General features: G+C 50.7%; 1 protein-coding gene across 7 annotated transcripts; it reads left to right on the top strand.

Moving 5' to 3' along the window:
• The first annotated feature begins 22,702 nt into the window (after window positions 1-22,702).
• Window positions 22,703-145,020, top strand: Nfatc2 (nuclear factor of activated T cells 2). Of its 7 annotated transcripts, XM_034495782.2 has the most exons (11): window positions 34,975-35,282; window positions 53,293-54,328; window positions 58,066-58,237; window positions 88,279-88,481; window positions 89,153-89,325; window positions 100,459-100,599; window positions 114,019-114,074; window positions 114,516-114,642; window positions 116,409-117,116; window positions 134,624-134,709; window positions 141,121-145,020. In XM_034495782.2, exons 1-10 carry the CDS (start codon window positions 35,153-35,155, stop codon window positions 134,665-134,667), a joined length of 2,790 nt encoding a protein of 929 aa, XP_034351673.1. In that variant the 5' UTR covers window positions 34,975-35,152; the 3' UTR covers window positions 134,668-134,709; window positions 141,121-145,020. The 7 variants fall into 7 exon arrangements, with proteins under 7 accessions (XP_034351674.1, XP_034351677.1, XP_034351680.1 ...); XM_034495783.2 differs by lacking the exons at window positions 34,975-35,282; window positions 134,624-134,709 and adding an exon at window positions 22,703-23,309; XM_034495786.2 differs by lacking the exons at window positions 34,975-35,282; window positions 134,624-134,709 and adding an exon at window positions 22,760-23,309 and having other exon boundaries at window positions 53,813-54,328.
• Window positions 145,021-266,290: the final 121,270 nt, after the last annotated feature.

Below are 266,290 nucleotides of genomic sequence, written 5' to 3'. Positions count from 1 at the left end.
AACACACCCAAAGCTCCGTGATCCTTGTCAAAACTGGTCCCTATCTGCCTGCCACTCTGAGCATCATCTGCCTTGTTCTTTGCAGGTTATCAGGCCTGTGGTCTAGAGTCTTTGCTCCAAGGTAGATGATGCCTCACCTCTGGTGTGCTGGGCTGCCTGAGCACCCAGCTGGGCACAGTCCCCTGCCCGGCTGAGGCCTCTGTGGCCACAGAAAAAGTAAAGTTGCCTCTCCAAGAATCTGTGGACTCAGGGTTTTGGGAGAGACCGCATGGAAGTAATCAAACTGGAAAATGATTTCAAAGTTTTTTTTTTCTTCTTTTTACATTAAAACATTCATTAATAAAACAGAAGGCAGAATTTTCCTGAGTTTAATAAATTCCAAAGCTTGAGAGGCAAGATGGGGAGAGATTGGCTGGTGCCCACATGGGGACAGTAGCTTTGTCTCTGACTTCTGCTCCTGGAGTCCCTAGGGGAACAGGGGGACAGGGGAACTAGGTCCCAGATCGTCCTTTAGCTGCTAGTATCTGACCCAGGGTAGGGAACTCAGCAAGCCTTCCTGGCACCCCAGGGCTATTCCTTTGCTTAGTTCTGTGTTTATAAAGTCTGGTGAGCTACGCAGCAGGAAACCATGCAACTACTTTAAATCGTGCCATTCGGGCATTACATCTTGGAGTAGAGAGCAGGATCTGGGGGACTCAGGAGCTTGAGTGGGGCTCTGCCTTCTGTCCCATGTCACTCCTGCAGAATGCATTCCCCCGTACACACCTGCATCTCACAGGACAGGTATCCCAAGCTCCACTGTACATGAGCAAACACTGAGGGCCAAACAGGTTCGCATAGTACTAAGAAGACACACCAGAGAGGAAGATACCTGTTGTGACATAGAAAATTCCCTACAATACACCCAAATCAGATGGGACCTGTTCCCGGTGCTGATTAGTTTTAACTGTCAATTTGCCACGATCTAGAACCCCCCCCACCCAACAGAGGTTTGCCAAGAGATTGTTCAGATCAGATTGGCCTGTGGGCATGTCTATAGGGGATTGTTTCCATTGTTAATTGAAATGGAAAGACCCAGTCTATTATGGGTGTCACATTCCCTAGGCGGCAGGCTCTGAACTATGTAAGAGCGGAGAAAGCCAGCTGAGTAAAACACAAGCGATCGGGTTAGGTATGAGTGCACCCCATTTTCCTCTGCTCTTGACTGTGACTAACTGCTTGAGTTCCTGTCTTGGCTTTCCCTCTTGCCTTTTGCCAAGGTATTTTATCACAGCAATAGAAGTGACCTAGAATACTTCTTATGTAAGAGAAGGCTGGGGTTAGGAAGTCCATGGGAGTAGTGTAGGCTTGGACTGTCATTGGAAACTGTCTTAGTCACTGCTGTATGGCTGTGAAGAGAGACACTGTGATCAAGGCAACTTACAGAGGAAAGCATTCAACTGGGAGCTTACAGCCTCAGAGGCTTGGTCTATCATCATCATCATCATCATCATCATCATCATCGTGGCAGGGAGTGGGCAAGCAGGCATGTTGATGAAGACGTAGCTGAGAGCTACCTCCTGATCCTCAAACCGCAGGCAGAGACTGGGCCTGGTATGGGTTTTTTTTTTTTTTTCTTCCAGTAACACACTTCCTCCAACGAGGTCACACCTCCTAATCCTTCCCAAACAGTTCAACTATGTGATGCCTAAGCATTCAGATGTATGTGCCTATGGAGGCCATTCTCATGCAGAACACCACAGAAACCCAAGCTGGGCCATCATCCCCATGATCTGATATGGTTGTGGGATTTTCTGACGGCTCAGCAGCAGGGAAGTGAGGAAGGACACGGGCATTCTCTGTGATGTGGGACCTTTCCAGACTGCGCAGTGGGTCATTTCATCTTGGTCAAACAGTCTCATTGCTACACCTAGCTTGCAGTAAGGTTGGCAATGTGGCCTTACTCAGTGAAGCCCAGTTTCTGAGGTAGGCATGGATGGCAGATGGGATGGCAGATATAAGAGGCAGGAAGCCTGGCAGTACAACTGACATTCTCCAGTACACTAGAGGTGTCCACATACTGGAGAAATTAGAACACGCAGGCCTGACCTGGCCAAAGACATTTTTCCTTTCACTCTCTGAACTCAAAAGGTTTAACAACTTTTTCAGTTGTTTTCAACTTTTAAAAAACGATCTATGATGTAGCCAAGTGTGTATACTGGACCTAGGCCAGTGACTGATGAGTCTCCGTGCTGGTTACAGTAGGGCAGGGGCTGGATTTGCACTGGGAGAAATGGCTCACCCATCCTCAGTGGGACTCTGTCTTGTACTCACAGATGGCTAAAGTAAAAAGGACGTTGAAAGTGTTGGCAAGGATGCGGAGCAGTAAGGACTTCCATCCTGCTCCTGGGTGTGAGATACCCATTACTTTACAAAACAGCTTGGTAATTTTGGAGCTGTGCAAGAGTGCCTGGCTCCCGACATGCAGCTGGGCTGGAGTGCAAAGATGGCCCAGCCACTGTGCAAATGTGTCTGGCAGAGTTTTTGAATAGCAGTTTCATTGAGATCTAAGTCATATACCGCAAAATGGGAAACACCTTGAATGGTTAAAATCAGAGTGGTCATAGAGCCAGCAGTTAATGGTTCTCTTCGAGGAACCAAATCATATCCACACAAAAAGTTTTATGCAGGTGTTTACAGCAGCAATATCCATAAGAGCCCTAGAGTGGGCATGATGCTAGTCTCTATAACTAACCAAAGGGTAAATATAATGTGGTATATCCATACAGTGGAATATCATTCAGCAGTGAAAAGTAATGAAACATGGCACATGCTATAGTCGGTAGAAACCTTGAAAACAACGAAAGTAGATGAGGCTGGACGTGGAAGCACCTGCATGAAATCCATGACATGTTGGAAGAGGTAGATCTGTGGAAAGAAGCAGCTAGTCATCAAGGGAATTGGATAGTTAGGACCTTCTATGGGCATCGAGTTTCCTTTGAGGTGACAATGACTGTACAGGGCTGTAAGCTTGCCTAAACTACTGACTGTGGTTTACCTATGTGACCCCTATGGTGTGTGGATAGATATGTCTCAATAACACTGTTCCAGAAAAGCCCTGGTTTCCACCTGTCCTAACAGGTGTGTGTGGCTTGAGGAGGATTGCGGCCTCTTCATAGCTGAAGGCCATGTAGATCTTCCTGTGATGAGGTGTCTCTTTTGTCCATTAAAAAAACAACAAGAAAAAAACCCCATTGTAAATGGATATGATGTTAGCTCTTAGGAGACTGAGGCGGAAGGGTGGCTAGTTCCAAACTGGACAATCCCGTCAAACAAACAACAACAAAACAAAACAAAGTCCCACAACCAGATTGTTTTCTTACTGTGGAGTACAGAGAGAGTTCTTGCTTCCGGGTACAGATATTCTCAGATACGTGAGTCCCGCCCACCCGGCCCCTTAGCTTCTCTTCTCCTCCTCTGTATCGTCCACATTTTGGATCTGGGCCTGCCATGCTGTGGTGTCTCGTGGTGGTTTGACTTTGGATCGGCTTGCTTCTCTGTCTGGCTTGTGGGTCTTGGTTCAGTCTCAATGCCCACTGTAGCTGCATCAACGTGCTCCACCTGCAGACTGGTTTGAAGATGGTCCATGCTCTCTGAGACAAAGAAAAGTGCTCAGGATAGCCAGGTTGGCCCACCATCCCCTGGCACGGCTTCAAGGATGCTGGCGACAGCAGCCACATCACCCTCTGCTAGTCAGCTGCATTCCTTGGTGGCATGTCTCCGAAGGCTGAGAAATTCCATCAGTGACGCTCCATCTCTCTGACTCCCAGAATTCTTTGGGGCCCATCTTTGCCTCCATCCCCAACATGGTTCCTGGGGGGGGGGGGTGGGAGTGGGGGGATTGCCACACTCTGTAGCTGCTGTCATTGTGGCTGTTCCCACCTTCTAATTACAAACAGAGCCAACCTCAGGATGGGGTACATGCCTCGTACTGTGAGTCACCTCGGGGTGCCGTCACTGGGGAGGACAGCCCCTGGGTTGTCTGAAGTCAATGCTTGGCACTTACTGTGTTAGCATTATTGAATGCTTCTGGATAGAGGGAAGCTTCCAGGCTCTGGGAATGTGAGATTTCTAGCCCTGCCCCCCCTCCCCCCATAGGCTATAGCATCTGTAGGTGTGAGGGCAGCAAGCCTCACACCTCGGGTCTCTGCCCAGATGCCTCTCCTTCCGAATGGCCATTCTCAACCTCCCCACCTCACTGGGAAGTCCTGTGACTTCCTGGCCAACACTGTCACTTGATTTTTTTTTTTTTTTTTTTTTTTTTTTTTTTTTTTTTTTTTTTTTTGGGGATTCCTGGCTTCAGCATCATTCACTGAGATGTGAGGGCAGTAGTTAGACACATTTGAGATTCTGGGTGCCTAGGGGAAAGACTGCACAGTGAGTCTTCAGTAGATGTGTCACCAAGAAGAAAATATACCAAGTAATAGCAATTACAGCAAGATACAGTCCTTCTGGGAGACTGACCTGAGTTGGGTCTGGGATGAAGAATGGGGGATGCTATTTAAGACTTGGTGGTCATGGAGGACAACCCAGAGGAGGTGGCTTTTAAGCAATATCAGAGGGGCTAACATCCATGGAGGTGAGGAAAGTGTCCAGGCAAAGGGGAAAGCCTGTGCTACTGTCCTGGGTCAGGAGAGCTCAGAGCACTAAGGGATAGAGAGGCATAATGTGATTGATTGGTGCTGACGAGTCCTGGGGTGTCGTTGTCCATTAAGATGTGGCTGGTCTCAGCTGTCAATGTGACACACCTGGGAGGAGGGAACCTCACCTCAAAAATCGCCTCTGTCAGATTGTGAGGCATTTCCCTGACTGTTAATTGATGTTGGAGGGCCTGGTCCACTGTGGGCAGTGCCATCCCTAGGCAGCTGGGGCCCAAGCTATATAAGACAAGTCGCTGAGTGAGCAAGCCAGTGTGAACCAGTAAACACTGTTCTTTTGTGGTCACCGTATGCTTGGTACAGGACACACATGTCATGTCTGAACTGGTCACAGCTATGGTTGCATAAAGCAGAAACCTGCATCAGAGAAACAGGAATTCCTGCTTGGGACTGAGGAGGAGGGAGAGGCTGCAAGGGCCAGTGGAGAAGCAGGTAGGGGATGCTCCTTAACCCACAGCCAGACCCCGGACACTCTTCTGTCCTTACTGGAATTGTTGATGTCAGAATGTGAAAATCTGAGGCTTGGGTCACATGGCAGGGTGTTTTACTGACAGTCCCTCCTAGACTTGCAGCCGTAGGATAAAGATTCTCGAAGCGCCCAGCTGCTTTCTCTGAGGGTGAAGAGGAAGGGTGCTCAGGTCTGCTGTGGTGATGACACAGACTTTGCCACTGAACTCTGCAGCAGGCTGCAGTCTCATAGGTACCAGTCCCCATCCTGTCAAAAGCAGCCACTGGGTGTCAGGCCAGTGGCTCTCCCAATCCCTGGGAAGAACCGTTGGTAAAGGAGGAACATTCTCGCAAGTAGCTCCTCTCACTGGCTTTGAAATCTTTTCTAAATTATGAATTTTTAAAGATTAAGATTTTTTTTTTGTATGTGGCTCTTTCACATGCACGTGTGTCTGTGTACCACATGTGTGCCTGGTGCCTGCAGACGTCAGAGAGGGTGTAAGTTTCCTGCAACTGAAGGTTGTGAGCCGTTATGTGGATTCTGGGAACTGAAACCCGGGTCTCTGCAAGATGGCTGAGCTAGCTCTCGAGCCCCTGGCTTTGACAACTTTAAAAATGTATTATTATTGTTGTTGTCATTGTTATTATTATTGTGTGTAATATGGGAGCATGTGCTATGGCATGCGTGTGTAGGTCAGAAGACAACTTTGTGGAGTTGGTTATCTCTTCTCACCTTTTAGTGGCTTCTAGAAGGAATCAAACTCTGGCTTAAGCAGCAAGCTCCTTTACCTGTTGAGTCACCTAACCAGCCTGATTGGCTTTGAAAACTTAGAAGTTCTCTTACCACTCATTGGTCAGTGCTGGGATACGTTGTGAACAGTCAGGATGGGCCTTAGTGTTGAGCTATGCAAGAGTGTGCAGGTGGCAGGATGGCCTTGCTTCTGGTCTCTCAGGGTATACACATGAGAACAGAACTCTCAGCCAGTGGGAAAAGGGCATCCAGATGTCCCCGTGATCTTCATTCTAGAATATTTTTCCTAGTTGCTTTGTGTTAGCACAATTCCACGGGGCAGTTGAGTGGAGGGCACCAGTCACCTAGCCATGAAGCACCCCCAGCCCCCTATGGAATTAACACTAAAGAGTCTAAATGGAACTGCGGACCCAGAGACAAAAGCCATGCCAGGTGTTACCATCAATAAATCAAGGAGGCTGCGGCCGCACCGTGGCCACGAGGTGTTGGCTAAGGCATGGTTTAATTACAGTACCAGGTGAGCTGTGCTCTGTCTTCACAGGGCAGGCAGTTCCCCTCAGTCTTCACCCCGCTTGCCTTCCAGAGGGCTAACGGTTGCATGGCCGGGCTTTGTTACTCCTGTCTAACCTGCTGCAAACTGGAGCGAGTAAATCTGAGGTGCTGAAAGAAATACTGTAATTGAAATAAGGCTCTCAGGGACATTTCTAGGCGGTGCAGTGAATTAATGTCTCAGGGAGCTGGGGGGAAGAAAGGCCCCCTTCTCTGCGCACACAGCCTGCGTCTCAAATTCTCTTGTAGGCACCAAGGGTTTTAAGGGCGGTGTAAATCAGATTTTACAGGCCACAGATTTCAAGCATGGGGTTCATTAAATGTGTGAAATCTGACATTTGCTTCAGGGCGTGGTTAGGGTCCTGGGGAATGAATCACGGTTGGGTAGGGCTTTCTGATCTTCAACATGCTAACAGTCCAGGGAAGTTGCTGGAACAGGCGGGCTCCCTCCAAGCCTTCTTCAAAGCTGATTGTCTCTGAAATCAGCCAACGGATCAGATTCCGGCCATATTGCACCTGCCTCAGCCAAGCTGAGAAACCTGGTTTTGCATCCCTGCAGTTGGTTCCTGAGTAGTGGAGGCTCTCATCAGGCTTGGGGCTGTCTGATGAGCACCTGCGTATGTATGAGGGAGACTCTGCACTGGCCCTTTAGGACCTGATGCTATCTGGTCTGGTAGAATTTGCAGTTTAAGGGGCGACAAACACAGAGTACTTAATTTATGCATTTCAGGGAACCTCCAGGGTGTTCTGAGGTTCAGATGTAGGCAGCAGACTTCACTTGAATGAGTATCGGGTGGAGTAAGAGTTTGGGGTGTCAGAGAGGGCTTGTGACAAGGCCAAGAAGCAGCCCTGCCCACAGTTATGTGATGACTACCGAGTATATTCTGAATTGGCATAAATATGAGAATGAAGACTTAGAGCATATGTCAGCAGAAAAAAGCGGCACAGGCACAGAAGGCAGGGCCACGGAGGGTTTATTAGTTTCTGCAAAAAGCTGTCTCCAGCTTCAGGCATGGCTATATCAGGGGTACTACTGTCTCCTGGCTCTGTGTTTATATCTGCTGCTTTCTGGGGCCCTGCCCCCACCCCCACCCCATCCCGCTGGTTTCTGACTCCAACCAGAGCTCACCCATCTTTCAGTGGAATCAGCAAAAGCTCCAGGTGTGGATTCGTAGGCCTTGTTCACATGTCCAACCTGAGTCATCGTGGGGCGGCATATACAGTGTCCTAGCTGGCCAGTTCCTGGTCACAGGACATTGAGGAGCCACAGAGAGGTGGAGGTATTTCTACCTGGGCCCCCAGGGAAAGGGAGATGGAGCAGGCCCTAGAGGAACATCAGGGTGTTGATACAAAAAATGGGGTAACCAACTTGCAGCAGGCACAATGCCAGCTTCAAGTCAGTGTATAAGGCACATGTGTACTGAGGCTCTAGGCTGGGTTGCTAGGAGTCCAGAGGGACCCAAAAGTACTTCTTTCTGTTTAGGTGAGGCACTGCCCAGACAGAGCTGAACAGTAGTGTCGCTCATCCACCCAAGGCCTGTCCACAAGGAGGGAAATAAGAGAAAACTGTGACATTCTCAGGAAGAGGGGCCCACCTCAGTCAGAGAGGCTTCAGTGAAGACTTGTCAGCCAAGAGTGGGGCTTGGTTGGTGGAGTGTTTGCCTAGATGCATGAAGCTCCCGGCTTCACCTCAAGCACCTCATAAACTGGGTGATGGGGCGGTCCTGTACTCTTAGTAAGCAGGAAGTGGAATAGGAAGATCAGAAGTCCGAGGTCACCCTTGGCTGCATAGGGAGTTTGAGATCACCTGGGCTGTGTGAGACCCTGTCTATAAATAAGTTATGAATGAGTCAGTGGGCAAGATTGTGTAGTGTCTGTCATATGAAGAGGGCACTGTTGGTCCCGGCCCAGCTTCATGAAAGACACAGGAGTCAGAACACAGGGCAGCTTCTACTAACTGGTCAAGAAGCCGTGTTCTCAGAGGTGTGAGAAAATGCCAGAACAAAGTTGGGAAGCAAGGCAAACCTCTTGTGGAGGGAGGGCTGTTGTCATTAGAAATCCTTTGGCTGCCAGGGATACAGGCAATGGACAGAATTAGCTTTAGGTGAGGCTGTACCCAGGGACTTGGGAGAAGCTAGAAATGACAGCCCCATCTGGTTCTTCTAGATGGGTTTTCCTAAGTGGCTTCTTCCCTTGGGGTGACAAGGTGACCTTCTGCTATTCCTGCCCCGACTCATCAAAGTCTGCCACTTTTGGACCTGGTTGAGTAAATCTCCAAACCCCAGGGACCCAGAGTTGAATACCTGAGATTCCCTGCACCATACCTGTAAGAACCCCACAGAAAGTGGTTCACACCTCCCCCTCCAAAGAAAGAAAGGCATGCTGGGAAACATAAATAACAGACATCAATAGCCAGAAAGTTACCAGCTGCAGGAGACAATGGGGCGCCTGGTTACTGAGCAGTGGGGAGTGGGCTTAAGGTCTGAGCTGTAGCAGGAGGGAGGGGCTTAGGGTCTGAGCTGTAACAGGAGGGAGGGGCGACCGACAGGTGGAAATGTGATGGTCAACATCCGACTTCCAGGGTAAAAAGAGAGGACCAGCCTGAAGTGAAGTGTTGGCTGCTCAGGGCAGGAGGTGGAAGGTTCTAGGAGTCTACGGACATCTTGGTCTGGCTGGTGTGTAAGCAACCCTGGAGGATGGATTAGAGAGCACCCCTCCCCTCCAGGGGAAGCTGGACCTTTGGGAGAACAGAGGAGCCCCGCATTTGGGGGCCAGTTGGGAATCCCAGGCTCCCGCGCTCTGACCCAGTGGAGGGCGGGGCGGCCTTCGAGCTGGTGCAGCTTTTCCACAAAGCTTTCCAGATGCTTCTTTGTTCGTTTGCTTTATTTATTTATTTACTTTAAGTGGTAACAACAAAGGAAACTTTTTCAACAAGCCAGAAAAACAACAAAACAAAACGGAAGCCCGGAAGCGAAGAGCCATTGGGACTAGGGCCTGGGAAAGGCCAAGGGGCTGGAGGTGGAAGGCAGGCACCTGCCCCAGGTGACCTGAGCTTCCTCCAGGCTATGAGGCTAGCTGTGCCCAGCCTCGGGGTAGGAGTCCTCTGTTCTCCTGCCTGAGGATTCCTCCCTTCCTCCTGAGGACATATGGCTCAGAGGCCCTGGCCTCCAGCCAGAGGCCCCAGGGGCTGTGTGGGAAGCCTTAGCTTGGGAGAGTCAGGGCCTCTCTTGGCCCTCCTGCCCTAGAGATCGCTGCTAGAACTTAGGCTTGCAGGCTGCACCTGTGAGGTCTTCTAAGAGCCAAGCCACAAGGGTGGCCATGGAGACTTTTTCCTACTGTGAGGCCAGGCCCTGAATCTTTTTACAAAAATTGTGTGTTGCTCTCTTGCCTGCATCTGGGCGTCAGATCTTGGAGTTACAGACAGGTGTGAGCTGTCACATGGGTGCTGGGATTTGAACCCATGTCTTTTGGAAGTTGAGCCATCTGTTCAGCCCACGGGCCCTAGATCTTTATTTCTGGGATCGAGTCCTTGCCAAGAGCAATTTTTTTTCCTGAGCCAGACAGTCTCTGAACCATGGAGGTAGCAGAGCCCTGGAAACTCCTATGCCTTTGCTGAAGGGCTAGGCTGGGCTTGAGTTTAGGTTTGAACACATGGTCCACACTGGTAGGATCCTGGGTAAAACTGGGGGCATCTAGTCCAATGGGTCGTTCATGTACATAGTGATGTATAATGAGTACGTCTCAACCACTGCACAGATGTGCTCCTGCTGAGACTCAGTCACAGATCACTGCTGGAAAGTGTCAAAGGTGGACAAGGGATGTTTTCAGCCTGGTAAGAAGGCCCCCGTCTGTAATATCAGAACTGGGGAGCTGGAAGCAGAGCAGTCAACAGCATCCTTGGCCACACAGGAAGACGCTGTCACAATAAACAAGACAAACAAACCCCTCCACAGGACATGATCTTGTGCCGAATAAGGTTGTCCCTTGTCCCAGGGCTGATTCTTATGGGCTGGAGCCTGTCACTCTGGATCCTGATTCGCTAAGACCGAAGGGGTGGAGTCAGTCTTTCCTGAACTACATAAATAAGGCCTCAGAAAGGCCGTGTGTCCTAGTAAACTTAGAAGCAGGTGGTTATAGAAGGGGCGTGGGGTTGACACACAAACAACGACCCGACCGCACAAAGAGGGAAAAAACCCCTCAGCAGGCATCTGTCAGGAAGATGGCCCGGTCACCTCCTTCAAGCCTGGACTTCCTAAGTCTAGGTGGCAGCTGTGGGCCCGTGGCTTCCTTGAGGAGGCTCCCACCTTGTATTTGGGTCCATTTTACTCTTGTGCAGGTGGCACTTGACACAAAAACCAGTGTTTGAGAACCTGGTTGATCTGAAGTGACGGGTGGGGATGGGGTAACAGAAGGAAAGGAGGAAAAAAAAGGTTGCAAGTAGGTAAACAGAATTTCTGATAAAAAGAAAAAACTACCGCCTGGTCCCCTGCCAGTACCCCTCTGCTTCAAGGTCCCTTTTTCTTTATCTCCCAGCTTGGCCCAGGGAGCCTAAACATCAAAGGGTGGGCACATGTAAGATCATGTTAAATGATTCCCAAATGGGGCTGTTGTGGGACCCCGCGGGAGGACTTGGATCTGCCCACATCTGTCCCCTGCTGGGAGACATTGCTGTCCACACATGGGCCGGGGCTTGGCTGGTTTAGGAGGAGATTAAGAAGTTGGCACGGATCAGCCTTCGAAACAGATGCATCTAAATGGGCTTTAAGCTCTCCGGAGCCAGGGGTCAGTGAGCACTCTGGGAAGGGCCAGCTGGTAAGTGCTTGTTTCTGACCACATGGGCCCCGACGCGACCTCTTTATTTTCCCACTTTGTTGCCGCCGCACACGAGAACAGCAACGGTCAGCCTGTGAACAAACACATACCTGTGTTCCAACAAGCTATTTATAAAAGCAGGCAGTGGGCTAGAGTCTGTAGGCGTTTGTCAATCTCTGGACTAGGCTAAAGGAAGAGTAAAACGGGTGAGGGGTTGTAGCTCAGCCTAGAATCTTCCAGTGAGCGCCTTGGGGGCGTGGCTCCAAGTGCTAGAGTGCTGGCCTATAATTTCCCAATCAGGAGCTGGGGGCGTGGCTCAGTGGCAGAGCAGCTGCCCAGGGTCCTCCAGTAAGGGGCTGGAGGTGTGCCTCAGTGTTGGACCTCCTGGGTTCCATCTTCAGCACAGTTAAACAAGAAAGAAATAAGAGGGAATATTTAGTTCTCTCAAGCTAGGGTGCTGGTATTCTAAAAGGCCAACTCCCCCAAATTTTAGTTCACAGACAAGGTAATGGGGCATCGAAAGCATCTGTGTGCCCTCCAGCCTTGTAGCCATCTCAGATGCACTAAGACACATCTGCCCCCAGTCACCTCTTGGTTGGTCATCACCTTTCCTGGCAGCACAGGTCTGATTGTTCACAGTCCAGACGGTTCCAGGTTTTCACATAACGGGCATGCTCAGTTCATACTGTGGGTCAGGGGTGTCTTTTCTGGTCCGTCCAGGGGCTGCTGTTGTGATGTGAGATGACCCTGATAAGTTCCTGGTCACTTTTCCTTTCCAGAAGCAATGGAGGACCCTGGACCAGTGACTCACTTCCGAGGAGCAGGATGTGCTAGGAGGGACTTCCATGATTGGCCAAGTCTCCGCCTACTTGGCTGTTCTGTCTCTTCATTGAGAAGCAGTTGCCATGCTGTGAGAACACACAAGCAGCACAGAGGACAAGTGAGCCATGAGGGTGAGGGGACACTTGAAGAGGACCCTCTGACCACCGGCAAGCCTCAGAGGCCCATTGCCTGGCTGCCATCTTGACTCCAGTATATCAGAGGACCTTTAGTTCAGCCAAGCAATGCTGGGGCTTACTCACAGAGAGAATGAGCCTTTACTGTTCCCCTAAGAGTTCAAGGTGAGAGATTTACTGTGTGAGATTGCTAATATGGTCATCAATACACAGGCTCAATCTTTACGTCTGTTCATTATCCACTCATCCATTTACCTAGGCACCTACCCATCAACCCACCCACTCACCTACCCACCTGTCCCCTCATGACACACCCATCACCTACCCACCTGTCCCCTCATGACACACCCATCACCTACCCACCTGTCCCCTCGTGACACACCTATCACCTACCCACCTGTCCCCTCGTGACACACCCATCACCTACCCACCTGTCCCCTCATGGACACACCCATCACCTACCCACCTGTCCCCTCATGGACACACCCTCTCACCTACCCACCTGTCCCCTCATGGACACACCCATCACCTACCCACCTGTCCCCTCATGGACACACCCTCTCACCTACCCACCTGTCCCCTCATGGACACACCCTCTCACCTACCCACCTGTCCCCTCATGGACATACCCTCTCACCTACCCACTCATCTATTCATCCATTCTTCCATCTGTCCATTACCTACCCATCCATTGACATTTCTTCTCATCATTACCACCTATCCATCTACCTACCCATCCACCAATCCATGTATCCATCGATCAATCCATCTACCAACCCATTAACCTTTAATTTTATTCATTACCCACATATTCATCCATCCACCCATCTACCCATCCATCCACCCATCTACCCATTGGCTCTTCCTTTTAATCCACCATCCATCTATCCATCATCTACCCATTTACCCACTAATCCATCCATCTATTCACCTGTCCATACACTTTTCCTCCCATCCATCAACTCATCAAAAGGGAGAGGAAGAAAGTTTCTTCCATGTCTGCTGCCTTGTGGGTCTGTGCTATCACAGGATAAAACCTTTTTCTGTCAGGGAGTGCTGGGATCAGAACTCACATGTGTATGAATTAACCAGTCAACTGGAGGCACAGGCCAGGGTAGAGTGTTGGCCCTCATAATCCCAGGGTATCCTGAATAGTATGTCCTGGCTTTGGGTCCTCATCAGGCCAGGAGACCTCGTGCTGGCCCTTCCAGACACCAGTAGGACTCAGAGCCCAGAACAGCTGCAACCAGCTCAGTGGCTGAGCAGTCAGCCTGGGTTGGGGAAGGCTCTGTTTACCTTGGAAGGGTCTACATCTTTTGTAACAGTCACTCATTGTTGCTGGGAGCCCAAAAATACTTTCATTAATGGAAAAATAGGGTTGGCTCCACAAAGCAATATTTTGCCAAGTGTAGAGGAACTGGCAGGAGGTTCCGAGTACATCCTGGGGAAGTATGGCTTCTTATCTTCCAGGGGCCTATAGGGAGGGAGCATGCTGTCCAATGGGGTGCCTGCCCACCTCCGTGTGGGCTCCTCCAGTAACAATACCCAGGGCTAGACTACAAGGACAGTGTTCTGCAAAATGCCCTGGTCCCAGTCTGTGTCTGACTTGGTATGCAGGTGCCCCAGGTTCTGGGTAGTCCCATTCAGGGACACCTAGTTCTGTGTCCTTGACCTGGTGGAAGTGAAGCTTCGAGCTCCCAGGCAGGCTCTCACCAGTGGCTGCTGAGAGCTGGGATCAGTGCAGGCTTGACCAGCTCCACAGTGAGAAGGTGTAGGTCATAGACACCTCTTGGGGTCACAGTCCCTGAGCTCTAGGCGCCCAGTAGGCACCGCATTGTGTGTGGGAAAGGGATGGGTGTTGGCGGTAGTGTGAATAGGTGTGTTCACGTGAGTGTGCACGTATGCACGCCAGTCAGTGTATCCATGTGTGTGCATGTGGAGGTCAGAGGTCACTGTTGGGCAGCTTCCTCTATGGCTCTTCATCTTATCTTTTGAGACTGGGCTTCTCCCTGATCCTGGAGCTCACTGATTCAGCTAGGTGGGCTAGTGAGGGAGCTCCAGGGACGGGGTCTTCCTGCCTTTGCCTCCCTGGCCTGCGGTAACAGACATGCACAGCTATGCCTGGCTTTTTATGTGGGTGCTGGGGGGGGGGAAGTTCTGAACTTGAGCACCCCCAAGCCCCCATACTTGCACAGCAAGCACTTTGCCGCTTAGACATCTCCTGGGTTAGCCTGTGCTATTTTAAGCCCTATTACGGATCCTCATTGTGGCTGTCTACCTGGATAGTAGTATTTTCTCTCTGTTGACAGGGAAACTGAGGCATACGCCGATTAAATGGGTCCCAAACCTAGGGAGAGCCAGTGTTGGATTTTGTACTTAGGCCAGCCGCCCTGAAGACAGACTCTTAACCCTAACTCTGGCTGCCTTCCTGACACCGGCATGTCTGATCGTGTCATTCAATGTCATTCTCCTTGATGCCTCCCAGGGCCTCTTAAAATAAAAGCCATGTTGGTGCAACTACAGATGTAATTGTCCTAGTCAAAGTCCCCAAATAGCAGTGGGCTAAACAAATTGGTTATTTATTTCTCTCTTACAACAGAGTCTGGGCAGGAGATTTGGGGTTGCTATGGAGACTCCATGATCACCAGAGGCCAAAGAACCTCTGCCTTCCTTCACATGCTTTTACGTCATGATCCAAAATGGCTCCTACCATCGGGTCCTACTTGAGCAGGAAGAGTGGAGGGAGAGTAACGAATATTGCCCGCCCTCTCTTAAGGGCTGGGTTACTGGTTCCTCTGTCACGTGACCTAGGACAGCTCAGCTGGCTTTTTTGTTACCTATTCTTTCTAAGGCTCTGAGGATTGAACAGGTCCATGTGCCAAATGCTTAAGACAGATCAAAGTATAGTGTGATTACTGAATAAAGCTTGGTGGTTATTGCTGTCTGTGAAGACAACTTCCCCCTCCCCCAGCTCCCCACCAGGCTACGCACCACCCCACATGTTACGAGGAGGCTCCCCAAGTCTTGGACAGGCAGCAGACCCCTGATCTATGCAGCCTGCTGACCCCTCTCACCTGCTGTATGGTGCACCCAGGGAACTCGTCCTATGAATGGATGCTGCTCCTGGCCTCTGAGAGAACGTCCTCGACCTCAGGCCATGCGTCCCCAGATGGTCTGTACCCTGGCCTCATACAGCAGGGCTCAGCTCAGCTTCCGGTGACCCCTCAGGACCCCTGACTGAGACCGCCTCTTTCTCAGTCTGTATTGTCCTCTTGTTCCACTCTGTGGCCATTTCTGGGCATAGTGGTGTCTTCAGTGTTTGTGTGTTTCCTCTGGGTGTCCCCCACTGGGCTGCCAGCTCAGCAGGGCCAAGCCGCTGCCTGTTTTACTCACAGCCGCATCTCCAGTCTAGCCTAGCTCCTGGAGGGAGGCCAGGATGTTTATTGAATGAAAAAAAAAAAAAAAGAAAAAAAAAGATGCTCCACAGAGCACTGAATATTCAAAAATAAAATTCCAGTTATGGGCACCTCAGTCTTTAACAAAAGAAAGTCCTGCTAAGCCCTGTCTTCAGCAGATAGCAGATAGCTTACTTAGCCTGCATAATAATGTCCTGGATTCAATTCCTTGCATTTGGGAGGTAGAGGCAGGAAGATTAGGAGTTCAAAGTCAGCCTTAGCTTTATGTAGCAAGCTAGAGGCTAGCCTGGGCTACAAGCGGCCCTTTCACCGCCCCCTACCAAGTCTCTGTCTTTGCAAGGGAGACTCCCCCAGTCTCCATTTTCTTCTGCCCACAGCAGGAGAAAGGCAAGCTGACCACGAGCCAGTTTCCTTTCCCTCCACGTCAGCTCTCCAGCTTCTCCAGCTTCTAGGAAAATCTTCCCATCTCTCAGAGGGGGAGCCCGGGGCATTCCGAGGGAGGGCTGCCGCTGGCTGGGCTGTCCCAGCCCAGTTCTGCAGGCTGGAGCTGTGGAGGGGGGAAATTCACAGTCAGCAGCCCATGCTCTGGCAGGGGCAGCCAGGCTCTCTCCAAGATCCTTAGCAAGCTCCCGTTGGGTCACATTCCTGCCGGGGGACCCTGGGACCAGTGGCTGCTGGGGAGGGTAGCATTATTCAGGGTTTGTGAGCTGGAAAAAGTGGCACTGAGGATTATTTTGGGAATAGTCAGTCAGGAGCTGCTCCAAGTACAGATTAGAGAAGCTATTAAAAGCAAGACAATGCGCCCTGCAAGGAGTGGGCTGGGGAGACACCTCACTCGAGTCTGCAGCCACAGAACGGGGAGTTCTTTCCAGATGAGGTGAACCTTTCCATCCCACGACTTGGGGAAGGCCTCCCCCGGGACAGCCTCTGCCTGTTCCCTCTCCCTTGCCAGCCCCAGGGGTATCTCACCCAGCCATACCTGGGCCATGGATGACTGGGGTCCCCTGCAAACAGCTGAGCAGGTGGCTCACTATACAGTCACGCCTAGCTAGCTGTCAGTTAGTCAGTCAACAAACATTCACCGGACTCAGGAGTGTAATTCTGGAGCCGTGCCATGATTGCCCGTATTCTCACGGTCTGCTGCTTACTATTTGATGACTTTGGGGCTCTGTGCCTCAGTTTCCTCCCTGGCCATAGGTGGGCTTATAGGAGGCTTCATCTGAGAGAGTTATGAGAAGCCCAAATGAGTTGTAGTTGTGTGTGGTAGGCTTGTTGGAGCCGGCCAGAAATGCTTTGAGGTAGACATGAGATAGGGCTACAGAACAGGGACCACCCGTTCTAGAAGTCTCGCCAAGCCCCAAGGAGGACACACAGGCCCCTATTTTCCTAGTCTGGTGGGAAGATGACTCATGACCAGTAAACAAAACAGACGAGACAAGCTGGCCCTCTGTCATTCACTCAACGAGCATTTTTGAGGCAGGCCATAGGCCAGGCCTTTCTCCCAGTGCTGAGGACACAGCCAGGCCGTGAAGCCAGAGCCCTGGCCTGGGGGAGCTGACATTTTGCGGGAAGGTGGAGCAGACAGACTAGACACAAGTGAATCTGGACTTCAAGCCAACAGTGCCATAGAGACTCCAACGTTGGGTGGAATCTCACAGGGATGGGGGGCTGGCTGTACTGTAGCTCAGGGGGACACGTTTCAGAGAGGATCATGGGAGAATGTTATAGAATAATGCTGAAACACCTGTCGTGCCAGCACTTGAGAGATTGTGAGAATCAGGAGTTCAAGGCCAGCCTGAACTTCATAGAGAGACTCTGTCTCAACCTCCCTCAAATCATGGGGTGGCGTTTAAAGAAGCTAGCCACAGAAATGTGGGACAAGTGTTCCAGACAAGGGCTGGAGTTGGGCACAGAGTGGGACAGAGAGGACAGACAATCAGACAGGGGACAGGCCAGAGCCTGGGAGGCCATGGTAGTAGCTTTCTGTGACTTCTTCCACACTCGGTGGCTTAACGGACAAGTTTCTGCCTCATAGGCTAGGTGGCCCAGGACCATCCTGAGATGATCCCTTGTTGTGGCTGCTGTCACCTCTCAGGGTGGCTCTTGGCAGGTCTCTCCTAAGGCCTGGCTGAGTCCCATTCACCCCACATGAGATTGCTTGCAGGGTCCCATTATGAGCACGAGACACCAAGAAGGCTGGCAAGGGGCCTCAGCCGACTACTGTTGGAAGGAGGGGCACGTGGCAGGGGAGTGTTCAATTGAACTGGGATTTTGTCTGGTGGCTATCCTGGCAGGATGTCTGTAAGCTGATGTTATTAAGCATCTACTGTATACGCAGCACACGTAACCCTGGCCTCTTCTTCCTTAAAGGCCTCTTTTTCCTTGAAGGAAAGCAGGCCTGCTTGACAGGATAAAGAAGCACTTTAAAAGGGACAGAGCAGGGGTGACCGGGGCTGGGGTGTGGGGAGGGGGTGAGGTGGCCAGAGAGAAAAGCACAGAAAGAAGGGCTTCAAGCCAGGGTGGCTACAGGGAACCTAGAGAGGGGCTGTGAGTATGTCCACAGCACAACGACAGGAAGTCCAGAGCTCTGGGTCGCCAGGCGGGCTGCTAGGGCCAGGAAGAGTCTCTAGAGGAATCGGATCAGATGGGATTCAGACTCACCCTGAAGGTGACTATGACCTGAGGTTGGGGCCCGAGCATGGGGTTTTGTGGTGACTTGATGTCTCAGGAAGACTGGTCATGAAGAGAGACCCCAGGGAAGGGACAGAGGTCAGCAGAAGCATCCAAGACTCTGCAGAGCCCCTGGGAAGGAGGTCACATGGGGTAGGGGACAGGTTTGGGGACTTGAGAGGTCTTTGGAAGATGTTTGTAGCTGAGGGATGCACTCCATTCAACAGGAAAGGGAAATCCTGTTACCAGGCCAACTTGCCCACCCCCTTCTGGTATCTCCAGCTCACACAATCCATGTGACCCGTATCTAATTCCCTCAAGGGCCACTGAGCCTTGCCTCTGTTTCTGCCCCCCAGCTCCCAGCCATGGCCAGGTTCTTGAAACTACGGAGCTCAGAAATCTTTGGTTTTGCTATTGCTTTGAAATGGGGTTTGATATTATAACCCAGGTTGACCTCGAACTCATATCCCTGCCCCTCAACCTCCCAAGAGTTAGGATCCCAGACAACCAACATCATCACACATGGTTGAGCACAGGGATCTTACATGGTGTTTTTCGTAGCAGTTGAGGGAGAAAAGCCTAATATGTAAAAAGAATGTGGGTTCTGAAGCTAAGTGGCTGGGGTTCAAATCCCACCTCTGCCATTTACTGGCTGGGCGACCTTGGGTATAACCTCTCTGTGCCACATTCTCTGCTTGACGAAGTGATTGTCATGAGGCAGTTTGAACGTTCAATGAGTTAATGTCCATTGCCCAGTGAACATTCCATACACATTATTTGATAGATGCCATAGGCAGGCCCACAAGCTTACAGGCCCATGTGGGATATGAACGGAGATGACATGAGGTCTGCATGCAGCAAGTGAGGAGACACACGAGGGAGGGCACCATCTGAGCTGCCCTGAGTCCTGGCGCAGATGCCCAGCTTGGGCAGTGCCAGCCAGTGGCATGCTGGAGAAACACCTGCGGGTCTGTTTATGAAGCTGTTGGGAGGGGGAGAGTCTAAGAAAAGGGTCCCGAGGGATTCAGCGTCTCCAGAGCCCAGGTGTGCCCCAAGGCCACCTGGGTCCCCTCTCTTTACTTTCATTCCATTTCTTCTCTGCCTTTTCCCCTCACCCGCTGCCAAGTCCCAGCTCCAGCTGAGAGGCTCTATTTTTGGGGACTTCTCTTGGATAATTTAGTGGGCGGAAGCTCCCCACCCACCCCCCTCAGAGCACCCCCTCAGCAAAGGGGAGTGCACTACAGAAGTGAAAAACAGTGGGTGGATCAGTTCAAAAGGACAAAATATTTCTCGCTCTGGCAGTAAGAAAGGAAAGAAATTGTCTGAGGAACTCAAGAAGAGCTTTGGAGGGGGCCTAACACTGCGGCTCATGAGGGCACGTTGGGTGACGCAGCTGCTAGGCCCAGGCTCCAGCCTGGTAGTATTAATTGGGCTTTAAAAGGGGAAAATGCTTAACTGTGACAAAGAGTGAAGGCCATAAAAACGTGGTTAATGCTGATTCTCTGAGTTCCAGAAAGCGTCCCCCACCCGAGCTGCTCCAGGCACCTGTGGAGATGGGGACTTGCCTCCAAAGCCTGGGCTTGGGTGGGACCCGAGTCTAAAATTATCCCCGATAATGAGTCCACCAGAGGAGGCCCAGAATGCTGGTTTCCTGCCTTGCTGTTGGCCGCAGAGGCGGAGGTTCCCAGGGAGGCCTCGGGAGGCAGGGGCTGCTGAGCCAAGAACATGGGTTTGCAGCTGCCAGAGTTGGGGTCACCTTGGGGCCGGCTGTGTGAACACGGGCTCTTGAAGTATTGATGTGCTCATCTGTAAGTGGGGCTCCCAACACCGTGGTCAGTAGGAATAATAAAGGAACTAGAGCTTTTTTTTTTTTTTTTTTTTTTTTTTTTTCCCTTTTCTTTTTTAAGGGATTTGGATGGGTGTGGTGGCCCACACCTGTAATTTCAGTTCTCAGAGAGGTGGAGATTTGAGGATTCCAAGTTGGAGGCCAACCTGGGCTGTGAAGATCCTGTCTTAAAAATTCAAAATAAATAGATTTAATAAATATAGAAAGGAATGAGGGTGGGCGAGATGGCTCGGGGGCAAAGGCACTTGCTGCCAAGCCTTACAGCCTGTGTTCGGTCCTGGAACTCATGCAATGGAAAGAGAGAACAGACTTCCACAGGTTGCCCTCTGACCTCTACCTGTGTACAATGACACATGCACATTGGTGTATATACACATACAAATAAATAAATGTTATAAAGAGTAAAATGAATACGATTAAATTCTAAGGATGGAACCCAGGGCCTCCTGCATGTCAGGCAAGAGGTCTGCCTCTGCCTGTGGACCGGGTCTCACCAGAGGCTTTTTAGCTAGTTGGCCTGGCTTAGTCTCAGGAAGAGTAGCCTCGAGCTAACACTTGAAGTCAGTCAGACAAGCCCCGTCCCCTGCTTAGTCACCACTCTTGCCCTGACCGTGGGAAGGCTTTATTAATTTTTAAAGATATGTATTTTTAGCGTTTATTACGCACCTGACTGTCCTCAACACTTCCATTAAACACGTTCGTTCGACTTGTAGCTCAGCTCTGGGTGGTGTGAGCCTCGCTAGTGTCTCCATTTTACCCCGTGGGAATGTGATGACCAGACAACGCCAGCTGTGGAGGACCTTCCAGAGTGTCTGAGCCATGTTGCCCACTAGAACTTTTTGGAAAAATGAAGGTGGCTTACGCTTTGCTGTCTGGTGCAGGAAGCCATCAGCCACCTGGTTTTGAACACCTGCAATGTGGCCCGGGTCATCAAAGAACTGAATTTGGCATACTATTTAATCACTGGTCCCTTTCATCTTAGCCATGTGTAGCTGGCAGATGCCATGTTGGTCAGCGCAGGACTAGCTGCAGGACTAGCTGTCCCCAGTTCCTGTGTGTGACTTTGCAGACGTGTGAATTAGAGATGCTCTTCACCTAAGACCTGGCACACAGTAGGTGCTGAGTTAGGGGACATGTTCACACACAGTGTACTACCTTGTCTGTGGGAGCTCTGCATGGTCAGAAGCAAAAAGTAATGAAATCTCAATCGTACTTATGATGACCAGTGGGTACCAACCTGCCTGGAACTTTCTCTATTTTAAACCTGAAAGTCCTGTAACCTGGGAACGCCAGGATGGGTATCCGGTTCCTGTTGTGGATGATGGGTTTGGATGATGGGGCCTCAGAAATGAGACCTCCTCAACCACTCTGCTGGGCATATATGCCTTCATGTCCTGTCTACATATCAGTGCCGCGTGACTAACAGCTGTCTTTGCACCTCGTCAAACCGTCCCGATAATGGGTGCTTCGAGAGTAGCTGTAAAGAAGTTGGTGGCTCTGAGACTTGGTTTAGTTGGAAGGCAGTTTAGTTTAGCTTGAATTGTTTTAGGGGGCACATAGTATACGTAGACACACATGGCTGTTCTTTGGGATTGGCACACGGTTTCTTAAGCTACACTGCCAAGGTCCACCTGGATGCAGCCAGACTTCAGAGAGAGTCCCCTATGTGGGAGTGAGGTGGGGCTTTCTCAAGCAGGGTTCTGATTGGTCTTGGTGGTCACTCTGGGAGCTGCAGGGGGTTGAGAAGCCAGTGTGAGCAACGCCTGGAAAACAAAGTGGTCCCATGGGTGGAGTCTGCTCCCCCAATCAGTATCTCTTGCAGTTCACATTTCTTGTGGGAGGGGGTGATGACTCACTAGCCTTGGGTGCTCCCCAGTTTTTATCAGAGGCCACAACAGTCTTTCAAATGTGCCTATCAAAGCTGCCTTTATCTCCGAGCCCAGAAATTCCCATGGAACACGCAGGTGGAGAAGCAAAATAGCTGAAGCCCGTCCAGTCATCTCGCTGGCTGCACGCAGCCCGCTCCTTCCAACCGTGGCCCAGGTGGGAGCCACGCGTGCCACCCTACACATCTCTTCCTGAGGCTGCAGAGGTCCCGACATCCCTCCCCTCTATTTTCCTGTTTATGCACAGTATGCATAAACACATGCGTTGCCTGGTTTCGGCGACTCTTTTTCGGCCTTATTGCTGGACCCTCCGAGTAATACTGGAAACCTTGGATTTTCTAAATGAATCTAAAAATAAACTCTTTGAGGAAAAAAAATCTTGGACAGTTGGCACAGGCGCTGTTATTTATTTCTTTTTCCTTCGTCTTGCTCCTCTTCATCCCCGAACACTCAAGAATCTGGGCAGTCAGAGGAGGCACTGAGGGCCTAAGGAGACACCCCTGGGCAAGTGTCCAAGGGCTCCTGGACACCCGGGGGTGGGGGTGGGATGCTGACTGAAATCCTTGGGAGCTTTCTCCAAGGGGCACCCGCTCAGAAAGTGGGGTGTCAGGAGGCTGGGTTCAGGCTGGATTCAGGCAAGGCTGCAGTGGGGAGGCGGTGGCTGTCTGCGAGTTTGCACGCAGCTCCTGCAGGGCCTGGCGGGCCGCGCCCCCACCCCTGCGCGCCTCCCTCTCGCTGACTTTTTCTCTGCCCCGAACAATCAGGGACTTGTGCTTGGCGGCCGAAGGAGCCACGGAGCTGGCTGGCCGCGGAGGAGGCGACGTCATGGATTCCTGAGTGTGAAGTTTTCAGGAAAGCCCTTAGTTTTGGAGATGGACGGGATCCAGGGGTTTCCATGGCGCTGAGTAAACAGGAGGAAACAGTGAGGGAATCCCGTTATTTTACTGCATTGAAAGCCTATAAACACGGAGCGCGGGGAAGGAAGTCGCGTTGCCGCTGGAGTAAGCGACCGCGGAGCGCCGGGAGCCCGGGGAGCCTGAGCTGGAACCCGGAGCACGGCAGCGGGAGCACGGAGAGCCGGAGCAGGAGCACAGGAGCGGGAGCACGGGGAGCCAGAGCCTGGGAGCGGAGCCTGGGCGCTGCAGCCTCTGCGCAGCTTCGTCAGATCACAGCACACGGTCCCCAGCCTGCTGAGCCCGGCGCCTCCAGATGCAGCGCCCCGCATTGCGCAGGCCGGGCCCCCGCCAGCCCCTCCGCACCATGGGGTCTGCGGACCGAGGTAACCGCGCCGCCATTGGCATCCCTTGCCTGCATCCCTGCCCGCATCCCTTCCCGCATCCTCTCATCGCATCCTCGCTCCGCTGCCTACCCCTAGCCCTCCGCCAGGCACCCCACGCTGTCCCTGCTCGCAGGTAAAAGCATAGATGCTGCGAAACAGAGGCGCACGCGCACATCCTGGCCGTCGCTGGTGGTGATTCTAGGAAGTGTCTCCAGGCAGGTTTCCCTCTGTGTGTGTCGGGACACCAGGAAAGGGGGGGGGTCTCCCTGCTAACCACCGGCTTATTCGCTTGCTGCTCTCGGCTTTGACAGCAGAGGCCACTGTCCTTGTTATCATTATTATTTAGCTTTTTTTTTTTTTTTTTTTAACACGGGCTTGACATTTTGTTATTTACTAATACAGAAAGACTTCGCTTTCCAGTAGTTACATCAACAGATGCTCTGGGCCATTCGAGCAATTTAAGCCATTTTATCCCCCCTTTTGGGATGTGTCTGAGGGCTCTTCCAGCTCCCCCCACCACAATTTAAAGTACCAATGAGCTTGTACTGCCGAAGGGATCACAGACGCCCCACTGTCCCCGTTTCTGCTCCATCTTCTTCCTTTTAGATGTAACCTTGAAGCCATTCAATTTGGTTCTTACGGGAGGGAGTTAATGAGCGAGAATATGATATGAAATCTAGCCCATCTGGTTGAGTTTGGGGGTTTGGGCTGGGGAGTCAGAAATCAGGTCTTTAAAGTGGAAGCTGTTGGATGGTTTCCGTGAGGCTAGCCTGTGTGGAGGGACAGGGGCACCGCCGAATGGGAAGGGCTGAAGGGTTAAGCGGAATACATCCGCGTAGGAGGAGTTAGCCTCGTGTCATAAAATCTGAGTTGAATGTAGGTTTTGTGCTCCGCGTGGTGGACTGCAGTCCTGGGGGGGGGGGTGCGGTGGGGCGGAGGCAAATGACAGTTTTGGCAAGTAAGCTGGGGGTGGGGGGTTCTTGCTGAAAGCCGGATCCAAGCCCCATCCCGGTTAGGTAAAAGGTTTAGTCACCTCCGACCTCAGCTTACTTTTAGTAGAGCGGGACTTTTGAAAGCCCAGCTCCTGCCAGCGCTTGGGACCTTTTCCTGGTACCAGTCTACCCTGCCCTCTGCGTAAATGGCACCACTGCAGTGACATAATATCAAGAGAAAAAAAGCACTAATATTCTGTCAGGTGTCAGAGTGATGCTCTCAGGGAGGCCATGCGTATGCCAATGCCTTGGAATGGTTTTTACTGCAGAACAAATCAAAGCTAAGACACAGATGCTCTGACCTGGGGGAGGGGGAGCAGGCCGACAGCACCGACAGATGCTCTGACCTGAGGGGATGGGGTCAGGACAGCGGCACAGACAGACAAATGCCAGATTTTAGCTCCATGAGAGAGGAAGAGAGGGACACACAGAGAACTCAGAGGAGAAAACTGGCTTCTGTTTTGTGTCTTCCTGTGGCTACTGTAGCCCTCTGCTCCGGGCTGGGAATGTTGCTTCTCAGCTAAGGTCTGGAAGGACATACGTCCCTTGTCCCACTCCCCAGTCCGTGTTCAAGTGCACAGGAACAGTATTCATGTGCACACACACCACTGTGTTTGCACAGGCAGGATGGAGGGCACCAGCCTGATCCTTGCAAACATGACACAGCACTAAAGGCTCACAGAAAACAGCTCCAGGCGTCACAGACAGCTGGCTTGAGATAGGCCAATCCCTATTCCCTGCCTAGAGGTCCCCAGAGAAAACAACAAGGGCAGCAGCTAAACTCAACTGCCCACTGGATGAGACCCTCAGCGTCCTAGGGAGAAAACTGATGGGCAACTTGGCCAGAACACAGGATGGAAATATTTGCATGGCAAAGGAATCGGCAAGCTTGCTGTGCAGAGTTGGTCTGAAGCCCCAGGGGAGCTTAAAGATGTGGAAGGGAGTGTTCAGTGTTATCTGAAAGGTGACGGAAAGTATTTCAGGAATAAACAAACTTGAGATGCACTTTGCTCCCTCCCAAGCCCTGGTTCCCTGACTTCTGCATGGGTTGGGGGTATCTGCTTGGCCACATCATAGCTGTGGGATACCAGGAAATTAAATTCACCTCTCCGTCTTACTTTCCACATCTGTAAAATGGGATCTCTAAGAAGGCTTTTGAAGAGGGGTGATGTGGGAGCCAACAAACCCAGACACAATTTTTCTCATCACGAATGCCCTGTGAACGCCAACTGCAATTTCTATCATATTAAAGATAGAAACTAATATTGTATAGAAATTGAACATCAGCTGAGATCCTTCCAATACATTTTCTTGAGATCATACCCTGCCCTCTTCTTTAGTAACAGGGCCTCATGTAGCCTAGGCTAGCCTCAAATTTATTTTGTGACTGAGGATGACCTTGAACTTCTGATCCTCTGCTTCCACCTCCGGAGTGCTGAGTTTAGAGATATGAGCTACCATGCCCAGGATATGGGGTGCTAGAGTCTGAACTCAGGCAATCTCTTCACCGACTGAACCACACCCACAGTGTCCTAGGCCTCTTGAGTTCTTTGTAAAACTTACTTGAGCTTTGAAGTGACACAGATTGGGTTAAGATGTGATGACTTCAGAAGCCTCAATGTCCTCATTTGCAAAAAATGAATAATGACAGTATAGTCTTCGTAGGGTTGTCGTGCGCGTCACACGAAACCATGCATATAAAAGACTTAGCTCTGTTTAACATGCGGTGAGCGCATACCCAGCATTGGTATCTGATGGGTGAGGACAGAAAGACCAGCTTTGCCAAAAGTCACATACACGAGGAGAAGCGTAGGGCCCGGCCCTGGATGAGCCACCGCTGTCCCTGTTAACTTTGTGTTGACTCAGAGCTGTCTGGGACTGTCTGCCTTCTCTGAGACTGTGTTTGGTGTGTACTGTACTCTCCTCCCTGGCAGAGGGCGGTGAGGCCCAGAGAGAGAACTGGCCAAGGGTTACCCAGTAAGAAAGTGGCAGAGCCAATGTGAACGGCAGGCTCAGCTGCCTTGGGTACTTGCAGACACCACCCTAACTTCTGGATGCCATTGGCATACACATAATTTAGACCTTGGCTCTAGACTCTGTCTCCAACTCAAAGACATTCTCTGACACATCTTGGGAGGGAAGGAGAGACGCAGGAGATGATGGAAAAGGCATTATCATTGTTGTCCTAACTGAGAAACTGAGGCAAACAGAGACAATGCCTCACCTAGCCTTGCCTCTCAGGACAATAAAAGACATCTTCACTGCCATTAGAGGAAGGTGGCTGGCAGAGAGGCTCAGAACAGGGGGCTGCCAAGACCCCTCCCTGGCTAGTTCCCACTGGCTCCCCAGACAGCCCAACCTGTCTTCCCACAACTCAACACTGAGGAAGGAAGTGCTCTCCAGAGCAGACTCGAATTTTCTGAAGCTATTTTCTTATCACGGCTGTAATAAGCTCCTGAAAGGCGAGGCCAGGCCCCTTATTCTGTGAGTCTCTGGGGGGATCCCAGGAGCAATTTATGATACCCCAGAAAGTCAACAGCCTGAGGGCTGATCACAGGGTCCAGTTTACATCTGCTACTGAAGAGCTGTGGGACCTTGTGGGAGGGACCTCACTTTCCCTTGCCTCAGTTTCCTTACAGATAAGAGAGTAACAGTAAGTTTTGAGCTGAGTGGTGTTTGGAACTGCTGCCGAGGGCTGGAGAGATGGCTCAGTGTGTAAAGAACTTACCGTAGAAGCATGGAGAGCTGAGCTCGGATTCCTAGCACCCACTCAAAAGAGCTGGGGACAGAGGTGCATGCTGGTAAGCTCAGGGTAGAGGAGGGAGGAGCCTGGTCCTGGCCAGCCAATCTAGCAGAACCATAAGCTCCAGGTTCACTGAGAGACCCTGTCTCAAAAAGATAAGGTGGAGAGACTGAAGAAGACACCTGATGGCCCTCACATGCACACACACAGGCTAGTATACTAACACACGTGTGTGCACATGTGCGAGCGCACACACACACACTCACACACACAGATCCTAGAGCAGCTGATCTGCCCATTTCCTGTTAAGCATGCTGGACATGGAGCCTGTGGACAAGAGTTTGCCCTTGTGCTCTGGACAATTGCATGCCTGCCTGCACATATATGTACACATTTGCACGCACTTGTACATGTGAATGCATATCTGTGTGTGTGCACACACATGCGTGCACACATTATAGTTGGTTAGACTGGCTCCTTGTGGCTACTGTAACTGGTCATCATACAGTGTTGTTTAGACAGGAAAAAAACCCCTCCATACTGTGCTAAGAATCAGAAGTCTGGAATTGGGTGCTGGCGGGCCATGCTCTCTGAAGGCTCAGCGTGGACCTTGTCTGTCTCTTCTGACTTCTTATGGCTCAGGGAGTCCTGGGCTTCTGTGGCTGGTGTCTGTGTCTCTGCACTCTGCCTCTGTCTTCCTGTGGCCTTTGTGAATTGGTGCTTGCCCTTCCAAGGGCCCCAGCCCCGGGGACTAGCCTCCTTGGCTTTCAAATGGTCTCATTTTCACCTGTTCACACCTGCCAAGAACTCTTCTCAGTGAGTCCTGACTCCTAGGCATCTGGAGTGAAGACTTGTGCATTTGTTTTTGGTGAGAGAGCAGAACTAGTTGTCACCAGCGGTAGGTTCTTCATTCAGCTGGGACACCTCCTCTTCCCCAGGGAAGTGGGCTTTTGTTTAGCCCTGAATTGTGCGTGCAAGTGTACAGAGAAGAACATGCCCAGCAGGAGGAACGGTGTTCGTACACGTTCCCGAGGACGCTCACACAGGCTCCTGAAGAGCCAGGGTAGTCTGTGCCTAGGCAGAAGCCCAGCAAAAGGGCAGAAAGGGGGACAATGGAAGTTAGGATCACAGATGGACCTCATTAGGGGTCTGAAGTTCACCATCAGAGTCACATGGAAAAATTCAGCGGCAGAGTGTGTGGCCTCCTTAATCTCAAAGGCCAGCACAGACTGAAAGGAGAGGCCTGGAGCCGGGTCAGAGTGGATGCTGGGGAAGCCGTTGAGAAGCTCAGGCAGGGACCAGAAGCCAATGTGGATGGAGGAGATGGTCAGGAGGAATGCTTCCCTGCCTATGAGCTGGCTGCTCCACGGCTCTCCCACTGCGGTCTCCAGGACACTGTGGGGTTCCACACGGATGCATTCTATTTTGGCAACTAAGGTCCCAAACATTCACCACATGAGTGGGCCCCAGTTTCCCGCTGTGGGAAGTGGTATGATGGTTATCCTTACACCGAGGGTGTTCTTGGGTGTAATCAAGACCCTGTCTGAAGCCTTGGCCCACAGGGGACTGTGCTTGCTGCCATTTTTGATGTTATTCCTCTGTGTGTGTGTGCTGAGGAGTGATTGCTTCTGGAATCCAGAAGAGAGGGTTCCTATTTTTCCCCGATTGGATTTATGGTGCTTGGCTTCTGCCCTGTGCAGTCAGTGGTCATGGAGGCCATTAGCAGAACGTGAAGTTCGTGGCCAGAATTTAAGGCGTATTCCTTAAATGCTGCAGTCAGGATCTGGACAGTGCACAGACAGAAACCTCACAGTCTTTTCCAAGGTTAGTGGGAATTTAACAGTGGAGCACTGAGCCACGTTCATGGTCCTCCCAAGTATGAGATGCTGGTGGCTGTGCCTGTCACACTTCAGGAGGCTGATGCTGACTGTTCCTCCGGTTGGCAGTGGGTTAGGGTTAGGGTTAGGGTTAGGGTTAGGGTTAGGGTTAGGGTTAGGGTTAGGGTTAGGGGTTAGGGGTTAGGGTTAGGGTTAGGGTTAGGGTTAGGGTTAGGGTTAGGCACAGAAAAGGCCAGCATTCTGTACTCCGGGAAGCGATTAAATGGGACCCAGGGCCTTTGGGTCAGGTTGTTACTACTTAGCCTTCAGCACGGAGACATTAGTGTTTTTATCTAAGGGAGCCACTGCCCTTCTGGAAGGTCTGTTTGGAAGTGTGTGTGTGTGTGTGCGTGTGTGCGTGCACTCGTGCGCAAGTGCACACACCACAGCTCCTTATCTGTACAGTATCTTATTAATATGCATTTGACTGTTCTTTTATCTGTTGCTCTTTTCAGGGACTCTCTGATGAACTTAGCAGGCTGTTTTCCTGTACATAGCACAGGCTCTTCCCTCTTTTAAAAACACCATGTGCATGCAGTGTGTTTCTGGACCCATCAAATCGGATGAAATGTTTGTAGAAACCGTGACAGGACACATGCCTATTCGTGGGGCTTGGCACAAACTTTTGAAGTGACATTGATTGTCACAGCCTCCAGTCTACCAGTCCTGTGCCCTCGCACCAGCCAAACAGGGGAGTGGTGTTTCTCACATTTTGTCCCTCCTCTGTCCCCCAGGGGGAAGCACTGGGTCCCTTATCTCATTGTCATCCGTCTGTGTCCTGGGGGCACTGAAGACTGGAGGACATAGGCAAAGACCCACAAGCCAGTGAAGCTTGGCTCTAATGGCTCAGGAATAGCTCAGTCCACAGAGCGCTTACCCTGCTGGCATTGAGATCAACCCCCAAACCCATATTATAAATAAAAGAAATTCTGGGCACAGTGCTGTGAGCTTGCTTGCAATCCCAGTACTAGGGAGGCGTGGACAGGTGGATCCCTGGGACTCACTGGCCCACCAGCCTAGCCTTACTTGGAAAGTTCTGGGCCAGTGAGAGACCCTGTCCCAAAACAAGACAAGGAGGATCATGTCAGAGGAAGCAGGCGAGGCTGTCCACTGGCCTTCTCCACACGTAAGCACACAGGTGAACACCCTCACACGCAAACCTTGAATTTCCTACAAACAGTGAAAAATTTGAACACAACCATCTCTCTATACAATATTCAGGACCTGTGTTAAAGAAGGATTGACTGTCAAAAGTCCATTCCTTCTGGGGGCAGGCAGAAAGAGTCTCTCTGGGGAGGTGATGTCTGAGCTAAGACATGGCCAAAGAAGGGCGGTATCAGAGGGGACCTCGGGGTCATCCTGGGCATTTCCCAGGTCAAATCCACTGGCAGAATGCACAAGAGAAGGAGCAGGTGGGTAGGCACGATACTCAAGACACCTGGGGCAGTTCATGTAGAACTTGGCTTTTCGACTTCATTCTACACGCGACAGGAAGCTACTGGAGGGTTGCTGCATGCATGCATGTGTGTATATATATTTAAAATGGTCTTAATTACATGTGTGTATCTGTGTGTCTGTGCACATGTTTGTGGGTGCCTGCCGAGGGAGGCTATTAGGTCCCTGGAGCTGGAGTTACAGAGAGTTGTAAGCTGTGCAATATGGGTGCTGGAAACCAAACTCAGGCACTTGGCAAGAGCAGTCTGCGCTCTCAACTGCCAAGCCATCTCCCCAGTCCCAACTATGTGTATGTTTAAGATTTATTTTTATGTGTATGAGGGTTTTCCTTGAACGAATGAGCCTCATGTGCATGCAGTGCCCAGATAGGCCACAAGAGGGCACTAGATCCTTTGGAACTGAAGTCATAGGTGGTTGTGAGCTGTCTGGTAGGTGCTGAGAACCTAACTCAGGTCCTTGACAACAGCCAACAGTACTGTTGAGAGAGCCATCCCTCCAGAGCCCACATGTATATTAAAAGAACCCATCTTGTTGCTTTATGTTCAGGCACAAATAGAAACAGATCCAGAAGGAAGTTCATGCAGGAGGGGGGAGAAGGCCAAGGGTGATGAACAAGAAGAAGAATCATGGAGCTGGTGAGAGATGGTCAGGTTTTTTTTTGAAAAAGAGCTGCCCTCCGTTTTGAGTTTGGACATGGGATGAGGAGAGAAAGCAGAGCCACTCTGAGTTTTTGTGGACGAGTTGGAGTTCAATACATGGAGATCAGTAAAGCATCACAGCATCAGGGATTGGTTTCAGAGACCTTCATTTTGAGATCTCTCATAGACATCAAAATGTGCCACCTGAGCCTGCACATCCCGGAGAGACCAGCGGCAGAGCTGGGCACAGTAGATTGCTGTCACTGTCACCTGGCTCTGCTGTCTTCTTTCAGGTCCTCCAGTGTTTCATTCCTGCCTCAGGACCTTTGTCTATACTTACTAATCTATGGCTAACTTCTATTCAACCTAGTGGTCCCAGGTTTAGGGACCTGAAGGCTTCCCCAAGTTCCCCATTACACCCGAGTTCTCTCCTGGGATCGTGGCTGCAACCTCTTTCCTTCTGTGGTATCATCCGTTTGTAATGGGGGTGGGGAGGTAAATTAACTGAGCTGTATTCCTACACCCTGGCTCAGTCAGTGCCAAGTCTGCCGCAAGCTTCAATCCCAGTGACTTCCTTGCCTTCCCGCTGTGCTTTTGCTGGAGAGGCTGGGGACATGAAAAAGCTCTGGACGGATGTCAGCTGCAGAGCAAGAGAAGGTCCATGGCTGCTCTGTCAAGGCCTCTGTCCAACCCCACTTGGTGCCTCCCCGTGCGTGAAGGCCATCTCTTCTGCCCCCAGTCTGAAGAGCTCGGTTATTTATTCTGGAATTAAAAGTATGCATTTCCCCTGCCAAGGCTCTAGCCTTCAAGCTAGCCCCGAGAAAAGAAAGCCTCCTTGCTCCATAGCTCCAAGAAGAACGTTGCTCTGGGTCAGGGCCTGGTCTGAACCCTCCCTGTAATGACTCTGCTTTGCTGTAGAGGTCAGAGTGAGATGGTCTGAGAAGATGCTTTTCTGGAGGATGGCCAGGCTCGTGTTCTGCATGGCAAGTGTGGTCTGGCTCTTCCCACGGCTAGCAGATGGGAAGCACTCTGTAAGTGGAGAAGCCATCTTCCCTTCATTAGCTTAGCTTGCTCTTGGGCACAGTAAGACCAGATTGGAGGGCAGTCCTAGCAGTTGGATGTTTAGCCCCATAGATGTTTAGCTTCAGAGAGGAGGATAGTTAAAGGGAAACTTATACATACAGAGTCATGACATCTATTCATCCCTTTCTCCCTTCACCCATCCATCTGTCCATCCATTTACCCATACATATACCAATCCACCCATCCACTCATCTATCTATCTATCTATCTATCTATCTATCTATCTATCTATCTATCATCTATCCATCCACCTAAACAACCACCCATCTATCCACCCACCCACCCATCCATCTGTCCATTCAAACATGTCTCTATTCAAATATCTTTCCAAGTTCTATTCATTTATATATCCACAGTACATAAGGCTGTGAATAAGGTGGTCATGGACCCCACCTTTGTGAATCCTATAGGTCTTTGGAGATAAAATTCTCTGATTGGCCAGGTCCGGGTTTTTCATTCTCTTCCTTGACAGGCATGATGGAACAACTGTGGTATACGTCTACCACGATTATCTTAAGAGCATCTTCCCAGGGGCTGGAGTATAGTTCAGTGGCGGAATATTTGTCTCACCTTCATGAGGCCCTGGGTTCAGTTAACAGAATAAAGGAAGATGGATTCTGGGCAGGCACAGGCAATAGATGCCAGCTCGACCAGAAGGGTTTAGTCATCATGGGGTAGGGCAGCTGTAACCTGTGGGTCACGACCCCTTTGGTGACCCTTTCTCAGGGGTCACCCAAGACCATCGGAAAATTCAGGTGTCTATATTATGATTCGGAACAGTAGCGACATTCCAGTACAAAGTAGCAACAAAAGTAATTCCATGGTTGGGAGGCCGCCATAGCATGAGGAACTGTGCTAAGGGGTGGTTGCAGTGTTAGGGAGGTTGAGGGTAGAGCAGAGGGTTAGCAAGGGATGGGCAGGGGTGACTGAGGACCCAAGAGCTCCACTACAGTGACTCTTTTATGTTCCCTTGGCCAAATTTCCGAGTCCGACCTTGGGCCTCTGTCATAAGGACCTGGGAAGAAGGTGCATTTCCTTCTAGAGATCCAGGTCTTGCCTGGAGTCCTCACCCCTAAGGCACTTGGATGCCCCCACTACAACACTTCTTTATGCCCCGACAACCAGAAGGTGCTCTGTAAGCCTGGAACCTGGAACCTGTGCAGAGGCAGGCCTAGGCAGGGGTGTGGACTCTGAACCAGTTGCTGTCACCTCTGGTTTCTCATCTGGAAGCATAAAAGAGTTTGTTTGTTTGTTTGTTTAAGTGCATATGCTGAGAGCCCAGCGCCCAGATTTAACTGGTGCCTGGTGAGGCTTGGGAAACTGGATGTTTTAACTGGGCTCCACTGGACTGTAGTGCACTGGGGAGTTAGGAAGGCCTGCTCACAGCTGTGCCTCTTTGCATCTGTGTCCTGTAACCAGGGCTGCAGGGCAGCCTTGCAATAGCCTGCATCGCAGTGTCTGTAACACTTAGTTACTCAGCACATATTTCTGAAAAGAGTTGTTTGGTTTTGGTGGCAAGAGGAGTTCTCTCGGCCGGGCGGTGGTGGCGCACGCCTTTAATCCCAGCACTTGGGAGGCAGAGGCAGGCGGATTTCTGAGTTCAAGGCCAGCCTGGTCTACAGAATGAGTTCCAGGACAGCCAGGGCCACACAGAGAAACCCTGTCTGGAAACACAAAACAAACAAACAAACAAACCACACACAAAAAAAGAGTAGTTCTCTTCCTCCATAGCCCAGGCTGACCTCAAACTTGAAGCAATCCTATTGTCTCTGCCTCTCAGGTGCAGGGATTATTAGTATGCCTAACCACACACCCATTTCAGTGATGGATAGCTTGAGGCAGACCTCCGTGGTGGAGAAGTGGCTCCCCATGAAGAGTGCTTGCCCTCTGTCCTCCTTCCTGATGGTCCAACGTGCAGGAGTGTAGTCATTGTCATCAAGCCTGAATTGAGACAAGGACCCCAGGGCCCCCACCCACCTAGGGCTTCACCCACCCAGACGTCTGATCTCTGGTTTCCTTAAGTCTTATCGCCTCCTCTCTCTTGAGGTTGCAGTTGTAGCCCGGCCTGGCTTTTAAAAGCTGTTCTGGTGACTGTAATCACGCAGGAGTATCGGGGACCACTGCCTAGCTTGGCTTTGCTACCTCGTTTCTCGCTCTGAGAGCTGTAAACTGGGAGGCTCGTTGGAGGGCATCCTTGGGTTCTTCAGCAATCATCCCAAACCTCTGTCCTGGGAGCTTGATCAAAATTCCATATTCCTGGGTTTGAATCCAGACTAGGAACCCAGAGCCATGGGGAGGAGCCTGGTAATCTACATCTTACATCAGCCGGATGTACAGGTTACCTGTCAGCCCTGCCTCCCACACACTAGACCACTTCCTGTTCTCACTACCAGGACAGGGTCCCCAGATCATCATCAATCAAACTTCGCGTGTCACTTCCCCCTGGCGCCAAAACCTTCGCAGCCGCTGCCGAGATGATCTTTATCCCTAATCTGTCCCTCCAGGGCCACAGTGGCTGCTATATGCTGGGTGGCACAGTGGTAAGTGGCCCAGGCCCTGTCAATTGAGTTCGGAGCTTGCAAATCAGAGACAGACACTTTGGCAAGAGCCATCCATGACTGTGGGCTTGCCCAAGAAGACAGAGCGTCCCTCCGAAGTAAAGGAGAGGAATCAGGAAAGGTTCAGCGAGTGGTCCCTGAGGTAGAGCTCAGGGGTAGCAGCTTCTGGCTGGACCCTGGATCAGACAATAGCAGGTGAAGCAGAAGTTGTCTGGGCCTGTCGCTCAGGCCAGACCGGGCTGTGCCCCTCCCCGTCCGGGCGGCGCCCCGCCCCACCAGCCACCGCCGTCCCCGCCCCCGCCCCCTCCAGACTGCAACAGGTGCCTTGAGCAGGAAGCTCGCGTAGCCACCCGCTCCCCGGACGCGTCCAGGACCCACTGCGCCGTGAGCCATCCTCGGCCCCGGCGTGCGCCACAGACACGGTGACCCCTGCTCTGGGCGAGCCTCCTCCCCGCATCTCGACTCTACACGGCCCCGCAGCCCGAACGCCCCGAGCCATGGACGCCCCGGAGCCGCAGCCCGACCCCGACGGCGGGGACGGCCCCGGCCACGAGCCCGGGGGCAGTCCCCAAGACGAGCTGGACTTTTCCATTCTCTTCGATTATGACTATCTGAACCCTATCGAAGGTCGGTGGAGGCTCCCCGAGCCTGGTTCTAGAGCCCTGGTGGGAACAGGGCCTAGGGACCCGATGCAGGGTTTCCTCCTGGAGCTTGCAGCAGGGGTTGCCCCTGCTCTGGTGACAGAGAGGGGAGTCGGAGTGGCCGCTCCGACTGAGGGTCACTGTCAGTATAGCAAAGAATGGTTACCTCCCCAGTTCAGCCCAGAGGCAGTAGAAAAGATGTTTTTGCCTTCTGAGAGTGGAGTTGGTAGAGGGGCGTGTGCCCAAGGATGTCAAAGAGGCTGCAGCCTGACAATCTTACCCCTGAGGCTGTGAGACAGTGACCCTGTGGCATCCTGGGAGCCGGTTGTTGGGGACTTTGTGTTGAAACTAAGGAAGAGGCTGTGTCTCATGCTTGAGGGTGGTTTGCCTTTGGTGCCAGGAGGCTGGCCCATTTCCTCTCTGCATTTACCAGTCTCCGCAGATGGACCAGGTTATTAAGCCTTTCACCAGCCTTTCACCCATGCTGTCCTGGATGGGGCACCTGGGGGAGGAGGACCGGCTATTTCTGCCGGAAGTTCAGTCTGGGCCTTCATTTGTCCCCTGTTGCTGGGGGCTGGGCAACACCCCTGTCACTTTAGTATTTAACAGCATCTGTCAGAAGCAGTAGCAGGCTTTCCACCCAGCCTCACATTTTCTGGTTAGAAAACTGGTTGCCTGGGAGCAAACAAGAAAACCTACGTAGGTTTCCTGATTTTGATAGCCCAGCTCTTGCTTGTGGTGGGCTCAGGGGCAAGCCTGCTGGCAGCTTTCAGATGCCTCAGTGGCTGTGGGCTTGCGGGCATCTGGTGCCTGGTGCATAGGAAGGGTTGTGATGCTGACTGGGGAGTTGCAGAGTCCTAATGGCATTAACCCCTTCCCGTAGCAGGGGACAACCTTTGGGGAGGGACTTGCTTTAGTGACAGTTTTTATGTTCCGGCAAGAGATGATAATACAAGTTGAACAGCCAGTGTTGATGTTTTAGAGGTCCTTTCTAGGGACAGGCTTCCTTTGAAAAGACACAGTTAGGAATCTGTGAGCCATTCACACACATCAGTAGGCTCTGTGTTCATTAAGATATAGTCATATCTGGCAGGGAATTTGCTCAGGTTCATAGTCTCCCCCCCCCCCCCAGGTAAGGGTGGAGGGTGAGGATTTCCGGGGAAATAGTTTTCAAGCCAAATCTGGTGGGAGGTGCTTTTTATAGTTTTTCTTGGCAAGCAGAGCTTGGTGGCCAGTAGATGGGTGGCTTAACGACCATGGGAAAGCCTGGTTACCTGTGTTGTTGTTTTTTTTTAATAATATACTTTTTATTGGGGGGGGGTTCCACTTTCCCATTTATAGAAGCACTGTGATAGTAACACAGAATTCCATATATCCAGCACCCCTTCCCACTTGCTATAGGCAGGGTACATTGGCATGGTGTATCTATTTGATACTGATACTTTGTCATTGAGAAAAGCCCATGCTTTTTCAGTGAGTGTGTGTCAGTGTGTGTGTGTGTGTGTGTGTGTGTGTGTGTGTTTACTAGCCTTGAAGCACTGTTAGAAATAGGTGCTGCAGATACATTATACACAGCCTATTTAATTTATTTCTGTGACAGGGTATCATGTTGCTCAGGCTGACCTGAAGCTAGACAGCTTCCTGCTACAGACAGCACCTTCAGTGCTGGGTCACAGGCCTGTGGCACCTTGTTTTATTTTCTTATGATGTTTTTCTCATAGTTAGATTAGGGTTAGAGATGTTTGGGAGATCACAGTGGTGTGAGGCCATTCTCTTCTCCTGTCATACTGTCAGCCTGATTCATTGCTGTTGACCTGAACTTCCCCTCAGGAGATGTGAGTTTCTTCTCCTTGGTGACTCCTTTCCAAATTGCATTCTTAGGAAAGTCACCAGGTGAGACCCTTGCTCAGGTGTGGCCAATGACGCTCTGGGAATCTGTTGGGAAAGTGTGGGTGGCGTCAGGCTGCACAGAAGGGACTTCAGAGCCCTGGGAGGCAGATGTGAGGTGCTCCAGCTGTGGGATCACCTCTGGAGGCCACTCCTCCCTGTTTCTTCATGGTAGGACTCCCTGAGAGCTGGGCTGACCTTTATCTTGGTACTAGGCCTTGGTCTGAGATGATAGCATCCTGGTGATGAGCCTTAAGTTAGCTGACCACGAGCCTGGCAAGATCCAGAGCAGGAAAACGGTCCACAGTGAGGCAGATGCCGCATGAAAACTACTAAAGGCACAAAGGCAAGTCTGGGGAGGCCTCATCAGCAGCTACGGATGGACCTCTTCACCCACCCGCCGGCAGGTTCTTCATTTGACTCCCAGTTTACAGAGGAGAACTTAAAGGCACATGGCACACCTCTCTCTCTCTCTCTCTCTCTCTCTCTCTCTCTCTCTCTCTCTCTCTGTGTGTGTGTGTGTGTGTGTGTGTGTGTGTGTTTAATAACTTTGAAGTGGAGTAAGTTTCTGGAAGAGGCAGAGCTGGCAGAGCTGAAGTCAGAGCCTCAGAGCCTAGGCTTTGAACTACCATGGGAGGCCTCTGGCTCCTCCACTGGATAGGAGGCTCTTGGTCTACGGGGCTATGGCAAGCAAGGAACAGGGTGGTTGGCTAGAGCGAGTCATTTGACATCTTTGGACCCTGGCTTGCTTATGCATAAATGGCTGAAGTAATAGTTCTGCCTGATAGTGTACTTGGAGTGAGTTAGGCCACTGAACTCAACCCCAGTGGGTTTTGTCTCTAGCATTTCTTAAACCCTTGCTTTCACTGTCAGCGTGAGCCAGGCACTCATCCAGCCGATTTCCTAATCGCCTATCCTGTTAGATCCTGAGGATAGCAGGGAGAAAAGATCCAGTTCTGCCCACACTGAACCAGCGTCCCTTCTCAGGCCTCACTTCACTTGTCTTTTCCAAGTGCACCGGCTGGTACCTCAAGTAGATTACATAAAAATGGACATGGTAGCCATCTTTGCCTTCTTTAGAATAGTATTTTGTTTTTAACTGTGTGTTTATGTATGTAGCTGTGTGTGGGTTTGTGCACTGTGAGCCTGCAGGTGTCTGCAGAGGTCAGAAGAGGGCACTGGAACTAGAGGTACAGCTGGTTGTGAGCCACCCAGCGTAGATGCCGAGCACTGAACTCTGGTCCTCTGTAAGAATAACCTTGCTTTTGACCTTGTCAGGAGGACCTCGGATGCTGGTATAGAATTTAGATGTTATGTACTTGTTCTGCTCAGAAGGTATCCGTTCCTGTTTCCCTGGGAGTTTTACTGGGAACAAGACTTGATGGGCATACAATGTCTTTTGAGTGTCTATGACAAAATATAATCTTATTCTTAGACCATCTGAGCATAAGAATATAAGTATGTACTGTAAGTAAGCTCATCTTTCCCAGTATAAACACTAGTTAGGCACTATGTATACTTTCCTGTGGTGATGCTAACTGTTTGATTGTGTACTCAGGCCCTTTCCAGCAATATTCCCGAGTGATATTTATCTGTGGTATTCTCCTGTGTGCAGTGGCCTTAGGTTTCTCTTCTTTCTATGCGGAGGAACTTGTGGGAGTCGGTTCTTTCCTTCCATCACGTGGGTGCCGGGTGCTGAACTCAGGTGGTCAGGCCCCTTTACCTGCAGAGCCAGCTCTCTTCATATGCTGTTTCTACAGGAGTCAGTTTGAGTAAATTGTAGCTAAGAAATGATCCCCTTTATCCAACCCTGTTTTTATATTTATTTGCCTGGGGATGTTTCAAGATCAACTCTCACCTCTCCGCTGCTGGATGAGATGTCCGAGTTTATCCTGTGTAGAGGGGAGAGTTAGGGCACGAGGGTCCTGGTGCCTGCTGATCCCACCCTGCAGGGGAGATGTGCTATGGGTGGTGGCCTCTTCCATTAAAGTTCTTTTGGGCATGCTTGGGGTTCAGTGGACTCCTCCTCCTTCCAACTTGGAAGTCTCTGGTCACCCCTAGAGGTATCATATTACCTGGATGCTGTGTTGGGGACAGATAGGTGGCAGTGCTCACTACCAGTTTGCCTCCGTGGGTCTGACCTTTCTGAGGTCAAACAAATGTCCCCGACCTCCACCTCTGGCATTGCTTGCTGAAGTCTGTTTCTGTCATCTTTTACACTCCTGGGTTCACACTGTTTGAAAAGCTGATGAAAATCACAGACACCACACATCTGTACACACACACACACACACACACACACACACACACACACACGCACACGCACATGCACACGCATGCATGAACTGACTGCACAAACACATGTATGTCACGAGCACAGAGTATATATATGCACACACATACCGTTCACCTGTGGCCCCCAGGGCTCGTCTTCTCCCAGTTCCCACTGCCTTGGGCTTTCCCCACCATTTCTCCAGGGAGTCATAGACCAGTAGTCCCTGACATCACGTACCCTTCAGCCTGAGAATACCTGCTCTCAACCCATTTGTGGGGCACAATGAAAACCTCAACCTTCCAGCAAGCAGCAAACACATGGCGTGCTGGTTCGGTGCCAGGCCCAGTGGGCGTGGAGATGAGTGAGACCTGTTGCCTGCTTTTGCCTGGGTACCCTGGAACCAGCATGGGACACAGCCTGGTAAACAGACAGGGACAAATGAGGTGCTGTGGTAAAGTAACTGTCTATTTTTTGGTGCCACTAAAAATAGGCCTGTATACTAAGTGAACTGGCTTGCTGGATACACGTGACATTCGGAGATGTTGCCCTTTGTGTTCGAGTTAAGGACAGGCTTTAATGAGCCTGTTTTGGACAAACACCGTCTTCAGGTGCCCCAGGGGAGGTGAGAAGAGCCCTGATCAGAGAGGAAGTGGGGCTGGAATCACCCCCCCACTCTCCCTCATGTCCCCCACCATTCTATCTTGAAAAGTTCACTGTCCTTTATCATTAAGTTCTGATGGGGAACAGAGGGACACAGACTCTAAAAGCAGCAGCACTCACGTTGGCTCCAGGACTCTCTACTCCAGAAGGCGGTGAGCTAAGGGCAAGAAAAGCAGCCTCCTTGTTGGCAATGCGAGGCCTGTCTGGAGCAGGAGTGCCTGGGATTTGAGACTCTGCGCATTCTGCCTTACAGCACACAGCCAGAGTGTCCCCAGAGCATCCCATAGCTGCAGCCTCTAATAGGCAGCCAACAGGCTCATGCTCCCGTATGTGACCAGGTGGGATGGGAGGGTCCATATGCCTGAACTCTTGAACCTGAACTCACCAGCAAAATAGATTTGGAAAAAGTACAGGACGGAAGGGGGAGTCGGCTCTTCTTTTTCTACTTTTCATTTCTTCTTCCTCTCTCCTCCCCTTTCCCCTCTTCTTCCCCCTCCCCCTTCTCCTCCTCTCCTTCCTCCTCCACCTCCACCTCCCCTTCCCCCTCTTCCTCTCTCATTTCATATAGCTTGACCTCAAACTTTCTCTGTAGTCAAGGGTGACCTTGAACTGTGGATGCTTCTGCCTCCAATTCCCAAGTGATGGGGTCACAGGCCACGACACCCAGTTTATGAAGTGCCAGGGATGGAACCCCCAGGATTCATGCAAACTAGGCCAGCACTCTGTGGAGACCAGCGATATCCCCCCAACCCCCCAACCCCCCAGCCTCTGTTTTTGCTTCTTTCTCTGTCACGTGTGCTTCTTGCGGGGTGGCGGGGGGTGGTGGTGGTGGTGGCGGGGGGTGGTGGTGGTGGTGGACCTGAGCCCTTCTTCCCTCCGACTGTGCAAGTCAGAACACCATATATAAACCCCAAAGGCCCTGGCTTGACTTGTTGGCTATCAGGGAACCTTGGCTGAGCAGAAATGCCAGGCCTGCAGCAGAGCAGATCAGGCTCGCTGGTCAGATGATGCAGAGATGCTATGGGGTCACTTAGTGGGCTGCCGGAGGAGGAGGCCACGTGACTTTAGTTCTTGGCTCCTGCTTCTTATCTGTGCTGTGGCTGGTGAAGACAATGGCCCCATTAGGGTGTAAGTGAGGGTTCTGTGAGGTGTGGGATTCCTGTCCCAGTGGCCTGAGCTTTGTTTCTGTGGATGGTGATGGGTGGGCCCTGCAACATCTGGCTGTCCTAAGCATGTTCGATCCTGTGGGGAAGAAGCTCCTTCCTTAGGCTGTGATGTGCCTTTAATCAGAAGAGCAGATGAACCGTGAGCGTGTCTGTTGGCTGTCAGGCTCTGCCGGGTGCCTGAGCAAGTCAGCAAACACAGAAGCCTGTTTGGTTCTGACTCAAAAGACCCCAGTTGGCTCTGCTCAGCCCAGGAACCCAGTGGGCTGCAAAGCCTTTCTCAGTTGCTCCCGTTCAGTGGCTGGAAAGTTCTGGAGGCTGCTTTCTGGGCGATGCAGGCAACTCCCAGGTATTGTGTGCTTAGACAGAAAGGACCAGCCTTAAAAACTCAGCTCCATGATGGGTGCCCTGTGGCTTTCCCCCAGAGGGGACTTCCTCCCTCCCTAGCACAGGAAGTAGCCTCAGGCTTCCAGAGAGCTGTGGCCAGCTCACTTCCCTAGCTGCTGTGCCCAAGCTGGGGTTTTGCTGACAGTTTACAAACTGAGTTAGGGCTTCGGGCTTGCCTGGAGACTGGGCTGTGCTAAGATGGTCCAGGCTGTGTGGTACTCCACTTGGCGTACAGGGGAGTTCCTTCGACTTTCCCTCTGACCTTTTGTTACTAAATTTCCCCCCAAAATGCAAAACTAAGGGGCAGTGATAGAATGGGGCATCTCATCCATGTCTCCCATCCCATGGCTTCTCCCTCAGTGTCTTTATAATTCATAGTATTGTATAGCTAATAGATCAGAGAGTATCAAAGATATGGACCTCTGCAGAGGTGGTGCACACCTTTAACCCTAGCCCTCAGGGGGCAGAGGCAGAGGCAGGAGGATCTCTGTGAGTTTGAAGCCAGCCTGGTCTAGAGTAAGTTCCAGGACACAGGACAGCCAGGGCTACACAAAGAAACCTTGCCTTGAAAAACCAAAACCAAAACCAACCAACCGAAAACCCCAAAGATACGGACACTTGAGAAAAATCAATATGGCTGCTCTTGGGGAATTGGACTCTGGAGCCCCCAATATCAAAACCCTCAAATAGAATGCATAGTTTACTCCCCCTGGCTTCAGTAATGATTAAAAAAAAATGTCTTCAGAGCCAGGGAGATGGTGCAGTGGGGAAAGGCTCCGAGCAAGCCTGGTAACCTGAGCTCCACCCCCAGGACCCACATGAGAGAAGGAAAGAAGGGACCACCACGAGTTGTCCTCTGACCGCCACGTGCATATCAGAGCACACACCCATAATAAATGGAAATTTTAAAACGAAAAAAATGTTACCAGCACAGTGGCTCGGTTTGTAAAGATATCAAGAGGGACAACCTGAATTGATCCCAGGAATCCACAAGGTAGAAGGAGGAAACTGACTCCTGCAGGTTGCCCTTTGACCTCCCATGTGTGGGTTGGGCACATGTATGCATGCACATAAACACACAAATGTAAAATGATGCAAACATCTTGTTTTAAAGGAAATTCTTTCAAATGGGTAAAATGTTTCTACAGCTTTTTTTTTTTTTTTGCTTCATTTGTTTGTTTGTTTTGAAACAGGGCCTTATGTAGCACAGGCTAGCCCCAAACTTGTTGAGCATTTCCTTGAACTTCTGATCCTCTCAAGTGTTGGGATTATGGGAATGTCCCTCCACAACCAGTGTTCTTATTTGCTTTTTTGTTGTTGTGACAAAACACTGACCAAAACCAACCTGGGGAAGAAGGGACTTGCATGCCTTGATCATAGTTTGTCACTGAGGGAAATCAGGGTAGAGCTTCAGCACAAACCTGGAGGCAGGAGCTGCAGCAGAGGCCGTGGAGGCCGGAAGCCTCACTTCTGGCTTGTTCAGCTACCTTTCCTATAGCCTAGGCCCACGGGCCTAGAGGTGGCACCGCCCACAGTGGACTAAGCCCCTCCCATATCAATTAGCAATCAAGAAAATGCCCCAAAGATTTTCCAGAGGTTTCTCTTCCCAGGTGTGTCACATTTATAGCTAAGATCATCCAGCACACACAGCTTATGAGAAACTGCCAGTGGAGCCCGGGACTCTGCGTGCTGAGGCCACGCTGTAATAACTAAGCCACATCCCCAACCCCCAGATGTTGTCTTTCCGATGCACAGCTGGTTGGATCCACAGATGGGAAGGGCAAGAATACAAACAGCCAATGACAGAATCGTTGCTAAACCTAAAATAGTTTACGTCTGCTATCCAGTGTTCAAGTCTTACTGTTTGTCTCCCAGGGGTTTTTTGCTGTTATTATTATTATTTTGCATCCAGCCCTAAAGATCCTTTCGTTGTGAGTGGTTGACTCATACATCGTTCCCTTTATCTTTTGAAAATCCCAACCAGCCTATTTTCTTACTGTTTATCTGTTGAAGAAGTCAGATCATGTCTCAGGGCTCTCCTCTATGCCTTAGATATTACTACGTGAACCATCACGTGACTTTTTTTTTTTTAACCATGGCATGTAGTTTGTGTGTTTGTGGGGGTGTGCTCTCGAGTGCATTTGCATATGTGTGTTTGCTTGTGTGTACACGCGTTCTGTGTGTGTGTGTGTGTATGTGTGTCTCTGTGCAAAGGCCAAAGGCTAACTTTGGGTATCTTTCCTCAGCGGCTGTCTGACTTGTCTTGTTTGAGGCAGGGTCTCTCGCTGACCAGAATCACACCAGTTTAGCTGGACTGGCTGCTCACCAACCCCTAGGCTCCGCCTGGCTTCACTTCCCGATTAAGAGAGAGCTCTGTCACCATGCCTGGCTTTTTTTTACGTGGGTGCTGGGCTCAACTCTGTAAGCACTTTTACCAAGTGAGCTGTCTCCACACACCTTGGCATTTACTTCCAAAGCCCTGTGCCCTGGAACTTTAATGTGTTCTCTCTCTCCCTTTTAGTAGGCTGAGCTGGAGGCAGAGTGTGGGGAGTTCCTTTTCCTGAGCGGGCACTGGGGCCCAGCCTGCCTTCTAACCTACGGCTTTGGAAAAGGGCCTGTTTTAGTTAATAAAGTACATTTCTCCTAGCAAGCCCTTCCCTGTGAATTTTAATTGAGCTATGCCTGAGCGAGCTTTCGGAAGGCAAGAAAGTGGGCTGCTGAGGACGCATGGGATTTGTCAAGGCCTTATCAAAACAGACCTGCTGGGGTTTGCCTGCAGAAGGGAGGGCTGCTCAGTGAGGGAAACCCTTTAAGCCTGAAAGGTTTGCAGCACTCATCTTAAAGGCTGAGGGAAGGGGCTGTTTGCCTGCCTAATCCTCAGAAGGTGGGCTGCAGGTTTGAAATCCATGGTGGGTGATGTCACCTCTGCTTGGTGGATTGGGAGGAATGTCTTAATGACCAGGTGTGTGTATGTGTGTGTGGGGGGCACTGATTAAGTGTGCCCACCTCTGGAAACATGGCACTCACGTTATATGGGAGGGGTATACATAAGACATGTTCTGTCAGTAGGCATTGGTGTTTGGTTTGAGTCTCAGGTTGAGGGTTTTATGGCCTCATGGTCACCAAGAGGAAGGTTTGCTTTGCAGGAGTCTGGCTTCTGAGGGAGTGGGAATGGATGAAGGGGCGCAGGGGCTCAGCTCTTGGAGGAGGCTAGGCTGCTAGAGAAGCCGGTGACTGACTTCATCCCTTCCTTCGGGGCTGCCGTGGACTGGGTGGGCTGTGTCGTGGCCAGTCCTGTTTCTGTGGGAGAATTATCTGATGTCTATTTTTGGTGACTATGTCCGACCAGGTCTTCCCTTCTCCTTTTGCTGAGGAAGCTCTCCTGACAGATCTCCAGATCTCAGGCTTGTTCTCCGGGAACCTTCGTCTTTAAAAGTGCAGGGAGGGTAGCTGATGAGGAAAGGAAATGAAGGGCTATTCACAGGAAGCAGCTCCCCCTCCCGCACTTCTGAAAAAGAAACCTTTAAGAAGTACCATATAGGAGAATCCCAGGATTGGCACTGAGTACATCCCTGCCTGTGTGACCCTGTTTATGTGAAATTCAAGGCCAGCCAAGCCCAGTCTAGGGCAAGAGAGGTCAGATGGTTTAGTTATTTGCTGGGCACCGGGAAAGGAAGCCCCCAGGGCAGAAATACAGTCTTGAGCGCATGCGCATGTGCAGAAGCCATGAAAACAGGTAGCTATTCATCATAACTGTGTGATGCCACATCAGTTGTGCATGTGTGTGATGTCTTTGTGTGTGTGTGTGCGCGCACCCTTGCGTGGCCTTGAGGGATTCCCTGTACCTGAACTTCAAGTTTCTCTATCCCTACCAGGGGGTGTTGGTAGTAGCGGCCTGCCAGCTTGTTATAAACTTCTGGAAAGGAATACATGCGGGTTGGTGGCTTAGTGGACACCAGCTGTTAGAGAGACAGCAAGCAGGTGACTGGGATCCTGGAAGGCAGGAGGACCCCAAAATAGCTCAACTGCTAAAGGGCCCCTGGTGCCCTCTGCTTAAAGGAGATCTTGAGGCTTACAGGGTGCACTTGCCCGGCATCTTCCAATGCAGCCCAGGGCGCTGTGTTTTTGCAAGCATCATACCAGCTGCTGCTAGACTCCTTGCTTTGGTTCTGTCCCCTGACCTCTCATGTGGATGCCTGGCTTGGTGGCAGACTTAGAGGCACTACCAAAGCTGCCTCTGTCTGGTGAAGGCAGACAGCTGTCTTCCTTGGGACAAGGTCAGCAAAGATGAGAGGGTGCCAGGCGGCCTCTGCCAGCACCTCCATGCTGGCGAGACAAGACGGTAAACGTCCCCTCATCTTCTCTGGTGTTCTTGGACCCGCTGATCTGGGTGGAATTTCTCAACTTTCAGGGCCCCGTCTGTGTGTGTCACCTCTGAATAAAGGGTGTGACAACCTGGATTCTCTCCTTCACACACATGACTCATTTATGGGGAATCCAGTCACCACTGCCCTCTGTGGGCAGTGAGGGAGGGGAACAGGGGACTGAAGGCTTGGGGGAAGTTTATTGAGAGCCCCCTTCATTATTTAAAGGCCATTGGTGACTCTTGAAAGTGCTTTTCCCTGTAGGCTGTGAAGATGGCCAGATGGGAAATCGGCTGCCTTCCTGGACTGCTACGGGGTTCCTGAAGTCACATGTGCAGGAGTTTAGGGGCGTCTCAGGTCTATTCTGAGACAGAGAACCTATCCCTTTTCATTGCTGCCAATATGTGTTGACTGGCCATGCATCTTGTGTGTTACCATGATGCCTCAGAGCTAGACCTCAGATGTGAGCTCATGATGCACTGGAATAGTCGGGACAGGGATCCCCAGATTTGCAACCCCTCCTGCTGTAGGTCTGAGTCCTGTTGCCACAAGGCACTTCCTATCTGCCTAGTCAGCTTCCTATTTTTGCCATTATATCCCACTTCCTAAAAATTCTGCCTGCCTGTGCTGTTACATACTTGAAAGCTTGTATCCAGGTTGTTTCTCTCTCCCTCTCTTCCTTCCCTCCTTCCGTGTGTGTGTGTGTGTGTGTGTGTGTGTGTGTGTGTGTGTGTGTGTGTGTGTTCTCTCTCTCTCTCTCTCTCTCTCTCTCTCTCTCTCTCTCTCTCTCTCTCTCTCTGTTTTCTTTTGGAATAGAGTCTCAGGCTGGGCCTGGAGCCCACTATGTAGCCCAGGCTCGTCTCAAATGCCAACCCCCACCTCCCCTGCCTCAATTTCACAAATACAGGGACTCCAGTGTGTGTACCTGGTTTTCTTTAGTGGCATCCTGGCCTTGACCACGGGTCCATTCTTGAGCATGAGTACCCATCTGGCAGGAGGCAAAGGCGGAAAGAAAGGCTGGCAGAGACCACTGAGTGGCTGGAGTGTGATTTTAACTCTCCCCTGGTCAAACAAAAAAGTACCTTCTAGAAGAAAAAGAGTTGGGCTCTTATGTTGTCAGGCCAACAATGGCCCCCACAGCAGGTTCAGTCCTGGAGGGCCCCTCGTTCCCCTCATAGTGAAGGTATCACCATTCCAAAAATAGCCTCTTTCACGAGAAGTGGGGATTCAGTAGTGGTTGTGGGCGTGTGTGGCGGGGCCAGGTTGCCTCAGAGTGTCTTGACTGTGCAGCTTCAAAGCTCTGTGACTCTAGGCAGATTACTCACCCTCTCTGACCCTCATTTCCCCATTTGTAAAACTGGGAAAACTATATTACCTGTTTCATAGTGTTCTTGTGAGAAAAGCCAACCGTCCCGTGTTGGTTGTGTGTGGTGGTCGTAGGTATAAGACAAACGGCTCAGGCGTGTTGACTCTTAACGCTTCTGTTATGACAAGCAGCTTACTGAGTCACACTGGTAGTTCAATGAGAGTTAGTGCCTTCACTCCCAGGGAGCTGGGGGGATGGGGGTGAGGAGCACAAGGCCCAGGAGAGAGCACGCACCGGAGGCTCTCTCTGGCTGCTTCACACACTGCCAGAGGTCTGCACAGGCTGGGATGCCAAGAGAATTCTTCAAGTGCTGACCAGTCCATTTTATTTCTGTAAAATTCCTTCCTCCTTTACAGAATGCTTTTGGAGAGGTTGGGGTTAGCGCGTGCCACACTGTCAAATCAAACAGGGAAACCATAGCAGGGGGGATCAGAATTGTTAAAAAGATTTACCCAGCGTCCTTGGGTAAATGTATTTGGGGCTTTGTGTGGAGCAGCTGAGCTACCCTGTGTGAGAAAAACCAACTGACCTTCTAGACTCTGTTTTCTCTTTGAGTTGGTAGGAGTGGTGTCTTGGGAATAAACCCTGGAGTGCCTTTCTAAGTCTTAGGTTCCCCTCTGCTGCTTTAACATGAGCACACTGTGCAGGGTCACAGACTCCCATGCCATATCTCGATGGTGCTGGCAAGCCAAGATGTTTAGTGGTTTACAAAACCTGTTTGCCTCTGCCTGCCACACAAATTATACCTCAAAGAAAGCAGTGAGAGGGGAGAGTGGGGGTGAAATACAGGCTTAGAGCCTCTGTCCAGATGGTCCACTTGAATGTAGTCACACACACACACACACACACACACACACACACACACACACACACAGAGATTACAAATTAAACAGCCTCACATGTGCAAGTATCCGCTACTGAGCCCACTCCTGGTCCTCTTCCACAGGGCCTCGCTAAGTTGTTCATGCTGGCTTTGAACTCACTCTGTAGTTCAGACAGGCCCTGAACTGGGTGATGCTCCTGCCTCAGCCTCTTGGAGTGTTGTGAATCATTTCTTTCAAAATGAAAGTTAAGACGTGGGGGGCTGGACAGATAGCTCAGTGGTTAAGATCACTTGCTGCTGTTCCAGGGGACCATAGCATTCATGTCTGCTGGCGCACAACCATTTGTAACTCCAGCTTCAGAGAGCTCTGACAGTCTCTTCTTGTGTCTGTGAACACACACACACACACACATTTTAAAAAGAAAAAGATGAGAGTGGAGTCAGGCATGGTATATAATGTTTACTAGCAATGCTGCCTAGAACCAAGATATGCAAAGAGGTTTCTGGAAACCCTCCGGAGAAAGCTGGCATTGAGGTGTGGTTCTGAGCCGAGCTGGCTTCCCATCTGGGCTATGGGCAGGTGAGGGCAGTAAGACCCAGCTGGCACATGGGCTGTTTCCAAAGAGCCCAAGAGTGAGGATTCTAGCCACTCACAGAAAGATGTTAATGACTTGCCATTTGTGAGATTTGCTGTCAAATCCCCGAGAAAGCAAAGGTTCTTTGTCACCTTCACACCCCTCTGGCTGTTAAACATTTATAGACTTGGGGAGAGACAAGAGGGGGAAAAAAAAAAGAAAGAAAACTGCCACCAGCGTGGATTAAACCAGTGTAAACACTGTGATACTAGGCTCACTGGGCCTGGCTACTCCTTAGGACTCTGAGGCAGAGTGTGTGTATGTGTGTGTGGTCATGTGTGTGGCCATGTGTGTGGCTGTGTGTGTATACACCTGTGTGTGTGTGTGTGCTTTTGTGTACACCCATGTGTATTCCCATGTGTGTATGTGTGTGTGTACTGTGTGTGTTTCCCATGTTTGTATGTGTGGCTTGTGTGTGTGTATGCCTCATGTGTGTACCCGTGTGTGTGTGTGTGTGTGTGTGTGTGTGTATTTGGCTTGGTTTCTTGAGACAGGGCCTTACTCTGTCATCCAGGCTGTCTCTGAATTCACAGCATTTCCCCTGCCTCAGCCTCCCAATTACTGGCATTATGGGTACTACCACACCCCATGTTGTGTGTCCACGCTGGCTACAGTTCTGGATTGCTTACAATATGCTGGCCCATGTTTTTGCGGCAGAGAGTTTGAACGTGGCTGGAATCTCTGTACAGGGCTGGTGTCTGGCTTGGTCAGTTTGTAGAGAATGGGGTCTCGGAACATCATTGAACATGGGTTTGATGCTCACTGGCTCCTAGGTTAGACATCTGTGCTGTGCTATCTGCCGGGAAGTGGCATGTGCGCGAGCACACACACACACACACACACACACACACACACACACACACACCACCACCACCACCACCACCACCACCACCAGCTCAAGTTCAGAAGCACTTCACTCTAAGTACCAGATAAACTCCAGCCCTGCAGACCCAAGCTAGAGAATCAAAGCGCCGAAGGATGCAGCCGAGCTCTTCCTCTGTCCTGTTCTAAGTGAGACTGTGGGGCCCGGAGTGGGTGGGGACTTTTCTTCTGCTGCTAGCCAGTTAGCAGCAGATCGAGGCTAGGTTCTGTTTCCCGCCCAGTCAGCAGAGTTCCGTTGTCACAAGTCATGTTCCAAGTCACCTCCACTTCCCCCCACCTGCTCCACAGAGGCTAATTATGTTTGTGAAATTAAGTTTGTTTTCTCTGCATAATACAGAAACCAAAAAGTCTCCTTTTAGCAGGGCTGCAGAGATGGCTCAGTGGGTGAGCATGAGGGCCTGACTTTGAGTCAAGCTCCTGTAACTCCAGTGCTTTTTAGGCAGAGACAGGAGGATTGCTGGCACTTGCTGGTTACCAGGCTGGTTCAAAGTTCAGTGAGAGACCCTGACTCAAAGGGAATAAAGTGGAGACTGGGGAGGCAGGACACCTGACTTTCTCCTCTGGCCTTGTGTGCTCCCAGGTGTGCACATATATACACATGTGCACATCCCCCCACATATATGTGCCCCTTCCTCGTTTAGACAACCCACTCTGTGTCCACCTTGCCCTTTCTTTACTACTGAATCTCAGTGGTCCCCACTGCTTGGTGCAGAAGGACTTTTGCAGGTCACTGTTGGAATGAACCAGAACCTCCACCAGCCCCAGGGCTGCAGACACTAGCCTGCTGCTGTTCTCCTACAGATGGGAGTGTCCACAAAGGATGCATTTCTGAGAGTGGTGCTAAGAGCTCTGGGCTGCAGTTGGGATTTTGACGGATTATCCAGTCATCCTCTCCACAGATGATGCCCTCTGCCTTGTAAGGCCAGGTGGTGACATTGTGGAGGGGTGTTGTCAGGGTCCCCTGTGATTTTCATGGGATACATTCCTTTAAAGAGGAATGGCCTACCTTGTGCCAGCTCCCATCCAGGTGACAGAGGCTTAGTAGGACTTAGGAGAGTCCTCATGGCATCTCTGGTCAGGTGACAGGCAGACTAGCTAATCAGTAGATGCCACAATTACTTTGGTAGAATTGGGGGACATACAGGGTGTAGAGCGGGCACCCCTGGGGGGATGTGAGCTGTTTAAGGGACAGTGGCATAGCTTGTGGGCCTGGGTGAATGGAGTTGTTGAGGTAGAGGGAATAGAAACTGCAAAGTCTGAGGTCAGGAGGAAGTGGGTGCTTCCTCCTCAACCCCAAGTTGCCTGGGATCCAGGGAGAGGAGAGGCTGAGGGTGGGCAGAACAGACCCCAGCCGTGCTGGCTCAAGGGAGGTCATTTGTTTTCATGTGGTGAGCAGACCTTTGGGAACTCTCATCTGGAACAGGGGCACGATCTGGGGCATGCTGAGGTCAATTCAGCTAAGCTGGAGTACACTTCCTCTGTGGTGGTCCAGAAAGGGTACACAGAGGCCAAGGACCACCAGAATGTCCACCCCGGCTCCTCAAAACAGGAGACCCCATTCTTGACTCTCAGGACACCGGGTGTGATCCTTTTATGAATCCTCTAGGTTTATGGTGTAAGTGCCGGGAACTGTGGTAGGTGCCCGGCAAACAGTGCTGACCCACAGCGGATGTGAACCCAACCTCAGTGGAGCTTAGAATCAGGAGAACTACCAACGCCCATAGAGAGCCAGAGAGTAAATATTTTAAGACTTGTGGCTCATATAGACCTGCCAAAACTCTAAGCTCTCCTGTTCCAGCGAAGAAGCAAGCTCTAAGAATAAATAGATATGGCTGTGTCCCAATACAATTTTATCAGCAGATAAAGTGTGGGCCCTTGGGGTGTGGTTTGCCTGGCCCTTATTTAGCAGGCTAAGGTCTCTAAACACACGTATGTATCAGATGCGGAGCGATCTGGTAGTGGGTACAAAGGAGAGGCAGCATAAGGGGGCTTGGGGTGCTCAGTGGGGCTATCTCTGAGATGCTTGGGGACACTGGACACGGGTGGAATGGGGACACAGGCTGGTGACAGCCACAGACAGGGCCCATGATGACCAATGTAAAAGACCAGAGGAAGCACCGAAGGGCAGTTTCCAGAGTGGACATTGGTCAGAGGAGATTTTGGGAAACTGAGAGAGAATGGGGGCAGGGCATCATCACTCAAGACGGACATGTGTGCAGGGAGCACTGGTGCTGGTTTGTGACTTGATGGCAGAGAGGTCAGGGTTTGCTGGTGGCTGGGGTGGGAGCCAAGGCTGACTCATTGCAGATGGAGAAGTAGGGCCTTGGAGACAGAGTTGGTGTCAGGTGGTGGGAACTAACATCCCTTGGGGGGGCTCTGGAGAAATTCCCCAGTGAGGAATGTTAGGGATCAGACTTGGAGTTCAAGGGACAGAATGAGGTGACAGAACAACAGAATCTACTGGAGTGACCCTCTCGTCTGTGGTGGGCCCTTGAGATAGGACAGCAGAGACTCAAAATGGCCGTTGCTGTTAAAAAGGTATTTAGGCCACCCTTGATCCCTCCTCTTAATGGTTTGAAAGAGTTCTGAGTCTGCTAGTTTCATGTCTTTGAGGACTCTTGTTCCCTCCTGGGCCATATCTATAAAGGGACATGAATGAGCAGGGAATCCAGTTCTAGAAAGCTTCTCACGCTTGGATGTGGACCTCTCAGACGCAGACTCATGGATCCCAGAGTCCATGTTGGCTCTCTGTATCCCGAGGTCACATCATACATGTGAAACAAGAAGGCCCTGGAGAGTTAGCAAATTCTAGTAATGGGGTCGTGACCAGCACTGACGTGAAATAACCTCCGTTGGGAGGGAGACTCAGCGTGTAAGATACCCAGCTGGGGTACTCTTCGTTCAGCTGGTGGTCTGTGGTCCCGTGAGCTATGGGAGAGATCAAATCCACAGGAATGTCTTTTCCCTGTGATTGTGCACTGGCGTGTTGATGGAGGCACGGGCACACGGCGGTGCATGTGTATATGGAGACCAGAGGTTGATAGCCGGTGTCTCCCTCAGATCCTCTTCGCCTTGTTTTGTATGACAGGGTCTCTCCCTGAACCTGTAGTTTGTTGGTTTGGCTACAGTTTCTGGCCAATGAACTTTGGGCTTCCCTGTCTCCATCCCCTCCCCCCTTGACTTTTATGTAGGCTTTGGGGATCAAACTTGGGTCCTCAGATCTACGTGGCAGGCAGTTTCCCGACCGAACCATCTCTCCAGCCCCTAGAATTCCTTTCTGAGAGGTGATCTTAGGTCTCAGCTTGGAGACTCTTAAGCCAGTTTATCTTCCTTACTTCATGGATCCGTGGCTCGTGTAGCCCCGATGCCTAATATTCTGGACTCTCTTGAGGGGATTTGGGACCAAGTAGCTTCACTTGTGGCAAGCTCAGGGTTTGGCATGGTGGGGTATTAAAACCAACCAGTGGCAGGAGACCACGCCCACCCAGGACTGTGACTCCGCACCCCAGTTCGGTTTTAGAGGCTTAAAGACCCCCTCCCCCTTCTCTTTCCAGAAGAACCGATCGCACATAAGGCCATCAGCTCACCCTCCGGACTCGCATACCCGGATGATGTCCTGGACTATGGCCTCAAGCCATGCAACCCCCTCGCCAGTCTCTCTGGCGAGCCCCCTGGCCGGTTCGGAGAGCCGGATAGTATAGGGTTCCAGAACTTTCTGAGCCCGGCCAAGCCAGCAGGGGCTTCGGGCCCGAGCCCTCGGATCGAGATCACTCCATCCCACGAACTGATGCAGGCAGGGGGGGCCCTCCGTGGGAGAGACGCCGGCCTGTCCCCCGAGCAGCCGGCCCTGGCCCTGGCCGGCGTGGCCGCCAGCCCGAGGTTCACACTGCCCGTGCCCGGCTTCGAGGGCTACCGCGAGCCGCTTTGCTTGAGCCCCGCTAGCAGCGGCTCCTCTGCCAGCTTCATTTCTGACACCTTCTCCCCCTACACCTCGCCCTGCGTGTCACCCAATAACGCCGGGCCCGACGACCTGTGTCCCCAGTTTCAAAACATCCCTGCTCATTATTCCCCCAGAACCTCTCCAATAATGTCACCTCGAACCAGCCTCGCCGAGGACAGCTGCCTGGGCCGACACTCGCCCGTGCCCCGTCCGGCGTCCCGCTCCTCCTCACCCGGTGCCAAGCGGAGGCATTCGTGCGCAGAGGCCTTGGTTGCCCCTCTGCCCGCAGCCTCACCCCAGCGCTCCCGGAGCCCCTCGCCACAGCCCTCGCCTCACGTGGCACCCCAGGACGACGGCATCCCCGCTGGGTACCCCCCCACGGCCGGCTCTGCTGTTCTCATGGATGCCCTCAACAGCCTGGCCACCGACTCGCCCTGCGGGATCCCCTCCAAGATATGGAAGACCAGTCCTGACCCGACGCCCGTGTCCACCGCCCCGTCCAAGGCGGGCCTGGCCCGCCACATCTACCCTACCGTGGAGTTCCTGGGGCCGTGTGAGCAGGAGGAGAGGAGGAATTCCGCGCCTGAGTCCATCCTGTTGGTACCACCCACCTGGCCCAAGCAGTTGGTGCCAGCCATTCCCATCTGCAGGTGAGTGGGACTTTGGGAGCTGTCAGTCCAAGTGTGCCCTAGGAGCTGGTTTTCTTGTTATTTACATGGAATTTGGTCACATAGATGACACTTATAGGCAATGAGTACCTGGGAAAGATGGTCACTTCCCCAAGCCTTAGTTTCTTTATCTGTAAAATAGGTACTCTCGGTATCTCTGATACAGCAGGTGATTGTGAGGATGTTATTATTGTTCACTATGCACGAGGGTTGTCCCCTAGGGCACATCATTTACTCCATCACCCAGCAAGTATTTATAAAGCCCCTACTATGTGCTGGATTTTTTTCTTTTCCTTTTTTTTTTTTTTTTTTTTTTTTTCTTCAGAAGCACATAGCTGTGAGCTGGGCAAACAGGCCAGTAAGCCTGCCTCTTTGGAACAAACCTTAGTATGTAAGACTGTGTGTGAGAGCACCTGTTGCCTGCCTTTGGCCCGTGCTGGTGATGTAAAAGCCCAAATAACCAGTTCAATCCTCAAATAGTGTAAGAATCAGACAGGCCAAAGCAATGGGTGTGGCTCACAGGCCAGTGGCTTTGGACTGTGTGAGGACTGACTGTGTGTCCTGGCTCTGCTGTTCATTGCCTGTGTGAACATGGGCATTGTGCCACCCTCTTGTTGTTGTGCCTGAGACAGACATTGGTAAACAATTACGATTCTCTCATTGAGCACATTTATGAGACTGTTCCCAGAGCAGACATCACTAATCAATCAGGACTCCCCTGCACTTTTGCGAGCACATTTTTGGGTCTTTGTTCATTTCTCATGAAATGAGAACAATAGCGGTGCCTACCTCTTATTGACTTTTTTTTTTCATCAAGAACTAGGTCAAAGGACACATGCCAGAGTCCTGGCTTAGAGCTCTACAAATTAAGAGCTCAGGAGTGGGACAGATCTGTTATGTTCTTACAGAGGGTCTAAGTTCCCTTCCCTGCTGCTGCACTAAAACACCCCGACACATACAAGTAAAGAAGCAAGACTCTATTCTGGCTCACAGATCCAATGTACAGCCATCTTAGTGGGGACATCAGAGGCAGGAGCTTGCATCTACAGTCAGGAAGCAGAGAACGTTTTATACAATCCAGGATCCCAGCCTAGGGGATGGTGCCTCCCACAGTGGGTGACTATTCCCACCTTAATTAATCTCATCAAGATCCTTCAGGCACACCTGGTGGCCTGTCTCCCAGGTGATTCCAGAGCTCAGTTGACAGTTGAGATGAACTCACTCTGGAGCTTTCTTCTCCAGGGGACCTTTAGGAAGGACTTCTTTGCCAACAGGCCTTGTGCTGGGAGATTGAGCTCATGGTAGAGGGACAACAGTGACATTAATAACCACCTGTGTCCAAGTGGCCCTGCTGTGTGCCCACAGGACTCTGTGTGGCATCCTGCCTCTCCCTCGTGTGAACCTGGGTTGGTTATGTGGCATTTTTAAAAATTCTCATTTGGATGCCGAGGAGAAAGGTGTGTGTGTGGAGGGTGTGTGTGCTGTCTCTCCTCTCTGCCCTACCTGTCAGATGAAGCACAGGAAGCCTGAACAGTCAGCATCACTCTGTGTGGCCCACACAGTGCTTCTTTAGCAGATGGAAGCATGCTCACCTGATAAAACACAGCATTGAATTGAGTTGCCAAAACCTGGCTGAGCTTGTCAGCACCTCACAGGCTGCATGAAATGGACAAGGATAGATATCCTGGATGGATGGATGGATGGATGGATGGATGGATGGATGGATGGGTGGACAGATGGATGGATGGATGGATGGATGGTCTCTGCCATATGTGAAAATCAGGAGGTGCCACAGGAACCCATGCATGTGCCACCTCAGAGAACCTTTGAGTATAAAAAAAAACTATGAAATAAAACTGTGTATCTGCCCACCCACCTATTCATCCATCCGTCTGCCTACCTATCTCATCCATCTAGCCACCAATGCATGGAGCCCATTTACCCATCCACTGACCTATCCCATCCATCCATCCATCATACATCCATCCATCCATCCATCCATCCATCTACTAATGACAGGTCTGGCTCTAAGTCATTTCACAGTGAGATTTTTCTCAGACCTATTTAAGAATAAGTTGGTTGGATAGGATCAGTGTGGAGATGAGTGTGTGTCTTAGATTTGTAGTCAAGGGACTAGAGTTGGAGCCTAGCCCGTGTCTCATCCTGTGATCTTAGGTAATGTTTTATGTTTTCTGAGGCACAAAAGGAAGGCACTGGGCAGTTTTTCTAGACCTCGATTGACTCTAACCCATGCTGAGTAGCTATTGTATATACAGAGAAGTGTTGAGACTCTAAAGTTGAAACATAAAACCTTCCCTCAAAGTTTGGTCTCTGCATCTGACACCATAGCCAAGCCCATAGAAAATGGTGTGTGTGTGTGTGTGTGTGTGTGTGTGGTATGTGGGTATGTGTATGTGCACATCTCTGTGTGTGCTGTAGTGTGTATGTATATGTACAGATGCATGTGTGTATGAACGTGTGTATGTGTGTGGTGTGTATATATATGTCCTTGTACATGTGTATGCACACATACACATACATGTATGTGTGGTGTGTGTATATTTGTGTCATGTACATGTATGTGTGTTATGTGTATATATACATGCACATGCATGTATATGTTTCTGTGTTATATGTGTATGTCCTTGTACATGTATGTGATGTGGCTCTCCATGTATGCGTATATGTGTGGTGTATGTGAGCATGTACCTGTATGCATAAGAATGTGTTTGGTGTGGGTATATGTGTGTCCCATGTATATGTGTGCCCATGTACAGGTGGTGTGCATGTGTGTGTGGTGTGTGTATATGTGTGTGCCAGACACATGTGTGTGCATCTTCCAAGGAAAACCATTAGTGCTGATGGTTATTGATTACCTTGATGCTAAGTTCCTCATAGGATTTCAGTGTGGCCACTTCACAACTAAGGAAGCTGGGACCTAGAGAGTTGCAGGCATCTGCTCAAAGTCACAGGGGAGTAGGTGTTAGGGCAGGGACTCGCACGTGGGTATGGGACTCTCGTCATGGTGTTGATCTTCCCTTTACACCTCACATGGGGTTCACGTAGTTTGGTCCATCCATACCTGAGCTAGATTCCCCTCCGTGCTTCTAGGCCCATCACTCAGTGGCCCATCACTCAGTGGTTATGACTAGACACGAGCTCACTCCCAAATGCACTGCCAATCAAGACAGTCAGACATTGAGAGCCTCTCAGTTATCACCTGGTCTCTTTGCTATCTGACTGTAGGAGACTGTGCCCAAGAGTGGTAAAGTACTTACGTCCCCGGTGAGGTAGTGACATGCTCCCAGCTGCCACTGAAGCTTTCCTGCACTCACCTCTCACCCTTGCCCTCTGGAAAAGGAAAGGTTTTGACAGAGGGATGTTTTGAGAGGTCAAGATTGGGTTCTTCACAATTTTTAGAGGAGAAGCCACCACAGCCATTGGAAACATGGAGGAACCAACACATAATGAAATTAGCTTCATCCCCCATGGCACCAGCTACACTGTCTTCATCAAGATGAAGATGAAAGCAAAGGGAGGCCCTTTGCCTTGGAAAGAGCTCCTCTACCATGTCTGGGCCATTTGTACCCTCTCAACACTAAGCATTTTATTCTTTTATCTCCTGCGTACAGTTTTCAGAAAAGGGACCATTTATGTTTAGTGTAAAGACAGACTGATTTGGTTTGATGTCCTCATGGCCGGGTTTTCTCTTACCACAGCATCCCTGTGACTGCATCCCTCCCACCACTCGAGTGGCCACTCTCCAATCAGTCGGGCTCCTATGAGCTGCGGATTGAGGTCCAGCCCAAGCCCCATCACCGGGCCCACTACGAGACAGAGGGCAGCCGTGGCGCCGTCAAAGCCCCGACAGGAGGACACCCTGTGGTGCAGGTATGGACTCAAAATCTCTTCCATCTGTACCCTATGCTTGTCACCAGGAGATTCACTCTCCTTGCTGCTGTTTGTGAGACTGAAGATATCTCAGCTTTTGCTCCTTGGAGAGAGAGAAGCCTGATATGATAGTCAAGAGCTTAACGTAGAATTGAATTCTGGGGGTGGGGGATGTCTCCAGGGCAGGATGAGGAGCCGTGATGTTCATGGGGAAAACAGTCCTGCTTTTTCTTTGTGTTGGAGAGATTGCTAGAATTTGACTGAGTTGTCATAGCAACGAGCCTTTCTGCTCACTTTTTTTTTTTTTTCTGACATTGTCCTTTATGGCTTTGTGAGTAAACCTGAAATTTGTAGAAGTAGGTGAAGAAGTGTGATTTTTTTTTCCTCCTCCAAAATAGTTGAATCGAAACATTCTTTAAATTGTATAGTCTGGTTAGCTAGGAAGTTATGGATAGAAGTCTAAGTTCTGGCTGTGTGAACCCACACAGCTCAATTAGGCAGAATCCTTCTATACATTGTAACTGTTTATTTGTATCTATTTTACAGTGGAGCTAGGATATGGTAGGGACCTGGACACGGCATTTATAAGCATCTTTGAGGGGGATTGTAAGTTCCAGGCCAGTCAAGGCTACGTAGAGAGATGCTGTATTCGCCACCCCTGACCCCCAAAAAATAGAAAAGAAAGAAGAAGCTTCCTTAGAAATTACCAACCAGGAGTACAGGAGTAGAGACCAGAAGACAAACCATCTCCAAACCCTAAAATTCTCCCCAAGTGCACTGGGCGTATTCCCCTAGTTCTGGACTCTTGTCACTGTGATCTAAGCATTTACTACCTGGGTCTAACAAAACCGGAATGAAGCCCATTGTTCTGTACAATTAAGATATGCCAAGGAGAAGGGGAAAAATAGAAAACCCTGGCACAGCCTGCTCTCCGACCTGGCAGCCTTAGAACCAGGTCCCTTTCCCAGAGCCTGAGCCTCACCTCCTCCCCTGTGTGTATCTTGTGGTTGTTACTTCTGCTCTGATGTGGGGCTGATATACAGGGCAGTGTACGTGCGACTTTATTGTCTTTCTCTCGTGGCAGTCAGCCCAAGTACTGGCTGGCCACCTTGAGCACATGCCAGCTGACTGTATAGCTGGTTGGTTAGGGGGCATCTGTGGGAAGCCTCAGTTGCTTCTCACTGCCTGGAGCACACCCTGGGCAGTCTGATCCTGGTGGATCTTGGTGAGCACTGGTTTTGGGGTCCTAAGTGAGTAGGGAAATACTGATTGATGATGCCCTGACTCCAAAGCCTCACTTCTGGAGGATTGGTAGGTCAGCACCACTCCGGTGAGCTAGAGGGTGTCAGCCCTGTTCTGCTTGCAGCCTCTTAAGTCCCCTGCTGTCCCCATCATGGCTGCCTTCTTTGCTTGCTCAGCCCTTGGCCAAGGCTCCTAAGAAACTGCCTCCTCTTTGATGTCACTCCCATGGATTCCAGCTTCAGAGAGGCTGAAGGCTATCCTGTTGGCTCAGGGGGCTCCACCCTGGTTGATCTCGAGCCCCAGGCATGGAAGGGAAGCAAACACGCACTGACCTGACACATGGGCATCCCTGCCCTCAGGACCACAGTCGATGGCTTTGTGACTGTTAGTTTAGTTTTGAGTCTCTGTGGCAGGAGGGCTGCTCAGTGACCTGCCATTTTAACATCCCTTAAGACTACTTTTGGTAAAAAGAAAAAAAATTGTTATTATTGGCAAGGCTTAGTTGCTTGAGGAGGGGATCCTGGCCTTTAGGTTGCTGGGAGACTGGGTCCTGATAGAGAAGCTCACTAAAGGCAGGTGAGGAATAAGGGAGTGCCAGAGGCAGCGTCTGAGTATAGAAGAGGGGAGGTGAGGCGGGGTTAAGTGGGGGAGAGGGAGACTGGAGGGTAACTCCTGCATGCCTTCTGGAAAGCAAGGGCCTGGGAATGGCTTCGTATGGTCCATGCAGCTGTGGATTAATTTGTGGGGCTTACCCTACATCTGTGCCATCTGCTGGGCCTGGCTCTGCATCCAGGAAGAGTCGGGAAGGAGTCTTTGTGCCTCCTTTGTGATGGGGAGACAGTGATGGGTCTGGAGGCGGTAGATGGATTAACTGTGTCAAGAGATAGGAAGGAAAAGTTCCTGACGATTTGGGCCTGTGAAACAGGTGTGGATGTGGCTGGGGCAGAGGTCAGTGGAGTTATTTGAGGAAGGGGCTGGGGCTGAGGATATGGGACATTGGAGTGGGGGCAGGGTGCAACTTGTACACAGAATCTGAGGAGGAAGAGCACTTTAGAGGAGCAGAAAGAGGGTGGTGTAACTGGTATGTGAGGGATGTGAGGGAGGGTTGCTGGATGGATGAGGAAGAGGACACAGAACTCAGGCTCCCGCTGTCCGTGTGGATGGAGCAAGAGGAAGGGGATGGGGAGACTCCTTCAAAGGGCTCTGTGTGTCTTGGTGTATCAACTGTTTTCAGTCACTGGTCCCTTAATACTTGTTTCTTGGATACCTACTGAGGACCAGGCAAGGTTCTGGGGTCTCAGGATGACAGGAACCCAACAGCTAGATTTTACAGTTAGCACAGTGATGAGTGTTTCGGAAGCGCTTCCCACACATGAGACCCATTCCATTTTTATCAGGGTGAGGTCTCGAAACTTGTTCAGAGTCATTGTTGTTTAACAACAGAGTAACAGTTGCTTTTGGGCCTCCCTTGTCGTCCACGGACAGCTCCTAACTTCCCTCTCTCTGGTGCCCATGCCTCCCACCTATTCTCTCTTTACAACTGTCCTGCCTCTGACCCTCTTGCCAGCTCATTGGAGCCCAAGTCCTGCTCCCCGTGAGGATTCTGACTGACTGACCAGAGGGTCATGCCACCACTGCACTGAGGCCTGTGACTGGGAAGCCCTGTGAGAAGCTGGGCTCAGCTTGGCCTCAGAAACGAGAGTAGACTTTATAGTGACAGATTCGGAGAGAGACAGAGCGAGCTCTAGCTCTCAGTGGGGCCTTTCCACCAGTCATTTAGGGCTGGGCCATGGAAAGTTCCGAAAGGGAGGGGCTGGATGTTGAGTTCGGAGGAAGACTATTGGTTCACATCCCTCTTCTGGCCTGTTGCTTCAAAAGACACTAGGTGGATTATAATTTAAAATCTTATCGGACAGACTCTGCTTGCTGTAAAATAAAATGTGGGACACTCCAAGTTTTAGCATGGGAAGCAGATTTTAATGGGGTTCTTTGTGGCCGGGGACGTGGCTGCTTTGGGAGATTGCTCACCTTCCGGGCACGACGCTCTGGGCTCCATCCTCAGCACTACCAAATGGGGCGTGGCCGTGCACATCTGTAATCTCAGCACACCTGTAGGATCTAGATTCAAGAGTTCTGGAGGAAGCATGGGGCTCTCCCAGGACTTTGTCACAGAGGCATGACCCTGGCTGTCCTCTCATCTCAGGCAGCAGGCTTTCAGAAGACTGCTAGAGGCCTCCAGGATGACCTCTTGAATTCCAGCCAGTCATTCACTCTAAGACTGTGCAGAAGGGAGAAAAGCCAGCTGAGGTCCCTTTCCTGGTGAGGTTAAGGACTAGCGCCCCTCAGGCAGCCCCACGTGTGTGGTCTTCTCTGATAAGTTTGTGAGCTCAGGACTTCCGGTTTCCTTTTCAGCTGTGTGATAGGAAGTGGGTCTTGCTGATGGTCATTTGTTGGAGTAGAACCCCAACATCTGTACTGACATCTGTAGAGGCTCATGGGGCCCTGGGTATAGGGTCGGGGAATAAGGTGGGCTCAGCTGGGTGGGGGAGGGTCAGGGGATAGGCTCCCCTGGCTCAGACTTCAGAAGAGTCTGGGGGAGGGGCGTGTGTCCTGTGGTGGCTGGGGACTATTTGTTCATAAGTTCCTTGGTCTCTGTCCCGACAGAGATGACCCAATATCAAACCCAATAAAAAGAAAAGTTAGGGCTGGTAAGATGGCTCGACAGATGGGTGCAGGCAGCCAAGCTTGATAAACTGAGTTCCATCCCTTAGACCCACATGTAGGAAGGAGAGGAGTGACTTCTAAAAGCTGTCCTGTGACCTCCACATGCACCCTGTGGCATGTTTTCCTGGTTGGGCTAACTGTAGCTGAGATCCCTGTGTTTGGCTCTCGGGCGACCGTGGAAGGCGATGACATCCCTCCACCTCACGCAGACTCCTTTGTTTCCAGTGTATGTGGGAAGTACCTCATATGTGACTCGAACCAACCCATTTATCAGAAGATAAAGATGGAGAGAGGTAGGGTGGATCGGTGTGTGAATTCGGGGTCCCTGTTAGGAGAAGTTGCCCCCAAGTCCTGACCTCTCTCCTCTCCTCTCCTCTCCTCTCCTCTCCTCTCCTCTCCTCTCCTCTCCTCTCCTCTCCTCTCCTCTCCTCTCCTCTCCTCTCCTCTCCTCTGTACCTGGCCCCTTGTGGCATTAACAGTTTAATAAAAATTACTGAGCACACAACCCAAGCTTAGGGCCACCTGTAGTTGTGTGACCTGCCTGGGGGCTGCTGTGTCCGTGGTGGCCCCAGGATGATCTCAGGTGAGACACCAAGGTGGTGTGGTGGGACCGTGTGTGTGTGTGTGTGTGTGTGTGTGTATGTGTGTGTGTACTCGGCTCCTCCCCCAAAAAACACCCAGAAAGGAGAGCTCTGTCTGGAGCCTCTCTCAGAAGCTCAAGTGTCCTCGGTCCCTTCAGGTCTAGGCAGAGCGGAGAGGCTTCCAGCATGCTGGAGAACTCATTGTTTCCCAGAGGGAGAGAGCAGGCACGTTCTCAGGCTCTTGGTGAGCACTTATGTTATCCTAAGAGTGACAGTCACTATGAGACGAGCTTCCCTCGGTGACCTATTTAGATTGTGGCGACACCCTGGAGCATAGGTGGTAGGGTTACTATGCTCATTTTACAGACTACAAAACTGGGGCACAGCACTGAAGCAACTTGCCTGATGTCACCCAGGCTGTGGTGATGGCTGGACTTGGGCACGAGGGATCATAAACCCAGGGCTGTGCTGTTAAATGGGAGAAGAAAGGGGGCAGGGTATGTGGGGCGAGGGGTGCTGGCTCTTGCTGGCTCTGGCGTATTAGGTGTAGCTTACGAGGGGGTCATCTTTTAGACTTATTTTTTCTTGTCAGGAGCTATCAGGATGTGGGGCTGGGATGCAGTTCAGTGTTAGAGGGCTTGCCTAGAGGATGGGAGGCCGTTTGGTTCTCAGTACCATAGCATGTGCGCGCGCACACACACACACACACACACACACACACACACACACACACAGACTGGTGAAGGCTGGAAGGCGTCTCATTGGTAAAGTGTTTGCTCTGTAAGACCTGAGTTGATCTCTAGTTTCCACAGGGAAACAGGGTGGTTGCGCATGCATCTCAGTGTCAGAGCTGGGATGCCAGAGACTGGAGAGTCCCTGAGGCTTGCTGACTAGTGGAATCTATGAGCCTCGGATTCAGTGAGACAGGGCCATGGACACAGCTGGGCTCTTCCGTACGCTGCTGGCCCTCTGTGCCTGGCTGTTTCTGGTTGCATACACAATCAGATTCCACACTCACCAGAATTAGGAGACTCAACCCCAGTTAATAGGTGTAGCAAGAAGTGAAGGGAAAGGAAGGGAAGCCCAGAGCTCCAGCACTGGCTTTGACTTGGGTTTTGTCGATCTCCTTACCTGTCCTGTCCATCCATGTGGTGATGTCTGCTGCTCCCAGATGGCTCTGAAATGACCTAGGCACAGAAGAGAAACATGGGGTGGCCTCCGGTTACCTGTGGGACCTCCAGTTGTAGGGGCTGACATGAATGAGTTGGAGCAGATTTCTAAAAGGTTCTTTTGCAACAGCTAACAGAGGTGCCCTTCTGGCTGTATAGTGGGCACTGTACCAGGAGTTGTGTGTCAGGCTCTGCCCTTGTCTCTGTTTTTCCCCATGTGAGAACCCCTGGGGAGCCTGTGGGAAAGGAGCCTCTGGTTAAGTAGTCCTTCCAAAGAGAGTGACTATTGGCTAGGGAGATGGCACAGTGGCAAGAAAGACCATTTGTCTAGAGACACAAAGACCTGAGTCCATATCCCCAGCACCCATGTAAAACACTGGAGATAGCTGTGTATACCCGTAGCATCCGCTTGGTGAACAGGGACAAAAGGATCCTGAGAGCTTGCTGTCCAGTCAGCCCAGGCAAGCAGTGAGCTTCCAATTTACTACAAGGTTCTCTCAGGATGGCAAGTGATGGAGGAAAAGCCCTGTTATCCTTCGGTGGCCTTTGCATTTGTACACATTGGAGTGTACACCTATATACTCAGGTGCCCAGAAAACACACACACACACACACACACACACACACACACACACACACACACACACACACACACAGAGAGAGAGAGAGAGAGAGAGAGAGAGAGAGAGAGAGAGAGCAAGAGAGAGAAAGCATAGTGACTCTATCTGCAAATCTATCTCTCTTGTCCTCAGCTTGCCTTTGCGAGCCTCCAGATGCTCCGTGGGTTTCGTGGGTATGCGGCTGAGGCCTGGGTTGAAGAGGCAGCATTTCCTAATGGTACCATGAGTGAGTCTCCAAGCTGACTTGGGTGGCGCCAGCTCTGTCAACAACTCTTATTAACTAGACAGTGAAGTTGGGCGGGTCAGTGGAAGTGATGGCTTCTCAGGGGTTCTAGGACAGTCATGAATGTCAAAGATGGTTCGTTTGGGCCCCCGGGGGACCCTAGTGGGTTTGTGTCTGTGCATTGGCTCGGGCAGGGTTGCCATCTCTTCTCTGGTACTAAAGAAATCTGTAGAGCTCAGAGGGACTTCCCCGTGGAGCATCTTATCTGGAATAGCAGGCTGGGCCAAGGCCTCACCCTCGCTGACAAGCGCCCTGTCTATGCCGCACCCCCGCCCAGAAGCTGTCATTGGCTCTGTTTACCGGTGAGGATGTGGGAGCTCCCAGGAGTCGGTGCCCTCTCTGTTGACACTGGTCTTCTTGGGGTGACACTGACGCTGTCCTCACAATCAATGTCCCTGCAGAGATTAAATGAATGAACATGGCATAGTACAGGAGCATGTAGGGCACCCTGAGGTGCTCCTCAGCATCCCTCCGTGGCATCCTTCCAGGATAAAGCTACGAGTCCTGGCTTTCACAAGGTGGTTTAGAGTTCTCTCCCCACCCTGCGCCGGGATGCCTGTGACTCACCGTAACACAGATGTGAGACCAGTGGCAGTTATGTGCTCAGCTTGTGCTCTGTGGTACCCCTGCCACCCTTGTTCCCAAATGGTGTCTTGACACTGCCGTCACCATCCTAGGCCTCAGACAGGAACCTAACTGTGGCCGTCAGGGGGCATGCCTTCTCCACTGGGGAGCCTGAGGTTAGAGTTGAATCTTGCCTGTTGGGCACTTTGGCTCTAGGTCACACCACAGCCGGTGTGTGGGTGAGAAGGAATCCTGAGCGTGTCCACGGGGAGAAATGGCATGTTTCATATGTAACCATGCAAATGTGTGCACGTATCTGCAAACCTATTTGTGATTCCTCTATATTTGTAGACACGTGTGCACACACATGAATGAATGTTTTCTATGTAACCATGCACATATGTATACATGTTCCTTGTCTCCCTGTTTTATTGGTTTGGAGCTTGAACCTGGGGCCTCCGGTGTGATTAGTAATGGTGTCACTAGGCTCTGTCCCCAGCCCTCATGTACACAGGAAAACACGAAAGGTTGCAGAATACCCATCCTAACTGTCAAAGGCTACTGACGTCTCTTTCCCAGATGTTCACGCATGCCTTCCTGGGCTTAGGTCTCTGCTTTGCCCCAGCTTTCTTGGGGTATTTGATGATACTGTGGGGGGAGGGGATGACGTTTGACCAGTGAGGCTGGGCATTTCTCATAGACCTTCTCCTGTGAAGATGGGTAGAAGCCTCTTGGTATTTCTAGGCAGGACTTGATGGTACAGAGAGGGTTAGGCAACATGCCTAAGGTCACACAGGGAGTGGGTGAGCTATAAGACAATCCCTGAGTGGTCTAGCTCAGAAGCCCGAGAACCTAACTTCTTGGGTCATAAAGAAAAAATGGAAATCTGTAAAGCTGCAGGGAGGGGTAGTTTTCCAGGTGGCTCCAACGGCTTCAGTATTTGAAAAGTTCAATAAAGAAACTAGTCCATTTCAGTCAAAATCTGACCTTGCCAGGTTGTTGGGGTGCAGGCTGGATGGAGGCTGTTATCTCTCTGATGCTGCTTCCTGCTCTGCCAGTGTTGATGGCACGGCCAGAGGCTGCTCCCAGGTGTCTTAGGTAGGTTTCTACCGCTGGGATAAAAACACCAGCCGAAACCAGCTTGGAGTGTGGGGGGAGGGTTATCTCATTTCAGAGATGATGATTCCTCGTTGAAGGGGCTCGGGGCAGGGATTTGGGGACAGCCTCTGAAGCAGAGGCTGTGAAGCAACTCTGCTTACTGCCTTGTTCCCTGACTTTGCTCAGCCTGCTCTAACTCAGGGCCGCCTTCCCAGGGGTGAAGGTGGGAAGCTCACACATCGAGCTGGCCCCTCCCACATCCATCATCAATCAAGAAAATGTCCTACAGACGAGCATGCCCAGAGGCTAATCTGAGGGGGACATTTTCTCTAGAGTCCCTCTTCCCAGGGATGTCTAGGTTTGCACCAAGTTGATAAAAGCACAGTGGGACAATACTGAGTCTCAGGGCGATGCAGGCTCCCGGGTGTGGGTGGCTGGGTGCTCCTAGCATGTCTAGGCCTGGAAAAGAACACAGGGAATCTACACAGCTCGTGCTTGGCTCTGAAGTCCTACCTCCCTAATAGATACTATTAGATACAGGCTGTCCCAAGTTCAAATGGTAACCATAGGCCTGTGCCTCAACACATGTGGGGCTTGCCTAGATCCCACCCACCCCTCTACGGTGTGATGAGAAGAAACAGACCTCTTGTGGCCTCAGTTTCCCCAACAACTCATTGGAGAGAGCCAGCTTAGCTTCCCACAGTACCAATCACAGGCTATAGTGGTTCCCTTCAGGGAGGAACGGCACAGCTCTGGTGAGAATCCAGGCACCAAGGTACTACACAGGACAGAGCCTCCCCCGCAACTAGGGTGGCTGCCTCCTCTGTCAGAGGCCTTGGCTGCCACCTTCTAGAGCATCCCCTGTCCTGAGGTTGACTTTGTGGTCCCCACCATCATCATCAGAGACAGCCCTGGGGTATCTAACAGACTTAGCTGGAATCCCAGAGGCTTCACACTCCCCTGGACTCCTGGGCCTCTGCTGGAATCGCACATTCCCATCTGATAGCCATGAGAAAGCATCATGTCACCTGACGAAGGCCACATCAGAAACCTGCATCAAAATCATTCAGGAAACCTTGCCTCTGCCTGTCCCCAGGCCAAGCCATGCCAACTAAGCCACTCTTAGACACCTGCTCAGCCACAGTTCTGTACCCCTTTGTTCATCAGGAAGTGGTACAGGGATATGGGGTTACCCTGGTGCGGTGTGTGGGCGCAGTGTACCAACTGGTCATTGTGCAGGGCAAGGATTGTTTTCTTGGCAGCTTCTGCTCCCAGGTTGATTATGTCCTGGACATGTCCCCAGCCCTGTGCTAGATACTCCTTATGCCCACAATGGGTGTGGCTCAGGCTTGCCCTGAGAATGTGGTAGAGCTGGGGGCTGCCTGAGACACAGCCTATGGCCCCAAGTACTCCAGTGCACGTCAACACCTGAGGTTTGTCCTTCTGCAGAGAAGTCTTCAAATCATGTAGCCAAGTGTGGGTCCCCACTTGCCTTTCCAAGTAGTTATATTAGCACACAGTGGCATCCCCTCGTTTAAATAACACCTATTATGGCTTTGTTATTGTAATGGCAAGGGGTGAGTGCTGTTGACAGAGACAGCGGTGACCCTTCAGAGCCTGAAGGATGCCTGGTCTCATCCTCCGTAGAACGAGGAGATAGGGATGATGGATTGACTAGACCTTCACTTCTGATGGAAGGAGATGTACAATCTACAGTCTGTCAGGGAGTCAAAAGAGAAAGGAACAGAGAAGGGTGGGAGGGGCTGCAGGGGGTTGTAAGGGTGCTTCCTGGCAACTTCCTGCCGAGGTGACATTTAGGTAGAATTGGAGTGGAGGGATCAGGTAATTGCTACACTCATCTTGAAGGCTCTGAGGACACTGCTTGCTTGGGGGGTGATTTAGGAGTTTTGCTGTGACACTTCAGAGATTTTTTTTTTTTTTTTAAATAAGACACTGGAAGAGCCAAGTTCCCAGCAGCAAGGGGCTCTCCAGTGAAGCGTTAAAACAGTGCTCTGGCTTGTGCCTCCTGGACAGGAGGTTGGCACAAAGGTAGAGACAGGCTATAGTAACCATGCAATGTAACTACTTAAGAGGCACAAAATAGTGTGTGCTTTGGTGTGTGTGGATGAGGGATCCAGTCACTCAGCCTTTGCTCAGCTACTGTGCAACTTCAGGTTACCACCCAACCAGCAGGCACTGGATGTGGAGACAGAGACATGTGCCCAGCTCCTTGTATGTGCCATCTAGTGGATGCCTCATCTGCTGCCTCTGTCAGCAGCTTCCTTGTCACCCTCTGTGTCTTTGCTTGTGTCACTTTACAGTCTGGCCCTTCCTCTATCCCTCTAGTTCTGCCCCCATACACCCATCATCCGGCCACTTGTCACACCATAGGCATTTAATCGGCTATGTGAGGCACAATCTGAAGGTCCCCCTTGTCGCTTAGGGGGCCCTGGGAAGCCCTGTTTGCCTCAGTCTCTCAGATGCCCCATGCCCTGGGTGTTGGGTGCTAGGCGTGTGAGGCAGGCTGGCTTTCCTGTGCTGAGGGAAGCAGAGGAAGGAAGCTGCAATGATTCATGGGGGCATGTCAGTTCACCAGGCTCTAGCCTGGCTTCTCGGGGGCCCTTGTCTCTGTGGCCAGTGTGCCTTGGTCTGGCCCGAGGCTAACAAAGTTGTGACTTCATGGGCTAAGCACAAGTTAGTTTTATAAGATGAAGAAGAGGAAGAAAAATCTTTTTCACTTTCCTTTTTTAATCGAGAAGTATGCCTTGGGTGTTCCCCTGCGGTTCACAGTCAAAGGGAGCATTGTCTTTGAGCTCCGAGTTCCCCTCAGGGCTTCGATGTTGCGTGTGGCTAACTTTAACTTTGAACTAATGCTTTTAGGGCTGGGCTCGGGTTGGGGTCCCAGGCCTGGCGCTGAACAAGGGAGCAGGCTTGTTCATTGTGCCTAGTGAACAGGCTGCCCCATCTCATCTCCCCTTCCTGTTCTGAGGCACCCCTCCTCCCCACTCCCCTCTTTTCCTTTGCGAGCATAGGGCAGAATGAGTTGAAGCTGGACACAGTGACTGTCCCTAGGGAATGTGACAGTGGACTGCTGAGCAGGAACCAAGAAGAAGGATCAAGGGCTAGGTCAGAGACTTTCAGTAGAAAGGGGAGGAAAAATTACAGCCTCGTATTGTGTTGGGATGAGGTGCTCAACTCTGATCTAGTACATGGGAGGCTCAGGCAGGAGGATTGCTGTGAGTCTGAGGCCTGTCTGGGCTACATAGTTGATAGTGTATTTCAAAAAAACCCAAGACAAAAGAGAAACCTGAGCAATCCCAAAGCAATCCTCCTGTATGTGCACACTGTGTTGCTTTTGTTCTCTGATGCCTTTTCTATTTGGATCTATTTCTGGTGGGTTTGTCAGTTCTCTTGGTGAGGGCAGGCTTGGCCTGCGTGTACAACCTTTTACCTTGGGTGTGGAAATGGTCTATAGAATGCTGTCACTTGTTAAATGTAGCAGCCAGGGAGCAAGTTGCTTTGATTGGTTTGGGACCCGGCTGTGGATCCTGACTTGAGAAGCTCACATCCCCATCAGAGCTGGGCTGGAGTGATGCTTCTTAGTGATGTTTCTTTATCCTGTCTCAAACTCCATCCAAACTGCAGAGGACAGTGATGCTACCCGCTCTCCACGCCACGGTCTTCCCATCTCTGGCCAGGCTGGCCAGCAACATTTGTTTAGTCAGACAAGGCTTTACCAAGGGTCAGCTGCACATAGGGAGCTTGCGGGTTACTTGAAGCAGAGATGGGGTGAGGGAGGTCACGTGGGTAGTTTAGTGAACAAGTTAACAGCAGAGGGAGTGACTTCTAGGGGTTGATTTCCACCGCCAGGAAAGAGAAAATGGCCAAGTTGAGCATGCAGGAGGAGCTGCAGCGGTAACCACACCTGACTTGCCTTGAGCAGCCGGACTGCTTGTTGCTCCCTTGTGCTAGGTGCCTTGGGCAGCTCCCTCGGCCTCTCTGGACTGTGGCAGAAATGACACGTGTAGCATGGGGCTCATTCTTGAGGTGAAGGCAGCAATGACCTTGAACAGCTTCTTCATCTTCTCCTTCTCCTTCTCCTTCTCCTTCTCCTTCTCCTTCTCCTTCTCCTTCTCCTTCTCCTTCTCCTTCTCCTTCTCCTTCTCCTTCTCCTTCTCCTTCTCCTTCTCCTTCTTCTTCTTCTTCTTCTTCTTGAGACAGGGTTTCTCTGTATAGCTCTGGCTGTCCTGGAACTCACTCTGTAGACCAGGCTGGCCTCAAACTCAGAAATCCACCTGCCTCTGCCTCCCAAGTGCTTAGATTAAAGGCGTGAGCCACCACTACCCAGTGACCTTGAGCTTCTTCTATGTCAAAATACCAGGGCCTACAGCAAGGCCGATGGGTACATTGAGGGACGTTGATGGTTTGAAGGGGGTATAAATTTATGATAGTCCTGGGGAGGAGAATACCTGAGTCCTTGGAACTCTCTCTAGGAGCTGTCCCTGCTAACTGTCCCCACAGTCCACCAGGTAATGTTATCCCATATTCTCACAGCCCAGTGTGTGGCTGGTATTTTCTAGCCATACGAATCTCAGGCCTAACAGTGTCAACAGCTGGAGGCAGCGTGTCTTGGGTCCACTCTATGCTAACCTCCTACCAGCTAGGGCAGTGGGGAGATTCCTGCGTGGGGTTCTGGGGCTGAGGTCAGCATGGGTGACAGGATAGCTCACGAGCAGGGCTGTCCTGTTTCCATCACTCTGGCCCCTGGAGAAGCAGCCTGGACAGCCTTCTGGTTGATGGTAGAATGGGGCCTGGTGACCATGCCTCTGCACAGCCTGGGAAGAGGCTCCGGCAGTGGCATGTCCTCACAGGATAGAGAGTACCTGGAGTGTCGAGAGGCCTTTCACCAGAGATGACATGAGGAATACCACAGCCCTCCCCGCACCCCACCCCCATACACCCAAAACACTCTCAGGTCCACATCTGCAAGGTCAAAGGCTTTTCTCTGAATTATTACCAATTCACACCTTGGATGTAACTCTCATTCCAAACTCACTTGTGGCCCATGAGGAGTAAGAGTAGTAATTACTCTCAGGAGGACATATATTGAGCACCTACTGTGTGTTGGCATTCGTCCCACAAGCCTTGCCTACACAGGTGCCCTGAATCCTGGCTACCCTGCAAACAGAACAGCATGCTTCTCATCCGACTTGTGTGCAATGCAGCTCGAAAACCTGCATGACCTCCCAGGCCTGCAGCCTGTGTCTCTCTGTTTTGCAGTTGGGGTTTGCATGTGGCGTGAGTTCTGCTCCCATTAGGCTCTCTTCTGGTGACAAAGCTGGGGACAGAGGAGCTCAGTGACTTTACAGAAATCCTGTGGGTTACCAGAGGCCCAGCAGTTCACACCCACTGGGACCAGAGAGCCAGCTGCCAATGCCAGCACGGATGCTACTATGCCGTGCTCACAAGGCACCTTGGAGGATGGGGATACGGGGACATGAAAGGCTCTCCCTGGCCTTGACAGGCGGCTGTCAGTGCGGATGCCACTTGGAACCAGTTGAAAGCAAGTCTCCTAAGGAAGCTGATCGCCCTCTGGCCAGGCGCTTCCTCCCTGGATTGCGTGTTAGAGAGTTTAAAGCTCTTCCGAGCAAGCAAGGCTGGCCCGGCCCTTGGGCTCTGGGTGCTGCTGCCTCCAGCGGTGCCTTTGAAACCCTCTGCTACCACAACCCCATATCTTGGCCTCTGGCTGGTTCCAGACCGGAAAAGGAAAAAGGGAAACACGGGAGAGGAAGGCTCTGCGCTGGGCTTTGTGTTTGGTTCTCGTTAACAGGGGCCAGCCTGGGTCTGTCGTTTGTTTTCCCACATTTCAACGAGAAGGGTGATGGATGACTGTGTCTCCGGAGCCTGCCACACGCCAGGGCTCGCTCACGCACATGCACCCGCTCATTGTGCAGGTATCCCGTGCTCAGGGATGAGGACCTATCACAGATCCGTGTCTGCACAGAGGGATGAGTGAGGGGGGGTTAGAGCCAGGCCGGGGCTCCTGGAGGTGGGGACCATAAGGAGCACTGGCCCAGGTCACTTGGTAAACAGTAGCCTCCTTTCTGTTTAGACAGGGTCTTTGTGCTGGAGAGTGTGTCAGTTAGGTTCAGGCTGTCCTTGAACTTGCAGCAATCCTTCTGCTCAGCTCTTCTAACCTAGTACTGGGAACCATGCAGGGAAATGACTCCTAGTTGGAAACAAGCCCCACGGGACTGGGTAAGCTCTTCCACATCTCAGCCCTTCCCCTGCCACAACCCCCAGTGTTCACCCCATGGGCACACCCTGAAGCAGGGAAGACAGACAGACAGCCTGGGAGGAGTGCCAGCACCAATTTCTGAAAAGTACATTAACTGTTCTGTCAGGCAGGTTTCTCTTCCAGCCGCTCTTATCCCTCCTCCCAGTCCATGGTGGTTGTGTGTTCCCTCTTGCAGTCACAGCTCAGTGGCAGAGCTGTCTAGCTCTCTGGGCTGATTTGCTGAGCACCCCAGTGTGGGGTAAGCTGGGCAGGTTTCTTAACTCTCCTGGTGATGATCTGCTGGCCTCCAGAACAGTGGCTTACTGCTATGTGCAGTTCCCACTGTGTGCAGCCCCCACTATGTGCACCTCCCACTGTGTGCAGCCCCCACTATGTGCACCTCCCACTGTGTACAGCTCCACCCTGCGCAGCTCCTACCCTGCGCAGCTCCCACTGTGTTCAGCTCCCACCATGCGCAGCTCCCACCATGAGCAGCTCCCACCAGGTGCAGTTCCACCGTGCACAGCTCCCACTATATGCTGCTCCCACCGTTTGCAGCTCCCACTGTGTGCAGCTCCCACCAGGTACAGCTCCCACTGTGTGCAGTTCCCACTGTGTGCAGCTCCCACTATGTGCAGCTCCCACCAGGTACAGCTCCCACTAGGTGCAGTTCCCACTGTGTGCAGCTCCCACTGTGTGCATTGCTCACTGGGTGCAGCTCCACAACCCCAGATACACTCAAATGTAGCACCTTCCCAGATGGATGCACTTGGTATTCTACGAACTGTCTAGAGCCAATGTTAGCTAATGTGTCAGTCAACATTTTTACCCATCATAATCAATGACACCTTTGTCATTGCTTTAAAAAATGTGTTTGTTCATTTTGTGCACACATGCGTATGTATGTATGCTTGTGGGAGTGCACACATGCCTCCTGTGGAGATCAGAGGGCAGTTTTTAGGAGGGGGTTCTCTCCTTCTACCATGTGAGTCCTGGGGTTTGAACTCAAGTCTTCAGGCTTGGCTACAAGCTCCTTTACCTGCTGGGCCATTTCACTGGCCCTGGTACCTCTGTTTTGTGATTGTCTTCGATTTGTGATGGTTGTCCTGTTCCCAGTGGCAACAGAAGGTTTCTTTTTAAATAATTTTTGCAAGTAAAGATAGGAAAACAAATGTTAATGATTAAATCATTAATACCCTGGTAAAAGAGCACAGTCGTGGCCGGGGACTGACTGACATCTGGGGATCGAGGTCCTGGCTGCTTGCGAATGGGCTATGGAGCTGTGCTTGTCTGGTCCCACGTCTGGTCATTGTCTTCCCAGTTGTGTGATCTTGAGTGAACTGTCCATCTTCTCTGTGGTTCAGTCTCTCCTCGTATAAATTAATAGTGTCCCTTTGGGGCTGCTGTGAGGACCCAGTGGGTTGACAGCCTGCAGGCTTCACCAGGCCCTCCGTACGCGGCAGCCGCTGCTGTTATTATGGTTAATTATAGACCCCGCCCCCACCGTTGTACACATTTTTCCCCAGCGTGGCCCTGCTGCTGGCGAGACACTGCTCAGCAAACATTAGTTGCCTTGAATTTTAAATCATCGCAAAGCTGCCAGGGCTGGCACCGTAGGACCAGGAAAAAGCAATTCGGAAACCAGACAGAAAGTAAGCAGGGATTTTATTTCCAGTGAGCGCCATCATCACCCCCGTGAGGGTCAGACAGCCGCCTTCTCCCCACTTCCCACCCTCAGGGGAAAGTTCTGTGAGATGGCAAGGATTGGGGTGCGGGGTGGGGGTGAGTGTCAGTTCTCACTCTGGGTCTGGGCACGAGCATTCGATACTGTTTATGGCAGTGTCCTGGTGGACTCTCAGGTCTGGCTTTTTAGAGAGAGAAGTTTAAAGAAGACCTTTGTGGGCTTGTGGCTCAGTTGGTAGAGACCTGGTCTAGCATTCTCAAGGCCCTGGGTTCTATTGGACACTGCAGGAACTAGACATGGTGCTCCATAGACCTGTAGACATAGCACTTGGGAGGTAGAGGCAGGAGGATTTTCAAAGTGAGCCTTGGCTACATAGTGAGTTTGAGGCTGGCTTGGGCTATGTGAGACCCTTTCTCAAAATCAAAAGCAAAATGAAACTAAAAACCCTTTGTGGGCAGAGATGCACTGGCACCCGTGGTCTATACAGAGACTACAAACCTTCAAGCATCTGTTCTCTCTGTGCACCTTAGATGACTTTAAGTAGGAAACTTCCCCAGCCTGGAGGACATGTCACCATGGAGATGGAGCATTCAGTTGGGCTTCCATTTGGCTGCATCAACGATAAACCCCAAATAACAGCTGGCTAGACACCCCAAACTACATAGCAAGTGTGTGATATGGAGCTAGGGAATGTGATGTCGCCAGGAATCTGGTTCTATCAATGGTCACCTCATGGGACCAAAACAGCTGCAGCTGCTGTAGCTGTGGCCATCACACTTACATTCCAAGCACTGGAAGTGAGATAGTATAAAGGGTTCCACTCCCCAACTTGGTCAGCTTCCACTTAGGAACCCTTTGACAAGCCACCTACCCGTGTCTGCTAAGATCTCATTGGCTTCATGAATTAGAGGTGGTGGCAGCTAGCACAGTGGGTAATATTGAAGGTACAGTTGTAAGGCCTTTCTTAGACTCGGGGTCTAGAGAAGACGGTGGTAAACATGCAGAAGGGCAGGTTTGGAGAAAGACCCTGGTGAGGGGACTATGTGTAGGAGTACATCCCTAACCCCTGCTTTCTCTGTAGTGAGAACAGTCTCTCCCTGGCTACCACAGTGCGCTAATCAAAGAAGAAACAAAGCCGAGCCCTGGCCTCCTCTTTTTATAAAACCCACACAGGAAAGAGTTCTTATCTCTGCTTTGCAGGTGGAGCCAGGCTGAGGAAACACAGCATAAAGATGGAGTCTCTTGAGGTTGGCGCTCCAAGAACCAGTTAGATACCTGAGTTGCTTTGCAGATTTTCTTATGATGAGGAGAAGTATATGTTCATGCAGAATTTTAGAAAACATTTCTCTTGGGGCTCTTAGGAGAGTCCCATTTGGGGATGTGCCCATTTAGGGAGGTATTTGAATGATTACAAGAAATCTAACTGAGGTGGGTCCAGGCAGGCATCTTCCAGATGCATGGTAGGTGCAAAGGCCCTGAGGCAGGGGAGCAAGGATGTTTTAGCTGAGAGATGCATATGTCTGGCTTTTGGAAGGGATGAGGAAGGAACAAGGGTTGGAAGAGCTGAGGAGAGAGGCAGCGCTCGCACGGTTCCACAGAGCATGGGAAACGAATTGGTTCTCTAGTCACCAGATGGCCTTCTGGCCAGTTTTAAGTAGGGAACCATATGCTCTCACGGACTTGAAGAGGATCCCTCTGGAGGCGTGAGTAAGGAGGCATGGAAAGAGGCAGAGAGATTCACAGTGGAGCCTGTGCAGGATAGGACAGTGGTCAGGTGACCAAGTCCAGGAGAAGGTAGGCCATGTAGCACAAGGGCTCTGCCTGCCAATGGGCCAGGGCTGTTGCTCCAACAGAGTCTTCTTCTTCACATATTAGCTCTCACTAGCATGACTTTGTGCCCCAAAGGACATTGGCAGCATCTTGAGATATTTTAGCGTAGTTGGGGAAGGCTCATTGGCATCTGATGTATTAAGAAGCCCATGCTGCTGCCAAGCTTGGGCCTGTGCCCCACAAAGAGGGTGATCAGTCCCCAATGATGAGATGCCCTGGCAGACCCTAAACGGAGTTGTGATACTCCACTGTTCCCAGCTGCCATGGCTTCAATGTGTTCCTTGAAGCTCCATGCAGAACACAGAATCTTCGATGGTACATTGTTGCAAAATAATGCTTTGGTGAAGGGCTCCATCCCGCCGTCCGTGCAGATTTCTAAGGAGTGGGTTCTTGTGGAAAGCAAGCCCTTTACCTGTCTCACCTTGTGGTCACCTTGGGCAGGGGGTTAGGGACTTGACAGCCCCTTAGCCATGGACTTCCCTGGCCACAGAGGAGCATGAATCTTAGCATTAAGCAGACCAAAGTACTTTTCATCCCAAAACTTGTGTGAATCACCCTGCAGGGCAGCGGTTCTTTCCCCCCTGTGCAGGTCTCTGCTGAATGGAGGAAGGAGTGAATGAACTGAGCTGCCTCCAGTGGAGTGGTGACTCACACCGGCCAGCCCCCAGCCTCCATCCCTGGTGAATGAATGCCAGGCCACAGGGCCTTATAAGAACTAGCTCCTTGTTTCAGGCTGATGTGATCTGTTGATCTTCCAGTGGCCCCGCCTTGCCAGGTCTGCGACACAAGCACACAAGCGTCTCAGCCCTGTCTAGCCAGCTCCAGAGACCTGTGCCTTGTGCAGAGCCCTCCAAAAACCCACCCTCTGCAACCCAAGAAATTGGATCTTAAAAAATCCCAAAATAGAGTACAGAAAGTTATATCACGTCTCTTTCTTTCTTTCTTTCTTTCTTTCTTTCTTTCTTTCTTTCTTTCTTTCTTTCTTTCTTTCTTTCTTTCTCTCCTGTGGTAAAAATGAGTCAGAATTCTTGGTCCAGCTCCAGAGAGATCTGCCTGGCCTTTAGGTGGGGTCAGGGGGCAAAGGATGGGGACATCTCACCTTAGCATAGTGGGGTGCCAGCTGGCTCAGCCCCGGCTTGCATTTCACAAGGCTTACCCTCTGCTACTCCAGCAGCCCAGGGAAGAATCTTCCAGCTTTCTTTGCAATGAAAGACGAGAGGCCGGCTCTTATGGCTCGCCCAGATGTCCCATCTTTGGTGAAGTGTTTACGTGGAGTTGGGAGGGGCTGTGTCACTGGGGTTGTAGGGAAACAGAGCTGCCATGGGCTACCCTGGAGGTACTTAGCCCATCTCCTTGGAGCAGGTTCGGATAATTGCATGGGTGCTCTTTTTGTTTCTTTGAAGGGGAAAATGCTGAGAGTAGGTTTGCTGTGTAGCCTGGGTTGCTTCTGAACACCTGCTTTGGCTTTCCAGAGTGCTGGGATTGTGGGCATGGGGAGCCATGTTTGGCTTTCATGGGGTTCCTGAAAGCTCTCTTCACCCCTCAGTTTCCCCTCCAGGGAATGTGTTCTTCTCGCAGTGCAGGCAGCTTGCGTAGATAGTTGTCATTCTGTCCTTCAGTGTCAGGCCAGGATCCTGCACAAGAGACCACCAGAGAGCTGCGTTTGAAGGGAACTTCCCCACCTATCCGGGCTTCTGGTGACCATGTGGGCTGTGGGCATGGCTTGGCCTCCCCTTTCTCTCACCTCCTCCACGCGACTGCCAAAGTGCTGTCTTTTCGACTCAGGCTCAAGGTTGTAAACTTCATTTTTCCAGCCTTAAGTTTGACTCCTCTCCTGACTCCTGGTGTAACTGGCTTGGTATGATCTGTCTCACAGGGAGACAGAGAGACACATCCCTGCAGATCAGAACTTAGTTAGGGAGTCTGCAAACGTGGGGGTTCTCCCAGACATGAACAAACCTCTTCACAGCACCCTGGGATGATGAGTCACTCCCTGTGTCAGTCAAGAATAGCCGTCACATTGGACATCGGGTCTGTCTGCTCAGTGCTCCTTCAGCAGTTTAGTGGGGCATATCTACGTATGCCAGGGGCTACCCAAGGCACCGGGGCAGAGCTGGACAAGCTTTATTCCATGGAAGTAAATGAACACATAATTAAAAGTTGGTGCTGTCAGGAAGGGACTAAGCCATGTGATATCAGACCCTCCGCTTTAGTCAGGCTCCTGTACTCTGGTTAGCTTTAGTGGGTAACTGGACACAGTTGAGGGTCATCTGAGAAGGTGAGCCTCTGTTGAGGACTTGCTTAGATCAGACTGGCCTGTGGTCATATCTGTTGGAGATTGCCTCAATTGTTGATTGATATGGAAGGACCTAGCCCACCGACGGTGGCACCATTCCCTAGGCAGGTGGTCCTGAATTGTTTAAGAAAGCGAGCTGAGCAGAAACAGGTGTGTAAGCCAGCAAGCAGCATCCTCCGTGGTTTCTGCTCTGCTTCCTTGGCTATGCGTGAGTGAGCATTCCTTGGACAGATGTAATACTTTGTGGAACAGCTGGCGGGGTCCTGCTATCAGGTTCCTGTCTTGACTTCCCTCAATGGTGGACTACGTAAGCCAGTGAACCCTTTTCTCCCTTGTGTCACTTTTGGTTAGAGTATTTTGTCACAGCAACGGAAAGTGAACAGGGAATCTCTGCATTTGGGTGGCTCCTGAAAGACAGAGGAGCAGGGTGGGAACAGCCATGGGAAGACCCAGGGGAGGAAGGCAGGAGGCTGTGGGGGAGAACATGTACAAAGGCCCGAAGCTTAGAGAAACTCAACCTGTTTAAGGAGCAGCAAAGAAGTCATGAGGTCGGACCAGGACGGGGAGAGGCTGAAGCTGGGGATGGCAGGCATGACTCGGCCACACAAGCTTCTACAGGCTGCACGCAGGTCTTGGATTTTCTTCCAAATGCACCCGAAGAGCCTTGTGCTTTAGAACTGAGGGACGATCTTTTAAGTTTATAGAGACCAGAGGAGAGAAAATTTGATAGATGGCCCAACATCTGCCAGCCATCAGTGGATGAGGAGTTTGAGCAGAATGTCACATGTGTTGAGTGTCAGGGAGGAGCGTCCTACAAATCTCACCAACTCCTCTCTGAGCCCTGTTCACAGATGGAGAAACTGAGGCTTGGCAGTAAACTGATCCAGTGATCCACGAATCGATGCTTCATGGATCCTGCAGGCTCTTGGGCAAGGAGAAATATAAAAAGCAGCCAGGAAAAGGATGGTTTTGGCTTTAAGCAACACAAACCCAAGGGCGCCCAGAGATTGCTTGACAGAAGTCGTGCAGACTAAGCCACCTTTTGGCCTGGAGGACAGCTGGTTAAGAGGAGGGTGGAGGGAAGTGTAGAGGTGTTCCCCCAACCTGAGGACTGCATCCAGGGGCCCCTGGGAACTGTGTGCAGTGGGGTAGTGGAGCTGCCTCTGGTCTGAGCCCCATAAAGCTCACATACCCTGCTCAGAGTCTCCACTCTGTATGGATGTGGTGATTGGAAGCAAATCTTGCTGCCTTGGGCTGCTAGCCCCGCCCATGTTCACTGCACACCAGAGTCTGCTTCTAATTTCCGCTAGTGTGAGAAATGTAGAAAGATTTGACTCTTAATTTAGAATATGAAGAGAAACTGACATGCACTGTTTTTGAGCCCAAGCAGACTCTCTTCTCTTTATCACTTTCCTGGCATATTTTGAAATGTATCAAAATGTATCCCTTCCTGGGGGGGGGGGGGGCAGTCCCTGTGGTGTCCAGCCAGCCTCAACATGTCCATGGTCTGTGGCACCCATTGTGCATTGGGGGTGGGAATGGTTCCTGTTTTCATTGTACTCTGGACATGCTGTCACCTCTGCTGGGAACAGGGCAGGGCAGGTACCAGCTGTCCAACCAGCCTGGTCCTGCTCGTGCTGAGTGAGATGCATTGTGGGACACAATGGCCTCTGTAGCCAGGCCTGTTATCTTTTATGTTAGAGGAAGGGCTGGGCAGGCAGCAGCCACTGGTCCCCATCTATCCCCACCTGCTACTCTGATCACACCTGAGCTCTGAGGGGGTGTTCTAGACCTCGGGCAAGCTGCGAAGGATGAGACAGGACAGCTAAGCTGCCACCCTTGTGGACAGTGTCCTACTGGGGGAGGCAAGGAGATGAAGTGAACACACCCTGTCATTTGGGGTGGTGATGGACACAAGTGGGTGGTAGGTGAGGTGACGACGCCAAGCAGGTGGGTAGAGAGCGTTGCCGAAGGTGTGGTGCCTTGTGGGGTGGGGTTGAGAGAAGTGTGCTTGTAGGGACAGCCATTGCAGCAGTGAAGGAGGTTAACAGAGATGTCCTGGGCGAGCACGTGCCCAGCTGGTGTGTGGCTCACTGTGGCTGTATGGAAAGAGGGAGAATGTGAGAAAGAGGGTCTCATATGACCCGGAATCACAATGGAGACCTTGCCCTAACCCCTGTGTGTGTGTGTGTGTATGAATGTATGTATATGTGTGTATGTATATATGTGTGTGTATGTGTATGAATGTATGTATATGTGTGTATGTATATATGTGTGTGTATATGTGTGTATATGTATGTATATGTGTGTATATATATGCATATATGTGTGTGTATGTATGTATATATGTGTGTGTATGTATATATGTGTGTGTATGTATGTATGTATATGTGTGTGTGTCTGTGTGTATGTGTATGTCTATGTGTGTGTCTGTGTTTCTATTTGTCTGTCTGTCTGCTCCAGTGTGTGCATGTGAGCAGAGGTGGATTAGAATCAGAGCGGTAGATATTAGCTGTGACTTCCATACCCAAAACGACGCTCAGAGCTGGGGGTCTGTCTGTGTAGGTAAAAAATCTCCGAGCCACATGCCCCGCGTCTGAGGACTATTAGAAAGCATCCTCAGGGGCCTCTCTTCCAGCGTGCAAGCTTTGAGGACGATACCATTTTCCTAATGGTCCAGATTCAACACACACACAAATGCTACTTAACATTGTTCACGTTTGATTTGAGGCAAATTCAAAACAGTTCCTTTGGCCGGTCGCCAGTTTGAAAATCAACCCCACGCTTCAGGGCTGAGTCACCCAGCTCCCAGCCCAGATGTGATCCCCAACTTATGCCAGCACCGGCTGGGACTTCTCAGCTGGATGGTTCCGCACAAGCAATAGGAAGACCCTTGATGGGCGACTTTGAACTTGAGCATGGCTCTTTCCTGGGGCTGCCAGTGTGGACTCTGACCCTCTCTTGATGCTGGGCAGCAGTGCAGGTTCCAGCTTCACCCTGGCTCTGCATGTGCTGTGTGGCTGAGCCGAGGTCCCGGTGGGGTCGCTATGCCCAATGAATCTGCTGTTACAGTCATTTCTTCTCTGACCATTCTGTTAGGAAGCACCCACTCTCCACAGCCATTTGGTGCCTCATGAAACAAGATCCAATAACTCAAGAGAATGGTCATGCTGTGTCATTAGACGAAATGATATGTAAAAACACAACCCCCCTAAATGTGGATCTCTATAACCAGAGAAAGGCCTAGAAGGGCACTCATCCTCAGCTACGGAAGAGGAAAATGCTTCAGAGATCTGTTGAGCAGAATGGCAACTGTCATTGATAATACAGTGTACATTTTAAAGCTGCCAAAGGCTGGGTGTGGTAGTATATGTCTGCCCTCTTGGCAGTTGGCAGGCAGAGATAGGAGGATCAGGATTTCAAAGCCAGCCTCGACTGCATAGTCAGCCGGGGTTATACGAGATCCCATCTTGCTGTGTAGTAGTGGGGGATCCCCAACATACACACGCACATGGCTTCTGCTCCCCAGGATTATGGGCAAGTCAGTCATCTTCACGTCCACTTGCAGTGGGTTCACTGCTTTCTTCTATGCACGGTTCCAGCAGCAGCTCCTGCAAACGCGTGCGAAGAGACACTCAGCCAGTGCAACGCTCAGTTCCCTTGAGTTGAGCTGGTCCTGGTTCACCCAGGTGCTGCTATGGAACAGGTGAAGAAAAGTCCAGTCTCTAACCGCTCTCCCCCTCCCCCAATCTGATTTGCAAGCAGCCAAGTGAGCAGGGCAAGGCTGGGTAGGTTATTAACCCCTTCATGCCCTTACCTGCAGTTTGCTGGCCCTACTACTTCAATGGAAAAGTGTATTATGGAGCTACACGAGGCCCGAGCATGGACATGCATCATCCATGCACTAAGACCTCGGTGGCATGTGCATAAACATGCACCATCCCAGAACTGTTAGTCCCCAGGGCATCACAGGCACAGAAATGTTGGCCCCAGGGAGTGGAACCTCCTTCCCTTACCAAGGCCACCAGAGCTTCCTATCTAGTGGGTTAGAGGTAGCCTTGCTGTCCCAGGCCACCCACAAGACCTCTCCTCTAGAGACACTGGAAATGCCTACTAAAGAATCATGTGCCAAATGACTCCCTGTGGTGAGGACAAGGAGTTTGAAACACCGTCTGGGAAGATGAACTTGGGTATGTGAGACCCCTGTTACTCCCTGTCGGGAGAAGGGATGAGTGGCCACACATTATTCTCAGACCGGCAGGGAGCTGGGAGGAAGGCTGCTGCTCCAAGACAAGCTATGGGGACAGGGGGGCCCTGGGCCCCAGTGAAGGAAGTGGGTTATGTCCTTATACAAGACAGATCATTTCTTACCTGGCCCCATGCTCCTGGCTGTTGAGCCACCCTGGGGTAGCTGGCCTCAGTGTCCCATATCCAGCAGTCCCAGCTTGTTTGTGGTTTGCCTTTCCACCTGTTTTGGCTTCCCTGTTGAAGTCTGTAATTGAACCGGCAGTGACGTCCTCTGATGAGTCCGAGAGTTATTACTGCATGGTGCCTGTGTAAGCTCTTGAACCCGTGAAGGACATCTAATGAGCCTTCAGAAGGGATGTGTGACATGGACACGCCCCTCATTAACCTGAGCACTGAGGTACTACTGTAGAGTCCCCACAGCTCTTAGGAAGTGTACACGCATGTGCTTTTGATGCTATGGAGAGCCCTGCTCTGGCTGTTGTAACAGGCCTCCCCATCAGCCAGAGGGCTTCTTCCCATTCCCAGAGATGTTCATGGTTCCCAAGAGAAGAGGGTCATACCTCTTGTCTCCTGAGTACCGGGATCATAGGTGGTCGTTTCCATGCCCTGTTCAGCTGTCTCTCTTAAGGAACAAACATTTGGTTCCTTCTAGCTGCCTTGGCCCCTCTCCCCCTCTCCCCACCTTCTCCTTGCACCACCCCAAACTCCCTTCCCACCTCCTCTCATTCATCAGGAAGAACACAATTGGTATTGTCCCCTGACACCAGCTCCCAGTCCCCCCTGTCCCCCGAGGACCTATACTCTGTTTCTTGGAGACTTAAAGGAGTAAAGGAGCCGACCAGTAGCCACTGTGTAGAGAGTTTGGCTGGTGGGGTCAGAGAGTGTAGATTCACACGCTGGCCCTGTCCTCTAAGACCCGGATTGACTGGGTGCATTGTTCAACCTTAGCAAGCCTTAGTTCCTTCATTTGCAAAGTAGGTGCTGATTGACCTGGCCGTCTTCTGTAGACTCTGATGTGTGTGAGGCACTGAGCGCTGTGTTTGGTATGAGGCAGGTTGGACCATAAGCTTCCCTGTCATGGCTGAAGGTGAAAGTTCCACTGTCCCACACTCATTGGCCATCACAACAGTGTGTGTGAAGTCCCCACGACTGTGGAACTCAGGCTTAGCTGTGTGACTAAATGGGGACGTTGGTAAAGAAGTCACAGCTTGGGGGACATGGTAGGAAGCGTGCTCTTTGAAAAAAACAAGCCTCTCTTAGGGGATCTCTGAGGAGATGGCTTAGCAGATAAAGTGCTTGCTTTGCACATAAGAAGACCTGGGTTTAATCTCCAGGATCCATGAAAACCAAAATCCGAGTATAGTAGTACTGTTCTAATCCCCGTGCTGGAGAGACAGTCCGATCTCTGGGATTGACTGGCCAGCTAGCCTAGCCTACTTGGTGAGGAGAGACCTTGTTTCAAAAAAGTAGATGGTCCCTGAGGATGACACTTAAGGTCCCCTGCTGTACGCACGCACGCACGCACGCATCTTCCCAATTAACACTTGACAATTTTGTTGGAAACTCTTCCTATCGAGACTGGAATTGCAAGTGGTATGAGCTGGTTTCTGATCCCTGGGCATCGGATGGTTGCTCCTCACAGGGTCCTGGGCACAGATCAACGTGTGGTTTATCTGGAAAAGAAAAACAGTGAAAACCTGCATCCAGATAGAGACAATGGCTTGCGCAAAGTCTCTGGGGTCAGAATATGCTCCGTGTGTTGAGACAACAGGAAGAACCAGAAACCTGGCAGGGTGGAGGGAGAAGGCTGGGCTGACACTGGAGTTTGGGGAAACTCAGGTGGCAGCTAAGTTGGGACTTTAGTCCCACAGGAAGTCCTCTGAGGGTTGTAAGCTGGGGAGTGCCCGGATCTGATTTGCATTTTTAAAATATTACTCAACTACTTTCTGAAAGCCCATAAGAGGCAAGCTGTGTGTTGACAGATGCCCAAAAGGGAGACAGTGGAGGCTTGGTTTGGAGTGCCAACAAGGGAGGGGATTGGGCGGCTGGATTTGATTAGCACATGCTGTCCAGCTGTTCCCCATGTGTCCGTCCCTGCACCATTCTTGTCACGGGAAGAGGAAGCAGCTTGGCATCAATATGGCTTCTCTGCCAGCCTTTCTGCTGGCAACATGGCACCCTGTTTACCACCCCTGATGAACCAGGGAAGCCAACTAGAAAACACGCTTATCTTGGTCCCCACGCAAAGCCCTCACAACAAGAAGCCATTTTCTCTCTGTGTGGGCCTTCCCTCTGTCTGATCGGTGCCATCGAGAGAGCCGTGGGTGACCTCCAGACAAGTGGCTTTGACTTGGATCTCACCTTTGCCTGAGGCTGCCACTCCTGTCACTGTTGTGGGTGTCAGCCTGGCAGGCAGGCAGGCAGGCCGTCCCCCAGCTTGGCTCCCATGCCTGACCTGTCTCTCTGTGGCTTCTAGCAGGGCCACTAGAGCCCCGGTCCCTATACCATTCAATAGAATGCTATGGGAAGATGGAGGGAAACTGATAGTCACACTGGCCACCGTGGTGGCTTTTAGACATACATGGCCAGTGGATATTTAAAATATCCTGAGTAAGACTCAGAGGCTTTTCTGGTTTTACCCTGTCACTATGATAAAACGGCAGGACAGGATACCAACATAGGGCAGAAACGGCAGGAACTCAAACAGTGGCTTGAGACAGAAGCCTTGGAGGAGCACTGCTTGCTGGCTCCCTCATAGGCTTAGGCTTACCCAGCTTTCTTATGTAGCCCACAGTCACCAGCCTAGGGAATGGTGGCGCCCATAGGAGACTAGGCCCTCCTACATCAATTTGCAATAAAGATACCCTCCTCTGTGGACATGTCCATAGTCCAATTAGATCTGGGTAACCCCTCAATTAGATAGACTCCCTTCTCTGGTGGCTCAGGCCATGTTTTCAGGCAGTGTCTGCTGTGACAGTACATGTGTGTGGCTGGTGGCTCTGTACTGAGCAGGGTCACTCTAGGCGGTGCCCCGGAGCTTTTCTGTGTTCCTTTGATTGGTTGGAAAGTGACAGGGTATCCTGCTGATGTTCTGTGGGACTTGTCCCTTGTCACAGGCTTCTTCAATTTGCAATAAAGGAATGGAGGGATGGAAGGATGGGGAGGAGCCTGGGAAGAGCCTGGACGTGTCATTGTCTTTTGTTATTTAGTGTCTACCTAATTATATATTCCTCTTGAACCATGGGGAATGAAGTCACTGTCCTCTTTGGTCACCTCTGAAGTCTTGGACTCTGAAGACTTTTTGGGGGAGGGTGTAACAGTGTGGTCTGTGTGGCATGCATCTCCCCACACCGCTTTCTCTTCATCTGTGGATGTGTAAATAGATAGAAATGTTCTATATTGTTTTATAAGTTGTAGGTTTTGACATTTTTTTTTGCCCTTAAAAAAATACATTTATTTACAAACCACAGGTGGCTTGTGAAGGTCAGAGGAAACCTCTTGAGGGTTGTGGGTTCTGGAGAGCATCTCAGACCATCAAGGTTGGCAGCGAGTGCCTGTACCTACTGAGCCATCTCTCTGGTTTCTCTCCCCGCCCCCAACAACATATATTAGACTTTCTCAGTTCAGTCCATGTAATATTTGTTTTTTAAACTGCCGCTTGGGGTTGCATTGTCTGAGTTTGTTTGTCTTCAAGCTTTCCTGTGAGTGTCTCCCACATGTGTGAGGATCCTATATTGACCCGTTGACTGCAACTCTAAACTCTTTATGATGGTAACGTCAAGTTGGGGGTGGCTTTTGGAGGTGGCACTCAGCCTCAGCAGCCTTCCTTGTGGACATTCAAGGATCTTTACCTACTGACTTTTCAGGCTGACTTTTGGTCTGCTAAGCGTTCAAGTGTATTTTCTTCAGGTCCTTAGTTCATTTTGATTTGATCGATTGGTTGCACCTTCTGTCCTGCTCTTTCTTTTTTAAAACTATAAAATCAATCTGCCGACTGCAATATTGTTATGTAAAAAGTGAGTTCAGTCTGCAGACCTTCCCAGGTGTCCTTGGTGACTTCTGGTAACGAGCTGTGTGTATCCAGGTCCCCCCTCCCTTCCACCTCTCTCCCCTTTCCTTTGAGACAGGGTTTCTCTGTGTAGCCCTGGCTGTCCTGGGATTCACTATGTAGACTAAGCTAGATTCTAACTCAGAGATCTGCCTGCTTCTGTCTCCCGAGTGCATGCATCAAAGAGTCACTGCCTGGCTTTCCTCTCTGGCTTCCCCCATCCCTTCTTCCTCCCCTCTTTCTCTCTGGCTTCTCTCTCTCTCTCTCTCTCTCTGGCTTCCTCCCTCTTCCCCCTCTCTCCCTCCCTCTCCCCCCCTACACTGCAGTTATACTTTTCATCGTGTTTATTTTCACGTTGTTCCGTTCTTCTTTGACATGTTTTATTTGTATCTGCGTGTGTTGGTCACACACACTAATTTGCTTCATTATGGCCTCCTCATACCTATACAGTGCATCTTATCAAGTCCACCCTTGTTCCCTCCTCCTATCCCTCCTCTCACCCCTTCTTCCACTTAGCCCCTCCCACTTGGCCCCTCCCACTTGGCCCCTCCCACTTCCGTGTCTCTTTATGTATCATCTGCTTACTTATTTTGACTACCCAGTGGGTTTTATTAGTGCTGTTTACATAGCACAGGGCACCTCACAGCAGCTATACCACTGAAGAAAGGCCCCTCCCTTCCCAAGTACCATTGACTTTCTGCAGATACTCAAAGAGGGAAGTGGTCTCATGAGTCCCTCTCCCAATAGCTGCTGTTACCTGCCCATGGATCATGGCGGAGGGGGAGGGGGTGTCTTCAGCTGGTTTTCTGTCCTCACTTCCCTGACCCTTTGCCAGTAGTCAAACACAATTCTCCACAAAAACGTCGTTCGTTCTGATTTGTATTGTTTCTTGTGGCTGCCTGAAAATCCATCGTGTGTGTGTGTGTGTGTGTGTGTGTGTGTGTGTATTTTATGAACACGAGTGTTTTGTCCACGTGTATGTCTTTGTGCCATGTATGTACCTGCTGCCTACATAGGCCAGAAGAAGGGATAGGATCTCTTAGAACTGGAGTCACAGATAGTTGTGAGCCTCTCTGTGGTGTTGGGAACCAAACCTGAGTCCTCTGAAAGAGCAGCCAGTGCCCTCACCCACCGATCCCTCTCTTTGACCCCTTAGCATGCATTTTACAGGAGGTCCCCTGTGATGTATTTGAACAGTCTGTTCTTGTTTGACACCAAGCCTGCTTCTGGTCATGCATTCAGCCAGGCATGCAGCAACACCCGCCCCCCACCTCCCCACTCTCTCACTTACCACCGGCTTCTCTGGTCTTCTCTGACCGGTGGTCAGACTACAGCAGTCATCCCCTGCATATTAAAGATTTCTCTTTCTTCCCTCAGCTTCATGGCTACATGGAGAACAAGCCTCTGGGGCTTCAGATCTTCATTGGGACGGCAGATGAGAGGATCCTTAAGCCGCATGCCTTCTACCAAGTACACAGGATCACCGGGAAAACGGTGACCACCACTAGCTATGAAAAGCTTGTGGGCAACACCAAGGTCCTGGAGATCCCCCTGGAGCCAAAGAACAACATGAGGGCCACGTAAGGCTGGGCAGCGGTGGGGGCTTCTCGGGAGAGCGAGCAGGGCCCAAGTGACAGGGTCGAGGAGATTACAGCAGCCGTTACTGGCACTGCCTGATCTTGGAGTACCCGTCTGATTTATTTGAAAGCCAGGCATGGTGGCCACACCTGTAGTCCTAGCACTTCGTATGTTGGAGACGGGAAGATCTGGAGTTCAAACTATCTTCAGCTACATATTGAGTCCCAGGCCAGCCTGGGCTACATGAGATCTGGTCTCAAAAAAAAAAAAATAAAACAAAAATAAACATCAGTGGGACCTAAAGAAAAATTTCAATGGCAACACAGAAGGCCGTTCATGTAGCCCTTACACCTATGGCTAATGTGGCCACATGGCACATGAGTGTCAGCATCAAAGAACCTTTTATGAGGGAATAAACTGTAGTTTACAGAGATGTTCTGGGGGGGGGTCTGAGAACTTGGGGGCACTGGTTGAGCTGTCCCTGTCACTGGGTTCATACTTGCTTTCTCTCTTCCCTGTGTCACGCCAGAGTCCTCTGAGAGACGGTTGATTGTACCTTGTTTGTTAAATTCAAGAGGGAGATACTCTGATATTTGTGAAATAGCCCTGGCCAGTTCTACCTGCTGTCCTTCTTAAGTTTTGCTTCTCTTGACCTTGTCTCTCTCCTGCACAGCATCGACTGCGCGGGCATCCTGAAGCTCCGAAACGCTGACATCGAGCTGCGGAAGGGCGAGACAGACATCGGCAGGAAGAACACGCGCGTGCGCCTGGTGTTCCGAGTGCACGTCCCGGAGCCCAGTGGGCGCATCGTCTCCCTGCAGGCTGCATCCAACCCCATCGAGTGCTGTAAGTCATGGTTGGGGGAGGGGCCACACGTGAGCATCCACCCTGGGCAGGCGGCCTGCAGGAATCCACAGGTCTGTAGTGACCAGAAGGGCATGCACTGCACCCTCCTGGGGAGGTTTTGATCTCTGCTTCTGTCTGCTTGTGGAGACTTCTCTTGGGAAATGAAAACATAGGACAAGTGACGGGAGCTAAGGGGGGTTGATGGCTTTGTTTAGAAGATGTGACAAGTTTAAATACTGCTTTGGTCTTCAGAAGTGCAGACACACTTGCAGTCAGTTCCTGGAGCACACATCCCGTTCCTTCCTTTCATTCCTCCCTCCACTTAATGAGATTCACAATGGTGTGGCATTGGCTTTGAGCTGTGACTCTACAGATGCTGTGGAAAGCAGCTAGCTATGTGCTCACAACCCTTGGTCACTGGCTGGGACCATTATACCCATTTCACAGGTTAGAAGACTGAGTATCCAGTGCCTGTGCCCAGAAGAGATAGGGCTGGGACTGGAACCCCAGAACCTTGCAGACAGTAGTGGCTCTCCACCCCAGTCTTCCACCTGTTCCTGCCTGCTGTCTGAGGTCTGTCTAGGATCATGGTCAGGGGTCATGCTGAGTGTCCTGCAGCCACAGGGCAGTAAGACTCCGCCTCAAAAGCTTATAGTTTAGTGAAGATGAAGGCCCCACTCCCAAAGACGAATGATGTAAAGTTAGAGAAAAATTTCAGAGCCTGGTATAAAAGAAAAGTTCTTGGGAAAGATGCTGAGCAGAACACAGAGCTGCGTTCTGCCAGGCTTCCAGAGCAGTTGCTGTGAGCTTCTGGCATTTTCAGCGGGGTTTTGCCATGGTGCGTGACAAAGTTGCTCAGGTGTGCATATATATATATATATATGTGTGTGTATATACATGCATAAAGTACTGGGGATTGAACCCAGGACCTCGTGTGTGCCACACATGTGTTCTGCCACCAAGCTACCTTGCCAACACTTCCACAAACATTTTATTTTTGGAGGAAGAGAGGGTCTTGCTAAGTTGCCCAGGCTAGATTTGAACTCTCAATTCTCCTGCCTCAGCCTTCTAAGCAGCTGGGATTATAGGCCTAGGCCAGGGGCTGGATATCTGTTACATTTTTGAAAGTTCAGTCCTTCTTTTATAAAGAATAAGGGAGGGGAAGGTAAGCATTGTTCCAGGGTCTACTTTCAGCCTGTTGTCAAGGTAACTTCATGTTGTAATCATGTTTCTCATTAAAGTCCTTTTGAGTTCATCTCAATTCCTATTTTTCTGGATGTGGCAGAAGCTCACTTTGCCCTTATATATCCGTTTCCTTCAGTGGCCAGAGAGATGGAGGCAGAAGTAAGAGAAGTGGGCGGGGCGGGGGGCAGACAGGAGGGTGCTGCAGAGACTGGGGACCAGAGGCTACTCTGTCCTTGTCAGTGGGCAGCTGTGTGCTGACAGCAGCCTGAGTTATCAGACGGAAACGTAATCTGGATGGCCAATTCTGATTTTAAAAGATTAAACAAGAAAAAAAAGACAATTTCTGGCTCAAAACTGAAGGATATGGTTCAAATGTAGAGTCTAGCCTTAGCACGCAAGAAGCCCTGGATTCTGTCTTCCCCCCAAACATCCACATGCTCTCCTGATTAAAAATGGCAGTAAATTCAAGATACTTGGAGGGCCAGGCAGGACCTGAGAGGCTCCTTTTTACCAGTAGTCACGAGCGGTGAATGAACAGAGAGAAAGTCCAGGACCGTGCCCTAATGTAGTATAGAGCTGACCCCCAGCCCCTCAGGCTGGAAGCAAGGACAGAGGGTGGCCTCTGCATGGGGCTTGGTCTGATGGAGACCAGGGAAGAGCCAGTGGGAGCTTGCAGTTCATCCAGACAAAGCTGGAGTGCTAGTGAGTCTGTGCCCAGAGCTAGGAAACGAGCCACCAGCAGGGAAGGAGAGACAAAGAGTGACAGCCACATGCTCACACCTGGTCTCTGGTCTCAGGAGCCACCCTATCCTGTTTGATTTTGAATGTCTTAGGATTGTTCTATAAGGGAACCCAGACTCTCGTCGTGATCTTTGGAGGTGTTGAGCAGACAGGGCGCCTCTTTGGGGTGGGTAGCTCACCTTCAGTGTGGTACTATGGTCAGCTGCAGGGTAGGGACAAAGGATGTGTGTCTTCTCCAGTCCTCTGGGCTCCTCAAGCTGTGTCTGACATCACCCTAAGGTCTTTAGGAGTCTCTGTGAACCACATGGGCCTTCAGCAAGGTTGTTAGGGCATTCGGAAATCCTTTGAACCTTGCAAATCTGCTGGTTCCCCACCCGTCTCAGCCACCTCATCTTCCTCCTTCTGAGAGATAAGGGAACCCAGCCTTTCTTGGTAAAGTGATTCACTGCTTTACTCAGCAGTAGCAAAGCTGGAATCACAAAATTTTCTACTTCCATGAAATATCTTCTTTGGCTTCTACAATGTCTTTTCTTTTCTTTTTTTCCCTCCTGGTGCAGCCACCTTCAGCTGCTGGCAAGCCACTGTCCCTCACTTCCAGGCCAGCAGGCTTTACTGAATCCTCTGTTGTGTTCTTGACCCATGTAAGACTCCCTAAGCTTGCGTTGGGCTGATTGGCTTGGTTTATAGCCTGTAGGCAGATAGTGACTGCCTATGGACAATTAGTGACTCACACCTGTGGACACAGCGGTGGAAGGTAAATATTTAGTGTCTAATTGACACACGGTTGGGGAGGATGAGCTGGTAAGGGAAACAGAGTGGGCTGGCCCATATTTACAAGGCTAACTTATTTACTTTGGAAAGGAGCCTCGCCTCCCGTGCCCTGGCTTGGGAACAATGACATGTTCTCAGATTCTGACAGAGAGAGAGAGAGAGAGAGAGAGAGAGAGAGAGAGAGAGAGAGAGAGAGAGAGAGAGAGCATGCCGAGGGACACCGCTGTTTGGACAGTGGTCTTGTTGCCTGTTGTGGTTTTTCGTGTCTCACCCCAGCCTTAGGGCCAAGGCTCACCGCTGCTTGGCCTTGCACCCACGGAGCTCAGCATCCCGCCATTTCCCACGCTTCTGCTCAACGGTCTCAGCTGCAATCCTCCTCCGCGGCAGGGAAGAGGTGTGGCTTCGCCCTGGGCTAGTTCCTTAAGCCACGCAGCAGCTTAAATCTTAGCCGTGCACGTCCCCTTAGATGTGGGACAGAACCCTGCCATGAGGTAACTGCTGGGTTAGCGGGCGGAAGCTCATATGCATCTCCCCTGCTTGCCTCTGTGTGCGTGCATGGCTCAGGTTTCTGCCTCACCTCCTTGGGGTCCTGTCCTCTCCCTCTGCTGCTGAGTCTTCCTCAGGTCTGTCGTGGGTGAGGACTTAGGCCCCACTTCAGCCCTGGGTAGGATCTTGTCCGTCTTTACCCTGCTCACATGTGCAAAGACCTTACTTCTGAACCAGCCCCTTCCGGTTGTCAGGCGCAGCCTGTGGTGGGGGTGGGGTGGTCACTGTTCAGCCACAGCCCTTTCTGATGTGGTCCCAGATGCTCCACAGTTCCCAGTGGCGGAGTCTTCCTCCCATTCCTCTTCCTGTTTGCTGACTGCTCCACACGGGCAGGTGCTCGAGCTTGACTGAACCCTAGAATCATGTGTGAGTCAAAACCACACGTACACAGGCAAACATTTACACAAACGGCACATGGATGCATACAAATGACACATGTAACATAATCACATGTATAATATACATCACATGTGCACATATACATAACCACATATAAACAAAACTAATGCATACATGTATATGAAGATACACATATACTTAATACACATGTGAAAATACATATAATATAGCACATGCATACATGCACACATGTGCATATACATACATGTGTGCATACAAATATTTATACATATGCATACACATATACTCATGCACATACACACACTTAATACACATATATACATGTGTATATACATGTACGTGCACATATAACTACATATATACATGAACATGTGCACACACATATACACATGCACACATAGCTACATGTATCATGTATATGTGTATATACAAATACATTTACAGGTATGCATATGCACACATAAAAGTATGTATACATGTACATGTGTACACACATGCACATATGTACACACAAGCACACACATATACTCTGTCTTCATTTAGGGTATGGTCTTGGAACAGAGACTTTGAGGCAGGCTGCCATTTATCTGAAGTAATGCATGGAGAACTTGAGACCTTCTTCCCCACTCCCTGCCCTTTACTTGGTTGGCTAACTCCTTGCCCACAGGCTCCCAGTGGAGAAAAGTGTTCCTGAGCCCAGAAGGCCTCAGATTCCTCTTTGGGCACTGACCATCACACTCCTTAATGTCCCTCCTGCAAGGCCAGGGCAGGTATTTGCCAGGCTTGTCACTAGGACAGGTCTAGGACATCGAGGAAGTGAGGAAAAGATGCCTTCTGAGGCTTCCCAATGAGCCATCAAACAGAAAGGCAGTGTTTGCAGGTCCTGAAAGCCGGGACCTTGGGTACCATGACACCCATGCCGAGCCTCCCCATCTGTGTCCCATGGGAAACCCATGCAGAGCCTCCCATCTGTGACTAACTGAGACCTGCAGATTCATCCTCACAGCCACGGTTCAGGAAATGCCTACAGCAGTTGTGCAGGAGGCCCTGCCCACCCAGGGCAGGACTTGAATTCACTTGGTTTCTTTTGCAGAATGGGAGGTGGGTATGGACTTGTGTCTCAGACACATGCGTTTCCACCGAGGTGTAATTAAGAAATGTAGCCTTCACAGAGGCATCATTTAGCTGAACGACTAAAAACATATCATGTATATGTGTATATACACACAAGTGCACACATTTACAGGTATGCATATGTACACATAAAAATATGTATACATGTACGTGTGCACACACACACATATGCACACATATGCATACACCCTCGTCACCACCATTCCTAAAAAGACACAGAGCACCTGGCCCTGTCAGGTCCCTGTCACCCCCTCAGCTGCTGCCTCTTCCCAGGCTCCAGAGAGAGGCAGTCACCGATCTGCTACCTGTCACCAGCGATGGATGTCGCCAGCTCTGTGACTTTGTAGAGTGGAATGCATGCACAGGCTGTGCACCTTGGGGTCCTATTGCTGCTTCATTCAACAGTTTACCCTTATGGATGGCTGAGCAGTGTTCAACTGTAGGAATACAATGGCTTAGTTATCAGCAATGGGTATTGGCCTGCCCCATGGTGTGGGTGTCAGGATAAAGATACCAGCATTCTTGTGTGGACAAAGGCCTTCTTTTTTCCTGGTAAACACCCAGGAAAGGTGTTTCTGGGTCCTTGGGTGTCACACATTCTTGCCTATGTACTTTTTATCTCTCATTACAGGGTGTTTGAGTATCTTGGTTGAGACCTTGTATATAAATAAATAAAATTTGCACCCTGAGAGAGGGTACACAGGCCAGGCTTGTGCCAGCCTCTGCCTCCCAAGAAACTTGTCAGCAATGGCCTGAGACCACCTTGAGTAACACCAGGGGCCACAGGAGAGTGAGAAGAGTTTGAATAGTGGTTAGGAGTCTGTGTTCTGGATCCAGAGGCTTGGGTTCAAATCCAGCATGACTAACTGCTTAGTCCCGGGGAAGTTACTTAATGCCCTGTGCCTCAGTTTCTCTATCTGTAAAATAGGAGTAGTTCAGGCACCCCACTTGCTGGTTTGGGGTTAAAGACATGTGTGTCACATGACAGCATGGCTGTGGTCACAGGTAGTCTTCTCTCCCACTGTGGTGGGCCAGAGTAGACAGGTCACCTGTGACAGTCCCTGTAGCACTACAGAGTGGACTTGCCCTGCCTCCCACTGTTAGTACATCATCACAGGAAGCCCATAGCCTGGGAAACAGCAGGTGCATGTGAGCCTTCAGCAAACACAAGTTGCCACAGGGGACAACAATGGGCCACACATCCTACCACTCAGGAGGAGGCAGGTTACCAGTCGGGGGAGGAGTGGGCAGCCTGGCAAAAGTTGCTAAGAGAACTGTTCTGCTGGGAGCATGGACCCAGGTAGCTTTCCTGCTGGTGGACACTCCCCTCTTCCCTTTTCTGATCCAGCCACCTGGGAATAGGCAGGCAGAACTGCCCTTGATGAAATGAACACAGTGTGCTCACAGGCTTGCATGTGCCAGCCCCCTCTCTGGCCTTGCCACCCTGTGGTCCCCTTGCTTTCTCACCCAGAAATATTGGGATATATTTACTGAACATTGACATGCACCAGTGACCCAGGCAGGCCTGGCCCTCAGAGTCCATCCCTTCCAAGGCTGAGGTTCAGGAAGACTGGCTGCCTAATGCTGCCCTAGCTTGCATAAGGAAGGGGCCGAAGGCCCAGCTCTCTGCTCTGTCTCAGCAGCCTGGACCCCTCACTGATCATGGAACCCATCAGTGAGGTTCATGCAGCCTCTAGGGAGAGTCTGGTTGAGAACGTCCATGGCATTGGAAGGAAAGAAAAAGAAGTGAGTATAGTCTAGACCTGGTGCCGTGTGGACGAGATGACAGGGATAGGAACCTCCCCGCAGGCCCTTTCTACATGAGGAGGCTGAGGCCTCCAAGGCCACGTGGTGACAATGACTCCTTGGTGGGCATGTGGACAGTCCCTACCCACTACAGGAGAACCCCCAGTGAGTGGTCACAGCGAGGCTGGGGCTGGATAGTTCCTTCTGGCCCAGCTTGGATCCTCTGTGACAGACTGCCATTCCAAGTCAGGACCCTGGCATCCCGTAGTCAGAGGAGGCCAGTGTGGGCCAGTTGACTATCACTAAGTATGCAGAAAGCACCTCTGGCCAGTGCTGGGTAACAGCTTCCCATAGGACCCTTCTCCCAGTGGCTGAGACCTCGAGTCTGGATCCAAATCCTTTTCATCTGCCCCCGTTACCCACAAGCTTTCAAGGGTATCCCTTGATGCAGTGTCCTCGACTCTGGAGTGAGAGTAATCCCTGATCTTTGGGCCCATGATATTTGGCAATGAAAGTAAACACAGCTAACACATGCGGGACCATTTGCTGAGACCCAGTCAGTGCTAGATACCATCGAGCTGGACTCGGAGCTCTGTTGGCATGCTGCAGCATCCTCAGCTGACAAAGGGCCCTCTCCACTTAGTGCTGTGTGCATCACACAATGCAACACACATGCACACACACGCATGCACACACAGACATATTTATGACCTGCCAGGTCCCAAGGTCCCTCTGTGGTAATTGTCCCACACCAACAGAACCCTGGCTCTGCAGAGACACCTTCTGGCCAGCCACTCCTGTGCCCCTCCAGAGGCTCCCAGGCAGAGTATGGTGTTGGCCACTCACCCCTGTAGGCATGGGAAAGGACCCGTGAGTTTTCCTTCAAAGTCTCTGAGGTGCTCACTGCTTGGCTGCAGGTCAGCACTGGCACTGGGAAAAGTGAGCCACCGCTCCCGGTGGATTCAGAGCTTGTAAAAATATGGGACCCTGAGACAATTTATGAGGTGCCAGAAACTGGGCAGGAGCAGCATCCAGTGGCTTGGGGCCACCTGGAAACTTAAGCAGGAGCCTGGGTCTGGTTTGTCCCCAAGCTGGAACCAGCTCACAAGGATGGACTTGAACCCAGGCAGGGTTTGCTTAGAGAACTGTAGATTGGAAGGTTTGGACAGCCTGGAATCTCTAAGTAGCTGACGGGAGCTTTGGGGGCTGAGGGGAGCTGAGGGAGAAAGTCCAGGAGAGCCAGAGACTTCCTAAGAGCCCTCCGAGGCCCTGCATGTTGCTCCAATTAGCAGTAGTAGCCGGTGGAAGTTGCATCAGGCAGAACTGTGGGTCCCAGGAGGGTCTCTTTTCAGTTCCTCTCTCAGAGGCTAATTGGACCTCTTTGCTTCACTAAGGAGTTCTCCAAGGACTGGTACCGTCTGGGAGGCATTCCCTGTCCTCTGGTGGCCTCTGCCATGTGGAACTGAGCCCTGAACCTTGTGTGATAAGCCACACGGGAGGGAGGGTAGAGTGTAAACCTCTGGCCTCTGCCTAAGGAACACAGATACAGGGGCCCCAGGAAGTGGCTGGGCTTCTCTGGACTTTTACTAAGCACCCCCTCAACCTGATGCCACTGCAGATTCTGAGACGCCCCTTTCCGAGTCAGGAAACCTGCCTTAGGGCTCGGGAGCCTGACAGCATCAGAGACCATAGGTGGACCAGGCCACACTAGTGGTAGGAAGCTACACCCTGAGCCTGTGCTGAGCTCAGCCCTGAACGTTCCTGCTTGGAGCATGCATTGGACATTGTTGCCCACCCCTGTGGGCACCCACTCACTGTGCTGTGTAATGGACAGTAGCACACGCCACAGCTCACTGAGAGGTTGTCAAGCACCACCACAGGCTACACGTTTCCGATCACACTGAATTGGTCTTTTTGTGCCTGATTCCTTTTATGTAGGAGATTGTCAAGGTATCAGCACTTTGCTCCTTTTTCCTGGCTCAGTAATATTCCAAGTGGGCATACCACCCTTTGTACACTCATGTGTCTGCCCTGGACATTTTGGTTGAGATGAGATAGCTTGCCAGCTATGTTCTAACCATGTCTACTGGTACATATGATCTGTATGAAGCTTACCCGGGAAGCAGGCACTGTTACCATGGCACAGAGGAGACTCTCAGATGCAGGACCCCTATGCCCCACAGATGCCGAACTGGATTGTTTAAGAAATAATCGCAGCTGGGGTTCTATCTTCAGATTCTTTGAGTCAGAATCTCTATGACTGTTACTCTTAGCTAGGAGTGACCTGTGTCCCTCCTTCTCCAGGAGACACCAGCCATGTCTGCACACATTTTGGGATATCACAGCTGGTAGGCAGAACATTACTGGCATCCAGTGGGAAGAGAGATTCGGGGTGCTGTTAAATACTAAAGTAGCATGTGACATGAGCCCACAATGAAGAAGGGTCCAGCCCTGAGGCAGGAGACATGGAGGCTGAGAGTCTATATTTTAGAAGTCCAATGGGGTGTGGGGCTGGGACCGGGGAGGAGCCAGACGCTCGCTTGCCTTTCTCATGAGATCCCATTCAGAAGGCTTGGCCACACCTCGCGTGTGACACAGAGGCTTCTAGGAAGCTGGCTTGCTCTCCTACACTTTTATTTAAAACACCATCTCCTTTGGGGTAGAAGTAGCATGGCAGTTGCACCCAGGTTGCTACCCCAGGCCTGAGCATTTGTGCAGTGCATCGTGATTCACAGCCGGCTCCCACCCCTCGGAGAGCTCGCCTGGCCTGGCCCCGCCCTGATGCCCCACCCCCACCCCCTGGCTGGCTGCAAGCCCTGGGCTGGTCTCCCCAGTAGCCATGACTCAGGTTTTCCACCTGTAAAATGGGAGGGGTGGCTCTTGCTGACATCTCCAGCGCCAGCAGCCCCTAGCCCTCCGCCCCCGGCTCCATCAAAGGCAATTCTGAAAAGCCGGCTCTGTAGCTGCTGTTCTCACTGCTAGTAAACCTGCCTTAGCCGTGGTTCAATTAGAAAGCCAAGGGGCTCCCACGCTGAAAGACAGGCTTAATAACATGTGGGAGGAATTAGCAGTTTTATCCCTGGCCCCTCTGCACATCCTAGAGCCCACAGCTGGTGGGATGTGGTGTTGCCCTGAGCAGACAGCATCAGGACCATGGGGCTGGGCAAGCTACTGGGAAGTGGGTGGAAGCCTGGAGAGTCCCTGCTGACCGGTACTCTGCCCCTCCCCCAGCTCTGGGGACAGAGGAAGAGAGTGACGTGTGCCCGACGTGGAAGGAAAGGGTTAAGTTTGGGCCTCACGCGGCCGCTGCTCAAGCTCCCGGCTGGCTCCCAGCTCCCGGATGGGGAGGTCCAGGGGCCCTGGCATGGAAAGACCTGGCCTTCTGCCCAGCCCTCAGCTCTAGGAGAAGAGCCAGGAGCTCAAGCTGACTCACCAGGAAGGCAGGGTTGAGGATGGAGGGCGGGGCCTAAGGGAGTGGGCGGGGCCTGGCTGCCTCTAGCGTTCCTCTGTGGCTGCTGACCCACCTGCTTCTCTATTCCTTGTCTCCTGCAGCCTGACTTCCATGTAGGACTGAGGGGTGGCTCTGGGTGCTGGGCCTGCTTCAGAGGGTTCCCATTTCAACCAGCGGGGACCTGTCCATATCTCGGCTGTTCATCTCTGAAGGCTGATATAAGATCTTGAACGTATTGTGCAGGCCCGTCCCACCCAGCTTTCCTTCACTGTGGATAAAGTCAGCAGAGATAAGAGAGACCTGTCTTCCCACACTCAGCCACCTCTAGGACCTCTCTCCTGGAGCTGAGGACAGCTTGCAAAGCTTGTCTAAAAGCGAGCCTTTCTCCAGAGAAGGGCTAAGCAGGAGGGGGCACGGGAGAAAGTGGGGTGGGGGCAAGGAAGTGGAATTGTGGCCCAGGGAACCTCCCAAAGGAGGCCAGGTTAAATAGGACCTGGAGTGGTGAGGGAGGGGTCACTCATAAGGTGGGGGGCAGAGCCCAGGAGAGCACAGAAGTTCAAAGGTGGTAGTTTGCCTAAGAGGTAGCAAGGCCTGGTGGTTTGGGGTACAGTGCTTACCCAGCATGCCTGAGGACCTAGGTTCCACCCTCAGGCAGATACATAATGGGTGCACATACTATCTATCTATCCGTTATCTGTCTGTCTATCATCTATCTGTCTGGTTGTCTATCTATCTATCTTAGAGAGAAAGACAGGAAGAAAGAGATAGAATATTCTAGAAGTTCTAGAAATTGGCAGGAATATAGTGATGGAGGGGGACCTCTGGAAAATGAAGCCATGGGGGCAGATCCTGGAGTGTACAGCTTGTGGTCAGAATCACCCACAAACTTCTAGTGGATGTGCCCTAAACTCACATGGGGCTATGAGTCTGGGTTCAATGTAAGAAGAAATCATTGTAAGAAATTTGAGCAGTAGAGACCTTGATGAGGGGACAAGTGGGCCCATCTCTGCACAAGGGAGAATAAAGACCCATCCGTCCTGTTTCTGCCCCTTCTGGATTCTTGCAAATTGGCTTTCGTGGCTTATGGCTCTTCCAAGGATGTGATGTTTGGAGATGCCCACTTGGGTCTCCATTCCCACCTCTCTGCTGCAACTCTGGATTTCTCCGGCTCATGCTGTTTCTCTTCCTCTTGCCTTCAGCTCAGCGCTCTGCCCACGAGCTGCCGATGGTGGAGAGACAAGACATGGACAGCTGCCTGGTCTACGGCGGCCAGCAGATGATCCTCACGGGCCAGAACTTCACAGCTGAGTCCAAGGTTGTATTCATGGAGAAGACCACAGGTCAGTGGCTTTCTCACTTTCTCTCCATTCTCTGAGCCAGACAGAAGTGAGCACCGCATCACACTCCAGCCTATTGGGTAACTTCCCGTTCTTCTGGCTCACCCCTCAGTGACCCACAGCCACGCAGGTCACCGTTGATGTGGGTGACATACTCGAATTGGTCTTTGGATGTTTCCATGGAGACCAAGCTTGTCCTCATTCATCAACCTTGCCTTTGTCTTGGTAGTTTATTTTTCTTCACATAGGAAAACATATTTTTAAAGATGCCTTTTCCTATTATTAAGAGGCTAAACTGGGTGCTTTGCAGCTCTGAGGCAGGCACTCGAGTGTCGAGGTCACTGAGGTTTGCGGCATAGGAGAAGCAGTAGAAAGAAGCCCAGCTGGGATGTGAGTCCCCTTTTGGAAATGTGAGTGTTGGGTCTGATGAACTGTGGGCCTCCTTAGATAAGCCAGGGTCTCATCTTTCAAAGGCAAGGTATCTAGGAATGGACAGCAGAGAGAATCTGGCTAAGTGCAAAGGTGTCTATTAGAGTCTTGTGGCTAGATGACCCACAGTATGGCCTCCAGTGGCGACAGGAAGAGCAGCAAGCAGGTGCTGGAAAGCCCCATGAGTGTCACAGCAGCATGGAGACAGCAGAGCAAATTCTGTGAGAAGCCTGAGGTCTGAGCTATGGCTGTGGGGATCCGAGGGATCTGTGTCCCTGGTGGGGTTGAGGGACAGTGGGCACAGGAGGTAAAATTGACAACATAGTCTGTCCCCATGTGGGAGGGGCTTATGGTCATGTCCTTTCCTGGACACAGTTGACACCATTGCTTTTAAGAGTGCTGAGCCTTCTGTGAGCTGAGCCTGTTCCCAGCATCCCTGACTTTCCTGCCCGGGGTGCTTTGTGCTGTACAGGGAGTAGGCAGGAGGCAGGGGCTGAGCCACTACCCTCAGGACTCTGCAGGATGAATCTCTGTGCTTACAAGGGAACGTTTTTGTGTCTGTGCTTTCTCGCTGCACGAACGTTTGTGTGGATGCTTCGTGGTTCCCACAGAACCTAGCTGTCAGCAGACATGGTGCATCTCACTGTAGAGCACCACCATGCATTGTTAGGCTGGCTCCTTTCTGTTGAGACTGTGTCACCCAGCTAGAGACACGGTTCTATTTGGTCTGGGCATGCATGTTAGTTCCATTTCCCGCTGCCATGATGGAAACAGAAACAACCGAGGAAGAGCTCGCTGTGGCTCCCAATTCAAGGGTCCAGCCTGTCACAAGGCTGCATCTGCAGTCAAGAGGTCTAGAAAACAGGCAGTTAGGGTGAGTCTTCCTACCTCAACCAACCTTGTCTAGATCACTCCTCACAGGCACACCCAGAGACTCACCTCTTAGTGGATTCTAGATCTTGTCAAGTTGACAATATTAACCATCACAGCATGGTGAGGAAATAGGCCTTAGCAGATGCTTCTGCACGCGATTGACACAGACTGTAGATATGCAGGAGGATACAGTGCCTTCTCCAGGTTGGCTGTGTCTCCAGGATAGGACACTGTCCTCGGGCATGACAAGACAGACATAATTTTAAAGCGTCAGACTAATAAGATAAACACGTTTGTTACTCATGGCCAAGGTGACAGGGTGTTGACAGGAAGGACCATCTAAGAAAGGATGGGAGGGTGGAGCCTACTGAGGCCCTCCTGCTGGAGGCTGCCAGCCAGCTCTGGCTGTCTTGGTCAGTAGCATTGATGAACTGCTTGCTCAATGAGTGAGTGGCATTAGCTGCTGTGCAGCCCTCTTGGTTTCCAGAATCATGCGCACCACGGCCTCTCCATGAAAGCATTTGGCCTTGCAAACTCAAGTGAGCCAGTAGGATAAACATAATGGCACATTGCCCATCTAACCCAGCATCCTCAAGCTGATGGTCAAGGCCCGGGCCCTCACCTGTAGACAGCATGTAACCTCAGCCTGTGGTTTTGCCTCTCTCTGTGAACTGGAACCCTAGTCCTGCCCCTGGAGTTGGGGGCGTATAGGTGTCATGTGCCCTGAGATCACAGCTTGTGATTATTGAACACTTGGGTTTATCTCTGTGACCCCCCACCCCCCAAGCCTCCTCAGAGCTCTGGCCACATGCCTTGTGTGAGGCACATGTCTGTGTGTGGGTTTGGATTGGACAAGCGTAGGTGATGGGGGTAGGGCTGTCAGCTGCTTGGTCCCAAGCCCTAAGGCTCTAAGGTCAGACTATATGATGGTTAGTTTTTAATGTCAACTTGTCACAACCTGTAATCACCTGGGAAGGGAGTTTTAATGAGGAATTATCTAGATCAGGTTGACAGATACGCCTGCAGAGAATTGCCTTGATGTGGGAAGATACTGCCCATCATGGGTGGCACCATTCCCTAGGCCCAGGAGTGAGAAAAAAAAAAAGCTACCTGCATATAAGAAGCAAGCAGGCAGTGTGAGCACACTCGTTTATCTCTGTTCTTGATTACGGATGTTAGATGACCAGCTGCCTCAAGCTCCTGACACTGTAACCTTCATGGAATGAGGGACTCTGACCCACAATCAGAAGCTGAATAAACCCTTTCTTTCCTTTCGTTACTATTGCAGTCCTCAATGGAAGAACAAAGAAAATTCACCCAGAAAGCCAGGAAATGGCCAAAAGCAATAGCTATTCTGCTTTGTTTTAAGCATTTGCTTAGGTTATACAGTCTGCTAGGACGCCAAAAGAGCTACTTTCCCCTAAGTTCTGGACCTGAGACTCTCAGCACAGAGGGGTTAGACAACTTACTGAAGGTCACACAGCTGGTACTCGGTAGGGATAAGACTCAAGTCCGGGCAGTCTGGCTCCAGGCTCTATGAAAGCTCCGACCAGGGTTGGTTTGCTCTAAGATCCTTCCTTCCCCTTCCCCAAAGCATAGGCTTGAACCGGGTTGTAGTGGTGGAGAACTCTGAGTTCTGCTGAATCGTTGGTTACAGTATCTGTTTCATCAGGGAGAGTCTTTCACATCAACTCCAGGATCTCAGGGACTGGGGAGGCTTCTGAGGCATCCCAAGGATCCCCCCAAGAAGTGGGCTTCCCTGAGATGGGCGTGTGTCTCCTCTCAGCCCTGATGGGGAACCTTGATGTTTGCAAGGCTCAGGGTCTGCTCTTTTGACCCCGAGGGTTTACCTCCTGCAGGGGAGATCCATGTAGCTAAAGTTGGTTTTTCCAAAACCGGTCCTGTGTCCATCTCCATGGACACTTGGCCAGTAGGCGCTGCATGTAGGGTGGGGTGGCCAAAGTTTTCCAAGGCAGGGGAAATCCCAGCTGCTGCTCCCATTAGGAAAGGTGACAGCTTCAGGCTAATCTTAGCCCCAGAGTTTGGTCATCGGCACCGGGAGCCTCAGCGTGCTTTTTATAGCTGTCCACTAAAACGGGCTTGGCACTTTCTCCTCCATCAGGAGGACCAGCTGAGGAGGTGGAAACAGCAAGGCGGGGGGCTGTAGGGCGCTCGAGTTAGGAGAGCCCCGTGTTTTGGAAAGTGCGGTTCTATTTATAGCGGCATTCATAATAAGGATTATTATGAGTTTCGGTCCTATTTTTAATTCTTTGTAGGACCTGCAGGGACCTGTGAGACTCGGCCTTTGCCCATCTCTCTGATCTCAGCTGACCGTCTCTCCCCCTGGCTTTCCCGGCTGCAGAGAAACCCTCCTGGCTCTGTCTTCAGATGCTCCGTGCTCCTTCCTGCCTCAGGATCTTCGCTTGTGCTGCTGGCTCTGTAACATTCTGCCCCTGTCCCCTCGCATACTGTGTCTCCTCTTACATGGAAGCTACTCTCCCTGGGAGGTGTTCGTGTTCAAATGCTCATGGCCCAACCCCCAGCCCAATGGCATCTCCTCCTGTCCCTTTGACACGCTTTATTCTCCAGGTGGCACTCAGTGTTTCACCTGTCTATCTGCTCTCTCTTGGGTCCTCTGGTTCCCATACTAGACTGTCAGTTCCTTGGGAACAGGGATATGCTGTTTGCTGCTGCACTCGCAATTATAAGATTATCTCTGTGCGTACTAAGTGTGCATGTGCCATGCTAAAAGTGGTGTGTCCGCCTTCATTGTCCCTCCCGCCACGAGAAGCGACTGTATTATCCCCATTTTACAGACAAGTTGACTGAGGTTCAAAGATATCAAACCAGATACCCTGGGTTAGCCCCAACTGGAGAACGATCTGGAACCCTAGGACGCCATTTTTCTGAGCTCTGGAATGGTTTCTCTTGTCATGTCAAAGAGAAGTCAAGAGGGTAGTTCTGTTTCTGTGTGTTCTGCAAAATAAAAGATGCGTAGCCTTCCAGGGGAGGTCAGGCTGGGAGGCCAGGCTGTTCCTGCCCTCGCTAGGAACCCTGGCCCCTGGCCCCTGGCCTCGAGCAGAGTCGGGGGTCCCAGCAAAACATTGCAAAACAGGAAAAAATCTAAGGACACAAAAACACAAGCCGTGTGGTTGAGGAGACGGGGTTACCATGGCTGCGGGCGACTCTCGAGGCTGGCGTGATCTAGTGTTTTGGAAGGTTCCTCCATGTGACACAGGGTTTTGGAATTCTTCAGCTGGTAAGTCCTTCTTAATTCAGGCCCCTGGCCCTGGCCAAGCCACTCCCGGGTTCTCTGTGTCCCGCGGGGGCGTAGGCTGGACATAGGCCCACATCAAATTACTCAGCTTTACAACTAAAAATTTTTTGAAGCGGGTTTCTTGTTTTGTTGGATGGTTTTCTTGGCTCGGTCTGATGGCAGAGGCTCCCATCACCTGTCGGGAAAGCAAATTGATTTTTTTTTCAAGAGGAGGCGTGGGTGGTGGAATTCCCTTTTTCCCACTGAGTCACCGAGGCCAGCCGTGACTCACTTTATTATTCCCAGGTCCCCAAAGGCTATATCGTTTTGGGCTTTGTTTAATAAATAGAATCATGTATGCGCTCAAAATACAGTTTGAAACATTTTTGTTCAGCAAGAATTCTTCCATGAGTGATCGTGATGAGGAAATCTGAGGTACCTTTTCAACACCGGCTCCTGCACCTGTTTCTCTGTCATCTGGGGTGTGGCTTCCTGGGGCCTGGAGGTGGGGGTGGGCTTCTCTGAACTCCAAGCAGGATGCCATGACTAAGATTCAGGGGACCTTTGCCCTGGGTGACTCACTGGAGGCCAGTGCCATCCCCTCTCTCAACCGCCTCCAAAGACAGAGGCCAGACAGCCGTTCTGAAGCCTCACCAGAGACAGAAAACATTATTTTCAGGTAGCTGCGTTTATGTCTGAGCCTCCTTGCACAGATCAGTCTCCTGAGGTTCTCATGCTGTCCCTTCTCCCACTTATACCGTACTCCCGGGGGACTTTCTCAGAGAAAGTGCGTCTTCCTGGCTCATCCCCAGTCAGTGTGGAATTCTGGAAAGGAGCTTCCTGGCTAACTGGAGTTGGGTGTTTGTACCCTTAGGAATTGGCAGAGCCAGGCATGGTGGTACGTGCCTCTCACCCCAGCCCTTGGGAAGAGAGAACTGGGACATGGCTCTGTTGGTAGAGTGCTTGCCTAGCAAGCATGAAGCCCTGGGTTCCATCCCCAGCACGGGCTAGTCACTAACCTGGGCATTGTACTGCATGCCTGTAATGCCAGCCCTTAGAAGGTAGAGGTGGCAAGATCAGAAGTTCAAGGCCACCCTTAGCTACAAAGCAAGCTCTAGGCCCCCTTGTGCTCCATAATAACACCCTGTCTAAAACCATCAAAAATGGAAAACACATAATGAAAAAGAAAGAAAAAAAAGATCTGGTGCCAACGGCCCTAGTGAGCCAGCGCCATGCTGCCCTGCAGGTCAGTGGCTTTGGAGTGTCCATCAAAATCCCTAATTTGTCCTCTGCTGTATACCTGTAGACTCAGTTTCCCCAACTCTAAAGTGAAGGCAATTGGTGTTTTAATATAAACAGGAGATCAAGGTCGCATGTATAGGCACACAGTAGGTGCTTTGGAGTTCTGACCTTTCCACATGGAGTCTACAAGGCAGGGCCCGTTGCTTTCTTGGCTATGAGGCGTCCCTCCTGGCACAGCGGACCTCTTTCCCATGGAGAGCCTTCAGACTTCCGGTGTCCTGGCCCAGCAGAGCTGGAGTGATGGCAGCTCCCTCCCTTCCCCCTCCACGGATGGCGGTGCTGAGTCACACAGCGGTCCACAGACTTCCTTGAGGTGACAGAACTTAGCTGTAGAGGGCAGGGCCCCAAACCCCAGTTTCCTGCTTCCCAGAGCTCCGTGTGTCTGCAGCCCAGCAGTTGTCTGTTGAAGGTGCTCAGCTCTGAGAACAGAGGCTGCAGAAGGGGTGGGGGCGGGGCAGAACTCAAAGAGCCTCTGTGCACAGTGGACTGACACCCACTCGGCCTCCAGGGCTTCCACAGCTACCTCTGTGCATTTATTGTGCACCTACTGTGTGTCAAAGGGCACGGCGATAGATAAGGTTTCTCCCCTGGGGGGTGGAATACTTTCAGGCAGGGCCTGAGTCTGCAGCGGGGTTGGGTGTGCAGGACCTGTGACCCTCAGACAAGCCATGAGCTGCTCTCGTGCCTGCATCCCAGGCAGCAGAGAAGAGAGAAGCTTGCATGCTTGTGGAAAGTAGGACTTGGTACCTGAAGTCTGACTATGACTGGACAGCCCCTGCTTTCATTGGTGAAATCTGGCAACTCTGGGAAGTGAGAGATCGGGAACTTTCCAGAAGAGATGGCTTCGAGAAGAGCCGTACAGGAGGGAACAAAAGATGCACAGACCCTGTAAGGAAGAGTATCTCAGGCAGGAGGATCATTACAGGAGCTCGGCGGTGATGGGGATGAACGGGCATTGTGGGCAACGGGATGAGCGGCATCGGGGAGAGATCTCTTCTGGGATCTGTAAGCTCAGAGGGGAGTTTGTGTTTGTCCCTAAGGCCCTGGGAAGTTGATGGAGGTTTTCAGCGGAGAGTGTGATGTCGTTACTGTGTTAACATTGCTCAGATGATCCCCAAGCGTGGGCAGGAAGAGGGGCAAGTTCATTCTGGGAAATGGACACAGTGCTGCCATCCTGACTTGGAATGAGCCCCACCAAGCCAGTGGGGCCAGGAGAGAGGCTTGGTGTAAGAATCCAGTGGCTTCCTCTGCAGATCTGTTAAGTCTGTCTGAGCAGCATCCCCATGAGACCCTAAGCTAAGGGTCATCCCTGGCCTTCCCAACTGTGCCATGCTCTAGGAAGGACCTACTTGATGCTAGCTAACCATCATAAATGCAGGCCACAGTGATTTCAGCGCCCTCTGTTTACCTGGTGATCAAGGGTAGGACCAGGCTAGGCTGCCTCAGGCCTGGTTTCCTAAGTGAACTGACACTTGGGTTTCCTCCACACAAGCTTCAACCCAGCAGCAGCTTAGGGCCCAAGCGCTGCATCTGCCTTCCTTCTCCTGAAAGCTGTCTGGCTCCTCCTGAGAGTGATGACACCACCCCCTCTTCCAGGCAGACAGCTGGGGCTCAGCCCCCTTCCCCAAGCCTGCTGCTTCCTGTGATCCCCTCCCTAACCCTTCTGAGCTGCCAGCAGACATAGAGTCACAAGTCTGTGTGTTTGTCTACCCTTCCCTTCCTCCCTCCCTCCCTTCCTCCTTTCCTCTAGTCTGTTCCCTTCTCTCTTCCCCATTTCTCTCTCCTTCTGTCCATTTGTTTTGTTTGTTTGTCTGTTTGTTTGTTTGAGACAGGGTCTCCTATAGCCTGGGATGGCCTTGAATTCACTGCCTAGCTGAAAGTAACAATAAATGTCTGTTCCTCTTGCTTCTACCTCCTGAGTACCCAGTTTATGAAGTACTAGGTATCAGTACCCTGGACCTGTGCAGGAGAGGCAATCACTCTAAGAACCAAGCACTATCCCTAGTCTTGTCCATCTTGTTTATCTGTCCATCCATGCATTCATCCATGCATGCATGCATGCATGCATCCATCCATCCATCCATCATCCATCCATCCATTCATCCATCCATGCATTTGTCTATGCATCAATCCATTTGTCCATTCTGTCCATCCATGCATTCATCCATTATGCTTCTGTCTATCCATGCATCTATGCATTTATCTGTCCATCCATGCATCCATACATCCATGCATCCATCCATGCATCCATCATCCATCCATCCATCCATGCATTTGTCTATGCATCCATCCATTTGTCCATTCTGTCCATCTGTGTATTCGTCCATTATGCTTCTGTCTATCCATGCATCTATGCATCCATCCATCCTTGCCTCCTCTCTCTATCCCCCAACCAGCCCTTCCTGCCTCCACCGACCCTCTCCTCCTTCCATCCCTCCCTGCCTTCCTCTGTGCACTCCAATGAGTTTGGCTAATGAGGATAACCAAAGCCTGTGCTGTCTGCTGAGCTGAGCCCTCATCCCCACCTTTCCCTGCAGCCTGGCTAAGGCTCCTCTGTCCCCAGCCTCTTTGCTCAAACTTCTGGCTCCTTTCTTTCCCTTCTGACTGAGGTTGGAAGGACTTTCTCTGTGCTGGCCGCCAAGCCCTGTTCCCTTTAGACAAGGGAGTTTCCCCAAATATCTGCTCTAAAGACCAAATCCCTTTATTTCATCTCAGGATGGCAGCCACACACTGCGTCCTATCCTCTCAGGTCTGTTCCACAGGGGCCAGCATGTCTGAGCTCTAGACTGCAGTGGGGTTGGGGACTGGGGAGTAGGAGATGCTGGGCTGAGACTGGGGAGTCCCCTGGGGCCTAAGTCACATGTATGTTTCTCTCTTGCCCCACATTTCCCGATCCTACCCCAGCTTCTGTTCCATGAGAGGAGCTACAACCTCTGTGGCATGAAGGTTGGAGAAGGCTGGGTGGCTGCGGGGGCCAGAAGAAAGGGGCAATGAGTACCAGGAGGGACGGTGGCAGAGGCAAGGTCCCCATTCCAGGAGAGAAAAGACCTTTGAGTTTCTAGCATAAGCTCTGGAGAGAGGCTAGGTGTTGTTCCAGTCTGCGTAACCCCTGGAAGGCACTGGAAATGTAGCTCAGTTGGTAGAGACCTCATCTAGCCTGAGCTAACCCATGGGTTTCATCTCCAGCGTGGCGTAAATTGTGTGTGTGTATGCCTGCAACCGGAGCATGTTGGAAGAGACACGTGAGTCAGGAGTTCAAGGTCAAAAGGCAGAAGGGAGACCCTGGCTTTAGTTGGCTTTGGTCATTGCTGGCTGCATTTCCCAGCATGCAGCCCTTTCTCTCCTTTCTCTCCTCCTCCTCACTCCCCTTTCTCCCTTTCTTTCCTCTCTTCCCTCTAAATCCTCCCACCTTACCTTCCCAAGGCCCGAGATTACTGGTGTGTGCTGTGACACCTAGCTTGAAAAGATCCATACATTCTATACATTAATGATTTATTTTGTTTTAGTTATGTATGTGTATGTTCACCTTGTGGGTGCAGTACCCACAGAGGCCAGAAGAGGGTGTTAGGTCCCTGGAGCTGGAGTCATAGGCAGTTGTGAGCTGCTGGGACTGGAACCTGGGTCCTCTGCAAGAACAGTGAGTGCTTCCAACCACTGAGCTGCCTCTCCAGTCCTCTAAAAAGACCCGTTTTTCAAAGCAATGCAGCAGGGACCCATGTTGCCATCTCTTCCAACAGACCCCACCTCAACACCATTTCTTTGTAGATTCCAGGCATACCCTGCAGGTAGATGTTCATAATTGCAAACAGAGAATCCCTGTTAGGTTCTGACTTTAAAATATATGCATTTTCACGTTTAACTCATGTTGAAATCTGAGCCCATGTTCAAATAACTTGCAGACTCCGATGTAACGGCCCTGACTGAGCATCTACCAGGCTCTTATGCAATGATCTACACACTCACTAGGAGATGTGGATGCTCTAATACCCTCATGTTTTAAACCAGAGACAGAGAGACACAATGTCTTATCCAAGGCCACACAGCTAACTGGGACAAACAAGGATTTCAGGCCAGGTCTATTTGTTGCAAAGTTTGGGATAAAATGGCTAAGTGTCACAGAGGACAGAGAGTTAGCACTGTTACAGGATATTTCCAAAAAGCATTCTAGGCAGTGTGACACAGACCTCCAGTGCACTGGAGTGGATGGGCATTCCTCCAACACCCGAGTTCTTCACACAGCCCTCACCTGCTAGCTCCAGAGGGTCCTGCCTAGCATAGCAGCATCCTCAGGATACCCAAGTCTTAAGAATAGGAGCTGATACCTAAGCTCTGGGGGGTGGAATGACACGTGGGTGTGCCCAGCCCAGGCTTCCCGATCCTGCCAGCTCTAGTCTGGCTAATTCCTTGGGAGCCCTGTGACACTAGCCAGTGCTCCCCTCTCTCACTGGGACTCTTAGTGAGCTAAAGACCAGCCGTACCTTGCGGGCAGCCTATGGAGGTGCAGGTTGGAATCTGAGGGACAAGAGACTTTGGAACCAGGGCAGGTATTAAGAGTTGGTTAAGAATGGTAGGTACCTTGAGCAGCCAGGACAGTCGCTGGAATATACAGGACCTTGAGGGCCGTGGGAGTGTCAAGGACTGCAGGAGGCAAGAAGGCTTTGAGAGTGGCCAATGAATCTGCCATTACAGTAGGAGTGACTGCAAGGTCCTGCCCAGAGATGTCCCTTCTCAGCCTCTCAGAGTGACAACCTTCCTCTGCTGGTCTGCTGGAAGCCTCTCTCTTGCTATTTGGTTGGGCTGACTGTAGATACTGGCTTGTATCGTTACACAGATTTCCTCTGAGCCTTTGGTGCTGAGATGATTTGTTTGTAGGCAGTATTCAATCAAGCTCCTGTTGGCAGTTTCTCAGTGGGTGGCCACACCCTTTTCTTCTGGATCCATACACCCAAAGACCATATCTGTCATAACCCACAGCAATACCTACCTGTTCAGGGACACTGCCGTTCTACACGTCAGTATTTCCTCTGCCACAAATCAAGGATGGAAGATGGGCTGAAAGCCTGCAGACCCAGTTCAATTTCTTGACAGTTTTTCAAGGAATTCTGTCTGACTCTCCCAAGAATGAGCTTTGGAAACCCACCCAACTGTACCCCCTCCTTTCTCCCATCTCTGTCTTTTTTGTCTATTTCTTGAGAGTTACCCTGTAGCCAAGGCTGGCCCCTGTCTCAGCCTCCCAAAGTGTTTTTTCAAAGCAGTGAGCCTCATGTGGAGTTAACCTCAGGCACTGAGAGGCTGGGCAGGAGGGAAACCCTTACAGCTTCCTGGGGCGTGGGCTTCTGGCTCAGCATTCACGATGCAGTTGGCAGAACCTATGGAGCCTGGCTGTGTAGACTGCATCTCTGTCAGTGACCTTGGACCTGTCTCACATGAGAAGGAGTACCCTGACTAGTTCTGTCTGGGCCTTTGCATATTACAGAGCTGGGTTTTGATGGCGTTGGCCAGGTGCTTTTGGTGTCTCTTTGGCCATTGTTTCTCCTGCCCCTGGAGTGGCTTCTCCTGGTCTCTCAGCAGCCATTACAAATGATGAGATCTTTGTATATCCCATTATTACCACGTAGTTGTTAGGCAGCCAAGATTGTCACTTGGTTCCTTCCACAGGGATCTAAGACCAGGAAGAATGACTCTCCCTGTTATCTTTGTGTGTGTGTGTGTGTGTGTGTGTGTGTGTGTGGTGTTGTGATGTGTTTGTGATCACATGTATTCGTATGTGTGCATGTGGAGGTCAGAGGTTGTCCTTGGGAGTCCTCTATCCTTCTCCACTCTACTTTAGGGGCATGGTGTATGCGTGGGTGTACGTCTATGTGTACCTGAGAGCAGACAGAGGACATGCCACCATATAATTTTAAGCTGGGGTGTCTCACTGAGCCTAGAGCTAGGCTGGCACTAGTAAGCCCCAGAGAGCCTCCTGTAGTCACTTGCAACAGCACTGGGGTTCAGGCACAAATGTGGCCATACCTGACCTTTTAGATGCTTGAGTTCAGGTTCAAGAATTGCACTTCACTGAAGGCGAAGAGTAGAGCCTTGGCTGTTACCAAGAACTTTGGCTCATCCCTCACTGTGAGGACCCCCCACTCCACCTGTTCTGTAGCAATTACAGGGATGGGGGGGGTTCCTAGGCCACTAAGTTCAAATGCTGCTCACAGCCCACATTGTCTGGCCAGTCCTCAGAGCTGGAAGACCTAAGCAATCACAGCAGACAGTAATAGCTTTGCTCCAGAAAGAGGGGGTTCCGAGGCCAGATGCCTGGCTGTGTTCTGTGTCACAACTCACTGTAGCAAGCAGGGTGAAGTCTCTACCGCGTCGAGGAACCCGCTGGACGCTGACTCAGCACTTTCCGAGCATTTACTAGCTTTGAGAATGTTCCCTTTCTCATAAAACCATTTAATATCCTTCAACATTCACGCTCCACAAACACCCTGGAAGCCCTCACGGAAATGTTTTGTTTGAGTGAAAATGGCCTAGCGGTCAGTGTAGGTGGTCAGGAGAGAAATCTATAATTTGAAAATAAAGAGTTTTGTTTGGCCCTGTTTGCTGGCCTCAGACTCGGGGAATCAACAGCCCTCTGCCCCTGAGGAGGAGAAGCCTCTCCTAAGCACCGTGTCATCTGTTCTCATGACTCTCATGGGAGCCCAGAAAAGGTGCAGGTGGGCTGGGGGTTTTCTCACCTCCTGGTGACCCATGAGTCAGGCACCCTCAGGCCACCTGTTCAGTCCGGACTTAGAGAGGGATGGCTAAACCGCTGTGCTTGCTCTCAGATGATGGGAACACCGGGGAAGCTGGAACCACAATGCAGCTCCTGAGACAGCCTTGGGGTTGAGGGCCTTTTGGAAAGAGAGAAAAGGTCCCAGAAAGGCCAGTTGAGTCTGGGGCCACAGAGAACAGTGACCTTATTTAAGGAAGAGAAACCGGCATTTGGACTAGATTGTGATGGCGAAGCCTGTGGTTGCTCCGACTTACTCTTCTAATGCTGAGTTCTCTCCTGGAACACGAGTCTGTCTAACAAAAGAGCTTTGGAATATACAGATGAAGTTCTCTCTCTTACATACACACAACTCTCTCACACACATATTCCCTCTGTCACATTCACACACACATATACATACACATATACACACATACACATATACACACACCCAAACTCTCTTACACATACACACTTTCTCTCCTTTTCCCTCCCTCTCCCTCTCTCTCTTCTCCACATGCACACACACACACACATGCACTCACATACACACACACACGCACATGTACACACACATATATACACATGTGCGCACACACATATATATACACATATACACACACATATATGTACACATAAACACACACCCCTACACACACACACACCCCTGCACACACCCCTGCACACACACACACACACACACACACACCTGCACACTTCCGTGCATTGCTAAAGCGACATGATGAAGAACGGTGGGTTGGTGGAATTCATGGTTGGCTTCTACTGTTCCTTCAAAGGCTGCTGTTTTTCTCTTCTCCAGATGGGCAGCAGATTTGGGAGATGGAAGCTACGGTGGATAAAGACAAGAGCCAGCCTGTAAGCCACCTGAGAGCTCAGTGTCCCCACTGAGGTCTCTGTCCCCTCTTCTCCCTCCATTCTTCTCTCCTTCCCTTTTTCCTCTCCCCCCACTACCCGTTCCTACCCTTCCCTCCTCCCCCATCTCCATCCCTCAGTCTCTCCTCCAGACACTGAACTCAGAGTTTCTCAGCAGGTACAGACTGAACTTAGTCAGCTGAGCACCCACAGAGCCGCCCAGGCCCTTTGGTGTGTGACGGTGACATCTCCACACAACTTTTTTAGATCAACTTTCCTTGCCAGGATGAAACATTTAAATTCCCTTCAATCAAATGTCTCCATAAATGTGGAACACAAAGCCAGCCTGCCTGCCGTAGGGTGGGCGGGTCCACGCTTGGGATCTGGGTGGGAATCCAGGCAACGCTACATGAGCTCAGGTTCATGACAACTGCTTCCCTCTAGAACATGCTTTTTGTTGAGATCCCTGAGTATCGGAACAAGCACATCCGCGTGCCCGTGAAAGTCAACTTCTACGTCATCAACGGAAAGAGGAAACGGAGTCAGCCCCAGCACTTTACCTACCACCCAGGTGAGACGCTCGCCCGCCCGACATCCTGCACCCATGCTCTGCTCCCAGCTGAGTTACCTGGGCAGAGACTCCCTCCCCCTCCCCCCCCAGCCTGTTTTCTCTTGTGTTGGATGGCACTTCTTTGACGGCAGCTGCCAGCTACCATCCATGTTTTCCTGGGTGGTGGGTAAGGGCATTTACAGACAGCTAAGCAGATGGCTCTTGCTGATCCTCTTTGTCATGGGTTTGGTGACATCCAGGGTAAGGTAGATGTGCTCTGGAACTCTCAGGGTCCTTGACTGGCCTCACATGGGTGGGGTGGAGTTATTTGGGGCACAGCCAGACCGGGTCTCATTTGTGAACTTCTGTAGGCCAGAAAAAGTGAAGCTAACTTCACAGAGTGCTTCCAGAGAAAACTCTAAGGTGACTCATGGGTTCGGTGACTATAGTGGACGCAGGACAAATTGGGAAAGGGTGAAAATGTTCACCCTTGGGAAAGCCTCTCCCCCTCTCTGCTGCCACCCAACAGGTTAGGGAAGACTTGCTGGCCTATAATCCTGTAATCCCAGCCCTGAAATCCCAAGTGCATCACTGTCCTCCCACTGGGCCACATGTCTGGCCTCGGTGGCATAGCAGGCTTGGGCATTTCCTGTGAAGATGCCATTGAGGGCGGATGTGAGTGACTTCCTGTCAGGAGCACAAGTGGGGTTCCTGGGCCCTAGGAGAGCCTTGCACAAGCCTGCACGTGTAGCAATTCCTTTAGCAAGGAGGCTGCTTTCTGGTGTGTTCTCCCCTTACGTGCAGTAGCAAGGCCTCCCTGAGCTGAGCCTCAGTGCTTGGCTGGGTGGAACAGGACCCCAGCAAGGCCCAACCCTCAGGTCCCTAGCAGTCCAGAACAGAGATGCTGGCCCTTGAAAGGCATTTTCAGAGGTGATCTTGGGGACCTTGAGTCAGAATTATGCTTCTGTTTGCCTCTTCCGACTCTGACCCTCAGGAGGCGGCCCTGCTCATGCTTGGGGACAAGCCTGTCACCTGTTTATGTAGTTGCCCCTCCCTCTTGGACCCTGTGTTGTTTAAGCATAGATTTGGGGCAGGTTGGTAGCTGCTTTTCTTGATGCTATGACCGGCACCTGACAAAAGCAACTTAAGGGACAGGTCAAAGGTTCACTCTGACTCTCTGAGGGGATATAGCCTTTTATGGTGGGAAAGGCACAGGAGCGTGAGATGGCTGGTCATGTCACGTCACATCAGTCAGGAAGCAGAGAGATGAATGCTTCTGCGTAGTTCATTTTCTCCTTTCCCTTCAGTCCAGGACCCCATGGGATATTGCTTCCTTTGTTCAGGGGGCTGGGGGTCTTTACATTCACCCCAAATAGAAAGTCCTTCCCAGACATGTCTGGAGATTTGTCTCTAAGTGATCCCAGATCCTGTCAGATTGTCTAGTGGGAGGGAACGTAGCAGGGAGACAATGGGGTCCAGAGGAGGTGGGGGTCCCCATGAGCTTTCTTTTCTCAGTTTCTACCCTGAGAAACAAGGCTGCACAGATTCAAGTAGGGTCAAGCCTCACCTCCACCTGTCCACAGCTGGGAAAGCTTGTAGTTCAAGGGCATTCCAAGGTCAAGGTTCATCTGAAGATAATTCCAGAAGGATCCTGTAGCCCAAGGATAACAGACCAGCCATGCTCCCACCCACGAGGCTTCCCAAAGCCCGGTTCACTTTTCCTTCCCCTCAGCACATACTCGCAGGTGGCCATGATCGCCTCAGCCCTGTGCTTTTCTTTCCCACAGTCCCTGCCATCAAGACAGAGCCCAGCGATGAGTATGAGCCATCTTTGATCTGCAGTCCCGCCCATGGAGGCCTGGGGAGCCAGCCCTATTACCCGCAGCACCCAATGCTGGCCGAGTCCCCCTCCTGTCTTGTGGCTACCATGGCCCCCTGCCAACAGTTCCGCTCGGGGCTCTCATCCCCTGATGCTCGATACCAGCAGCAGAGCCCTGCAGCCGCCCTCTACCAGAGGAGCAAGAGCCTGAGCCCAGGCCTGCTGGGTTACCAACAGCCGTCCCTCCTGGCAGCACCCTTGGGTCTGGCTGATGCCCACCGCTCTGTGCTGGTGCATGCTGGTTCTCAGGGGCAGGGGCAGGGGCAGGGGCAGGGCTCCACCCTGCCACACACATCCTCGGGCAGCCAGCAGGCCTCACCTGTGATCCACTACTCACCCACCAACCAGCAGCTCCGTGGTGGGGGTCACCAGGAGTTCCAACATATCATGTACTGTGAAAACTTTGGCCCCGGCTCTGCCAGGCCTGGGCCGCCTCCTGTCAACCAAGGTCAGAGGCTGAGCCCCGGCTCCTACCCCACGGTCATCCAACAACAGACTGCCCCGAGCCAAAGAGCTGCCAAAAACGGACCCCCAGTCAGTGACCAGAAGGATGCTCTGCCCACGGGAGTGACAGTCAAACAGGAGCAGAACCTGGACCAGACCTACCTGGATGACGGTAAGAAGTTGTGCTTGCTCCGTATCCCCATCCTGGAAGTCCCCGGCGTACCCTGCCCCCTCCTATGTATCAGTGTCTCCATTTTAACTTGAGGGCCAAAAATAAGATAACCTTTAGTGTCACACACGCACCATCTCCCTGCAGGAGTGTAGGGGTAGGTGCTGGCAGTCATAGGTGTCCCTTCCCGTCCTCAGTAGGAAAGGCCAGTGAAGGGAGTTCTGGCCACCGGGGTGTCCCCTGAGGTCATGAACTGGGTCTGTTTCACCACTTCCATGTTCTCCTTCCATGGCCACATTTAGATGGACAGCAGGAAAGCAGAAAGGAAAGGAGAGGAACCGCCTTTCTTTCCCATAGAGGAAAATCCCATTTTATGGCCCTCTTCTATGCATGGGGGGGGGGGGGGGACTGAGGAGAGAACACAGCCCTTGAAAGGGGCTCTATCAGGAGCATGAATGGGGGCTGTGGGCAGCTCTGCCACGAGCTGCCAGGACACAGAGGCCATTGATAGAGGGTAGCAACAGGCTTCCGCTGCGTTGAGCTCAGCTGATAGGGAGGTGGGGCCAGGAAGAGGATGGAAAAAGGCTTTGTATGGAGGGGTCCCCACTTGTGGGTGCATAGCCTGGCCAGAGGCATAGCCATCAGAGCAGCTGTGACAAGGGTGGTTGGGCTCTCAGAGGAAGGGGTGCCTGGAAGGCATCGAGGGTGGGACAGGTAGAGGAGACTTCTCTTCCCTTGGAAGCTCCAGATGATGAGGAGTCTGGGATGAAGGGTTCAGAGCTGAAAAGGAAACGCCAAGTGGCCAGTTTCTCCTGCCCTCAGCTCCAGCTCCGGTTGCAGCTACCGGAAACCCAGGTGTAACCAGCCTCACTCCATTCCATGTGGAGGTGGGGAGCTGACCCCATTGGAGGCAAGGGGATTAGTGTCTGAACAGAGCAGGTGCTTCCCAGCAGCCTCTGGGAGGTGTTGGTTTGGTCTCTGGGAGCAGAGATGTGCCGACCCCTCCCATCCCAGCTTGACGGACATCTTGCATTAAAGATGAATGCTGGTCACTTCAGTTATGGAACTGCAGGTATATGTCTTGGTGGGTCAGAGGCGGTCACCTGTGTCTGCTATATCCACAGACCTATAGATGGGATAAGCTCCTGAAGCAGCTGGGCTTGGGGGCCCTGTGAGGCCTCCAGAGGTGGTTTTCTAGACACAGGCAGGTTCACAGGTGAGCCCCCCATCCCCCAACATGATTCAACTCCCAGACATCCAGGGATCTGATGGCTTCCACTGCAGGATTCTTTTCTTCAGTACCTCTCCACAGTGTTTGTCCCCGGTCACCTCGACTCCACCCGTAATTGGGGAGAATCCTCTGGAACAGTCTGTGGTTTTAAAAGGTGAAAAGGTTGGGTTCTTTCAGAACATCTCAGAATGTTGACTGTCCTGGTTGACATTAAAAATCTGTAAGACCAGGAGAAGCCCTGGCGCTTCCTAGACAGCAGAATGTGTTAGAGATTCTGAGGGGAGCCATTCCTGTGGTCTTCCGTCCTCCACCACCCCACAGCCCTGGAGGTGTGGCCCATAGCAGGTCTGGCCTGACGCCCAGCTCTGGTCCTTCAAATGCTATGTTCAGGTGTCTCCATCTATGTTTCCCCTCCTCACGCCTGGGCCTGAGCGGTGTGTCCCCAAGGCAGCAAGGTGTCCCTGGCCAGTTTATGTTTGGTGCTTGGCTCGCCCTGTTCCCAAGATTTCTGTTCGGTGTACTCTGAGGTGAGATGTGGGCACAGTTTGGCTTTTGATTGCCAAGGCTCTGGGTCCTCCTGAGAGGCCTGGTCCTGCACCCAGGGAACAGTCCCACACATCCCTCTGTGGTGCAGAGTTCTGAATTCTGTTGTTTTGGGTTTGCTATAGACAGGTGGACTCAAGACAAGCTTCTGTCTGCCTGAGGGTGACTGGGTGTGGCTCCTTTCCTTCTAGTTGTCATTCAAAGGGTTCCCTCTCCCCAAGGCCAGAACTGGCTACCCAGAACACGGGCCACATACCAGCAGTGCGTGATCAGGGGTACAGTGGACACGAGGCCTGGTCTCTGCATAGAAGCAAGCATTGGCCGCAGAAGTTTGCTCTGCTTCTCCCTTGAGTCCAGGAACTCCACAGCCCAGCACTTCCAAGCTTGGCCTATGACCAAGTGCCCCACCGCGTACCCCTCTTCTGGGCGGCATTCCTGCATGCTCTTGCCTTTCTGGGCCTGTTCTTCCTTGGGCTGAGAGTTCACCTGCTTTCTCACTCTGATGGTTAAAGGTGCTTATAAAAGTTTCCTTGAGTAAACTAATGGAATGATTAATAATAATAAAAAAAAATAGTTTCCTTGAAATGGGAAATGTGACATTCCAGGTACCTCGTCCATCCTTGACATGTGGTCCGTAAGCAATGACCTGCATTCTCTTGACTGTAAACTCTTCTGGAATTCATCTCCCTTCCTGAAGCTTTATATTGTACGGGACATTTCAGGCTGTGCAGGCAGCTGGTCCAGTAACGAGTCTTGCCCTGTCCCTTTTCCATTCTCTCCAACTCCCTCTGTCCTCTCCCTTCCTTCCCCTCTATCCTTGACCCCTGATCTCTCCCAGCATTCATGCCCAGCCCCGTAAGTTTCTGCTGGCTGCCTCCTGAGCCAGGCACTGCTCTGAGCTTTGGGTGGGGGCCGGGGCACAAAGCCTTGCACTTGGGGCATTTTTGTATGTGATGCATCCCTGTGTTATAAGGATAGCTATAAGTGTAGATGCCAGTGTCTAAGGGAGAGAATCATAACAAATGGGGGAAGTCACACAGGTTAAGAACTGGGGGGCAGCCATGAGGCGGGGTGGTCACAGCCCCAGGAGGGTCTGAAGGAAGAGCAGTTTGGGGAGTGGACACAGCAGATGATGGTGGCCTTGAGGTCAGAGCAGGAGGCGGTGCTGGGGATTGTCTGCAGCAGTGATCTAGGTATTCTTTGGAGAAGATGGCTCTAGCTACCTTTGTGAAACAGATACTAGGGAGGCAAGAGCTGGAAGGAGCGAGCCAAGCTCATGTACCGTCTCCAGGACAACCAGAGGTTGACAGTCATATCCCTTGGCTGTGGGCTCTCCGCCTTCAGTTTCAGGTACTCCTGTTCAGCCAAAATAGTAAATGGAAAATTCTGGAAAGAAATTGTTTTGCATAGTTTTTCCTATAATGATTCTTCTTTTTCGGTCGGTGGTCTAGTTTGTAAATTAAGTGACTTTCCAGATTTGCCTGTTGACAACACGAAGCGTTCAGGACACCGCCAGCTTTGTTGAAGGCAAATCCCCTACGGATGGAGATGGAGCCGAGCTGAGATGGGCTCCTTTCCCCGAGTTGGGTTGTTCGAGATGCATCTCAGAGTACAAAGTAGGACAAGAGTGTAGGTCACCCCCACCACTTCCTCAGTGCACACGCGGGTGGCTTTGGGCTCCGTACATAGCAGGCTATTAGGAGCGAAGCGAAGGGGGATTCAGAAGTCACTGTTACCAGTTACCCTCACTCTTCCTGGGAGCCATATTGATACCGCAGATGAACTGTGGTTTGGGGGTCATCAGGTCAGCTCACCACCAAGCCCACCGCAGACCCTGGGGGCATGGGCATGCCCTTGGGTCTTAGCCACAGGAAGGAGACTGTGGGGGCAGAAAGAGCTGGGGCCCAACTCAACAGACACCCTTGATGTCTTTGTCCCTCCTGGGGAGAGAGTATGTGGTCTGGTGCTAGCTGGAACCTGGAGGTGGCCTGTGGGGACAGCCTACGCTGTGCACACATGTGAACAAGAGTCTCCTGGTACGGGAAACACCAGTTTGAAAACCACTTCAGTTCTTATTCTTCATAGGAAATGCATGAACGGGAGACGTTGGCTGGATGAAAACTGAGTAGTTTCCACTCTGTTTAAATATCGGATGGTATTATCGCCAACCCCCAAATCAACAGTGTACAAGTGGGTCACCCCAAAATTACAGCCTGGATCTTCACAGAATGCTTTGTGTAGGGGACTGGGTTTGAACACGGAGCCTCGTGTGTGTTAGACGAGTGCTCTACCACTGAGCCATCTTCCTGGTCCTCTTTCCACTTCTACGTTGTTGTCTTAGTCACTGAGCCATGGGACACGGGCACCATAAATAGACCGTGTTTATGTACCACGGCCCTCTGCTGGGTATGGGGACCTGCAATATGTAAAGGGTTTTGTTTTTTTTTTTTTTTTTCACCCTTTTCCTTGTAAAGAATTAATGCCAGTGCCTCTGGGACAGTGTCATTCACCCTGGGAACTTTTTCTCTGGGGATTCTGTGTGTGGTTGCCAACAGATGCTGATCCAGTTCCTCAGAAGCAGCAGCCATCATTCCCTGTGCACAGACACTTCAAGATCACTTTCTGCCAGGCACATGGAGGACAAGGTGCCGTACAAATTTATACCATGCCAAGCAGGGCCAGTTCTGGTTGGAGTCTGATCTGTTTGGGACCTGCTGGATCTAGAGGTTCTGGTTGGGTTTCCTTCCTGGGCGTCTGGCCTCAGTACCCCCGCTGTGGTGGAAATGGCCTCCAAGACTCAAGGTGATTGTAAAAAGAAAAATGGGAGTGTGTGTGTGTGTGTGTGTGTGTGTGTGTGTGTGTTTGCATGTGTACTGTGTGAAGGTCAGAGGTCATCCTTGGGTGCCCATCCTCACCTTCTACCTTATCAGAGACAGGGTCTGTTGTTCTCAGCTGTGTAGTCTGGGCTACCTGCCTACAGTAAGCTCCTGGGAGTTCCTCTGTCTCTGCCTTCCACCTTGCTGTCAGAGTGCTGGGATCGCAGGCATGCAGTATTGTATCCAGTTTACAGGGGTTCTGGGGATCTGAACTCAGGTCTTCATGCTGGCACTGACGGTGCATTCATTACCCACTGAGCCATCCCCCCAGCCCCCTATAAGGTCCTTGACAGGGATCCACAAGCATGGTAAACAGTCACATTGGTCAGATCCTTCTGCCACACCCCCAATAGCAGCTGCAGCAGCAACAGCAGCAGCAGCATGGTCTTTATCCCAATATCCTCTGAGCCATGCCAATATCATCAAGAGAAGCTGAGCTTTGAAGAAGAGCCCTGAGGTTGACTCAGCCTGAATCCCACTCATCCTGCCAGGCTTCCTCTTGTCAATTCAGAAAAGGCTTCTTAGAAAGTTCCTAGGTTCAGAAAACCCCCACCTGTGCACAGATAAACCCACAGAACTGGCAAGGGCTACTGTTTGCAGATTGCCTAGCTGAGCTAAGGTGGGTCTGAATGTCTCCTTTCCCTGCAGTGGCTCAGCTGTGTCCCTCAGCGCACCTCCACCCTACCCTTCCTGTTCACTGTGCCACTGAGACCTTCCAGTCTGTTCTTGGTGTGCTCCCTGCTGCTGTGCTCCTCCCTGCTGCTGTGCTCCTCCCTGCTGCTGTGCTTCCTGCTGCTGTGCTCCTCCCTGCTGCTGTGCTCCTCCCTGCTGCTGTGCTTCCTGCTGCTGTGCTCCTCCCTGCTGCTATGCTCCTTGCTGCTGTGCTCCTCCCTGCTGCTGTGCTCCTTCCTGCTGCTATGCTCCTCCCTGCTGCTGCTGTGCTCCTCCCTGCTGCTGTGCTCCTCCCTGCTGCTGTGCTCCCTGCTGCTGTGCTCCCTGCTGCTGTGCTCCTCCCTGCTGCTGTGCTCCTCCCTGCTGCTGTGCTCCTCCCTGCTGCTGTGCTCCTCCCTGCTGCTGTGCTCACACGATGAAGCCGCCTTCCAGCCGCTGCTGCTAACCTCAGGCGAGCTCTACCTGTCTCTGGGATTCTGCAGCAAGTATTTTCAGAGCATGGGCCCTTGGCTTTGGAGGTCAAGAGACACCAAGACACAGAGAGGCTGTCCCAGAATGGCTGCCCTCTCAGCCTTCATGCCAGAGTAACAGGTCCTCCATGAGCACCCAGCGTGGAGAACCAGAATGGCCGTTGCCCCATTCACACCAGAGTCTTTCATTATGAGCCACGTGGCTCTGCTGATGAGCCGCCTCCTCCCGTCTGCTTTCTCAAAACCACAGTGGGCAAAACGGGTCGGTTTAGCAGGAGGAATGGCAAGCTCGGCATTTGGCAAATGCCACAGAGGCCTCTCTGGATACTTCAGATCCTATTAGGGCCCAGATGCCCCACTGCCTTGTCGAGCACCTATGTGCAAGACCCACTAGGCACCTCACCCTTGTTGGGACGGATGCCACGGTAACTCCAGGAGAAATTGGGGTACTGCCGCATATAGCGCTGTGGACCCTAATGGGCCTCCGTCTCCCGGGCCACACCTAACGTAATCTTGTGTGCGTATGTAATATATAAATAACTATTTGTTTCCCTTCAATACCGGCTCTAGCCTACTGCTCTACAGAAAAGCAAACCCACCCAAAAGCAAGCTGGTGGCTGAAGGCTGGGAACCGACTGGCCAGCAGTTAGCCAAGTCTTCCTGCTGTGCTCCCTCTGGGCTTTTATCCCCATTAGTAAATGCATTGTGGACACCTAGCCGGTGGGGTTCTGTTTTCCCAGGGCACTCCCACCCCATGCCTCCACTGTGAAGAGTTTATAGATTTTCCCCTCCATCCCACAGAGCTGCTGTTTGAGTTTTGCCTTTGGGCTTTATTCTCTACCATCCTGTTGGGTTTGGTTCTTACCCTGGTTGTGTTTGACTTGGTTTTAGCACCTGGAGAACGGCCTGGGTCTTGGGGAATGATTAAACCATCAACTTGGCTCCTTCCCACGGTGTTTTTGACACCTCTTTAATTTTTTATTGATCTGGGGATCCAGTCACCTTGAGACCATTTATAGAGGAAGATCCAGGCCTGCTTTGCCCATCCATCTGTCTGTTCTGTCTGTGGGTAGAGGGGAAGACACTTGGGGTTGGGCAAGGGGGATGTCTGTTCTGGTCCTTAGCCGCAAAGCCTGCCTGCTTGGGCCAATGTCTGTTTTGTCCTCTACACTGCTCTGAAACTAGATCTCTGGGCAGGCGAGCAGAGCAGAGAGCCCCTAGGTCACATTGCAGCCAGCGTGGAGCATCCAGCTCGGGTCTGTGGCAGGACTGTTGGATGCAGGCACTTTGCACTAAATTGCCTGCTGTGAACTAACAAATGGGTTTCATCTGTGGCATTATAATTCTACTGTCCCAGAGAGGCTGGGACACTCCCTGCTTGCTGTTTTTCCAAAAGTCTGGACAAATGGGCATCTGTTGCATAAACTAATGGTGGTGGGCCCTGTGAAATGTCCAGCGGCTGGTGCCCACTGTGGAGGCCGGCACCCCCTGCAGCATCTGGCGCTTACAGACTTCTAGGAGTTGATGGGGTCTTTTGAATTCTCAGCTGTATTAGGCACCTAAAAATGAATTGACCCCAAACTGACTAAATAGTTCCCTCCATGTCTTCCTAACACGTGGATTGGGTTGGAGTCAGCCCTTGCTTGTGGAAAGTGATAGCCCGCTGGTGTTCCCTGGGTGCAGTTAGCTTGAAGATTTTGCTTGGCCCACCCACACAAGTGTTTTTAAAAAATAAAATATTTAGATTAGATGCCAGCGCTAAAGAAGCAGGTAAAATGGATTTCTGGGGTCCCTTAGAAAAGCAAAGGATCTGGCTACTTGGGGCCTGCATTCCAACTAAGCAGCCACCAGGAATCAGCGTCTAGGCATAGTGGCTGCCTGAGGACAGCAGCGTCTCCTGCATCCATAGCCCCACCACCTGCATCATGGTGGCAGACTGGGGTCTGGGCCACTTAGCATCAGACCATCTGTTGGTCTTTCTTTGCTTGGCTAGCCTTGGTCCCAGTCCCATGGAGGTCCATAGGCATTTAACATGAGATTCACTTCAGAAGCAAAATTGATCCTTGTGACTACTAAGGCGTGACCTACACAACTTGTCTCTTCCTCATGCCTGGGGAACCTTTAAGTGGGTAAGACTTTTAAAAGTCTCTCAGTCTCTCTCTCTCTCTCTCTCTCTCTCTCTCTCTCTCTCTCCCCCCCCCCCGTGTGTGTGCATGTCTGTTGTATGTGCGTACACGTGTACATGTGTGTGCGTTTGTGTGTGTGCATGTATGTATGCGTATATGTGTGTGCATGTGTGTGTACAGGCGCACTTGTGTCTGTGGAGGTCAGAGGGTCAACACTGAGTCTTCTCTCTCACTTGTCAACTTATTTTCTTGAGGCAGTGTCTCTCACTGAGCCTGGAGCATGCTGATGTGGCTGACCAGTGAACCCCAGGGATCCACCTGTCTTCCCAGGACTAGGATTATTGGTGAACAGCCCAGCAGGTCCCTCCCAGGACTGGAATTATCAGTGCACTGCTCGGCAGGTCCCGCAGGTCCTGACTTTTTACCTGAGTTCTGGGTCCCTCTGCTTATGCAATGGACACTTACCGCCAAGCCATCTCCCAGCCTGGTTTGTTTACTTTTATGATTTTATCCTGTGTTTGCATTAGAATCAGCCTGGGAGCGGCTGCCTTAGTTCTAAGTTTGTCTTACCCCATACTGGGCTGTTGCTTCTCTATACTAAACAGCCCCCCAAATGTCTCATAAGGATGAGCTTACCACAGCATGTATTTAACCATTTTTTACTGCAAGAAACGGGAATTCTATGTTTTGTCCGTGGAATTTCCCCTGGCCCAGTTCCTTTCAACCTTTTTTGTTCCCGCAAGGAGGTTCAGCCTGGTCCTCTGCCTCTAATGTCCTGCATGTTAGCATGCCATTTGAGAGGTGTGACAGTCAGACTTCCAAGTGTTTGAAAGACTAGCTCACAGGAGCTGGTGCATCCTCACCATGAGGGGTGTGGCTTCAGGTGCCGCCTATCCTCGGAGGTTGGAAGCACTTGCTAGGGAATACCTCGCTCCACGAACTCCCTGGTTAACTTCACTGAGTGACCTCTCTTCCCCTCCTGCCATTCCTTCCTCTCCTGTGAACTGGAAAATATCTATAAAGGGAAACTTCCCTGCACCCACAATGGGAGAATTCAGATAGATGGGGAAGCCAGATGAATGCCCCAATTCTTCCCCATTATTTATCATTTTAAAAATCATAGGCCAGTTTGTTAACACACTTCCTTGGTGACCAGTTAGGGCTGTTTGTGCATTACTTATGTGGAGCCATTATGAACTCATGGCCTTACCATAACTGATGTTTTAAGGTCTGAATGGCCGATTTGAGCAGGTCTTTTTGTCCCTGTCATCAGTTGGAGCTAAATAAGGACTTCCTACCCTCTCTTCCTGTGCCTAGCAATGTGCCGGAGGCTTCTGGCAGAAAAGAGTCCTATGTGCAGCCTGAGTCTTGCATGTTCTCCCAGCTATATCAACAATACAAATATTATAAGAACCAAAATTACATAATTACATACGACCCTATTGATACTCCTTGAGTATAAATTTAAACCAGAGTCACTCTGACCTCTGAACCCCTCTAATGGTTTAAAGAAGCTGGCTGGTTGTAACTGGCTCAGTCATATCTCTCTAAAAGAGCCTGGGGACATGGCTCAGTTGACAGAGTGTTGGAGACCCTGGGTTCCTGCAGTCTCAGTCCTGGTGAGGTGGAGGCAGGAGGATTATGAGTTCAGCATCATCACTGGCTTACATAGGGAGCCCAAGGCTAGCTGGGGCTACCTGACCTAGTCTCCAAAAAATAAGAACTCTTAAAAAAAAAAAAAAAAAAACACCTCCCTTTTACCATTTGCCCTTGATATTCCCAAGCGCGAGAAATGTTTAATAATGTAGAATGAAGTGCTCACATAAATTTCAACTGCTCCATAAGTGCTCATTATAGATGAAACATTGAGAATACATAAATACTCAAGGATATATATACTTTATCGATTACATGTTAGCTACAGTGTGGTGTGTGTGATGCATATGTCATCCTGGGTCCAAGGAGAGAACTGAGTCTGGCCAGCTTGGTGTAGTCCTGTCCAGCCTCCACTCTGTGACATCTCATGTTCTGTAAGAGGCCATGGTGTCCCATGGTCTGGGCTTTGCCCCTCACAGGAGGGTGTGCGTGTGGTATTGTCAGTGAGCAGCTGGCTCAGATTCAGCCGTGATGGGATGGAGGCTGCCTAACCTGAGTGGCAGCTACCAGGCCTCTAGCAAGCATGGTGCCTGAACTCAGCGTGTTCTCTTAAACACACCCTCACTCCAGGCGTAGAGGTGGCACCCCAAATTCCATGATTGTTGTTTCCTTTTACTTCTGAACAGCCATCTGATCAGTCGGCTTGGTTTTTAGGCCTGAGAACCCTCCTAGAAAGCAGCTTCTCTCTGCAGTTTCCTGGGATACGCTTTTGCTTTCAGCCTTAGGTGACTTTGGCATACCTGCTGCTGCAACTTTTCCCCTTTTGTCAACTGTGTAGTATCCCGCCACACCACTTACTCACTCACCCATCTTGCTGCTGTTTCCAGATGCTTCTCCTTGCCGTTAGAGATAGCACTGTCTGGAATTGCCTTTGCCTCCTGCCATATGTACCCAGAATTCTTTCTCAGGTGAGACCTGCCTGTGGAGTTGTTTAGGCTGTGGGGTGTGCATGCTGCGTGATTACATCACTGACACGAGTCACTCCCTGCTCTCCCCTGTCACTGTGGCCACCGATACCCCTTTCTGTGTCTTACCACTCTGTGTGTGTGTGTGTGTGTGTGTGTGTGTGTGTGTGTGTGTGTGTGCACATGAGTGCAGGTACCACAAGAGCCAGAAGAGGGTGCCAGACTCTCTGGTGATGGAGTTACAGGAGATTATGAAGTTGCCTAAAGTGGGTACCAGGAACCAAACTCTGGCCTTCTGGAAGAGCAGTATATACTCTTAACCACAAAGCCATCTCTCCAGCCTCATGCCTTTCCATGCGTGTGTGGTGTATGGTGTCTTGAACAGTTTAGAGTTCTCGTTAACTGAATTCATTTCTGAAAAGTCTGCACTTAATGTGTCTCTGGTTAATCTCCTCCACGCTGTCACCCAGAGCTTGAAAGACATGCAGGGTCCCACCGTAGCCTGAAGGGTCAACACTGTTGGGTCTCAGGCTGACCTTTTACAGCATACGAGCAGTCCTGAGTTCAAGTTTAAGGGCCAGCGAAGGGGTTGGTCTTTCTCTTCTCACATCACTGAGAGACTCCACTGTGTCACCTTCCAGGCACAGGAGCCCTCACGTCGTCCTGCACAGCTCTACTTGGGGTTGGCATACAGAGCCATGGTTTTCTGAGTTGATCGCTCATAGTCCCATCTGATGAGATATGTAGTCTTGGCCCACAGGGGCTATCAGTGGCTTCCTCACACCAAGGCAGGGCTCTCCCTGGGCCTTGGCTGTTAGATTGGTTTCTGTCTAGCCATTCTATGTTTGTGTCCGCTGACAGGAACTGTTTATGGGCTGTGAGACATAGAGCATCATGGGAGCTGTGGCGAATTGTTAGACCTCTTCTGTCTTCTGTGTCCCTCCAGTAAGGCAGCTCTTGGGGCCCCAGAACTACACCAAGTAGGCCAACCTTAGATCATGAACTCTTTAGAAAGGATGTGTTACTAGCCATGTACCCAAGGGTCTTGTTTTGACGCATCCAAAGCCAGGTGTCTGTGCATAATGGTTCCTGATAATATGTCTCAGATGGGACAAGGTGGGATGACCAATGTCCAAAGATGAGGCCTGTGCCACGGTTCTCTAGATACCAAAGGTGAACTTGACTGGCTGGTCACTCATCTCCAGGGTGGCATCTCCTTTGCATGCCTGACATAGCCCTGCTCCTCTTCCTTAGGCCCCTTGACAGAGCTCTAGCTAATTAAAGACATTGCCTACTGGAGATGCCAGGTTGGCATGGGTCAGAGACAAGGATGCTGGGATCAGGCCCCACGACACTGTCCTGTGTTGCTTGCATCTTACAGACTGAACATCTCTCTCTGGGGTGCTGCTGAAGGCAGGTGGTTCCTTCACCACCTTGGGGCTTGGTGCAAGCTGCTCTGCCCACCCCCACCCAGCAGCCCTTGCCTGGCTTGCACCTCTGCTTCTCACTTGAAGTCAGAGGCTCAGAGCTGCTCTGTTTACTCATCCTGAAAGCTGGGGACAGTTTGGAACAAGGCATTTTTCTCAGAAGCCCCAAAGCCTTGCAAGTAAGTTGTCTGGGTGCTGGCTGCTGCTGGGGCTAGCTTCCCGAGGCCTGTGTTTTGCAGCACTGGGTGACTCAGAATTCTATTCCACACGTGGTCAGCCTGAGGCAGCTGGCACTCCGTGGGGGCAGGGAAGGCCTGTGGGGGACAGGATGTGAATTATACTTTGGACGCTCCCATTCTGAAGATACAGGTACTCCCAAGAGGAAGGACCGTAGAAGCAGGAAGAGGGCCATGTGGATGTAGGATAGATGTAGGCTGAGAATTGGCTGTCTTCTGTAGTGGTTCCCATATTACAGATGAAGAAACTGGGGCTTGAGACTGTGAAAATAGGCTTTTTTTGCCTCAATGCCTGTGACATCGTATTGGCTGGGTCTTAGCCACCACCAATGCCCTCCAAAGCCACAAGTTAGGAATGCCTGTTGCACCTTTACAGAGGTGGCCCAGAACAATCCCATGAAAAGACGTGGCCGGTTTGGAGCCCAGCAGACTGGTTATGAACAGAGTCTCCCTATGATGCTTGTTCTGAGTCCCTTCCCTCTGCATGTAGCCCCATACTGAGCAGCTGACATCTGCCTTCCCTGAGTAGGATGGACAGCTGCTGAGTAAGGCTGCTAGCTGGAGAGAGGCTGGTGAGGATGCCGGGGGCAGAGAAAGATGGACAAGGATGCACACAAGCAAGGCAGATCTGACGGCAGCATCTGCTCTTTGGGTAAAGCCTGCCATAGGCTAGCCCTGTGGTCCTGGGCAGGCAGTCCCTTAGCCTTGAAGCCTGCCAGTGAGCGTAGCTCAGGACATCGTGGAGGAATTACTTTGGTAAAACAAGCCTTTTGACACTGTAGCAGTCACTCAGGCTGTGTAACTAGAGCTGGCCTGCATCTATCCCCTCACAGTTCTGGGGGCTGAACGTCCAAGACCAGGGTAATGTGGACAGGCTCTGTGCTGAGCCTCTGTTTGGTTTACAGATAAGCCTTCTGGCTGCATTTGTGAGTGAGACATACAGACCACCCCTGGGGTCTTTTGGGAAGGCACTGCTCCTTCATGTCTGCTTCATCTTGTATTTTGTGAGGCTTGGCATAGGACCTAGTGTTCCATGTGCATGATAGGAAGGGTCTCAGTCCCTCAACTTCAGCCCCAGACTGGAGGGCCCCATCTTCAAATTCCAACATACAAGGAAGGGTTAACAGCTCACAAACAATCTGGGGATCAGAAAGAGTTTGTAGCAAGTTCTTAGGAGGAGGGTTGGACTGTGTGGGCAAACAGGAGTGAGGGCTGTGTCTGTATCAAAGACATACGCAGCCTCTGAGGCATAAGTACCAGGACTGGGTCAGTGACTGTCACTAGAGGAGGCTTAAGATAGGGTCTAGGCCTTGTGTGAATCCTGTGGGGTTTCTTCCCAGGCAGGTAATGGATCTGGAGTGTAGGAGGGAGGCACCTGTGCTTGGAGTAGCCTGTGGTAAAGAGAGAAGACTTTAAATGCCCAGAATACAGAGCAGATGTGGTGGCAGGAAGCATAGCATAGCCCAGGGGTCTGTGCAGAGGAAGTGGGCTTACCGTGGCATTGGAAGTAGTAACTAAGACTATGTGCATGTAGGGGACTCAGCTAGGAGCAAGTGGTGGCACTTGTGGTAGGACATCGAAGTACCTAGAAGGTGAATTTATGGGAGGGTCAGAAACTACTCAGTCACTTGGCATGTAAAAGTAAGATCTCTTGAGGCTGGATCAGGAGTTGGGGATCTCATCCACAGAGGTGGGACCCTGTGTGATCTGTGAAGTGAGGACAGGGCCTTGGTAAGGGGAGGGGCTTCCTTGCTGCCCCTGTTCCCACCTGCTTCTCCAGAGGGAGGCCTGAGCTGCTCTCCTCAGCCTCAGTCCCACCCCATGTGCACATGTAATCTCAGAAGTCAAGACACAGACCTTGACTAAGCCTTTCAACCCCAGCGAGAATCATGGCTTCCCAGTTAGCTATGTCTCCATCTTGTTTGTGGTCGCAGCCGCCCTGTGGGTTTGGATGGCTGTTTCCTGAACTCAAGACCCACGGCACCCAGATTCTTGCATCAGCCCTTGATGTCAAGGCAGTGAAGATATGGCAGTCCTTGCTTCATAGTCTGTCTTCTTGAAGAGCCTGGGGTGGCCCACAGTGTCAAGCTGGCTGGCGGAAGAGAGGAGGAGCTGACACGCTGCTCCATTCAGGAGCCATATGCTTGGCTTGCTGCAGAAGCTTCTGTGTGGTCACTTGATTGACAGGAGACATTCTGCTGAGCTGGGGGTTAGAACCCAGCTGAGGGGTGAACTCAGCCCGGGTCTTGACTTGTCAGAGAGGCTGCACTTCCTGGTGTTTCTTTCTAGGCTTCAAGTCAATGTGCAGACATATGACTATCTTGGGAACAGGCTCTCCACCTGGCCCACTGGGACATTAGAGCCGTCAGACTGAACATGCTCTCTCAAACCTGCTTCTGTTCCCCTTTGGCTCCACAACTCTATACACAGGAGTTTTTCACACGTGCTGGGACTTCTACGCATGCGTGTCTGTGGCCCCAGGAGTCAGGAGGCTGGCCAGATGACGGGTCCTTGACTCTGTGCGTTCATAGTAATCACTGTAGCTTAAGCAAGTCAGTTCTTCACTGTCTGATCCACAGTGCTCGTGGGTAGAAGTGGAGTGTCCAGTTTAGGCTTCCAGCTGCAGTCTTGTAGGAGGACCCCAAGTTGGGCAGGGATTCTAAGACCAATGGCTTTGGGGAGGCAGCCGGAATAGCATGGAGCTCTTGCATAGTGCCTCTTGCTGTCCATCTCTGTATCCCCAGGAACTAGCCAGAACCCTCGCAGGGGTCTGCCAAGCCTACCTCCTGTTGGAACATGCAGGGAGATAGAATGGTAGTCTTAGTTTTCAGGGGGGTCCCAGACCCCCTTCTCCTCTTCATGAGAAGACCGTAGGTGGCACTTCTAAACACAGCTCATGCCACAGAGCTGTCCATATTGCTGTTGTACAGTTGGGGAAACTGCGGCTCCCTGAGAGACCACGGTGCTCTCGATTCAGAAACTTCCAAAAGGAAGCCACAGCATCCTTACCCGGGTCATCCTGAAGGTCTTTCAAGTTAGGGGAACCCTAAATGGGAGTCTCTGAGGCTGGCTCCTGGCTGGAAGGCTCCCCACTTTAGGAGTATGGGGTAAAGGAGTTTCAGCCTCTGGTTCAAACCCCAAAGGAGGTTCCTTGGAACCAGAGCTGGTGCGTAGATACCAGAGAAAGGTTGGTGGGAGCTGTAGGGGTTGGGCCATGTCATGGCTTTGCAGGGACATGCCTTCCTTTCTTGGCCTCAATAACTTGGCCTGAGAACAGGGGTTCCACCAAACGTCGAGCCAGATGAGAGGCTGCAGCTGGGGCTGCCCGCACTTCACCAGCAGAGGGATGGGTGCTTGGTGTCAAATACTCAACTTGAGTTGTGGGCATCTCAGACTGAGAAAGGCCCTGCCTCTGGCTTCACACCTCTGGCTTTCACCAAGAGCAGCTGAGAAATCTTATCACTAACAGGAAGCCTCACCTCAGCTCACACAACCTCAGTGAGGAGCACTGCCTTTTTGAGGTACACGCTTTCCTTCTTTGGGACCAGCTTTTGAGTCCATGAAGGCAGGGCAGGCAAGCAAGACTTCCTGATGACAGCACTAAGTGGCTTGGTCTTGAATCCGTGTATGTAACAGCACTTTCCCCTCTGGGCTGCTTAGCTTGGTGTTATGGGGACACACTGGAAACCCTTAGCCATGTGGCATTTCTGACCTGTTTTTCAAGAGAACAGCAAGTGGTGGGGGAGGAGGTGTCCTCCTGCTGACACGCAGGGACCTGATCTGGAAGCCTAGGCCAGGTAATGGCAGTTAGTCTGTTCCAGGGCAGACCTAGGAACATTTGTGGCGAGTGGAATATAGACTGTAGGAACGGCTCATCAAACCCCAAGGGTGGTCATCTGCATTTCCCACAGTGAGAATGAGGTTGGTGATATAGGTCGGTTAATAACATGCCTGCCCAGCAAGCCCTGGGGTTGGCACCACATGTAGCCAGGCATGCTGGTACATGCCTATAATCTCACTGTAGGCAGATCAGAAGTTCAAGGTCATTTTTAGCTACTTACTAGAAGCCAGACTAGGAGACATGTGACCCTGTATCAAAAGAAAAAAAAAATAATAAACTGAAACAGAGACAGAGTACACTGGGAATGTGGGGAAATCAGGATTTTGCAGAGGTACCAGCTTTTGAGTCCACGGAGGAAGTTAGAAGGTCCAGAGACCGCTTTGAAGCCATGTAAAGTCTGAGCTACACAGAAGACATCCTAAGTGTGCGGTTCAGAGGTGCTGGTCTGAGCTTAAAACCGCTGATGTGCACTGGCGGGAGGATTATGTTTCAACACCAAAAGGAATGGCCTGATAACACCTGCTCTGGATTCTGGGGGAGCTGTCACAGAGCAGACAGGAAAAGCCAGCCAATACTGGCCTTGGGGCCTCATGCTCCTCAAACACTGGATAGCAGCCATCTGTGTCTCAAGAGAGATGGGAGAAGCAGGGTCCCCACATCGCTTACTGCACCATGAGAGCAAACGGACATAACTAAGTCCTACAGTCCCGGGTCCGCTGGGAACCAACCTCCCCTTCGTTGGAAGGTCAGGCCTGGCTTGTAAATGCTTAAGAGAACCTTCTCCCCCTGAACGAGGCCCCCAGGGAGTCCCACCTCTCTGAGAGTGGATTCCAGTTCAGTAGGGGAAGGGGATCCCCCCCACCTCCCAGAAACAAAGGACCTCAGAGAACCCACAGGTCTTTGCATCAAAGGGGCCTAAGACCTATGTGAACCCTCCAGAGGGGACAGGGAGGCCAGGGGCCCTGAAAACTTGAGAGGGAGAGAGAACACAACAGCTGGATAAAAAAAATGGATCCCATCCTCTTCATGAAGGGGTCTTCATTGCTCTGAGGGGTAAATGGCTTTGGAGAGAGTAACTTTGGGGGACATTTTAGGAATGTATGTTTGATCTCTGAGGTGCAATCTTTGCAGATGGATGTCACAGTAGATGAGTCCCTCCTGGGATTCCTTTGTTCTAGGCTCCAGAAAAAGCCAATTTAATTTTATCTCTGTGACAGGCCCTAGGGATTGGCAAGAGGCCTTCAGTATTGCTTAGAGGCTTGCCCGACCCCTCATTTGCTCAAGTATTTTGCCTCAGAGACCACCACTTCCTCTTTGCATAAAGTCCCTAGTCTCTGTGCTTCTGAGCTCAGCGGCTGGATTCATCTAGGCCTGGAAGTTAAGATAATACAGACCCAGCCTGAAACTCCAGTCCAAGGGTGAGGTTCTATCCTGGGTTGTGTAGCTGGAAACAAATTAGAAGCATGTTAGAGTTCAAAGGTGACTTTTCCTTTTCTTCTCAAAAACGGTTTTGCACGTCTCTTTCAGAGTTGATAGACACACACCTTAGCTGGATACAAAACATATTATGAGACCCAGTGACTGGTCTTTGATCCGAGAAATCAAAGTGAAAGGTAATGATTCTTCTACTTCTCCCTGGGGTCTCCAGCTGTGTTTTCTCACCCTGAGCTCACTGTTCAGTCACAGAGAATGCACCAACCCCAAGACCCTCTTTTCTCATTGGCCAACTGTCCTTGCCATCCCCACTCCTACTCTTGGGGGCGGGACAGCTTCAAGATTCTCAGTCTGTGAGGTGGGGGGTGGACGCAAGGGTTTGCATGCTGTCCTGGGGGACCCCCATACCCTACAGGTGTGTCCTTCAGGGCCAGTTGTTCTAAGACAATGCTGTGCACACTCAGCTTTCTTTCAGGAGTGTGGGCTCTGAATTAAGTAGAAGCCCTAGGAAGCCAGCCAGGAAGTGCTTCGTGTTAGCCATGGCTTAAGGGTTTGGCCTTTAAGTTATTGCTTATGTGCAATGACCTGACCCGTGACCGGGAGCGAGAGTGCGACTTTCCCAGAGTACACAATGCCCTTGCTTGCCCCACCACCACCACCTCCATCCAACTTCACTGGTTCTGGCCTCGGGGGTTGCACAGAAGGGTCAGGTGGCCGAATCAGACTGGCTGGGGCAAGCGTGGTAGGCTCTCTGACGAGACAGTCCCCATGGGTTAAGGAGAAAGTTCACTTTCCTGTGCCCTTGCAATGTGGTCAGCCAGACTGCAGCTGGTACCACTGAGCTCTCTGGGCTGGTGATTAAGTTGGCAATATCGGGGTGCTGGGCCATGGCCAGCTTTCATTTCTTTTTGTCATCGAGAGCAACCCCTTTACCTCTCAGGCAAGGCCCTGATGTCTTTGGCAGAGTCACACTAAAATCCCAGTCAAAAACAGTGAAGAAGCTGGGCAGTGGTGGCCCATGTCTTTTATGTTAGCACTGGGTATGCAGAGGCCAGCCTGGTCTACAGAGTGAGTTTCAGGACAGCCAGGGCTACACAGAGAAACTGTCTTGAAAAAGCTAAATAACAACAAAACCAAAATAGTGAGTAAAAGCCCAGAGATGAGCTGATAGCTCAGACCCCCGTGTCCCTGACAACAAGGGATAAAGCACCCCAGCACTACTGTGAACCCTTTATGGGAAGATGGGGTGCTCACCCCATCCAACAACAGGGACTCAAACTTTGTTATGGTCAAGAGCATTCTTTGTACCAGCCATCCCCAGACGAGCATCTGCCATGGCCCAGGATCCAGGCTGATAAAAACTGGAGATATTTTATGCTGTGAGTGATGAGGCCCTCAAAGGTGTGTGGTGCTTCTCGAGCCCGGGAACTTGGCAGACAATCCAACCGCCAGCCTCCCTCTGACCCCAGCACTCGTCTGGCCCTTGACCTATCACAGATTCTGTTCTTTCCACTTGTTTGAGCTTGTGTGGATGGCCTGGCTGTGTTCTAAAAACTTCTCTGGGGTCTTAGGCATCCAGAGCCTAGGAAAGGTATGAGGACATTTCTGCAGACAGTAAGTCCCATAACTATGTCCCTAGACAACATTTCTGGATTGTGAGTGACAGGGAAGGCCAGTGCTTCAGGTCTAGAGCTCTTCCTTGGTTCTAGAGAAGACTCCCCCACCACCCCCCAGGAGCTTCCCCTACTTCAGCAGATGGGATGTCTGTCTGACCTGGGCACAGCTGAGGAGGTAGTTGCGTGGGGGAGGGGGAATTTCAGACCCAGAATACATCCTCTGGCTTCCTATCCTGGCTGCAGGAGGGGCTCTCAGGCTACAGTTTAACCCAATGGTGGAAAACGGATGAGGTTTGGGAGAGAAACAGTGGGTCTCTCTGTTCCTTCCTGTAGGTCCATGCCAGAGTCAGCAGCTAAGGGGTGGGCTGTAGTCAGAACCTGTCAGAGTCCCTTGCCTTGCATGGGAGTGACCTGCCATCTGCAAACTGAAGTTTAAGAGCCTGGTGCTCTGTTAAAAGACAGGAGGCCAGCAAGAAGATGTTCTGATAAATCCCCTCAGATAGCTCCATTCTAGCAGCTAGAAAAGCAGCTCTCAGCCTGTGGGTCATGACCCCCACAGGAGCCACATGTCAGGTATCTGCATGGCATTCACATCTGCATATGATTTATAACAGTAGTGAAATTACAGTTCTAAAGTAGCAACGGATAATTTTACGGCTGGGGGTCACCATAACATGAGGAACGGCGTTAAAGGGTCTCAGGATTAGGAAGGTTGAGACCCTCTGCTCTAGGAACCTTACCTCTAAAGTAACTCAGGATAATTCTTATGTAATACAAGTTGAGGTTCTGGCTTCCCCAGATTGATGAACCCCAAAGAAGGCAAAGAAAACCCTTTTACCTCTCTGCCATTGACAGACTATGATGGTGAGGCTTGATCTGGCCCCAATCAATCCTGTTTTGTCAATAGTTTTATTGAGACACATTGATGTTGATTTGTCTATAGCTGTCTCAATAGTTGAGAGAGGACCCAGCACCCACAAATCTGAACGCAGTACCTAATCCTTTACTAAAAGTATCTGTTAGTCCCCTGGCATGGGCTTTTTAATGTCTGTAACCATTTTTATTGATTCACATTCTTAGAGTTGATAGTGTCTCTTTATATATGAATGGCTGTCAGTGATATTGAAAAAATGCAATGATTTTGGTGCACTTAAAATCTGTCCATCTTTCCTGGTGGCAGCCTCAGAGGTCAGGCTTAAAGTCATAATGAAGTTAGAGACACGGGACTCCTCAGTCCTGCCCTAATGGGGCACTATGGTGGGGTGTCCCTCACCCCATCCTGTTCTTAGAATGTGGTGCTTTCCAGCAGACCACCTCCTTCAGACCCTGACCACTATAACTCAGAAGATATCAGGCCTTTTCCTGCACAAAATACAGCAAGGATTCCGGGGCTCCAGACACAAAAAAGGGGTGAATACTGAACCTCACAGAACAATTTATTTTTGGCCACAAGGGCTTCAGATTGAGTGAGTTACCACAGCGGGCTCTGGATTCAAATCTCTGCCTGCTACAGTGAGAGACTGCCAGCCTGTACAACATCTGTCCACAGAGTGATTGTGTTAATAGGGCAGGGGTGGGAATTAAAATAGTCCCACCATCCTCAGAAAATCTGAATGGATCATTCTTTTGTGGATAAAATGTCTAGGCCAGTAATAGCCCCACCCTCAACAGTTATACACGTGGCCCAATCTGTGAAACATGGATTCCATGCTGACTTCTGCTGAGGGCAGGAGCAGGTAGTGTTGGAACCAGGAAGTCAGATATGGACATCGGGTGGAGCCATGTGGAGACTCAGCGCCCGAGGTGGGAAGAGGAAGAAGCTAGGAGAGGGGAGATATTCGGAGGATTCATGGGATGAATAAACGGGGATCAGACCTCTGAGCCACCCTTGGGGGCCATACTCTGACATGGGACCTGAAGTGTCTATCCCTGTGTCCCCGGGCCATTACCGGGTACTTCTATGTCCTGGGTACAAGATACAGCCAGGCACACACAGCAAGAACAAGTTGCCAGGAAGGGAAGGTACAGGAGAGAGAGCAAGCATGCCCGGCTGTGAGGAACCTTATGTCTGGGCTGTGGGTAGAAGAGGCAAGGGTGGCATCAGCCTGGTGGGGGACCAGAGGCTTCTGGTGGCATGGATTGGAAAGATGGAAGCTGGGGCCGTGCTCAGACAGTGATAGGAAGTGAGGCCACAAAGAGACAGAACCCAGGGTCCTAAGAGGGACTCTGGAAATCAGGTAGGAGACTGGCCCAGAGCTGGGGTTTTAGAAATAGGAGAATTTAACCATGATGAAGGAGAGGGTGAGGGAGGTAGACAGAAGACAGAGGAAGGTGGTGCTGACAGGCCTGAGTTGGGGACTTTCCTTCCCAACAGGAAGATAAAGGACAGAGAGTCCTAGTAGGCATCACGGGCTACCTTCAAAGGCTGTCCCCTGCTCTGATGGCCCATGAGGGGACACCTGGGTGGAGAGGTTGAGCAGAGCCCCTCAGAACTTGGAGCCCAGGTTTTCAGCCTGACGTAGAACAATGTAATTGCCATCATCTGGTTGGTATGTGTTCTAGAACTTTCTCGCCTGCAGCCAGGGGTACAGGTAGGATTTTAGAAAGAAAAGCAGGAGAGGTTGCAAGAAGTGATTCAACTTGGTAACCACCTCTCCCACCAGCCCTCAATGGTAAGGGCCCGAAGTGGGAATCACTGGCTGAATATTCTCGATGCGGTTGGAAGGTAGCTTCCCGCTGGTAGGAAGCACCTCACCTCAAGAGAAGGCAACACCACCTCTCTCTGCCTGCTAGAGATTATCCAGCCTTCCAGTCCTGTGTTCCTCTGAGGGAGCAGACCCGTGGTGAGGGTCCATGGTACCCAAAGCAATGCCTATCAGCTAGTTTTAGCAGACCTGGGCTGTGGGGCCACCAGCTCACTGGGCCCTGGCAGTGATGCAGGGGCAGAGCTGGGGTTGGCATTCTGTATTTGGGGCCCCATGGAATGAGCTAGTCCCGGAGACACAGTACAGTACCCTCCCACATGGTCCAGTCAGCTGACCTATGAGTCCCGTGCCTGAGGCTCGTTAGCAGAGCTATTTAACATCTCGGAAATGCCTGTTACACTAAGGTTCCAGGGTTCATTCTTGAACATACCTGACACATCTGACGAGCTGTTCTCCAAGCCTACACCTGTTCTATCCTGGGCACTGTGGCCGTTGACTTGATGATGTCTCCACGCTCACAGTGCTAGGAAATAGTGATATTTTTGGATCCACTTTATCGGTTGGAAAACTGAGGCATGTAGCAGTTATATCAATAAAGCCAGGCTGGCAATCAAGTTACATCAGAAGTGGTATTCTGACCCTGACCTTGACCCTGACTCCAGCATGTACTTGAGGAGCACTGAGCTAGCTCAACCTTCTCATGCAAAGTGCTGAGGGTACGCCAGTGCGCTCCTGACTGTGACTGCTAACAGCTGCCCAGCGCCAGGCACCAGGCTCAGTGCTGTTACCCACCCCATGGTTAATGTCCTCACAGCAACTCTTACAAGTCCACTCAGTGGTGTGTGCCTATAATCCCAGCACTTGCGAGACAGAGGCAGGAGGATTGCCCATCAGTTCTGAGCTAGCACAGTCTACATCATGAGTGCTTACAATACATGTCAAGGACTCACCCCCTCTCCCCCCAAAAAAATTAAAAGTAAAAACAGCCAGTGAGATGGCTCGGTGGGTAAAGCTGCTTGCTTTCAGGCTTGATGGCCCACGTGGTGAGAGGAGAGGACAGTGGGTTGTCCTCTGGGCTCTACTACATGCCATGACACATCCTTTACCTCACCCCAGCACATGAGTTAAATGTCAAAGAGAAAACAGAACAATGATACAGGACAGTGCTGCTGTTGCTTCTGCGAGTCTCGCTGTAGAGACCAGAGCCCGAGTCACAGACCAGTGGAGACATAGGGCCAGTTCTGCTCAGAGACAAACCTGGATTAGCCTGCCCTTTAAAACTGTATCTGTCCACATTCCTGCTGACATGGTGTCACAGACCCATCGGGGCAGGGGCCTCCCAGGAGAAAGCATCTCAGACATGATAAAGGAATATCTCTGGTGGCTTCTCTGCCCTCGAACGCTCAGAAAACAGCTCAGATGAGAAACTGAGGCAGCTGTGGGGAGGAATCTCCTTCCCACCCTTGCTTGGCTCAGCTGACAAAATGGCACCGAAGATGTACATTTGTCCTAGGGACAGGCTGTGCAGCCTCCTGTATGCACTGGTGATGACAATGGCTGATCTGTGGGAGCCTGGGGGAAGCCTTTGGCCAGATCCTCTGTGCTAGGATCTCCCCTCCCCATTTCAGTAGCTCACACCTTAGAGGAGCTGCCCACTTGGCACAGGCTAGATCGCTTCTCCATGCCAGGGGCTGGTGCCATGCCTGCAGTTCCTATTAGAACCACATATTGACCAGGAAAGGAGACCGGCTCCCAAACCCCTCTGAGGACCCCTCCACTTCAGGAGCCTTGAAGCACAGTCTTTGAGCACTGGAGGACCCCTGGTTGTGCTGATTTAAAAAGATAGAAATTTTATTTAAGGGGGCAGCCAGTTAGGTATGGACTGTTGAGCTCCCACCCCACCCCCTTGGGTTTTTAAGGGCCCTGAATTTTGGGGTTTAAGGGGTTTTGTTTTCTCATTGGATGTGATGGGATCACATGCTGGGTGCCGTGAGGTCACGGTAATCACAGAAACAGTTTGGTAGACCCACAATGGCTTGAGCACTCAAGGACAGAAAGGAAGACAGCTGAACACATTAGCACGAGAGCGAGCAGCTGGGGGACTTGGGTGGGGCAGTGACGGGACGATGCAACACTGCGTAGGTAGGCATTTGTGTTAAAATGGTTGAATGATCGTCCCAAGGAAAGGTGCGGAAAGTACCATCTGAATTGGATGCCTGGTTTGGGTGTTATCTCACGTCTTTTTGAAAATTCTCTCCCCTTCTTCTAGTTAACGAAATCATCAGGAAGGAGTTTGCAGGACCTCCCCCCCGAAAGCAGACCTAGAAACACACATTATCGCGCCATGCCTTCTACTTTGGACCGCTTCTGTCTCCTCCTGCCGTCTCTGACTGGAACACTGCAGTGTGCACGCAGTGCGGGCAGTTGGTGTTGGAGCCTGGAAGCCGGCTGCCTCGCAAAGAGCATCTTAGCCGATGTCCATGGTGACTGGACACAAAAACCAACTGCCTGCTGACCAAAGCCTCATTCTCAACTCACCAGGATGCTGAACACAAGACCCCAGGCTGCGCTGGCGGGAGAACTGGAGGAACCGTAATAGCCCCACAGACATGGCTCCTATCTCTTGGGAAGGGTCTTTAGACAGAGCATCCAAAACAGCATGGCCCAAGAGCCCAGCCTCTGGCCTCAAGAGTCCCAGGTCTCCGTAGAAGCTGAAAGTGGATTCCCATTTGTGCACTAGCTGGGCCAGAGCAAAGCGTCATTTTGAAGTTACTCTTTACAAAACCAAACTGCCCTGCCCGACAAGACCACCTGTCCCACCTTCCCAGCCTTAAGTTATAACACGTGTTTGCTAGCTTCTGGGTCTTTGTCGTGTTTTCATTTGCTTCAGAGAGCCAACCAAGGAGGCTGCAGGCTGAGAACTCCCTAACCCACTGCCTGCACCAGACTTCCAGTGGGATCCAGCTCAGGCTGCCTTCTGAAGGTTCCCCTCTCCACCTTCTCCACCCAGAAGTCAGGAGAACCTTCTGGGCTTTTGCATTGACTGTTAAGGAGCTAAAACCACCAAACCCAGTCAAAACCTACGGGTGTTTGTCATGACCGCCACCAAACAGAAGAAAGGGACTGAAACCTCCCTCTGCCCTAATCGCAAAGCAAGAAAGTGTTGGCTTCACCCCAGTTTATTATTTCTTTTAACCTGAATTCATTTAAAGCCTCCATGGACTGCGAACGCTGCGGCATGAGCTGTAACTCAGGGGGATCCACCCCAGCATCTGCCTTTCTGTGATCAAGCCCTGCTTGGCCAGGTTGTGTGTCCTGTGGGACTCTCCACACACTCTGCCTGCTTCAGGTCGTCCTCCATGGTCTTCCTCCTGGTTCGGTTTTCTTCTTCCAACAGTGCTCTCCCAATCCTGTGAGCAAGACCATTTTCTCCCCCTGCCTTCATCCCAGATGTTCCTGTTGGGCATCTTTATAAAGTGACTTTCTTGGCTTTGTCTGTTAGGCAGGGAACCCGAGACGCCAGCCACAGTGGCTAAATACCCATGGTTGGTTTCTTACATCCTGGCTTTCTTGTCAAGGCCTTTCGAAAGTAAATCTTGGGAGCTGGGCCAGCTATGGCTGGCTCTCCAGACAGAGACCCCATGCCCAGGATTCAGCTTGAAAATGAGGTGTGGTGGCTCTGTGTACCTAGTGTGTCTCTCCTAGCAGCAGCGCTGGGCTTTCCCTCTACCGACCCCATGTGTCGACCTGAGCAGAATTCTCTCTTGAACCCAGAATGTTCACAAGAAGTTGAGCACTAAGCCTCTGTGATTCTAAGTACTTCCTGCTAAACAAGAAACTTTCTGCTGGCCCTTTACAGACAGGAGCTTCTGACTGGAGCAATGCCGGCTTCTCTGGGGAACGGTGATGAGGGTTTGGTGAGTGATTAGTTCACACTTGCCCTGGCTGAGCGCCACTTTTTGCACATGAGGGAATCGGGCCCTTCCTCAGATATCTCAAAGTTTTACCCAAGTGCCTTCCTGTAATTGTAGTCGGTAGCTCCGCTGCACTGCCCACGGGGCGACAAAGGGCTAACTCATTTCCCATTTAGTCTTCTTGTCAGCAAAGGGGTTCCTGGTAGTTCAAACTCCTATACGTGTGTGTGTGTGTGTGTGTGTGTGTGTGTGTGTGTGTGTGTGTACACGTATACAATGTTCTTCCCCTTATACTGTCTTAGATGGATAGCTTCAGAAACTTCCTCATAAACAAATATCCCAAATAGCCAAGGAAAGAAAGCACCAGACAGACAGGCCAGAGAAAGTGTATGAGTGACAGACAGCTATTAAGAAGATTTGGTCAGTTACAGACTCCAGGGGAAGCCGTCGCCAGGTGTGATGGCTCAGCAACCATTTCCAGGATGGGAAGACGAAGTCTGATCTTAGTGAATGAGAGAAGATGAGTGTAACTGCACGTGGGTCAGAGGGGTGGACGTGGAAGTGTGTCCTTACTAAATCCGTGGTGACGTTAGGGTGGCACCCTGACAGTTCCGTGTTGCTAAACGTGGCACTTTCTCTTCAAAGTCCACGGATCTTCCTGATTGTACAAAGACCCCGCAGCTGGGGAGTATATCTATCCACCCAGATTAGTATGGCATTAAATTTTATTTTCTTATTTGTATTTTGATGCTTTTTATCTGCCCTTAAAATATCTCACCCCTGTTGGAGTTAGAACATATTTATAAATGGTCAGATGTCTTTCTAAGGGCCTTTTTTTTTTTTTTTTTTTTTTTTTACATCTGTATCTTCATTTCTGTAAGAGAAATGATATATTCTTGAAATTTTTTTTTCATTCTGGAAACAAATCCAAAGACTCACCTCGGGTCCTGTCAGGACCTCCGGCTGGGATGGGAGGGGACTTTGTAGGAGAGAGCATCTTTTTCTAGCTTGGGAAAGATGCCTACTCCTCCAGCCTTGAGCCAGGGCTGTCCCTTAGAATTGTGCATGAAAAGTTTAGTTGGTGGTTTTGATTTAAAGCCACACAGCTCTGTCTTTCCACGGACAAGATCCTACGGGCAGGCTGATATTGACAGAACCAACCACGTGGAGTCCTCCTAGGCGACTGATGCATAGACCCCAAAGAGCAGCCACCTTTTCCCCAGCACATCGTAGCCACGGACAAAGTGGGCAGCCTCCTCCCAAGCCCTGGGATAGCTTGTTCACACATAGCAGCCTAGTCATCGGTCACCACCAGCCATGGTCAGCCGCCCAGTGGTGGAACCGTCACACAGAGAGGCTGGAAGCCAATGTGTTTTAATCAGCACTCAGAACCTAAGGGAGACAGAGTTGGTTTATCTTCGAACCACGGGGCTCAGCACCGACAGACCGTTGAGGGGAGGTAGGGGCGCTTCAGAAAAGACACAGAGGTGGCCAGGCTAGGGTGAGCATTCCTGAACTCTTTGCTGGCAGGGAAGCCTAGAGGAACCTGACAGACACATCCTCACCACTGGCATCTCCCAAGCTTGGGCATCAACCTTCATGGACCCAAACCAGCCAGCTGCAGAGCTAGAGATTTCCCTGCAGTCCACCCAGTGGCTTAAAGAAGGCAACATCACCTTCACCAGCTTACCGGTGCCTTGACATACAACCACCATTATTGAATTAATCCAGTTTGTTTACAGCTGACTCTAAATGATGGGCCAAGAGTGGTGCTTCCCTGAGCCTGCCCCTCTGAGATCACAGTAAAGTCCTGGGAACTGGAGTCAAAAGGGTTAATGCTGTCTCTACACAGCCGGGGGGCGGGGGGCGCTAATGGGAATAAATGCCCCAGCCCTGCCCTCTCAGACTTTAGATGGACTGGGTGCTGTTGCTATGTGAGGAGAAGCCCCAGCACTCTGATTGGCCAGAGTGTTGTGTGGAAGCGTCCCAGACATCAGAGGACCCCTGTCCCCCTGTCATTTCTCAGACCTCACAGGAGTCTCACAATCCCCTGGTTCCGGGAGGTTGCCCCAGCGGGACCTGAAGGCCTGGGTTTGGGAAAATCTCCACTGTCTAAGGAGTTGGGATATATCACATTCCTATGCAAAACGATTTTAATCTCCAGTTTCATGCAGTTTATTTTTGCTATATGTAAAGTATTTTTATACGGCTTATATGATGACAGCTTAGGAATAAACAGTTGAGAGCAACCTTAACTTGGGTGTGTCTGCTTCTCTGGGAGGTGGGGTATAAGCTCAGGAGGAATCTGCTGGCCCTGTGTGGTAGGCACACTGGCTCAGAAGGCTTGCCCAAGAGACAGAGTCACAAGGTCAACTCAGGACTGCCCCATCCCCCCCATCCAGGTTCAGCTATGATCTGTTCCTGGTTCTCTTTTTAGGGTCACAAGCAGGAACAGATGTATGAGTCAGCCTTGGGCCAACTTCCAGGAAGTCCCTGGGTACCTGAAGTCGTTTGGAAACAGGCGGATGAAGGATGGGGGCTTTCTGTTTGGTCACCTAACAAAAATTACTGGAGGAGAAGGGTGTCATCATCAAACCGAAAAACATATACTCCAGAAAGTTCCAGGACTTTCTAGCTGCCTCCCTCCTCAGAACAGCTTTTTTCCTTTCAGAGTTAAAGCACCCAAGAAAGGTGAAAGGAATTGCTGTTTCTTAAAATCTTAATATTATTCAAACGTCATCCACCCTTGAGAGCTGTGCTCTGAAGTCCTGGAGCCTGTGCCTCAGGGACTCTCTACCCAACCGTGATGCCCTTGGGATGTTCTAGACTTCATCCCCCCCGCCCCCCTTTCGATGCCCGCAACTAGCAGGACCATGTGGACAGGTGTGCCGAGCCCTGACAGCGAGTTGCATGAGTCCTTGTGGCTGTAAACACCTACCCTGACAGGTTTCAGGCCCCTCCAGTGACTTAGATCAGAAGCCCTCAAAGAGTTCCTCAACCTAGAAGGTCCAGTTTCTGGAAGTTTCCTGGTAAGCACATGGCTCCCAGTAGCTGGTGTGGATGCCACTAGCACATGCTCTCCAGATGAATCACATGGCTGGGGTGGGGAGGAACCTCCACCCACCCCCCGCCCTGCCACCACACCCCTCAAGCTGGCTGTACCCCTTTCAATGTTTGCTGTAACCTGTCTTTCCCCACTTCTGAAGCCCTTCCATGTCTTTCCCGAAGGCCAGCATCAGCAGCCAACGACAGAGAGAAGACTACACCCACTCAAAGTAGATGTCTTCTTCATTTCCGTGCAAGCTTTCCTGGCGAACATACATTTGACCCATTCCTCAGTTCCCCCTGATGCAAAATGAGAGCAAATAGCTGCCACCTTCCAAGTATCAGGGCCCTGATAGACACTGGCCTGTGTCTGCTATCAATTCCCTATAGCATCACTAAACAGACACTGGGCTTCATGGTTGAGCCTTGAGTTCCTGCAGGGAGCTAGCTCAGTGACCATGAGATCGGGAAAGACATAATAGAGGTTTGGGTTGGTTGGTTTTTTAGCTAGATCCTAAGAGCCAGAAATGAGCCTATCCACTTTTTAAAACTGCCCGGATATAAAGGAAGCACACACTGGGACCCCCTGTGGTGACAGCAGTCTGCAGAGGTCCCTGGCCTGCAGCAGCAGCCTTAGAGCAGAGGAAGCATGACTCCGGGGTGGTAACAAATGGAGTCTTCAGAAGGCTTCGGGGAGAAAGGAGGACAGACACAGGTGCAGCCTCTTTGGGGTCAGAAGCCAGAAGGAAGCACAGAACCAGGTTGAATCTCAAACAGCAAGAAGACGGAACCACAAGCGTCATTAGTAATCGAAAGTGAAGGCCATGAGGAAGCAGAGGGGACTGGCCTGTAACCCTCATGACATTTCGTGGTACAAACATGAAGTTTGAACAAATCTTTACCTCTCTGAGCCCACCTGCCCCACCTCCTGGTAGCACCCAGAAGTGGGGTTGTGTGTACATGGCCCAACCTAGAGGTACAGCCAAGGAGATTGCTCCAGCCCAGCATCTTTAAGAATTCCTTCCCCCCCCCCCCCCCCCGCAGATTCTATACTCAGAAATTGCACAGTTCACCACGACAATCAAATGTACTGCAGGGACTAATGCTATCTCGTCCTTAGCCAGATTTCGAGGAGGGACACTAAACCACAACCTCTATGACAAATTTGCCAAGTTCCCTCAAGTGCCCAACAGGAGCAGTGTAGACCCACAAGATTGTGTTTCAGGGCCTTTGCTCCTAGTGACACAAGGCCACATAAGGCCAGGCTTCCCAGGACCACTTTGGACAGGGCTATACAGACCCCTTTCAAAGATTCCAGATGTAGATGCACCTGCATGACTTCACTGTACCAGCCACAGGGCAATTCTAGTTAACCTTAACATGCCTGAGATTCCCTGGTTCCTGGTCTCCACCCCCTCCCTTCGCCACCAGCCTGCAGCAACACCATCCAAACTTTTGCTTAAGGAACAATATGGCAGACACCCTGATCCCCCGCAGCCCCATTTCCCACAAACCAGCAAGTTCCGTGGCTCTGTCTCTGAAGTGTTTGTTGTCTTCTCCCTCAGTGCCCAGAGACCTTCCCTCATCTGCCTGGATGACAGGGTGGCTCCTCAAATTTCCCCAACATTTCCCACCCATCCTGCTCACAGGCCAAGTTTCAAGACACGCCGTATCCCCTTCTATCTATAGGCAAAAAGTACCTCATGGGCCTTAGCATTTAGATCTGGAGCCCCAGCAACACGCTCAGCCATCTTCCCTCCTCCCATCGCCACTCACACAGCTTTTCTCCCTTGCTCTCAGACCACACCATCTCCCAGTCCTGGTTCTCCTTTCTTAGTGCCGGAAGTGCCCCCTTCCTAAAGCTCTCCTGGCTCTTCCTCCCCAGCAGCAAGGCACCATGCTGAGCCGCTGTGCTAGGTGGTACTGGTGCGCATGCGTGCAAGCTGGTATTGGCTGTCAGCTGGTATTGCTTATTGACCGTTCCATCTTGTGGGTCCCAGAAGGGGATGGCATTCAGTGCTTGCCTGAGCTCAGGGCTGTCTCTCCAAGTCCAGCACACAGTAGGGCATCAGTGCATAGGCAATAGGGGATAAATAGACAGATATCATAACCAGCTTTGACATGCACGAGAGGCAGAGAGCCACAGAAAAATTAATCACTTCCTAATATCTAGCTCATTTTTCAAAACCAAACAATGATCTCAAGAGAGGCCTTCCCTCGGCCCCATGGGGCTTGGTGTGTTCATTTCTGGTTACACAGCGGTTGTTTTCTGGCAAGAGCCAGCTCCCTTCACTGCAGAAAGCAATAACGACATGACTCCCTCGGGCCTCCGAGCTGCCAGGCCGTCATCTGCTCCCGGCAGCCTGCAGTCACCTGCGGCCCTCCTGCCTGTAAAGCACTCTCTACTGTAGCTCAATGGCTCCTGGGGGACAGGTAAAGGAAGAGCGGGCAGCCAGCTGCTGTTTACTAGACAAATGTGAAACTCGAACTTCCCCAGGGGGTGCGATGGATAAGGTGAGAGATGCGGGCCGCTGCGGGGACTCCACAGCACCCACTGCAGGCCATACGACAACACCGCAGCCTGGCCCTCAAACCTCCGGGCTCCCAGAAACCCCCGGCTCTCAGTTACCAGTTACCTTTCACATACTGCCAGTGGTCCCCACGGCCTCTGAGGACCAAAGGGTCTTCTGCATAACCCTGGTCCTTCCCGAGGCGCACCCTGACGAGACTAAGTTGGGATGTCCTTTAAGAGCTCAAACTGAGATCCCGGACACCATAGTCTCCCATCTCCAAGACTCACGGTTGGTCTCACCCATTCTTTTGCTTTTCATCCTTCTCAAGTCCTCCCTTCCCCTCTCTCGTGAGTCCCTGAGACCCTACTGTCTGTACCTTTTCCTTCCTAAAATGCTGCTTTTTGCCTTCTCCTACAACCCATGGTAAGAAGACCCCACACTCTCCTCTAACCCTCATCGCCCACCCCAACCCTCCGACTCTTGGAGAGAGAGTCTTAGAAAATGTAGCGCTTAAAGTGTCAAAAATTTACATTCGCACTTCTGGGGACCAGAAGTCCGAAGTGGGGTTCATGGAGACACTCAGCAGGCTGGGAGTTCTCCCTGAGGCTTCAGCGAGGACCCACTTTCTGCCTCTTAGGAAGTAGCCTGTGGAACAGGGCTCCCCAGTTACTCCATATTCCAAGCCAGCAACCGGGACTCAACAGTGGGTCTCCGTGAGCTTCCTTCGGCTGATAGTCTTATGTTCACACAGGGCAGCCTGGGCTACACAGGGCACACCTGGGCAGCCCAAGTACCCTCCCCAAATCACACTCACCATCTCTTGCTGTGGAAGATCCATGGGTTTGGGGAACTATGAGGACATCTTTGGGGAGGTCCCTGCCAACTCAGAAGTGGCCTTGGGGCTCCTGGGGCTCTGGGGGAGGGGGTGGGTGTCTTCCATTCCTTTCTGGCCTGCAGGTTGTGATTGCCACCTGAGTACTTTTTCCAGGTCTGCTCTTGCTTGGTGGTTCCATCATCAAAGGGGTCCCTCCCACACCCTGACTCTGTTTCTCAGCTTCCTCTTATCCAGAATGTCTGTGCTCCTAAGACAGTACTGGGGGGGGGGGTCTCAGTTCAGTGCACACCAGTCACCTTGGAGCCTTCATAAGATACTACTAGATCTTCTGACGTCAGAAGGAGGTCTGAAAAGCCCAGAGGACTTTTTATTTCCAACAAGGTCCCAGGTGACATCCTAAATGCAGGCAATGACGTCACTCAGACCGCCATTTGGAGCCTCAACTCTTCAGTGTTCTCTCTAGCATCCAAATCCCTACACCCCTGGGACCTGGGACACTCTGACCCTCCACCGATCCTACCTCGGTGCTTCCCTGAACTTCTGCTTCTCCCAGCAGGACCTGGGGTTTCAGGGCTGTCATGTGACCCTGGCTGCTTAAGTCTCCCAGTGTGCTGTCCTTTCTGCCTGCACCCCTGGAAGCTACAGAGAAGCATCAAGCCACAAAATGCCTGTCCTGTGCTGCAAAATTACAGATCCTCCTCCTCAACATCTGCTCTGGAGTGTCCTGGAGGCCTTCCCCTCCTCTCTCCTCCCATCCCCTCCCCTCCCCTGCCCTCCCCTTCCCCTTCACAACCTCACTCTTCCTCCACCCTCTTCCGATCACCACCTTGCGTTTGCACTCTATGAGGAATGACTGGAAGCAATCTGCCTGATGAGCTTACCTCCTGCAGCCCTCCCAGGGGCTCCCCACTCCTGCAGTCCTCCCAGGAGCTCTCCCCTTCCCCACCCTTTCAGCTTCTCAGAGGACAAGCAAGCAGCTCCTGCAGCCTTCAAAAGCAGTGTGTTTGTAACCCTTTGCACAAAACCTTGTTGCCTTTGTGCAAAGCACCGCCTACTGCCACACCCATATGCTCCAACACCCCTCCTCTTACTGCCTCTATTCTTTTCTTTGGGGGCTATCATCAGCTCATCTCCCAGGCCAGCCTCAAACTCACTATGTAGCTAAGGATGACTTTGAACTCCTGATACTTTTGCTTTCAGATCTGGGATTACAGACATGCAACACCACAACGGTTTATGCAGTCTAAGGGTCAAACTCCTGGGGCGGGGGCGGGGGGGGAGGGGGGCTTCATGTATGGGAAGCGAGCACTGACTAGCTAAGCCACAACCACAGCCCCAAGTCGCTCCAATTGTCGCACAATTAATATTTGATTGGGTTGGCTGTCTCACCAAACACGCACGTGGATGTTGAAAGAAGCAAATGTGTGCCTCAGTTGTCTTTGGAATGGGCTCATGTTGGTGTCCTCAGAGGAGGGGCAGGGAGAGGTGAAGAGGGTAGTGTGTGTGTGTGGGGGGGGCGGGGTAAGAGCAAAATGTAACGAGTAAGAGCATGTGTGAAAAATGTCGAAATGAAACTCATTACTTGATAGGATTACCCACAAAATAACAGATGCTGAAACCCACGCTGACTGTCTCCCAGGGGTAGCAGAGACCGCTCTGCCCAGAGTGCTTGATCTCTGTGACCCTTTGGAGTAAAATGCGATTTAGAACTAATGTTGGAGACTCCAAGCTTTGTGATGTCAAACCAGATGGCCATCACAGAGGACCAGCATGATGTGAGCCACAGCCCCCATTGGCCAGTCTGAAGCTGACCCACAGTTTGTAAGGGAGGGATAGTCAGGCTTGCCAGTAACTTGAATGCACCTGCTGTAGCCCCACCCACTGAATGCACCTGCTGTAGCCCCACCCACTGAATATACCAGCTGTAACCCCATCCCCTGAATGCACCTGCTGTAACCTTGCCTCTTGCATTCATAGCCATGATCACTCTTATTCTGAGAGCTCAGACATCTGCAGTGTTCATCAGCTCGTGAGTTCAGGGGCAAGGGTCTGGATGTCTCTTGTGTGTTGGGGGATGCCGCAAGTCCAGATGCATCTATTTATGCATGCCACAGATGTTAATTATAACCATGTGCCCAGAGCAGGTGTTTGGATACAGCTGTGAGATAGTCTTTGTGCCCAGGAGGTACAGGAGGTAAGGAGATGAGCAGCAGGTGCCATGGAGGAAAGAGCCACAGGGGAGAGTGGTCAGGGAGGGTACAGCTGCACCAGACTCTGCCTGGTCTAGGATCATCACTGAGGCTTATGGACACCCTGAAGTGGATGCTTTTCTCACTCTCCAGGTAAGCAGGTGGCTCAGGGCACACACCCCATGACCACACAGCTAATTTGCTGAGAGGTGTCACCAAATTTGCTGTGCCACCTCCTCACCCTGACCACTCTGGGGAATATAGAGGCATTAGGGGGCGTGGCCCCGGAGTCCCTGATATCCTTAAGGTCTTCCTGAAGCACAACCAGGGGCATTCTCTATAACCACAGAGAGCTAGGAGGACAACACCATGTGGAGGCATAGGCCTGTCATCCCATCTCCTCAGAGGCAGAGGCAAGAGGATTGGAAGTTCAAAGCCAACCTGAGCAACAGAGTGAAATCAAGACCATCACAGGAGACCTAGTAAGACCCTATGTCAAAATAAAAAGCTGGTAAGAGGACTGTGTTTGTTAGCTCAGTGTTAGAGCATGTGCTTAGCATGTACTAGGTCCTAGGCTTTATCCCTGCACCACCACCACCCACCACCACACACACACAATCCTTGGGAATGGAGCAGGGGAAACAAATGGGTCAAGGGAATTTGTTTGCGGAAGTGGGTGAGGACGGACAGTCTCAGCACTTGACTCCAAAAGAACACAAGAGTGACCTTGGAAACAGACTCCCTTCCCAGCCCCAAGATGGGGAAACAGCCTCTGTGTCTGTGGGGACACCCATGCCCCCAAGTGGATTTAACTGTCAGGCCTTGTGATCCACAGGGACAGCAAACCCGTCTCCCAGGGAGCTTGAACACACACCAGTGTGAGAGGTGCATCCTTGGGGCCCAGCTACCCAGCATGTGCTGACAGTACCGTTCATGCCAAACTTGAACTTGGAGGCTCTATTCCAAGATGAGAAGTGACAGCTGGCCTCTGGGACGCTGGAGGAAGACCTCCAGTGGAGTTCTGCTGCCCCCTAGAGGAGCCAGCTGGAACACAAGCAGAGATGTACACAGCAGCTTCCCAGGACTGCCCTGTCCCTCCTCAGGTCCCAGCCTCAGGACAACCTTTCTTCTGACCCGGCTCTCTCTGCATCCCAGGGTTTTGTGTTCTGTCCCCAGAGCCACTCCAACTTCCAGGACAGTTGATGCCAAAATGGCATTGAGATCAAAGGTGAGCCCTATTCCACGCAGAAATGGAAAGTGCACTGGACAGGCTGTTACCATGGCTACTTCTATCCAGCCCTCAGGATGCAGCCTGCCTGTCACCTCTTCAGAAAGCAGGACTATGACCCCCCAATTAGAAGCCACCCCACTGCTCTAGCTCCTCTATGCCTTCCCCTGCATCCCATCTGCGGCGTGTCACCAGGCTCATCTCCCCACAGAGCCTCACGTTATACCTGGAAATGATAGAAGTTCCACCAGTATGTGCTGCATGAATGAGTGAGTGAAGATAAGTGAATGAATGAATGAGTGAAGATAAGCAAATGGATGAAGGTGAATGAATGAAGATAAATGCATGAATGGATGAATGGAGATAAATGTGTGAGTGAGTGAGGATGAATGAGTGAATGAATGAATGAGTGAATGAACGAGTGAACATGAATGAGTGAAAATGAATTAGTGAATGAATAAATATGAGTGAATGAATGAAGATAAACAAATACGTGAAGGTGTATGAATGATGATAAATGCATGAATGGATAAACAAAGATGAATGTATGAGTGACTAAAGGTGAATGAATGTCTGAAGATGAATGAGTGAATGAGTGAAGATGAAAGAATGAGTGAGTAAAGAATGAATGAGTGAAGGGGAATGAATGAGTGAGATGGATGAATGGTTGAATGAGTGGCTGAATGGGTGACACATTGCTGTTCTCTGGAAGCCCTGTTCAGAAGGGGAGTGTACAGTGCCATGTGAAGTGGGTTGGATGATGACCCTCCTGCTTCCCGCGCTCACTGGGGACCTACGGAGGTGACTTATCTGGAGGAGGGACCTTGGGCGTGTGATACGTCACTGATCTCAGGGGAGGCCATCCTGGGTCATTCAAACTAAATGCCATGACTAGCAGCCTTAATGGAGACAGGGGACACAGACAAAGGCAGAGACAGGAGTTCCCCAGCCACAAGCTACTGAGGGCCAGGCCTGGTGACCCAGGCCTCCTGCCAGCTCCTCTGACACTGGGGCAGAAACATGAAGATGTTCACGGCCAGCTGGGCACCGTGTCTCAAACTAAAGAAGGAAAGGAGGCTTCTTAGCTTAGGTGGTTGAGCGCTTGCCCTGGGTGCCATCTCTAAGAAATGACAGAGTGGGGGATGGCTAAAGGAAGCTGACATTCTCTTGTGACAGGAGATGGTTTGGGGACACCCTGCTTTTGGGCTCCTGTCCTCCAGCAGGGAGAACGTAGGCCCCTGGTGAGTGGGCCCTCGTGATGACCAACACTGAAACGAACACACTGGGATATTTGCATATTCATAATGAGATCTCTTGGGAATGGGGCTTCCACCTGAGCCCGAAACGTCTTGCACACTTGCACACCAGCCTGAAGGGAATTTGCACGGAGCACTTCTTGTACCTCTGCCAAAGCTCTGTGCTGTGGAATCTTCCACAGAGATGCATTGCAAACTAGTTCTGGTCTGGGGACACGCTGGATTTTCTGTTTCCAAATGGAGAGGTCTTCAACTTGTACTTTGGCCAACCATAGGTAATTTGTCAACACCCAGATGCCACACAGAGGGCCCCAAGTCACCAGTGTTATGACACACCATCCCCTGGTAGGCTTTGCCCTGAGCCGTGGCAGCCGAGTCCTCCAGCCTGGCTGGAGAAGCCACTGCTCAGATACCAGACAGCAGGTGGCACTCCCTGCAAGCACCACCACCGAAGCCACCTTTGTCATCCTACTCCCTCAACGTGACCTTCGGCTAAATAGGGCACTGACCCCTTCCCTGAGCACAGGTGCTCTGACCCCCCGGTGAAGGTCCCCTGACCCCCAGCCCTCATCAGCTGAATGGAAGCTCCTTTGTTCTTCATGTCTACCTCGAGATGGAATGTTCTGTCTGCCGTGCCTTGCCCTCTCCTGTAGCCTGTGGAGTTGGGACATTGCTGATCCTTGCTCCATCCATTTACCCGGTCACAGTCACAGCCAAGCTGTAGCCGGGACACAGACAATGACACTGCAAACCACACCTTGATGCTGCCCTCCCCTCTGTAGCCAGCTACCCACCACCCTTCCCCTCGAACTGCTGACCACTTGTCCCGTTCACACGCCTGTTCACAACCTCCACCCTCCGTCCCTGCTCTTCATGGATTCACACCTTCTGCCTCAGGGCTGAACATGGCTCCCTCAGACCACTCACACCTCCAGCTCCAGTGGTGAGTCCAGGAGTCCTTAGATGTTAAGATGAGCCCACTTAGTGCAGCTCCATTAGAAAATGCATGGTCCAGAGTGAGAGCTAGGTGTGGTGGTCAATGCTGACAATGGTGACAGTAATGATGGTTGTCATTGTCATCATCAGCAGCAGCACCATCACCACCATCACCACCATCACCACCATCACTATCATCACCATCATCACCATTCCATCATCATCATCATCACCATCATCACCAACATCACCAACATCACCATACCATCATCATCATCACCACCATCATCACCATACCATCATCACCATACCATCATCATCACCATCATCACCATCATCACCACCACCACCATCATCACCATCATCATGACTGGCCTAGGTCACATGACAAGGATAATGTTCCCACTCTGATTCAGGCCAAAGACTCTGACAAGCACAGGAAGACTCTGTCTCAGGCAGTGGTGGAGCACACCCCCTGCCGTGGGTACCATCCCCTCAACCATCCTTTCCCCATCAGAGCCGAGTTCTGCGGTGCTGGAGGATGTTTCAGAAGTGATGTGAGCGTATTTTTGAGGTCAGTGTCTATAATCAAAACCACAACTCCCGGACGGTGGCCTGGTTTAAAGAGAGAAGCCTGGTGAGTCACCGTCCCAGCCATTTGAATGAAACAAAGACACAACAAGCCGGGCCTTCCTTCTATGCCAGATTGGATGACCTCAGCCTTACAGAGACACAGCTGGAACAAATTAGGGGATGGATCTTGGGTTCCCCAGATAGAGAAGGCGGCCCAGCATGACTCACAGAGAGGACCACAGACATGCTGAGGGAGCCCCACTGGGACCCCAGGCAGGGGTGTCAGCCAGAACTCCAGCTGCCAGGAGACAGAAAGATTGCAGACCAAAGAACAGAGTATGGAAAAGACCCCATAGTCTTGATCTCTTTGATGTGTTCTGGGGACCTGGAGGACACTGTCAGCCCAGGTGTCAACAATGGTTTACTGTCTGCAGTGTCCTCAGTCCTCACACCCACCCACCATCCCTTTGCCCCTGGGAGGGGACAGGCAAACCCAGTCCCTGCTCAGGCATCCTGCGCTCCCTTTGTCACAACACATCTGCCAAGGTTCTTCATTGTGAGGGCTCCTTGCCAGGAAGAGTGCCTGAGAGAGTGAGGGAGACTTGAGCTATAGAACAGAGGGGTGACCCAGCTAAGTAGCTGTGCCACCTCACCACAACGCCTTTGCCAGAGTACTCGGTTCCAGCTGAGTCACCCAGAGGTCTTTCAGCATATGTATCATTAATATTTGTTTTTGAAAAAGGAACTACTTTCTAAAACAATGATGATACCTGGGTGAAACATCTCATAATAAAGAGAAACAACATACAATCTTTGTATATGTCTGTGTGTGATATGTGTGTATATCCATGTGTGGTACGTGTATGTGCATTTGTGTGTATGTGTGCATGAGTGGTATGCATTTGTGCGTACGTGCGTGTGTGTGCATTTGTGTGCATGCATGTGTGTACATGTGTATGTGCATTTGTATGTGTACGTGTGTGCATGTGTGTGCACGTGCATGTTTGTGCACACTCACGTGTGTGCTTATTGTATGTGCACATGCATGTGCCTGTGTGTGCATGCCTGTGATGCATGCATGCCTGTGATGCGTTGCATATCTGCATGTGCTCATGAAAGCCAGAGGTTGGTGCCAGGTGTCTCACTTGCATGCACCGTGTGCTCAGAGCAGAGCCTTGGCTACAAGGAGTAGGTAAATGTTTGATCAGCTATTTGTCTCACTGCGCTGTTCTAGAATGCAGAACCAAACCTTTGACTTGTCAGTACATTGGTCCTCAAAAACTGACAACCAAAAAGTTGCATTTGCTGGAGGGCCAACTAAACAGTATTCACTGATGGGCTTGGTGTGTGAATGGACCCATGGGGTGTGGCTCTGTTCTCTCGCCTGTGTGGAGGGCAACTAAGCTCCTGTCTGCATCCTCTGCCTCACCTGTGGGCTTGCCACCCACAGCACATTCACCAATGCCTTTGCCACCTCCTTTTGAGGTGGCTTTTGGGGACACAAACACACTTGGTAGGGGAGCTCTCATAGAGTACACGGCTCGTGAATTTTCAGACTCTTCAGTGTCTGATGAGAACACCTTGCTCCAGTAAGAACCCTCATTGAAGATATTTCTCCTTCAGAACACGGAAGCTGTCTTTGCTTTCTGATTCAAGCGGAGGCAAATCTGGTGAGAGGCTGATTCTCAGTCCTGAGTAGCTGACCACTTATGACAGGATTACTTCCAGACGGGGTGGCCGAGGGCCCTCTATTCTCTATTGATACTGGGCTGTGATTGGCACTGGGTGGAACAGAAATCAGAAGACTCCATATGACAGTGTGTGCTTGTGTATATATGTGTGTGCATGCTTGTGTACATGTGCGTACATGTGTATACGCGTGCCTGTGTGTAATGTGCATGTGTGAACATGTATGCATATGTGAACATGTACCTGTGTATATCCATGTGCATGTGTGAACATGTGTGTATATGTGTACATGTACACATGTGTTTGTGTGTATCCATGTGCATGTGTGAGCATGTGTGCATGTGTGTGCATATGTGAACATGTATACATATGTGTACATGTGGATATGTGTTTGTGTGTATCCATGTGCATGTGTGAACGTGTATGCATGTGTGTGCATGTGTGAACATGCATTTCTTTGGTCAACTCCCTTGATTCTTCCCCTGGAAATTCTCATCATCCTAGGATTGAAACTCCTGGACTTATTATCTCTGTCTCGACTGTTCTGTCTCAGTTTGACCTGTTCATTCTCCTCTTCACCTCGGATGTCTAACCTCATCACCATCTTTTATGCTGGATGGACTGTTTGCTCTTCCTTAGCGGCCCTGTGTCTGTGGCGGGGTCCCCCATTTCCTCCCCTCTGCCTGCCTGGGCAGAGGAGGTGGCAGCTTTCCTCTCCACACAGCACCCCCCCCTTCAGTGGCAGAATTACCCCGAGTATGTGGCACAGTAGCGTGTGACAGAGGCCTCACTTGTCTCTGGATGTGTCAACATGACCAAGGTTTGACCACTGGAATAGATGCTGCAGACCATTCTGAGATGTAGAGACAGATGGGGGGGGGGAAGAGGGGAAGAGAAGGAGAGGGAGATGAGGAGGGAGGAGAGAAAGAGAGAGACAGAGAGGGGTGTGAGTGTGTTCACCTGTGCATGCATGTGGAGGCCACAGGAGGACATAGGATATCTTGCTCTGTCTTGTCTATCAGGGAATTCTTATTCCTTCAAGACAGTATCATCTCCTGAACCCAGAGATTCAATAAGCTCCAGCCATCCTTCTGTCTCTACCCCTCACAGTATTGGAGTTCCAGACACATCCAGCTGGGGATTTGAACTTAGGACCCCAAGCTTGCATGGCAACACCCTTTCCCAATGAGCTATCACCCCAATCCCCTGGAACTTTTTTGCCTGCATCATATAAACCTTATAAGGCCAGGAAGGGTGCCGTGATGGGGAGAGCCCTGCCCTGCAGGCAACCTTAAGATGATGCCACAGTTTTTCCAGCTCTTTTTGGGCCACCGGGCTAAACCCCTACTCCTCTCTCTCTCCTAGTTAAAAATAGCCCCCTCATTTGCGGCTGCCCTGAGCATACCACAGACCTTTGGAGCAACATTCCTGTGACCTCACAAGCCTGAGTTGGGATACTGATGGAGGGCTGAGGCACAACCTAGGGGTGAGAGACTCAGGAGCTGCTGAGCTCAGGAATCCTTGGGGCCCAGATGACTCAACAGAGTGCCTGTCCCATCTCAGGACACCTGGGACCCCTGTCCATTAAGGCCCATCACAAAGTGGTGTCCACGGCTCTGACATTTGTATATCGCTGGTCACACCCACATATGCCTTCTCTGCTTCTTCACTGTGGAGCTGCCTCTGTTGACACCCAGTGCTGGCATGGTTGGTCATACTCAGAGGCAGGACTTGCCTTATCCTTGTGAGCAGGGGCTTGCATCATGTGAGAGGTCCCTGTGGCCACCAGAGGGCCTCCAGGTTCCAGGGCTCTGAGTTGTGCATATTCTGGTTCGGGACTTAATGTTCTTATTTTTACATCATTTATTTGTGTGTGTTTGCATCCACAGTCTCCCGTGGACCCCATTTACAGGGAGGAAAACTGAGGCTCGGAGAGGTCAATAATGGAGCTGAGGTTCAAGCTCATTACGAAAAGGCCCAACCTCCCCTTGCCAGTGTGACAATGTCCACACCGAAGGAAGTCTGGATATGGCCTGGCAGGAGGCTCACTCCCCTCCTCCCTGGAACCCAAGAATGTGACAGGCTGTTCCTCCTACCCTGGGTTTCTCTCATACCCTCTTCTGCTAATCACTGAGGGACAGTGCTATAGGGAGCTGTCGGGACTGGAAAAGGCCCCCGTGGGCACCTACTCATCAGCTCGCAACAGCGGAAGGTGACAAGCCTTTAGAAGAGGAAAGCTGAGGGTGGTGGTGGGGGACCTGGGGGAGGTGCTGAGCCGCCCAGGACCACCTGGAGGCAAGGTGCCAGGACATTAGCTCGGCCCACAGGAAGCGTCAAGGCCAGGGGAAAGACTCCGGTCCTTTCTAAATTTCATTTAAAAACAAAGAATACATTAGAATGGGCCTGGTTGTTTTTAAAAGTCAGAAAAATGAGCTTTCTTCACATGGCACTCCTCTACCAGGACCCCAGGGAACCAGCCGGGAGCCCCTGCCGCCCTGCTGAACGGCACCTTCAAGAGGAGGCTGCGAGCCAAAGAAAATGCTGGGATATGGTCCATAACTGCCGTGCAGCCAGCAGCGAGATTAACTGAACGGGTGCAAACAAATGAGGCTCCTTCCCTGGGGGCAAAGTGCACAGGGGCAGGCCTGCCTGCCACCACCCACACCCTCAGGCCCTGCTCTGCCCACCCCCCACCCCCCTTCTTGGGGTTTCTGGTTTACACAGGACAGCACCATCACTTTCCAAACAATGGGAAGAGGAGCGTGCAGGGACCCCTGGGTAATGTGGGACAAAATGTACGGTGCAGAGCACTGGCCTAGGAGTTCTGTTCTCTTCCGGTCTCTTCCAGCTTGGCACCCTGCTTTCCTACCAGCTGTTCAGATGTTGTTAGGTAATGAAAACTTAAAATCTCAAAACTTGCCGGCACTGACTTATTTACTGTTTGCTCACATGCCACTGGCTCCCGGGGCTAAGCACCAAGTTGAAAGCATCTAACCCATCCGTGGAGTGGCTGGGCGGTACTATATGTGTGGCTCTTCCCGGGCAGCAGGAACTCAGACAAATGACCCCAGCTGCCATGGAAAGGGGGCCCCTCCTGGAGTCCCCTGCTGTCTTTCCCGTGGAGTCCTTATATTCTGTACCTAGAGGATGGCAGGGAGTCACACTGGGTTTGTTCCCTGCTTTCTAGAATCCGCTGAGCGTCAGTGGAGGCTGCAGCGGCTCAGAGCACCCACCCATCCTCCGTGCTCACCTTGAACTTGTCCGGACGCCCTGACTCACTCAAGATTCTGAAGTCCACACTCCCAAGCATGGGGTGGTAAGGGATCATGGAGCCAAGTGTGGAACCCCTTTTTCTCCCACCATGTGCACACCCCCTTGTCCCAGCAGGCCTCATTTATAGAATCCAAGTTCAAAGAAAAGAGATGGTTGAGAATTGGGGGGGGGGGGGGGGGGGGCTATCGGAGTAAGATGCCCCTCTCCCCCAGCACAGGAAGCACATCTGTGAGGAAGATTCTGGAAGCCTAGCCACTGTTCATAGTGAAATCACATGCATACGTGTTATACAGCCAGTTTGGAAACAGTGACAGCTGGAATCTGAAAGCGACAGTTACTCTAGGGGGACAGCTGCTTTTATATCAGCTCCAAACCTCTGAATAAGTGTCGGGGTCCATGACATGTCAGCCATCAACACCCTCTCCTGACTTGGTGACTCCTCACAGGGACCAGAGGCCCGGAATGAGCCATCCCCTTCCTGCTGCCCCTTTTAAACCTGTGTTCGTTCTCTCTCTCTCTCTCTCTCTCTCTCTCTCTCTCTCTCTCTCTCTCTCTCTCTCTCTCTCCTTCTCCCTCCCTCCCTCCCTCCCTCTCCCCCTCATCACATCTCCATCAGCAAATCCCCTGGACCCAGTTTCTCAATGTACCTCAGATCTGAACTCTGCCCCCTCTCATTTGCCATCTCAAGATCAGTACTTCCCCCCCCCCCACGATCCCTCCCCCCATTGAGGCCTCATGGTCCCAATAGCCCTCACACAACAGCAGAGGGACTCTGTTCAAGTCTCTCGAGGCATGAGCTTCTTCCACCCGAACCTCAATGAGCTTCCTGAGTTAACAGAAGCAGAGGTCTAAGGTTGTCCAAGGCCTAAGCTAGCCCTCTGTGCCATAGGCCCCCTCCTTCTCCATCTGCTTCCCCTGCCCCACCAAGCAGTTTCCTTTGAACCTCTGTCTCCCTGCCTCAATGCTACTGACATCCTGGGCAGGATGGAGGGGCCTCACAGAGTTTCAGCTCAACCTGGTTGATGTCGGGAACACACTCTCACCCATACAGCATGGCAACCTAAACTGTCTTGAGGGGCTGGAGAGATAGCGCAGGGGTTAAGAGCACTAGCTCTTAATGGACCTGGGGTTCAGTTTCAAGCACTCACAAGGTAGCTCACAGGCATCTATAACCCCGGTCCCAAGGGGTCCCACTTCCCCATTCTAACTACTACACTATATCTCTTGCCTCCTCCACTTCTTAAAATCTGTAGTCTCTCTCTGGTTGTGGGAGTTGTGAATAAGCTAGGCCCCTGAGTGTGAGCATGGGAGGAAGGCCCTGCCACTTGTCAGCTCTGTGGTAGTGTAGGCAAGGGAGAGATGTCCACCCCCCTTGCTACCTGTGGCAGGTGGGAGATCTGGCCCTGGGGTCATGAGAGCAGGAGAGCAGGCCCTGCCCCTCGCCTGGGCAGCACAGTAGAGCTGGCTCTGTTGCAGTGAGCAAGCCCCAAGGGCAGAAGAGTGAGAGAGCTGGTTCTGGCCCTTGCCAGCTGAGGTATTGGATGAACTACCTGGAGCAGTGTGGGAGAGCTCACCCTGGTGGTATGAGAGAGCTGGCTGGCTGACCAGCTCAGATACTTCTCAGATCCAGATCCAGGTCTGTGAGTTGGCCTACCCCAACCTCTACCCCATGGGTGAACTGCTGGGGCTCGTGAATGGGCCGTCGGGCAGATCTAAAGCTGCAGGGTCTCCATGGCACAGGGCAACACCAGGATCTCCAAGGGGAATCCCGGTGAGGATCCGGTACTGACAGTGTAGCAGAAGCCAGACCAATGACTCATTGCAATGAACATTTGCAAGTAAAGATGTGTAGACACAAGGTTACACTGTGGGACACACTGTGACACACACTACAAGTTCCAGGATGAGATTTTTGTTTTCTTTTGTGGGGGAGGTTGCAATGGAACAGGGTGGGTAGAAAGGGATGCAGAGATAGGTGGGATTGGGGCGTGTGATGTGAAATTCACAAAGAGTAATAAAAGGTTTTTTAAAAGCTGTCACCTCCATGAGAATGGACCTCCAAGGGACCTCGGCACCTGCTAGGGCACCTCAAGGGGACCTTAGCATCTCAACCCACCCTCCTCTTCCTGGCACAATAGGACCAGCACAGGGCAAACCATGAGTAAGGGGCTCCTCCATGCACACAGTACACGGAGCGACCCTTCTTTTAGGCATGTAAGCTGCTTGGTCAAATCCTTGGCCTCTGCCTGGCAGGCAAGAGTAATGAGATTCACATCCCCACCCCCATATTGTGTTCAACTGACCAATTGCCCCCAGCTAAGATTCACTGCCCTGGACACTTGGAATGACACTAAAAAGTCATATCAGCAATGGCCACTCAAGAAGAAGCATGAGTTTCAGTGACTGGCATGGGACACCGGACATACGAGACGGGTTAGTATCTACGTCAGGACCCCGAATACCAGTGGCATGAGTTGACTGAGCCTGATTGCAACGTGCTGACTCCAGCCCACAGGCATGCTACCAGCCCCTGCTCGCTTCCAAAACCAGAACCCATCCCCCTGCAGCAGCGAGACGGACACCAAAACCCCAAGTGATGTCATGATGCTCTGGCCACAACTTAATCAGTTCAAGAGGTGTCTTGTTTCAGGACTGTGTGGGAATGGGCAGAGGCCATCCCTGAGACCGTCTCTGACAGGAGCACCATGCCATCTGGCAGCCACAGCTGACTTGAGAAGGGCATTCAGCTTTGGGTGGTGGTTTATTCTTTTCCATGATACAGCTAAAGAGAAACAGTCCACAGAGCAGACACCTCCCCTGTGCCCTGGGGTACCCAGGACTGCCTCCGGGATTTCACAGTAATACAGGTATAGTACAGAGATCACACATGCAGATCACACAGAAGTCACTGGTGACATACCAATCACAAGTGTCAATCATGCGTGGGCACGCATCCTGCTTTGTCTTGTTGGAGGTGTCATCTGTCTCATTTAAAGGTCACAGCCGCCTCCACAGGGGGAGTTTTACAGTTTCTAGACGAGATCACTGAGAGGTGAAGGGTTATCTAGGTGTCCCTGACCCTGTCCCTGGGTACTGCATTTCCCCTCCCACCCACACCCTGTCCTTGGGTTGGTCCTATGGCTCCCCTTCTAGGAGACTCCCCAGGTCTGCCTACATGCTCCCTGTCCCCAGGGCCTCCTCTGGTTCTGTGGCCTGTCCCTGGTGCCAGGGGCAGGCTATTCCCAGCATATCTGGCCTTACCCTGAAATGCCAGCCAAGGCTCCTGGAGTTCTAAGGACAAAGCCTAGGCCCCATGAGAAGGCTCCTGCCCTGCCCTAAGCACTCACGATTCCTGTCTTGACTGTACTCTGAGAGAGTACATTTCCTCTATGCCTACTGTGTGCATTTCTCGAGCACCTACTGTGTGACTGCTCTTCACATTCTAAACACTCCCCAGTAGGCATTCTGTCTGTGAGGTCATCATGGGATGGAGGCCCAGAACCATGTTCCCTCCTGACACAGGCCAACCTCGCCTTTCTGTGTCAGCTAGCCAAACCTGAGCAACAAATTCCCCAGCCAGTACAGTAGCTGTAAGCCATTCACTTTGTTTCTCTTTATATTCACAAGAGGAAGGTCTAAGAGTGGCCCAGCCATGCCTTCAGTCTCCATGGGGATCCCAGGGCAGTGTCTCCTCCTGGAGGACAGAGGGGGACCTAGCTCCTTCCTGTGGCCTCCAGCAGGGTTTGGTTCCTCAGGGGTGGGCCTGACAGCCTCGGGGATCTTCCTTACTTCCTCTAGACATGGACCTCCACGCCGGGCTGTGGTGGCGCACGCCTTTAATCCCAGCACTTGGGAGGCAGAGGCAGGTGGATTTCTGAGTTCAAGGCCAGCCTGGTCTACAGAGTGAGTTCCAGGACAGCCAGGGCTACACAGAGAAACCTTGTCTCGAAAAACCAAAAAAAAAAAAAAAAAAAAAAAAAAAAAAAAAAACCAAAAAAAAAAAAAAAAAAAAGACATGGACCTCCACACAGTGGAGTTTGATTTTAGCAGACTATCCAAGTACAGGCTAAAAAAGAGAAGAGCTAATTTCCTCTCCTTAGGAGGCAGTTCAGTTCTGACACAGCAGGACTGTGATGTCTTTAATGTCCCAATGTGATGTCACTAATGCCCTGATGTGATATCATCAATGTTCCAATGTGATGTCACCCATTTCCCAATGTGATATCATTAATCTCCCAATGTGGTGTCACTCATCTCTGAATGTGATGTCATTAATCTCCCAATGTGATGTCATTAATCTCCCAATGTGATGTCACTCATCTCTGAATGTGATGTCATTCATCTCCGAATATGGTGTCATCACCCCCACTGTGATGTCATCATTTCCCCACTATGATGTCATCATCCCCACTGTGATATCATCATTCCCCACTGTGATGTCACTCATCCCCCACACGTGTCCTCTCCATACAGAGCCTCCATACTCAGTGGCATCATCGCCCAAGATGAATGCTGTAGCTCCAGCCATCATCTTGGCATTCCAGGCAGGAAGAAGGAACACCAGGTCTGAGCTTCCAGTGACAGGGACACTCCATAGAAAGCTTTACTAAGGCCCTCTCTGGTGACTTCCATTCACACCTCACTGCCCACCAGGGGCAAAGAAGGCTGCCGTTTCCTGTGTTTCACAATATACAACTCGGAGTGAATAAAGCAGAGGTTCTGTTTTCTGAGAGGGACCTGACAACCAGCCCTCATGTGTGTGTTCAGCTATAAAGTTGTGGACAGCCGATTGATTCTGAGCATGACAGCCACCACCACCATCTTCATCACAGTGGCATGGACTTCTCAGAAGAGATCCTTACAACCTGCCTGGTTGTCTGTCCCTCACAGGAGAGGGCATTAGACCTCCACCTGAGATTCCAGCTGCTCCCTCCCACCCCTGCCCTCCAGCTGGAGATGTTTCTGTCCAAGCTGCATGAGGCCTCATGTCCTCGCAGCCTTGGGAGGTGTAGATCATACAGAGGATAGCCGGTTAACTGAGTGCAAGTGTTGGGGACTTGGGGTTCCATCTCTGCAGCTATGGGAAAGTTGTCATCCATGTTGAGGTGAGGCTTTCCAATAATGCAGCTGTCTGGGGGTCGCTCATTCTACTACAAGTGACCCCTCCACATGCTCAGTAATGAAACCCAGAGAAGCCATTGTTTTCTGAGCCGATGGCTAGACCTATACCTCAGTGCTTCTCAGAGCCATGACATTCCTTGTGAAAGCCATTGGTGGGTGGGCCTGGAGCATCAGATCTGTAATCCCAGCTACTTGGGAAGCTGAGGCAGAAGGCTCATAAGTTCAAGGCCAGCCTGGGCTACAGGGCTATAGAGACACATTTGGGTTCTGCTTCCCAATGGTGCTCATGTTATGTAACCTGTGATACCTCCGTTTCCCCAACTAGGAGAGTGGACTGACACAGAGACATCATGGAGAAGACCAGATGTGACAGCTGGAGCATCTGCATCATGTCTGGCACCAAGACCACATTCAACAATGTCACCCAATACTCTGGTTTTGTAACCTGAAGACAGACTGTATAGAACTCTCCTGCCAGGGCCTCGGGTTGCCCCAGAATGCTTTGCTGGCTTTAAAAAACCCACCATCTCAGATCCCATGAGGTTGGCAGGAGGCTCGGAGTGATTGTGGGCAGCATACAGTTGTGCCAGGAGGACCTCCCTCAGCCCACTGCATTTTTCCACTCGCTGGGTCTGGATGGCCACAGTCATGATGGGGCTATAGACTGTGGTCCCCAAGGAACAACATGTCCCAGGCAGAGCATACCAGGATGCCTGCGGTGACTCATGTGTGACTGTGGGCAGCTAAGACCAAGGCTGTTACGTTTGGCTGCCAAGTGGGTCTCGGCTATTCCTATGATGCTGGAGGTCCAGGCATTCCTCGTTGACCTTTGTCCTCAGAGCCCTGAGCCTATTCTGTATAGCAGCCAAGGACATCAGCTGTGTTCAGTGCTCCATCTAAGCCCTGACCTTGACCTTCAGGATGGACTCCTCAGGTCCTTGTCCAGACCCAGGGCCTCATGGGGTTTCTGATTCCCCAGAGGAAATAGTCCCATGCCACCAAACTCCAGCCGGAAGATGGTGGGTCCTGCTGCATGCTAATTCCATGTCCCTGAGCAACTCATGGTATCTCTGTGGCCTCAGTATATCTCTCAAAGGGGGATGGGCATAGTGTCTACCCTCCTTTGTGAGGTCTGTGACTATCGCTGAATGAGCTAGATCCGGGTCCTCTGTGATCGTCACCCCTTCTGCAGTTTTCTGGACCTCTGAGTGCAGCCCCTCTTTTCCTCTCTGGCCTCCTCCCTTACACCTGCCCCCTTCACCTACTCTGGTCGCTTGGGCCTCCGCCCTGATCCTTGCTGCATGTGGACACCTGCCTGAGGACCTTTGTACCTGCTCACCCCTCTGCCTGGAAGGTGGTCCGGCATCGCTCCACCATCTCCTTCTGACCTGCTGTCCTCTGCCTTCTCAGCAAGGCCATCCCTGGCCACCTTGAATAAGATCATTATTTTGTCATGTATGGTGGTACATGCCTGTAATCCCAGCACTCAGGAGGCTGAGGCAGGAGGACGGTGAGTTTGAGGCCAGCTTGGGTTAGACAATGACTTCTAGAATAGCCTTGTCTACCATGAGAAGTCCCTGTCTCAAAAAAGAAAGTAATGAGGACCAGGAATGGTGTCTCATGTGTTTCATTTTAGTATCTGAAAGGCAGAGCCAGGAAAAAGTCTGTGAGTTTGAGGCCAGCCTGGTCAATGTAGCAAGTTTCAGGAAAGCTAAGGGTGCATAATGAGATCTTGTCTCAACCAACCAACAAACAAGCCCTAGGAAGACGACGGCTCGGCCAGTAAAGTGCTTGCTGTACAAGAGTGAGGACCTGAGTTTGAATCTGCAGCCCCCACATAAAGAGTTATGTCATCCCAGTTCGGGGCAATGGCTGGGCTTTTCTGGCCAATCAGTTTAGCCTGTCAGTGAGCTGTACATTTAGTGAGAGATCTTGTCTCAGAAACTAAAGTGGAGAGAAATAGGGAACGAACACCAGCATTGACCTCTGACCTCCACATTCACACACACAGAAACAAGAAGTTCCAAGCCCCCACCTCACAATGTCCTCTCTCTGTTCTCCCCCACCCCAAGCAATCCCTTCCTTGGGCACACTGTCTCTTCTTGTCTGGGCACTGCCCCATCACTTCCTGTATTAGTCAGCTGCTGCTGCATAACAAATGCCCCCCCCCAAGGTCAGTGACTTGAAAGGACAAACCCCCAGCCAGTAACCCCACTGTTCCTCTGAACCAGGAGGCTGAAAGCCACGAGCCAAGCAGCTGGAACCAGGTCTCAGGAAGTGGCCAGCTTGTCACCCAAGGCCACAGTGGTGGGAAAGGTCACCTTGCCTGGAGTCCTGTTCTAAGATGGCATCCTCAGCTGACTGGAAGGTGCCACTGGACAGTGAAAAACAGCTTCCTAGTAGATGACCAGAGAGAGCAAGATGATATCGAGAGCCTCTGACTTCACCGTCCAGTGCCCTCAGCTGGCCATCCCTGTGCTGAGCAGACACCAGGAAGGAGGACCATCATGGAAGCTGGCCACCACGTTTGCCCTTGTTTTGTTTTTTTGTCAACTTGACACAAGCTCTGCGAGATCTGTCAGGAGATGAACAGAGTGTGAGCCCACAGGAATGACAGCCTGTGGAGAAGCTGCCATGTCATGATCACAGCAAGACCAGAGAGAGGGCAATGGCTCTGAACACAAACTCACAGCTCACAGCAGTTCTCGAATGTTCCACCACTCAAGGCGAGAAGGGCATGGCAGGTTGTGCTAAGAAGGGTCAGAGGTCAGCAGGTACCTCCCCCCCACACCCCACCCCCACCCCCGCTTGGCCAGCTTAAAGCTCAAAGGCCTGATATTTACTCCAAAGTGGCCTTGCCCAAGCAGCTTGATCCCCAGGGAAGGAGACACTTACAAATCTTATCTATAGACAGTGGGGTTTTGTCTCTTCATCTGTTTTGACTTTGCAGTGCTGGGATTCAAACCTAGGGCCTCGTGCATGCTTGCTTATGCTCTCCCACTGAACAGCACCGGCCTCCTGCAGGCCGGCAGTTTTCACTCCATTTTATAAGTGAAACCATGTGGTCTCAGACAGGTGGAGGCACTTGCCTTAGACCACAGAGCTGGTCATTTCAATCTAGGTTTGCTGGCCCCTCCGACGGCATGTCCTTTTCTTACACATACCACATCTATTACTAAAGTGAGAGTTAAGTCAGGAGTGACCAACCAACCCACGCTCCACCGACTACCTTACAAGGTATCAACTGGAGAATTTGGATGGTGTGGACTCAGGGGGTCACGACTTCCAGAGCTCTCTCCCTTTCATAGATCCTGGCTGACATGGGCCAAGAAAACCTTTTGGGGGAGGTGGATACAGCTTGTCCACCTGAGCATTCTACGGCTGGCTGGCTTAGTGACGGGCAGGGACAGCGGTGAGTGCACCTTTCAGCTCCTGCCATCTTTCTTCAGCTACTGAGTTCGGTGACAAAAGACTTCACTTTTCCTGCAGATGCTGGCCCAGGGATGGTGGCTGCTGGGGATCAGGGACTTTAAGGAGCTTAGTCTCAGGGCTCCGGTTCTGTTCTGGCCCCTCCCACTGCTTACCTGTCCCTCCAGGTGGCCCAGCTGATCCCCCGCCCCCACCCCCTCACCCCCCACCCCTCCCCCACCCAGTCCCAGGCACCAACTCCTGCAGGTGTGGGAGGTTAGATCCGTGCAGTCAATTTTTCTAGTGTTTTCTTTCAAGCCCCCATCCCCCACAAGACCTGACATACCTCTGAAGGCTGACTCCTGACCCCTGTGCTTCCAGTTAGAGCTAGCCCAGCCAGTTTCCACTGGCCCATTGTTTTCTAGTGCCTAACTCTATGTCTGTGTGGTGGGCACCCTGGCTCACATTCTATTCGAAGGTTTAGAAACCACCTCGGAGACAGATGAAGATGAGGGAGACAGAGCGGAGGGACTCCCTCTGCCTTTAACCCAGACATCTTGGGTTTCCCAAGGCACTTGGCAGTTCTCCACAGACCTGTCCCCAAGGCTCTGAGAATAAGAAGATCTCCAAGCTGGCCGCCAGAGAATCGGTCTGTCTAGTGGAAAATCCTGATGCCAGTTTGTGCTTGGTGTCGCAAGGCTGTGGCCGGCCTGGAGGGATGCGCCATACCACAGGAAGTTACGCATCTGGCTGGGTGACCGCTAGTGCATACGATGCGATGGATTTAAACTTTTCCAGATGCTCAGAATATGAGCAATTTCAATTGTCGGACCACAAGTATTGCATGCCGGAGCTTGTACGTGTGTGGATGCGCATGCGCCGCTAAGATGCGCTCGCATGGGTGTGTAGATGCGCATGCGCTAAAGTTCCTGGCTTAGAAAAAGTAGAAGGAGCCCTTGGTTTGTCTGTGGTCAGGTTCCCATTGGCCTGGGGAGGATACAGAAGCCATCAAGGCCCTCTGCATTCAGCACGCGGACCTGATGCTATTTCACAGCCACACATGGTAGCACGGCCTGTCAAGTTCCTCGAGATTCTGAGGTAGGAGAATTGTATGTCTAAGGCCTACTGAGTGAGTTCAAGGCTGGTCTAGACAACTTAGAAAGAACTGGTCTCAAAAGCCAAAAGGAAAGCTGGGCTGTAATATGTTGCTAATTCCCAAGTATTACATCATAAACTTTATGAGGTTGAGGCACTCAGGTACCTCTCTGTTGCTCTCACAGATTCAGTAAGTAAACTGAGGCCCTGAGCTCTCCACAGCAGAAGTCAGTCCTAGAGTTTCAGAATTGTTCTAACCCTGTGTTCCTCAGCCTGTGGCTTGTGACCCCTTCGTGGGGGTCAAATGACCTTTGCACAGGAGCCGTCCAAGACCACCGGAAAACACAGATATGTACATTATGATTCATAACAGCAGCAAAAATTAAAGTTCTGAAGTAGCAACAAAAATAATTTTATGGTTGGGGGAGTCACCACAGTATGAGGAACTGCGTTAAAGGGTCGCACTCTTAGGAAGAATGAGAACCAGTCTTTTAGCTTGAAGGGAGCCAGGCCTGTACTGGTTCTCAGCACCACTAGGGGGCACTGTTGAGGACCGGTTACTTCTGTTTCTGGTTTCCGAGTTCACTGAGGGCATAAGGGATATGGTGTGTGTGTGGTGAGTGGCTGGGGAAGGGCAGGGGGCGGTGGGTGAGGACGTTCCAAGAGCAGACTTGTTCTCTGCAGGAGCAGCCCTCACTCAGCTCCCTGGATCCCTGGCCAGGCCCTTCTACCCACTTGATGACACTCATGTAGCTTTGTTGCCTTTCATGGCCATGGATGGCCACCGAGACTGCCACAGTCCATGCTGACAGTGTTCCTGGCTGTCAGAGATGCTGGCCATCAGGCAGATGAGCCCACGACCCACCCAGGCAGCTGCATTTATCCGGTGTCAGGCCTATCTGGCCAAGTCACAGACATTCCTACCTGTCTACTGACCAGCAGCAGGGTCTTCATGTCCCCTGCCCACATAGCCAAGGCTTTTGGAACAAGGCTCCCTGCAAGATGACTGAAGAAAGTCACAGGCAGCTGTGGGACTTTGTCACTATCCAGGGGTGGGAATGATCTGGGGCCTGTGTGGCTCAGTCTTGATTCAAGGATTTTTTCCCCTGCTGTGACAGGCAGCTTCTAGATATCTCTTCCTTACCACCATGCCCCTGCCCCAACCCCACACCCCTGCTTAGCCACAGAGAAGCTTCAGAAATTGTCATCTGCCACCACGCCCGCTTCCTGCAGGGTTGTGGATGGAACCCAGGGCTCCAGCATGAAGGCAAGCACTTGGCGTTTTTCTAAACTGAGTCCTAGGAACTAGCTCCGTGCTCCAAGTCTTTGATCAGCTCTGATTGTTGTCTTGGTTAGGGTTTTACAGCTGTGAGCAGACACCGTGACCAAGGCAACTCTTATAAAGACAACATTTAATTGGGGCTGGCTTACAGGTTCAGAGGTTCAGTTCATTATCATCATGGTGGGAACATGGCAGCATCCAGGCAGGCATGGTGCAGGAGGAGCTGAGAGTTTTACATCTTTATCTGAAGGCTGCTAGCAGAATACTGGCTTCCAGGCAGCTAGGATGAGGGTCTTAAAGCTCACACCCACAGAGACACACCCACTCCAACAAGGCCACACCCACTCCAACAAGGCCACACCCACTCCAACAAGGCCACACCCACTCCAACAAGGCCACACCCACTCCAACAAGGCCTCGTCCACCCCAACTCCTAATAGTGCCACTCCCTTGGCCGAGCATATACAAACCATCACAGTTGTGTCACATGGTGGTACCCTAGTTTGTACATTCTCTCCTTTTAACTGAGTGTCTTCTATGCCTCTCCCTGTTCTAGGCTCAAGGACACAATGCTGAACGTTGCTGACCAACGCTGTTCTCCAGATGGAGCCGACTTTTAGTGCAGGAGATGGGCCAGGGGTGGATATCATTTAGGTGGCTCCAAGTGAAGGTGGGCAGGGCAGGAGAGAGAGAATCGGGCTTTAAGGATAACATTTCAGAGAGTGTCCATGGGGGCTTCCCTGAGAGACAGAGACCTGAGGGCAGCAATCCTGGCTGAGGGTACATCAAAGTACACTTAGTACCAAGGTACTGAGCCCTGAGCCTAGTGACAGAGGGAGCTCAGAACTCCAAAGGGAAGGTTTGAGGAAGAGGAGGAGGTAAAGGGTGTTAAGCAGAGCCTACACCACGCAGGGCCTTGTGGGAGCTTGGGCTTGCTCTCTGGTACAAGGAAGCCACTTGTGAAGACCACTAATTATTTATTTATTTGTTTGTTTGCTTATTTATTTGTTTATTGGTTATTGATTGATTGGCTGATCAGGACTGGCTGGCCTGAAACTTGCTATATAAACCAAACTGGTCTTGAACTCAGAGATCTGCCTGCTTCTGCCTCCAATGACTGGGATTAGAGGCCCTTTAAGATCAAGAGGACATGCCACGCCTGGCTCTGAAGTCAGCTCTTGGTTTAAACGTTTAACAGTTCCCTGGTCTCTAGGCTGGGGGAGGGGACGTGGACCCTCTAACAACCTCAGTGCTGTCTTGCTCCTGGAAGGGAAGTCTCGGCCTCCTTCCCACAGACCCAGCACTGCACAGCTCTAGAAAGACGTGGGGCCCAGTGGGTAAACTGCCAAACCCAATGATCCAAGTTTGATCCCAGGTCCCACATGGTGGGAGGAGAGAACTCCCAGGCTGTCCTCCGACTTCCACACACACTGTGTAGCCCCTATGAGCCCCCACTCATATGCAATAAATAAATGTAATAAAAATAAAAGAATTCAGTTCTGCTCTGGGCTCCAGGGGATTCCTAGTGCCCATGGTTCCCCTTTCTCCCCAATTCCTTCCCTTCAACTCCCAGTTTCAAACTTGTAATCCTCCTGTCTCATGGTCTTCAGCTCACAATCACTGCCTTGTGTTGGTGTGCCACTCTGTCTGGCCCTGATTGATTTATTCAGAGGCAAAGCAAGACAGATAAAGTCAGAGCCCTGTGGGTGAATTCTGCCTGTTTCCCCTCCCCCACCACAGAGGGGGCAAATCCTGAAGTGTGGCTTTGCCTTTTCACAGAGAAAGAGAGAGAGAGAGAGAAACAGAGAGAGAGAAACAGAGAGAGAGAGAGAGAGAGAGAGAGAGAGAGAGAGAGAGAGAGAATGTGTATGTGTGTACAGGTGTGTGTGCAGGTATGTATGTGCATGCATGTGTGTGTGCAGGTGGGTGCATGGGTGTGTGCATGCATGTGTGTGTATAGGTGGGTGGGTGTGTGCATGCATGTGTGTGTGCAGGTGGGTGGGTGTGTACATGCACGTGTATGTGTGTGTATGTGCATGCATATGTGTGTATGTATAGGTGGGTGGGTGTGTACATGTATGTGTGTGTGCAGGTGGGTGTGTACATGCATGTGTGTGTGCAGGTATGTGGGTGTGTACATGTACATGTATGTGAGTACACAGAGACCCCTATTCTCTGCTCCATGCCATCTGAAGTGATCTTTAGGATCTCTGGGAATGTGTGTAGCTGGTCTTTGTCCAAGGCACTCTGTGTCTCCTGTGGCTGTGTTTGAGTGGGGTCCAGCATTGCTCTGCCACATGCAGGCCCTGGGACACATCCTCCCACCTGCCCCCTGCATTCCATGAGTGAGTGAACTTTTCCAGGTGTGTTGGGTGGGGTAGGGAACAGCCTTCGAGGATGTAGCTGTGTGAGTGTGAACTTCACAGGGTTAGACTCCAAACACTCAAAAGGAGAAAAGGCCGATCACCGGCTTTCTGTCCAGAAGCCACAGGCTGCCAGCACAGAGCTAAGGGAGCTAGCAGGGTAAAACTTGAATAAAAAATGCTAAGATTTACAGAATACGGGCCAATGTCACGCCAGCCAGAACTGCAGCTTTTTGTGAGCAGAAGGGATGTGACCTCTGGACATGCTGCTGCTGAGGTGGCCTGAGGCAGAAGTGACTTCTCCCCCACCCCCATAGTCTGCCAGGCTGCCTGGTGGCCAAATTCCCAGCTGGGGAGCCTGCAGGGGCCACCTGACCCTGAATGACCTTCTCCCCTCTCTTAGACAATGCTTGATGACTTCATCTTCTGGGTTTTGGATTCACTACAGGGTGTGGAAGTTAGTGGGCTTCCCTGCACCTCCAGGGCTGGACCATAGCTGGTAGCAGAAGAGTTCAGTAGCCTCACAGGGGAAGCTTTGGGTTCCTGGAACAGATGGTGGGCGGGGCCTCAGCTTGTTTCTCATGTAGTTAAACACAGATTAATTAATTAGGGACTGTGTGGTCCTGTCATGGGGCACATATGGGACTTTGATCCACTACAACTGTGTTCGCTCCAACAAGCAACGGGGCAGGCGGTGCGTCCTGGGGTCTGTGATGTCATTGGACCACCTAAGATCATGTTTGCACAGGTGTTTGTGGTGGGTCTGGAAGTTGGAGCCACCAAAATAGTGTTGGGCTGCAGGTATTCTGAAAGGAGGGCCCTGCTGTGGTGGCACACACCTGTCCTCAGCACCTGGAAGGTTGAGGCAGGAGGCTTGCAATTTTGAGGTCACCCTGGGCCACATAATGAGACCCTGTCTCAAAAATAAAGAAAAGGATTAGAGGAGAAAGAATGTGTGACTGAGGGGGTGGGGGTGGGGGTTCTGGAGGAGGAGAGTGTCTGGAGGAGGAGGGTGACTGGAGGGGGAGAGTATCTGGAGGAGGAGGGTGACTGGAGGAGGAGGGTGTCTGGAGGAGGAGGGTGACTGGAGGGGGAGAGTGTCTGGAGGAGGAGGGTGACTGAAGGAGGAGGGTGTCTGGAGGAGGAGGGTGACTGGAGGGGGAGAGTGTCTGGAGGAGGAGGGTGTCTGGAGGAGGAGGGTGACTGGAGGGGGAGGGTGACTGGAGGAGGAGGGTGACTGGAGGGGATGGTAGGTGGAAGTGAGGACTAAGAACAGCAGAAGACACCACCCTGATGTGCCAGGGTCTGCCTTGACCAGGCCAAGAGTTTCTGGGAGACCCCTGTAACCTAGTCACTAAGCCACATCTTTTGGAAGGTCTTGAGCCCAAGCCTGGCCATGGACTCAGCCCATAAGTGGCTTCTGCTTGTCTGTCGTTGAGTGGTCCTAATTCTGGTCCCCTGTCTTTAGGTCCCTGGAGGTATCAGGGCAAGTGCTCCACCACTGAGCGGTCAGCACCAAAGTGACACTTCAGGGAACAGGAAACTAACATTCACTATAACCTTGACAACCCCTTTCAACAACAACAACAATAACAATGAGAGAGAGAGAGAGAGAGAGAGAGAGAGAGAGAGAGAAACCTTGATACAAAATGAAGCAGGTTGCCTCAACCTGGAGAGAGATGTCCTGATTAGGTGTCAAAGCCAAGACATCCCCAGATCTAAACAAAAGCTGATTTATGCAAAATGCAAGCTCATTAGAAGTCAGTTAGGACAAGCTTTGGGGACAAACATCCTCTAACCAATTCCACCCGGCCCCTTCCATGGCCCAGGCGGATGCGGTGGGAGGCTCCTGCCTTCTGGGTGTCCTCACAATCCCTGCCCATCCAATGGGCACAGCCAAGAAAGTGTGGAGAGACGGTGATTTTTACATTCAGTTTCTACGGTCCCCAAACTCCACCCATGGACTCCTGAGAACCTGAAGAAATGTTGGCTGAAGAGACTCACATGAACACAATTAAAAGGAAGTAAAGTTTACAGTGGAAGCAACCTCCCCTGGCCGTGTGGTCCTGCAGACCCAAGCCTGGACACACAGCCTCTATAAGAGGCTGACGTTGACTCCCCTCCTGTCCTGGAAATGCGGCGCAAAAGGTTCCATCCTTTAAAATGAACAGAAAAGAGGGACCGAACTGGCAGAGGTGGGAGAAAACTCCGCACACAGTAGGTGCCTGTCCTGGTTAGGGCTACAGCGTTTAGTGTCCTAAACCTTGGCGATCCCAGAAGGGCTGTGGATCTACCACTTAGCACTTAGCTGCCGTACTCGGAAGGATGCGCGCTTCCTCTGAGTGGCCACCAGAGGGCAAACATGCCTTTCCGACACTGCCTGGAGGTGCAGACTTCTCTCAGAACAGCCATACAGGAACCTGACCTGGGACCAGCCCTCTAGGGACAGCCACCACTGCTGTGGGTGTCCTTGTTGTACTTTAGGCAAGAGCCTAATGTGCTAGGCCCCTGTCCACTTGCGTGAGATGCTTTCTCTGCAGGCCCAGAGAGCTGATCCCTGATTTCTACTGTTCTTAGGGGTCTGCTGGAGCCTGGTCTATGTGGTACATTCGGATTGACAGGGACCTGTCCCTTCTTGGATGCTCTGCCCCCTGCCTGAGATGCCCAGTGACCCCACCTAATTGTCTGGGGCTTCTGGAAAAGGCTCTACTTGCTCTCTGATTGGCTGAGGCAATAGATATCACTCCCATTCCTTCCCTACCTCCACAGCACCCCCACACTCACACACCACCACGCAACTGGGTGACACTGAGACCCAGTATGTCAAGGACCAGAGACAAGGCAGCCACAGAGTGACTGGGGAACTGGACCCTCTGTCTAGAAAGTTGCTGAGCTGATATCCAAGCAGTGGCTCCTCATTTCCTCTCAGCAGAGGTCCTCCCAGAGCCACCGTCTTCCCCCAGCTTCTCTTCTCACCTCTGACAGAACGACTTTCCTCATTCTCAGTTAGACCTGTTTCTGGAAGTCGCAATGCAGTTAGACAGGGTCACAGGAACTTTGGAGGAATGCTTGAGTGTATTGTCTTTCCTTCAGGAGCCCCTTCAAACAGGGACTCTGTAATGGCCAGGATAATGGGTCAAGAATTCACCATGGGCTGGCAAGATGGCTCAGTGAGTAAAAGTGCTTGCAGCCAAGCTGGATAATCTGAGTTCAATCCCCAGGACCCACAAAGTGGAAGGAGAGCATCAGCTCCCACAAATTGTCCTTTGACCTTCACAAGAATGCCAGGGAGTGAACACACAATAGGAGTGAACACACAATAGGTGCCTGAACACACACACACACACACATACAGAGAGAGAGAGAGAGAGAGAGAGAGAGAGAGAGAGAGAGAGAGAGAATGAATGTGATAAAGAATTCACCAGAACCAACAAGCAGTCAGTGGTGCTGGCAGCTGCTGGAATTCCTTCTCCCTGTCTCTTCCTCCCTCCCCTACACAGCCATATTCTCAGAGGTCTCCATCCATCTACTTGAATTCGATTCCTGGCATTAAACCTCACCTCAGGGAGCCTTTGATTGAATCTGGCAGTCCCTCTAAAGATCACAGCAGCACACACGAAGGCTCTGGCTGCCTGCCGCTCCTCTTTAGCTCTGGAGTGAAACCTTCATTCCCCAATGAGCCACCTCTGAAGAGAGGGGAAGAGGGACATTTACAAAGATTGACTGCCTTTCCTCAAGTTCAGACTCCTAAGTGAACATGGCAGTGAGTGCTCTCTGGGGACAGGCGCTGTTAACAGGCTTCGGAGTCCACATTTGCAGGTGTGCACGGGACGAGTCAGTGCTCTGAGCACTGTGTAGCTGGTACTGTGGGGAAAATGACTCCCACCAGGGTGGGTGGGCGTGGGGGATATGTCCATAGTCACACTCAGGGGGATAAGGCAGGAGGAGCCTGAGTCCCAGGCCAGCCTCAGCTACTAGTGAGCTGCCATCTCAGAAGCAAACAAACTAATCAATAAACAGGATGGGCCTTGTAAAAGTGCAGGTCTGAATTTCATAGTTAACAATAGCCTTATTAACATGAAGAAAGGTTTAGAGCACTGGTAAAGTATGCCGTGGTTTAGACCACGTGTTTAAGTCTTAAGCATAAACTTGGAGTGAATTGGTTCCCCGTGGCCACACACCAGCATCCTCCCAAACCCCTCCATTCCTCTCCAATCTGAGTGTCCCTCTTGGCGTTACCAGTATCTCCAGATGGGAAGCATTGCCCCTGCTATAATAGAAGACCAGAGGCTGAGCCCTTTAAAAAGAAAAGGGGTTGGGGAAAGGGCTGGTGAGATGGCTCAGCAGGTAAAGGTGCTTGCCACTGAATGGAGGAGCCAAGTTCAGTCTCCAGGATCCACATGGTAGAAGAAGAAAACAGACTCCTGCAAGTTGTCCTCCCACCTTCACATGTGTTCATGTGTGCACACACGCACACGCACACGCACACACACAGAGTTGGGAAGGAACTAGGCCTGGAATGATCGTTGAAGCCTCAAAGGCCATTCTCAGTGGCACACATGATCAAAAAGGGTTGGCCACATCATGTGCCTGTACTGGGGCCCCAGAGCACAGGGACCAGGCTGGGTGGGGGTGGTGGATGGAGAGCTGGTGAGGCAGCTGTCCCAGCTTCCTGTTGCCACTAGAAAAGTTCTCACAACTGGAACCCAGTTTCAGGAGGGAGAAGAGGAGGAAGGGGAGGAGGAAGGGGGAAGAGAAAGAAGGCGGGGAAGTGAAGGAAAGGGGAGAGAAAAGGAAGGGGAAGGAGGAGGGGAGGAAAGAAAAACAGGAGGAAGAGAGAGAAGAGGAGGAAGGGGAGGAGGAAAGAGGAAGAGGAGGAGGGAGGGTATGGGAGTCAAGGTAGCCCTGGGTGACTACGTATTGTTGACACAGGCAAGGCCATGTCCAGTGGGACATTGGCAAAGCCTTTCCCCTGGGTCAGGCTTGGGAAAGGTCAAGTTTTCCCTTAGTCCAAGAATCAATATTTATGAATATTGACCAGCACCTTGGCGTTTAGCTGCTGTGAACAGACACCACAACCACAGCAACGCTTCTGAAGGTAAACACTTAATTGGAGCTGGCTTACAGAGTTTAGTCCATTATCATCAAGACAGGAAGCATGGCGGCATCAGGCAGACATGGTGCTGGAGAAGGAGCTGAGCATTCTATATCTTGATTCGAAGACAACCAGGAATTGACATCCTCAGGCAGCTAGGAGGAAGTTCTCTTCCGCAATGGGTGGAGTCTCAGCGCCGGAGAAGCCCTCAAAGCCCAGTGACGCACTTCCTCCAACAAGGCCACACCTCCTAACAGTACCACTCCCTCTGGGCCAAAAATACTCAAACCACCACAACCAGTGTAGAAAAAAAAACCTAGAAATTGCAGCTTCCGTCTCCGGGCTGTTATATCCCCAGACGACTCACCTTAGAGACTCCCGTGCAAGTTTAGGTAACTCCAGGCGCGGTACACTCTGAGGTTCCAGTTTGCAGGTTGCGATGGTTGGTGCGGTTCTGTCAGAGTGCGCACAGGCCCCCTGACCCCAGGTTTTCTTGTACGTGTGTCTGTGAATCTGTCTTTCCTCACCACCCCAGTCAGGTTTCCAGACTCCTCCATTCAGATCATTACAGGAGGGCGAGGCAGCAGCCACTAGTCTAGGGAAAGATGACATCATTTCGCCAGATCCCACAGGCAGATTTTGAGCTTTGTGGTCTAGTCCCCACCTTCAGGATGTCACCATTGCCTAGGTGGGGTCGTCCTCCTTTCAAGCACGTTCATCTCCAGATCCCCACCCCCAGCCATGTTCTTCTGCATGCCCTCATCCCTTCACTGACATTGGCGCCCTCTTCTGGTCTCCACGAGCGTTGCATGCACATGCGAGGATGGTACCCAGGATTTCTTATCAGCCAGGCAAGTGTTCTACCCACTGAACTGTATCTTGGTTTTTATTACATTACATTTGAATCACCCACCTGATTATATGATAGAATAAGTGATTGGCCAGGCTCACTCCCCACCTAAGAGACTTGGTTAAGGCAGGGCAGCCACCATTAGTAAGTACCCCCAAAGCCCTGGAGTCCTATCTTCAAGGGGGGCTGGGCAGGAAACCTCAAGACCCACCTACCATACCAGAAGCCCCCTTTTGATTCGTCTCCTAAGCCTAGCTCAGCTGGGAAAGCTTGAGTCTGTGCCCAGAATGGGATTTCCCACGCAGAGCCGCCAAAGCGCCCACCCATGCAGGACCCAAGAGACACCTGCGGTGGCAATGTGGGCTCAGCCCTCCGTGCTCAGCTCAGATGCTGTGAGGCCTCACGGGTCCTCTGCCGTGGAACCTCGTGGAGGAGTCGCCTGTGGTGGTGTTTGCGGGATGAAGCCAGCATGTGCATTTGGAGATAGCAGCCGATTCCATTTCAAGGATAAAAAAGGAAGGCACGAAGGAAATGACATTTACGTGCTAGGAAAACCATCCTGCTCCAAACTGCCTCAGAGGAGGGAGCGGGGGACGTGGGCGGTGCCTCCCCCGCCTCCGGGCTGGGGAGCATCTGCTGGGCCGCCAGCCTGGCAGCAGGGCCAGCTCCATCCCAGTGCCCAGGGCCACCCCCACCTCCATCTGCCACAAGATGGAAATACCAGCCTGTGTGCTCATAGAAACAGGGAGAGGAAAACAGCGTCTGGAAGGGAAGGGGTGCTAAGGTTTACTCCTGGAGTTATGCTGGAAGCAGCCTAGGAGTACCTGGTCACCCTGAGCTGGGAAGAGGCCAGGCTTGGAGGCTGTGGGGTGCTGCATACATTAGCAGGCTATTTACACAAAGACTCCATCACCAAGCTGAGTCTCAAGTTTCCTCATCTGCAGAATGGAGCCAAGCCTCTCCCCTGGGCAGTTGCAGAGATGCAGATAGAATGCACAACTGCCTGGAGCCCTGATCAAGAACAGGAACCTTTGTCTCTGTCCTTAACCACCCCCCCCCCCCAAGGAAAGGGTGATTGTAGTGTTTTGAATGAGAATGGTCCTCATAGGCTCATATGTTTGAATACTTGGTTCCCAGTTGGTGGAACTGTTTGAGAAGGATGAGGAGGTGTGGCCTTGTTGGAGAAAGCAAGTCATTGTGGAAGGTTTCAGGTTTCAAAGACTGGTTCCCTTGTCAGTGTTTCCTCCTGCTTTTAGATCCAGATGTGAGCTACCAGCTGTTCTCCCTGCCATGACTATGCTTCACCATCATGGACTCCAGTCCTCTGAAACCATAAGCTCAATTAAATGTTTCCTTTTAGGAATTGCATTGGTCATGGTGCTCTGTCACAACAATAGAAAAGTAACTAAGACAGTGGCTAGTCACCCATACAGTAACTGTTACAACTGCAGCTCTTCCATGCCGGAGGGCACCATGGAAACAGCTGAGCTGGTGTTTACCATCGCCTGGTCCCCTGGGGTCCCAAACTCCACTATCCCACCTCATTGCTCATTTCTGGAGTCCTGAGTCCAGGGCCACCGTGCTCACCATTCCTCCTGTTACCCCAGATCTGACCAGGTCCAATTCTCCTTGTTTTAAGTATCATTTCCTCCAGGAAGCCCTCCCTGGCCTCCCTCAAAGCTCACTGACCACACTACTGCAGTCTCTCCTGGATCCTCTCTCACAAACCACTGCTGATGTATCTGGCTGGTTATTGATTTACTGAAACAAAATCTACTATATCCCAGGCTCACAAGAACTTGATAGGTAGCCATGGAGGACTTCTGACAACTCCCCACCTCTGTGTCCTTAGTGTTGGGATAACAGGCCACCATGCCACCATGCCTGGTTTAAGTGCCATGGGGATTAAACTGGGGCTTTGTGCATGCCAGGCAAGCACATTACTGACTGTGACATCCCCAGCCATCCCAGTCAGTTCTCTGAGCAGCCTCATTCCTCCTCTTTTGTGCCAAAGGCAATATGACACAAATCAGTCACTTGCCACTCAATTGTTCCCACTCAGAGCAAGCACAGGTCTCATCCGCCAAGACCCAGGTAGAAGCAGCCAGTGGGACCCGAGGGGTGAGGAGTGCCTGCCAGAGAAGTCTCTTTCTCCAAATCCCCAGCTCTTCCTGGGACAAAGCCTGTGCAGGCTTTTACCATTCTTCCTGGCCATAAAAGACCACAAAAGTTACAGATCCAGGCAGCTAGCAAGAGCCTTTGTCCCAGAGGATGGGTGCCTCTCTCACAAAGCACTTCCCTTCGGAGGAAGCTGCCCGCTGTGAGGACCCAGGAGAGAAACTTGAGTCTTGGGCCGCCTGTCTGGAGGAGAAGCGGACTTCTTTGAGGAGCCAAACATCTCCAGCACACAGGCACCGCCCACCAGCCATCTGTCCCAGGTTGAGTTTGGCCTGCCTCTTGGGAGCCACGAACTCCGAAAATGGTCCCCAGAGGCCAGGGGGGCCAGCCCAGCCCTCCTCCGGCTGGCAAGGGCTCACATGAGCCTACAGAAGGAACCAGTTCCAGAAATATGCCCCGTGGTTGGTGTGCCCAGTCCCACCCCCAACCATGCTGCTGAACACAGTAACAGCTGGGACGTGAGACACCAAAAAAGGTCTCATCAGCGTGACAGATGTCAACCCTTGGGAAGAGTGACAGCCCCAGCTCTCCTGGGACCTTTCACGTGAGAGAGACAGTTCTCTCCCTGCTTCGGGGTCTGGTGTCTGGGGCCTCCCAGGAGCTGAGCTAATGTGCTGGACCCTTGATCTCTGGCTGTGGCTTTCAAGGTGCTCAGGAGATGGGGTTGGAGCTGCCCAGGGACAGGGGCTTGAGCATACAGGCAGAGCTCTGAGCCTCCCCATGGATAGCTCAGTGCTAGAGAGATCAGAACCTCCCTCCTCCCCTTGCCAGTGTCCGTCCCTATAGGATAACACACCTATGGAGACATCCCCCAAAGAATCCCCAATGTAATGGGACTGGGATCTTTCAGCAGGCTTAGGGAGTGGGCGGGGGCGGGGCGCGGTAGGTCCTTATACCACACCAGCCCTCCTCTTCCTCCTCTCTTTCTTCTCTTTCTCCTCCTTCCCATGTCACCTCACCCCACCCTCACACTTCTAGCCCGGTGAATGACATTTCTAATCACACCCAAGCTCAGGTGTTTTCTCTGGTCCCTCTCCCTTTGCCCATGAGAGAGGCAAATGGCCACTGTCATACCTAATCTTCATTGTCTGTATGAGAGGATTTAGAGTCATCTGGGGGATTGGCAAGGCTCATCACTTCTGAGATGTCTGCAAAGGCATTTCTCTTGAGGATTAAGTGAGAAGGAAAGACTCCTGCTGACTGGGCCTCACCACCTGTGGTCTGAGGGCCAGAGTATAGGAGAGGAAAGAAGGTAGCCAGTCAGGTGCTGACATTCCCCAATCTCCACTGTCAGCCATGACAGGATTGATCAACTCAGCTCAGCCACAGCCTCCCTCCACAATAGGCTGAGGCCTCTATAGCTCTGTGCCAAAATAAGTCCTTCATCCTCAAACCCTTCTATCAGGAACACAGGCAGAGCTTTGATCAAATTCACCGATATGGTAGCCACCAGATGCTTCTCTTCCATCACTCTGTGGTTTTCCAACCTGGCTTCTCCAGCCCAGGTTATGCCATCAGAATCTCCCCAGAAGCCCCAGCCTCCACTTCTAGCACCTGTCCACTCAGCAGTCAGACTGGTCCTCCTGAAGCCCAGATCTAATCCAGCAGAACAAGCCTCCATTTCCCCACAGCGGCTTACAGGAGATGATTTCAATCCTAGCCCAAAGCAGGTCTTCAAATTCATCCTGTAAATCACTGCACTTTTTCTGTGAAAGATATATCATTTTTTTGGTCGGCCACATGGTCTGTTGCAGGAAGAAACATTAAGTGTATGGGCATGAATGGCTGTGATTGTGTGTCAATAAAACTTTATTTACAGAAACAAATGGGAGGGCCAAATCCAGACCATGAACCACACCTTGCCAGCCTCTGCTTTAAATCAATGAGTGAATTACTAAGTGGAGGCATCACCTGTGTTGAAGTGTCCAAAGACCGGAAAGGACTTGGCTGGCATAGAACTTAGTTCACAGCATGCGTTCAGTTGGGGACCATCAGCATCAAGACCAATATTATTATTCCTCCCTTTTGCACTGCCAAGCAATCAGCAGTCCTGACACCATGGAAAGAGGCTGAGACCTTTTCTTTTTCAAAGGTTTGATGGCACACTATGATGTATATAGAAGGTTCTGGAAACCAAACCAAAAACAAGACCAAAAACAAGGTGCGTGCCAGGCACCGACCTTCATGATTTCAGTTCTTAGAAATCTAAGAAAATACTCATGCCCTGAAGCAACTCTCGGGTTCTCAGGGAAATAAAGTGAGAATTCCACGCAAATGCACACCTACCATGCACCTCAGGACCCCATGCAGGCTCCGGAGCACCCGAGGACCCAGCAGCAAGCTCTCCTACAAAAGCTACCTTGCCACCCAGAGTAAGTCTCCATCCCTTCTGCATGTCAGCTTGCCCCTGTGATTGTAAGCTGGCCTGGCATTTGGCCGGCATTTGGAGGTACCACGCTTCTTGATTTCCCCTCAATTCTCTGGACCAGGTCCTCTTCATCTCTTTGATGAGACCCTGGGTGTGGAATGTAATGAAGCTAATTCCTTCTTTGACCCCGATAGGGCCTTTGCAGGATCCTGGTGTCAAGCAGGTTCTCTGGGGCCTTGTTGGACCCACAGCAGAGAAGAAGTGTCCTGGTCAGGGACTGAGACCCTTGTCCTGAGATACCCCCAGCTCCCTTCCCTCTGTGTTCTATTATATACACAATGCAGAACTTGGGTTAGATGTGGCTACTTAATGCCCCTTGTGTCTTCTCACCATCTCCCTGTAGGTCCCTGAGTTCATGGGGTCAGCCACTAGGAATGACCAGGAGACTTACATCCTGCTCCACTGATGGCTTTGAAGGCAGGGGGCACACTCCTCCTCCCCTCCCCTTTCTACCCTTCTTCCCAAACCACAGCTGGACAGAAGCTATGCTGGACCAAGGAGTAAGAAGAGGGCCAGAGGCAGCCCAGAGCCACATCAGGGAACCTGGGCTCCCACGCCACAGAGCCACACTGATGGAGAAACCATTAATCTTGATTCAGTTCCTGGTATGCATGTTCCCACGACCACTTATGTTTTCTGCAACACAGTGGCCCCGGTGTCTTTGGGAATTATCATTTGGGCTCAACCTTAGCAGGAAAGCACATTGCCCAAACCTAAACTTAGGCAGACCTGACACACACACAAACTGGTTCCGGATGGGTGTTTGAACCAGGGAGAGAGAAGAAAACACAGCCCTTTCCCATCAATGAAGTCACACAGGTGTGAATTGCTGTCATCATCTTGCTCCCAGGCAGAGGGAGGTGGGAGGAGAGAAAGCCAACACAGAAGAAGCTGGGCAGAGAGCAAGAGAGAAGACGAGGGCCGTTGACATCTCTCTGCAGCTTTCTCGAATGCAGACCAGCAAAGTCTCTTCTTGCAGTGTGCAACCAATTTTCCACCCATCTGAACCAAAAGTGTTTTGATGCGTACATTGTTGGGGGCTGCTACTCCCAGTGTCATCATTTTCAGTAATGATGTCAACTCACCCTCTTAGGGCTTGCCCCTGGATGGTTTACCAGGGCTGGTCTATCACCTGCTATAAGACCCATTCACGTAGGACAGTGAAAGACTTTGCAGGGTCTGGGACAATGACTCAAAGATTAAAGCACTTACTGCTCTGGCCGGACAACGACCCAGGTTCAGTTCCCAGCACCCACGCAGCAGCTCACAACCATCTGTCGTTCCAGTTCCAGGGGATCCGATGCCCTCTGCCCTCTGTGTGCACCAGGCATGCCCACAGTGGCACAGACATACCACAAGATACTCATCTACATGAAAAATAAAAATAAGCAAGTCCTTTAAAGAAAGAGAAAGCTCCCCCAGTGAAGTTGAAGAGGATTAATGATGACATCATTAACTGCCACAGAGGTACTGGTGGCACCGGTCACAGCCTGTCTCACATCTCATTTACAGTCATACATTGTGTCTCATCCCTAATGAGACGGAAAGTTCCAGGGAGTGAGCATCGTGTCCCATGAATCCAACCAGCAGTGATTAATGGCATGGAGGTGCCCTGGACCCCAGTGGGAAGCTGGGCACATAGACCGTAACAGAAAAGGCTGCCAGGCTCTTCGAGGCCGAAGAGAGAGCAGGCGGTGTCCAAGAAGCCTGCAGTGGGGCAGGGTATAGGGTCAATAGCCAAACATGGACACAGGCTGCAGCTTTGTGTAAACAGAAAACACAGTAAAATCCAGCCTCAGAGTGCTGGGGGCACATGCCTGGGACCCCAGCATTCAAGGGGCTGAGGCAGGAGGATCGTGAGTTCGAGGCCAGCCTAGACTACACAGCCAGGCCTTATCTCGATAGGCTAAGTGACCCATAAGCCTCATGGTTCACTCATGGCTCTAACCATGCCACCTGTGACCCTCTCTTTCCACTGCGAGTTCCCAGCATCCTCCATGGGCACCCAGAGGTTATACTTTTCCAGGTTCCCATCTCTGAGACCAGATGTGCACTGATAGACTGCTCAAGGTACTTGCTTGTGAGCCAATGACCACACAAGAAAATGGACCCCGTGAAGGAACCAATCAGGACCCAGTGTGAATGGAAGGGGAGGGGTCAACTTGTTTCCCAGCAGAAAGCTATGGAGAAGGGAAGGGGTAGCTACCGATCGACACCCACAGGCTCCCCTCAGAGACAGGACAAGAATCCCCATTGGGGCTGGTCCCCGGAGCCTTTCCAGTGTCCTTCACTGGACTGCACTCACTCATGTGTGCTCAGGTTTATTTCCCAGGCACAATGACATGAGCAGAGGTTGCCTCATTATTTATTGGCATTTACTAGCCAGGGTCTCCCCTGGGCAGTCTTAGGGAGGATACTCATTGGTGGGCTCAGATATGAGCCCTGGAGATCGGATGTGGGTTACTGTCTTAGTTAGGGTTTACTGCTGTGAGCAGACACCATGACCAAGACAAGTCTTATAAAAGACAACATTTAATTGGGACTGGCTTACAGGTTCAGAGGTTCAGTCTATTATCATCCAGGCAGGCATGGTGCAGGAGGAGCTGAGAGTTCCACATCTTCATCTGAAGGCTGCTAGCAGAAGACTGACTTCCAGGCAGCTAGAATGAGGGTCTTAATGCCCACACCCACAGTAACACCCCTACTCCAACAAGGCCACACCTTCTAATAGTGCCACTCCCTGGGGCAAGCATATACAAACCAACACCGCTGAAGGTGTTGGCTTGAAGCTGAGGGTCAAGGTGTCACCCTGCTGTCCTGGGTTCCAGTTTGAACAGGCTTCAGTCCTACCTTGGTCTGGGACTCAACTGGGTGAGTGGAGCTTCAAGGTGGATGAGGAGAGAAGACCCTCACTGGCACCAGAAGGATCTGTCCTTCACAAGCCTAGCTCCGGGATGTCTTGCTGATCTTTCTTGAAGACCTAGCAAGGCAACTCCCTCCACACTTCAGGGGAACTTGGTGGCCAGACACTCTAGATCAACAGATCAGTGGCTCACAATCTGTGGATTGTGACCCCTTTGGGGGATCGAATAACACTTTCACAGGAATCCCCTAACATCATAGGAAAACACAGATATTTACATTAACATTTGTAACAGTAGTAAAGTTACAGTCATATAGTTGGGAACAAAAATAACTACAGTAGCAATGAAAATAATTTTATGGTTGGGGTCACCACAACACGAGGAACTGTATTAAAGGGTCGCAGCATTAGGAAGGTTGAGAACCATTGATCTAGATGGACATTAATCCCAGCAGAGTCACCCCATGATGTATATTGTTGATGTAAAAACAGAATCATTTCTGGACTCGGTGATGCTTGCCTTTGAGCCCAGCACTCGGGAAGCAGAAACAGGCAGAGAGATCTGTGAGTCTGAGGCCAGCCTGGTCTGCACAGTGAGTTCCAGGCCAGCCAGGGCTGCACAGTGAGTTCCAGGCCAGCCAGGGCTGCACAGTGAGACCCTGTTTCAGAACAAAATAGGAACAACAGATTACCCTTTCCCAGACTCTGCAATTCCCTGTGGAGTCAGCTTCTGTGTCTCACAAGGCACATCCCCTCCAGGTAGGGACAGGAAGGGCTGGACAGTGGTGATGGCCCACTAAAGCCAGAACACCCTTCTGCTGTCCATGTGACCTTTCAACCTGCTTCTCTCCCAGGACCCCATACCTGCCTGTTCACTGGAGGCCTGCGTTTGCCACTCTAGGCTTCCATAAACTCAGTGGTTCCCTCCCACTTGATGGCACGGTTCTTGGGGCTTAGATAACAATGTCATCACATCACAACGCCAAAGTGCCAGATGAGCTAGCTGGAAACTCAGAGAGAGCCTGACACACACCGGCTGCTGGTGCTAGCCTGGGAAAGGTTTCTCGTCAGGAAATAACAGCCAAACCCTATTATTCAGATCTGGTGCAGTCTCCCTGTCGGCTCCACATAGATCAGTGTTGGCTTTAGCCCAAGAGCACACATTCTCACACGGATGAGCGCAGGCTCTGCGTTCTTAGAACCTTCTCCACAGATGAGGCCCGGCATCATATATGCCAGAAAATCAAGAGTCAGGAGGGACACTCTCCCGGGATAGTGTATTTCATTACTATTAAATGTTTTATACACACAGTTGTGCAGAGAGCAGTCTATGAAGAACCGTGAATGCAGCCATGTGGATTTAGAGATTAAAATGTACTCTCTGAGCGCTGGAGAGATGGCTCAGTGTTTAGGAGCACTGGCTATCCATCCAGGAGACCTGGGTTTGTTTGCCAACACCCACGTGGCAGCTCACAATTATAACTCCTGCTTGAGGGGTCCAGCGCCCTCTTCTGGCCTCCAGGAGCACCAGGCACCCATGTGATGCATAGGACACAGATAGGAGCAAGTAAAACTCCCAAACACATAAAAATAAAAATGGTTTATTAAAAGAAATACTACTCTCTCCAGGTGGTAGTGGTGTACACCTTTAACTCCAGCATTCCACTCAGGAAGCAGCAGCAGGTGACTGAGTTCAAGGCCAGCCAGGGCTACAGAGTGAGTTCCAGGACAGCCAGAGCTACAGCAGAGAAACCCTGTCTTGAGAAAACAAAACAAAGCAAAACAAACCACAACTGTCATAGCGCCAAATCACACAGGGAAGGCTGACCCCCAGTCTTCATGTCGCCTCTCCCATTAGAGAGAGAACCCTCTTGCTAAACTGGAGTTACATCATCTAGGTTGAAGTTAACACGCCCAGCTATTCCCACGTTGAATGGAGCCTCACGAGAAGACCGTCCAGAGCAAGTGACTGGAGACTGTGCACAGCTTTTGGGTCTTCCTTTAAGGGAAAGTCCTAGTTTTAACCCTTTGCCGTTGGTTGACAAGCAGTGGAAATGGTCAGAGTGCAGATATGATGGCAGGAGCTGGTGCAGCCACACTGGGCCATGAGAGATAAAGATATGGGCCATAGCAGAGGATAAAAAACTCAATTTTCTGATGGTGGCAATGCTGCCCTACTGGCCCCATATGCTCACACAGACTGTCAACCAAAAAAAAAAAAAAAAAGACATGTAGGCATCACTATTTTAGGATTCCTCTTCAGTAGCTGAACTGCGGGCTGAATTTACACATTTCCTGAGCTTTTATAAGACGGCTTCATCTGCTTCATAAGCAGCCGATGCTGGGAACGGAGAGCCTCCTCCCCTTTGTCCATTCACCCAGCAACCGTGTGCGTGCCTCCCTGTGGCAGGCTCGGGGATGCTGAACAAGGAAGTGTCCAGATGGCTCACGTTCCTGCTGTCCTCATTCAGGCCCAGGACCTGTGGCTTCTCCAGCCTACCAGCCTGTTGTGCTTTGGCTGTGGCACTGCTGTCCAGGCTTATGAACTGGTAGTCAGTCACACCTTGACGTATCTGCCCTCCCTTCCAGCTGGCCCAGTCCCCAGAGGGAGGCCTGCCTATGACCAGCAGCAGCCTGGCTGTGATGACTATTCCTGGTTGTCAACTTGACTACATCGGGAAATGACTACATTCCAGAAATGGAGGGCATGCCTGTGATCCAGATCTTGAGACATAGTGGCCATGAAAAGTGCATGCCCAGGCAGGGTAGTAGACACATTTAGTCCCAGGAGACACAGGCAAGCAGATCTTTGAATTCAAGGCCGGCCTGTGACAGAGCGAATTCCAAATCCAGGAGTGGTGGTACACACCTTTAATCTGGGTCACACTTTCTGCTGGAGGCCTACATAAGGACATTGGAAGAAAGAGGACACAATCTTCTTTGCCTGCTTGCACTCACTTACCAACACATCTGTTGGGGCCTATTCTTCAGGATCCCAGCTTATACAGAAGAGCAGCTGAAACAACCAGCCTCGTGGACTGAGCAACTGCTAGACTCTTGGACTTCCCGTTCACAGCTGCCCATTGTTGGGTTACTAGGACTGCATGATGTAAGTCAGTACGATAAATTGCCTTAATATGGAGACATTCCATAAGCTCTGTGACTCTGGAGAACCCTGAATTCCTCTGCCCTTACCTCCTACACTCTCTGTGGCAGACAGAACTTCTCTTGTGATCAGCTAAGCCCTGGCCCACGCCCTCCCTTGTGTGCCCCCTCTGCCTGGGGGCCTGCTAGGTTTCAAGATCTGCACTGACCCCGGAGCCTGCCCCTGCTGATCTTGTGTATTGACTTGTCAGTCTCTGAACTTCCGGGGTAGAGGACTGGAGGGCAGAAGGGTCGCTATGTCCCCACTGGTGAGCTCCCGAGACTGACTCAGATGGACACTAAGGGTGACTGGTAAGGCCTGGAAGCCCAGTGGTATAAGATGGTCGAGGGAGAGCAGTCCTCAACCTGTGGATCGCGGCCCCTGGTGGGGGGGGGGGTGTCGAATAGCCTTCTTACAGGGGTCCCGTATCAGAGAGCTTGCATTTCAGATATTTACATCACGATTCATAAGAGCAGCAAAATGATAGCTGTGAAGTAGCAATGAAAATAGTTTTATGGTTTGGGGGGTCACCACAACATGAGGACATAAGGGTCACCGCATTGGGAAGGGTGGGAGCCTCTGCCCTAGGGGCATGTAAACCTAGATGTTTCTCTGCTGCTTCCTTGGCACATGCTTAACTAAGGCCTTTTCAGCAGGGCTGCCCAGCAGCAATGGGGACACTGATGCAGATGAGCCTTTGGTCACACTTTCCTGAGAAGATAAATACAAGACACAGTACTGAGCCACATGGCCACTGTCAGTGTGGAGGTGACAGGTGGAGTAATTCTGTCCAAGGGAGTCAAATGCAGTCTTTGGTGACAGAATGGGGATGAATCCTGCAGCAAAGACACCTAAGGAGCCCAGAAGCAGCAAGGGCGCAGTCTCACCTCCACGGGCCAGCTGTCTCTTGATAAATATAGTCCCGGGGATGGCATAGCAGTAGCTTCACCAGGAGCTCAGGGGAGACTTCCTGCCTGGACAGGAACTCCAGCATCATACTTAAAAGCCAGGAAGAAAGGCTTGAGCCAGAAGGCTGAGTCAGGAGAATTACCTTGAGTATGAGGTCAGCCTTGGCTACATCAGCCATAGTATGGCCCATATATTTACAAGACAACACAGAAGCAGCAGCCAGGAAGAGCAGATGGGGGGCGGTGGATGTGTTAAGATATGCTTCAGCCCAGGAGAGGGGACTTCAAAGTGCTTCATTGAAGACTCCGGGCCACAGCTGGGGGGGGGGGGGAGAGGATGTCTTTAAAATAATGAGCTTCTCTGAACTACATAAAGAGTTTTGGAGAGAAGAGAGATACAGACAGTAACAGGAATGTTTCTTCCTTGTCCCCTCTCCACAGGCCGGGGTGGGGGGTGCGAGGAGGGGACACAGCCACAACCCCAGTGTGAGGGTCTCGCTGGGCACTGTCCCTGATATTCAAACAGGTAGTTTATACAGTCGAGGTGTGTTGGCTCTTAGTTCTGGAAGCCGTGGCCAAAGGGCTATGTCTGGTGGGGTGTTTTTTTGCTGGCAGCTTCTCTTGTCACTCACTGGTGGGGTCCCCTGAGTCTCATCAGTTACTTTTCTTATTGCTATGAAAATACCTGACAAGAGCAACTTCAGGGGAAAGGATTTCTCTTGGCTCACGGTCGAAGAAGCTCACAGTCTAAGAGGCTCTGCCTGGGCTTCAGGGTGAGAGTGCTCTGCAGTCTAGGACTTTGGGACACTTGTTCCTCAGCTGGCGGCGCCATGTGGGGAGGTTTAGGAGGTGTAGCCTTGCAGCAGGAAGTACATCATTGGGGGCGAGCTTTGAGGGTTCCAAGAGTCTCACCACTTCCCAGTTCACCCCCTGTACTTCCTGTTTGTAGCTTAGGATGTGAGCTCTGGGGTACTGCTCTCTTCCACAGGCCGTCTGCTGCCAAGCTCTCCCGCCATAGCGGTGACAGTGTTTTCTCTGTCCTGAACTGTAAGCCACAAATAACCCTTTCCTTCCACGAGCAGCAGTGTCTTACCACAGCAACAGAAAAGCAATTAAAACACATGGGGAAATTCTAAAGACATGAAATGCCATCCGCTGCAACATGGTAAGCCCACGGTGGTGACTCGTGCCACCAACATCCTTAACATCGGACGGGCACGCAGGACAGCTGGGAGGAAAATGACTCGGAGAGGAGAGCATTCCACCTGCTGTAAAAATACCCTGCAGCTTAGGTAGAAAACCCGATTCTCGCTTGATTGGCAGGTCTTCTAGAGAGACCAAGGCAGTATGAGAGATCTGTGGAAGCCACGGCTGCGTCATGTGGCTTCGACAGCCACATCAGGACATAGAGCTCACCACAGAAGTGGAAAAGTGTGGCCATAACCCATGAGCTGTGGCAGCTGGTAGAGCAGCCTGCTGCTGCTGAGGGCCAACTATAATGTCTGGCTGAGGCAAGGGACCTGTGCCATCGCTCTTGTCACTGTGTGGATATGAAAAACCTCAAAGACTCATGAGTTGAAGGGTTGATTCCCTAGCTGGAAGGTTCTAGAAACTTTGGGAGGCGGGGCCTAGCTACAGGAAGTACATCACCGGGGGTGGGTCCTTGAGAGCTGTTTGTCATCCTGGGACATCTTTTTCTCTGTTTCCTGTCTTCTGGGAGACAATCAGCCTCCAAACGCCCCCACCCCCCCATCCCACCCCCATGCTCTGTCCCTCCAGTGTTATGCCTCACAGCGGGTCAGAGTCAACAAAAGGTCAGGACCACGGGATGACCTCTGAACCTGTGAATGAAACTAGAGAATCTCTCTCTTCAAGTTCAAAAGCACATATTTTGCTTGCAGCTCCAGAAAGCTAGTTAATAGTCACCTGACAGCTAACATCTTCTGTGGTGACTCACCACACCAGAAGGCAAGGCTCTGAAGAATGAGTCAGGCCCAGTAGGCAGATACCCCATCTGAGCATCATGGAGTGTGGATGCCACAACAGTCCTGGGTATCCATGGGGCAGAAATGCATTCCCCAAAGGCGTGTACTAAAGTGGTCACATCCATCATAGCACCAATAGGGACTGACCTGGGCCACTATCAGTAACTGGGTAATCTCACAGCAAAGCAGTCCAGGATGTGGTTCCCAGACAACACCTTGTGGGCAGAGGCTGGAGATGCTGCCACCTGGTGGGCAGAGGCCAGAGGTGCTGCCACCTAGAGGGTGGAGGCATGAGGCATGTGAGGCATGGTGGGTAGTATACCAAGCTGGGCCAATTCTTGACCAAGAATCATTCTATTAATGTCCTCCAGTGGAGTGAGGTAAGCAGTCATGTTCTAGGTACCCTCTGAGAGTAAATAAAGTTGTACCCAGAAGCCATGGACTAATGCACGAAAATCCCAGTGTCATGGTGGACTACCTCCCTATGAGCTGTTTGTTGGTCAAGGAGGCTCCAGAGACCCCAAAACAATACAGGCAGTTGCTACATCTGTTGGCTGCCCAACCAGAAGTCGATGGCAAGATCCTGTTCCTGAGGATGTCACATGTCCTGTTTGTAGGATGAAGAGAAATCAAGCTGGAACTGTCTGGAAGCTTCCTTCCTGCTGGCTAGTAGTCATCATGGGAGAAGGTGCTATGCAGGCTGATGGAGAGACTTGTCCTCAATAAGTTGTGGTGTAACAAGGGCAACCATTGGCTTCAGTCAGAGAAGCTATACTCTGCAATGGGCACTGGTAATATCAGAGACCCAGTCAAAGGCTTGTGAATAAGTGACTGTTGAGTCTTCTGCCATAAGTGGACCATCTGTCTCAGGGAGCATCGGGGAGGAAGGGACAGAGAGACTGGGAGAGCAGAGGAGAAGCAGAGCGTCATCGAACACTGACCTCTGGCACTGTGACCACGGCACTCTTTAACTCAACAGCAGGGCTAACCTGCGTGGGACACCACAAGATGGAGCCGTCACCATCCTCTTTGTCATGGAGGGGAGAGGGGCTCACACTGTGTCCTCACCAGCCCCCTGAGGATTGGTTGGTAGAGAAGGAAGAGCTGTAGCCACTGGCTGTGCTCATGAAATAACCCTAACGGAAGTCATCTGGTCACACATGTACACATGGATGTCCACTCACAGACATGCACACGTATGTGCACATACATGCACTTAAACCTGTGCATGCACACAAAAGGAGGATGTGGTGGTTTGATAATGACTCCCATATGCTCACATGTTTGAATACTTGGTCTCCAGTTGGTGGAACTATTTGGGAAGGGTTAGGAGGTGTGGCCTTGTTGGGGCAGATGGGACACAGGGTGAGCTTTGAGGTTTCAAAGACTTGTCTGGGCTCCGTGTGCTCTCAGTAATGTCTGCTGATAATACCCTGCTGGATGACCACATACTGGTCTCTGTCCTTCTCTGGGATCAGAAGTCAATTCTACAGTTATGAGTAAAGTCCTTGCACAAAGGCCACAGCAGAAGCCCCTGATCCAGACCTGACTCCAAAACCTTTCCTCCTGCATCAATTTTCTCCTTTAGGAAATGGGACCAGATACACATCTTGGTACCTCCACCCTGGGGTTCAGTGGGTGAGACTGTCACCCTGCTGGTAGGAGAGAAAATATTCGAAGAAGATACTGTGTCTCTCTTTGGCTATCATGGGGTTGGGGCAGGGTTTCTGCAGAAGAAGAATTTCAGCAGATGCTCAGGCTGTGAGGAAGAGCCTGGTGCCAGCCAGGGGGGCTGGCTTCCCACACAGTTTTCCAGCACCCCAGATCACCTTTTAGAGGAGACTGGAGTCCAGACAGATGGGTCAGTGATGTGTGGGACACACGTTGACCAGGCCTGCTCAGTGGTGCAGACCTCTGGGCCTCTATAACCTAAACCTCAGGGGCACCCTGAAGATGGAGTTGGAGGTGTCTGCTACCTCTCCACTGGCTCTTTTCCCAATGTGGCCACCCTGAGTAAGCCTCCTTCCTCTGCTTCCCACCGAGGCCTGTCTCTTTAATCGACTCAGTGAGGAGGGGCAGCAAATCCTGAGCCCTTGGACTCAGGCTCTGGCCCTAGCAGCTCCTGTTAAGAGCTGAGATGTGAGAAGGGGACTTGCTACCCCTTGTCATCTTTTCTGTCACACAGTGCAAGGTGGCAGAGGAGATTCCCCTGGGGATAACACCCTGTCACCCAAAAGCAATGACCTCAGCTCAAGGCTCCAGAGGAACCAGTCACAACAAGCTGCTTCTGAAGAGGTATAGACGTAGGTGCAAAATGACCCAAATGTAGATATCTAGGGCGCTGGGCATCAAGCCACAGGGCCTAAGAGGCTGGTCCTCTGGTTGTCCCTTGGGGGTGGGGGTGGGGCAACTGAGAGGAGGAAGCTGAGAGGTGTGGCATGGTGGTATGCTGCAGGCACCTTGCTATGTATGTGCTCAGGCCATAGGACCCAAATCCCTCATGCCCTGGTTTTCCAGAACCACTTGAGGTCTGCAGCCAGGTGACCCTGGGCTTCTGTGCTCACAGACTGACCCTTCCTGGTGGATGTTAAAGAAGGGGTTGGGAGGCAAACTGTTTTTGCAAAGCCCTGAGGCTCAGGTGTCACATTACAGCTCCCTTCAGAGTCTCCCAGAGAAAGACAGATCAGCCTGGGCTGAAAGACTGAGGTTAGGGACCTGCACCTCACTCACTCTTCCTGACTGTGTGCCCCTGGACAAACTGCTTGGGTTCCTGAGGAGTGATGTGGAGTTCCTGCCACCCCACGAGCAGGTTGACATGAGCGAAGTGGCCACACTGAGCCCAGGTACTCTAGAGAGCACTGCAGCCTCCGAGAGGGCTGGGGAGGCTAGAGGTTAGTGTTTCACACGGAGGCGGGGGGGGGGGGCACTGCAGTCAGCTCAGGCTGTGTCACAAACACTGGCCCCCACGTATTGATGTTCCAGGCACTTGGGTGTTTGCTGGAGCTCTAGAGGGTCCTGCCTACAGAAGGCAGCCCTCCCTTCCTAAATCCTGAGAGGCCTCTACTGCGTTCATAGATAGTGATGGAGCTTGGGGTCATGGACTCTGCAGAGCCGTGGACTAGAGTTCCGCCCCCACTTCCTCTTTCCGGTTTAGTTACCCTGTCTCCAGGTGGGGATGAGGGCTTCAGACCATGGGGTGGCAAGGTAAGACCGTGCTCAGCCCCAAGTTCTCACAACAGCTGGAGAGCTCAGAAGGTTCTAGAACACTCTTTCACAGTCTCCCAGCCTCACTCCCTCCCACTTTGGAGGACTGGCCCACACATTTCTTAGACTTTCTGTGACTTTTTTTCTTTTTTAGATTAAGATAATTTCTCTCCATAATGCACATAAGAAAGAGAAAGAGCCCTGCCTGGAAGGCGCTCCTAACTCGGAGCAGACGGCTCATTCATCTTTATTATGAGGGTTCCAGAAAAAAGCCCGGCAGCTATAACTCAACAGTCTGACTCCCCAGCTCAGCACTGGGCAGGCTCAGCTGCCGAGGCAGGTGGTGGCCTGTGTCAAATACAAAGTCAACAGTGGGTATACACACATATACATATGCGCACACACACACACACACACACACACACACACATATATACCCCCCCACACATACACACATGTGCACATACACATGCATACACACACACATATATACCCCCACACACACACACACGTGCACATACACATGCATACACACACATCCACATGCATACACACACATACACACACATATATATCACACACACATACACACACAGGTGCACGTACACACATACACACATACACACATGTGCGTGTATACATACACGTGCACATACACATGCACACACATACACACATGCACGTGTGCACACACACATATACACACATACATACACACACGCACACACACGTGTACACACACATATACACATACACACATACATACACATACACACACATACATACACACACACACACACACACTCCATTCCTGAGACCCCCTCTTCCCCTGGGCACCTGCAGAAGCTGAGCTGGCCATATCCCTCCTTTGCCTTGCACCAATAGACATCCCAACACACCACAAAGGTACAGGCTATTTTGGAGTTCTCCTAGGTTTCCCCATGGTCCTCTCCTGCTACCTGTCCAGGGTAACAGAACTCCTGGCTCTGGAAAGGTGGTCCTGACTCCCAGCCTCAGCCTGAAGCTCTGGCTGCTGCTGAAGCTGTAGGCCAGCACACACATTAACATAGCCTTGGCCCAGGTCGAAGCCATCCACCCCGCACACTCCAGCAAAGGCTGTGGCTGGGGGACAAATCGGACTTAAACATGGTGTGCAGCTCTGGGGCCAGGCTGGGAATGTTTAGAACATTAGGAGATGAATCACTCTCTGAGCGGCTGCAACTGGAGGCGGAAGGAGCTGAGCGACTGGAGCGTGGCAGGCTTTTCATGGTAACAAACAAAACATTAATTAGTTGACATTTTGTCCTTACTCCAGTGCTTCTGCATTTTTAGGAGGAAGAATGTCACCTGTTGTCAAATTTTCTTTTTAAAATTTTTTGCATTGCATTTTTGTATGTGTGTATGTGTGTGCGCGCATGTGAGGAGAGAAAGGGGGAGAGGGGAAGGAGAGAGAGAGTGGGAGAAGGAGAGGAAGAGGGGGAGGGGAGGGGGAGGGGGAGGGGGCGAGAGGGGGAGGGGGAGAGGAGGGAGAGGGGGAGAGGGAGGGGAGGGGAAAAGGGGGAGGGGGAGGGGGAGAGAGCGCGCATAATAGGTCTCTCTTTCTGCCCTGTGTGGGTCCTGGGGATTGAACTCAGGTCATCAGGCTTGGTGGCAAGCACATTTACCCACTAAGCCATCTTACCTTTGCTCCCAAGGATGGTTCTTCAATCTTAATCTTGATCCTACATGAATAGAACTTTCTAGCAGGCAGATGAAAAGACAGACCTTGGCCCTGCACAGCCAGGAGCTGCCACATGCAATCTACGCCCCAGGGAGCAGACTGCAGTCCAGGTACTCAGCAAGGGAGTTGTGGCTGCCCCGTCACAGCACCAGCTGCACCAGAACCCTGGGATGAAAGAAGAATGAAAGACCAAGTCTTTAGGCCAAGGTTGTCCATTCACAACCCCAAGATCCCCCATAGCCAGGCCTAGCAAGACCTTTGCCACTAGAGGGGGCCACTTTGCTGCTGCTTCTGCCAGGGCCAGCGTCCAGAGAAAAAGAAAGCAGCCAGGACCTCTCTGCCTGCCAGCAGTTTCTAGACAGGTAGAGCAGAGGACCCCTGAGATAGCTGGTTGTTGACAAAAGACATCCAAACACCTTGATGATCACTGGGGCTGAGGTTGAGCAGGAAATTATAATGTGACCCTTAAACTTTCTTCCCAGCGCTCACACACACCTGCACCTAGACACAGCTGCACCCAGACACCTGCCCCCAGGAACACCTGCACTCAAACACACCTGTACCTGGAACACTTGCTAGGACAATCACACTGGCAAGACTCCACCTTCTGTAGGGCCCTGGCCCGTCCAGGTTTTACTCTCAGTATCTCCTCCTGCCCTCCACATTCCTCCACTGTGCTCCAGACTCTGTGCTGAGAGTGATTTCTGGGTGCAGGTGTGTTTGAGTGCAGGTGTGTCTGGGGGCAGGTGTGCCTGGGTGCAGGTGTTCCTGGGTGCAGGTGTTCCTGGGGGCAGGTGTGTCTGAGTGCATGTGTGCCTGGGTGCAGGTGTTCCTGGGGGCAGGTGTTGCTGGGGGCAGGTGTGTCTGAGTGCAAGTGTGCCTGGGGGCAGGTGTGTCTGAGCCACAGACAGTGTCTGCCACGACAGTTTTGAGTTGCTACTGGCCTGAAACAATGCAAACTGGGTGTCTTGCGATCTGGAGGCCAAAGACTAAGATGGAGTCAGCAGGACTCTATTCCTTTTGGGAAGATGGGAAGGGCCTCTCTTATCTTTTCCAGCGTCCATGGGCTTCTAGGCTCATAGACTCTTCCACCTTTCAAGCCTGTAGGGCTGCATAGTTCAATACTATCTCTCTCATGCCCCTCCCCTCCCCCACACTTCCACTGTTTCTGCCCCAGCTCCCTGAACTCCATCTTTTGTCCCTATCTCATGAGGACCTTGGTGGCCCTGCTGCAATCTGGGCAGGGGTGTCACTTCCTCCTGCCACCAGGTTCCTCCCTTTCAACAGACACTCAGTGAACCCTGACCCATCACAGTCACCAGTGAGCTCCTGGGATAAGGATGCTGATTCAGGGCTTATAAAGTATTGGTGGACCGAGGGTAGATCCATACATCCAGGATGCACAAAGGTCATTGGTTGAAGGCTTAGGGTAACAAAATGTCCCATTAGGATGGGAAGTATTTCAGCAATCTCAGGTGCTAGCTGAACAGGTTGTAATTAGGAGAAAGGAAATTGATCCTGAAATCTAACTAAGGCTATGTGATGTACCTCAGGTAGAGGCATGGGGGATGGGAGGGATTTAGAATTCCCCAGACAAGGTCAGAGAAGGAGAAGCCCTGCTAATGACCAGAGTCTCCCATCTTACACCGAGCCCAGAGGCTATCTGGTCCTAGTGAACTTTGACCTTCATTAGCAGAGTTTTCCCACACAGCCTAGGTGGCCTCTCAATTTAAGCCACACCCTCAGCCCCTCACCTCATCTTTAATGCCATCATGCCGGTCAGATCTGCCCATGTCTGTTGTACACCAGTGGTTGATTTTTACAAAGACAGTTTCTCACACCAGCTGGTTCAGCGCTACCCCACTCGCCCAGCTAGTGACTATGATGGGTCAGGGTTCACTAAGTGTCTGTTGAAAGGGAGGAACCTGGTAGCAGGAGGAAGTGACACCCCTGCCTAGCCATCTTGCTGTTGATGGAGTCGGGATTGGCTGTAATAGGCAGGAGTGAGCTCTGAAAGGCAGGGCTTCTGGTCAGAATAAGGCAGCCACAGGGAGGAGACTGACAGAGAGAGAAGGATGAGTTGGAAACCCGAAGAACTATACTCCAGCTTCAATGGAAACATGACAGTAGAAAGGATAAATGATGCCCCGAGACTCAGCCCTGAGTCCTGGGACCTTCCTGGGGTTATGGGACAGACAGCCACATCCTGGGTGGCTCTAGACACTGGACACTTACCATTCTAAAGCCAAAGGCCCTAGATCAAGGTGTAACAGAACCTGACCTTCCCAGGACTCCAGAGCAGCTCCTCCATGCCTTTCAGCTATCTTAGGCTCCCTGCTGACCACTCCAGCCTCAGCCACGTCTCCACACAGCCTCCAGCCTATGTTTCTCCCTTGTCTTGCTATGAGGACCCCAATCCTCGCCCAAATCTACTTACAAAGGTCCATTTTCCATCTAGATCATGTGCCAGGGCACACAGGGCTAGTAAAGCTCTAATAAAAATGACCGGCCCCCCCCAGGCTTATATACTTGAATGCTTAGTCATCGGAGAGTAGTACTATTTGAAAGGATTAGAAGGATTAGAGGGCGTGGCCTTGCTGGAGGAAGTGTGGAAGTGTGTCACTGGGGGTGGGATTTGAGGTTTTAAAGCCCATGCCAAGCCCAGAGTCTGCCTGCCTTCCCCCCCCCCGTGTGTGTGTGTGTGTGTGTGTGTGTGAGAGAGAGAGAGAGAGAGAGAGAGAGAGAGAGAGAGAGAGAGAGAGAGAGAGAGAAAACGCAGGATTGTCTTAGTCAGGATTTCTATTGTTGCACAAAACATCATGACCAAGAAGCTAGTTGGGGAGGAGAGGGTTAATTCAGCTTACACTTTCACATTGCTGTTCATCACCAAAGGAAGTCAGGACTGGAACTTACACAGAACAGGAACCTGGAGGCAGGAGCTGATGCAGAGGCCACGGAGGGGTGTTGCTTACTGGATTGCTTCCCCTGGCTTGCTCAGCATGCCTTATTATAACACTCAGGACTACCAGCCCAGGGATGGCACCACCCACAATGGGCCCTCCCTCATCTATTACTAATTGAGAAAATGCCTTACAGCTGGATCTCATGGAGGCATTTCCTTAAGGGAGGCTTCTTTCTCTGTGATAACTCCAGCTTATGCCAAGTTGACACACAAAACCAGCCAGTACAAGGATATAGCTCCAGCCAGTGTTCCAGTGCCATGGCTGCTGCCATGCTTCCTACTTTGATGACAGCCTTTGAAGCTGTAAGCAAGCCCCCAATGAAATGCTTTCTTTTATGAGAGTCACTGTGGTCATCATGTCTTTTCACAGCAGTAGAACCGTGTCTAAGACAAAGGGCCACCAGCTTTGAGGATGTCATCCACCTCACTAACTAGGCTTCTTCCTGCCTCCAGTGAGCTGCTGGACTACAGGCCATGAGGAAGGCAAGTCAAGGTTTCAGAGGCCTATGCCCCTCCCAAGAGGCCTTGAGCTATGCTTCCACTGTTTAGTTCCTCAGCCAATACAAAGACCCTAAAATGAAGCTCTCCAAAAGACTTAGGGTATGTGCACATAGTTATCTCAGACTTAGGAAGTGCCCCCACTCTCTGGGTACCAGTCTTGGCTCTCTTTTGTTCCCCCTCCATGATCCCTCTGCAACTCCGCCCAGTAGCAGGACATGCCTCTCCCCCATGGGCAGCTCTCACTTTGAGGCCTTCCTCTGCAAGCTGGAGAGCATCGCAGATCAGCTGAAGGGAGCCCAAGCTGGTCCTAACAGCTTCTTAAGTCAGCTCTCATGTTTTCCCTGTCAGAGCTGGATTTAGACTCCCAGTTTCTCTCTCTTCTTTGGAAGGAAACCCATGCATTATGGATGAAGGCTATTTCTTATTCAACAGCCAAGAATTGCTCTTGGATCAAGATCTGCTCCCTTCCTGCACCCCCAGATATCAAAACCTGTCTGAGAGCTCTCTTTTCTTGGCCTGAAACTCTGAAGGACCAGCTAAATAAGAATCCTACAGGGGCATGAAACAGCCAGACACATCCATGGGAACGTACTTGGTGTTCTCTCTTTTTATTTTTTCTATCTACCCATTTATCCATCCACCCACCGATCCATCCATCCATCCATCCATCCACCCATACACCCACCCACCCATCTATCCATCCATCCATCCATCCATCCACCCACCCATCCATCCATCCACCCATACACCCACCCACCCATCTATCCATCCATCTATCCATCATCCATCCATCCATCCATCCACCCACCCACCCACCCATCCATCCATCCATCCATCCACCCATACACCCACCCACCCATCTAGCCATCCATCCATCCATCCACCCATCCACCCACCCATCCATCCACCCAATCCATCCATTCATTAATGCAGAGTATGTATGCACGGATGTGCATGTGTATGTGACCATCATTGAGGGTCTTCCTCAGTTATTTGCCATTGTATTTGTTGAGACAGAGTCTCTCCCAGAACCCAGAGATCACCCATTCAGACAGACTATCCAGTCAGGGAACCCTGGGGATCCTTCTGTCTTTACCTCCTCTGCACTGGGATTTCAGGCATGCCCAGTTTTTTATCTGGGTTCCGGGGACTCTAACTCAGTCTTCACACTTGCATGGAAGACTCTTCACAAATGGAGCCATTTCCCCAGCCCCGGAGAACTCATGATTTAAAGCTTTCTTGCCACTTCTTTGAGAAAACACCACATGGTGGATGGGGCTGGTGCGTAGGAGGACCCAGGAGACCTGGAGAGCCAGGCTTAGGAGGAGGTGGTGCTTCCAATGAGGATTTGGCAGATCTGAGCCACGGCCAGGGCTGCAGAGATCGGGCAGTAAAAGTGAGGACAAGGAGTGGGTCCCATCATCAAGCTGGGATGTCTAGTCAAGGACGTAAAGATCAAGTCCCTAGAGGAGATGCTACCTCTTGTCCCTGCCAGAGCAGAAGCAGACATGGGTTGGCCAGTGGACCAGTGGACCAGGTTCAAGGCTCTTGTCAGATTACAAGGCTATTGGGGACTACAGTGGTCATGTTGGTTTGGATGTTAGGTGCTCCAAGGAGGTGGCCAGCATCCAAGGGGCCATCATCTTGACCAAGCTTCCCGTGGTCCCTGTCCAAAGAGGCTGTTGTCCAAAGACTAGCAAGCCTCACACCGTTCTGTGCAGTGACAGGCCATGTGGCTCTATTTCACTGCATCTCATCCCTGCCCCAGAGACACTGCCATCTGCTCTGTCCCTGTGCCCAAGAAGTTACTGATGACCGCCAGTATAGATGACTGCCACACATCAGCCAGGGGTGCACTGCCATCCCGAGCAACTTGGCCAAGGCCACCTTGGATGGCATCTCCAAGACCTACAGCTACCTGACCCCTGGAAAGACTGTGTTCACCAAGTCTCCTTATCAGGAATTCACCAGCAATCTTTTAAAAAACCCACACCAGAGTCTCCATTCAGAGGACCCAGGTTCCAGCTGTGGCTACCATATAAGGGTTTTTATATTAATTAATTAATAATTAATTAAGGCTGCTTTTAAAAAGTTTGTTTCCCAGCCTTCCTTGTGGGACCATGAGGACAGGAAAACAAGTGTTAATGGCTGCAAGCAAATTCTTCCTGGTTACGACAAAGCCTAACAATGCCAATACTGTTGATTGACAGGTACTGAGCATCAATCATGCCAAGACACTGTGATGTGTCTTCTACTGACTCCCCGATGGGAGAGCTGACTGGACTGGCCCCACTTTAGTAGAGAGGTGAATTGGTCCACAGAGAGGTAAAGGGATTGTCTGAGGCCACACAGCTAGTGTGCACCAGAGCTGGAACTTAAAGCCAGGGCTCTTAACCAACACCACTACTGCCTCTCTCTTAAAATGCTAACAGTAGCTAGACAGAAAAGCGTGCAAAGCGCCATGTTGGCTCTTTATCCTCTACCTCGGGAAGCTCCCGTACACACAGTATTTGGGGAATTCTTGTTATCTGCGGTGCCTTAGTTAGGGTTTTACTGCTGTGAAGAGATACCATGAGCAAACTAACTCTTATAAAGGCAAACATTTAATTAGGGCTGGCTTACAGGTTCAGAGATTTAACCCATTATCGCCATTGCGGGAAGCATGGCAGCAAGCGAGCAGGCGTGAGCTGAAAGCTCCACATCTTGATCCAAAGCTGCAGGAGAAGGTGTAGCACACTGGGCGCAGTTTGAGCATAGGAGACCTCAACGCCCCTCCACACACACACACACAGTGACACAGTTCCTTTAATAAGGCCACACCCACTCCAACAAGACCACACCTCCTAAGAGTGCTACTCCCCCTCACAGGAGTCTGTGGGGCCGGTCCTATTCAAACCCTACACTGCAAGAAACTGACGATTTTCCTCATCAGATGAAAAACGAACAAAATCAGAACATGGTGTCGATTAAACTTCCAGTACGTTACGGTCTCCTCATATTTTCCAACAGACATTTACACGCACATTACCATTCGTGGAATATACAATTCTTACAAAATTCCTGGCAGCTTGCTGTTTAGTGTCATGGTTAAGGAGGTGACATGTCCTGGGCAGGGACAACAGCTCAGTCACCAAAGTGCTTACCTTGGACCAAGAAGAACCCAAAACCAACCCGCAGAGCCCATGTTAAGGAAAGCTCAGCGTGGTTGCGTACACTCTCATGCTACTGTGGAGCATGCAAAGGCTGAGAGGCTGAGTCAGGGGAGGGTGGGGGGGGAGCAGAGGGAGGGGCAGGGACAGCCAGAGCAAGTTGATCAGGCAGAGGCAGACAGATCCGTGCTGGATGGCCAGCCTAGCTGAATCAGCAAGTTCCAGGTCAGTGAGGGAGTTCCAGGCCTTAAAGAGAAACCAAGGTAGATAATGCCTGGAGAACGAGACTCAACGTTGTTCCTAGCCTCCACAAGCACACACATACACACACCTGCACACTCACAAACATGTCTGTACACACAAACACACATATTCAAAGAGATAGGGGAGGTCTGTAGATCTGGAGACAGCTGGAGTTGATAGTGTTTCTAGGATGCAGGAAGTCCTGGGTTCCATCCCCAGTGCCACATAAACCAAACCCGGTGCACACCTACAATCCCAGCACCCAAAGAGGATCAGAAACTCATGCTTATCCTTGGAGATGCAGTGAGTTAGGAACCAGTGTCTCAAAAAAGAGATGGGGGGGGGGCGGGGAGGAAGGAAGAGAGGAGGGGAGATGGAGGAAGGAGGGAAGAGGGAAGGGAGGGAGGATGGAGAGAGGAGACAGAAAGGAGGGAAGGGGCAAGGAGAGGGAGAGAAGGAGAGGGAGGAAGGAGGAAGGGAGGAAAGGGGGAGGGAGAAGGAGGGGTGAGGGAAAAGGGAGGGATGAGAGAGGGATCCCCTTATCAGAGCACACCAGCCACTCCACCCCATTACTGAGTCACCACTACCTACTGTGATGACATATATACACTCTGTGACATGTCTGACATTAGACCGTCACATCAAACACATCCTGTTCATGTCAGTTCCAGTTGCATATGAAATATCATTTTTTGATGTGTATATCACCCAGACACGGGTGAAACCTGTGGTCTTAGGTACAAGTGCTTTTTTACTTAGCCATCACAAGGAGAGGCATTAACACCTTATAGCTGAGGCAGCACCAGCGGACAGTGGAACCCGAGAGCGTTGGATCGTAGCAGAAGGTGTCTGTGAAACCTGGAGCAAACAAAGCCAAGGAAAGATCGAAGTGCCTGGGGCCACAAATGAGGGATAAAGAGACAGCAGCGTTAAATCCAAGCAATAAATGAACTTGCTACTGAGAAATGAATGGAACGAGGATGGTTGGAGGGAAATAGATCTTTCAGGGCTCAGGATGAATTACCCAGGCTCGAAGCCCTGGGGATGGGCAGAATGTGACTGCAGAGGGCGTATCCTGCTTGCTACAGTCCCTCTTCTTCCTGGAGTCCTGTGTTTGACAGCAGCGCTCAGCAGCGCCACCTTCAGGAGAGACCGACCGCACACTTCTGCACCGTCAAACATCCTCCTGGATCCTCATTGAGCTGGTGACCAAAAACAAACCCTTGACTTCGGGTGACTCTCTTGGAAGTCCAAGCGTTCCTGCACCACAAGCACCCCGAGATGCAGGTTTCTCCTTTTCTGAGAGCTTCCATACCACATGCCTGTATGTTATGATTTTTTTTAAATTTTTAAATTTTTATTTATGGCACCCACACTCCTGTGCGTGCCACAGCGCTCATGTGGAAGTCAGAAGAAAAATTGGGGGAGTTGATTCTTCCACATGTGGGTGAACTCAGGCCCTCAGGATTGGCAGCAAACACCTTTACCCTCAGAGGCATCTTGCCAATCCAGTATGTTTTACTTACTAATATTTCCCCCAACCCCTGACAGGATACTCCATGGGCACAGGACTGTTGTTTGGTTTTGTTACTTGAGATGGGGGTCTCCTTATGTATCCCAGGTTAGTCTCGAACTCACAGTATCTCCCAGGTTGGCTTTAAATGCACCAACTTCCTGCCTTGCCTAAGTGCTTGGACCACAGGCATGGGTACACTTTTAGCTCCTGGCGTGGATTTCTGTGAGTCTTCATCCCCCCAAATCAAGAACGATCTCTCAGGTGTGAAAACCCTGGTTAAATGTGTGAACAGGTGAGCTGGTGAGTGAGCGAATGAAGGTATGCTGCTTGCGCCTGTGCCCTGGAGGGAAAGCGGTGTGCCCGCCCCTGGTTGGAATTCCAGCCTGAGAGTACTAGGTAGGTGCTACACAGATAAAGACACTGCAACAAGCAGAGGGCAACGGATCGCAAGTAAACGGCTCCCTGCCACGAGGACTACTGATACCTGTCGTTGGAGAAATGAGAAAATGTGCACATCTAATTCAAGCCGGATACAAGACACCGGCCCCGCAGTCCGTGGGAGCAGCTGAGACTACCTTGTGAGCTCAGAGAGAGCGCTGGGTTCTGCAGGGAGTGCATGGCAGGGCAAACGACCCAAGCCTGAGTCACATGGGTATGGGCAAGTGGACAAAGTGGGTGACCCCAGCAGAGGACAGAAACCAGACAAAGACCTGGCAGGGTGAGCGGCTACTACCTGTCCAGGCAAGGTTGTCAATTTTCTTAGTGCTGAGACAAAATACCAGAGAAAAGCAACTCAAGGAAGGATTGCAGTTTGAGGGTACAGTCTGTCATGGCGGGAGAGACCCAGCAGCAGGCGGCTACATTGTATCCAGAGTTGGGAAGAAGAGATGAAGGCTGGTGCTCCACTCCCATCCTCCGTTCTCCCTTTTGTTCCTCAGTCCCCAGCCTAAAGTGCTGCCCACGTACACAGTGAGTCTTCCCTCCTCAGCTAAGCCTTTCTGGTATCGCCCTCAGAGGTGCACCCACAGGTGTCTCCTAGTTGGTTCCAAATCTAGAGAGAACCATCACAAGCAAGTGGCCTATGGAGTGGCTCACTTGAGGCTGGGGGGGGGGGGAGAGAGGGACACCTGTAGGTATGGGATTTCTGGACCCCCATGTCACCTCTACATGCTTTGATAGGTCCCCAGCCTAGGGACATGCTCAAAGGCTCTGGGGTCCCCATTTATCTCTCATGATGGAATTCTCTCACTGACTCTTGTTTCCAAATCCATCCTTGTCAAACCACGACCTCATCTTCCCCTGAGATGGGTGAAATCTGTGTGTCAAGGCCTTCAGCAAATCACCGTTCCAACCCTCGGCTCAGGCAGGAACAACGACCATCCCACTAAAATTCAGGAAGAAAGCCTGCTGTTCAAAGAGCAGTTTGAGTTCAAACCAGAACAAAGGCCCCAGGAACAACTTATATTCAGCACCCCCCCCCAAAAAAAAGCCAAAATGGCTGGGGGGGGGAATATCACATGACAGCCATACCAGGTAGCATCTTTTGTCCTTTGAAAAGTGCACTTTTCAGTGCACATTGGGGGACAATTGGCCTGCTTCCTGAAGCCCACTCTAATTGTATGTAATTTTTATAAATACAGTAATTAGGACTTGCTAAGCCTTCTAATAGAAACGGAATTGAACCTTTATGGGAAGCAAAGGCTTGGGGGTGGGGGGTGGGGGGGAAGAGGAGTGTGCTTTGAATGTGTGGCCTTCACACCTCACTTGTAGAGATAAACTTCTAGAATCCCAGCCCCCCTGGTGGTCGCCAGGGCAAAAGCCCTACGCAGCTTGCCCTAACCTGATGAACCCACACTTAGAGAAGAGAAGGTAGGCTTGGCAGCTGATGAGTTAGGGTCCACAATATACCTTTTAGAAGAAAAATAGGCATTTTCTGGCCAGGCATGATGGTGCATGCTTTTGCACCCAGCGCTAGGGAGGCAAATGCAGCCAGATTTCTGTGAATTCGAGGCCATTCTGGTCTGTATAGTGTGAATTCCAGGGCTAAACAATTAGACAAATTGTCAGCTTCTTGTACGGTTTACAGGATTTATACTCCCTTCTTATAACAATGTGCTGATATCACCTGTGCATCTGATAACAATGTGCTGATATCACCTGTGCATCTGATAACAATGTGCTGATATCACATGTGCACCTGATAATATGCTGATCGCACATGTGCACAGCTCTCCTGGACAGTGCATGGGACTCTGCTTAACCAAAGCCCTGGCTCTTCTTTCTTGCCCATCTTGTTTGCAACATTGTAGATAAGAGCCTGGCCCATGATCTCGGAGCACTCTACTGGCCAGCTGCGTCTGCCCTCTTTCTCTTTCTGAAACAGGCTTTTTATCCACGAGGCCCTGCTGTCTGGGCAGACAGGTATCTCCACTGATTCTTTTTCCTAATAAGGAAACAAGCCACACAAAGTTTGCTGAAAGGGAACTCGCAGTTGGCTACAGTTTCCAGTCACTTAGAGGCAACATCCCTGGAATAAGGCAGCGGGAGGCAAGCTTTCTAACTCCGGGTGGGGGCTGGTTGGAATGAACCCGCTGCTTGCAGCAGGAAGGCATTCAGAGTAAGGTGCTAGAAGGTAGGGCTACAGCTCAATGGTTAGAAGGCTCCCTCAGGAAGCACAAGACCCTGGGTTCTGGCCCCAGTACTGCAAATAAGTGGGAGGAGGGGCTGGAATGAAAATAACTTCTTAGACATCCGAGTGAATCATCTCAGAAGAGTGAAGAACGAACACTGGCCTCCCGGGACAGCAGACCTGCTTCTCATCTGCAGCTTCAAAGGAGCACAAAGGGCTCCAGGCAAGCTCCCGGGAGCTCACAGTCCTCAGAACCCAGCCTCCAGGAACGGCGGGGGCGGGGCCTTCTCCTGCCCCACCCACTCTGTTCATAGCCCTGAAACACAGCGTGCCTCAGTCTTCAACCACAGTAGGGGTGAAGTAAAACCCAACCCCCGTTGCTTCAGAACTGCTCCTATAAACACGAACTGTTTCATTTAATTAAAAATACACTTAAAACTAGAGTGTCTCCACTAACAACGTTTGAGGCGACACCGGCACAGAAATCAGAGCACAAGGGGGTTCCAATGGCCTCCTGAAGGAAGCTGCAGTCGAGCGTTCAACCACATGCTGTGTGGGGATAGCACACAGAACTCACTCCACACACTCACCCCGACCCCCAACACCAGGATACATGGCAAAGAGGTCACTGCACAATCTTTTGAATCCTCTCTCTCTCTCTCTCTCTCTCTCTCTTTTTTTTTTTTTCCCGAGACAGGGTTTCTCTGTGTAGTCCTGGCTGTCCTGGAACTCACTCTGTAGACCAGGCTGGCCTCTAACTCAGAAATCTGCCTGCCTCTGCCTCCCAAGTGCTGGGATTAAAGGCGTGTGCCACCACTGCCCAGCTACTACCTACTTTCTTGGTGCCTCTAAATGTGGGTTCAGGGCCAGCAGCTCCTTGGAACTTGTATCACTTGTTAGTGATACACACCGTCTGGCTCCACAAAACTAGGAAAGGAGAAATGCCAGGCTGATTCAGAAACCTAAAGGATTACTGGTTTCAATAAATCAACTTTAGGGCGGAGAGAGGCCTCAAGCTATGAAGTGGCTGGTGCCCCTTGTAATCCCAGCACTGGAAGGTCTCAGACAGGATGACAAACATCCTTCTCTAATTGGTTGGGTGCCTAGCCAATGAGCGACACTGTCTCAAAAAACAAGGCACTCAGAAGAGGTGGCTCAGTGGTTAAGAGTGCGCTTCCTACTCCTGCAGGGGACCTGAGGTTGGCTCATAACCATCCAACATTCAAGTTCCAGAGGATCTAATGCCTTCTTTGACCTCCCAGGTACAAAGCACATACACACTGCACTTACATACATGCAGACAAAAATTCATACACATAAATCTAAAAAAAATTAAGAAGAAAAACAGTGGAAAGCACCTGAGGGATATCATGGAGATCACCCGACAGTCTCCACACGGGTGTGTCTGTGGGTATACTCTGACACATGCACCTCCACCCACAAAGAAATCAGTGCCAGCAGCTTTCTGGCTTCTAAACTTTTCCATTTACTTATTGAATGTGTATGGGTACATGTCTGCTACAGTGCACATGTGGAGGCCAGAGGACGACTTACAGGAGTCCCTTCTCTCCTCTCCTCCTACCTCATTTGTGGGTTCTGGGAATTGAACTCAGGCAGTCAGGCTTGGCAGCGATCACCTTACCGCCTACCTTTATCAGGTGACTCATCTCACAGGTCTGCTTTTGGTTTTAAGTGAAGCCAAGACTCTGAGAAGTTGTATCAGCTATGATTTCTACTCCAGAACACACAATTTCTTCCCAGGAGTAAAGACATCCTAGAAATTACTTTAATTTTCTATAGGAGACGAACCAGCCATGTGTCTGGCTTTGTGGTCTTGATGAGACATTCTTTCCTGGATAGACCCATTTTGTTCTCCCAAATCCTGCTTCCAGCTGCCAACATCAGCCAGTTCTGTCATTAGTGAGCCATTAATGAATGGGAACAGGATGACCGACCACGGAGTGAGAGAGTTAACTCTGTCGGCTGGAGTGAGCAAAGCCTTGGGAATTAAACATGCTTCTGGGTAAGTATGAGGGCAGATTTGGCCAATTAACTAAGGTGGAAGTAACCCAGAATATGGGTAACATTATCCCATAGGCTTCCATTCCAGAGAACAGAAGAAAGAAAACCTGAGCGGATAGGTGCTCTGTCCCTCCCTCCTTCCCTCCCTCCTTCCTTCCCTCTCTCTTTCCCTCCCTCTATCCTTCTCTTCGTCCTCCCTTCCTTTCTCCCTTCCTCACCCTATGAGGTGATTTGCCTCACTGTACCACACCCATGAGGCCTCTGAAAACATGAGCAAAACAAATGCCCCTTAAATTGTTGTCTTCAGCTGTTTGGATAGTGATGAAAAAGAATGACTATTACCCTGCACATGCATATAAAACTTGTATGCACCAGTCAGAAAGTTGAGGCAGAAGATTAACACAAGCTTGAGACTAGTTAGAGTCACACAGCAAGACCCAACAAACAAACAAAGTCATTAGTTTTATGAGAGGGGAAAAGGGCTAGGTTCAGTATGACACTACAAATAAAGTCACTGGTTTTGGGAAAGAAAAGACCTTAGGTAACTTTAATATCTGAAATTAGGCAGAGAGTCCGAAGAGATGGCTCAGTGGTTAAGAACACTGTCTGATTTTCCAGATGACCAGGGTTTGGTTCCCAGCACACACATGGTGGCTAACAATTGTCTATAAATCCAATTCCAGAGAATCTGTCACCCTCTACTGGCCTCCATGGGTACTGCACACACATGGCACATAAACCTGCATGCAGGCAAAATACTCATATCTAATATATATATTAAATTAAGGGTTAATAGTAGAGAGGTATGCTGAGCCTATAATATGGTAGGATAGAGCACCCACCTAGCACATGTGAGACCCTAAGTTCAACTCCAGTAACATGTATGTAAACACACACACCATATTTTAAACTGTTTGAAAGTCAGACTTCAATGGAAGTATGAAAAGTTGGGTCCTGCCTCTCTTAAAGGTTCCACTACCTCCTAATAGCACCGGGGTTGGAGACTCAACATGTCCTCAGCCTGGGGGGAAGACATAAACTGTAACACAGGACTACAGCAAAGCTGACACCTGAGAAAGTGTGAAGTCACGAAGGACAAGCATACCTCTCTGTGAGGACCAGGGCATCCAGGTGATGCCAAGCCCAGCCAGCCTTTGCCTCTGATTACCTGGTGGGTCTTGCTTAGCACTGTCACACTCTGGTCAGTGAGGCCCAACTGGACATTTCCCTCAGGATCACGGAATAGAGACAGCTTCCTAAGCCTTGTTTCCCAAAGGAGGTTGGTTCTAAAGGTCAGGACAAGAGTCTAGAGTACCATAGCCATCAAAAACTCCCAGGGAGTAACTGCCCTGTTTCCCTTAACAGCCAATGTAAACAAGTCGGAAAACAATTAAATTATTTGAGCCCAAATGAGAACAACCACAGTGGAGAAGACATGGATTCTAATTGCCTAGAATAAGTGCTCCCCCAAATTGCAGCTGAGGAGGAGGGGGCTCTAGGTTCCTATAGATTACAATGAACAGGGGCTGTAACAGAAATGGCTGGCAACCATTGTATCGTCTGGCAGGAATATCACAGGTCATTCATTGGCATTGTTCCTCTCCATGATACATTCTAAGAAACATCTAATAAGGAAGGAAAAGGGGGGGGGGGGCTGATGAGATGGCTCTGTGGTAAGAGTATGTGTGATCTTGCCAAGGACAGGGCTTGGTTGCCCAGTACCCACATGGTGATTGACAATCATTCATAACTCCAGTTCCAGGGAACTCCAAGCCCTCTTCTGGGCCCCACAGGCATGGCATATGTGATGAACATACATAATACATGCAGGCAAAACACTCATACACATTAAATAAATAAATCTTATTTTTTTTTTAAAGAAAAGATATGGGTTGTTCATTATCCTACTGGCACCAAGGAGCCTACAGTTCCTGCCCCGCGGGGTCAGAATAATCTGGGTAACAGTGACATAGGATTCTTGCTGCATGCCTTCCCAGGCTAAAGCTACATTTGTGATCTCATTGTGATACCCGGGTTCTTTCATAGAACTCTTAATGAAAATACAGCTCCCTAGCTGGCCACTGTTTTATAGTGTCAACTTAAGCTCAACATGAACAAGTTTGCGGCTTTGGGATTCTGTCCCAACCAAGACACAGCAAACAGATTCTGGTTTTTTTGTTTGTTTGTTTGTTTGTTTGTTTTTGTTTTGTTTTTTTAGTGGTCTTGCTTATGTGGCTCAGGCTGGCCTGGAACTTGTGATCTTCTAGCCCCAGCTTCCTGATGTTGGGGATGACAGGCCTACAGCACCACACCCAGTGTAGCACAGAACTGGAACAACTCAGCATGCACGGACAGTGAAGAGGACCAGTGAAGAGACGTGTGTTGGCTGAATACACAAGCCACTGCTGCACTGTGTGGCCTTCAAGAACAGAAAAATTAATCCATGCCAGACATATCAGAGACAGACACTTTCTGAGGAGCTTGCAATGGGTGAGAAGCAGACATGTCAGCTATGGGATGCTATGAACTTTCATGTTTCAGTCAATACAGGCTATTCCTATGTAAGAATTGGTAAGCCATGCACTCAAGATTCATGTACCTTAATGCACACACACACACATATGTATGAAATGTAATTTTGTTCTTCTCACACCAAGACCAGGAAAAGAAGCTTATTTTACTGGGCGGTGAGGGGAGATTATGAATATAGCTAATCAAGAACTCACGCTTCCAACAGCTTAACCGGTTTTGTTCTAAAACTATAATATGTAAAAATTGGGCTTTGTAAACGGGCGAATTAGCCTGCAATTATTTGCTTTGCAGAATTGAGCACCATGGGGTTTCTTTTGATGGCGGGCTCCCTCCCATAGGTGCACTTTAAAAAGAAAGAGCGAAGCTGCCAAAGGCGATTTAGTCACCAGTGTTAACAAACTGTAGCAGAAGCTCACAGATCTTTCTCTTCTGTGTGTGGGCGGGTGGGTGCGTGAAAAGAGGGAATTCAGGCATAATCCCCCAGACTAGTCCGGGCTCCTCAAAGCTGCGAGAGCCTGGCATCTCTCGCTGCTGTGTGCTTTGAGTATTGCCCAACGTAGGTGGAGGGAAAGCCCGTGGAGAGGCCTGGATGAGACCGTGGGAAACCCAGCTGTCTCGGAAACATAATGTCTCAGCAGGGAAAGCGGGAGATGGTTGAGGAACACCCAGTCCCAGCTTCTGTGTGTATCTCAAGAGAACTCTACAGATGCAGATTCAGGGAGGGGCCTGAGGTGCTGGGAGGGGCCTGAGGTACTGGGAGGGGCCCGAGGTGCTGGGAGGAGCCTTAGATACTGGGAGGGTCCCAAGGTGTTGGGAGGGGCCTGAGGTTCTAGTTTTTTTTAAAGACCCCTGACGAGACTACCCATCAGCACACCACACACCAAACAGGAAGTACTTTACCTGGACTAGCCCATTTAATCCCCCCTACACACGCTAAATGCACATTGCCATCCGACCCCACTGTACAGGTAAGGAAACTGAGACCGAGGGTGGCTACATCTGTATATCAGGTAACTCTGAATTCAGGCCTATCTGACTCTAGTTATAGCTGCCAGACAATCAGGGATAGAGCAGAGCCAGAGGCTATGGGGTCCTCCATTGTCCCCCAAGATCCACCCTAGTACTCCAAGGGCAGGCATTCAGCCAGATGCCAGCCAGGAGCTCCGTGCCTCCAACACTCTTCTTGGTGACAGAATATAGAGAGGAACCTTTTATCCCTCCTCTTCCTGCTGCAGGCTGGAGTTCCAAGAGAGCACAAGATAATTAATTACTAGTCGGCCAGAGACCAACTCCACAGTGACCCCCATTTTTCATGGGTGAGTTTGGTCCCTTGGTGTGTATCTGTCTTTTCCTCTTCCTCTGCTGTTCCCCAAGCCTGTAATGACACAGCCCTGGAGACTTTTAAAATATCACATCTTCAGCCCCTCCTCCCACCTTTCTTCACACTCTCATCCACAAGATGAATTCCTACTTTAAAAAAAAAAGACAGTCTCAGATACGGCTTCAATAGAATAGCGGTTAGCAGGATGTTAGGAGCCTGTGATGGAGGGAGGAGGGGCTAAGGAGCACAGGGTATAAATGGGTAGGAGAAATAACTTATTGTGTTTTATTGCGTTTTATGGTTGGCAAGCAATTAAGATATCTTTCAGAAGAGCTAGGAGAACACCTGAATGGTTCCTACACAAAGAAGTGACATCGCAGGTGACTGTTATGACAATTGCCGTGACCCCAGTATGGCACCCTGTATGCATGTACTGAGTGTCTCACTAGATCCCACAAGTATGTGTTATTGTTGTTAGAGTTAGGGTCAAAGCCTGTCTTAGTTACAGTTACTGTTGTCATGAGGAAAGATAGTAACACATCAACAAAAAATACCCTGGGGAGGAAAGGGTTTATTTCATTCACAGTTCCATAGAGCAGTTCATCATCAAAAGCGGGCAGGAACTCAAGCAAGACAGGAACCTGGGGCAGGAGCTGATGCAGAGGCCTTAAGGGATGCAGTTATTGGTTTGCTCCTTATGGCTCGCTCAGCCTGCTTCCTCATGGAACCCGGGACTGCCAGCCCAGGGATGGCACCACTTACAATAGACTCCCACAATTGCCTATAGCCAGACCTCATGGAGATGTGTTCTCAGCTGAGGCCCCATCCACTCTGATGACTCTAGTTGACCTAAAATTGGCCAGCAACAGGGTCCCAGCCAGCTGGGGCCAGGCAGCCATCTCTACCACACTGATTAAAGAGACAGTAACGTGAAAGCAGAGAAAGCAGGTGGAGTCACTGTGGTCACACTGGGAAGAGAAGCAAATAAAGAGGGTCAAGTCCACCGCCTCCCCTCACCCCAGTCTTAGGAGTCATAGGTGCAAGGTTTAGGCTTAAATAGATGGAGTAAAGTCTGTGTTATTCAGAAGTTCTAGCCAAGGTGTGGTCCTGACCCACAGCGACCCACGTCTCAACTTTAATCTTTCCTGGAAAGTGGTCCCACCAGTTGTCACAACTGTTAAAATGTCTTCCTGGGAGGCAGGTTCCTCCTCTGGCCAGCACAAGGGCATCAGCCTTTCTTATCCCCTAGCATGGGGAGATTTTAGTCCCCTGGGATCTATTATTTCAACAGTCTGACAGTCAAGGGATGAATACATTGTCTCTCGTTAGAATACTTTTTTGGCAGTCAGTTACATCATTTCCATTTGTCAAATAAAAAATGAAAATCCATTAAAATATATTAATAATAATCTCTAAAATAAAATGAAAGGTGCTGTGGAGAGGCCCGGGGCAGATTGAATCGGTCTGAAGAGAAAAGTTGCAGAATCACATAGCTTAGCTTCAAGACTCACTATGAACTGACATTGACAGAGACAGACAGGCCTGGCGAGGGGACAGCCACATTGCTAGATCAGTTGAAAGGGCCAGAGTCAGCAGTGGACACACACAGTGCCGGGGCAAACAGGGTTCAGTGAGAAACAGGTGTCTTTGCCCCATACTACTGGAATATGTGAGTATTTGCCAAAGGCACTCACTGTAAACCAAATGTAATGTATATCCACATATCATCAGATTTGATTCCTATGATGCACATGATGTCAGGACTTCAATACTCTCAAAGTTCAGACATGCCAGGCAACAGTGAGTACCCCCTCACGTTGTACAGGACATGGTAGAGTGCCAAAATCTAGCGACTGCTCAGAAATCTCCCTCACCTTCTTCATTCATAGCAGACACATTGGCCCCAACCTCTAAGGGTCAGTTAATGTGTAAGTCACAGGGTTGTCAAGTTGGCTCAGTGGATAAGGGTGCTTGCCAGCAAACCTGGGGACCTGAATTCGAATCCCAGGACAGATATGGTAGAAGGAGAAAAGCCTAGCCTCACAAGTTGTCCTTGACCTTCACATGTATGCTGTAACACATGCATACATATAGGCACGTACACACAATCATACATATATATGTGTGTGTGTATATATATGAGTACATAAAATAACTAGCTAAATAGATGTAATAAAAATAGATAAGTCAGAAAGCGAGCGAGCACATCTAGCATAGTAGGTACTCAATAAGTGTCAGTTCTATTTCTTTTCACTTCTTTTTACATGTGTGTGTTCATATGTGCGGGCACATACATGCATGCCTGCATGTAGAGGCCAGAAGACAATCCCAGGTATTGTTCCTCACATGCCATCACCTTGGGTTTTTGAGACAAGGCCCCTCCCTGGTCTGGAACTTGCCGAGTAGGCTAGGCTGACTGGCCACAGTGCACACGGGATGGTCAGAATAACTTATCAGTCGGTGTTCTCCTTCTGCTATGGAGGTTGCAGGGATCAAACTCAGGTTGTTGGGATTGGCCACAAGCCCCCTTACCCACTAAGCCATCTCCTCAGCCTTTGTATTGTCTTTTGTATACAGTCCAGGACCCCAGCCGGGGACTGGTGCCACCCACAGTCCTGCCACTGCTATGATCCTAATCTAGGGAACCCCTCAATCATGTCCGGGCGATTGTCCAGGGGGCTGATTTTAGATCGTATCAAGTTGATCCTGAAGTTGAGCCATCACAAACTCCTCTGAGGTGGTGTTTTATTAGTCTTTATACATCTAGAGTCTCAGTTATATGTCATGGAGGCTCAGAGAGGGGGAAATGACTCACTCAAGATTTCACAGCTTCTAGGATACAGAGTCCACACTCCCAAGCTTGACATCCGATTCATAGCCTTACTCTAAGGTCTGTGTGTTCAGGCCCTGAAGGAATGGTTTGTCTTCTGAACGTGGCACAGGCTGCATAAGGCATACGCTGGAAAGTACTTAGCACGTGTCCCAGCACCCAGCACCCAGCACCCAGAGGACACAATAATTCCCAGAGCTGTTGGAGAAGTGCACATATTCAAGTTTTAAAATGTTTGTGTGTCGAGCATGGTGTGTCCCTCACAGGAGACACGACTGTGTCTACACTATGTGCTTAAGTTATGTTTTTTAAAAAAGGCAGGAAAAAAATAGGCTGGGAGGGAAAAATGCTAATAGCGGCTGCCTTTGCCTGACAGGACAATGGGTGGATTTCCCCCCCTCATTAGTGATGTTTCTCCAAGAGAAAAATGTCACAAAGACGGGCGTCAGGTGCTGCATGGGCAGGTCCCCAACACTGCCTGTGTGACCCGCATCCTCCCCAGGACTCTGCTCCCTGCTTGGCCTTTAAGGCACAGCAGGAGCCCAATGCTCAGAGCCCCTGCATCAGAACCCAGCCCTGCGGCCATGCGGTCCCTCATTCCGGACCCAATGATTCCCTATTGCTCTTGACATTCAATTTCATCCAGAAAAAGAATGAACTGGGGACTCTAAATTGGAACACACAAATGACATTCCTATTCATTATTTAATCTGCTCTCAGATTTGAGTGAACATCTCCAGGGGTAATTATTGCCCGACTCCTAATTCATTTCTAGGAAGCAGTTGCCAGGGGCCCCGCGCGGAAGGTAAGGGCGTGATTCAATATTTATGAGGCAGTGTTTCCGGAGAATCTTAGTCCCAGGAGGAATCTGGGGAAAACGCACCCAGTGTACAAGGAAAATATTGGTTTAGCTTTGTTTTTTAGTGTTTCAGTATAGAGATGAATCTGCCCCATCTTCAGTGCATGCACACCGATGGAGCCCCATCGCTAGCCCACCCTGAGAAGGGACCAGGACCAGGAGGTGCCACCTGACCAGGCCTCTGAGTTGTAGGAGTGTGGGGAGGTGGCCTCTTCAAGGACAGCCAAGTCACTACTGAGCCCAGAATGAATTCAATGAGCAGACCTCCCTCCAGTCCCTCCATGGCAGGTATATAGTATGTATGCTTTTAAAATGTGACGCTGGGTGCCAACCGACAATGCAGAAACGGATAGACTAATCTCTATCAAAATTTGAACCTTCAGCAGAGATGTCTCAGTGGATAAAGATACTCACTGCCAAGCCTGAGGCTGAACACGGTGGAAGGAGAGAGCCAACCCCATCTGGCTGTTCTTTCCACAAGCACACTGCAGCATGTCTGTGCTCACAGCACACACACCCTTACACACAGTATAAAGGGATTTAAATGTAATGATTGGTGGTTTAAAAACTGTAATTTCTGCTTTGGAAAAGGCCTATTTAAAAACAAGCAAGCAAGCAAACAAACAGAAATAGAAGAGAAGAAGAAGAGAAGAGGAGAGCTGCCATCCAGGACGGACTCATCGTCACAACATAGATCTGCCTGAAGAGAAATGTGACGCTAATCTTGTCAACTTGACTATATATAGAATCAACTAGAACCCAAGCATCTGGGCACATCTGTGAGGATTTTCCTGATTGGATCATCTGAGGTGGGAAGACCCACTCTAAATCTGGGCCACACCTTCTAGTGGCAGCCACATAAAAGGACATGGAAGAAGGAAGCTTCTGCTTTTTACCTGCTTGCCCTCGCTCTTGATGGTGAGTTCATCTACCCTGCTGCGGAGGCAGGCATTTCTTTACCGTTATTAGAGCCCGCTTCCTTGAAATTCCCACATAGACTGAGGACTGGCAGTTCTCTAGGAGTCCCCTGGGAAACCAGCTCCAGACTGGGAAGCCATTGTTGGACCAGCTGTAAACATTCTAACACACACACACACACTTCTGTTCCTTTAGATCACTGGTTTTCAACCTTCCTAATGCTTTGACCCTTTAATATGGTTTCTCATGTTGTGGTGACCCCCAATCATAAAATTATTTCATTGCTACTCCATAACTGTGATTTTGTTACAGTTATGAATCATAATATAAATATCTGACATGCAGAATATTCGATATGTGACCCCTGTAGAAGAGTCATTTAATTCCAAAAGGGTCCTGACCCACAAGTTGAGAACCACTTAGAGAATCCTGACTAATACAATGGATATCATAAAATATAATGAATTCTCCCAGGCCCATAATAAGACAGGATCCCGATCCTAGAATGAATAAAGACCTGAGCAGACACTGCAGGAAAGGATCCCTACCTACAGCAAGCAAACATTCAAAGATGTGAACTAAAACCATGACATGCATGATGTGGCCACAGCGAGAGGCTACGAAATACGAAAGACAAAAAAGCATACCTCACATGTCACTGAGCTAAAGTGGTCATGAGAGAGAAACAGAGAGAGAGAGAGAGAGAGAGAGAGAGAGAGAGAGAGAGAGAGGAAACAGAGAGAGGCAGAGAGAGAAACAAGAGAGGCAGAGAGAGAGGATATAATTCTAGCTACATGAAGCTTCAGAACAAATGCAACTAATATTTAGTAATAAAAGCAGATTAATGATTATGTCAGTGGCCTACCCTCTACAGAACACAAGGAACTTTCCAGACTGCAGAAATTGCTCTATATCTTGATTTAAAGTGGCAGTTTTGAATGTATTAACATTTGTTAAAACTCATGGAACTGAAAATGTGCTCTTTCAACAGTATAGACCACTGGCAATAGAGTCAGTTTGGTGGAAAAAAAAGGAGGAGGAGGAGGAGGAGGAAGAGGAGGAGGAAGAGGAGGAGGAGGAGGAGGAAAAGATGAAGAAGAAGAAGAAGAAGAAGAAGAAGAAGAAGAAGAAGAAGAAGAAGAAGAAGAAGAAGAAGAAGAAGAAGAAACCAAGAGTTGTTAAATGCTAAGCTTTACCTGATGCTCTCTCTCCCTAGAGAGAAAATGTGGACTGGGCACAGGGGCCAGCAGCTCTCAGGAGTGGCCATGCCCAGTTTATATGCCATGGATCTGTACTTATAGAGTCCTTTCTTGTATGTGTGCACATTTGTGTACTGTGAGAAAACTGCTAACTAAGGTGGAAGTCTGCCACTTACTGGACAGGCTTCTGGGCCCCGTGCAATCTGGAGGACTCTCTTCATTGGCAGGGTTTCTCCTTCTGACCTTTTCCGGGGAGTTCAAAACCCCCACACAGAGCTCTACCTGCAGAATGTCAGTCACATAGCCTTAATTAAGATTAGAGGTTCAACTTCCTTTTTCCCAGTGAGAACCCACTCAGCTAGCACTGAGATTCCTGGAATACTTCCCCACCATACCTTGATACCTTAAGCCTTCAGCCAATGACCTTCTCTTCCTGGGTAGTCCTTCTCCCAAGAGGCACGTAATCCCCGGTTGACACAATTAAAGTGCACGTTCTCATCCACCACCAAATAAAACAATATGAACAAGCAAGGAGAGCTGGGAGAGCGGCTTCATTAAAGATGGCCACAGGGCAGGCCTTCACCTAAAAGAGCCTTGCCTAAGACTCCTGAAGAAGGCTTCTCTCCTTCGGCCCAGCCCCCTCTGGTACTCAGCACTCACTCCCAATCAGACCAGATCCTATTAGTCTCCGGTTCTGCCTCCCCCTTTCTGCCTGGCAGACAGATGGCTCAAGGGGAGAAGTGGATCTCAGACCCCATTTCTGACTTCCTCTTCTGTCTGGCTTATACCAGTGGTGGAAGGAGGAGGAGGGAAGAAGGGGGGAAGGAGAGGGGAAAGGATGGGGAGGGAAGAGGAAGGGAAGGAAGGGGGAAAGGGAAGGGAAGGAGAGGGGAAGGAGAAGGGAAGGGAAGGGGAGAGGGAGGGAAGAAGGTGGACAGAGGTGAGATAGCTACCATGGGGTCTGGGTTGTAGCCCGCTAGGCCATGTGCAGGGCTTGGGTCTCTGCCCAGAAAACATTCAGAAGGCAGTGGGTGAAGCCGAGTGCTAAAAGTTAGGTGAACACTTAGACAAGCACAGCCCCTGTAGGGATCCCCAGCACAGGCACCAGCCCCCCCCCCCCCCCCCCCTGCTCACCTGCAGTATGCTGCTGGTGGGTGCTATCTAAGCTGAGAATTAACTAGGCTGAGGGCATCATGGGAAGGAGACACAGCCAGTGCTAAGGTCCTGGGGAAGGAAATGGCTGCCGAATGAGGCTGAGGGGCTGTAGCTGGGGAAATGAGCTGAGTAAAGATGCCAGGCATGCTGGGAGTGTGCTGGGATAAAGAACTGGAATTTGGGGCTGGAAGGATGGCTCATTGGGTCCGAGCACTGGCTGCTCCTCCAGAGGGCCTGGAGGACCCAGCATTCACATAGCAGCTCACAACTCCAGTTCCAGGGGATGTGATGCTATCTTCCGACCTACACAGGCACCACATGTATATAGCACACAGATATAGATGCAAGCAAAGCTTCTGTACACACACAAAAATAAAATAAAAAACAAAAAGAAAGAAATAAAAAACACTGGAACTTTATCTTCAGAATAGAACAAAAAAGATCCTGAAGTGTTTAGGGAAAAAAAAATTTTACCTTCTTATAGAAGGTAAGAAAAGAGGTCATCTTGGGCCAGGTAATTTCTGCCTGCAAAGCCTAGGGCACGGCTTTGTGTTTTCGCTGCATGAAGAACACAGTACTTTGTATTCCTGAAGCAGGATGGATGGAGCAGGGAGAGGCTGGAGCCAGCAAGGCTGGGCTGAGTTTCTATTAGATCAGCTCTGAACTGGGAGACCTGGAGGGAGGGTGTCAGGCAGAAGGGAGAGAAGGGGCAGGGGGATGGGTGTTTGTCAGAGGTGCATGGCAGAAGGGGGCTGGGAGCTGGACAGGGTTGGTCACCTGCAGAGGGGACAATTCCAGTTGCCCATGGTGTCCTAAGGGACCAGCTGGGGTGTGCTGGGAAAGAGGGAGTGCCACGTGTCATTCTTGACTAACAAGCCCTGAGTAACCCACTCAGAAAATATGGGGCACACAAATATGAAATAAAGACCTTTATGTCTCTCGATTATTCAAAATCATCTAAATTATTTATCCTGGACTGTCTGGAAGGGCAAAGACGGAGATGTCTCCTCACACACTGTAAAATGCTGTGGAAAAACCCCAGCAAACCCTCCCTCTTCTCTACGCCTCCTGTGGTGACACTTTTCCTCTTGGACAGTGCCTGAGGACTAGTTGCTTGCCCCTTCCTCATCTCATCCCAACACTCAAAAAGTTGAAGCAGAAGGATCGTGAACTCAAGGCCAGTCTGGTCTACATGGTAAGGCCCTGAGTCTGGGCCCTCAGCTCAGTGGTAGATGGTTTGCCCAGCCATGTGCAAAACCCTGCAAGAATAAATAGCCCCCTCACCGCCACCATCCCACCTCCTGTCCTCTACAGACACCACAAAGTCAGCTACATTTACAATTCCTTCCCCACCTCTTCGAACTGACTCCACTTGGGATTGCCTCCCTCCAGTCATCCCTGGAGACAGTTTTTGTCTATGTCCCATGACCTCCATGTCGGGAGCTTGCAACTGATGTCCTATAGAACACACTGAGCTCAGGCAAGAGCAATTCTTCCCTTGTCCCAGTAGGGAATAGGGTGGTGCACAAAGTGTAGAAGCCACCTGCTGGAATAAACACCTGTAAGGTGTCAGTGGAGAGTCAGGCAGGTCAGGGACACCACCCTAGGGTGCTTCTGGAGACCATTACGCAGGACGGGAGGAGAGAAACCCATTTGGTTTTGGCATGGTGGCTGAAGTCACTTGTGTCCCAGAATCCACCTGACTTCTTCCCTCACAAATCGGGTTGGAACCATCCAAGGAGGTGACTTGCCTGTACACACCCTTGGTGCACTGGAGAGGGATAGAAATGTCCACCTTACTGACAGTCCCCTCGGCTGTCCAGCTCCACAGCCTTTGGTGGCACATGCACCACCAAACATCCTCACAAGAGCATCCTCCTAGGAATCCCCTATGCCCAAGCTGTTTCCCTTTGGAAAGTCTTACTCCACAGACGTAGAGAGAGCAAGCCACCCCACCTCTGCTTCCCTTCTGGAGGAGTCTCTGGGAGCAGCTCCTGGAGCTCGAAGCTTGGCTCGCATCAAACCTCCACGGAATTCCATCTGCTGCAAAGCGCAGGGATCAGAGCAGAGAGGCAGGGTGGTTTGGAAAAGGCAGACCGCAGGCATCTCTCTTCTTAAAAAGCTCTCCGGGGAGATGATTAGCAAAGGCTAGGCTGCTGGGGGGGTAACAGGAGTGACAGCTCCAGGGTTTTCCAGATGTCTTCAGCTAGCTGACCATGACTTGGAACTGGCATCCAGGCAGGCAGGGAGGTGGATGTGACAATGGCCCTGCATCCTCAGCCTCCAAGTGCCCCCCCACCCCCCATCCCCCGCCGATGTGTCACACGGAAATCATGCTAATGCAGCCACCAGGCCGAGGCCTGCCTGAGGTAGGAGCTTCCAGAGCCTCCCTAGGCAGGACAGTCACACACTGTTGGATGCTCCATGGGCACAGCTTGGCTGAGCTTGGCTGAGAATGTGGTGTGATCAGACACTGAGGAAGAAATACCTTCTAAGTTCCAGGAGCTCCATGATGGCAGACATCACCCCTCTCCCCACCCCCACCCTGGACCAGAGGTCAACCTCAGCTGTCCTTCCTCCTTAGAAATAGCCCGCCTTGTGTTTCTGAGTAAGCTAGGCTGACACATAGCCAGTGGGCCCACAGATCTATCCTGCTGCCTCCCTGGCACGGGGGTTCCAACTGTGTGACTCCATGTCTGGTTCTTTTTCTCGGGGTCTGGGGATCTGAACGCTGTCTCACCCGTGTGTAGGAAGCACTTTACCCACGGGCCGGCTCCCCTGCCCCTCCCCCACGAATTTTTTGACTCCTTACCAGTTTGCTTTTCCAGGTCAGGATGTTGTCACCCTGTTCTGTCATGAGGACACCAAAACCTGGAGAGGGTCCTGGGGCTGAGCAGACACCGTCAGATAGGGCCAGGACAGAAACAAGACCATTTTACTCCAAAGTCACTTGGTCCCAGAGACACCATCTCAAGTGTCCTCTAGGGAAGGTGGGAGGGTAGTGACAGAAAACACACCCCCACTGGAGACAGCAGGCTCGGCTGCTCCGGGCGAGCCAACATTACACAGAAAATTAGTTTCAGGCTGAATCTGGCCTCAAATGACTCTGGTTTATAAGAAAACAGCTTTGACCTGGGTGACTGAACAGTGGCATCTTCATTACACAAACAAACAGAATCACTGGCCAGAACACCCGAGACTCAAACTCAAACTTGTCAGTACTAATAAATTTTAAGGGACCATGAGTGGCCAAAAAATGACACCCTGGATTCAAATAGTTTGTAAAAGCAAAGTGTTTTATTCTGTAGAAGTCCAGCATGTTGGGAGACCCCAAAGTGAGTTTGTAGGCCTGATTTAAAGCACATTAGGGGAACTCCAGGGAGGCTAGGTGACTTCTATCTTAATCTTGGCTCTATCTCTAGGGACAGTTCAGAACCATTATTGGGGCCTGGGGGCTAGAAACTGTTGCTGGGGGAGTCTGGAAACTGTTGTTGATCCATTGTCTTTGTCTCAGCCCAGGTGGTGGGGTACTTTTTGAGGCCTGGACTTACCCAGTTCTTGGAAACAGATTTAGGCCTAAGTCTCCAAAACTGTTAATTTGAAGGCTGTCATGGAGTCAGCTTAGTCTTCTTAAAATAATGGATATGTGTTCAATAATGTGGATGTATTCAATCATATGGGAAATATTAAGAAGTGCTAATACCTATGGATCTGCCCAGTCACATCAGAAACCCTGGATATAGGCACTCACTTATCATTCCAGATGACACTCCCACCTGGACTGTAAAGGAAGAAACACCCCAACAATGAGTCTTGGCAAGCATGGTCTTTCATTATGAGTTTCATTCACGCAGGAAAATTGCTACCGAAAGTACCTCTATCCCCATTGAAAGGACCTCTCTATCCCCACTGAAAGGACCTCTCTATCCCCACTGAAAGGACCTCTCTATCCCCACAGTATAGCTTGAGTAGTCTCTACTGCCTGTGACCCATGGTATACTTCAAACTTACACATGACACCTTCTGCCAAGGGCTGAGGATGGCTCTGTTGGTAAAGTGCCTGCCATACAAGCATGAGGGCTCAGGTTCCATCTCCAGTACTGACAGAAAGGAAGGCAGGCAGGGAGTGGGGAGGCAGGGAGGTGGAAGGCAGAAGGTAGTCAGGCAAGTATGGCAACATATATAATCCTGGTGCTGAGACAGAAGGGTCCCTACAGCTTGTTGGTAAGGAAGTGTGTGTGTGTGTGTGTGTGTGTGTGTGTGTGTGTGTGTCTATGTGTGTATAGCAGGGGACCTTGAATGTTATACACACACACTCACTCACACAGACACACACAGACACACACACACACAGAGAAAGAGAGAGAGAGAGAGAGAGAGAAAGAGAGAGAGAAAGAGAGAGAGAGAGCTCTGCCTCTCAGAAGCTAAGATTACAGACATATACCCATACTTTGAATAAAACCCTCTGGATGGCCACTCCCTAAATTCTGTTGAGAGTTTAAAGGACTGAATAAAATGGAAGCCCAGTGAGGAACAGCCCCTCAGGTACCCGATCAGAGTCATCACAATTCGGATCATCACAATGGCTACTGTTGACAGATGTCGCCCTAGAGACACCAGAGCAGCACACAACACGTTCTCCATGTATGAGGCATAGCCTGATTCTGGACTCCACAGTGTCAGAAACATGCCTATGACAGACACAAAGTAGACAAGATCCAAAAGCCATGGCTCCTAAAAAGGTATGAACCATCAGGTATCCAGGAATGAAGAACCAAGCTTTGGAAACAAAGCACTCCCCCCACAGGACGTCACCAAGTATGCCAGCAGTGGGACCCCAAAAGCCCTCATTGCCCCCAAGCTTTTCCTGGATGGTTGTAGCCTGCTCTGACCCCACTGCCACCTCCCTGAAAGAAATCTGTAATAATAAGATGGGATCAGAGGTTGAGAAAGGAGAAAAAAAAGAAATCTTTAAGGAAAGGCCCCGTCGCCAGCCACTCTAACTGCCGACTAGAAAATCCTGTCTCCTCAGCCATCACTGTGTCACTTTGTCCAACCCAAGGGAGATGCTGGAACAGGAGAAGCTCCAGATGCTCTCATTTCTGACCCAAACAACATCATGCCGATGTGGATGGCGCTCTCCAGTGTGACGTGAGCATTAGGATGATGGAATGGGTTCCAACCCCTGCTCAGATCTCCTTGGCAGGTTCCTTCTGCCTGGAGCAGGAAGACCATCTAATACCTTCCCTTCTTCATTCCTGGAACCATCTCCACCTCTGCAAGCACTGAGCCCTGGGTTGTCTTCCCTTACACACACACACACACACACACACACACACTCATGCACACATGCACACACTCATGTACACACACATGCACACACACATGCACAAACATGCACATGCACAATGCATGCATGCACACACATGCACACACACTCACACATATCCATGCATGCACACATACGGGAACACTCCCACCCATTTCTGCCCACTCCCACTGAAAGAGAGAAGCCAAAAATCCTAGGGGACGGCTGCTCAGCTGTGGGGCTCTGCCATAAACACCCATCAAATGGCCCAGGTAAGAAGACAAAACACCACTTATTTTTGAGCCACTGTCTTACCTGATCATACAGACATGCATCCCTTACCCTGTCCAGCCTCCTGGGTCCTCTCAGGATGAGCCACATTGACTCAGGGCCTCTTGCTCTCCCCAGCAGGGCCCATTGCTCATCATCCAAGAGCCTCCTCCGACAAGAACCTCCTCTTCACACGTCCGCTATGGATCTTTCTTCCCAAAGGCCTCTCTCCCTCCTGCTCTTTTGTGGGTTTGTTGTTGTTTCAGTTGTTTCCTGACAATATCTCACGTAGCCCAGGCTGGCCCCTTGAACACCCTACATACCCAAGGATGACTTTGAACTTCTGATTCTTCTGTCTCTACCTCCCAAGGACTGGGATTATGGATGTCTATGGAACTGGCTTTTGGACAAGCAGCCCCCCCCCCAAAAAAAAAGTATTTTAAAAATAATGTAAAACATTTAGAAAATTATTTTACAATGACAAGAACCTTGGGCAGAGATTATACAAAGCACATTCCTGAGCAGAGGGGTACTCTGGGAAAATGGGCACCATGTAACCCATCCCTATCCCCAACTGTCATGGGGCATCTATGTGGCAAAACTGGCAGTCAGCAGCAGTGCCACCATGCACACACATCTGCATGACCATGCACACACATCTGTATGACCATACACACACATCTGCATGACCATACACACACATCTGCATGACCATGCACACACATCTGCATGACCATGCACACACACATCTGTATGACCTTGAGCAACCCGTAGCCTGCTCTCACCCTGTCTTCCTCTTCAGATTAATAGAAACAACAGTACATGTTGCTGAGGGGACTTGAGGCCAGTCACATAGCTTCTGTTACAGGACTGAACAGCCTGGTACAAGATGAACACTCGGTATTTTCTCAGGGGTTGCCATGACAAGTACTTGGTAACGTATTAATATTTTATTATGAAGTTGCAGTGTAATATTGAATCACATTCAATGGTCTTGTCAGCTTGCCAGAAGCTGGCTTTTTTTTTTTTTTTTTTTTCCTCCAAGGCTTGTTGGCGGAGGACAGCCACCAGCTGCTCAACACGTACCGATGAAAAGTTCTCGCGCTCCAGTTCTGGTATTAACAACTGCTGTGAACACTGTCCTTTGGAGAGGACATGTCTGTCACCATCTTGACCTCAGAGCAGTTACAATGACCCTCAGAAGCCCCTCGTGAGATCAGGCCTGTCACCACCACTTTGTAGAAGGAGTCAAGGGACATCAGATCCTTATCTGAGGGCCCAACCATGTATTCCTGAGCCCTGCACCAGCTTCATGGAGACCTGCCTATACATGGTTTCTGGAGGGTCCTAGAAGTAGAGGATTGACTAAGTAGGGATGGGGAACTACTCCGGTCTGGGGAGGCCAACACCCATGAGGGTATAAGACTTCCTAGTGATACAGCTGTTGGGGAATTCTGTCAGCCCCTCCCAGCACCAAAGCATGCTGGACCTGAGTGGAATCCGAAGATGCTTTGCACAGCTCCTCAGAAAATGTCACACAACAAGAGCTGCAGATTGTATTGTGTTCCCAGCAATGACAGCTGGCCATTGCTGATATAGCTGGGGGTGCTTATTGTCCATGGCACCGTGTCATGGACTCCTCCCCCCATGTGATTCTAGGACCTGGTTCCAGGCTCAGAGGACTCTTGATCCCTCTCACTTCAAGGCTGATGCCTGCTTGGCCCTCTGTCCAGGCCAGCTGGACAATCAAGTGGGACCCCCAGACCCTGTGGAGAGGACTGAGATGCGTGAGAAAATAAGGAGGCACAGCAAGTCAAGAAGTCTGATCAAACTGGCAAAATTTTTATTGTTCACACAGGTTCTATACTCTGAAAACAGGATATGGGGAGGGGTAGGAAAGGAAAGAGGGCTTTGCAGGCAGAGGAAGCGAGCTGCAGCTGTGGGGTCTAACTAAGTTATTCTCACAAAGCCGTTCCATTACCAGGGGTTCTAAAAACATCTATCTAGCAGGATGTTGGCTAAATCTAGAGATCAGGAGGAAGGGTAACTAAGGTGGGTTGCTATGAGGCCTTGTTTGAAGTTCTGAGAACTGACAAGTGAATCATGGAAGGTAAGCAGAAAGAAGAATAGTAGATAGGAGAACCAAGGGTGAGTGTTTGCCAAGAGTAAGGCCTTGCCATGGCTTCCCACACCCCTCACCCCTGAAAGTTCCACTCCTACCCTCTTAACACTGTGAGGCGGTAACTTTACACTGATTGAAGCCCTTGGGAGTGTCACAATTTGTTACACAGCACTGTGTAAGCAGTACAGTGGGCAGTGACTAAATGTCTGACATTGAGTAAAGGAAACAAGAGGATGGAAAAAGAAACACACATGACAGTATGTTCACAGAAGATGTTTAAAACCTGGTATCTGAGGAAGTTTCTCTGCCTTCTCCAGACCCCTCTCTCCTCCTCAGACACCCTCAATGTCCACCTCTCCAGTCAGCCTGGCCACGACTCCCTGGATGGCTTCTGATATTTACAGGTTTTTTTTTTGTTGTTGTTGTTATTGTTTTTTAATCTGTGACCATGGCTGGGTCCATCCAGAATGTCACTAATGTGTCACATGGAACCCTGAAGACCATCTCAGTCAAATTCATTACAGTCTGGCAGCACTATCAGGACACACCAGCTGCTTTAGGGGTAACAGAATGCTTCTCTGCCTCGGCTTAGCTAATGCTGTGAGTTCTGTACTTCCTTACATTCTGTGGTGGCGGAATGAGATGTCCCCCATAGGTTCTGGTGTTTGAACACTCAGTCCCCCAGTTGGTGGTGCTGTTTGAGTAAATTTAGGGAGTGTGGCCCTACTTGAGGGAGTGTATCACTGAGAGTTGCTGTCTTAGGTTTTTATTGCTGTGAACAGACATCATGACCACGGAAAACTCTTATAAAGGACAACAATTAATTGGGCCTGGCTTACAGTTTCAGAGGTTCCATTATCACCATAGTGGGAAGCATGGCAGCATGCAGGCAGCCATGGTGCTGGAGAAGGAGCTGAGAGTTCTACATCTTGATCTGAAGATAGTCAGGAGACTGTTCCACACTGGGCAGAGCTTGACCACTAAGAGACCTCAAAGCCCACCTTCAGGGTGACACACTTCCTCCAACAAGGCCACACCTCCTAATAGTGCCACTTCCTATGGGCCAAGCATATTCAAGCCACCACAGTGGGCTTTGGGGATTTCAAAGCCACAGCCTTCCTAATTTGCCCTCTCTGCTTTCTGCTTGCAGTTCTGAATGTGAGTTCTCAGGTCTTCCTGCTGCCCTGTTGTCCACCCCTGCTCTCTGCTGCCCACTGCCCACTGTCCACATCCAAATGGCCACTCCCTGCTGCCCACTGCCAGCTGGCAAGCTTCCCCATTAAGATGGACTTCTGTTGCTCTGGACACATAACTAGATAAACCCTTCCTTCTATAAGCTGCCTTGGTTCTGATAATCTGTCACAGTCACAGAAGAATAACTAATACACTCTCCCTCCAATCATTGTGCCTGAGCCCCCCTGTGACTTCTCCCCAGCTTTTAGGTGGATACTTTATAAACTAAGTGGCATTTTTTGAGTACCTACTATGTGTCCAGGTTCATGCTGGATGCTTCATCCTTGTTCCCTCGACCCTTATAGAGCAGGCACATGGGAAATTGCAACGCGCTACCTCGCCGATAAGGAGCACGCCACACTCAGGATTCTTCTGACAGCATTTATTGAACAGCTCTCATGATGGAGAAAAGGGGAAGGACGCCGAGCTCAGAAAGCCCGCTGCTTAAATAGAGCTTTGGGAGACGTGCAGATCCCTCATTGGCTCAAATCTTTCATCCAATTGTCATACTCGGTTTTCGCGCCATGCGCAGGCGCATTCTCAAGTAAAGCTTCCATGAAGAACCAGGAAGCAGAAGCCTGCGCCATCTTTTAATGGCAAATGCGGCTCCTCACAGGAAATGGTGATTTGATTTTACGACAGGATCTCAAGTAGCCCAGGTTGACCCTTGAATGGACTCCATGAAAATGGCCTCGATTTCTGAATCTCCTGCCTCCACCTCCTAAGTGCTGCAATTAAAGTTATGTCCTACCCTGCCCAGTTTTATGTGGTGCTAGGAATTGATCTCAGGGTTTTCCGTGTGCTTGATGAATGCTCTACCAACGAGACTACTCCCCAGCCTCGTGACATCTTTGTTTAAAGGTGAGAAGCTCACACAGACTGGCAGTTACAGAGTGAGCGGAGCCATGCCCTTCCCACTTCGAGTGGAAGTGCTTGCTTGTGGAACAGTATACACTCATCCCGTTCTGTGGGATGGCAGTCCTCTTGGTTGCTGGAAGCTTCTCAAGTTCCTTTCCTGTCTCCGGAGCATTGACACAGTCTCTCATTTGTTCCATATAACAAGCATGCTGTCAGGTTCTCTGAGCTGTCAGCAAGGACACTAAACAGGAGCATCCCCAACAGCCTCCAGAGAATCCCTTGCTGTTTGGTTGAGTTTCTCAAATCACCCAACTCTCACCATACTGGCTGGTTTTGTGTGTCAACTTGACACAAGCTGGAGTCACAGAGAAAGGAGCCTCCCTGGAGGAAATGCCCCCATGAGATCCAGCTGTAAGGCGTTTTCCCAATTAGTGATCAGGGTGGGAGGGCCCATGGTGGGTGGTGCCATCCCTGGGCTGGTAGTCCTGGGTTCTATAAGAGAGCAAGCTAAGCAAGCCAGGGGAAGCAAGCCAGTAAGTAACATCCCTCCATGGCCTCTGCATCAGCTCCTGCTTCCTGACCTGCTTGAGTTCCAGTCCTGACTTCCTTTGGTGATGAACAGCAATGTGGAAGTGTAAGCTGAATAAACCCTTTCCTCCCCAACTTGCTTCTTGGTCATGATGTTTGTGCAGGAATACAAACCCTGACTAAGACAATCACTATATGATGATTATTGACTGCTTGCTACTCCTATGGCAAGAGGTGCCAGGAGTTGCCTCTGGCTCTAAGAACCTCACAGTCAGAGCAGAACGTGTCTGCCCACAGGGTCAATAAAAATGACAAGGAAAATCTACTCTCGGAAACACGATCCATCCAGCAAATGTCTATCTGGTCCATAAACAGCGCTGTGCCTAATCGACAGAACACAGACAGTGGTGGGGCGTGTTTCCATATCATCTGCATGGCTTATCTCCCAGCATCCCCTGCAATATCACATAATGGTCAAAAGTTAAACCCATAAGGAGATATATATATATGAGAGAAGATAGAACTCATAAAACATGTTAAGAAAAGTAACTTCTCGCCGGGCGGTGGTGGCACACGCCTTTAATCCCAGCACTTGGGAGGCAGAGGCAGGCGGATTTCTGGCCAGCCTGGTCTACCAAGTGAGTTTCAGGACAGCCAGGGCTACACAGAGAAACCCTGTCTCGAAAAAACCAAAAAAAAAAAAAAAAAAAAAAAGAAAAAGAAAAAAAAAAAAAAGAGAGAAAAAAAAAAAAGAAAAGTAACTTCTCAAACACGAACTACACAACTGTGTGGGAGGTGGGCTTCGTAGGATACTCAGAGATGACCCACTCAGGGATGACCCACTCAGGGATGGCCCACCCATGGATGACCCACCCAGGAATGACCCACTCAGGGATGACCCACCCAGGGATGACCCACTCAGGGATGACCCACCCAGGAATGACCCACCCAGGGATGACCCACTCAGGGATGACCCACTCAGGGATGACCCACCCAGGGATGACCCACCCAGGGATGACCCAACCAGGGATGATCCACCCAGGGATGACCCACTCAGGGATGACCCATTCAGGGATGACCCACTCAGGCATGTCACTTATATAGGGATTCAGAGACACGCACCAAGACTCCATTTTCTGGCCGGTTTCTCCGAAGCAAATGGAAGGGCAGCCTCCACTTCACCACAGTTAGTTACCCTCGGATGAGACATGAAAGTCTCAGGAGCACGCAAGTCCCTCTCCTTCCTTTGTGACCCCTGTCCCTTCCTGCTTCTGTCCCTCCTTCGTTCTCTCCCTCCCTCCTTTCCCTCCCACAGTCTGAGATAAAATGAATGTGTCACTTAAGTGAAGCATATCTCCCTCTGTGTGCCCCTGCATTTATAATTCTTCTGTGAGTTCCTGTTTTAAAACCGTGACAATTTTCTCCAGCAGTGTTTGGTTTTTCCTTACGGATCCGGGAGAAGGGATTACATTTAATATGAAAGATAATAAAGGTGTTGTCAATTAGGGAGAAAGGGTTTCTTACATTTGTGATTTCTCTTCCAGCTTGTTTCTGTTAGGTCTCGTGGGCAGTCCACATATCTAGAAATGAGCTCAACCCGGAATATATATTAGAATTTCTGGCAGTCAGGTAAAGGCCAGCATCCCTCAGGAACGTGTGAAACCAGTTCCTTCCTGTCTACCCAAATGAGGCATTTCCCTTACCTCTGATAGAAGGCAGACCCCTTGACATATATCTGTAGTACCCATTAGCGTATCAAAACCATGCTGGCTGCCAGGCTCTCCCAGTACAGGAGTGAGTACCTGTTACACACTTCAAGTCCTTGCGAGCATCCTTCTCAGCTCCTCCCCTGCCTCAGCTCCCTCCAACTCATGAGCTTCCAACAGGCTCAGCTGGTCAGCCTTCTTAGAACCTGGATATTCTTACTAGTCTTTACTTTTGTTATTCTCACCGACCACACTGTCAGCAGGTCTGTCTGTCCGTCTGTCCATCTGTCCGGCCATCCATCTGTCCGGCCATCCATCCATCTCTTATCTCTTACTCTGACTTATTCTCTCTCTCTGACTTACTCTTTCTAATTCTCTCTCATGCTATCTCTCTCTCTCTCCCTCTCCCCTTCTCTCTGACTTACTCTCTAATTCCTCTCTCTCTCTCTCTCTCTCTCTCTCTCTCTCTCTCTCTCTCTTTCTCTCTCTTCACTGTTATCCCCCACTCTCCCACCTCCTTAGCCCTGGCCATTCCCAGGCTGCTGGCCAGGGTCACTCTTCTTTCTCCTCTCTGGGCTCCTCCAGATACCCCTGGCTCTTCTCTCTCACATCTACAGTAAAAGCCTAAACCACACCTCAGGGCCATCACGCCAGCAGTTTCTTTACTGCAACCCGCCCCCCCCCCCCCCCCATACAGTTTCTCTTGGCTTTCTCAAGAAGCAGCAGTGATCATTTCAAACCTGTGGTTACCCTGAATTCCAGGGAGAGCAAGAGCTTGAGACAGATGTCTTCAAGCTGGAGCAGTCGTTTCCTGGGAACCTGCTTGCCACCTTCTGGGGACCAGCTTGTCACCTCCTAGGGACTTGCTTGTCACTTTCTGGGGACTGCTTAGGGACCTCCTAGGGACCAGCTTGTCCTTTTAAACAATAAGGAATTCTTTGCACTACCTCACAGAACCAGTCTGGAGATAACGGTCAACCTAGCCCTCACTGACCTGGACGAGTCAGACAGAGCCCTTGGTCAGGATGGGCACCGGTGGGAAAATCCTAAGCTCTTGCATCTCTCAGACAGCAGCTGACTACTAGTCAGCTCATCTGCCATGCCTCGCCCAAGTCCAGTAGGCAAGCCCTTCCACCAAGTACCCCCCCCGCCCAACCCCCCCCCACCACCCCGCACATCCCCAGAGCTGGCCTCAGCATGGGCTCCTTCCTGTGTGAGGCTCCCTGGACAGGCCCCCTTCCAAAACTCCTCACTGAGCCTCCTATTCCCACCTGTGCTGCTCTGAAGGCTGCTGCGTGTATCTCCTGAGGGAACAGGGATTTTCCTGCACATCCACCTGAGGTCCTAGGGGCTGCCTGCTGGCCTTGGCCAGATTCCTTGAGGAGCCCAGAGGACCCGGTGAACCCATTGGCAACTTTAATGCAGTTACCTCTAGCTGGAGAGCAAACAAGCAGCTATTGGTGACTTAGCTGAAAAGCCATTTTAAAGCAACCCCACCCCCAGCCACCTCTTCACCCAGACTCCCTCCCTTCCAGATTCATAGTGATTGTAAAATGCACTTTAATGGACAAATGTTTGAATCTGTTTCTCAAATCAGCTTTATAACCAGTTGGTATAATAGCATATATTATAAAGGACTTTTAACTGGCATAGCTAAAATTCTAAAGCAGTAACACGAGTTTCCTCAAGGAATAAAGAAGACCAGATGACCTTGTCATCTAAGAGAGATGACATTACATCAAAGACTCCAACAGGACAGAAGATCAGGGCCACATGGGGTACTTCTCAGTCAGTGTCTGGCTGGGAATGACCCTCACTCAGCAGCAAGGGCTCTGGTTTTCCCTTGAAAAAGATGGGGCTGTAGTTGCTGCTGCTTATGGTGGTGGTGGCAGTAGGTGGCAGCTACCTCCTGCTGGAATTAAAGGCTGTGGCTGCCAGCTCAGGTCTTTGATCCTGGCAGGAGGCGAGGCAGGTGGATTTCTGTGAGTTCAAGGCCAGTCTGGTCTACAGAGCAAGTTCCAGGAGAGTCAGGGCTACACAGAGAAACCCTGTCTTGAAAAAACAAAACAAAACAAAACAAGAAAGATGCTGATGTAGGAGCAAAGAGACTGTAAAGACTCTTGTCAGTCATCAGAGGCTCAAACAACGACCCCCATGAACTGGAATCTCTCAGGAGTCTCATGTCCCCTCAGTGGGCATTTATCTCCAGGAAGAGATTCAACACTGTGGTGGTTTGAATATATTTGGCCCAGGGAGTGGCACTATTTGGAGGTGTGGCCTTGTTGGAGTAGGTGTGTCACTGTGGGTGTGGCTTTAATACCCTCATCCTAGCTGCCTGGAAGTGAGTATTCTGCTAACAGCCTTCAGATGAAGATGTAGAACTCTCGGCTCCTCCTGTACCATGCCTGCCTGGATGCTGCCATGCTCCTGCCTTGATGATAATACACTGAACCTCTGAACCTGTAAGCCAGCCCCAATTAAATGTTGTCCTTTATAAGACTTGCCTTGGTCATGGTGTCTGTTCACAGCAGTAAAACCCTAAGACACACACACGGTGCTCAGAATGCTCAGGCCGCCTGGGGTCGAGAGACTGCTGCTTACCTGGAAGGTGGCTTTCTTCAAGCGTCTCTAATCCTGCAGTAACCAACTTCACCACAGACTTGGGGATGAGCTCATGAATTCACTGATAGCTCAACCTGAAACTGTTAGTGAGGTCTGACCCAGATGTCATCAAACCCAAACCCCTGCACTTATCAGGCCTGTGACTCTCACCTACGCTTCTGCACAACTCAAAGAACACTTCACTTACTGGCTTTAAACCCAGCCTTATCTTAAATAAGAATGGTCACAAAACTCTCGGGTTGTTTGTTTGTTGGGGAAGCGTTGGGCAGGGCTGCACGTGCCACAGCATGTGTGTGGAAGCCAGAGGATGACTTCCAGGTGGCTCTTCTCTCCATGTGAGCTTTGGAGGCTGAACCCAGGTCATCAGGTTTGGGGTGAGCCCCTCTCCAGTCTGAGTTTATTTTTCTTAGTGATACGTTAAAACACACAAACCAATATTTTAAAAGTTTTAAGGGGCTGGGGAGATGGCTTGGTAAGAATAAGCACTTGCTGCACCAGCCTGAGGACAGGAGCTGGTATTCCCAGCAGTCCCCGCCCCTGTCCTAGTATCCCAGCCTTCCGGAGACACTCAACATCAGCCTTTGGCCTATATTCACAGGCATATGCACACGCATGTGTGCACACACACACATACACACGTGTGTGCATAAACATTCTCACATGCATGTATACATGCACACATGCTCACGAATATACACATGCATACACACATGCACACACACACATACATACACATTCACACATGCAAACACACACTTGTGTACACAAATACACTCGCATGTACACACACACATACATGCACACACACACCTCTCCCATACATACAGATGCAAAAATAAATAATATTTTAAGTTTACCATTTAAAATCACCTTGTGCACCAGTCATCCCCACATTATACCCTAGAATTCCTGTGTCCCTTCCAGTCTTCACAACACCACAGGTTACTGTGAGAAGCCCTGGAGACCTCACACAAGATTCTACCGTTCAGCATACCTGAGAAGCTGTGGGACCCAAACTGCCAAGCCCTAGTGAGAAGGGCTGGGAATAGCCCTGCAGTTTTTATACATACTAGGCACATGTGTTATCAGGGCCTAAGAAGACTTTCTGCAGAACGTTGGGTGTGCACACATTTTGAGATGCTTAGGTGTCTCCTGATACAACCAATCAGAGAGTCTCTACACACTGTGAGGACCTGCCGTGACCCCCTCCCCCCCCACACACACTCTGGAGGGGAGAAGTGGAGACCAGGGAGAAGCTGGAATAGAAACACAGTCAATTCCACTCTGCAATGCTCTCCCAACCAACCTGCTGGCTCCCCACCACTTACTCTTCCTTGATAATAGAATGCACAGATTTTACACCTGAAAGCCTAACAGTTAGAAAGAAAAGCTGCATTAGAAATATCAGCTTCCCTTGCAGCTAGCAGCGACCATATGACTAAGTGCTGACCAGCTAGGATGTCAGTGAAAGTGTGAGCAACTTGTGGGAGGAGTCCTTCAAGGCAGTGCGTGTATCCATCGGACTTTGCCCTTTTGCCACCCCTTTGCCTGAAATCCAGCTATGACAGCAGGAGCTGCAACAGTCCTTTTGGGTAAAAAGGCGACTGTCCTGGTTGCTTGTCAACTTTACATAAGCTAGAGTCATCTGAACAGAATAAACCTCAATTGAAGAATTGCCACATCAGATTGGGCTGTAGAAAATCTGTGGAGGCTTTTTTTTTTCCTTTTTAAATGATGGATGAGGGAGGGCCCAGCTCTCTGTGGGTGGGGCCACTCTGGGCAGGTGATCTTGGGTTCTATAAGGAGCAAGCCATGAGGAGCAGGCCAGTAAGCAGCACTCCAGAGCCTCAGCATCAGCTCCTGCCTCCGGGTTCCAGCCTTGAGCTTCTGCCCTGACTTTTCTCAGTGATGGAGAGTGACCTGGAAGTGTAGGCTGAAACAAGCCCCTTTTCCATGTTGCTTTAGGTCCTGGTCTTCATCACAGCAAAAGAAACCTAATTAACACAGTGACCTTGGAGAATGGAAGCCATGTAGAATACAATGATAGGTTGGAAGGGTCCTGGATCCCTAGGGCACATTACAAAGCAGGATTACACAACCAGCCCTGCACTACCTCACTTTGGATGATTTACTACAGGAGAAATGACCTCTGCCTGCCTCAAGCTGCTTTCCTTGGGTCTGTTTGTTACAACCCAGAGATTTTATGCTTAATAAATGTCACAAGGAAGTGGTTTCAACAGCTTAGTCTCATAGAACAAGCGCCCTGTTTCTTGGAAACAGAACACCTGGCTCACAGTGGTGCTATGGGAGTCGAGAGGCTGCTGAGTTGGTGCTCACAGGTGGCACTTTGTAAACACCCTACTCTCTCAGGTGGCCCTGTCCCTGCATCTGCAATACCGGCCACCCACGAGCCATCTGGCTCCTCTGACAGCATCAATTAACAGTTCGTTTCCTGTAAGCCAGATCCTCCCCAAGAATTACAAAACAAAATAGAAACAGCCCTCTCAAGTGTGGGGCATGGGTGAATGCCAGATCCAAGCCAGCCAGACTGGCAGATTGTGGGCTCCTTCCTCCCTGAGAGCGCCTGAGAATTTGGGACTCACCGTTGGTACAGCAGGGAGTTGAAGACAAGCCCAAGCCAGGCAATGCTCATCCAGGGAGGGAGAGAAGGGATAGCTCCTGGCAGGGACACATTGGACAAGCAGGGAAAGTGGCACCAGACAGCAGTGAGAACTGACATTTCTGGAACTGTCTCCAACATTGATGGGACACCAGAGTCACAGTGTAGGCCCAGTGACAGGATCCTGCCACAGTGACAGGATTTTCTTCTCATTCACATAAGCTGAAGCCCTTCCGGGAGCACCGTTCCCAGCTGTGATCTCACCTGGCCTCTTCCCGGGTGGCTTTTTAAAAATTATGTTTAATTTTACTTATGTGAATAGACGTTACACTCATATGTGCACTGTGTGTGCCTGGTACCCTTGGAGGCCTGAAGTGGGCATCAACTCCTCTAAGAACTGGAGTTACAGGTGAATGTGAGCCATGTGGGTGCTGAGATTAGAACCTAGACTGTTTGCAAGAGCATCAAGTGCTACGTGAGCCATCTCTCCAGTTGTATTCCCAGGTGGCTTTTGACGGCTATGTCAATGTGCAACGCTGACCACTGATCATAACTACCCTCTCCATTAACACCAATAGGAAGAGAAGACTTGGTTAGCCCACCAAGGGAAGAGCAACTGATATTTATGGAGATTTACCTGTGTGTGCTAGGTACTCTTTTAAGTCTTCCAGAAACCTCTTACCTTTATGTCACCAAGAAGAAAATAGATGTGTTCCTGTGGGGACTTGTTTATAGATTTCTATATTTTGGTTCTCTGAGGTATGGTCCCATGTGACTGGCTGGCCTCAAACTCCCAGTGCTCTGGCCTCCATCTCTCATGGGCTGGGATGGCAAGTGTGTATTATCACGCTAGACATTGGAGATTTTTCCAAAGCCACAGAGCTGAGAATTGGCCAAGGCCAGAGCTGACCCAGTGAAGCACTCGCTGTCACGAGGACTGAAATACACAAAGCTCAGAACGGCCAGTGGGGAATCGAAGCTCAGGAGAATCTGCAATACCCTTCATATCCTCTCACGCAGCTTTGCCTTTCTCCGTAGAACTCGGCACTATGACCCCCCCCCCCATCATTGTCATGACTCTGCCTTCAGGTGTCAACGCTGTGAAGGTGGACTGTGTGATGTCTACTGCAGCATCACCAGTCTCCAAAGCAACCTGTGTATGCACAGATGCTCAGCTACTGCAGGATAGGGAGGAGAGGTGGTCAGGGGTGTAGAAAAAGAAGCTCTAGGGAGCAGCCCATAGCTGCCACCCTGGCAGAGGAGAGGCCAGGAGTAGCTGTCCTGGGAGGAGAGGGGATAGTCTAAAGACATGTATGCCCCTCCCTTGACTATCAGACTATTGCCACTGTGGTTTCTGAAAAAACAAACAAACAAACAAACAAACAAACAAACAAACAGGAATCCTAAGCTGTGGAGAGAGAAAAGCTGGAGCCTAGTGCCAGCCAGAGGTGACCCTGCCTCTGGTATGCCCTCTGACAGCCTGAGTGGGTGCAGGCTCCACTCCTGGTTTTTTCTCTTCTACAAAACTGTAGAGAACCTGGAAGTCTTTGTGAGCAGGTCCACTGTGATGGTTTGGATTTGCTTGGCCCAGGGAGTGGCACTATTAGTGGCCTTGTTGGAGAGAGTGTGGTGGGGGTTCAGAGGCCTTCCTCCTAGCAGCTTGGAAGCCAGATTTCTTCTGTTTGCCTTCAGAACAAGATATAGAACTCTCAGCTCCTCCAGTCCCATGCCTGCCTGGATGCTGCCATGCTCCAGCCTTGATGAGAAACTGATGACGAACTGAACCTCAGAAACTGTAAGCCAGCCCCAAGTAAATGTCCTTATATGAGTTGTCTTGGTCATGGTATCTGTTCACAGCAATGGAGACTCTAACCAAGACAGAAGTTGATATCAGAGACTGAGGTATTGCTGTGATAGGCCTGACCATGTTTTTGTTTGGAAGAATGTAGATTTGGGGACTTTGGATTTGGAAAGCCATGGAATGTTTTAAGTGGGGCTTAATGGACCATCCTATTAGGAATATGGAAGATGGTCGTGCTGAGGGTGATTTGAACTGTGGAGATCTGCTGGTTCAAGAGGCTTCAGAGGAGAATTTTAGTATGTGGCCTAGAGACTGTTCTTGTAATGTTTTGGTGAAGAATGTGGCTGCTTTTTGCCCTTGTCTGAAGCATCTGCGTGAGGCTAAGGTGAAGAGAATCAGATTAATTGCATTGACAAAGGAGGTCTCAAGAAAGCTAGCATAGACTCTGTCCTCTGGCTTACTAACACAAAGAGTGTTTTGATGAAGCGTAGCAAGCTTCAAAAGGAAAAATATAAAATGTTTGTTTCAAAGAATAAAGGGAGGCTGGAATGATGGCTCAGTGGGATGAACTCAGTGCTCTTCCAGGGGTCCTGAGTTCAATTCCCAGCAACTACATGATGGCTCACAACCATCTGTAATGGAATCCGAAACCCTTTTCTGGTGTGTCTGAAGACAGCTAAAATAAAATAAAATAAAATAAAATAAATAAATAAATAGGCATCAAGAAATAGAATGGAGCTGAATCCTATGCTCAAGGGAGAAACACATTAAGAGAGTGGTAATCTCCGGGCAGGATCCCACCCTGCTGAGCTTATTGTTTGTGTGTTTGCAGTTGATCAAGGAATAGTTATATCATGTTAGGTATTATTATCTGGTTATTGTTTTCATTTGAACTTTTAATCTGGAATGAACTACAGTCCAGAAATGTAGGGCACACTTGTGGTCCAGATCTTGTGGCTGGAAGACACAGGTTTTTTGATCTAGATCTTGAGGAATAGTGGCCATGAAAAACTTTGGCCTAGGCATGGTGGTACATACCTTTGATCAAGGCCAGCCTGGGACAGAGCAAGTTCTAGGTGAAGAAAAATTTAAATCCATGCATGGTGGTACACACCTTAATCCCAGCCTTCAGGAGAGGCATGGCCACACTCAAACAAGCAGAAGAGGAGAAGGCAGGCCTAGCCAAGCATCATGCACTGGGATTCCAACACTTGGCTGTAAGTTTTCATCTCCTACTTTAAGATGGGGATCTCTTGTTGATTAACACTTACTATGCCAAACTAGACGGCCTGTGGGCTCCCAGGAATCCCCTGGTCTCTGACCCTGGTGTCATTCTATGAGCACTGGGATAACAGGTCTACACCACTTCATCCAGCTTTACATGGTCTACACTAAGGATTCCAACTCACGTCTTCACATGGGTTCAGCAAGTGCTTTACTCACTGAGCCATCTCCCCAGCCCCGGACAGCATGTGTTAGATAACAGCACCTTCTAGAAGGTTCTGGAAGCAGGAACTTTGGGCTAGAAGCTGCACACCAATCCAGAAGCAGTTTGGGGTTGACAGAAGGAGAGGGTTGTCATCTGGGAAAGCAGTCAGAAATTAAGACACCATGGCCAAGGCAACTCTTATAAGGACAACATTTAATTGGGGCTGGCTTACAGGTTCAGAGGTTCAGTCCATTATTATCAAGGCAGAAGCATGGCAGCATCCAGGCAGGTATGGTGCAGGAGGAGCTGAGGGTTCTATATCTTCATCTGAAGGCTGCTCAAAGAAGACTGACTTCTAGGCAGCTAGGATGAGGGTCTTAAAGCCCACACCCACAGTGATACACCTTCTCCAACAGGGCCACACCTTCTAATAGTGCCACTCCCTGGGTCAAGCATATACAAACCGAGAGAGAGACAGAGAGAGAGAGAGAGAGAGAGAGAGAGAGAGAGAGAGAGAGAGAAGCAGAGAGAAAGAGAGACAGAGACATTGAGACCAGAGAAAAGCTGAAGTGACCCCTTACATCCTCCACAGCCTTGGTAAACCACAGAGCCTAGTGCTGCTGGGGTGCCCAGGGATCCATGTGAAGGCTACAGCTGGGAACTAAGACCTAAGTATGAGGTTTGACCCTGAAGAGATGGTTTGGAGGCTCAGTCTATCCACACGTGTTCCTGCAAGGGAGCATGTCACTCTTCAGGGAAAAAAAAGGAAAGCTGGGCTGTGCACAGCGCTTCACTGGTGGGGTTTGGTCATGAATCACCAGGCACCATGCAAACAGATGTGTAAAAGTCCAACCCATGCCCACAGCAGCCAGGCAGAGTGTCTACAGGCCTGCCATCCAAGCACTGGGAATTTGAGGCAGGAAGATGCAGAGTGCAAAGCCTGACTGGGCTATGGGGCAAGATCCTCTAATAAAAAAAAAAAATAAAAACAGCCAGGTGGTGGCTTTAATCCCAGGAGGCAGAGGCTGGTGGATCTCTGAGTTCAAGGCCAACCTGGTCTACAGAGTAAGTTCCAGGATAGCCAGGGCTACACAGAGAAACCCTGTCTCAAAAAACCAATAAAACCAAACAAAGAAGAAGGAGAAAGAGAAGAAGGAAGAGGAAGAGGAGAAAGAGGAGGAAGAAGAGAAGCAGAAGCAGAAAAAGAAGAAGAGAAAGAAAACAAACTAGAAAAAAAATAAAAACAAATAAATTCATTTAACATAAAACGCCATTAATAAGAAATGATCACAGACATCACAATGATATCAGGCAAGAAGTCCACGGCAACTATTATACTCATATTTAGAGTCTTAAAATATGACCATAATGAGCAAAGTTAGGGAATGTCGGTAAAAATGAAAAAAAAGTTTAAAAAAATGAACTATAGTTTCTAAGGCCAAAAATTACAACAGCTAAAGTGGACAGATTAACCCCCGACTGAGGCAGAGCTTCAGGGGTGCTGAGCTTGAGGGAGAAGAAAGAGAAGACATTAGAGGACATTAGAGAAGTGGGGGCTTTGAATTCTGTTCCTGCTTCTGCAGTGTGAGATTGGACCTCACACCATCGCCCAGGCTGGTCTTGAACTCGTGGTGATCTTCCTGCCTTAGCCCCTTAAGTGCTGAATCGGCAGACCTACGCCAGCACAGCCAACTGCCAGGGTTTGTAAAAGACATGTAGCTTACCATGCTCAGTCTTGGATAAACAAATATCAGCTCCTCGGGGCTCTACAGGAAAATCACGTCGACTCAAAATCTTGGAGGCCAGAAGAAGCCGCAGACGCCCTGAAACTGGAGTTACGGACAGTTGTGAGCTGCCCTGTGTTTGCTGGGAATAAAACTGGAGTCCTCAGCACGAGCAGCCAGTGCTCTAGATCAGGAAGCCATTTTCTAGCCCCCGAAAATGACTTTCTTACAGGAAGTCCACCAAGCTCGATGGAAATAATGCCACACAGTCATGATGCAAACATCAGAACGCAGGTCACCCAAAATGGCATTCATCTTCCCAAATCATTCTCAGGGCATTGGCATGACAACAGAGAGACCTGGCGAGAGGCTTGGGGCTTTGAGTTCTCAGCTCACGGGCTGGAGAGCTTTGTCTTCTCTCCCTGTCCGCAGTGTGGAGACAGAGCTCCTGCAGGGTCAGGGGAGGCCCATTTGGAGATGTCTCACATCCTTCACGCCCTGACCCAGTTACCACACAGTCCAGCAGTTCTGACTCTAGGTCTGGCCTCAAAGGGTTGAAAGTGGGGCTCAACCCCACCCTTATACATGAGAGTTCACAGCATATGTCATCCAAAAGGCAGAGGCTACCCAAATGTCGCCATCAGACAGATCAATAGAATGCTGTGTAAGCGCAAGAGGGAGCATCTTAGCTCTCAGAACCTCAGGAAATGTTCTGCATGCTGGACCATGGATGAGCTTCAAGAACATGATACCAAGAACAATTCAGAAGCAAAAGGAAGAACATGCCATGATTCTATTCGTTAGGTTGGGGTTTTGTTTGCTTGCTTGCTTGGTTTGGTTTTTTGAGACGGAGTCTCTAGCCATAGTTCTTGCTGTCCTAGAACTTACTATGTAGATCAGGCTGGCCTGGAACTCTGCCTCTGCCTGCCAAGTGCTACGATTAAAAGCAATCAGCTACTACACAGTTTAAGATCCGGCTTGTCTGAGGTCACATTCATGGAAGCAGAAAACAAACCAGCAGTGGGGGAGGGGTGTTGCAGGAGGTAGGAAGTGAGGAGGAATGGGGGAGCTAGTGTTTTATGGGGATAAAAAAGAAATTCTGGAGATGGGCGGTGGCAGCTGCCCAGCGGGTGTGAGGGGACTTAGCAAACTGCACGCTCTCAATAGTAAGCTGTATATAACAAAATGTCAACTGTTACATATATTTAGTATTGTTTCTCTATTAATATACGTATCATATACATATTGTTTCTCTATTCATATTCATATCAATATTCAAGTTACGAATATTGCAACAATATAAAAAGCAAGAACTTTAAGTGAACTCTTGGGAGCTCTCAGGATGCAATGGATATTTTTAGACTGAAATGTCCCAGGGAGTGGACACCATCATCCCAGATCCCAAGAGAAGTCAGGTGTCATTCCCAAGCCTGAAGCCATAGAGACAGCAGCTAAGCCCAGGACTGTGGGAAGCAGGCATAAAGCTAACCACAATCTCTTGGTCTGCAGACTGCTGGAGCTTCTCAAAGGCTGCCCTGGCTGTGTCCAGAATGCTCTTCCAAGTCTGCACTGGGCTCACATCATATTAATATAGCCATTAGTAGGTAAAAATCACTTTATTTCTTGAGGCTATGACAAGAAGATACTACCATTGCTTTCTGTTTACAGATGAAAAAAACGAAGGCACAGAAAGGCCTACCCACTTACGTAGGTTACACTGAAGCTGGCTACCTCCAAAGCTGCCCTTTGTCCCGGCTCCTGTTGCCTCCCTGAGACAAGCAACACACAACGCTTTGTTAGAGGACTTCCCAAAGAAACAGGAGGGCTCACTGTACTTCTTAGTGTTTGGGGGAAGCTGGGCCTCACCAAGGCTGCTGTGGTTCCCTACAGAGAACACAGTCCCGGGTACCCTTATGTTTCCTCGTCTTCAGAGCTGCCTGCTGGAAAGCTTCTGCAGTTTCCCAGAGGAAGGTCAGAGCTCACTGGCTCGGGTCCTTACCTAAGCAGAGATAGGAAGTCAAGGCTGGCTGATCCCAGCACACCTTCACCCCCAAATTCAGAGATGCTCATCCAAGGCCAGCTGGTACCTGGAAATATCTAGAGATGGTTTTGATGGTCCTGGCTTGAAGGGTACTTGAAGGGTGAGGACAATAAGTGGGCTAGGAAAGTGTCAAGCATCCTTCAGGGCACAGGGCAGCCCCATGACAGAGAACCATAGCCTTCTGGGAAGTAGGAAACCCTGCAAGAAGCCCCAGATGGTGGCTGAGAGCCAGCAGGGCACCTCAGTGTTAGGTTCTAAAGTTTTCCCTGAAGGCTGAAAATACACACGATAGCCTTGGCGGTCCCCAGGCGGTGAGAACACTGGTGGGTTTTATTTTCTTCTCCCTGGCAAGATTTCATGTTCTAAATTATCACGGATGAATATGCATCTGCCTCACAACCTAATGAGCTTCTGTTTCTTAGACGAGTCCCCGGGCCTGTTGGGCCACCAGTTCATGGGTTGATTCAAAGGTCTAAGACCTGAGACCAAGGGTCAAGGCCTGGCCCTGCCTACAGTGTCAGACTCATCTCTATAAGCCTGGCTCCTTGTTGGTGGAGGTAGTGAGTCCTCACACCTGTCCAGATGCTCAGCACCATGGAGCTGAGTGTGTTATACACCTTAGTTCATCTTAGCTCCCAAGGCCCATGAGATTGGCCTCTGAGCTCAGGACAAAGAAGAATCTGCCGGAAGGAGGTCAGGTGCTGGCTGGCAAGCAGAAAGTGGCATGCCGAGGCTAATCTTGTGTTCATGGATAAACTTAACCCCCTGAAACCATAAGCGAGCCCCCAATTAAATGCTTTCTTTTTTGAGTTGGCATGGTCATGGTGTCTCTTCGCAGCAACAGAACAGTGACAGATAGTGCTCCTCCCTGGACATGAAGCCCAGCCAGGCCCCAGGAGGAGCTGCACGCTGAAACAGGGAACAGACACCATGGAGCAGATGTTGAGGACCTTCCTGAAATGACCAGGAGCGACGGACCTCTGCAACCCTCTGCAGTGTGGACACAGCACATTCTTCGGGCCGCTGCCACATGTACAACACTCCCAGTGGAAGATGCTTCTGTGGGTGTCAGCTGCTGTTGCTCAAGCCTGCCTGCCTCCTGTCACTTGTCACCAGGGTACAGTCACTGTCAAAAGCATCTGTTCTCACCGTGCTTCTCTTCTTACTGTTAGGGGCACCAGAGGTCAGGTGTGGAAATCTAGTTCCCATTCTCCCAGGGACTCCTCCATCCCGGCGGAAGGGCAAGAATGGATACAGGCCGTGGGGGCCATCCTTGAAGGATCATCCCACTCCCGGATCACCCTCACCAAATCCAGCTTCTTAGAGTGCCCAGGCAATGGCACTAGCCGTGGACTTCAATAGCTGTTCCCAAAGGTCCTCCTGCAGGCTGAGCCTAAGGACCTGAAGCCCCAGAAAATAGCCTTCATCATTACCAAAGCTGTGTTCCAGCGCCTTCCATCCAGGAAGGAATCGCAGTATCCATCAACAGAAGCCAGCTGGCAAATAGAAATATAAAACAACCTTATGGAAAGCATGTGGTAGAGGGAAGGTGGCGAGACAGCACAGCAGGTAAAGGGTTTGCCACCAAGCCTGAAGACCTGGGTGCAGTCCCCAGGACCCACATGGCAGGAGGGAACCGACTCCCACAATTTGTTCTCAGACCTCTGTGCATGAGCCACGGCACACACACCCCCATACTCATACACCCACAAATCAACAAATGTTTCAGACACAGAATGTGGGTGCAGCAGCTTTATCCGGGTACCTAAGAGGCTCAGATGCCCTCAATTTCTATCCACTGGTGAAACAAAATGTGCTATATCTGCACAACGGAACATTATTTGGCCTTGAAAAGGAATAAAATATTGGTACGTGCTACAGTCCCATATGAATCACCAATGGAAACGGTAAGTCACACGCAAGCATTTGGATCCAGAAAGTCACACACTACATGACTCTGTTTATATAAAATGTCCGGAATATGTAAGAAGAGAGGCTTGGGTGCGCAGGGGTGTTCTGTGGCTGCCTGGGGTGAAGGAGAGGCGGGAACTGGAAGGAACTGTATGGTGAGCAGAGGCTCCATTTGGGGAATGACATTGGCTTAGAAATAGGGGTGGGTTAGTGGCCAAATACCACAGAAGGCCTGAGGGGAAAGAGCCCTAGTTGGGCCCACAGTTCAGGAGATACTGTCCATGGTGGTAGAGACGTGGCTACAGCCCATGTGTGCATGTATGTATGTATGTATGTATGTCTGCATGTGTGTGTGCCACATTACATATATGAAGGTAAGAAGCTGGTTCTGTCCTACCATGTGAGTACTGGGGATTGAACTTGGGTCTTGAATGCAGGCAATTATCTCCTTGGCCCTTGTTAAGTATATATATATATATATATATATATATATATATATATATATATATATGTGTGTGTGTGTGTGTGTGTGTGTGTGTGTGTGTGTGATTTATTATATTTTAATAATTCATTATTATTTTATTATATTTTATATATTGGATATATTAAATATGTATATTAAATAAGGTCTCTCTATGTAGTCCTGGCTGTCCTGACACTTGCTAAGTAAACCTGGCTGGCTTCAAACTCACAGAGATCCACCTGCCTCTGCCTCCCAAGTACTGGGATTAAAGGTGTGTCACACTGCATACAGCTTTGTTAGGATATTTTAAGCATAGTAGGTCAACTCTAAAGATGAACAGACCATTGACGAGTCTGGAGAGAAAAGGGCTGGGAACAATGGGTCTGGATAGCAAGCTCCAGGGGCCTGCTCCAGCCTTGTTTGGTCTGGAGCAGCTTTGATCCCCTGATCTGCTTTGGGTGCCAGGGAAGCCTCAGGCAGCACAATGGAGGAGAGACAGAACAAGGATACTTTGTTGCTAAGGGGAGGGAGACAGCAACTAGGAGAATAAAACCGTCTAGGTGTGGGAAGTGAGGTTGGAATCACAAGACAGCAGGCACTGAGGTCACCTTCCATCCCACACTGTCTTTTCTGTTCCATGACAGGCTCAGCCTGTCCTGTCATGTCCATGTCATGTCCTACACGTCCTGTCAGGTGGCATGTAGCACATGGAATCCAAGTGCCCTGCCTGCCCAGCCTGAGCTTGGCCCTGACTAGCATGTGACCCTAAGAAGACTGACCAACCCAGGGTCTTTGTAAGGTCTTTCTGCAGGGGCCGCTCAGCTAGGTCTGGAGAGAGCACCACACACCACCTAAGGAGTGGGGAAGGGTGGTCAGGGATGTGGGGAGCCAGCTGAGAAGGGAGAAAGTACTTCCACAGAAGGATCCCCGAGAGTACACTGCGGTGACACACCATAATTTAACATATGGAGGTTAAGCCAGAAACTGTCTCCAGAACACGTGATGTGACCAGAAAGGAAATGACAACAGGTAACTTCCTGGAGGCCATCTTTACACACACACACACACACACTCACTCACATGCACATACCACACATGCATACATACATATATACACACATACCACACACACATACATACTCACACACACATATCATATATATACACTCACACACCACACATATATACACACATACACACACACATCACAGACACACCTTACACACATACACACACATATATATGTACATACACATACATACACACATGCACACATACATACACACATGCCACACACATATATACACACATACACACACATATATATATATACTCACACACATACTATACACACATACTACACACACACTATACATATAAACACATACACCATATAGACACACACACACATATCACACACACACACCACACACATACATACATATACACATATCACTCACATATGCACACATACACACTCATGTATACACATAAACACATACCTATACTCTTGAACATAAGCAAACACACACACAAACACGCATGTGCAGTCTGAAACAGGGCTCCTCATCAATCTGCTCACTGTTTCCTGGCACATTACCTGGCCCAGGAGAACTAGCTCAGTGAGCCTGTTTTTCTATCATTTATCCTTTCCAGGTGACATATTTTACTAAAACAGCGCACGCGCACGCACACGCACACGCACACGCACACGCACATGCACATGCACACACACAGAGGCAAATGTAAAAGCCATAGACTTACACAGGTTCATCACAAGGTGAGTTCACCTGAGCAGCCAGACCTGGCTGGATCACAAGCAATTAGCCAAGCCTGCTGCCCCAGCCCTTGGGAGGCTGAGGCAAGATCAGAAGTTCAAGGCTGTCCTCAACCACTACCCTGTTCATAAGTAAAACATATCAGTAAATAAAATGCAAACGGGAAAGAAAGGATCCAAAGGCACTGCTATGCCTGGGCCCTCCTCCCTCCTCCCTCCTCCCTCCTCCCTCCTTCCCTCCTCCCTTCTCCCTCCTTCCAAGGACAGCTTTACTGATGTCCATGACACCATGACCCTGCCAATTTTAAACTTCATATTAATGGCTTCATGTTTATATTCCATTCATATTACCTGGCTTTAAGTTGACATGGCAAGGGTTCCTCTATGCCTTGCTCTGCTCACCAGGTGTTTGTGGTCTGTCTCATTGTTGGGGTTGTAACTGGCTCCATCCTGGTAAACTGGTAAACTCCCAGGGACTGTTTGAGCTCACGGAGAAACTTCTCTGGAAGAGGGGTTGGCCCACCCTCATATCAGACCCCAGGGTGTTGTCTCTAGGTGTCCTGCAGCAGGCAAGCTTGTCTAGGGATGGGTTGCCCCCCACTCCATGACAGCAGGAGAAGAGAACAGTAAAACAGCTCAAGAGACCCCCGTGCCCTTGAGAGCAGCTGCAGGTCTCCACCCCGGCAGCAGTCACCAGTGTCTGTCCCATGACCTGCAGTGGGAAGGAGAAGCTGCAGGCTCCGTCTGGAAGAGAAGGCCAAGTCTGGGGCTCCAACTGATGCCTCAGCTTCCCCAGTCCGTTTCTGGTGGATGTCTTAGTGTTCTCCCCCCCTCTCTCTCTGATTGTTCTTTACTTTGATGCCTCACCTGTGGAGACTCTCTGCACTGTTTGGTTCTCCCAGCTGGTCACCTTAAAGGGACTTCTTTCCTGATGAATGATTTGGACATGTGATCTGGTGATGCCCTGCCCTGTCTCTCCCTCTCTCCCTCTCTCCCTCTCTCCCCTCTCCCCTCTCCCCTCCTCCTCTCCCTCTCTCCCCTCTCCCCTTTCCCCTCTCCCCTCCTCCTCTCCCTCTCTCCCCTCTCCCCTCTCCCTCTCTCCCCTCTCCCCTCTCCCCTCTCCCCCCCCCTCTCCCCTCCCTCCTCCTCCTCTCCCTCTCTCTCTCTGTCTCAACTCATTCAAAATGGAAACTGTTGCAGATTATGGACAAGCTGTAGTGTGAGCCTGTTGAGTTAGTTTGTGTCTTTGGTGCACAGATAGGTATGTGTAATTTTGTTGAAGATGCATAAGGAGAGAAAACACTGGACCAGGAGATACATATAGGATAATCTTGAACAGAGAACAGTTTCTTTTTTTTTTTTTTTCTTTTCTTTTTTTTCTTTTTTTTTTTTGGTTTTTCGAGACAGGGTTTCTCTGTGTAGCCCTGGCTGTCCTGGAACTCACTCTGTAGACCAGGCTGGCCTCGAACTCAGAAATCCGCCTGCCTCTGCCTCCCAAGTGCTGGGATTAAAGGCGTGTGCCACCACCGGCCGGCCAGAGAACAGTTTCTTAAAGTGTTTAAATTTATGACCCTCAAAGGAGCAGGAGAGAGTCCCCAATAGTTCACAACCTCACTAGTACTTAGAATTGTTGATCTGTTTAGTCAGTCACTCTAGAGGCCTTGTAGTACTGTGTATACATGTGTGTATATATGTACATGTATCTGTACACATGTGTACATATATATGTGTATACCAGTGTATGTGCATGCGTGTATGCCTGTGTGTATACATATGTATGTACCTGTGTCCATGCATGTATACATGTTTGGATACATCTCTCTGTGTGTACATATGTGTAGTTCCATTCACAGGCATTTTATTCATGACTGATACTCTCTATGTTTCACTAAAATCTTCCTCACTGCAAAGCCCTGAGATGTTCTCTCTCTAAACCAGTGGTTTCAACCTTCCTAATGCTGCACCCCTTTAATACAGTTCCTCATGTGCTGCCTGTGCCCTGGACCACTCACCACCCGATGCTACCTGCCCTTGGGGGTTGGAGGTGAGGTAGCACAGAGTCAATGACACAGACTCCAGGAGCAGCTGGGAAACACTGCAGCAAGCTCATCTGAGCACTGCTGCAGGCTCCCTTAATACCCTCCACCCGTGCCCCATTGGTCCCAAGAAAGCATCTCTTCTAAACAGCATCTCCTGATTGGCTGGCATTGTCTGCATCAGCAATCCTTGGTCTCTCAGGCAGTCCTCAATCAGGTCCTCCTGCAGGAGATGCCTTTGTAGCTGCACTAGAAGTGGCCCCCCGCTGTTCCTCCTACACTCGTGGTGACTCCCAACCATAAAATTATTTTCAATGCTACTTCATAACTGTTATGAATTCTAATGTAAATATTTGTGTTTTCTGGTGGTCTTAGAGGACCCCTGTGAAAAGGATATTTGACCTCCAAGGTGGTCTTGACCCACAGGTTGAGAACCGCTGCTGGAAGCCTATGAGAAGAGCTGAATGCGGAGGTGAGGGGCCTCTGTGAGCCTCTGTGAGCCTCTAGCTCTCCTCATTCCCACATAGCAGTTCTCCAGTGTTCCAGCTCCAGCCCTGATGCATTTACCACACCCAGGCTGGCTCTGAGGGAGTGTTTGTTACCTTTGCAGATGAGGGGAAGCCTAAGGGGGAGCTCACCTCTGCATCTGTACACACCCATTTAACAAGGGGCAGGCGTGTCCTGGGCTACAGCACGGACTGGCATCTAATATCCTATTCTTGCCTATTTGACTAGTAAAGCTTACTTATAGAACAAGATGCCAGCTCTCTGTTTACAATAGTGGCATATAATTAAATGTATGCAGCTTTATGTTCACAAAAGATTAACTTAACAATAGCCTGGATTATATTCAAATACAGCGAAACAATGAACGAGATGTTAACAGACCAAAGCCACGTGCAAGAGAAGTAAACTCTGAGATACGCACTAGAGCGGATTCCTTCACACTGAACAAGCAGACACCAATCAAAAGGAAGCTGGGAGCCCAACACCAGGAAGCCAAACACCAGCACCCGGGGCCTGGCCCTGGGGTCCCTACCACCCAACCAGGAGGATACAAGGGTGGAAGAAGGGCCTGAAGACGTTGGCACCTAAGTGCCACCAGAGATGTGAGGTGATCGAAGAAGACGCAAGACGCCAGGCTCTGGTCTCCACGTGCACACAGGTACACCACACACACAAAACGGAGCTGAGAGGACCCCATCCCCACAGGGCCACTGCAATGGCTTAGGAAGCAATGCTTACATGTTCTCTAAGGTGCCTGGCATGGAGCACCATATAGATGCCTGTGTCGCCTTTGTTAAGAGGGTGGGAGGATGGGGGCTTCACCCCCTCCCCTTTGTAAGTAAGGAACCCCAGATTCTGCAATCTTAAACGAGTTTTCCCCAAATCACCCACTTGACAAGAAAATAAGTAAATTACTAAATTTGAATGTCAGTCTCCATCCTTCTGCTTCCAAACCCCGCTCTAGAAAACACATTACTTCATAGCAGAGTGGTATTGGAATCGTAGACGTTCACAGTTTGAAGCTTTGCTTGCCAACTGGTGGCGTTACTAGTGGTCGGGGGCACCTTAGGAGGTGGGATTGTAGTTGGAAGAGCCAGGTCCTGAGGAGTGTCCTTGAAGGAGCTACTGGGAGGCCTGCCCCAGCTTTCTCTTTGCTTCCTGGCTATGAGATAAGCAGCTTTGTCCTACTATGTGCTTCCTGCCATGATGCTTGGCCTCTCTACAGCCCCAAAACAGTGAGGCAAAGTAACCCCTGGCTGAACCTTTCCTCCTTTATAATATTCTAATCTCAGGTATTTTATCACAGCAACGGAAATCTGCCACAAACAGATGCAAGAACCACTTTATATTTAGGCTCCTTTTTTATTTTTATTTATCGAATGTGTGTATGTGTGTGTGTGTCTCTCTCTCTCTCTCTCTCTCTCTCTCTCTCTCTCTCTCTCTCTGTGTGTGTGTGTGTGTGTGTGTGTGTGTTATGTATATGGTGTTGGTGGGGCACCTGTGTACCTCAGTGCATGTGTGTGGAGTCAGTTATTGCCTTCCACCATGTGGGTCTGGGGGATCGAACCCAGGTCACCAGGCTCCAAAGCAGATACCTTTACTGACCAAGCCAACTTGCTGGCCCTGAGAGTCTAAAGACAAAAGCAAAGGACCATCCAGGGATTATTAAAGGCACACCTTTAATTCCAGCACTGAAGAAGCAGAGGCAGGCTGACCTCTATTGAAGAGTTCAAGGCCATCCTGGTCTACAGAGCTAGTTCTAGGATAGCCAGGGCTACACAGAGAAACATTGTCTTGGAAAAACAAACAATAAAAAAACAAACAAAAGCAAAGAGCCAGGCATGGTAGTATATCCATATAACTGAGAGATAGAGACAGGAGGATCAGGAGTTCAAAACTAGCCTCATCTACATGTAAGTTCAGGGCCAGAAAAGCAGAACAAATGTGATCAGAGGTGAAGAGCCACTGTGCTGCTGAGACCATTGATTAAAGATGGCTACCTGGTGATACACAAGGCATAGCAGGTCACCTGCAAAGGCTCATGGGATCAATGGGCACACAGATGCTGACAGATGGTCTCTGAAACCACAGAAGCACAGACTTAAGTTCGGTGGCCATAACAAGCCGCAGGCCCCAGACTACAGGACAACAAAAATGCATTTTTCAACGATTCTCTGATGACTTCAATTAACTGTGGCTGAGCAGGGCAGGTAGTTGGATAAGCATGGGTCTTCTGCACCCTAATAACATTTCCTCTGCTGCAGGCTGCCTCCGGTCTGTGTGCTAAGGAAGCAGCTGCACCTCCTTCCTCTGTGTTGTTTATAAGGGGTCAGGCACTCCCTGGGAGGATGGTACTGTGTGTGTTTGTGTCTGTCTTTCTGTGTGTGTCTGCAGTTGCATCTTTCTGTATGTGTCTGTGTGTCTATCTGTATGTACGTCTATGTGTGTCTGTGTGTTTGTGTCTGTCTTTCTGGGTGTGCATGTGTGTCTCTGTCTCTCTCTCTTTCTCTCTGTCTGTTTTGTCCATATAAGATGCTTTTGACTTTGGATTCTGGGGGTCAAACCCAGACCAAGCACTTTCCCTGCTCAGCCATCTCCCCAGCCCAGTTCTGGTTTTTGCTTGGTTATAATTATTAACAAGCACACCTCATGACATTCTGCTAATGTGTCCTGATAACCTAGCTGCTTCCTATCCAGCCAAGGCTGGCAGTGAACTCTGACCTCTGAGCCATGCTCATGTGCCTAAGTGCATTTTTTGCACTAAACTACGCCTCTTTGTATTCTGTGGTACTGAGGCAGAAAGAGCAACTGAGGTATTGCAGGCACTGTGTCTATCTGAGCCCTTTAGGAAAGCCCTTGTTGACCCTGCAGGGATGCAAGAGGAAACATTTCTACAAGGACTAGTTCAGGAATATAGACTTTGCCCAGAAGGCAATAGGGGGCCACTGACAGCTTAGAGGGAGAGAGTAACCTGAGCAGTGTAGATGCACAGAGAACAGTCTCATCCCTTGCCACCTACTTTGCGTAGATGTATCAACTTCCTGCACACATCCCTCAGCAAGCCTGATGCTCAGCCTCCCTGTGAGCTCTCAGCAAGGTGCCCAAGTGCCCAGAAGTCTGGAAGGCTCACCTGGCCCCGTGTTCAAGTTCCACTTTCCCAAATTGCCTGCTGGGTGACCTTATGCAGGTGGCTAAACTTCTGTGGTTGGAAAGGTGGGTAGGCCAACGCCTGAGAGTGCCATGTGAGGAGAACCGAGTGGCACAGTTGCCAAGGACAGTTTGTTCCTGTGTAAACATGAAGAGAAGCAGAAGAGTGGAGGTCTGCTCTCATCATAGGTCTGGGGTTTGAGCAAGTTTCCGCCCCACCTGCTTAAGGGTCTAGCAAACAGAGGCCATTTTAATTCAGGAAGGCCCAGCACCTAAATAGCCTGCGAAGAGACATCGCAGAGATTCCGGGGACAAACCCATTCACCTCGAATGACAGCAAAGTACATTTGAACTTGAGAGAATTCAATTTCCTCTTCCAGCTCAATATTCAGAGTAAAGATTTGGAACAGCAAAATTGATTTACAGAGATGGGAACAAGACTTAGCATGTGTCACGGCTGGGCAGATCCAACCACCCTATCAAAGGATTGCCACCCCATCACGGTTGAAACGGCTCCCAAAGGACACAGGGAGTGGAGAGAGCTTTGGGCAGGACCAGAAGCACTTTATTTCCAGGGCCTCTGTTCGTGGGAATACAGACTTCCAAGCCAGCACAGCCTTTAGACACTGCCTAAGGGGCAGTTTCTCCAAAAACATGAGCCAAGAGGGGTTCCTAAGAGAATAGGAGGCCAGCAATAAATAACACAAAATTGCAGGCAAGGTAGCACATGCCAGTAGTATGAGCTACTTGCTCATCACCATGACAAAATGTCTGGGGAAAAGCAGCTTGTGCAGGAGAAAGGGTCCGTTTTGGCTTACAGGCTGAGAGTGCAATTCTGTCACAGTAGGGAAACCCAGAGGCAGGAGCTTAGGCGGCTGGTCACGCTGTACCAGGTCTGATTACTGACAATTCATATGATACTTCTCCGCAGAGGTCAGCTAACTGTATAAACTCAAGAGTGGGGGAGATGCCACCCAGCATCGTGTGCAGCTGGAGCAGGAGGACTGAGAAGGAGCCCCGGATGTCCTGACTGCACCATCCTCTCACTCCCACACTGGAAGCTTCAGTCTGAGGACCAGAGACTCCCCAATGGTGGGACCTCCCCACGTATAATTCTCATGCATCATTTCTGGCACCGGGGCATCTGTTCATCCAGAGAGTTTCCGAATGCCTCTAGCTGGAACCCACATTCCCATTTTGAATATCTGGAGAGTGAAATTGGGTCTGCTGCGATTTTACCCACGAGATCCACCCATTTCTAAAGCAGGGTCCTCCTGCATGTGTGCGCTGGTGACTGATGGACTCTGTTGTCACGGCTCGTTCAGGTACATTTGAGTATGTTCCCTGGGCCGTGAACTTTACAGATATTGTTCTCTTAGCAACATCACTGTCACCAACACATGGCAAGAACTACTTGAAAGAGGAAGGATTCAAATAGGTTTAAGGGTCTGTCAGGGCAGGGAAGGTGCTGGGAGCAGCTCACAGCTGTGGCAACAGAGGGTGAGGGTGCTTGCAAACATCTGGGCAGTTGGGAGGCAAAGAGAAACCGGAGGTTGGGTGGGGATATAAGCTCCCAAGCTTGTCCCCAGTAAGCCACTCCTCCAGCAAGGACCCATTTCCTAAAGGCTCCACAACCTCCCAAAACAGCATCACCAGCTGGGGACAAGACGGTCACACATATGAACCTGTGAGGACAGTCCACATCTGCACAGTGATCAGAGAGGCTGCATTCCGAGTCGCCAGAGTCACACCCGGCTCCGTACTGACCCCAGCAGCCACTCCCAGGACCACCACGCCACCCTCCCATGCAGAACCTACTCCTTGGATCCTCTACAGTCTAATTGTGTCACTCCAGTCCTTGTTTTATCTTTACACACACGAAGAACTTAAAAAGCACAGAACTCAGCCATAACTCCAACACCCAAAGACAAGTACTTCCCCTCATTTACACATGCGGGTATAGACACAGATATGGATGGTCCTGTTTGCTTCTTTGCAAAAACGAGCTGAGACTGTGTGCACTATTTTCTAACATATGTTCTCTCCAGCGATATATCTGGACCATCTTGCCATAGCAACGTAGAAAAGGGGTGCTTCACCATGGCACGCCTGCCCAAAAGCTAGTGACTCATCCCCTCATCCTGGACACTGAGCCCGATCCAAACACAGACCTCGTCCTTGAACATGCATCTTGGTACTCACTTCTCACTTTTGAAAAAGTGTGTGTATGTGTGTTTAAGTGTGTGTGTGTGTCTGTAAGTATATGTGTGTAAGTGCATTGTACATGTGTGTAAGTGCATGTGTGTGCATGTATGTGTGTTGTGCAAGTGTGTGTAACTGCATGTGTGCAAGTGCACTGTATAAGTGCATGCATGTGTAAGTGTGTGCAAGTGTGTGTATAAGTGTGTGCATCTACATGCATGTGTGTAAGCATATGTATGTAAGTGCATTCATTGTGCATGTGTGTAAGTGTGTGTGTGTGTGTGTGCAGGCACATGCATGCCACACTGTGCATGTGACTACCAGAAGACAAGCAGACTTTAGTCTTTGTTTTCTGCCTTCCTTGAAACAGGATTTCTTGTTTGCCACTGCATGCACCAGGCTACCGGCATGTAAGCTTCCAGGAAGTCTCCTGTCTCCAGGTAGGGATGCAACCAAGCACTGCCAAATCTGCCCTTGACACAGATTTTGGGGGCTCCAAACTGAGATCCTGACACTTACCTGGAAGACACTTTATCCCCTGAGCCATCTCGCCAGCCCTATCTCCCTGTTCTAAGGTCATATCCTCCATGGATGGGGAGATGGCTCACTGTTTAAGAGCACTTGCTCTTGCAGAGGTCTGGTTTCCACCACCCACGAGGCAGCTCACAGTCATTTGCAATTGCAGTTTCAGGGGATCTGGTGCTTTCTCCTGGCCTCCTTTGGCACCTGGCATGCATGTGGCACACAGGCACACATGAAGACAAAATGCATACATGTAAAATAAATAAGTAAATCTTTTTTATTTGTTTTTCGAGATAGGGTTTCTTTGTATAGCCCTGGCTGTCGTGGAACTCACTCTGTAGACCAGGCTGGCCTCAAAGTCAGAAATTCACCTGCCTCTGCCTCCCAAATGCTGGGATTAAAGGCATGCGCCATCACTGCCTGGCAAGTAAATCTAAAAAAAAAAAAAAGAAAAAAAAAAAAAAAAGAAAAAGAAAAAAGTATTTTGTCATCCTCCTGAGAAGTGCTGCATGATCCCAGGCTCCTACCTATACACTCCTCTCTCTACCTCCACCTACACAGGGAGCATGCTGTCTCTCCTAACCACGGCCAATCTCACAGACCACAGCAAAGTAATAAAAAGCATCTTGCTTTTGTTTCAAGATTTATTTGTGTGTGTACACACATGCATCTGTGTGTGTGTGTGTGTGTGTGTGTGTGTGTGTTGTACGCACATGTGTACCCACAGAGGCCAGAAGAGGACATCAAACTCCCTAGAACTGGAGTTACAAGCCATGTGGGTCTCCCCTCACCCAACACATTGGGTTGAGGGCCAACCTCAGGTCGTCTGCGACAGCAGTCAGTGTTCTTAACCCCCGAACCCTTCTCCAGCCCCAAGCATCTTGCTTTAATGTATTGAGCTTTTATTAGCCAGGAGGTTGAATGTCTTCTACGCTCAAACAACTCGAATCTAACTTCAGCCTCCTTGTGTTACTGCTACAGTAGCCCAAAGGGCACACAATTCTCCAGGCAGGGTTCCCACCAGCATTGATTTCAAAGGTGTCTTCCAGGTGAGTCTCAGTCAAATGGTTATCATTATTCCCCAGGGAGTGGGGTCCAGTCAGGTGGAAATAGACCATCTGGTTAACAGTGTGCATGGCCCTGTCGCTCTGGGGTGGCCTTTTATGGCTCTCTGGGTTCTGTCAACCCTACCTTGCCAACGACTGGGCTGTTAGCTCAGCTGTAAGCACAAAGTGGCCTGTGTGCCTGGTGGTTAGCCTGGTGCTCAGACCCCATGTGGCTTTCATCTCCTCGGTACCAGCAGCTGGGGAAGTTCAGCTCAGCTGTGGACTCACTCACAGACTGCTCATGCTACTGCCTTTTGCACACCAGAGAATTGTACTCAGCTCTAGGTCTGTGTGGAAGATGTGACACACTTGATAATACCATGGAGCCTGGAGGGACAAGCCATACGTCCCTGCCCAGCATCCTGTCCCCTACTCACAGAGACACCACCTTGCCCAAATCTCTCTGGTCTCTACTTCCCACAACCCACTTCTCCTTAGAGAATAGGCAGGTTCTACCATGTGCTGGCTTAGTTCCACATCTAGGAGCCTCAGTTTACTCAGCAGCAAAATGGGTACAACAGTAACACCAACATCACAATGCCACAGAGAGGCTGAGAGCACGTTGCACTGCACACTCTCAGAAGCCCACGGGTTTTACTTTATAGTTACTGACAACCGCTTCCATTTCTCTTTGACCACCCCCAAACAGAAACCAAGGCACCTATGTTAACTACTTCTGTGTCACTGTAACCAAATACCCATGGAAACAACTTAGGAAGAATTCTCTATTTTGTCTCATGGCTTCAGGGCTATTTTATGGGTCAATCATGGCAGAGAGGGCAGGGAAGAGCTGAGCAGTCCACCTCATGGTGGCCCCAAAACAGAGAGAGAAACAGGAAAGCTCTGAGAGGAGGTATACCCAAGGACTCGCCCCTATGACTGAAGTTCCCACAACCTCCCAAAACAGCGCCATGGGGATCAAATGGGGATCAAGCACCCAATGCATGAGGCTTTTTTAGGGATGGCTCGTACCCAAACCATAAGAGTGGGTGTCTATTGCTATGATAAGACACCAAGGACTGGGAGATTTGGGTATAATTCTTTTGAATTTAAAACTCAATCTGGGCTGGGTTAGATGGCTCCGTTGACAAAATGATTGTCACCCAAGCAAGATGACCTGAGTTCAAATCTCCAGAACCCACTTTTAAAAGCCAGGCACAGTTGAGTAGAGCATAGTCAAATTCCAGTCCTACCTGGCAAGCCCCAGGCCAGTGAGGGACCCTGTATCAAAACAATGAAGTAGATAGTGCCCGAGGAACATCCATGAGGTTGACCTCTGACCTCCACAAGCACATACCTGCACCCCAAATGTTCGTATGATGTTTGTAAATGTTGCGGCCTCACCCGAGTCTCACTGCTGAATCAATTTGCTGGCTCGAATCTGCCTGGAGAATCGTATTCCAGAAGGTTCTAGGGGCAGGAATACAATGAGTTAAAGATTCCTGTGTACCAGCCTCCACCGGCGGAACCTCATTAGGACATTTTTATATGGTCTGCCCTTGGAACGGAGTTCTTCCATAAACCTGAGCAATGTTCCCCAACTTAAAATGTCAAACACAAACCACCCATAAAGCGAAGCTTGAGCACCCAGCGGGCCTCGTTCTGCCCGTGCCTGCCTCTCTTTGCGACTCAGCTTGCTGTGGGGGAGGTTTTCTCACACTGTGGCTTTCCTGGGAAGTCATGCTCCCAAGTGAGGCCAGCCTGGGGCTGTGCACCCTTCACCAAAGACAGATACCTGTGGGGTTCCCAAACGCTACATAACTACCAAACAAAAATTCTGAGCTAGCTGACAGAAGCAAAGTGCTATGAGGTTCTTTCCAGGCCTCCGGGCAATATCTGGGGCCCGGTGGGGATGTAAATGCTGTGAACAGTGGGGTGGGGGGAGGCTCAGCCACACAAGCTGAACCCACTGATAGGCAGCGGAGTCCCCCACTCCCACCCCAACTCCATAAAACGGGAACGGCAAAGGTAACAAGTAGAAATGTCATCCAGGCAGCTGGGAACATAAAATCTGGGTTCTCTTCCACCAAACGCATCAAAGGGTAATGGGTTTCCCATTGGGACAGGGAGCAAGTTTGCATCCCTGGGCAGCTCTGGTCCTTGTCCCCAGCTGAAACCTATTCATTGTGGCTTCACAAAGCTGTCCTGGCAACAGCAGCAGCCATCCAGCCACAGACACAACCAGAAAGAGGAGTCCTTCGGGACCAGGGCAGCCGGCTAGCGAGTGCTACCCAGTCCTTAATAAAAGATGAGGAGTCCACGAAGGTGCTGCTTAGCAGTGCTGAGCCCTGGGTGAGCCACAGAGGCTGGTTAGGGATGAGTGCAGGCATCCACAGAGAGAAGAGGGATTTTCAAAGATCAAACAAATTAGAGACTTACTTAAGACCCAGCGCTGGGGGAGGAGAAGCAGCAGCTACAGCACGTGTTAGATTTTGCTGTGCATTTAAAAAAAAAGCAGAATAATCATAAAACATCAAAGTCCTCATCTCTTCCTCCCCGTCCTTGTCTTGTCTTGTCTTGTCTTGTCTTGTCTTCTCTTCTCTTCTCTTCTCTTCTCTTCTTGCAGTACTGGGGATGGTCCCCTGAGCCTCTTGGTCCTGGAGACCTGACTGGGCTGGTGATGGGATGAAGAAAGGACAGACACACAGACACGAATACAGAAAACAGACCCAGTGGTCCAAGCACACTCTGCTGGAGCAACACTGATTATGTGACCACCCAAGACCTCAGAGTGTTTACGTACAGGAAGGGGTGAGGGCTGGTCTTGGTAGGCAGTGTCTGCGGGTGAGCAGACTCGGGCTGTAGATTATCAGAGGAAAGAGCTACAGTGGCTAGTCTTTGTGCACAATGGTCATTCGTAAGCACTCATCCTTACACATTCACATGTGGGCCAAAGGAAAACACCGCCAGTGGGAGCCTCGGGGAGGGGGACAGAGCAAGGAGACATTGCTACCCTCATGGGCCTGGGGCATTGGGTTCTCCACATGGCTGTGCCTGCGCCAACAACATACATTCACTCGGGACTCCAGCTGCTCTTTCTTTATGCTTTCAGTCAAGGCTCCCAACACATCCCCTTCCCTCCTCCTCTCTCTCTTTGAAGAGATGAGGATGGAACCCAGGGCCTCAGACCTTCTTGGCAAGCACGCTAGCACTGAGCTACTTGAGCTGGTTCTCTTTTTATGTTGACACGGGTCTTACTGAGTTACTGGGTTAGCCTTGAACTCATTCTGAAGCCTAGACAGGCTCTAAAGTTGCAATCCTCCTGTCTCAGTCTCCTGAGCAGACAGGATGACAGGCTTGTGCCACCAGGCCATTCTTCTGTCAGGATTATCTCATTTTTCATAAGGTACATGTAATCTTATAATTTGGAGTAAAGAGTTTATAATGTTTACAGCTATCAATAAAAAGATACTTCTGGTATTTTTCCTAACTCTGTATGTATAATATAACATGCCACCATTTACTGAGAGCATAATATCTCACTATTATTATATTTTCTAGTGATGATAGCCACGGACACATGCATTCTTGTTATCTGTACTCACTAAGAGGGGAACTGAAGCTTCCAGCAGTTAGAGTGTCCTACCTATAGCTTACTTCACAGTAAGGGATGGAGCTGGTGGGTGTCCATGGTACTGACACTGAAGTTTCCTCAGAAAGCGGTTTCTCAGAAGCTGCAGGGAGCCCAGGTGGACTTGTAGATCCGGAGACACAACAAACAACAGTGCATGTCTTCTGCAACAGAATTCACTAAGTCTGAGATTCTGATTTAACCAAGCATTATCTGTCTTACAGAAATAGGATATGTTTGCAAGTTGTTGTGGAGGAGAATCAGATGTAGCATGCACCCGGGGCTCCAGGGACAGTCCCCAGGTTTGGACCCAAAGCTTTCCAGACAGATCCAGAGCAGCTGGCCCCTGCTCAGGCCTGGGGCTTGTCCACCATGTCTTCAGCTTTCTTTGCTTGCTCTCATTTGTGAAGGAGAGAGACACTTGCTCACACAGGCTGCCTGTGGGAGCAGATGGCCCCATCAAATGAAAGATGTCTGTGATTCACAGTTGGCAGCAGAAAGCTGCACGTGGGGCCTGCCCACACTGGGCCCAACAGGTTTCTGATTTCGCTACAAGAACGGAGTTACAGGTCTGATTTTGCTGTTAGCGTGAGATGCACCTCACAGCTTCCTGGTTCCCATCATGCCCAGGGGTTACTGCCACACCTGTAGACTGCAGACCCCCAGAGAGTTCAGAGTACACAGTGAGCTGGACCCTGGATCTGGTATATTCAGGTTCTGGAGGGAGCAATCCAGGAAAAGACGCAATTGCTACAATGGCTAGCGCAATCGCTACAGTGGCTGGCGGGGCCACTCTGGGGATACTTGTGACAGAGGACATTGATACTTTGTCCAGTGAGGCCCTGTGGAGAGCCTGGATGGAAGGCCGTGCCCAAGCAGCTCAGACAGGGTATTGTTGCTCAGGAAGCCGTCTGTCAGAGTATCTCTCACCCCATAGCAGTGGTTCTCAACCTTTCTAAACTGAGACCCTTTAATACAGTTCCTCACGCTGTGGTGACCCCCAACCAAAAAATTATGTCATTGCTACTTCACAGCTGTCATTTTGCTACCGTTATGAATCACAATGTAAACATTTGTGCTTTCTGATGGTCTTAGGTGATCCCTAAGAAAGAGTCATTTGACCCCTCTTAAAAGGGTTGCCACCCACAGCTTGAAAACCACTGATCTAGCCAGCCTCGCCACCAGAGTAGCCATAAGGCGAGCCAGAAGCCAAGATGCCAGGAGAGCGGGAACCAAAAGGGAGACCAAGACACCACAGTAGCAAAATAGTTGAGTTATATAGGGATCAGAGAGGCTGAGGGAAGGACCGTATAACCCTGGGCTGGAGAGTTTAGGGTAGGGGGCAGGGTGTCAGCCAGGTTGACTCTGTGACGGGCAGGGACTGAGGGAGATTCCTGATAGAGTTCCCTTTGGTGTGTTGAATAGACACCTCAGTTAGCCATTTGTGGGGTTTGAGACCCAACACTCTCCCTTCTCCTACCCCTCCTCCCTCTTCCTCTCCTCTCCTCCCCCTCCCTTCTCGTCTTCCCCTTCTCTTTTTCCTGCCCTCTCCCCCTCCCTTCCCTCTCCTCTCCTCCTCCTTCCTCTCTCCTCCTTCCTCCCCTCTCTTCCTCCTCTCCCCTCCTTTCCCCTCCTCATCCCTCCAGGTTAGTCCTGCACTTTATCAGGCTGGAGTTGTGACTCTTGTATGGGGAAGAGAAGCCTCTGTAAGAATTTACAATCTGTTACCCACTCACTTCTTCACTGAGGCTCAGAGAGGGAATCAGCCTAATGTGGTCAGGGACAGATGAGGCCACTCCAAGCCTGGATCCCAACTTTGCCTCTTGGTTTCTTGGTTGGACTATAGGCCATCATCCCCTCCCATCCAATGGGAAAGGCCTCATCAAAGAGAAAGATGCCTCGTCTGTCCATCACTTTAAGCAACCGTGGTCTGAGCTACTCAGACAAGAGACACAGAAGGAAAGAATGACTGACAGACCTTAGGTCCCTCCCACTTTGAGTCCTGCCTTTCTACCCACCCACTGCATCTGTGTCGCCTTGGGCCCAGTTCTTTCCCTCTCTGGGTCTCAGTACACCAAAGGAATAAAGATATCCTGCCTTAGAAGACAATAAAATAAAATAAAATAAAAAACCCACAACCTGGGGGCTTCAGAGGAACAGATGAGCCCAGTGTCTGGCACTTAGTCAGGGTCACTGCTGCTGAGATAAAACACAGTGACCAAAAAGGACTTGGGGAGGAAAGGGTATCCAGCTTATACTTCCACATCATAGTCCGTCAGTGATGGAAGTCAGGACAGGAACCGAAACAGGGCAGGAACCTGGAGGCAGGAGCTGATGCAGAAGCCATGGAGGGGTGCTGCTTACTGGCTTGCTTCCCATGGCTTGCTCAGCCTGCTTTCTTATAGAACCGAGGACCACCAGCCCTGGGTGGCAACCCCCAAGCCCCCCAACACACACCAATCAATCACCAATTAAGAAAATGTCTTTCAGGCTTGTCAACAACCCGATTTCATAGAAGCATTTCTTAGTTGAGTCCCCCTCTTCTCTGATGGCTGTAGCTTGTGTCAAGTTGACATAAAATTAGCCAAAATTAGAGATGGCTGCTCTTCCAGAGGTTTTGAGTTCAATTTCCAGCAACCAAATGGTAGCTCACAACCATCTGTAATGGGATCCGATGCCCACTTCTGGTGTGCGAGTGTACAGGCAGATAGAGCACTCATATACATAAAATAAATGAATCTTAAAAAAAAAAACAACAAAACAAACCAAAAAACCCTAGCCAGTGCAAGGAAACACAAGGGTTTTAGACAAAAGCTTTTGTTTTCTTTCTTCTTCTTTTTTTAAATGCTGGATTTTATTTCTTTTCATTGTCTTTTTAAAAAATGATTTATTTATTTGTTTATTGCTTACTTTGTGTGGACTGGTTTTGTGCAGGCTGGTGTTTTCCCTCCGTGTATGTCTGTGTGAGGGCATCAGATCCCCTGGAGCTGGTAGAGACAGTTG

This window comes from Arvicanthis niloticus, chromosome 2 (genome assembly GCF_011762505.2).
Source record: "Arvicanthis niloticus isolate mArvNil1 chromosome 2, mArvNil1.pat.X, whole genome shotgun sequence".
Taxonomy (NCBI): domain Eukaryota; kingdom Metazoa; phylum Chordata; class Mammalia; order Rodentia; family Muridae; genus Arvicanthis; species Arvicanthis niloticus.
This window is presented reverse-complemented; position numbering and strand designations above follow the sequence as displayed.

Bases quoted from the DNA above. Each gene is read 5' to 3' on its own strand.
- Nfatc2 (XM_034495781.2), top strand. From the start codon at position 35,153: ATGGACGCCCCGGAGCCGCAGCCCGACCCCGACGGCGGGGACGGCCCC. The intron at 58,238-88,278 runs GTATGGACTCAA...TTCTTCCCTCAG, and splicing joins GAGGACACCCTGTGGTGCAG to CTTCATGGCTACATGGAGAA. The intron at 117,117-141,120 runs GTAAGAAGTTGT...CCCTTCTTCTAG, and splicing joins CCAGACCTACCTGGATGACG to TTAACGAAATCATCAGGAAG.